At 41.9% G+C, this 288358-nt stretch overlaps 2 protein-coding genes across 8 annotated transcripts; both read right to left on the minus strand.

Moving 5' to 3' along the window:
- Positions 1-18592: 18592 nt before the first annotated feature.
- On the minus strand, positions 18593-171181 carry SRGAP1 (SLIT-ROBO Rho GTPase activating protein 1). Of its 4 annotated transcripts, none has more exons than XM_075080924.1 (22): positions 170480-171181; positions 92478-92673; positions 88969-89131; positions 80382-80444; positions 70149-70331; positions 69639-69767; positions 62168-62389; positions 61290-61391; positions 59400-59597; positions 59196-59280; positions 54843-54870; positions 51712-51745; positions 48757-48817; positions 48516-48593; positions 46845-46979; positions 36448-36553; positions 33139-33363; positions 32365-32444; positions 24668-24848; positions 23958-24092; positions 23486-23831; positions 18593-21699 (listed from the first exon to the last, which is right to left on the minus strand). In XM_075080924.1, exons 1-22 carry the CDS (start codon positions 170544-170546, stop codon positions 21322-21324), a joined length of 3195 nt encoding a protein of 1064 aa, XP_074937025.1. In that variant the 5' UTR covers positions 170547-171181; the 3' UTR covers positions 18593-21321. The 4 variants fall into 4 exon arrangements, with proteins under 4 accessions (XP_074937025.1, XP_074937023.1, XP_074937024.1 ...); XM_075080922.1 differs by lacking the exon at positions 51712-51745 and adding an exon at positions 52254-52356; XM_075080923.1 differs by lacking the exons at positions 51712-51745; positions 170480-171181 and adding exons at positions 52254-52356; positions 118843-118917.
- A 43531-nt stretch (positions 171182-214712) lies between these two features.
- On the minus strand, positions 214713-227252 carry RXYLT1 (ribitol xylosyltransferase 1). 4 transcript variants are annotated; one of them, XM_075080929.1, is made up of 6 exons: positions 227138-227252; positions 226117-226287; positions 225028-225130; positions 219090-219404; positions 216779-216949; positions 214713-215695 (listed from the first exon to the last, which is right to left on the minus strand). In XM_075080929.1, exons 1-6 carry the CDS (start codon positions 227148-227150, stop codon positions 215278-215280), a joined length of 1191 nt encoding a protein of 396 aa, XP_074937030.1. In that variant the 5' UTR covers positions 227151-227252; the 3' UTR covers positions 214713-215277. The 4 variants fall into 4 exon arrangements, with proteins under 4 accessions (XP_074937030.1, XP_074937031.1, XP_074937027.1 ...); XM_075080930.1 differs by having other exon boundaries at positions 227085-227215; XM_075080926.1 differs by lacking the exon at positions 227138-227252 and adding an exon at positions 226799-227060.
- Between the last annotated feature and the right edge of the window lie 61106 nt (positions 227253-288358).

Consider the following 288358-nt stretch of genomic DNA (forward strand, 5'->3'; position numbering starts at 1 on the left):
AAGAAGGCTGACAAAGGACAGCAATAGTGTAATGCTTTAAAGAGCAGGAAAGTCAAATGCAAGATGGAGCTGGACTTTGATTTCCTTTTCCTGCTAGTGAAGGACTGATTTAAAGATAAAGTCTCCTTTGGAGGATAAAGGTAACGGATTCTTCTGCCATGAAATTTTTGAAATACTCAATCATTTTCCTCCGGGAACTGCCTCTTTCCCTCTCTAGTGCATGCATGATTTCAACACATTGCCTGACTTATTTTTGTAATGCTGTGGAGCTTTTCTGGGAGAGTTTGCCTCTTTGAGATCAGTGCACCCCTAACTTTCAACCTGGCATTGCAGCTACCGGGTTTGTGGTAGAAGTTTAACAGAGCTCTCCACCTCGCAGCTGGGACCTGACCGTGCCCTAGCTGTACGTGGCAGTGGCAAGAATAGCAAAGTGCAGGAGAAGAGGAGGCAAGTCACTACAAGATGGGCTGGGGTGGATGACAGCTCTGGGTAAAACAGGCAGGGAGAAAACAGACGCAAAAGGACCGCAATGCAGGCGGACCGTGAGCAGAAGGTTTTTGTTGGCCCCTCTGCCTTGCTGGCCTAATTTCATAGCAATCTATATAAATTTTATATCCTGCAAAAGCTGCGCTAGACCCTGCCTGTAGTTGCAGCTGCTGGTTTTATGTGACTACTTTAAAATAACAGTATTTCCAGGATAGCGGTGTTCAATCTTTAGGTACCAACAATCTTGGCAAAGCAGCTGGTTTTGGGTAGGTGATTAAGACAGGCTTCACTGTGTCCCGTTATTAGGTGGAATATGCTGTTATGATGTTAGGAGTGAACACCTGGAGCTTCAGAGCAGTGCAATGTTGTGCTTTACTTGGGCAGCTCACTGCTGGTCAGATAAAATATTTAGTGGCACTAAATTTTTGGCTCTGTGGTGAATGCATCATTTGCTACAAAAGTACTGAGACGTTTTTTAGTGTGTGCAAATTGAATTCCTCAGGTTGGAGCCATAAAGAGCCAGCATCGCCATGATCCTGTACTGAACTTGAACCAAGACCTTTTAAGTTTCCTGTGGGGAGGATGTTGTGGTCCTCGTTCATAGTGGTCAGAGGGAAAATGAGGGCCAGTGAGAGATGCTGAGGGAGGCTGAGGGTGTCTGTGTTGAACTGAATTCCCAGCCTTTGATTTTGTCTTGGAGTTAGTCCTCCCTGGGAGCACAAGCAGAAGAAACATTTTCTCCCCCAGTACAGAATAGCCTGATGGACTCTTAAGCATTTACTTAGTAAACATCATATCCGGGTTCAACGTTGCCTTTGACCAGGGGAATCCAAGTCAACATCTCCCTCCTCTGCACGTTTACGCAGATGTTCAGCAGAACCTCCGGGTATTTCCCTGCTCTCTCGGGTGAGAAGCAAGCTTCCTCTCCCTGGCCCTCTTGGCAAATGGGGGATGAGAGATTAAACTGCCCGAAGAGGAGAAACCCACCTATTTTCTAGGTGGGTGCAGTCATCACCAGACTACCGTGTGAACAGGGGACAGTAGTGAAAGGACCACCCTGCTTTCAGCAGGATTGGGGTGGCTCTTGCAGCCTGGGTTTATGTGTCTTCCCAGTGCACTTCCTGGGTCTGGTTTTTCAGGGACTGGGAGTGATGCTTCTCCAAGTACTGCCTGGGACTACATGAGACTCCATATCACCTGGAGGTAAAACTCTAGGAACATACAAGACTTAAAGAGTGAAAACTTGGGTTATGAGACCATGCTTTTCACCTGAGGGCTCTACATTAGACTTGTAGTGAGAGAGCTGAGGCTGCTTTTGCCCCAGCAGTATGGCTGGCCCATGTCCCCACCCTCAGAGATGCCAGCACTCATCAGAAGGGTGGGGTGAGGTGTTGGGATCACTAACAGGTTTAGCCTTCTGGTTTTAATCTGATGCTGCAAATCTGTCTGAACTATTTACAAAAGTTGGCTGATTAAGTCCCATTCTAGGTGTGGAAGCCTTTTTGCAGAGCTCACCTCCGAGTAAAGTGCCTGGAGCTCTGCTGCAGGCAAGATGTGTAAGTTGAGTAAAAGTTACCTTCCCTTTCTCTTCATGCATCCCTGTCCAGAGAGAGCAAGAGCAAATTACATTCAACTGTCATTGGCTAATAGGTTTTTGGGAAAAGACTGTTATTCATTTATTGTTACAGAAGGGGGATTTAGTGCGATGAATCAAGTCCCCACCCAAATCTCGTAAGCAATTTATCTGCGCTGTTTTGCCTGCGAATTCAATACACTTAGAGGTAGTTGAATAGCCATTTCTGTGCTGAAGTTATACTCTTTGTACAGGATGGCTTTGCTTGGAGAGCTCCAAAATTTCATACACTGAGTTTTCCCAACCCAGCAGTTGCCTCAACCTGCTGACTGCACCACGCAGTGAGAAAAGCAGGAGGCAAATTTCTGAAGCTGTGTATTACTCACTCTCTATTAGGTATAAAAATAGATGGGCCTAAATCTTGGCCCAGCCTAGTGGGATTTGTGGCACTATTTCCTCTTTTTTGCTATCCCTGTAGACTGAAATCCTATAGAACAGAATCATTAAGGTTGAAAAAGACCTCTAAAATCATCAGGTCCAACCATCAGCCCAACACCACCATGCCTCCTAAGTGCCACATCTACACATTTTTTTGAACACCCCCAGGGATGGTGACTCCACCACCTCTCTGGGCAGCTTGTTCCAATGCCTGACCACCCTTTCAGTAAAGAAATTTTTCCCAATATCCAATCTAAACCTCCCCAGGTGCAACTTGAGGCCATTTCCTCTTGTCCTATCGCTAGTTACTTGGGAGAAGAGACACCAGATCCACTCATCCCTAACACATAAGCATTTCAATATCTAAATATGCCTTAGGTGCCTCAGGCCCATCTCCACTTAGGCATGATTTGTTAAAATGATGGCTGCTAGATTAGGAATGGTTCATTCTAGATGTTTCTGACTATAATAGTAGGAGAACAGTAAAAAAACCCCGAACCACCACCACCTTATTGATGAGTTTGTAGTATGTCCAAGAAGGAGGTGCAAGTCCAGAGACTAAACAGTCACAAGTTCTTGCCATATCTGTCTTTAAAGCTGTCAGCCAAAATATCTTCAGGGGGCTGGTAGTATAATAATGTGTTATAGAATCATAACGTCCTGAGTTGGAAGGGACCCACAAGGATCATTGGGTCCAACTCCTGTCCCTGCACAGGACAGCGCCAAATTCACACCATGTCTCTGAGGGCGTTGTCCAGGTGCTTCTTAAATATCGTTGGGCTTGGTGCTGTGACTGCCTCCCTGGGGAGCCTGTTCTAGTGCTCCACCACCCTCTGGGGGAAGAACCTTTTCCTAATACCCAACCTAAACCTCCCCTGCCCACCTCCACCCCCCCCCCAAAAAAAACCAACCCTGATTACGCTGGTGGGTGTAAAAGCATAAGACTCATGCTTCAGAGTGTAATTTGGTCACCAAGCACTGAGGAACTTATCATCCGGAATGTTATTGTGCAACTGTGCATTATAGGGACTTTATTATTTTATGCTTTTCATGGTAGCATTTTCTTAGGCACTTATTTTTATAAGTTATGCTTGAAACGAGCCAGATACAGCTTTTTCCAAAGCTGCAGAGACTCAGAGACTGCAGAGCGTGGGCCTTAAATTCAGCGCAGGTAAGCAAATTGCCGTTTGCAATTTTTGTACCATTTCTTAATGTAGAAGATCAGTATGCTAAACTACGTTTTTGCTTCAGTAAATCAGAAAAACTGCCACTAGAGGGTGGTGTTAATACAAAAAGAAAAAAAGTCGTTTTGGAATCCGTCTCTTTCCAGAATAAAAAAATTTATACTCTCCTACACATTTATAAACATGGGATAGATTTTACTGCTCTAGTCAGATTTGTTTGAGTCTTGTTGGCTTTTTTCCCTGTCAAGTGATTTATGTAGTTCTGTTTCAGCTATTAACAGCAATAACAGGTATCTAGTTTCATGCCCTAATGTATACATGAATACTGAAAAGATGTTTAATCTTTTTTGCGAGGGACTTTTTTATTGAATTGCAAAAAAAAAAAAAACCTGTAAAAAAGCTTTTATGATTTTTCTGTTGAAAAGTACCCATTCACTTAAAATCGCATTCCATTTTAGAAAAGATGGTGGGGTTTTGTTTTTTTTTCTTTCCTTCCTCCTTCCTCTTTTTTCATTCCTAAACAGTGGGAGAACTAAATTATTTTTTACCAAGGCAGTGCAGTGCAATCAAAGGACTGTTAAAGTCCATTTAGGGAGCGTCAGGTTTAAGCCTAAGGTGAAGTACGAGGGTTTTGATAGTCTAATGTGGGCAGGGCTACTGTGGTATATAACTTTCTATATATACGGTATAAACATATATATGGTATATGGCGTATGTATGTGGTATAACCATATATTATATGGATTTTTATATGTATATGTTATATATATATTATATATATAAAACCATACAAAAAATTATGTATCTATGGTATACATGTACACCATAGCAGCCAAAGTAAACCGTGCCAACCCTGAGCCGTGGAGGCCAAGGCGCAGGGACGGGGCGGTGCAGGGGTGGGTGGCCAGCCCCGGGCTGGGTGGCTGAGGCGCCAGGGCTGCTGCTGCTGTGCTGCTTCGGGCCATCTCAAGCCCCATGGGTCGCTGCTGGCCGTGCTGGGGTGTGAGGGCTGCGGGCAGGCGCCTGTGCAGCCCCACCACTGCCCTGCGGCGCCAAAATCGGGGAGCTGCGCTGATGCTGCAGCCTGCATCAACCCCAAGGAGAAGCTGCAGGAGGCAGAGGAGGGGTGCGAGGAATGGAGGGGAGGCGGAGGGCACACGAGGGCCAAGGCAGCAGCACAGACCTCGCCCCCTCCCACCTGTCCTCCAAGAGGAGAACAAGCTAATTTTGTGGCACTTTCAGCATGATTGGTACATGCAGGGTTGATCCACAGGGCTTGGCAGGGGTGTGGGCTTGCTGTGCCCAAGAGCCGGGTGGGGACGGTGCCCCGGGTTGTGGGAAGGGGACCCATGCCACAAACTACCCCAAATCTGCTATATTCTTCTGTGCTGACCGCCAAGCTCATGCATCACCCGTGCTTAACCCTCTGCTCCCAAGCTGGGTTGAAACCCGGTAATAACTGTATTTATTTTTCTTTCTTCCATGCTGGAAGATAGCTGGATGGAAGATATTATCTAGCTGTGAACTTCTGGGCTTTGATGTGATCTGAAAAACGTTACTGTGCGTTTCCCCTGCTGCTGCTTTACATTACCACACATGATGACCACTCTGCCAGGGAGGCAGCGGCCTGGCTTGAGCCAACAAATTAAAATGATGATCGCATGGGTTTTGGTGGTGTGCAGTAAACGCATTCTTTCGCCATGACGATGTTGAAATTGTGACTCTTCAGGGGACAGGACGGTGCCTTTGAACTGATACTGCGACTGTGCACCTGGGATGCAAATGCAGCATGTAAAGCCACCCCGTGGTGCACCGGTTTAATAGAACAGATTTTCCATGACTCAATGGGAAGATGAAAATTTTCTACTTGCATTTAATCTTAGCCTGATAAATCACTTGGGGGGGGAAAAGCCAACAGTAAAATGCATTAAGTTAGTTCTCTGGTGATGAGATGGACTTGGTTTTGAAGAGCCCGTGGTGGCGAGGAGCTTGGCCAGCAGCGTGGGGCTGGGAAACGTGGAAGGAGGTTGGATTAAACCGCAAAGATGGGTGGGGGTGGGACCAGCTGCGGGGCAGAGCTGAGCACCCAGCTGTGGTGGTGGCTCCTCCTTGTTGGCACTTTGGCCACCGTGCGTGTGGTTAAAATCTAACGATGTTCAGTCGGTTACTATGGCAATGATGTAGCACAAGTTGTCATAGCGATGGAGCAGAATTTTTCGTCAAGTTCCTGCCGGAGGGTGATGGATGCCATTTTGGGGTGCTCTGAGCTTGACTGTTCACCTCATATCGTTTTCCTTGGTAGAAATGCTCACACCCGCAGCAGCCGGTGAATGTACCTGTCCTTCCAGTACCGTTACCTAGTTTTCTGCGTCCCGATGTGAAATTTTTCTTTTACATTTAGAAAGTTAAGAATAGCTCTGGTAAGCCATAAGTTGCTAAGCCTAACCTAATTATGTGCACTATTATACAAGGTGTCTTTATGAAACATACTTCTGCTAGTGAGGCTGTTTCCAGACACTTCATCTATCTTGTGTGTGCTCTTCACCTCTGTATCTACTCACAGTAAAATTCAATAGGACGTTAGGTGCCCATTTGACAAAATAATTTTAGGCTGATCTGAAGTAAATTTGCTTCAAATACTCCCTTTTAGCACAGAATAATATATGTTCCGCCTTGAAAAATGTATCTAGAAAGAGGCAATCTTATTTAAATTACCTTTGCTTTCTCCTGCTTCTTGGGCTTTAAGAGCAATGCACAGTCTTTTTCCCTTACTCATGAGCTATGCATCAGTTCCTCCTTGTCAGGGTTTGTTTCATACAGGTCATCAACAGGACAAGTACATGGTATGTGAATTATGTTGCTTTCAGTGGTCCTGTCTTTAGCAGAGCTGGCATAGCTCCTATTTCACCCCTATAGAAACTGAGGCTGTACCTATCTGCTGTGTTTTTTCAGTTGTGCAAGAAAGAAAACTCCTAGAGTGCAGGGCGTATTCAGCCATTTGCTTTTGTAAGGATAAAAATCTCATATTCAGCTTGACTCAAGATGATGGCTGTTTTTAAAAAACAAAACATCCTGCTCATAATCTACTTTTAAAAATCTCTAAACCCTTCATTACACATAAGTTTCTGTGCTAAACCGTACACCTCTAAATGAAGCCTGAAAAATAGCATTTAGCAGTGTTTCACAACAAGGCGTACAAGTTGCTTTCAAAAACTGTCATTTGCAGGCACCAGGGAGTCTGGGAAACAGAAAGTCTGAGTTTGGGGGGGTAAAGCTTAATAGCACCAGTTTTTTGTAAGTGTTTTTAATATTTTATTTTGTCCCGTGCTTTTTAGCAGGTAAGCCTTGGGTGTGCCAGTGGAACAGTATTTATTGCCAGGGAGCACAGGAACAATACTGGCCCAAAAACATGTTGGGATTTGTACCTGTACAGTGCTGGGTTGGAATCTGGATTATGCCTGAGGCTGCGTAGCTTTGTATTTAGGAAAGTAACAGCAGTGATATGTTTTAAGCCCTTTTTGCTTTAAGAACCTCTAATTGCTGTGTGCTTCAGCATGTGACTAATGTGAGGAGCTCCCCGGCAGCTACATGCACTGGAGTGCTTGTTCTAGTTCCTCTAAACGAAGTCCAGCTTTTACAGCATCACTAAGACTTCTACAAAAGATAGTTTCTTTTATTTTTTTGCTTGTTCATAGTTTTGTAATTACTCCTATAAATGATGTTAAACTCATTGACCTAAGAAACTAAGTTTTCAGAAACTCACTGGGCTGTGTGCTACCCATGTATTAATTTAAGCACAAAAATGCAGCCTCTGGGTGAGGTAAATTCTCAGCTGCCTGTTGCTGGGAAGCAGCAAGGTACCACTGGGAAGCAGCGAGGTACCACCGTGTGCTGGTTCTCCTCTTCCAAACTTCCCTGGATATATCCAGGGGTTCCTGTTAGAGATGGGGTATGGAGCTACAAGGACCTATAGACAAACCTGGTGCAGCCTTTCTTGGTTGGCTTCTTAACACAGGTTTCTCAGCGCCATTAGTGTTACAGGACGCTGTGTAAAATATTAGGAAATGTTGCTCCATCTCATTAAAGGTCTTGTAGATGTGACACCTCTGCTGTATCATCTCATTTTCCTACCAGTTGTTGCTTTTTATACAAAAAATATTCTGTGCTTTTACTTGCTTGAATCTTTCAAGTGCTGGACTTAAAACTAGAGCCTGCTTGGGTTGTCCCATCAACACAAAAAAATAATCACAAGGTGGGAGGCCTGTGCAGTGCCCATCTTGTTCTTCAGGTTTTGCATCAGCCCTGGAAGCCATTAAAAACCTCCCCAGATGGTCCTTGTTCTCCACCAGGATCTGCTCAATCTACTTCTGTTTGGGTTAATGCAAATCTGCGGTCATGGGGCAATTACAAATAAATGAAGTATGAAAGGCTTTGTAGGATTTTTATTTGGATATTTATTCAGGCATAAACTGTGATGTGAATTCAGCTGCGCCCCAGATTGGGTGATGCCAGAGAATGAAGATTTGTAAACTGCATTATTGTTCTGCAGGTATATTATTGTGAGTGATTTTTGGCAAGTGATCTCAAGAAGTCTCATAGTACAGTGATATTTTTTCTACCTTTACAGTCTTTCTCATGATAAAAGAAAACTAGCTTTTGAAATCATGAATAACTCGGGTGTTACGGTGGTATGGATTAGAAGATTTATGCCCAGACTTGTTGAGTAGTCCCTTCCCTCTCCCTCCCAAATGAGAGAACACAATATCTGTCACTGTATCTTGAGAGAGGTGGATTTAACTGTGTTCAGCTGCTGAAAAACTTTAAAGCTCACCGAGATGAAGGATACTGTTTGAAGTCATGCTAGTAACTTGTTTAGAGGACGTGCAAGCCCACTGATGAGTAAATTTGTGGTTTATGAGCACTGAGAGAACTTTTCAATGGTGTCAAGCTAACTCTACTAGATACAGTCAAAGCCCTCGTCTTTTGGGAAAGTGTTTATTTGCAGGGACAGCATTGGTTCAGAAGCTTGTTCTCTTGCTAGGAGGGTTTATGGAATGGCTGCAAATACTTTAATAGGAAGCTCTGATAGGTGCGTGTTTGTCCTAGAGATTTTTCCTAATACGTTCAACAAACTATTAGTTAGTAGGTGAGTGGATGCAACTGTAAACAGCAGTAAAGCTCCTCTGATATACACATCACTGCTTCTTTACGTGGCAAGGAGCGTTAATGATGCAGCATGCTACAATTAACTACTGAAAGACACTGGTGTTGTGGCTCAAACTTTTTCCTTCTGTGAACAAAGTCAAGCAACAGACAGCGTGCTTTTGATGCTCTGCCATGTATGTACTGCAGAACACTTCTTGCTAAAATCCAAAGGAAGTCCAGGAGGGAGGAGAAGTCTGTCTGTGTGAAGGTAACCGGGTGGCTGGTGAGCTGGTTTTGATGCTGAGCTGGTTTGGATAGCGTGCTACATCAAAGAGGATTTCAGCTTGTGACATTGTCACCTTCAGCCTTACTAAATATGTAAATAAATGTATAAAACATGTATAATAAAGCATCTGGGGAGTGTTATCCCTACTTGATGGGTCTGGTGGCTCTGGAAAGATATTAGGGAACTTTCCCAAAGCCTTGGGAGTAGGAAACCTCCTGTCCTCCAGAGCTGGGGTAGGGGTATGAAACCAGTTCGTGTGTGCATTCGTGTGCACGTTGTAATGGAGACTTGAAAGAGAAACCAAGAGCTATTGATCCTATCCTTGCAGGGATCCAAAAGTAATTGGTTGCACAATAAATGGGAGAAGTGAAAATGATGTTGTAGTGTTTAATCAAGCGGCTGCTAAAAATATATATATATGGGTGTCATTTCCTTATAAAACACTCCAAAAGCTCACCAAGGTACACTTAATGTTAACAGATTCATTTAAAAGAAAGTAGTGTCAAAAAAAGTAATGTTTGTGAAAAGTTGGTGGCTGCAGGACATGTACAAACCATGAATGTTTAACAGCTGGAGTTTAAAAGACCACGAATTTCTGTTGCTTTCCGTGGTGTTTGTGACCGAAAAGAAATGGGTAGGAAGGAGCTTTAGGTGGGTCGGAGCTGAGACTCTTGTGTTTGGGTGAAGGCTTGCAGCTAATAAGACCGTTATGAAAACCTCAATTTACAGGACTTAAATTTCCCTGGGTGAACTTCTTCTCCTTGGGGTCCTGCTGAGCAGAGGGCGGCGTGCGCTGCCGGCGGGCGGGCGAGCAGTCGTGTTTCCGTGTCCTCAGGTTGCTGAGCTGAACTCCCTAAATAAAACATGTGGTAGCTAAATTTTTCACCTAACTCTCTCAAATAAATGTTCTTAGTCTGACAGCTTTTCCTTCATGCTCCTAAATATTACTATTTTAATAGCGATATTTGCCCACCTGCACCCTGGCTTCGGAATTTGGTGTTTGCCTGTGTGCCCCGGGGGGTTTCTGTGCACGAGGGAGCCGAGGCATCCCAAAGCTGTTTGCCAGAACTGACCAGTAATTTTCCTGTAAGTCGTCCCATCAGGAAATGCTGCTTTGTGAAACCCAAGATGTTTCCTAAAGACATACTTTGTAGCAATATTTAATTCCAGAAAGAGCAGAAAAAAAAGTATTTTGCTTATGTTAAAGCAGAATTGTTTTATATAAGATGTTACAATGAAATGCCTTTATACTGTAAGGATGAAAAAATTGCAGCAAAGCATTTAAATTAAAAAAAAAAATTTAGGGACAAGTTACAGAGATTCTTTTGTCCATTTTTATTATGGAAAATGTATTTAAGCTTGTAGAATTTTCTATGAAAAGGAAAAACCTGTTACAAGCCAGCTTTGTTTTCTCCCCCTGTTCTGCTTCATGTTTTGTTTTACGTCTTGTATTCACGAGGTGTTCGGCTGTGCAAGAAATAATGTTGACTCAGTTTGTGGTTGACCTTTTGATTGCTTAAACTTATTTGCTGTATGGTATCTTTACAGTCCAGCCTTCTGTAATTTACAAATTAGGTATACAATGCTTTCGTAAAGGTGCAAAGTAGTGTTAACGCCTAGTATATGGAATCAGAGATGCAGTTGTAAGTCTTGAGACTCCTAAAGGTCCATGGGACCCATTGGGTCTGGAAGAGAAGGTGTCACTTGTGAAATAATTAGTCAAATTTAAACAGAAGCCAGTCAGAGGATGTTGGACAGTTTCTTTTAGGCCTTTTGGAAGGTTTTTCCTTTATAAAAATCCAAGCGGTGTATTTTGGAGGACAAGCCAAGAGACTAAGCCCTATGTTTTCATATAGGTTAACTTGCTGGGGTGGGCTTTTTCTCGCGAGGCGTGCAACGTGGTACGGGCCGAACGCCAGCGCTCCCACTGTGAAGTAAGTACGTGTTCAGCTCTCCTTAAAAGGTAAGCCCTACAGAAAACCCACACAAATTGGGAGCAACTGTTATGAATTGAACCATGAATTTTTAATATTTAGATACCTTGAGGTACAAACTAGACCTTAAAATAAACTACTTAATATTTCATACTCCAGGTAGCGCATGTAATGATACATGAAGGGAACTGAAGTTTCCAGAGGACTCTGCTTTGGGTTAAACAGGGCAGTTTTACAAATAAACATCCCAGAGACTGGTTTGTACCAGATCTGTGCATGGGCAAAAAATCTGGCTGTGCCTTTCACTGCCTGCCCGTGCCCAGTGTCTCACCTTCTGCTTGGTCAAGACTTCCTGCATGGCCTTGGTGACCTGCTGCAGCATGAGCTGTCACTCGTGCCTTCAGCAAAGTAACAGACAAAAAAGCTTGCGGTGGATAGGAAGCTTGTTAGAGATTGAAACACCACTTTCCACCTGTACAGTGATTTTTTTTTCCCCTCCCTGATCTTTTAAGTGTTGAAATGTCAGAGGAAACAGGGCTTGAGGTATCCCACAGCTTCCCCCAGCCTGTGCTGCGTCCTTCCCCCCATCCTGGCAGGGAGGAGACCCTGCTGCACGTTGGGTGCACAGGGGTAACCTGGGCCCAGTTCATCACCTCTTTGTTGATCTTTTTTTTTTTTTTCCTAAATAAATGGAAAACTCCTTCTGAACGAGTGTATAGCCACCGAAAATCCTCACTGCTTTTATCAAAGGTTTTGTTTCACCTTTCATAGAGAATAGAATAACCTCCCTGTAAGGAATTGCTGAGTGATCAGCAGTAAAGCAGAAGTATAGTCAGGATTATTTATCTTGTTGGGGCTCCTGCGGCATCAGATGCCACAGCAGAAGCAGCGAGTGGGAGCCTGGGGCTTGCGCGAGAGTTGCCTTGTGGAAATGTTTGCTGCCGCAGAAAGCTGAATGGGGCATTGCCCGGTGCCGTGGTGCCTGGGCATTTTGCCTTTCATGTTACCTCTCCTGGTGATGGGCAGAGTGGGACACAGAGGAGGGTGAGGGTGAGGGCAGGGTGGGAGCGGGCAGGAGGGGGAGTAGGGATGGGCATCCAGCCGGGACCCTTCCCAGGCACCATTTGACATGCAATGGCTTTCCCATATTGATGTTCCAAACGCCTGTGTCTCATGGAAAGTGAACTATTTTGGCTGCAAGATTACCATTTTGGGCTATCATGCTAGAAAGCAGCTTCTCCCCCACCATCCCCAGCCCTCTGTCCTTCGTTTTTCCCTGAGATTAGAGGTAAAATCCTAAACCTTGGTGGCATAAACCAGTATATACAAAGGGATGGCTTTCACAGTCTTTGGCTTTACCAGCTTTACCAGCTGAAATAAATACATCTTGGTTTCAGTGCACCTTGCATGCAGATAAATTGTGGTTCTTTTTATTTTTGAATCGATGTTTGTACTCATCGAAGTGCTATATTTTTGTTTGTGTAGATATGTGGACGTTATCCTCTGAGATGCAGCTTATACTGATCTCTCTCTCTCTAACTTTTCGTCTGGGGAGAAGCAGAGGTGCTAAAAATAATAGTAGGGCAGGCAGCTGCAGACAGGTACCTGTTTTACTGAATGTTGTGGGAGCGACGGGGAGGAGAGTCCTGGCTGGCTAATGGATAACGTGTCAGCTTCCCTTCTCGACTGTCCCATATTTTTGCCACTCTAACGCAGAATCCTCTTCTGACCATTTGAAGAGCATCCTGTACTCAGGTCCTTACCCTGGCTAACCTCTGGCTCTGGCAGAGCGGATGCCCACCCCTGTGAATGCAGTGGCTGGGAAGGGGCATCTCCTTACCGGGGCTTGTGGCTGCACAGCCGGCAGACCTAATGAACAGCATTTCTGAGGGATCAGGACTGAGTTGCAAATGCCCAGGGAGAGAAGAGCACCGATCTCACTTCAGTGCTGTCTTGACAGAACTTATGAAGAAACCACAGTATCCCTGACCATTACTCAGGGTACTGCAACCAACACTGGAAAATATTCCTGCATGTAAGCATAACGGCAAAGTGATTTATATTTCTTTTCACAGAGTTGCAGCACCTCATTCTGGGAGGATTTCTGCCACATATAAATGTGTTTTTCCTGCCTGATGTGCTTTTATTTGATACTGGGATCCTTTCTTTAGTCAGCTGAGACACGACTGCTCCCTGTGCTTTGAAGCAGTGGGTGCCCTGGATGCAGGGGGCGGAAACCTGAGCCTGCAGGTGCTGGAGATGCTCGGGTTGGCTTTAGCAAAGAGGGCAAAGCACCTCAAAGATGATTTCTGACACTCAGTATCTTTGTAGGGATGGTACAGGTTGCACAGTTGCCTACAGTCCTCCTGCAAGTGAGCAAGGTGTGGATCAACTCCTACAGCATTTGAATGCTGCTTTACTTGGACCAGCCACATGGGATTCAGAGCATATTAAGGGAGATATATAGATCTGATTGGTTGCATGCATATTCTCATTCAGGTTAACAGAGGGGGAAGATGTCCTATGGAGGTTGCTATGACCAGAGCTGTTGGGGCGAGTGCTGGAGGCGCAGGGACTAGGGTAGTGCTGCCCTAAAACAGGGCTCCTTGCCTAGCTGACATCTGGGGCAGCCGGCAGCTGCTGGGAAATTTGTAAGGCCTGAGAGAGCACACTCTTATTTTTTTCACCAAAAAAAGGGAAATGGTGGGGAAAAAGTGAAATTATCTGTAGAAGCTGTCTTCTCATCAATTTTATTTAACTAAGAATGAAAACCACATTAAGCGTGACTGAATTATTCTATGACTAGAAAACGCTAACCTATGACTAGCATTGCTAATAGATATCTGGAAAAATTGAGTTTACTTTAGAGTAATAATAAAGGTACCTAATATTGGAGATGTAACTGCAGTGCACACAAAGATTACGTGTAAATACTTGAGCCTGTCAGTACACCTCTAAAATAGGAAAAACTAAAAACAGTGAAACAGCAAACACCAAAACCGATGACTTGTAAACAGAAAATGAAGTTATTCCTATAGAGGTCGAACCAGAGACACAATATTACAATGCAGGTACAGAGGAAACTTAAGTTTCCTTAGAAAAGCTTGTAAATCAGCTGCTGCCTCACTGAACGTATGCATTTTCACGTGCACACCTCATGGATGCACGCAGATACGAATGGCATTTAGGCCTACAGTACATAAGGAATGTCATTATTCCTAAACTTCTAGTATTTGACAAAGTAATTTCATTTTTAATACTGGGAGCATTTTGAAGGACCCGAGGTGTAATGGCAGCATCAAGGCAAACATTGCTCTGGGTCTGGCTGGAGGAAGCTGGGCAGGTCCCAGCGCTGCCAACCTGGGGGTGCAGGAGGGGGATGGTCCTGTGGGTGTGTGAAAATGGGGAGTCACTTGAAAATGGGGGTCCCTCCAACGGGGGCACGCCGTGACCCTCACGCTGCTGCCTGCCACCATGCTGCCCTCTCACCTGCTGCCGTCGGGGCTGTGTGGGGAGGGAGGGCTTACCCCCACAACAGACCACATTCCTGATTACTGTATTTCCTTAACCAAAAGAAAACATGCACAGTGTACCCAGCTCTATGCTTTTGAGAAATTATATGTGCTTTTTTTAAAAAAAAACAACTTGTAATTTTGGAAGGGGAATGGAGGAGAGTTCAGAATTAACTCTGTGATTTGGCAGCCTCAGATTAACCACATTTCAGTCACTGATCGTAACCTTGGCTGTGAACCGATTTTGTTCAGAATAACTTTGACTTAACCATAAAATAAGCCTTGTGATGTGTATGACAGATTAAAAAACGGTCTTGACACTAGGTCTGAAATTATGTTTTGGCATGATCTTGGGAGCAGCATTCAGGAAAAAAATTACTTGAGGAGTTGAGAAAACCGTCCAAGTGAAATTCAGCTTAAGCTTGTGAGTGTTGGTGGATAACCCTGTTGTATTCACCTTGGTGCTGGTTGCCAGGGGTGCTGGTGCACTACTGTAATGGCTATCTCTGAAACATTGTAGGCAATAAAAAACCCAATTAAAATACGTGTTGCACTGAGTCATTTTACAGTACTCAGCAGTTCTTGGTCAAAGCTGTGAAGGATTTTAAGTATTTCCACCTTTAGCACACCTCAATTCACTGTTCATGACTCAGGTAACAACCTCCACATTAACGCTATTTCATTGCGATCAAAAAGTCACTCCCCAAACCCCAGCCATTTCAATGACTGTCTTATTCCCCTCCAGAGCAGCAGTGGGCTCAGTGATTTGTCCCTCGCAGAGGGAAATTAATTCAAATAAATGTAGATCACTGTTTTATGTTGTTTGGTCGGTGTTTATAGACGTCAGTGTACACTACTGAAAATGCACATGGCAGATATTAAGGGAGGAATTGATGTGCTCCATGAAAATAAGAATAGGCAGGGTTAGGTTTTGGTTTATCCATGCTGCTGTACTGGGTGCAGCTGCTATTGATTTCAATCCCGCAAGTGTCTGACCTCCTTTGTACAGCACAACTTGTCCATCCTCATATTTTACAGCTGAATTTGTTTCGCCTTGTACTTTGCACTCTTATTCCATTACTACGCTACTTGAAAAAAAAAAATCAATGCAGTTTGTTAATTAAAAAAAGGAAAACCCACAACCTCCAACCCTGGACCAAAAAGCTGCTCTCGGGTGTCCGCGGTGACCGGCATGGCCTGACCCTGCTGGGAGATGGCAGCGGCACAACTGGGGATGCACCGTCCTTGCGCTGCCGTCGGGCACAGGCTCAGCTGACTGCAGCGTCAGGCATAAAAACTGTATTCCTGCGTTGTTTTATTTGCAGGTATGTATTGAGAAAGGTGGCAGAAAACTCACTGACTTGTCCAATTCAGCTGGATGCAGTTTGTTTTATTTGATACTATTTAATCCCTCAGTCAGCATCAAATTCTGTGTGTCACCTTCCAGCGTGTGGTTCTCCTGGTTTTGTCACATGAGTGACAGGGTAAGGAAATATATTGCTCTTTTCTCCCTTAAGTCTGGCTTAGCACTACTTCACAAGTTTTGTTCCCCGGTCTGGCTGGAATGTGCATCAGATGGCCTGGTCCGTGACCTGCCGCCTTCTTTTTCCCTCTCTCCAACAGTTTTGGCCTTGTTGATCAGTAGGACGGCTGGGTGAGAGCAACTGATATACTGTGTGAGGGTTACAGTCCTGCTGGGGCCGGGGGGGAGAGGGGTGGTGGGAGGGAGGCGGATATCCAGCGGGGCTGTGTGCGGGACGGCTGAGGCCGAGGCCGCTGCGGTCCCAGTGGGCTGCGGCGCTGCGGTGGAGAGAGTGAGAGACACCCCCAGGTCATAAGGATCCTGGTGTTGTGGTCTCCTCCCCGGCAGGAAAACTTGCTCACGCCAGCTCTGCTGGAGCTGTAGCGCTGGCAGAGACTGGTGCTGTCAGCTGCATGATCTGCAAACGCCCTTGCAGAAAACAGAGAGCAAGGGAGTAGCTGCAATTACAGCAGCATGTCTAAACTAGCAGTTGATTGTGGGGTTTTTCTTCTTGTTTGGTGTTTTTTTTTTTTTAACAGTAATTGAGCTGTGTTAGCTAATGGGATTTTTAAGGTGCTAAATTGTTGAGCTGTTTGGCCTTTCATTTGTTGTAGGGTTTGTGTGCCCTGCCCCCCCGCCCTTCACCAAGAGCCAAGTTAATGGAAAAAGCAATATTCCTACCTAGGAGAATGGTACTTTCATCCTGTACCATCATTAGCTAACTTAGGCTGGTTTCAGTTGTTCCCCCGGTATCAGTACCATCCAGGCTCATCCCACGTGGTAGCAGTGATTGACCAGAGCGACTGTGGCTCCTCCTGGGCAGGCTAAGTCTCTGTGAGTTGCAGAGTAAGTAACGAACCGTGCGTCTCTACTTAAAACCTGAGCCGAGCCTCCACGGTTTCCTTATGCTGGCTGAGGAGGTGTTTGTGCAGGCCAGGGCAGCGCCATGTCCTGGCACCGCATGTGGCTTGAAACAGCGATTTTCAGCGATGACCCAAGAGCTAAACATCCCACTGCCCCTGCTGCGCATTGTCCCCTCCGTTAATACACTTCTCTCAGCAAAACAACTCATCATCCCTTTCGCTTTTCTGAGTGCCAAGTCAGCAGTTCCCTACTCACCTGCCAAAACCTTTGGCTGAATCCCTGGGAGCCGGGCTTCTTTCCACTACAAAACCGGGAAGGAAGCTAAGAGGTCAGCGCAGCGCAGCACCGAAACTTCACGTTACACAACACACCAGGAGGAGACTGCTCTTTTTTGTGTTTTCTTAGTTTTTTTAAAATAGACTGAAAGCTGCCACAGAAGCCTCTCTCCCGACCAGCACGCAGGCTGCCTGTGGAAATCGGGTTACACATCCTCTGGGCTGTGCAGGACCTTGAATGAGGCCTGACCTTTGCTGTTCCCTCCTGAATTTCTTAGTTGGCTTTTGTGCATTAGGGGACGAGAAGAAATACCCAAAGTAGGTCACTGGACACTGATACAAAGGCTGCCACCACGGGCTGATCGATGAGCCCACTAACGAACAGATGCGTTACAGCAGCTTTCCCAGCATGAAGAATGAAAGCCCTGCTCCGAGCCGGGGTGGCCGGCCTGCCTGTCCCCCCCATACCGCCCCGTGCCTCCTGACATCCATTCCCTTCTCCTCCAGGCTGATGGTGGCCCTTGACCACACCGGAGCTGACTTTAAAACCAGCTCCTTCATCTGTGGCTCCTGCCCCTTATTATTTTTTAAGCAAGGATTGGAAATGTGTTTCCAAGTAGCTCTCCCCCCCAAACGTGTGTAAGTTGGGCAGCGCAGCAGGCCTGTTTGGGCAGATGCAGTCCGAGCCCAGGAATTCTCCTCAACAGCGCCTGATCTGTGGCTGAACGTCTCTCGTGCAGCCGTCAGCCAGGTGCTCACAGCCCCCCTGGTTCCTGGAGCCAGCTGCAGAGGCATGTATTGCCACCGCCGCTCGGCTGTAAGGTGACAGAAGAGAACCATTACCTGTGGCACATCCCTCCCTGCCCCGCCAGTGCGAAGGCATCCCTTTTTCTGCTGTAAGAAATGCTCCCAGCCAGACTTTTTTTCATTCTTTTCACTCTGGGACCGTGTTTTTAAAACGTGGAAGGTGGAGTGGTTTTTTCACCCCGTTTTTTCCTGCGAGGAGCCGGAGGGAGGTGGCTGGTGCTGGCCGAGTGGGTGGCAGGGGGCTCCTGCAGACAGCAGGAGTGGGGTTGGCTGCCTCGATGGTTGCTCAGGCAGAAGTGTGCAAGGCTGGTGGCTTTTCGTGGTGGTGGGTGGCTTCAGGTACAGAGGGACTTGGGTGAGCTTATGGGGATGGAGCTCTCTAAGTTAGGTTAGGAGCCTGCCTGGGAACAAGCACTTCCTCAGCCAAGACAGGATGGGCCCTGATGCAGGGTGGGGTGCGGGTGGCCAGAGGATGCTGATTCTTTTCCCTCTTTGTGTAAGGTAAAGGCAGACTGGCAAGCTACATTAGACGATACGGCGGTTTACCCAGCAAAACTACACGCACAGACAGAACTATCTTCTTTATTATAAAGATACACTATGAGGAACAAACCTGACTGTATACTGAAGCTTGTAATGGTACATGCCAAAAATGTACAGTACTATACATAAAAGTGCATTGTCACAACAGATTAACAGTACGATTCTCTCCCAGAACTGTGAAATTTCCATGTTTTTATTTGTTCCTTGAGAGTGGAAGGAATGCAATGGGAATGCAGCCATACACGAACAGGGAAGGAGGCAATGGAAATGCAACAGTACAAGAGCAAGGCTAAAGCTCCTCTAAAATTTAAAGGCACTTTCACATGTACATACTACAGATGTACATTGACACAATTAGGTAACAGTCAACAAGCAGGAAGCTACCAGTACTGCAATTCATCAAACTTGACAGTAAAGGACAATACTGATTGGATTAGGTGAGCAGGAGTTACCCTTTAGTACGTCTGTAGTTGTAGCAGTCTTTCCTGTTACATATCCACTTACTATACTTTTAAGTATCTATAATAACCATCAAACTACACATTTAACTGTGTGAATGCACTAAGTGGATGCATTCACTAAATGCACTGTTTCTAATATTTTCTTTTGCTAAACAATTTCTAGTATAAGCATTATGGAGTCCAGTACAGTTATTTAAACATACAAAATTCCCTATGCAATTTAAAGATACAGGTATCCATCTCAATTATGCCAGGTGGGTTAATTTAAAAATGCTAGACTAAAACTGCATGAAAATGAAAGCTGAAATTCCAGTTTGTTCCACTGATTCTAGTAAACTGGGGAACTACTCCAAAATGTCTCTGGTCCCGACTAAGCGACCAGACCCTATAGACCAGCGCTGGGCTGCAGCTGGGGCTGGCCTGGCTTAGGCTCTTGCCCTAGCATTAGGACTAGGCAGTCGAGACGGCCGGAGGTTCCCTGACCGACTCTGCACAGCCCACCATGGTGGATTAAGACTTGGCCTCGAACCTAGACACACACAAAGTCTGCGGCTGGACTGAGATGGGTTCGCAAATACCAGGAGCAGTTTGGCTCTCAGAGGCAGTTCATGGGGTACTTTTCAGCCCGGGACTTTGCATTATCCATCTACAGGGCGTAAACCAGAGCAGGAATAAGTTGCTCATAAATAATAACAGGAAATTACTCCTGTCACCTCACTAATTATGTCTATCAAATTTTTCACTGCTCTTCCCCTCCCAAAATCAGTTGTTTATGTAGCGAGTGGTACAACTCCAAGCTTTCCAACGTGAGATCTTAAATAATACATGGAAAGACCCTGCTTAAAGCCAGTTGTACTCCTCTGGGTGGACCGCAATGGATTTTTTGTTCCCCCATCATCTTCGCTGAAATTTATTTTATGCATTGGATGTTGGAAAACGTAGTCACAGAAATAATATTATGGCTTACTGTTGCAATGTGCAAAACAGCTGTACATTTAGTTCACGCCTAACAAAGTTTAACAACAGAGCGCTAAGCAAAGTTGACAGTCGTCACTCACACAGACATAAGAAAGGTACTGAATTCTGTCATTTAAAAGAAAAGGGGAAGGGGGAGAAAAGTGGTTATGGAAAACTTTAGTCAGCTTGAATCTAGGCAGTAGAAACTCAGCTGCCTGTCCTGCGACCGACCCCTGCATCGCTGGCAGGAGGCAGTCAGTCCCTCTTCAGAGTCCCTGTCCTGCCGCCGTCAGCACAACCGAGGACGTGCGCGGGGTGCCTGCGCCGGGCAAGGCAGCCAGCGGAGCGAGGCCAGCTCGGAACTCCCACTGTTACAACTCAAATCACGTCTTTAATTGGACACTGAGCAATAAAGTCAATGGGATACTTTGCCGAATTACTGTGTAGTTGATCCTTTTAATCGCCTATAAGCCTGCCTAATGGACCAACAGATTCACGTAGTCCCCAGAGCCTGGCTCGCTCAACCATGAACTTTAAATGAATTTAGCTTTTGTGAAAAATGTGGTATCAGGGAATGAAGGTTTAGCTTCACGGGAAAAGGTACACTATTACAGAGGACAGCAAAAGGAGTTTCTAGATACTATCCTGGAGATGTGCTTTAGCTGTGACCAGGAATGCTGCTTTGTATCGGTGAGAGCAATGTGATCTCCAGATCCATCCAGCGCTTGCCTCTTGTGAGGCTGCCAACAAGAAAGCTAGAACTCGGTGCCAATTGTGAGAGTTGTGAGGGATTGGTGGATTTTTTTGGTGTCTCTTAAGTAAGAAATGTGGCCTGAGATGACTTAGACATTCCACACGGACACTTAATCCTCACATGCTAGATTTCAGCTCTTACTAACCTGCTTAAGATTTGGTTTAGTGACCCAGAAATGAGAGGTCCCACCTCCCCTGACCCCCCCCACCCCTTAGTTTTGTGTAGGATCTGTTATTAGAGAGCTACGGTAAGACTGTGAAGTATGGTACAACGTGGCAAGCTGTTTGTGATCTGTGTTGTTTTTATTACAAATGGTGCAGCATCAAGTTTTCAAGTAAGTCTATGTTTGTTTTTTTAAAACGATGCACAATTGTCCAGTTTTTCTTTTAATTGAAACCATACAAAATACAAATGCCCATGTTAATGTAGCTAGTTTCAGACAATACATTCAAAAACACTGAAAACAAAGCCTCTCCAGTTACAAACATGAACAAATGATGTTATGGAGCCCTGACTTCTATCGTTAATCCATCTCTTTCCCTAGCATACCCCAGCCGGGCACTGTGGGTGGCTGAGCTGTCTACATTGTGCAAGACTTGTCAGCTGGACCCTGGGAAGGAGGGGAAGGCCCTATGCTAGGATTTGTTTTTGGAAGAACAATAGGTTTTGGCCTAAGAGCAGGAGGCTTCAGCTGCACTCCCATTCTAGGGGCTACCATGGGCTTGAAAGTACTCATGGTGTCACTGGAAGAACTAGTGCTGCGGCGGATCTGAGGCTCGGAGCTCCTTAAAACAACGCTGTGGAGAGGGCTGAGCGACTCCGTGGAGGTGGCAGGGGTGGGGGTGTTTTTCATTTGTTCCAGGGTGTCCAACACGACATCGGGGGCGTGCTTCGCTGAGCTCTGCCGCTCCAGCTCACGGAGCTCATTCAGCGCCGTGTTCATCGTCTCCTCGATGTCCTGGGTCAGAGCACAGAGAGAGCAGCATGTCACTCGAATTGCTACTGAACGTGAAGCACGGGAGGAGCAGGAGGAGGAGTGAAAAATGCATGAGCTAATTTGCCAACAATCCTCTCTTTGATGAGTATTATAGTGCTAAAGCCAATTTCCACCAGATTTATTTGAAAGACACTATGATTGACAAGATGGCAGCTGTGGCTGGATATTACAAATATTTAACCTGTTCACATAACAGTAAAAATTCACCTAAAATTTTTTTACAAAGTCAAACTATAACCTGCACGCCATTTTATTAAGACATTGTCAGGACAATGACATTTGCTGAGCAGCATTTTTAACTGTGAAGACTTCTGTCATCTCTTGGGTACTGAGAGCCGTAAAGATTTTAGTCCATTTGCCACCTCTTAGCTGATTACTCCTCTCATCTAGTGCCCCAAGTCTTCAGGGCCTGTATTCCCTCACGGGGATTATAAACCTGGTTTTGTAAGGAAATAAGGCTTGTTTCTCTGTCAGCTCTTCTCTCACCCTGTTTCCCTGAGTTAGATTTTAAGCAGAAAATACTGCAAGACATTGTTCAGTGAGCTTACCTAGGAAATTATTTTTTTCATCAGGATTTCTGGGACAAATGCTAAAAGAATGCATCAAGACATTAATTTACTATTCTTCAGTGGTATTGACATACAACTGAGGTTAAGTATCTGGTGTTCCCTGCTTGCTCACAGTAACTTTCATGCAGTTTAATCAAAGTTTGGATTCTCTCACTGCTGAATGATCACTAGTCTATGCATCAACAAAAATAGCTTAAACGAAACAGCAATGTGTGTGGTTCCAGGACAGTAAATAAATAACTTAGAGTACAATAAAGCAGTAACAACATTTACACTTTCTAACCCTCTAATGCACTGTTCGGTTTTTTGACCCAAGCACAATCCTTCGCTGGAAGCAGAGTTTGAAAGCAAGCATCACCAGTACATTAAATCTTAAAACATGAGTGCCAGCGTTACTGTAAAATACTTTTGCAATCATACTGTACCCTCAGGGTGCCCCTAGCGATCACGTTATACTACCTAGACAAAACGCGAGTTCTGAAGACAGCGGTATCTATTTGCTCAAGAGCTGTTGCTAGCTCTGTACAACAGACCAATTTGACGATCGGGTGCTCCCTATTCCATCCTTCCCACCTCTTCACTGCCAGGAATTAGACTAGTGAGTATTCACACAGGGATAAGGTGGCCCATGATTTACACAGGTGCAATGTCTTGCATATCATGTTCTTAGGCACAACCACAAGTATCAAATCAACATATGTATGAACTATATGGCAACTATGTAAAATGCACAAGACCCTGGAATGTACCTCTGTGCTTTGAATGGCAATGGTCGCTACTAGCCAGTCAGAGCACTTTTCTGCAGAGCATAGTACTGAGAAATAACTGAACACTAATTACATGCAAGTTAGAATTGGCCAGCCTTCATCAGAGCACACAGACTTACATAGCTGTTGTAATCATATACTATCCTGGCGTTCTGGGTGGCAGAGGCAATTTCATTATGGTGTTACAGGAAATAATTTCTTTTTATTGCTACTGCAATGTCTATTCCGCCTGCTTCTTCTACCCAGGATCCCTTAACGCACCTTCTTTCACACGCACTTTGTTTAGAAAGCTAGGCAGGACATTCTCCTGCACGCACACTCCTACCAGTGTATGTGCTCTGCGCTATGCTTTTCACTGAGACTTGCTCCTCAGAAAATCAGATTGTGACGTAAAATTTAAAGGACACAAACCTGAGCTATTGACTCTGGGTCCAGTGGTTTATGGTCATTGAAACCTGTGTACTGACCAGATGATGTAGATCTTCTAATTGGAGGGCTATCAATCTTCTTTAGAGAATCATGCCTACTGATGTTAGTGAGACTGCCATGTCCAGGCCTACGCCTCCTTTCAGGGCTGTCGGCATTGAGGTTGCGATTTTGAAGGAGGGCTCTGGGACTGCAGTGAGTTGCCAGGTTGGGGGAACCAAGCTCCACGGATGAGTTGGAGAGAGGGTGAGGTGGGTGTACTGGGCAGTGGCCGTCACTGCTCCTGCCGGGGCGCCTTAGAGGAGGTGGAGGTTCCGATCTCTTTCTTTGCCTGTGCCAACGAAGAAGTGGTTATAGGACAAGTTGTAGGGACCCACCATAAGCACGTGGAGAAGTCATTGCTGTGTTACCTGAGCTGTGGGCAGTACTACTGAAAACATGTTACATTCAAGCTTACCTTCCTAAATACACGTCAGAGTGACGGTCAGTGGGAGAGTTCATGTCCTTTGATGATGACTTGTCCTCTGTTATGGGTCCGCTGCTGGCCTCACTGTCTGCTTTTTGGCTCAGTGTATCTGAGAAAGTATCATCCCTGAACAGAACACACGTGGTGAGATGAGAAGTCAGTGAATTAGGTGTGACAGAAAGCATTTTGGCACTCCCAGATTTTAATCCCCTGAAGAAAAGCAGGCATGTTAAAATCCACTACAGCCCCCCCATGTCTCCAAAAATTGCTTATAATCCTTTTGTTTACTGAGCTGTTTACATTTCGACTGTAACCCTTTTGTAAACAAGAACTTTGTCTCCCTTGGCAAAGCACGTGCTTAATACTGTAAAAGAAGAGTTCAGGGCTGCATTTCTCTGGCCCTTGCTATCCTGAAGTTAAATGTGAGCAATTGCTACACAGAGATAAATTAAAATGGGTTGCAGGAGCATGTCTCTTAATGTACTGGGAACACACCCATAAACAAAGTCGCTTAGCCTAGTAGTAGCTTTTGATTAAGAGCTGTGAGTTCAGGGCAATGAAGACAGAGGCATCCTGCATGGAAGGCTAATGTTTAACCTATCTGAGCCTTCAAACCACTGTCCTGTTTGGAAATCACTGGTAACAGCTTCAGCATGTTTTTACACCCCACCAAGAACTTAGTCACACCAGACACTGCTTACATATCCTGCACCACTATGTACTGGTGAGGGACAAGGCCATCAATTCCGTTGTGCCTTCCTTCCCACCAGTCTTCAGATGCTCGGTGATAGAGCAGAAGGGAAGCTCCTTTCTTGAAAGAGAGTTCTCGTGCAGATCTTCCAACGTAGTCAAACTTGGCTATAGCTTCTATGGGCTCGCACTCTGTGTAGGGAGGGAAGGAGAATGGATATCAGATTCCATACCAGCTTATCTGCTCATTTTGGTTTCATAAAACCCATTTATTGCATTTTCTCAGTACTCATTCTCATTGAGCAGAGCTGACAGAAATCAGGTCAGCTAAGCCAGACTTCAAGCAGTAGTTATAATATGCCCCTTACAAAGAAACATCATCAGTCTGTGCCCCAAGTATGAAACATCTGGGTTGCTTCGCAAGCTGCAGAAAACATAACGGCATATTCAAACGTTACAATAGCTGCTGCTGGGAGAGAGGCCTCCGCCTCCTGCTGCACAGGCTCCTACATGGCTGGGGAGGGGGACGGGGGCCAGGCAATGAAGACCTCCGAAAACAAGATGAGCAAACCCAGACGAATAATCAGAGGTCTGAGGAAGCAGTGCGGTAAAGGAAAAGAAAACTGGAGTGCCTTCAACATCTGCAGCGGCAAAGGAAGGAAGCAGGATTTCCCTGTGCATGAGTAGGGGTGCTCTGCCTAACTGGGCTACGAGACTTCTGTCTTTTAGGTCATGAGTGTGCAGACCTAGTGAAAATGTAGTGTTTTATACAACATCAAAGCCTAGTGCTTTAAACTGTTTCCTCAACACCCTTTTTGAGTGATGCAGAGAGCTCCAGACCACCTAAGGACGACTCCTCCACAGGGGTGGTCCCTGTGTGGCCTGAAGTTGCCTAAGGCAGCTCTGCCTGCTTCAACATCCCAAATTCCTCTGGTTTCTGCAGGGGAGGCTCCTGGTTTCTGAAGCCAAACATTCGTTACAGCAGTCCTGGCTAATCTTCTGCCAGTATGCTGGTAAATTCAGCCTTACACTGGTAATAGACTCCATCCTGTAACCTACGCTTGGCTCGGCAACCTACTGATGTCAGCGAAGGGTCCCTGCTGAATGTCTGCCTGCTGGTATCTTCAGAGCTGTGCCCAGACATCAGCAAAACAGCTGTGATTTAACAACCTCTAGTTTCTTCTGCACAAAACCAGAAGCACCTGAGCTCACACAGATTAACATTTGTCACCACAGTCTCAAAACATAAAGTAAAACCTGCGAAATACAGGTTTAAAAATCTCACATTTTGTTGACTCCAGTAACTCAGAGTCCCCAAAATGACAAATTTCTTTACATAATTAGAGCAATATTTAGATGGAAATTAACATCTGGGCTAATGACTAGCATAGCAGCTTTCTGTCTGGTGCAAATTAAAATCGCTGAGGTTGTAATTCCCCAAAGAACCAGGCTGGTAATAAAAGCCACTGTCCCTTTATGACAACATTTTGCACAGGAATGTCTTTTTAAAATTAACTTCATCCTGCAGCACGAAAACATAATGATAGCACCTTTATTGAGGTTATAGTTTGCAGCTTTTTTTTTAAATAACTTGCCCAGCCTGCAGAAGGCTGGCTTGTGGTTTGCTGCTTCTGCAGCCACGCGAAGAGCTCCCATCAGCGACGAACTGCAGGGAGTTTAGGAGTTACAAACCCAAAAATTTTCCAGAGGTGGCATACAGTGGTATGGGGAATTCACTGTCACAAAGGCAAAAGTATTGTACGCTGGCAGAAATGACTTTGATTATATAAATGCAAATAAGAGTCTAGCAACAACAGCATTAATTCCTGAAAATGCATCGCCACTGGATGGCTCGCTGGCAGGCACTCTCTGGTGGGTGGGTAGGGGGTGACAGGTTTCTTGGTTTCGTGTTTTTAAGCAAAGAAAATGTAAAGATGACATAGAAACCTTCTGGAAAGCTGGGAAAACGTTAATGCTGTTGTATATATTAGTGATATATTCTAATATACAATCTTATTTTCATTTCTAGATACTCTATCTACAGTATATCTCTTACAGAAAGTACAGATGTGACAAAGCGACCACAGGCGTGGAAAGCCACTATTGCCAAATGAAAAGAAATAAAACCAAACGTGCCGGTTTGTCTTGCGTGGTGTTTAAGAAGACAATATTAAATCAAACGGCAACAATGTAACACTGAAAAGAACGCTGTTATCACATATCTCACGCGTGTTGCTTGTGGAATTCGTTATAAGAAGGTACTGCTGGGATCGGGTAGGATTGAAAAGGAGCAGATGTTTACATGAACACACTCAGATTGCAGGTAAGTTACGGGTTATGGAAGAGTGGGTCAAGAATTCTGAAGCAAAAGCTCCCAGGTTTCAGCGAGCCAGTCACTCACAGGTAATGCTTTAAAATGCAAGAAAAACCCCCAATCAAACAAAAACCCCTTTACAGTAAATAAAGAAAATCCCTAATTTCCTGTACATATTTTCCTCTGACATTCTTTGAAGTTAACTGATAGCAGTCATGGGTACAGGACTGATTGGTAAACCTCTACGCTGATGAGCTATAGGATTTTCCCATTCTCTGCTAATTTCAACAGACCATATAGCATCCTACATTTGCGTATACAGGTCTTTTTGTTTACAAATGAATGGACTAAACTAGAAATAGTTCTATCTCCCTCAGTGGAATTACACTAATCTAAGTGTGGTGCATGGTGGGAATCTATTTTTTTGTATCCTTCCACCGCCTGCAAGACTCACATACGTTCCCAGAGGTCTGAAGGAAGTTGCCCCGCTGGAACCAGCTGTACGAATCGGTACTGCACCCACAACGGATGTGGCTTTTGAGGCGTGTTTGTTAGATTGCCTGGGTAACAAATCCTACCTCCTCAGGGAGGAATGCCCAGTAGATCTCACACAGTTTTCTTAACAGAACCAAAAGTAATTTCAGACAGGTTTCACTACATTGAAAGGGGCATTTTCTTTGCTCGAATGTTGTTCTTACATGGAGAGAACTTTCCTAGAGCAAACAGTACTGAGACTATACTTAAATAGTAATTCACCTTGTTACAGGTCAAGCCTTAATAGTTAAAACCAAAGTACCATGACAGTTACTCCTAGAAATAAATGCATTTTGAAAAGCTAAGCCATTTAATATCAAGGTTACTGAATGACAGACAAGCATTTCCAGAAAAGCAAAGGTGATGAAAGCTAAATTTGGGATCTGTTACTCAAATTCTGTGTGGTACTGAATGTCTAACCGTAAAATTGACAGCTTGGGGGGGAATGTAATTGCACTGCTCTGTCCATACCTGGGGGCATTCGCCTGCAATAACAAGAAGTATTTGATGACATATAGGATCTCAGCAGCTATCATCTTTAGTGACTCAGGCAATGATACGGAAGTGAAAAATTAGGACAAACTGAAGAACTGTAGGAAAATCTTTAGGGATTCTGTTAATCATCCAGCTCTGTTCTCACTTTTTTTACTTATGACCCCCAAAGTTTGTTATGATTCCTACCACCATTTGATGACACTTCACGTTGCAGTGTGCTTAAAAATCAAGGTTTGATGCCAAGTAGAGCTGTCCAGATCCAGCAGCTTGGGAGAGCAGAAAGGGCAGAGGAAACATAAATGCTAATTTTAATTGTGGGACTGGAGTGCCAGATGTAGTACTAACCTCCCTACAGAGGTGATGGCACTGAAGAGGCTCTGCGCTGCCCTCTATGCCTCAGGGCCCAAGGAGCTAAGGAAAAGAGGGGAGACCATCCCCTGCACTTTGCAGGGGGGTTTGCTGTTGCTTTGCTCTGCTTTTCCTCAGTTCTCCCTGATGTACCCTGGCTGTCGGGAATACAGTATGTCCTTGAACCCCCTGGGAAGACCCTGTCTCCCGGTGTGGTTGTCCTCTTCTGTACCCTATCAGAGAACTGCGGCTTTGCAATTTCAAAGTCCTGTCCTCAGGACAGCGGTTCTCTGACTGGGGAACAGTAAACACAAATGTTGCAAGGTGTTGACTGAACAGAATTTGGCAAAATGTTGATCGCGGCATGTGCTACTGAAAAGCAGGAAAATTATTGTGTCCTGGGGATGCAACAATAACTTGCAGCCTTACGCGTCACTGTAACTTTTGCTTCCAGCAGAACCACCATCTCAGATTTTGCCCTATGTTTATGAGATATCTATGAACAGTATGACATTAATTGTATGTATGTTTTCCCAGGAGAAACCCATCTGTTTAACTTCCTCAGGAAATTCTCTCTTACTTCCTTTGAAAACAAACCTAGTCACCCTTTTCCATACGCCTCCAATAAAAATAAAAAATCTCCAGCAAACTGAAGGTAAAGGAAATATGCTAAAAACTGCTTCAGCAAAACATGAACAATATCCTTTGAATCTTTACTGCAGAGGCACTTTCAGGTAAAGATTTTTCTGCAGCAAGATTACAGATAGATTTTTTTTTTCTGGTGCTTAGCTTGAGTGCAGATGTTCTGAACTTCACAAATTAAATTTCATTTCCAGATTTAGGAGAAAGAGGAAACTTAAGTGTTTTCCTTAATAGGGATACTTTCTGCACATTTAAAAAAGATTGAAAACGCTACAGTAAAATGCACCTCCTCCCCTCTTCCCTTTAACCTTAGAAAAAAAGAGGAAATTTATATGCTTAAAATGAAGCAGTTATGAAGTATTTATATACTCAATTATAAGTTCCAGCCTTCTTTTCCCTAAGCTACCAGATTCCACCTCTGCACACATAATTTATTTTTTAATTTTTAAAAAGTTTTGGTTTTTTTCTAAATTGTAATTAAACGTTCTTAGTGCTACTGAGCCAGGTCCTCCAGATGGGTTTATTCTAGTAGGCACAGAGAGATTCAGTTAGAGTTTAACTTTATACAGCAAATAATTCTTACAACAGAAATAGCTAAAGTAGAAAAATAAATCCTTTTGCTTTTGATCATAGCCTCTGGATTATGTTTCAATAACCCTGTAATTCCTGCGGGGTTAGCTGCTTGGTCTTGTGGATGTACACAACATTTTAGCATAAAACTAATCAGATTCTCAACACTGGGAAAAAAATTACATTTATAGAATCTGCTTCTTCCACCTCCTAACAGAGGGAAATACGTACGTACCACGTGTCTCATCAATACAGCAGCAATGCTGCTCTTCCCTTTCTCTCTCTCCACATACAGCTGGCAGTGATGCATTCAGCTTAGAATCAATGAATCAACCACATTAAACACCCAAAAGACTCCAGGCTCTTTAGTGGAAACTTTTTGTTTGTCCACCACAGGTCAGTCAGTGACTCTCATGAAGTTCAATACACAAACTGAACAATCCTCACCTATTCTCATACTCAGTACCAAGAACATTTTATAAAAGGAATTGTCCAAAGGACAAACAAGGGAAGGTACGTGCAAAGAGATGGTGAATGTGTTTAATTTAAAGCCTGTAACCTACATTAGAAAAATGTGCTCTTGTAACAGAAAGCACATCCATGGAAAGAAAATGGGTTAGAGCTTGCATGCTGAGAACCAAAGGCCAACACTGTTTCGTATGCGATCCAGGCTTGCTAATCTTTATCTTTGCAGCAGTATTTTCTTAGATTACAAATACTTTTGTGCTAACAATTATTTTGCTGTAAATACAAATGTCTGCTTCCTTTTGGCACTGAATTAATTTGAAAGGCGCGCTGGCGCAACTAGAATTGAATCGCTGGCCAATCCGGTGAACAAAAAGCCATGTTTTGAGCAGTTAAATCTTTTAACAGAACTCTGTCCTGATGACAGCTATTCTCTTCAGGGTTTGTCTCCACCAATGACACAGTCATAACACAGGCAGCACCATGACAGGAATGTAAAACTATTATTATAACAACACAGTGATGGGGTAGAGCCCATGATTATTGAGGCACAGGTGATGTACTATGTGATACCATGGTCCTGCTCCTCTGGATCCTGCTGATATTTTAATCTTCCCTATGCATGGTTTTGAAGTAACCGCTTTTGATTGCTGCTGAAAAGCTGCACTTCTTTTCCATGACCCTTCAGGTCTTTATCTCTCAGTTTGGTCATGGGACCCCAAAGCTGGCCCCAATATCTTGAACTGGTGTGCTGCCGGCATTTCACTACTTCACTTGTGGTCTAAATGAGAGACAAACAGTCTTCTTTGGCTTCCACACTTGCTTCATACCGCCAATGGAAGAAGGACCTCTTATAAAGTATAACTATACTGTCTTGGAAAAATAAAGTGCAATTATGAGTTTGTTCACACCATTTAGCCGAGCGGTGTTATATAAAGACGGTGGGTTTAGCTCTACAGGCTAAACCTGTAAAACTGTCAGTATTCCCTTCCGTGGGTGCAGGCATGGGTATACACCCCAGGCAGAAGATTACCATTGACCTCTCTCCTATCCTCAGTTTTCCCCCCGCCTTCTGTAATCCTGCCCACCTGACTGCCCCTCCTCTCCAAACAGCTGCACTGATTAGTCTGCCTGCTCCTCCTCACTGCAGCAGAGGGGAAGAGACAGGCAATCTGTCACTGACAACTTGTCTACGTGACAAAGCAGACAGGTACAGCTCGAGTGGAACTATTGTTTACATTGTTGTGTGTGCAATAGGATCAGCATAGGCAAGTTTTCTATAGATACACCTTCCTGTTCCCCTTCCCTATGGCAATTGTCCCAGCTCCTAACCAGTGTCCCTTATGACATCCTTTTTTTTTTTAAAAAAGTTCATTCTCTGCTGTAGCTCTTTCCCTTCCCCCTCTCTGTCTCTTCCTCTTCCTCCTTCCACACATCCTCTGAGATGGACAAGGGGCAGCTTTTGTTTCTGCTGGTGCCAAGTGCACATGTGCTGGTTGCTCTGGCTGCGTTGCCTGCTGGCCAGATATGCAGTGAGCTCACACTGCAGCTCTTCTCTACAGGGACTGTTATGCCTAATCCTTCACCTCTAACTGGCTACTAATTGTCAGGAAAATGGTAGTTATTTAACAATTGTGACACCTCTTTCCATCTGTTACATTTGCTTGAAACTGGGCAGAAGTTACTGGGAGGGACACCTGAAGGATGGTCCAACTGAAATAAGTCACAGTCAAATACACCTTCAGTTTAATACACCTAGCTAAAAGGAATCGATATAATAGAGATGCATCAAATTTTTAATGGATATCTATTATACCCAGAACTGTCAGAGTATATGTGATTAATATTTATAGCAAATGACTATTGTGTGGAAGTTTCACTGCAGGGGGTACACACATGTTTATTAGTAGTTATAAATCCTTTAGATGGAACAGTTTTTAAAGTCATTTCACAATAGAGCCCACTGAATGGCAAATATCCCTTAGCTGAAATATTTAAAGACACACTTTTGATAAGTTTACCTTTTGCAGACAAAAGATAAAGAGTCACTAAAAATGTAACATTATATCAGAAAATAATATGTGCTGACTGAAATAGTTTCTCTCTTGCCCTTCCTGTGACTGGACAAATCAGGAGAGAACAAGGAAACAGCTGGTCAAACACAGATGAATCAGAGTGAAGAAGCACACAGAGATTAAAGAAGACGGCTTTGCTACAGACCACCAGGACTGAAATCCTCCTCTTTCAAATAAGACACAATTAGGAAAGGAAGGAGGTCTCCCGCATGAAACACCTGTAAAACTTATTCCTATCAAAGGCACAGTAACGTAACAGACGTACCGTCTTCACTGGTGTGGGGCTCTGTACTAGCATCCTGGTCCACTTCCTCTAATGTACCATGTTCGCTGTACGGGCTGTCACTGAAGGGAAATAAAAGGTTGAGCAGAGAGAGAAACCACAGTATGAAAAGGATGCTTCAGTGGGCATTAAACCCCAGTCCCTTTCTTCCCCAGTCCACTGGGGAAAGTCCATTGGGGGTAACTAATGTCTTCCACACATATCAAAAATATGCCACCCCCATGAGATTATTTGAAGTTATTCTTAAAATGGTATAAAGTTATGTGCAACATCATTCTCATGACATGCTATGGATACACAATTACTGAAGAAGTCTACACACCTCTTCTTCAAACATCTTCAGCTGCTAAGAAGGTCCCAGAACCTTTGAATGCTTTCATTTATGAAAAGGTGCACATGTTGCAAAGGGAGGAAAGGAGCAGGGGGAAGGCATTGTAAGCTGAAATTTGTTAAGATGGTTCACAGTCAGAAAGCCAGTTTCTGGCTGTGTGCTCTACGCAGCACACCTGGAATTCTAGCTGCGCCTGGCTGAACACAAGGGTAGCTTCCTCCACAAAATGTTGTAGGGAACCTCATTGTAATTGCCTTTGCTTCACGTTTTTTACGGTTAACACTTTCCTATGTGAACCTAAATGTTCTTATCGTTTATCTTCATACTTCTATTGTATGCAAAAGCCATTCTGTATCACAGAAGTTATCCAGACAAGCAGTCTGATGATTTTGTTAAGAAGATAGAGGGGTAATATTCTGACTTACCAGTAGTCATCTCCAGCCATGCATTTTTCATAGACTGGGCCATCAAGTTCTTTAGCATCTGGAAAAATAGCCTCATGATGGATGATGATAGTTTTGATTATCTCATTCACGTGTGCCTGACAAGACACCTGGTCTTGTATGTCTGGAACAGGCATCAGGGTTGGCCCAAAACAAATAGCCAGGTTGTACGGATCCATCATGTTTTCATCACTGTACTGTGAAAGGCTGTTATAATAGAAAAATGAAGAAAAATTGACTTTTCCACTGTTACTAACCTTATTCTGAAAACTGGAGAAGCTTTATTTTCCATCACAACTTAAGAGATTTTCTGTTCTCCTTGACGCTTAATCCCACATAATGCAACAAACAAAAAAAGGGGATTTCTTCAATAGGCTATGCATGTTGTAAATTGAGTTTATAGCACATATATGTATATAGATGTATGTTTTCCTACACTATTATGTTGAGTGTACACTGACTTAATGAGCTAATGTAAAATGCATCAACTGCTGCTGCTTCTATCTCATCAGTGTTTATCCTTGGAGGCCCAGGTGGACTGGATCCAAAGTGGATCATGCTTACCATTTTTCATCAGACCTTGATGCGTCTGTCCCATCAACTGGCTACATAAATTAGGCAGACTGAATTGTTTTCTGGAGGTAGCTAAGTTCCTGAATCTTGCAAAGGCTCTCGTGACTTTTGGTTTCTGTTTTTACCGTATAATTCAAAATCCCTGAGCACCTTGCCTTCTGCCCACAGACTCCCACAGGGGTTTTGTCTTGGAAGCAACCAAATGAAAGGCTTTGATTGTTCTTGTTAACCAACTTTTGCAAGGTCTCCTTTCCTCCAGAAAATTAAAAATTGCTAGTTCTAAATTTTGTTTTTCAAAGAAAAGCTGCTCTTTATTCCCCCTCTTAAAAGAATTGGCATTTCTAGTAGAAATGCTGGCTTTTGAGTGGTTTTGTGCAGGGATGGTCAAACAGAACCTGAAGCACTGGGACGCCCTTTACCTCAGTGTTGTTCTGCACTCTGAAGCAGCATAGGAATTAGAATGTCTGGTTGTGTTTAAATACAGCATCATAGTCCCTTTAGAAAGGGAATTTTATAGAGCGTACATGTACAAACAATCAAACTGAAGAGGCAAACCTTCTAAATGACCCCCTTTATAACTAGCCTGGTAAAATTAATCATGCTCTCCTCTTTCTTATGCCATGATTTGTTATCATATCCTGTGTATTAATTGGAGACATCTTGTTCTACTGATTTATAAGGTGGTTCAGCCTTTTTATGCGTGCAACAACGTGTAAAAAAGATTATAGTTGTGAAACACGTGAAGTTCTGCTGGTGACTGGTAACATATGGTGCTCCCCAGGGCTCAACACTGGGGCTGATACTGTTCAACATCTTCATGAACAGCCTAGACAATAGGATGGAGTGCATATTCAGCCAACTTAGGGATAATGCCACACTCTGGGGGACAGCAGGTATGCTAAAGGGCAGGGTTACCATGTAGAAGGACTTTGACAGGATGGAAGAATGGATGAACAGGAATTTCATCAATTTCAGCAAGGGTGAGTGCAAAGCCCTGACAGTGGGATGAAATAATCCCATTTATTATTACACTCTGGAGCTGACTGTTAGATATCAGCTCCCAAGGAAAAGCACTGGCAATAGCACTTCTTGTACAAGAGGTTGGATGTTATTCAGCAGTGTGTCTTCCAGCGATGAAGGCTAGTTACTTATGTGTCTGTATTAGGGAGAGTAAAGGCAGCAGGTCAAGTGAATGGAGTATTCCCCTTCCATTTGGTGCTCATGAAGTTGAGACAAAGCCTTGAGCAACTTGATCCAACTTTAGAAGCTTTGAGCAGGATGCTAGACCAGATGAGGACAAGCCATGAGGTCTGATGACTTCATGTGGCCAAGCAGGCCTAACTGCATATGCAAAAAGCAGAACTGGATTTGCAGAAAGTCAAACTATGGGAATGTCTTTCCTGTGGATGCACCAGGAGCAGTTTGGAGGCATATAAGATTTAGCCTGCTTTCTGAATTGCATTCCTGTGGAGACCACAGATACAGCTAACGTGATCATGGAACAAAAACAACCTCGTATAACTCTGGTCAATCTGTATATCTAAGTAGAGGAGAAGCTGCGATATAAACGTATGAGATATTTACACAGTGTCACTATGTAGGGATGAATTAATGTTTTCAATGAATGGTTATTTTCATAAAGCTTTAGATTTCTGCCCCTCTCTAAAATATTGCTGGAAAGTGGTTCAGAAATTACTAGAAGAAAGGAAATGTGAACAGCTGTGAATACAGGCACGCACACATAACCTGGCCGCAAAGATCCTGTTTCTATAGGAACAGACAGGATGGATGAAATGGGGAAGGTCACAAAGGCAGAATGAATCAGCAGAGGGCAAATTTAGAAAAAAAAGAGGAAAAAGGCAATATGAAAACAGATATAACAGGAAACAGACAATATGGCAGTGGAAAGAGAAAAGCTAGAATCAGGACAAAGTGCACAAGAAGCAAAATTTGCAGTGAAAATACTGTGGTCAGCAAAACCGGAGAGGGCTGTGAAGGACTGGAGGGAGAAACACAGTGCAATTGCCCAACCTGTCTTTTATTTTCTCTTTGAGAATGAAGAAGTTTTTCTGGGATGATGAAGACACGAACACCACTTTGCCTTTCTCACACAACCCTCCGTGCAGCAGCTGCCTGTGTTTTGCAATGTGAGAACCAAGCTACTTTATATCAAAGCACACACAGGGGATGTATGTTCTCTATACTGGTAGTCCTATTAAAAGCAAATAGAAGCAGCAACACAAAAACTCGCCCTGTCAATGCCTGGCATCAAATAGGTAGCTTGTAGTGCCTGCGCTGCTTGAATATACTGTTTATTTTTCCCATCAGGAGATTAAAATCAGCTTGAGATAAGGAAAAAAAATGCCACTTTTAAATTACATAAATTATTTTCAATGTAGTTACAGTTTGTGTTTGTTATTTTTCTTACAAGCTTATTCTGTTATCAGCTTTAATGCTGTAGCCTGCGCTCCCCATTTTGGACAACACTTTAATGCATCTTATTACAACCTTGCTCTGTTTTGGACAAACGGAATTTTAATTTGAATGAAAACTAGTGTTTTCCTTCTATTTTCACTGCCAATTAGAGGATCATCTTTTATGGTAAATGGAGCTTAGATGTAAATTCTATGTAGAGTATGAGTAAGCCCAAAGAACCTCAATACCAGCAGAGGAAGGCAGATAAAGGTATGCTACCTTGGGGAATGATAAAGCACTTACTGGTTGAGGAAGGCGAAGAGGTATCTCATCACTATAAGGACAGACCTGGGCAAAGTAAGGAGGAGTTTGCGGATGTGAAGAGCCCTCTCATAGAGATTGTCTATTCCTGCAAACAGAAGAAAGTATTTTAAGTTCCCTTTCATATGATGGTCTAAAAGAACATGCAGTCAGTTTACTCAATTTACTTTGACTCTTTACCATCACACGTTCCTACCCAATATCTTCTCATTTTGGCCTATTAGAAAAATAAGATCTAAAAGTCCTTCTCCCTCTCATTAAAACCACACAGCTTAAAAGTAACATCTTTAAATATAAGAAGTCATAAATCTGCCTAAGTCAAACCTTGTGCCACTTGCTGGGCTAGACAGCTCACAAAACCACAAGATCAGTACATAAATCCAAGGAACCAAGGAGAGACATTCACCATCAGTTTCAAATACAGATTCATTCTCTTTATTTGAATGTTCATATCAGATATAATAGTCCAATCACAAAGCTTCTCTAATGAGTTTTCTTAAAAAAATGTCCAGCTATAACTCTCTTAATGGCAATGTAGGAGAAAGGCTTTATGTTTTATAGTGTGTAAGCAACAAACACAAAGATCACATGTATTTTCCCAAATGATTTTATAGCAGTCAACCAAAATTCTTCTGAAGCAGGCAAAACAAGGTCAGCTTGATAAAAGCACCAGTTCCTAATATCTTATAACAAGGATGCATTATCTTCTATGTTGGTCAGAAAGATTATGTGGCTCTGAGTGGGGTAGTGATGGGATAAAAGGATAATTGTTTTTCAAAATAAATAATATCTCTATTTTTTACTCAATGTGTTTTCTGTGTAAATGACCCTTAGGAACAACCTAAAATTTCAGTAATGCTTTTATGTCAGCCAAGAAAGAATGCTGCAAGTAACAACGTCTTGGGGAAATCTTAACACACTACATGAGAAATAGTGTCCAGTGGCACTGAAATAGATAATAAACAATTTGGAAATGAGAAACAGGAGCTTATTCCAATAGCTGAAGCCATTTGTACCACAAAATGTGATATTTAACGGTACACATTTAAAGTAAGTAATTACATAAAAACATGCTAACTGTAAACAGAGCTCCTGGTGGTTATTTGTGCTCTTTGGCATAGCTATTTCTACCAATCAGCATTTATTTGTAGATGCAAAATATGCATTGACTTATGTTTCTTAGAAGAACAACTGGTGGCTAGTAATTAGTGTTTTGGTTCCAAGAACTAAGCGAAAGCAAAGCGTGTCAGCAGCAAGACTTCTGCTCACCATGCAGAAGTTCTGTACTTCATTCGGAAACGCCAGTGTAGTAAACCAAGGGGAAAAACCTGTTCCCACACCTGCATTTATGGGAGATCCCACTGGCTCAGCACCACTAGTGTGCTGGGGAACAGAAGATTTTGGGATGGGGTGAAGCTCGGCTCCTTGGAAGTTTCTGCAGAAGAATGGCCCTCCACTGCTTGCATGAAGGAAGCCCATTTGGACTGCGGTATTTCCTGTGGGAGCAGCAAAGTGAAACTCCTGTGGGAGGTAAAATCCTACTCCCTAGCAGAGCAGCTGAAGGCTGGAACAATGTCCCTGGTGAGATGCCACTAACTGCCGCAGACCTGGTGGGGAAAAGGACTGCTGACAAGTTGTATAATCTACAACCTAATGAGTCACACTGAACCCAAACCCTAGCTGAAAATCAGTTCAAGCCATTACACTTTCTCTAGTGGAGTATGTGACGTGAAATAAATTTTTATGTTTCTGTTAAAGCTGGACTGCATGAATCAAGAAGTATTCCTGGTTATTGGTTAAGAACCGGAGTCCGTGGCAGGGATGTGCTAAGCCTGGGAGCTGCTCGAGATCAACCCCAGTTCTCTCTTTCCAGCACATACCACGTCTTGGAGATGTCAATGCTACGTACCCTCAGTTCTGCACTGTACTGCCACACTGCTGTTCTGCACAGTCCACAGACATCAGTTTTAGCACAAGGCCTTTCTCCACCTGCCTAAGCTAAGCAACTCTCCAAAATCAAGTGGAAGGAGCCTGACCATGTCTTCAGTTCCCGATCTTCCAACAAAAGCAGCTGCTGTTACAGCTAGCGGCGCCTTGTGAGTCTCCAGCTCAGCTGCTGTTCCCCAACAAGCCTGTCTCTGGGTCTGTAGCTCTGGGTGGTTTTCAGCCTGCGTGCGTGTACACAGGTAGATTTTCTATGGAGTGGGGCTGAAGGAGGAAGGTCCAAAGGCACTTTGGTTACATCTTTCAACACTTCCACCCCAGCAGCACTGCTGTGCAGTGCTGTGGCACACCTCCTCTCCAGCCTTTCAGCCCCGTGTGCTGGATGTGGGAAGCTGGAAGAAAGTTATGATGCAGCACCAGGACCTGCCTTCTGCATTAAAGCCTTTCCTGGCTAATGCCTTTGTGCTGCAGACCTGCCTTTTCCAGCCAGTTCTGGAGACCAGTCCTGGACCAGGTTCAGTCATCGCTGAACTCAAATCAGACCCGAGAAATGCACTGGCCAGGCTCCCAGGTGGGTCGAGCGGCTCCTTCCAGAGGTGTGCTGCCTATCCAGAGGCAATAGCTCTGTCCAAACTAGCGAGCTAAACCAGGATGGGGCAGTCTTGAACACTGGCAGGTAGCTACCACACAGCAGTTATCACACTCTCCAATGCGCTTGTGGTCTGTGCCAACTATAACTCTTCAAAGCGTTTCCTGGACATGGTTCACAGGATGCATGAGGCAGGAACTGGTCCCAGTAGGCATCACGGACACAGCAGAGTAGGTACAGAGAATCTGGCTGTATGGCCATGTGTTGAGCTATCCCAGCTGCCCTACTAGCAGGTTACCTCTATAATGAAGGAGTTGCAACCTATACATGCTGGAATGAAGTGCATGTATTTCCAATACCTTCCTGGTAATCCACTCCCAGTTTCCATGAAAGCCCCTTTATTGAAAATCCAAACTACTGCCAAGCGGTAAATTCACGTGCTTTCCACGTTATTTCAGAAGGCTTGTTCTTCCTTCTCAGCTCTGATTTGGTTTAAAGGAGATAGGTAATAGTGTTATGTTTTTGCATGCTGCTTTTAAATGAGGAGCCAAATTTCATAGCTGGTTGTGTGCGTGCAGTGCATGAGTGCTTGGTTACGCAGGAAAGAAGGAATGAATATAGAGCAATCTTTCTGCATTCAGGCAGAAATAATTGGCAGCTCTTCCGCTTCCCATGCAGAAGGAAAAAGAAAGCATTGCTTTGCGTCCACCAGATTTGCTGAAGAGAGCCTCGGGGCAGAATGGCCATCCAGGCTACAAGCTGGTTGCTGCGAGAAACCACTGGCAATCCCAATGCTGCAGAAAGATGGTTGTCTCCTTTTTCACAGCACTTCTGTTGGAGGCCCTCTTTTCATTACTCTTATTTTCAAGAATTGTAATTATCCCTACCTCAGCGACCTGTGAGGTATTACCTATTTCTCAGCTACGAAAACCGAACTGCCGATATTACATGACTTGTGCTAATAATGCAATTAGCTGCCAAGCAGAAATAGAAATTAGGGGATTTGAAAACTGGTTCATTACTCTAATGATATGATGAGACTCACATTCCCAAACACAAGCAACAGGATGAGCCTCTGGCAAGGCCAAGCACACTGGGAACTAGCATATTTTTTCTGGCTGTGGAGTGAGGGAGGGAAGGCAGATCCGTGTGAAGGACACATGAATATCAACCACAAATCAAGACAACTGTCATGTAAATTTCACAAATAGAAATGGTTGTTATTTTCTAGTTACCAGATCGCAGAGCACAGCAAAACTTTTGGAGCTCTGGTCTGACACACCTGCCTTCCAGACCTGTCTCAGCCACGGGGGTCAAATCCATAAGCAGGGGAGTTCCCTGCCAGCCAGACGAGAAGGTGTTTGGTGTGGGAACACTGTTCTCCTGTCAAAGTGGAGCTACAGTGCAGTCTGGAGCGCCAGAGATATTTGTGGGGTGAAACAAGAGAAGGAGAAGAGGCCAGCTTCTGGGGCTTTGTGATTACAGCACTCTGTGGAAGAGCTGGGCACCTGTGCTCAGAACTATTAATGCATTTTTATCAGACAATAATGGAGCAAAGCACCTTAATAATATAAGGAACTTGGTTTTCTGTGTATCCATAAAATTATCTAGGCATCTAAGCGCCAGAGGTGTTTGGGATCTAAGGAGCCTCCACCCGCTACTACAAAAAATGAAAAACAGAATGCTTGGAGGACTCTTCAGAGACCATTTCAATCTACAGTCTCACCCTATGACTTCACCTTAGTCACCTCTGAGAGATGTCTGTCCAGCCTGTTCATAAAATCCTCCAAAGAGGCAGATCACAATCTCCACAAGAAAATCTGTTGAGGTGCAATCTTGCATTGCTCTTGGAAAAGACTTATTGATGGTCCCATGGACTTCCTCTGCAAATGCTCCCTGTCCTTGAACTGGATGAATGAATCCAGCTGAGACTAATGTCATTGCATAAATGAAAGAATTACTTATCAGCTAACTGCCTCTGTCAGCCACAGGCTAAGGACCAGTTCTCTAAATAGCATTAGATAGGCATAAATCCTGGCTACTCAAGCCTTAAAAGGTGTGATCTTCAGCCTCCAAGAACACTGGAACCTGTTCTGGAGAGGCGATGTCACCTTTGCTTACTGCAGAGACACACAGAATCAACGAACGTCCACTTTTCTCTTCCATGAGAAACAACACATTTTAACCACCTGATAACTCATGATGAGGTTTTTGCAAAGGCAGACTCTAAAGTGAAACAGATCAAAAGTGAACAATCTGCCTCAGGAGAGTACAGGAAACCTGAGAGGGGAGAAAACACAATTACTAACATAAGCCCCAAAATACAAATAAAACAAAACTGAATTATAAATTAAGACAGGGATACATTAATCCTAAATAACATTAAGAAAATGTAAATTGAAGTTTAATTAAGCAATAATCCTGATGTAGTGGTGCATGTAAAAGACAATAAATATTCAAATATATAAATGCAGTGCTTTGGTCATGGAGAACAAAAGATTTCTGCAAGACAGCAACTGCTGGTGGTTCTGAAATATTTTGGGCCAATTGGACAGCTATGTGCCTTTATCACTCTGGTTTAGTAAAAATGCTACAAAACCACTATAATTTTCCTGGTTGTGGTTCTACATGTGGCTTCTCCTGCCCTGGTGGTGAGACATGGTTATTCAACAAGGAAAAGATTCAGCCTGGGAGCAGTCAGAGCTCAGAAACCCAAGTTCTGGACTGTGTAAGTTCTAACACCCTCTGTTAACAGGCAGCCTCCATGGGTCAATCTGAGAAGTAACAAAAGAAATGCAAACATTTAGCAAAGGGGAGATATTATGGATCAGAACATGTGGAAGGAGAAACCTGGTGTCAGCAGTGAATGAATTGTGCTACGCTAACAGCCAGTGCTGTGCAAGCTAAGCATATTTCACAGGCAAAGGGTAGCACACGGGAGGAAGGCGAAAGCAAACAATGGTAATGTGAGCTCTCTCCTTTAGGATCACTGTTTTGAAGGATAAAATCCAATGTGGTATCTCTGTGTGGGGGTCACTTGCGACTTCCACTTGGAGTGGCGCCTACTAGTAACAGAGTGAATGCCTAATGCGTATTTTACACACCCACTGAACGTCAAATGGGATTGAGTTACACATGCAGATGTAATTTTTATGGTCAATTTGCAGCTGACAAGTAAATGACATGAATATGTATTAGTGCTGAAGTTAACAGTTTGTGCCTCCTTCCACTTTGGTAGATGGGTCCAATCCAACTCAAAGACATGTATATATTAACTCAGCAATGCCACTTACAGCTCTTTCAGATCTGTTTACGAACATGTTACTGGAGGACAAACACAACGGTCTCCACTGTCGCTTAGGGAGGGAAACAGTTGTTGCCATTTTGTTGAAACTTCTTCAGGAAGAGTTGGCAATTCAGAATATAGTTTTTAAATTTTTTTAGGTAATGGGCAATAGTCTGGAAAAGCAATAAAATAATTTCCTTCTGTAACGTTTATGCCTTTAGGTAAATGGACACTGCTGGCAGCAAGGGACTGAAATGATGAAAAATCAGAAGGAAAAAAGACATAAGTTTTCATCCATCATGGCATCTTAGTGTATCAAATTTAAGGCAAGGAGATGAAACCAAGAAAGAATGTAACGACCTGAGCAGAAGCTAAGCTGTCTGGGTAGCTGAGATGTGTCTGCTGCTGCATTGCACAGCTATGTATGTAAAAGTGGTTCACGTGTATAAGAACTCATACGAGGGGAGGAATTGCAGTTCTCCAGCAGCAAAGGTAAATTACAGCCAGCCCTCAGCCCATCTTCAGTACCCTCTGCCTCCAAGTAACTTCTGTTACAAATATTTCGCTCATGTTTGGCCCAGCCTGTTTCTACAAAGGGGCAGAAGTATAGTGTAACTCTCCTCCCTTCCCCCCAGCTTTTTTTACCCTCTGGATTGCTGAGGACTGCTGGGACCAATAGTAGCCGCTCCTTTTGCTGAGAATGCAGAATTATGGCCCATAATCAGATGGATTCTTTACGTTCTGACCTACCTTTCATGCGTGCTCTGGAGAAGTCGTAGTTTGGCCCAAATTTTATCTAAACCAGTTCACAAGCCCAAACAGAATAACATTGTTCTCATGAGTCTAATTAACACAAATTGCCCTAAAAGTCACAGTCATTTTGCACTGTTCCACTGTACTTGCAAAAGGGAAAGCATTAAATCACAATGCTCTATTTCATTTGGAAATATATGCATAAATGCAAAGGAATTCCTCAGTAGCTGTACTGAGGAAAGGTTCATTTTGCAGCTGTAGCCTCAATTATGCTTGACATCCATAACTAAGTACTTCAGTTTCAAGGGGTTTTTCACTGGCAACATTACATTTCCATATAAAATGTGTGACATTCTGCCCTTTTACAGTTTTATGTGAACATTAACTTTATGAATTTGCTTTCTCCCTCCCCCCTTTTATAACAATTTCTGCCAATGATTAAAAAAAAACACACTGGCATTTATCTTGAAAAAACTATTTGAAAACTACTTAATGTTTATTTCTGTTTATCAGATGGTGAATGCAATATGAATGAAGAGTATTCAAGCCCTCTTAATTAAAAATGTGAAAGCTTTCTGGACTTTAGGTATCAACTGTGATCTAAAGAAGTTACAGTAATGTGTGTTCTCACAGACGAAAGGGAGTCTGGCCCTGCTTCCATCAACATGAAGATCAACGTACTTAGTATGTGAGGCCAGATCAGCACAGAAAAAGAAATTACTGCAACTATGACAGGTTCAAAGCCTTAAGTGGGAGAAAAATCTTGCCTAGAGTGTCTTCCTTTTTGCAAGATATACAAAGCGTTAAGATTAATAGTTAGCAATGGGAAGGGTCTTTGAGACAGACAGTTTTTGATAGTATGTACAACATAGGTTCTATTTAAACTAAATGGTGACAGGTAGTATATTCTGAAATGCTTGTTTTTTTAAAAAAACAAACATCTTATTCCCTGGAAGAAGTGGGCCACTTAACAAAGTGCATAGTACACAGCTGTAAAAACACTCCACCTCAGGCGTCTCAGATAATCTGAAGATGCAGACACACTGTTCCCAGCGTGCGGTTCTGGAGCTGGCTGCGGGTGCAAGGCACAAGAAAGTTTCTTTCTCTGCTCACACCACATTTAAAACCCCCACCGCAACAACACAAACTAAACCCAACGCGCTCAAAGAGAAAACCCCTTTTGTCCTGCCATGTTCCAAACTTACCTCTTCTCCCTCTGCTGAAGGAAAACATTGACGTGCCATTTCAGAGTGCCCTGAAAGATAACCTTGTGGAAACCAAACCTAACAACAACAAAATCATCCTCCCCTGGCTTCCTCCAAAACCTTCCAGAAGCAGATCTGGGACTCTTACAACACGTTATCAGGAAGAAAATCCTCTGTTTTCTTCTGTAACAGCAATAGCAGAAGTCAACCCTAGCAGAACTATTCATTCATTACACCTCTTTTTGACAAGCTGTTGTAGGTATGATAATCCAAACTTACGACAGCCTCTGAGAACAGTAAGCCTAAACCAGGATCAGATGTCAACACCTCTTTCCCAATAACTAGCCCATTTAAAAATGTGGCTGGGACAAGGAGTTTGCTCCAGGCATTTGGTTGGTACTGATTTCAGCTCTGCTGGATGATACTATTATTTAAGAAAAAAAAGTTGTTGACACTTTTGCAAGAAAACAATCCACCGCCTGCTTTGAACGTGCAATAGTTGGACATCCTCTAAGGAAACAAAGGCCTAGTGCTAGAGATCTAGTATTCATTGCCATTTTCCTTAAAGTTCTTAATAACAAGAGACCATTTTGGGATAACTGAACTGGATCCCTCTCAGACAGCGATGCTCTGAGAGGTTGGTGAATCTCTCCCACCTGTGCAGGTGCCATGTACATATATTCAGACCATTGAACTTCCATCCCTCTTTCCAAATACCTTGTCCTGTCTTCAGAAGCTTCAATGGTGAACAGAAACTCTTTGAAACCATCCAGGTTCCTTGGAACACACTTAAAAGGTTGTTTTGGGCAAGTATTTTTGTATCTCCAAAGTGCTTACTTGTGTAATCTCTGTAAGCCGAATACTCACTCACTCACGTTAAACAATTCTGTTAAGAGGTCTTCAACACAGCGGAGTGCAATACCATCTCCACATATAAGAATGCCCATTTTTATTTTTCATAATGCTTAGTCAAAATAAAAAAGTCACAAAGAGATCCAATGGGCAGAATCTGACAGCAGAAATTTTGAAAAGGAAATCTGGTACAAATGTTTAATAATGAAAGAGATTAATAATTTGAACATCTTATCCAAGAATGTGGTAGGTTTTCTGTCGACTGAAGCCATTAAATCAATAAATTTTTCCAGCAGACATGCTTTAATTCATCCAGAAGTTACGGAAATCAGTGCAGAATTATTGGGTAAAGTTCCATCATCCCTGCCATGCAGAAAATCACTCAGTCAAAACGATCCCTTTTTAGATTTCAATTTCTATGACTCACAGACATTTTCTGGGCTGTGGCACCACAGTTAGCTAAAGCTGAACTCAGGCAGAACCAACAATACGCTTCCTAAAGAGACAATGTCCCCCTCAGCATCAAGGATCAGACAGTTAAACTGCACTTTTGAGGTCCTTCAGGACTCCTCAGTACCACCAAGTCTGTAAATAGAGACAGCTGCAGAAAATCCCGCAAAAACCGAAACACAAAATATTGCACATAGACCTGGTCACAGCAATCCATATATTTGTAAACTCCAGGCTGAATTACTGCAATCTTCCCTATGTGGTAAGGAAAACACACATGTTGGGTTCCCCCAGCAGGGAGCAGAAAAGCCCATCTGATGGTCAGCCCAGGACACTGCACACATCGATCTGTGGTCCTGCCTGCTGGGCTGAGACCCCTTTGCCAAAACAACACAGTTTGGAGAGAGTCTGCCCTAATTAATATCCCAAAGGACTGGCCCTCGCTATCTGTGAAACTGCCTCTCTCTCCATTCGGCTGAAGCAGGCAAGTTACAAAGGAAAGGTTGAAAGGAGGAAACTCTTCCACAAAGCTAGCACCTCTGACCACTTCTAATGGACCCACAGGGAACAGTAAGCCTACTGATGGTTGGCTTGGCCTCACCCCTCCTCAACATCTGCTAGGATCTGTGAACTGGAAGTGGTTTTGTGCATGCCAGAGCGATTCATCCACTGAGAGCTTCCTAAATTACTACAGCCTCTTTGTGTCTGGCTACGAACACCAGCACTGCACAGACCCACACAATGCTCCTCCAAGGCATCCATTACAACTTGTGTGTTGGAAGGCAGACCAGGCTCTTCCACAGACAACACTCAGCTGGTCCCCTCCACTCCTGCACTAGTTTTCCTGCAGGTTGGATTGGAGGTTTTAAGCTGAGCACAATAAAGGTCCAGAACTACACAATCAAGCAGTTAGTTATTTATTCACTAGTATGACTCCAAGCTGTGGGGCATGAAAACCTCTGTGGGAAGTAACATACTCTGTTTGCACAGTCATGACTTCATCTCCTTCTGTCTGCCCCAATGCATGAAGAAAAATAATAGTATGTTTAAATTTAACTATATCTTGTATACCAAAAGATATTCTTCCTGCCCTATTAAACAAAGAGTTGTACTGTACATAAATCCCACTGGAAAAAGGGAACAACCACAGCTGCGAGTATGACTAATAACTGACCCAGACTGTTACAGATGGCAAACAAATTGTCTCAGAAAAATCTGTGAGGTTAGCTCTTTTTTCAGGCTGCTACTGTATATATGAAAGTAAAATTCTACTGAGAAAGAAACAGAGATTTCTACTTACTGATACAAGAAATAAGATCATTAAATCTTTCCTTAGGAAAGACAGGATTTTCCAGCCCTCGGAAATAGAGCTTCAGTACTCCAGCAACTGAGTTAATGTCATGGTTACTTTGGTCATCTGCCAAAGGATTTTCACCTTAAAAAGTAAATAAAGTGAATGAAACACACATGCAGGAGCATTCTTACATGCAACATTTTTATAAGTGAGTGACATTTTGGGGGTTTTTTGTTTTTAGTGTGTGGGAGGTGGCAATGCAAGCATTCAAGTAAGATAATAAACACTGATTTAGAAATCCCAGTCTATGATTAAACCAAAACTGGCAGCCTAAATAAAGCTTCCTTTAAATTACATAACCTAGTGATCTCTTAGGTCCTGAACTTCCAACTACGTATTTATGGACATGTTGTGATTTGCCGTTAGTAAAATAAAGAAGCCAAATGTTCTTAATTGAATAGGGTTTTTCAGACTATTTTTTTGGGAGCTTACTTAAAGCAAATCGAGTTAGATAACTCTTTGAATTGGAAATCTGTCATCATTCTGAAAAATTAAAACATTCAGGAATATGTGCAACCATTTTGTCAAAACACTGTATAGGAACTGAAACCTCAGCCATGACTGAACTATGTGTAATTTTAAAGACTTAACCTTTATTTTTAAACATTTTAAACTTCAAAAATGTATGTATCTTCCAGAATAACACTACCTAGGAGAATCAGTTAACAACAAGGCAGACTTAAAAGCTGGAGAATAGGAGGATGTGGCTTCACTTAGCATGTAAAAACAGCTGCTTCACATATCTTGTCAAAGATGAGATCAGGTTTAATAAGATACATAACTAATCCTAGGGAGAAAAATACTCTGCATATCTTTTCATGCTTTTAGTCACAAGACTTATTGCTGCAAGGGTTTCCTCATTAGCAGATGATCTTGAAAAGGTTTTTCTGGAAATTAAAAAACCAGCTTCTAAGACCCAAGAAAAGAGAATGTAAGACTTAAAAAAAATTGTGACAAGCATTGTTTTAACACAACTGGGGGATTGCTGCATCCTGGCTCCCTAGCAGAGCAATCCTAGGCTGGGTGTTGCAAGCCACTCATGTTTAAAAAGCTGTTTTCACTTCCTGGTATCTTTCCCATAATTCCTCCTCTGGGACTGAAGTCTCCTTTGAGAAGGAAAACAGTGGCTGAAAATGGAACGACCCTTTCACAGGCCATATTCTCATTGATTGTGATGCCACTTTGGCAGAGGGACCAGAAAGTTGAGCACTCGTATTCCAGAAGATCAAGTAACAGGGTTGTTAAATTGCATTAAGTAGCCTCTCAAATCTAATTAAAAACCATAATCTTTCCTTTCTGAGAATCTTTAAAATAAAATACAGCCAAACTATTATTTGCAGTTTATCGTTAACAGAGACTAAAGTTTACAGTTGATCCAAGAGTCATATGCCTTGTCTAACAAAATGAAAACCAACCTCAAGCTCCTAGGACATAACAGGGGAGAACTATGTACATGTCATCATTATACTTCATCTTTAAGCATATGATGGTGCAAAGTTTTAGGTGCAGTACACAAAGTACAAAAAACCTGCTTAAACAGCCAAGAAAGTAATTAGAATTTAAAAGATTTTTAAATGTCAGATATTAAGGTGCTTGAATAAATGAAAATGCAATTACCTCTCTCAAATGAATTTTTAATATCGTTGACTTCCACCTGGGAACCAGATACTCTGAAAATTCCCTGATGCTGAAGACCTGCAGCAAAGATGGGAGACAGTGGTGAGAAATGAATCTAATTTTTAAAACACTTTTAACCTCTGTTTTAAAAAGAAAGCTGTGAAGGTAAATGCATTATGCAAACGATACACAAAAAAAGCCAGGGCAATAATGAAATGACACAGTATGTTTCAGAGCTTACCGTATAAATTGATAAATCTGATACAGCTTTCCACGATGAGAGGAATGACTTGTCCTGAATCCTGGAAAAACAAAAGCAGGAAGAGTGAACTGCAGACCAGAAAGACAAAAATTTCCTATTCTGGACTGAATGTGAAAGTGCATTTTCTTGGTCAATCCAGATGGACATACAGTGCTGGCAAAAAAGCACATAAGAAAACATATAATTTCTAACAGAGTTCTCTTCCCCATTAGAGAGGGAGGGAAAGGAACAGGTGAAGAGAGAAGATTATGGTTCTTCATTAAAATAATTGAATTGGGATATTCAGAGACTTCATTCTCTACCTCTGCCACTGTATCTGGCTAACACTGTATGTGACATCTAAGCTCATGCATGTGTTTTAGATTTTTGAAGCAAAATGAGTTAAAGCAGTGAATCTGCCTTTTTAAAAGTTTATTATTAAGAATATTAATTCATGATGAAGATGATCTCTCTGTATCCATTTAACTTACCTTTCTTTTCCTGGGGGCAAAAATCCTACATGGACGTAATTACACAGCACCTAATTCTTTTTTTGTTTTGTTTTGGTTTTTTTCCCCCCAAAATGTTGATCACAAACAGTTGACAAACCCTTTTCTGGACCTGCTGGACTATCAGAAAAGTTCCTGGAGAAGAGCCATCAAATGACATAAATGACATTGCATGGGGTACCAGGTGTCTCTCTCCTGATACAGCAGCATGTCTACAGCATATCTTCAGTGGAGGTGCTTTAATAAAGGAGCAAAAATGCTTTTTATGATAGGGGGAAAAGATGACTATACACTAAGTTTTAGTGAGTTGTCTTTTTCTTTTAAACTGCTGATTTTCCAAAAGCACTGTCATAGTCCTTTGTCTGTGTGTTTTGGTGCTTTAAAAAATAGATGTTTTACCCCAAGCACATTAATGACTACAAGTCACCGAATATCTATTAGAGACACAAATTATATGATTAAAAATTATTTAGAAAAGTTGGTGCTTACGGTAGAAATACTTGTTTCATAAATAATAGGTACCTTTGAAATTCTTGCCTTAGAAGCTATAATTTTTCTTTCCAAATGAATTTCAAATATGTAAGCGCTCAGAGAATTGGCTAATTCATTTCGAAGTTTAATATAAATATAAACCCAGTCTGTATTACGAAACCATGAATTCAAAAGCACCCTGTAACTCAGAATACACATTTCCTCTTACAAACTAGTCCTTCATTTTCATGCTAAATTACACTAATGGGAAGTTTATGAACTAAGCCCAAGTAGAAGAAAAGCCAGCTACTAAAAAAAGTACGAAAAATAACACACGGTTAAACAGTGAAACAATGGACTTCCTGAGATAACCTAACCCTTGATCTTCTGTGTACTCCATGTTGTTTCAGTGGGCCTTACAAAAGACTGCATTGATAATTATGCTATTTAAATTGTGACTTGTTTGTCTTTTAATTTAAAACCTAGCTAAGACTGACTAGCCAAGAACCAGTAATGTCTGGATCAGCATTTTCTGTTTGAGTTGTGTCGTGATTCAGTAACAGCTGAATAAAAAAAAAACAAACCATGGAACAGGTCAGTTGCTAAACCCAGGAATACTGCCATCTTCACCAACAGCGAGCAACCTGGCTCTCCAAAAGAGCAGAGTATTAGAAAACATGCACAACATGCACCCGTATCTCCCATTAGTATACTGGTTCATGCAAAGAATATAAAGCCTCAGAAAGATAGTGTTTGTAGTGTTTGCAGTAAGAAATTACAATAAAAAAATTACGTTCATACCTGGTTTTGGAGAATCTGTTCAGAACCACGCACAACTTCCTAGTTAACTAATTCCCTGAAATAATCTAAACTAACAGCTTTGGATTTTGGATCTAGTGACAGGAAAATAATTTGAAGGAACAATCTGTGTTGGTGAAATGTCAAGAACAGTGACCCTACCACTGCTGTGAATTTAATCTGATGCGTGCAGTCCGTGAATATATGTTTGGGACTAATTATAATTTCTTATGATGCAAAAATGTAACAAAAAGCAATCTGGTGCAATACTGTATTTCATTAGTTGTCATCCCTTTGTCAGGAATGACATGGTCTTTGGGCAGGGGTGCTTTCCTAGGTTGGCTCCCACACTGGCAAATCTGTCAAAAGGCTACCAGCTTTCTTTTCCTCTTCCCTTCTGAAAGACGAACTACGCAGTGCTCTCCACATGCAAGTAAGCCCTGTCACCCACACTGCCATGTAACACAGCCCTCTTGTCTGTGAGGGAAAATGATGGGTACCATTTCTCCTATTTGCTCTCTGCTTCTCTAATCCCGGGGCTTTTTGTTGTGGGAGTTTCTGCTTCTTTGCTTGTTTTCATCCTTGAGCAAGAAACTGTTCATGATATTCATCTCTTGCATCATGTGATGATTTCCTGAAAGTCTGCACCTCACAGCACTGTCTGCATAATAATAATAGTTTTCCCTATAGTTGTACTGAGGGTGGTTGAAAGCCTGATTCAAAGATAGCTGAACTGGTATGGTGCCACTGAGCACAGAATTTGTTCTGCAAAATATTTGCTGCTATCTATGTTGCACAGGAATAAAAAAAAATATCCTGTAACATTCAAACCCAGTCCACAGAACTTGTAGCCAGGAATTTAATTCACTACGTTTATGTACGTACTGTTACATATTTTTTTTAAATTTCTTTCCCTTAGCTCTGTCAGCTAATGTCCAGAGGTACTAACTGACTGTGATGAGCAGGTGCTTGTTAATGAATAAGGAAACATCCATCATTTAAGACTACGATCACTCTGGAGTTGTGCTCTGGTTCAGGTTTGCACTCGCTGTACTCGTACAATCATTTCTTAATGCAAACTTCTCCCTCCAGGTCTTTGAAAGAACTAATTTTGAGCCAGCTGTGAATGCAACCCGAGAGCGAGGCGGAGATGGTTCTCTTGCCACCAGAACTATACCTGATGTCTTGTGTGAGAGTTCCTTCGGCCTCGGCTAGAAGCATTATTAGAAATAAAAGTATGAGAAAGAAGAAGATAGTAAATACAGCAAAGATACAAGATCCAGAATAGTGGTGATCACAATTTCACACAATATAATAAATTCCTAAAGTCATAGGAAATCAAAAACTGGATATCAAACCCAGGGTAACACTGCTGCTCCACAGACACTGAATACTGAATGTAATGAAAATGGCAAGCAGGAAACTGCTAAGTCGTGGGATGCACCACTACATCCTATCTTCTAAATGATGCTAAGTTTCCTAATAAAACCAGGCTGCCAATACTATCCCTACTTGATTAACAAAATAGTACAGATGCTAATGTGATAAATGAATGCCCCTCTTTCCCTCTGACTTCAGGAAGTATTATATTGATCAACCGGGAAAGAAAAGAGCCCCAGGACAGACTTAAACATAATGATCTGCCCCAGCTCACATGAGGTGGTGACCATTATAGTAAGAAGTGTTGAGATCAGCCACTGGGGTGGCTGGTGCCAGTACCTTGATGAATGACTCCAAATCACCATTAAACAACTTAGCACTATACTGTGATCGGGGTCTGGGCTTCCTGTGTTTCTGGGGCTTAGGGGGAAGGTTTGGAGGCCTAAGGGAAGGGAATATGATTACTGAGCAAGGTAGAATTAAGTCACACAATAAAATGAAACGTCTGTAAGCTCATAGCAAAACAACAGAACATTGTAAAGGGAGAAATAAACACGGTACTTATCAAATACAGACTTTCCATCAAATTTAAGTGTAACAGTGATTAAAGAGTGGACAACTCCCCCATTAAAAATGCATTACTTATGGATAAATATTGACATTCTTTATGAATCCCTGCTTTGCAGTTTTACCACATACATTTATTCCAAACACTGCACAATTGGAATGGCCTTTTTTGTTGCGGTCATGCATGAAATGTGCTGCAACCACTGGAATTCATCCTGCCAGCCCTGGCAGAACACAGGCCACTCGAAGCACCTCTTATCAAGCAGAAAAGTTGCTTCATGCTGGAGAAGCTTCAAATGCAAATTAAAGCCGCTCAGCACACTCCTAAGATGCTTCAAAACCAAATCATCTGCATTTTCAACTAGAGCCAGGAAGGTTAAATAGCTTTAGCCTTCCACATCCAACCATTGACATCTTCACACAAGAAAATAAACACCTTGCAAATTAGCTAAAGGAATGAAAAGAATGTAATCAACTTGAAAGAAATAAACAAAAGCAGCATAATGCACAAAAAGGAAAGGAAGAACACACAAAACTTTGGTCTGCAAAACATTTACCTAGTGTGTTACACATGTGTGATGACTACAACTGAAAGAGATTACAGGAAATAAATATTGTTCTCTAGGTCACGATTTATTTTGTGAATGTCAGGGCACTCTGCATGCCAACAGCTTCCCTAGTTCCCCTGCACCAGCAGTCCAATGTTTCTATGTTTTTTTACAGGAATTAGTAAAAAATCAAGTGTTTTGGGTGAAACAGTGAGGAACAATAATGCATAGAACATTAAGTGGTGGGACTTTGGTCTGTTTGGGTACTACCTGCAAGTTTAAACTCATCTTTAAAGATATCCTCTTCTCTTCTACAATTTAACTTTGACCTTGAGGAACATTTCCATTTGCATGTCTTACAGTCTGTAAACTTAACTGAACCATGGGGCAATAGGCAGGTCCCAGCTGGAGCAGGGGAACTGGTGCTGAGGAACGGACGGGCAGGCCCTGTGCCCTCAGTGTTTCCCTCTCTAAGTGACCAGCTGTGAGAAGACAGGAGGTAAGATGGCTTCAAGCTGCTCCCCCACTTTGCTAAGGTACAATAATTGACTAAATCCATCATCTTCTTTCAGCTGCTTACAGAGCAGGGAATTTAGGATGATGTGAGCCTGATGAGTCACCTGCTTTGGAGTCAAGAAGAACGTTTTTTTCATTAGACATGAGCTTGCTGACTTCCATGCATTCCTGGTAGCATCTGGGGGCAGAGTTAAAGTTAAAGGCACAGGTCTCAGAATTAATGTCAGCAGTTGGGAAGAATGCTCTGATTTGTTACCACAAAAGGTAAGAAAAGAAGGTGAATAAGTCCAACTTTACAGAGCTAAAATGAACCATGGAGTGATTGGAGAAAGGCTGGTCTGAAGTCTGTAGAGACGTCCCCAGGAATACTGGGGCCAGGCAGAAGAATTAACACAAAACCAAGTGGGCCAGCGAAGGCAGAGCCAGAGCTGGATCCAAACTTCTTAGCTGGGAGGAAGCAAAACGGAGAAAGAGAAGGCACTGAGAAAGGATGTATTGCATGGAAAGGGAAGGGAAGAGTGAGACCAGGAAAGCTGGGCTGGATGTTCCTGCTGTCACCAGGATGAGAGGGGTGGTGCCCATAGCAGTGATACACACAAGTGGCAGCTGCAAATCCAAACACTTGCCTTTGCCCCCCGCAGTCTAATGCCCTGGGGGCTGTAGTGACCTTGTCTGTATTTATGTCTGGAGGCAGCATTGCAGGTGTGGCATTACACAACTGAAAAAGTATGTGCTGCACAAAGAAGCAAGATCTAACACTGTATCCCTTCTGTTCTGTGAATAAATAGACCCACTTAGGTATTGAATATATGGATGCTGGGGGAGGCAGATACTCCTATCCAGAGCCAGGTTATCAAAGACACAGCCTATCCCCTGAATTCATTTCTCTATCAGGTGCGTCTGAACTATGTATCCTGACCAAGTGAATTACAAACCATGGGAGGCAAGGTATCTCTAGCAACTGAAAAGGACTTTTCTTGAGCACCAAAAAGCCCCCTGCAACTTCCAAATTTGATGTGTGATTCACAAATATCTTCAAGGATCTCCCAAGATTGTCCCACCCTTGACACTGGCCTAAGCAACTCACAAGACTGAGGAAGATGAACAGTCTGGTCCTTTACCCATTAGCATGCAGAAACAGAAACGCTGAATGTTAAAACACACAGGGTCTCTACACAATTTATGTAACAGCAGCAGCAACAACGTTATATGGCCTTATGAACTTGTTCTAAAATTTGTAATTTCTAAGATTTTATTACATTTGTAAGTCTAATCACGTCAAATAAAAATATCTTACCTTGTTGTCATGTATTCAGCCCTGTGACCTAGAAAAGTTCAATAAACAGGAAACAATCATTTGCAGGTTTTAGGTAGATTTTTCTGTATCTAAATTATGCTCAGCAAATTACTTTCAACCCTAACTTTCATGTTACCAGCAGAAGATATACAATTATACAACAAACAGGACAGTGCAGTTATCTACCATCACCACAGCGACATTTAAAATACAAACACAACCATGTTATGGAACAACTTTTAAGAAGCCTGCCCCTAAAGAGTCACTTGATACTGTAAATAATTTGAAGTCCAAACAACATCTATTGTTTGTGCTCATGTGTTTTAGTAGCTAAATCAGTATGGAAATAGAGCTGCACTAAGATCAGATTACTTGTCCCCTTGTGCCTTGTGCTTAAACCTGTTCAGTGCTGAAAATAAAAAGCTCTAGACACCAACGGCTTGCTACTGAAAGACTGTTTCCTCTCTTTCATCTGTGTATTGCAGGAAAAAAATACAACGTTACCACTGGGAAACATGACAGAAAGCTGTGGAGAATTGTGAAGAAGGAAATACAGTATTCCAGAAAGGTTTCTGGGTAACCTTTGCAGAACAACAGACCAGTAAGTCAGGCATGTGCACCATGTCAACTCGCGATAATGAAAAGCAAAATAATGAAACAGTAGGAAGGTCATGGTATTGTAAGTTCCAATCAGTCCAGTTTTCCCAAAGGGAGATTGCGCCTTATTAATTTATGAGAATTCTTTGAATATGTCAGTAAAATACTGGATAAAGGAGAGCCAGTTGAATTAAATTACTTAGACTTTCAAAGACCCCTGATAAGTTCTTCACAAGAGGCAACTAAAGCAGCTAAACAGCCATGAACTGAGTGGCAAAATATTCTCACTGATCAAAAACTATGGAAGAAAAGGGAAACCAAGTAGAATTAAATGGCTTTTTTTTCATCATGACAGAAGTGTAACAGTCATTTACTCAAGCCTTCCCATTAGGACCATTTATGTAACATATAATACATTTATTAATGTCTTGGGGAGATCACAGCAGCTAAGGAAGCAGAATATTGTGCAGATGACTAAAATACTTTTGTATCAAGTCCTGACAAAACTGTGAAGCCCTTCAGGGGGGTTTAACCATGTTAAGGAACAAGACACACAATGGCAAATGAAATTCACTATTAAAAGGTTCAAGTAAGATATTAAGGAAGAAAGAATTAAACACCTATGCAGCTCACAGAACTACAGATAATTATATTGACTGAAAATCACTCTGAGCATCACTTGGGCTAGGTCTAAGTACACCGCTGAAATTCAAAAGTGACACTAAAAATGATCGTCAGACTGCAGAAAGAACGAAAAACAGTGATATGCAAAAGATAATACTATGTGGCAGTGTTCAGGTGCACCTGAAATGCTGCACAGTACTGAAAACCCTAATCTGAAAATATATGTTGCAGTACCAGAGAGTAAGGATCTACAGAAGGTGGCACAAAGAATAAACTCTGGGAAAAATATCTGGCATTAATAAGACATGCAAAGATTGTTGGCATTTATTTTAGAGAGGTGAAAAAGAGGGACGAAAGAAGAGTATGTAAAATAACCTATGACAGAAAAAGGGTAAGCCAGGGACTTCTCCCTACTCATGTAACCAGTTCACTGAGACTAAGAATTGCAGTAATAAATGCTAGTAAAACAAAAGATGTTACAAATCTCGAGTCTGGGGGATTTTAAACACATCTCTGACAATTAACAGATTAGGGCAAAAAACTATTTGGGACACAGAGGCAATTACTTTTACAACTGCTTATTCTCTTTCTTGCATTTTCCTTTGCTTTGTTCATTCAACAGAGGAGACTTGGGTCAGAATTAATACAAGTATCAGTGTGTTTCGTATGTTTAGTATCAATTTCATCTGAGTATTTCTCATTTACTTTTCCAAATTTGTAGGTGCAGACTCAGCAGAGAACTTCATCTATCTCCCTTGTGCAGATCATGAATATGTATCTGCCGCGTCCATAAACAGCAACAGACTGTAGTAGGCAGGTGATGAACTGGAACAGAAGCCAAATGTTGTCAACATTGTGGACACCAGACTGGAATCTAGATTTATTCGGCCTACATCCTTACTCTGTGCAGGTCTGAATAAAAGCAAGAGAGGGTGCCAAAGGAAAACCTGCAGTTCAGACAATCCTTTCCCGCTCCCTGCATTCCCCTCCACATTACTTAACACAGCACTCTGCGTTGTCTGCTGTCTTGCTGACACGAAAGTTTCCAGAAAAGGCAGTTTGCGTGGAGCAGGGGAGCAGTTCACTTCCTATGAATTCATTTCTGTACTAGCTACAGCAATAATGTTGATAATTCCACTGTAATTCTATCCTTTCAATCATCCCCATTCAAGGAATGTACAGAATCCAGGTCCTCCTTCCCAGGCATGTGCATTTTAATGCAGGAAGGGGGTACTCGAATTTTTTAACCTGTAACAATGATGGCTTTTGCTCCAAATATCAGCTTTGAATGTAAACGTGTACACTGGGGTACTATTTGTACTTGCAATCCTATGATGATGTGACAAGAGCTATGTGCAAAACACTCTGGGCAACACAGATTAACTACTTGGGGTTACAGCTGATGGGTCGACGATGGGAACTCCTCAAACAGAACAGTCCAAGCATGCCTAGGCATGGCAGAATGGCCCAGAGCCTGATGGCAATTTATCACTTAGGTCACCCTGCTGAGAAATTTCTCTTTGTATTTCCTTTCACACAGTTCTTTCCTTATTTCTTTCTAACATCCATTAGGCAACAGATTCTGTTGCCTTTTATCTTTCTCCCTTCAGTAGAGAATCATGCATTTTTCTGGCCTTCCAAATAACAAACATTCACTATATTTTTCCAGATACATTTTCTGTGAGCCTTAGGAGGAAAACTTTCCTCTTTTTTGACTAACATCAGCAGCACATTGTTTTGTGTGAATAAACTGCTCAACACACACATTAAAACAATCCTATTAAATGAAAACTTCCATGAGAAATAGCATAATGTATTTAGTTGTCTAAAACCAGCGACCATCTTCTACAGTCCAGCCTTGCAATAAAATGCTGTTTATTTCCTACCCCCAACCTCAGTCACTCCCTGGACAGGGGCTTTGTTTGGGTCACAGCCACTGAACTGTTAATAGCTCTTTAGGTACCTCCACAACAGGATTTGTGGGTCTGCGCTTTTGTACTAGAAGCAAAAAGAGATCTGATTAACAACAGATATTTGGCAGTAAAAAAAAAAAAAATAAATTGACACATCCTTTAGAGAACAAGTTTCCTTTTTTGAGTCTGAACTTTGAATCATAGTCTTTAACCTTCAGAAGAGGATTGTTACTCTTTGTGGTGTAATTCACTTCCTCTCAAGTCTGCAACACTCTGAGTGGCTAGTCCTCAAGGCTTGCAGTGTGATTCTCCTTTTCCCTTTGGTCCATGAGGAACTGCCTGTTGGGAGGGCTGGTAAGAGGAGGGCTGGAGCTGTGCAGAGTGCCTGATTCATTACTGCCCTAATTCAGCTTTACTTCATTTCATCACGGACATCTGCTTACTTGCTTTCTATTTTAAGATGTATTTTTTAAAATTGTGGAGAGTGTTCAGGACAATGCATAATCCTCTGCTATTGTAATTTGTAATGCAATCATTTTATATGCAATAATGATAATCAATAAGTATAGAGCTATTCATTAAGTTTTCATTCATTCCAGTTCAGAATATCCAAATACTTTGTAGAAACCCAGCATTAAATTAAAGCTGTAAGAATCTCTCTGCTGACACCAGTGAGGTCAGGATTTCACCTTTTACCTTCCACAAATGCTCCACTGAGTTGTTAGGCAGCAAGAAGGACATTCATGTCCACGTATCAGAAATGTTGCACTAGTGAGATCATTGTAAGAGATGCATCCTTGATAATTTTGTATGCTTAAAAAAAAAATCACTCTCCCCCAACTTTTAAAAAACCCCAAGTCAACAGAAATCATTAGGAAGTAGAAACAGTACATTTGTCACAGCTCTTAAATCACCCTGAACTGACTACGTCAGCTCTCCTTTTAGACACGCGGTTTTTCATTCAACAGTTCCATTTCCAAATATAGCCACTTGCCTAAATGTCTGTGCAGTGGAAATAAATACCTGTTGAAGAAATAAAATCAATTTGTAGTGTGTACTCTTACCACTGCACCAAAACTATGTCTGATAAAAATCAAACCTATGTTTACTGGACAATTAAGCTTTAAACTTTGTAACCTTTTTCCTGAACACCTTTGGCATTTCAGTGGGTTCATTGTATAGTCTGGAATCACTGTTCAGTTTATTGTGTGATATTTACCTTCTCCGAGTGTCCTCTGCAGCAAGTCATGTTTTGCTTGAAGTTTTGTGATGAGATTACTACCTTCCAGATATTCTCTGAATTTCTGTAGAGATGCAGATCAATCTATTATTATGTATGGCACATAAATTCCAGGAACTTCTGCATGATGTTTACTTCAGGTGTTTGGTCTGTATCACATGAATGAGGAAGCAACCAACATACCATGAAATAGAATTGCTCCGTTTCCTGCTGGTTAGCTCTTCTTTTCGCAATGCTAGGCTTACTCAGGTATGTCTCAGATACTGTTGACTTCACAGATTCTGTTGAGCGACTGTGCTGGAAACATTCTGACACATCATAGTCTTCAATGGTGACCATATCTTGTATTGTCTGCAGGGTAGCCTCTGTTGTTTTCTTAACCTGGTGTTAAAAAGCACAATTTACCAGATGGGAAGATAAATACATACCAGAACAGCTTAGAAGGGAAGCTCATTGCTCAAAATAATTCTCTGGCATGCTCCCCCAAACAAACTGGTGTGTGAACGTGAAAAATTAGATGTACTATAACAGATATCTACGTAACAGAAAAATTACATGATTAAGTTTCTTATCTAGTTCTCTGCTTTACCATGGTACAATCCACAAACATGGATGTACTCTTCTGTTGACTGTATAGCACTCTCAATCATTTGCTTCCTGAAATTAGAATTGAAATGTGACGTGACTTGATTACGGTCCCTAATTTGGGACAATAGGCAATAGAGATGGTCCACTGCTCTGAAGGGTCAACTCTCCCACGTGTGGACGATCTCTTACATTGAATGTGTACATCCAAAGATCTGGCTGCCAGAAAATCATGTTCTTCCAAGATAAAAATCTGTGACACCAGTCTGCAGAGTGCTAAGGTGCAGAGCACAGTGATGTTTCGACTGCAGAAGTGGAATACGCAGCTGGAGGAGGGGGTTGGAGAAAGAACAATTTATACCAGCCTCACACCACTTCCTATGAGCTATGGAGAGCACAGTCACTGATAGTGGAGACCAGGGCATGGAGGCCGTGGAACTGCGGATGCAGCGTTTCCGCAATGCAATAAAGTGACTGGCAGGATTCACAAGGATGTGATTTGCCTCCCAGTTCTGCTTATGAAAAGCCTCTAGTAGTCAACTTAACTAAATCATGCACACTTCTGCATACACCTCCAGTGTAGGCAAATACCCTTTTTGTGCCTGCCCTATGCCCTAGCACTTCACTTTACTGAAAGAAATAATTGTTGTCCTTCCTTTTGTCTTCTGTTACCTTGAGATATTTTCTGAAGTGGGATTTTTTTTAAAGACTACTGTACATGTCTCATGGACATTAATACTTTGTTCTAAGCACTGAGCACATAACATAGAATAAGAAAAACTGGAATCCTGAAAACATCAAAAAACTGCACCAAGAAATTAAATTATCCCTATGTTTTAATTTAGGAACAGATGCTAATTTAAAATAGGGGCCTTTAACACTGTCTTAAATTGGATAGAAGTGCAATTTATACCCACTGGGAGGCCCCTCTCTGTTGCCAGAGCAAGAGAAAGAGAACATCATAGCTTTACCGTATTTAAAAAAAAAAAAAAAGTATTTTATTTTACTAGGTGACTGATTCCCATCACATGCATTCAGTACTCTTGTTTATAAATAGCTGTAGCTGAGAGCACAAGAGATTTTGACTCAGCTAACACAAAAGACAGTATAAATTCCTTTGTACTTCAGAAATAGTAATTTTGGGACTGGACAGAGGGTGGTCACAGAAGACAATAACTGTGCTCCGTGGCTTTCTGCCACAAAACTTTAAAAATAAGTGCTCCAACAAGTTTTCAGTGAAGCATCTGCAAAACACACAACTCAGTGATGTGAATATATGGACAGGTAAAAGATGAAGTTTCCAAACCTCTACAAAGCAGACGAGGATCTACCTTAGCGTATTTGCCAGTGTTTGATTTTTAAAATTAAAACAGCTCACACGGATTAAAGCCATTTCAGGGTCATTTACATGCTTTTGATGGGATAGAAAACGCTGCACCTTCCTGAAAATGGTGTTCAATGCATAGCCCACGTAGATACAGATCTTACCTCCTCATTTTCAATTTTGAGCGTGGCCAATCGTGACTGTAGTTGCTGGTACCTAAGCATAAGCTCTGCTTGTACAGGTTGCTGGGCAGTGACCTGACAAACCTAACAAAGAATCAGAAAGAGCTGTAAGATGACAGGAAGGAAAAAACCAGTCAATAGTCTTTGGTTGCTCTCCTTAAAACTAACTGAATTCCTACCAAAGCCATTAAAACTTAGTAAAGCAGACAATGAAATGCATCCATCTAAAACGAAAGTATTTATGTGTTACAAGGTGTGGAACTACTTTCCACATCTTATAACAACAGAGCACAGCCTTGTTGTGTGGCTGCTTTGTGTTCCTTGTCTATCACACAAAATTGCAAACCCTGGAGTTGCCTTCAAATAAAGATGTACACAGGTGATTCTCCACTCTGCTTTGCTACTGGCCTTTGGCACAGCAGTACAGGGCACAGCCCAGTACGCTTCAAATCTGCAGATGATAAAATGGGGGAGGAAGAAGGTGAAAAGGCTGCATTTCACTGTGCATAATTTGGAGCAGCTCTGCAGCTGCTCTCAAATAGCACCCACAAGTTCTGTTATGGGTGAGGCTGGTAGTGAAGACATAAAGCCGCTACTTACACCGGTGCTGGGCTGAGCACAGGTTGGCCAGTAAATCTGCAGCAATGCCATTAAGAGTAATATAGAATACAATTACAACCCAACAGTTTTTACTTGAGAACCTCGAAGAAGCCAATTTTGCAAAATGTTATTGCTGATCCACTTGCTTTTGGGTAGCAATAACAGCTTTTACCAAACTCTTTGTAAAAAGGGATAAATTTTCTATCTTGGTTTTCAGAGACAGAAACAGCCACCGTGGGGATACTTGTCACTGCACAGACCTCATCACCCATATGAGACTGGAACTCAAATTTCATTGGCGGACAAAAAGCGGTGGGGTACATTTCCATGAATCTCTGCTTGTCACTTCGTGGCTCCAAGCTGTCAACTGCATTTTCAATGATGTCTAAGCCCTCATGCCTGGAAGTTTCAAGGTTATACTCTGCAGAAAGGTATGTTCTTAGGGCTCTGTTAAGACTAGCATGGTATCCAAGATCGCAACACTAAAAACACAATAAAGATAAAAGAAAATAAATTAAAAAGGAGGAACATCATTTCAATATCCCAAGCCACAAATTACCACTAAAATTTTCTGTCCTGAAATTCTTCTGTCTTCGAAGTATTTTACAAAATATCTTGTAAATTAAAATACAGTAAGTACAGACAGTAAGTATTTAGAATCCTCATTCTATTGCAAAGATTAAAGGACAGTTTTAGAAAAGACATCAAGTGTACAAGAATGGCAATATGTTTGCAATATATTTGCATTTGTTTATCAGATACAGATGTGCTATTACTGTATTTACAAAGAAAAGGTCTGGGACTCCACACACAAGTGGGCTTTCCCGTATTATTGTTATACATAAGCCTCAGATCATCTGTTTAAACCCGTCCTGTTATAACTCCACCATCTAAGTCAATGCTAGCACTGAACTGAAAAACAAGCAATTCCTGCTCACCACGTCTGTGCCCAAACAAAAAACCCCACAACTGCTTCTTGCATTAGTGACCCATCTAAGATGCTTTTGATGCAATAAGAATGGTTTAATAACCTTTTCCCTGATGGTGAAAACGTATTTACTGTAAACACCTTATTTCCCATGCTCAGACAGAGTCAGCAATGTACATCATGTTACTAAATGCAGAAAGTCATAATTTATGTCTTTTTTTCTAGGGGTGAGAATAACACTGGAATGTAATTGAAACCTAATTGGTAGAACATAAAGTTGTGTTTGTTCTTGAATTTTAAACATCCTCGGTTTGCATTATTCATGATTGGTTAATATTTTAGAGGAACAGCTGAATATATTTTTAAAATGTCACAGCAGTAGTGTATCAAGTGATTGTTTCCTTAATTTTTTCCCCACAGTATGCAGTAAACAATATCCTCAGCTTCTGCTCAGTGAGCTACCAGGCAATGGTAGAAGTATTGCAAACCTCTCTGTCACCCCAGTAGCGGCACATCAGTCTGCTAACAGTTGCATACAAAGCAATGCTCTTTATTCGAACAGGAGAGATTTGTCCCAGTCACATGCCAATGCCTGGCTAGGGCAGTCAGGGAGCTGCTTTAGGGCATCCCTCAGACCCCAGCCCTGGGTACCCACTCACAGTTTAAAATCATCCTTCCCTGCAGGACTCACACATTAAGCGATGCAGTTGGGTAGAAAAGCAATTTGAATTCAGTCCACTGCAGACCACATTTATATGCATACCTCACAGCTATTACAAACCCTTAGGACTCATGGGATCATGTTCCCCACCCTCTCCTCTTACTTTTTTGAAAAAGGAGAGAAAAAGAGAGAGGAGACAGACAAACAGATGCACACATTGCATGGGAAAGAGTTTTCAACCTATTTACCATAACTAAAGCTGTGTGTAGAAGAGAAAGAAACCCCTCACACCTTGCACTAATGACTAATGATCAAGCTGACAACAGAGGGCTGTTTTATTCACAACAAAACTTCCAGAAAGACTAAGCTTTCAGTCCTAGTGAGTACTCCAGGTAGTTACTGCAGATGGGACAGTGGCTCTCCAAAAACCGGTTGCTGAACCATTTAAAGAAAACAGTAAAAAGATGTCATGTTCAATCAAACACACACAGATTAACCTCTCTCTTTTGCATTTATAGAATGGAAATTTGTGTTACACTTACTAAAACAGCCATTCAACTTTTATACTACAACACATCCATATTTCAAAGATCTCCAGCCTAAAAAATACTGTTTCTAAAAGGAAAAGTCTCTTCGTGTTTTTCTCTTCTTCTGTGTCAAATCAGATCTTATATTTAATTCACCATCTTGGATGAAAAAGACGGACTAAAAGCGCTGATAAGAAAGTGGATCAGGACAGCTGTTTTATTTCATGTGCATTAGCTTCAGAAAGACCTCACGGAAGATTAAACTGAGAGGAAATGAGAAATAGAGGGCAATGCCAGGTTTAGCACAGCCAACTACCCATGTATTATAAAACTACAGGCATCTAGAGCCTGAGTTTTGGCTCCAGAGGATTAATTTGAGTATTAATAGAAAGCTTATTGATTTACAATTAGAGCTGTGTGGGTTTCTGATGCAGCTTTTTTGCAAGTTGGAATATAAGATTGTAGCCTTTATGCCGTGACAGTACCAAGAACTTCATTGTTTAACCCTTAACCTACTCAGTGACTATCACCACGGTCATCTTTTGCAGGTGATGACAGCTGAACAAGGTAACAAATATGGCCTCTCAGCCAAAAAGAAGGATTCTTCAAGTGAAGCAGAATATCCTGCCAAACTAAGGCATTTTCTTGCAATGCCGATGCCAGCAGAGCAAACAAGAACTAAATCCAGAACCTGAGCTAATGCCTTATCAACAGTGGCTCTTTGAATGGAATTTAAAATGCCTAAAATTTGGAATTTTGCTTCAACAATTTAAGTAAAATAGAATTTGTACAAGTGAAGTTATTTTATAAAAGCAAAAATAAACACTCAGACTTCACTCTTACTTCTGCCAGACCATAGTTCACTTTCTCCAAAATTTGGAGACAAAGATGATTTCAACCGGGGAATGGCTCTGTCACAATATCAACTCATGGCTACTCAGAAGAGTAATGTTTTAATCTGCTAGTACTAGTGATGGTTTAGAGAGAGAGTTGTCTATAATGGAGATGGCACTTTGGGTATTTGTTCATTACTAAGACTCAAAATTTAAGGCACTGCCACTAAACTGCGGCACCCACCACATCCTGTCTGACCACAATTGGAAAAAAGATCATCAGCTTTTGTGGTGTTGCGAAAAAGTACGTATGCATGCAGATATACACACACAGCACGGCACGTATACATGATTTTCAGGAAAAAATCTACAGATTTCTAGAAAGATTTGGGAAGTTCAAGAGAGCGACCACACTGTTAGCCAAAATAAATATGAATCTTTGAGGTTCACTAATCAGCACACCAAGGCTACAGCCTGGGTGGCTAATGAGATCTGCTATTAAGCTATGGGCTACAGAGATGAGATGTCGGTTGGTGCAGCAAGACATGAAGATGAGAAATGAGAGAATGAAGTCAGAGACTAGGAGTTTTATTGCATTTCTGGATTCATGAAGACTTCCGGTTGGGCAAAGTGGAGGGAGATGAGTGATGCCTTTGGGATATGTGTGAAAAATTAATTTCGTAATTTGCATTTTATTCTTATTTGGAATTAAATCTGACGCAGTCTCAAGAGCATTTACTGTCTTTATTGCTCCCCAGAGTATATTTAGGCTTGAACAAAACAAACTGCAGTGCTTAGCACAGAGCTTCAACCAAACAAGCAAGCTGCTCTTCATTTCATTTCTGGAATAGTAATAAAATCCTAATGCCAATGGAGAGAGAAATTCATAAAAAAACGCCTTAACCGCTGAATAAGTCACTTTCTAATCATCCTGTTACACAGCCATCAACATTCAAATCAAACAATCTGGCTGTACATATCATATTTATGAGAACTTATGTAATAAAGATTTTGAGCTGCAGAGACTCTAGCCTAGTTTTAAACTTGGTTCTATGAATGATTAACAAAGAACTTTTACAGAATAAATGATGTTCATAATAGCTAAATGTTCCCTACCTTCCTAACCATCCAAAGTATGCAGACTGCAATTAGAGATTCAGAAACTCCACTCTAAGACCAACACATGAATATTTTATTTATTCTAGCAGAAGAACTACAGTCAAATTGTTTTGATCACTATTTCCTAGCATTTACTTTCAGACCAGGAGTGCATGGTAAGTCTGAAAAAAGGTCCCTACTTTTCTCTTATACCCAGATAAATCTAATAAACTCAGTTACATGGAAATCTTTAAGTAAAGGAACAACAGTATGTGCCATATGGACTGATGTTGATACTAACAGTCAGAATAGTGGGGGTGTGTACTTTGTTGCTTCTCTGAAACCCACAATCTTAAAAAAAAATAATAATTCCTACGTACTAGATAAAGCTTATTTAATTCCGCTAAAAAGTAATCTTTGCTACTTTTTACATAACACAAATAAAGAAAAAAAATCAAATCCTCCATTTGAACTAGAACCTACTATATAGTCAGCAGAGAAGAAATATTCAACAGAAAATTCAAATTCATCTAGCACAATATGCAAAGGACAAAAATATACTGCGCATATCAAATCCTGTTTATTCCTCTCCTTCTTTGCAAATGCTGGTCCCAACTCTCAGCTCACTAAATGCATTAAAACATCCGGCTAAGACTCCAGCAATATTTTTATCATGCTTTTATCACAAGAGCTTAAGATGAACAACACATCATCATTTTAAGTCAGAAGCTCTGAGCTTTCTTAATGAAATGAAGGAGTTGAACAGTTCAGACCGAGTTCAACTGAGGAACTGCAATTTAGGATTTTCCATATGAGCCTCACAAATCAAGTTGCAGTAGAATCCAAGCAAAAAAAGCTATGATTTTTTTTTTCTGGGAAAAAAAATATCCCACAACCCTCCCCAATCTTGTTACAGAAACGTACTGAAGAGTTCACTGCATTCCTCTATATATTTATGCCATTTTTATAAGACATATTTTTCAGTAATGTAGGAAAATAGTTTCATTTATGGGCAACGCCAACAGCTCGGGTAGATCTAAATCCCTTCCATGTTAACTGGAATTCATACACAGAGGAGAAGTAATCCTCTTCCGTAGAGGCAAAGAGGGAGCTCAGGCAAGCACAGAAAGGCAGGCAGGCAGATGGGGACAAAGTACAGAGGGCAAAGAACAAAATCGCCACCACTGCTCTGAAAACTCCGAATCATACCATTACATTAATAGATTTACAGAATGAGATAGCCTGGACTGTTGCAACATATGGCCAGTGGGAAGCATGTCTCACATTCCAATGATATAACCCCAAAATCTTGCCAGGACTGTTGCATTTACAAAAAGCGTTTCCTTTGTCAAGTAGTAAACACTCTGTCCAGATACCAATGCTTTCACAGCATATTCTGATTAAATACAAATGTCTGAAAGACACTTCATTTAAACAAGCTCACAATCGGATTAAATTGGCTCTGAAGCAAATTCTGGTTGCACATGTTTACAGCCTGCTCTTACAAAACAGTGATGCAAAGGGCAGCTAGATTTTCCATTTAAATTCCTTAGGGAAGAGTAATTTCTAAAGCCATTTTGCCAAAAGAATGTTATTATCTACACTGGTCCAAGGCTTGGAAAAAGCTACCCAAAGTAGGTATCGTTTTCCTGCATTAGTAAATACTGTAGGATGTATAGTTCTATTAAAAACTAGCAGTTAGAAAGCTCTAGTCTTCATGGTTGTAATATCTTCTCAGACAGTAACTCCAGAGAGTACTGCCTTTATATACATATGCAGAGAGAGCTTCACTTTGCTTCTCCTTGCAATTCTTTGTGAAGCTCCATGCCTGTGGTTCCTCCCCTCGGCTTTCACTGCTGTGACAAACTCTGTGGATGTCGATGAAACACGTAAAAATCAGGTGCATTTTCTAACCTGAGAAAATTTTGACCAAATAGAAATACAGCCTGCAGACATTCACTGGGTAAAGTGAGCTCCGAAAGAGAAGGCAGGAGAGAAGACAAAATCAGCATCTTTCCAACCTCTGAAGGGGTGGGGGTGCTGGGAACAGAGGGAAAGGGACCTTTCCTTCCTTCCAGCAGCCAGGAACAACTCATAAAGTTCACATTTATCAGACATGCCCTAACTAGAAGCAAAAAATTCATCATCCTTTAGGCAGTATCAGGAAAGTCATGCATTAGGTAGGGACAACTTCTCACTTGGGTGGTACTGTAGCAGGTATGCTGCTTGTCCTCAGTTTTCTGCCCTGATCATCTATCTTTTGGGATCCTGATAAATGTTTTCATTGCCTGGGCAGGGCAGGTGGGTGGAGCAGGATGTGCAGGTGCATGGGTGTAGACAGGGACAGTATACAGCAGAAGAAATCAGAAGAGAGGAGACATGCAACAGTCAGTAGGAAAGAGGAAGAAAAGAGATGCTAAGATAGAGACAGCAACAAATACTGAAAACACCAAAAAAAATACACCACCATCTCTTATAAGAAAGAAGAAAGAAAAAAAAGAAGCAAAACCATTTGGAGAGAAAAAAGTTGAAAGGGAAAAGGAAAAAGTTATATCAAAATCAGGCAATATTTTAGAAATTACAGGAAAACAGAAATGTCAAAGAAAACTGATTCTCAGTATTTAGAAAACAAACAATAAACCACATATATGCAGCTATTTTAGTCCATTCATCTCAAGAAGGCATTTTTCCCCTTCTCCATCAAGCCTTGCTTCTCCATGCAGCTGAAATGAGAAACCTCTTGTCAAATGCTGCATTAATTTACACTATATTACAAATCAGAGCTTAGCTGGCTTATCTGTGTGATGAACATCCCACCAGAAATAACTGTGTATGAATGTTATCTACTATTGTAAATAACAAATGCTATTGTTGCAGTAGAAAGCATATTCAAATATCTAGCATTTCACATGGGCCACAGAGGTGTACTCACTGACTTATTTAACACTACATTGCCAGTGAATGAATACTCTTGAGCTTGTGTTTGCTGCCTCCAAATTTTCTTTATCAAATACGTGGTCAGCTTACAAAGAAAGTGGGACATGATAGAGTGCAGGATCCTCCCTCCATATAATCTAAAAATGTCAATAATATGGGTTCGGGAGACCAAATGCTAGTACATCAGTGTATAACCTCATTCTCCTAGGACGTTCTCACAGGAATAACTTAATGAAAATCAGTAACAATTCTGTTGACAGTACAGAGTACAGGATTGATTGTGTCTGGTCCACAAACTACATGAAATAAGAATAAAAAGCAGTATATATTTGATTCAGTGACTAAATGAATGAAATTCATTTTGAAGACACGGAGGAAATGCCTTCTTTTGAGTTAAAATACCATTATTAGATGCCCACTTAAGAAGCTTATCTTGTTATTGGTACCCCAGAAATCCTTTTATAGTACAGAATGGAAATGTCTATCTTTTTTGTGTTATTCCTGTCATATTTTCTCTTGCCATGTGGGGAGAAAACAATGTTCTAACTTTAAAGGAATGGGTTCAGCATTTTATTTCACGAAATATAAAGCTGAAGGAAAAATCTGCTGATTATACCACACAATATTATAAATGACAAGCATATTGTAGGCAACCCATATGACTAATGTATTCTCTTTGAAAATGAAAGAAAAAGAAGTTTTATTCCTGAACAGAATAAACATAAAAACAAATGTGTCAATACTTACGTCAATTAAATCCGAAAGGTCATGAATATAATACTTGAAAACAGAAGCATTGGTTGCTTCAAGGGTGAGCAGGTATTCATTACGGGCCTTAATAGATTTCAGCTTGTTTTCAGAATATTTTGCTTGACGCTAGGAAGAAGATTGTATATTAACGTATTTGAATTCATTTTTGGTATGTAGCAAAAATGGTAACAATTCAAGCACACATTCCTATTAACAAGAATAAATCTTAGTTGCCAGCCTGTTACGCATATAACAAATATAATAAAGTCATAACTTAGTATTTTGTTTCACATGTGACAAATCATATAGTATGCATTATACCAGCACTAAAGTATTCCCCTCTCCGAACTGCAATTAAGTCAAGTTATCTATAACTCACTGCTAGTTTATTATGTGTACCTTGTTTAATTTTATTTCCCACTGGGCTTTTCTGTCTAATATCGTGCTAAAGAATGTCAGAATGCACTGAATTTACTTCAAATGAAACTAAATCAAAGGACTATTTACTTTTTCCTTCATTTTTTCAATCTTTTTCACAGAGCTCCGTCTCTGGTGCCTTTCTTCTAGTCGAATATGAAAAACAGGGTCTCCTGACCTCCCAATCTGTTTTTCTTCTTGCTTCTCTGCCTCCTTCAGTTTGCTTTCTGCACTGATGCTCTCTGCATGATACATGTGGTATGTTTTCATGACCTGCAGAAGACAGAGTCAAAGGAGAGTTAGGACAAAATGAAAATACAAAGGTATCTACAGAAAACTCACAGGGTCTTTCAGTAAAACATTCTCTTATAAACACGGAGCTTGGATAAGTTTCTTTGCCAACAGAGATTGAGGATTTCTGGTTGCATTTTTATTTTATTTTTATATTTATTTAAAATTCTAAATGTTCAGAGTGCTTTCTGAACACTATGAATAAAAAGAACTAGTAGTAATGTAAGCTTGTTTCTGCTTGTAAGGGCCTTGCATCACTGAAACGTTTTGATAGGCAATCGGGCAGCAGGCTATCAAATATTCCAGTCAAAAGTTGTGCAGAAATTTTTTTGGGGATTTCTTTTTTCATTGCTCTGATAGGAAAAAGCAAAATGCTTCTTATCAAACTTTGGGATTTCTGTCTATGAATGAAAACATGAAATAATGAGCAATAAAACTAAATCTGTGTCAGTGCCATATCTATCTGACTTCTTCAGTGCTAAGTTAACGGTTTGGTTGTGGACATCGAACATTTGAAAGCAGAAGCAATGGGAAGCTTCTCTGGGAGCACATCCCCAACCAGCCGGATGGCTGTCCACAGCCTGGAAAGAAATGGCTCCCAACTGTGCTGCCAGCAGGTTGGGTGCAACCTAAAACCAGGTGAGAACTAGAGAAGGAGCTGCCTGATAAGTAAGTTGTGAAGATGCTTTCCCTATAGCTCCCCCAGTTAATACCTTTATCTTCCCCCTACACACATGCTGGCTCTGCAGCCAAGAGAGCTTGGGATGCCAGCCTGCAAATACTTGCTTACACAGACCACAAAGAGGGAGAAGGACTGGTTCAGCTCAGTCCTCCCTTTCTTCTTCAAGCAAGAAAAGCCTCAGCTTGAACGCTGCATAGTGGGTAGCAAGCAACCACAAACCACCCACCTCTGCTGGGGAGGGCTGTCTCTGCCCACCTCCAGCAAAGAAAGCCTGTTTCTATCTTCCCCAGCCTTTTTTGTTTGGTTGGTTGGTTTTTATTGTTGTTGTCTTAAGTTTCAAGCAAGGAACAAACCATGAAAGCATCCTCACACAGCCAGCGGCCTCCTCTCTTCTTCACAGAGTGCTCTCTCCAGCAGATGTTATCTTTGGGCTCAGGCCATGCAAGCCATTCAAATCTCCTCTGAAGGACACAGCCAGGGAGGAATCAAATGGGCTGTTCCTCCCTCAGCAGAGCTTCGTGTGACCCATGAAGGAGGCAAACTAGTTTGGGGAGCTGCCTTGAAATATTCCCTAGGGAGAGGAGTACTTTTTGTAACTGAGTAGTTAGGCCAGCCTAAGGAGCATCCGTAGAGTGGCAACAGTGGGGAAACTAAAGCTAGATAGCGCAAATTCACTGCAGCATGGCTTAGTATGGATCGACACACACAAAGTGCACCCCATGTCAGGTCATGGCTGAACAGATGCATACTTAAAGTCTTGTGCAACAGCAAGAAAGCAGCTTTTAGAGAGCTGCAATTTTGTATAACTTTGTATATTATGCATATGTTATACTCCATAATTGTGTATGCCGCTGTTTAATACTGATGTCATGCTGTTGATACAACTGAAATAGTACTGGTATTAAAAATGAAACAGGCAACTCTTCACTAACTTCCTGTAGTCAGAGATGCCCACCAAAAAAAGCGGCCTTGTTTTTATTTTTAAAAATATATGTCTACAGCTCTCTGCTGAAAAAAAAACCCAAACCACCCAGGGCAGGGCTTACTGTTGTTGCTGCTGCTGTTACTTCATAGCACAGTCACGCTCCAAGGCCCGGACAGAGTGCAGAGCTCCCTGCCCAAGCACTGCCTACACCTGCCAGGAGCAGCTGCTGCCCCAGCAGCTCACTGTCTGCATGGATGAGGCAAAAACCCGAAGACGAAACAAGCTAAGCTGGGAAGAGAAGGCAAGCCTACAGAGCTGAGATCTACACAGTTTCCAGCTTAACCAAACAGCACATTCAGCTCCCTCTATCCTGCACTGTTATCAAAGGCATTTCTAAAGCTGTCACTAATCTGTACCCGCAGAGTCTAACTAGTATAGCCACATGGAAAGAATTACTGAAATACTGAAAAAAGAAATGCACTTCTTAAAGAAATGATTTATAAAACAAACCTGAGGAGCACAGAAGGTGATATGGCTCTATTAAAAATTATGGGAAAAGGAAATTAAAAACAAGGTTGTGCCCTTCTCTTTTGGCCTTTTTACTCAATTTTTTTGAGAGCTTCTTTACAGAAGTCTACAGATGTTTGCTTTTATTATTTTTATTGTGTCAGCTCCAGGGACTTTTTAGTTGGTGGAACAAAGCTACCTCATGTGTCTTACCAGCTAGGGAAGTTTTTTCTTCTGCACTCTCTCAGCTTTTCTGCCTGCAAAGAAGGAATATCTCAGAGCTCTCTAACAGCACATCTCAAAGAATCTGACTTAAGTGGTGAAGAAAGGATTTGTTCTGTTTGACAAAAGCAGTAAGCACTGAAGTTTTTGAAGCATTTTTTCCTCAGTGCCCTGTAGCCCAGTGGACTAGGCATAAATGTCCTTCTGCAGCAGCTATGACATTTCAGCTTGAGTGAAGGAGTACAAGTGCATCACTACCAGCTCTCACCAACAGGATCAGATGCCTCCACATTGACTCCGTTAACCTCACATTACTGAAGAGTACTATTTCCTCTCACTGCCTGCTTTCAGCACATGCCACCAAATCCAGTGTCTCACTCTACACCAATTGAAAGCCAAGTTCTGTGTGAGAATGACGTGGAGCTCATAGTGTCTACGGGGAACCAAGATGTCTACTTGAAATCCATGTTCCCACAATAACCTTTGCACAAGTTTTTGGTACAAATGATTCCTAATATGACTAAAATTGAAAAAGAAGTCCTCCCTTTGGCAGTATACTCAGGGATGGACAAGAGTCAGGATCCATCCTACCCAAGCCACGCTGGCTTAGAAATCAATACAGACTATGTACAGAGCAGTAATCAGCTGATGCATTTGACTCCTGTCCAGTCTGTTGTGTTGATAGCACTGCCTATCTCATGCACTAGTGACATCATTATTTTGCAAGCCTCTGGGGAAAGCTGACAGCTCCAGCCTTTTTCATGATTTGTCAATGTTTTTTAAAAGCTGATATTGCAGCAGCTAAACTTAGCTTCAGAAAGTATTAGATAGACACATATGGAAAACAAATGGGAACAAGCTAGGGAGTTGGCTTCCAAGTATTTTGCTGCACGATTCCTCAACAATTTAGCTTAGAATTTGCACACTAAGTTACATATACAACTCTCTCCCTTACTATTATACTAACTTTTCTCCTTGGAGTTTTTAAAAGACTGTTATATACTGTAAAAGACAGTAACAGGCTTGCCTAATTCTTGTAAATAGACTTACTGTATGAAGAATTCTGAGATCCACAGATCTCTGATCTTTGAATATGTAACAGATCAATAGATCTGTTATTCAAACGACAAATAACCTGATGAAATAAGCAATACTGCTTCTCAAATATCCACCAAACTGTTGAATGATAGACTATCTTGTGAGAGTATCCATCACTGAACTGACTTTAATTAGTCCCCAAAGTGCTTATTGATCAGCCATCAAGTCTGCACTGAAAAGAGAGAGCAAGGTCGTAACTTTGCAGATGCTGAACTGTCATGGCATATGCTGCACTTCTCCGCTACAGCGAGTAAGCACTGTTAAATGCATGCTAGTCCCTTTCTAAAATTAAATGGTGAGTTTATCTCCTATTAATTTAGCAGGTTCATTCTGTAGATCCAGTGATGTAAAACAGATTTCTGTCAGATAACTAAGTCAGACTACATGCATATGAAAAAGATTATGCTACCCAAACTATGTACTCTCCTGCTTGTAGGTGACAGACTGTTCACTTAGTGATATAAACATCTCATTTTGTGTGCCAAATTTTCAGCATCGTTCATAAGAGCTCAGCAGGTATGCTTAGGGCAAGAGATAGCACTTATCACAGGGAAGAGCACATTAAGTAAACCCTTAGATAATTATTTTATTTAAACCCACAATTGTTTGGGTAAATCCATCAACAAGACAGTAATTAGCACTGTACTTCTGTGGGCTACGAGAGAGGAACGTTCCCATAGCACATAGCACATGTTCCCTTTTCTACACGCATACTTCTTTTCTAGAAAGGTTCTTAACCTTAAAAAAGGTTCTTCAGTCAGTACTAAGACTGAATGCTACAAAGTTAAAATATATTGGAATTATCATGTGCTTTATTTTTATAATAAAACTCCAAAATTAAGAGCTTTTTAATAATGTTTCTCAGGAAATAGGCATTTAACGGAACAGTAGTTCATCTGTGTTGCAATTACGATGTTTGAATTGCTTCAGAATTGTCTCTGCTAAGTCGTGAATTCTTATCAGAAGGTGAAGCTGCAAGGGATTCATTAAATCAGGTTAGCTAGTACTTTCCCTAAGAAATAAGTAAGATCTTATGCCAATTTTACTATATCAGTGGCCTCTAGCAGTTTTGCATGCTCAATATTAGCTGTTTTCAGCATACTGTTCAGTTCCAAACCAACCTCTGATGTGGTTCCAGGAATTGTCACTGATATATTACTACCAATACAGAATTACTGATTTCAGTTTCTCAGATGTCTGGTGTGCTACAGTAAATTGGACTTAACTTTTCTATAGAGAATCCAGATTCTGTGTTATTCCAGCAAAGAAAAAAGAAAATCTGGCAGCAACTACCTTGAGAAATTAAACAGCCAAGATTTTTAAAGAGAAAGATAAAGCAATGGAAAATGCAAGTAGCACAGCAGCCCTGTCTTATTTAATATTAAATTGTGTGCTTTGGACTGTCCCTCCTTTTTAGTTTTTTCTGAAAGCCTTACATCTGTATTGCTTGTGAAAGCCGTGATGCCAGTAGGAGTAATGTGGAATGCTAAGCAGGAGACAAATATTTATTTTTATGATGTGCACCACTTTTCTCCACCATTTGCCCTTGTCCCTATTACCAAACAGCTCTGTATCTTTAGCAAACTTGTCACCTCATTGATCCCACCCCGACTTCTTTAGGGGTCATTTATGAATATGCCCTCCCCCCTAAATAAATCCAGTGGAGACCACCCTCCACTGCAAGAAAAGACTCTGTCTACCTTCTATTTCCTACCATTCCCAATCACTCAAACGTTACTGTCATACTGCAGTATTTGATCTAATAATACAAGATATTTTAGCTTTCCAGAGAAATGAAAGAAGAGTTTGACTGGGGAGATCTCTCTGTTGCAAAGATGATCTATTGTAAAATCAATAATCTATCGCCTCTTTAAATCAACATGTAAGAAGGTTTCTAAATCTCTCAGTTCACAAAAAAACCAACCCAAATCTCCTGCAGTTTTCAGTTTGACCAACTTTTTTTCCTGTAATTGTCAGGAAGTAACCTCCACTCTGTGACCCCACACAACTAACTGGGTTCCTCTTTCCCTGTCACCACTCACTCAAAAGGTACGCCTTGCTCTAGTTTCAACAGCTTATATCCTTATGTAAAACATGGGACTAATTACTAGTCTACATTGGCTGAAAGCGTAATAGGGAGAGGAGTAAGAGAGGAACACAGCAGCTGGGATGCTGCAGACCTGAAAATACTGACTGGCTGGCAGAGCCAGGGAGAAAACATGCATAACTAAAAGTACTCGCCACTTGTAATTTACTGAACTTGCAAAGATACAGACTGAAGCTTAGCTATTCAATTGTTTTTAGCATGGTGTTTTGAGTCATAATTTAAGAACCAGTGCATAAAGTACCGAGAATTGAAAATACAGTGTCTTAAATGCATTTTCACTAGTCATGTAACATGTGGAAAACATATGCATATGTAACAACATGTAAAACCGTCTCTATGTAAAAAAGATAGACATGAAAAAGTAACGTTTCCCTTACAAAATTCTGATTATTCCAGCAAAATAAGCCTGCTTTGCTCACACGTTCTTAGAACATCTTCTGAAGCCTCAGTTCACCTGCTTCTTTCTTCAGCAATCCTATACATGATGTGTAGTTTTAATGAGGATTGTGCAAGCCAAAGTCAACACAAACTAAGCTACTTCCAGGGAATAAATGAAGACCTATGGTACAAACCTCCTATTTCCATGAAAATTCCTAGTAATGAAAATAGGAAAAGGAATTAATTACATAAAATGTAAACAAGGAGAAAGGTCTCTTATTAGCATGCATTTTTAAAGAAGAGTAGGTATTTAATACTCCAAAGTGTCTGGGCTTTTTTTGACATTTCATTGCAGTTCTGAGCTTTTCCACATTAAATAAGCAGCCAAAATGCTTTCTAGTCTCTCTCGCTCAAAAGGCAGAAGTTCAAACTTTCAAAAGTTAAAATATATCTTTGAGCAGAAAGTTTTTTTACTTGAAAATCTTAATACACTCCTAGTGGAAAGCGTTACGTCTCTTCAGTTCTTCAGTGAATTCTTATTGTCTTAGAACATTTTCTTTTTTGCAAAACCTATGGCACTGCTTATTGACTTGTTTGATCTAAAATATGTCAAAACCAATGGACACAACTTCTTAACCACAGCAGGTTTTAGATCTAGCCCTATGAACAGGTTAAAAAGGATTTTCTGAGGCAGAAGTGCAAGACTAGATTTTCCAAGATAGGTCCCAAAGTAACTTTTTTTCTTGGCACCTTCTATGACAAAGAAGACTAGGACACCTGATACAGTGTTGTCGCCTGAAGAAAAGTCAGTTGTTATTCTGATAGTTAGTAGGCTGTGTTAGAACTCACCCATTAAAAATATTTGGACCAAATCAGTAGCAATTCCTTTAAACATCCAATTTGTTCTGGATCATTCTAGATAAACTGGATTTGAGATACCTGGTGCTCAAGAAGTCTGAAAGCAGGTGTGATGAAGCCTCAGGTCTGGCTGGCATGCTAGAGATGGGTGGGTAGAGCCTATCATCATTTGGGTTTGAAACAAGCATTTAATCCGGCCCTTAGCCCACAGCATTAGGGAAATCCAGGCAAGTAATCTCTTAAACCTTGCCTGTAGAGTGAACATGTTTGCTTGAAGGGTTACTGTGGAGCTGCAGAACTACTGTGTGCGCCTAAATATGTCTGCCTAAGGAACCCACTCCTCATCTGAGAAGTTCAAGAATAAACAAATAAAACATGCAATTTCATTACATTGGCTATACACCTGTGCCTCAGCGCAAAGACTTCTTACTATTTTTGCTTTTAGTGATTTTAATTCTCTTTTCCCATTCTCTTCAACACACTCTTATGCACAACTGTTTGTTTTTAGTTTCTGGAGGGTGACATTAACTTAGAAACCTGTCTTGTAAGATAAGGCATGATAATATGAAGTACACAGATTATTAAACCTTCTTCATACACACCCTCAGCTCATTAAAAGCTCCAGTACTTTCCCCTCACTCAAAGGCTTTACAGGTATTTAAACTCCAATAAGGGTTCACATTTTAAGAGTTATTCTTCATGAACATACCATTCCTTTAAAAAACCCCAGAAGTGAGTAATAGGGAGGGACTTCAATATCAGTATATTATTCACTGACTTGAAATTAATTGGCTTTTTTTTTTTGGACACAAAGATCTATCTCACAATAGTAAGACTGATTTTTTTTTTTCTTTCCATGAATCAGAGGGCAAAGAGGAAGATGACTTTTCTTTAAGTGACTGAGAAACATACCTCCTGGATTTTAAAACTACAGATGTTTTGGTAAGGTCACTGTGATCTTATTCTGTAAACAGTAAACGTCACACACAATTTAAAACGTATGCATGTCGTTTCCATGTGTCTAGGTAACTTTCGCCCTTTACATACACTAGCACATATATTACACAGATATGGTGATCATTCCAAAGATGCAGTCAGTGGAACTAATGTTATTCTGCACCATACTGTCATTTTACTAAACATGGGTTGTATGTGGCTAAATACGGGCATCCACAACTGACCAATTCTTTTGCAGTCAATGAAAAGCTGGACAATGGAGTTAACGGTGTAGATCATTTCATCTGAAGCAGATGCTTGCATCTGATCAGACAAAGGGGTCTGATCTCCCCATATTAGATTTCCAGTGACTATAAGTGGAACCCATATGGCAAGCTAAGGTATTTGTGCCTACACTGCAGATGCTTGAAAATTACGTGAAGTAAATTCCACCCCAAGAAACCATCCTGCAGCAGTAACCTAATTCAAATTGTGCACATGCTCTGTGTTCTACTAACTTCAAGAAAAACTTTCCATTTTACAAAAATCTTAAATTCTGAGACAGGAAGCAGCATTCAGTGGAAGCCACAACATGGAAGGTTAGTATCTGAATAAATCCGTAGTCATCAGTGGGAAGAATAGCACTAGTGCAATGAAAAAGACTGAAAATACCAAAATCCAGTCCTGCAGATTTTCACTGGTGATTCAGCAAAGCATTGCAGCACATGCTTCACTGTTTTCCTACCCTGGGAGCATGGGCACTAATCCCGCGCCTCACCAGGCACTGGAGTTATGCAACTGTTTAATTGAAACAAGACTCTATCTTCAGGGCTTACTCACCACTGAAGCCCACTTGTGCAATGGCTCCTACAGTCGCTGATCCCCTGCAGCTGTGTGATTTGTCTGTGGCTATCACTACTTCGCAGAAGCTGATCCCAGCATACTTCACTGACTACAGGCCTGAGCAAACAAGATTTTGCAGTATCGCACCCTACAAAATCAGTGGTGATTTCAGAAAAAAAAAGAGCCCTGAAGAAAATTTAAAAAAAAAAAAGAAAAAAGAAAAAAAAGAAGGTGATTTAGGCAGGTTTTAGGAATCTGTGTCCATAACCACTGTCCAAAAGAACCCAGGGCAATGAGAGACGTCTAATTTTCTTTGGATCTCCTTTTTGCCACCTAAGTTGTTCTTGAATTCAAATGTTCTTCAACCTGTTGTACACTGATGGGTGCACAATTTTCCCTACGTCAAAAGAAAAACCAGCAAGATGCAGAAAACTAATGTTTGACCCATTGCTGCCTGAGGAGAGCTGCTGCTATCTTCCTAAATTTCCTTATAATCACAAATTGTTTCTTGACATAAATATAGTGGGTTTTTTTCTATGGTCCCCCAAACCTTGAGGATAGGGAAGGGAGAGGTCTAGAGATTCTTATGCAGGGTACTGGATCATGGATGTTTCAGTTCTTCCAGACAGAAAAGAGAATTTAGAGTTACAACTTCCTCAACCAGCAGGAATCAACAGACTTTTAGAAGAGGTGGATATCATCAGTTCCTTTTCATTGCATAGCTGTTTAAAAAAAAGTTATTGTTGCCTTCTTCTTTCTCAGAACATGTCCCCTCAAAAAAATATTTGGGAAAACAGTTATGAGGTAGACAAGACATCATTCAGTAGTAACAAGTTGTGTAGATGGGTTTCAAGGGAAAAATAAGGTCAGAGCTAACTTGTCTCAGATTTTCCAACGGGTCAGCAGCAGCTTGCCAGCATGCTCATAGTGTTTTTTTCTTGACCTCTCTAAATGATATGGAAAGCCTAATATGGAAAGCCTAAGCAACCCTCTGTTTTTCTTTTCATTATCCACTTATCCCAGTCAGGGAGAGGGGAGGGCACATAAGTAACATTTAGACAGCACAGCACTGGATCTGCAAGCACCTATGATTTTTACTGAGTGTAGTCCATGAGTCAAACCAAAGCAAGCAGATGGCAGCATGGACAAAAACAAGGCAGAAAAGGAAGAAGTTCTGCTCTGGTGAACTCTGAGTAGAAATGTTTCACTAACAATCAACAAAACTTATAATTACCTGGCTTTGCATAGCCTGGGGGGAAAAAGCATCGAAGGTAAAGAGTAATCCTGAAAGCATTAGCATACATATTCTAAACAAGTGAATAATCTTTCCAAAAGAGACAGTTTAGACTTGTGTAAAGAGACAAAAATAAGCATCTCCACTGGGGGGTAACTTACTAGATAAAAGGCCACTTAAAGCTTACAGAAGGAGTCTGATATGGAATTTGTATGGGATAAGCTAAGTAAGTAACTACTTACTGTGTAAAGCTCATTAAGTACTTTCATTAGGTCTTCATGAAGTTGAAATGCAATCTCTTTGCTCTGTAATTAAAAAGAAATCATTAGAAAAAGGCACGTAAAAAATGCAGCATACATTTGCTTCTTGATATTTGTAGTCATTGTTCATCCTAGATAGTGAATTCTTGCAAAGACACTGTTCTGACAGAAATACAGTGCACTAAAAATGATTCAGGGATGCAGAAGTAGGCAGATAACATCTGGAGAGAAGGCTTCTAAAAAGAAACCCAGAAGTAATTTGAGAGATTTTCCCATGAAGCATCAGGAAAATAGGTGCCAACAGAAAGGGTGAAGTTCAGGATTAATGTTATAAGCCTTTTTAATGGAATAAACTGTGTACTGTTTTATAGCTGCTATGATATACACAAAAACTAAACCACATGGAATGTGATATTCTAGAGGGACATCCCGCCCAATTTTACATCTAGAATAGTCTTTGTTTCTCAGCACATGCAACTATCTAAATATTTATGCAAGAAATAATTGTGGCTTCTCTTTGAAACAGATACCCAACTGCATAATATTCCGTAGAGTGGGCTGCTGAAACAGCTTTGTTTAGCTTTTCTGGACTGTGTCTTTACTTTCATTTTGACCCGGATAAAAAGAAATGCTTAGCAGTAGTTATTAACGAAAGCAAGTACGTCGAAATAAGAGTATTTAATTGGAGTCTCATTCAAATGTATTCCTTTGTTAGTTGTCCATAGCAGTTCAATCAGATGAAAATTGTGGCAACTGCGCAAGAGTTGAAGGCATTTGTACCATAGCCTTTGGAAAACAGCTACAGAATAGAGCTACAGGACTTGGCAAACAGCCTGGCTACATTTCTTCTGCGATGCTCAGCATTGTAAAATCCACGCTGAAAATGTCAGCTTTTTTTTTTTTAATGTGAAGAAATTGACAATTAGCCTGACTTCTAAAAACTCCAACTTCATGATCGATAACAGCCTTAGCTATGAGAAGTACTTTTTATTTGTATAGAAGCCAAAGGAAAATCCTCAGGGACAACTCATCTCCAAAGCCGCTAACACATACTTGGCCATCACTAAAACACCTGCAGGAATAATGGTTTCTGAATGAGAATTTCCAGTGCAATGCTCACGTACGAGGAGGAACCATGCCACACAACCCATCCGCTGTGTCTTCCAGGAGGATAAAACAGACACATACAGTAGCTGGAATAGAATATGTTGAGTTTTTTCTCCTATTCCTCCTGTTGTAGTCCTAAATCTGGGCAGTATTTTAAGGAACCTGCCATATAATTTATCAGTATTCACTCCAATCCTTATATGCAAAATGATTTTTAACTGACAAGAAGCTAGAAGTATAAATTAAAAAAGACTTCAGTGAAATTCTTGTATTACCAAGGGCATTAGCTGTAGTAGCTAAGGCACAGTGAGACACATGCTCTGAAGCCAAGTTACACAGAACTACTATGAAACTTTCCTTATTGCTTATACTTTTTGAAGTCTGGTATTTCTACTACTGAAGTAACTAGAACATAAGGCTTCCTACTTCCATTTCTTTGCAAATATCAGAGTATTTTCATCTAATATTATGGACAAAAATTCATATGCATAACAGCACACAGAACGCTTGTAAAGAATTGGAAAAGGATTGCAGATTTGCAAGCTGCTGTAGGGAAACACAGTAAAAGCTTTAGAAAAAATTCTGAATTACTTTTCATTGCTTTACATTGGCACCCTGCCTTTAAAAGTCAGCAGCACAGCTCTGACACAGCTTACACATCTCCTCAAAGCTCCAAGAAGTGGAGGCCACCTGTTTTCTCTTGGATAGCTGCCTCTATAGTGCTGAATATGAGCGGTCTGTTCTTCAAATTATTTTAGCCAGAAGAAGGACAAAACATACAAATAAGATGGTTGACATTAAGGCTGGAAGATGAAAGCATATACATGTGGGAAAAAAACTGTAGATGAACCCCAGCTTCAAGCAATTTATCCTTTCAACTGTTGGTCACTACCATCTCAAAGCTGATGGCAACTCAAGGCCTAAATATAGCAATGCCAATTCTAAGGCAGCATGCCTTAACCTGGCAGTGCAAAAGTTTGAGAAGGTGGGACAGAAAACCTCAAACCGATTTTCATTTTTCCCTTTCCAGATTTTTTTGCAAGCAAAGCACACAGCAGTTCACTGAAAGACGCATCCTCCTTTTCTGCTCTTCAGTTACACCTTAATGCAGACAGACACCAGATGAGTCGAGGCTATGGGGAATGATCACTATTTACTAGGACCCATTTCTTCTCTTTGCTCCTGTAGAGTTTTGTCTGGCACTGAAGCACAAGCGGTCCAGCCCTCAGGATTTACTGGGCGCCATGCACACATGATCTTTTCCAGGCAACACTTTGATCAATGGTAAATTTGAAAGAGAATGGAAGAGATCACAGTAGAGGAAAGAAGGAGATGTGGTTAGGTAAGGACAACAGGCTTTAAAATAGGAAGCAAAAAGAGAGGGAGGGAGGTGATCAGCAAAACGAGTAAAAATTAGGAAGAGACAGCCTTGCAATGCCACATGATCAGAGTTGAGTCATTCTTCCACCAGTTCATCTGGGGACTCCAACCTGCAGAGGGTGACCTGTAGTGATGGATAACCTGTCAGTTGCTGCCTCTTTTTGATGAAAGATTTTGTAGGAATTGTCCAATAAAAATCAGGAAATTTGGTTAACCTTAGAAGTATAAAAGGGATTTATTTTCAAGAACCAACAGTTTTTACATTAGCATTTAAGATCAAGAAATACCGACTCGAGTGGCAAGCGATATGGCTTTTAGTGTATAATATATAGTGTGTTAGAGCACCAGAGAAGTAGTGCATTTATTTTCAGTGGTTAATGGCTCTCCTATTTCTCTTTTATGCTACCTATTCCCCGCAGTAGTTCAGCATGTTTGAATGGTGTGCTCCTCCAGGAGCCTCTCCTCAGGGTAGCCAAACAACAGAATATAAGATGCAGCACACATTTTCCTGGAGCTGAGTTGATAGCTCTAATCGGGCCATTAAAACCTGACAAACAATCACTGAGGTGCTTCTTTATTCATTGTCCTAGAGAAATGTATTAGCATCTATTAACCAAAAGAACAAAGAACATAATAAAAATGCTAGAGCACATGTAAACTCCTTGCTAGAAATACTATATATGTTACTAATCTGGTTTAAAGCATTAAGAGGTAGTAGCGTATTTTTTTCGCCTGATAGTAGGATAGACCAAGCCCATGCAACAGACAAATACGTGTACCTAAACCAGCCTTTCAGCGTGTGCTCAACTTTCCACACATCAGTGGTCCTATTGATGTTATCAAGACTTATATTTATGGATTAATGTCCGAGAAACTTAATATTTAATTCCACATTAATACTCTTTCATTGAAGTCTGTAAGAATTTTTCTATCCTTTTCAGTCAGAGCATAATTGGGCACCCAAAATTTACTCGTTTGGATTTTTTTAACTGAAATTTAAGAGTCAGTTCAGTTGTCCCCGGAACGATTTAGTGTCTGTATTTAGCACACACAATGCTACTCTCGGTTCCATAATTTAGGGAAAATATTCTGTGACTATTGCTTTTAAATGAGTCTGCTGCTGGTCCCTGGGGTAAATGATGTGCAAACCCTTCTTTTAAGAAGCTTTCATGAGCTGCGGTGACACTGACATAACTAACACATAGTAAAATTTTGTCCCAGATTTGCCAGTCTGTAGCAACAAATAGCTTTGCTATCCTTTTAAACCTTTAAATGTTTAAGAAACGATGTAAAAAAATCTCTATATATGCCACAATCTTTATAACTTCAAATAGATTTGGCAGGTAGTCATAGTCCTCGTTAATAGCCAGATTATGGGACTAAAATATTTATTGTGCTTGGCTTCTCCAGCATCTTTTACTGTAAACACTGGAAGATACGTTCATCTTGGCTCATTATGGTTTCTGCCCAAAGAAAATACATGTTTATAAATTATAAATATACAAATCTGCTTAAAGATTTTCTGTGTATGTGTTTACACAGTTGATTATTAATGCTGGGGTAACCAGAATCACTGCATGAAATGTTCTGCATAATACTTTTCCCTTCTGCTTGACATTTTTCCTTATTACTTTATTCTCTAATTGTCCCCATGAGGCCATCTACCCCATCTGCCTGAAGAAACACGCAAGCATGGAAGGTTTGAACTCTGCTACTTTATGTTTGTGATTTTATGTGCAGTATGAAGGCCAGGCATGAAGAGCAATCTGTACTGCTTTTATATGCCAGCAATTAAAAAGAAGAGCTTAAGTGCCTATCTGGACGTATGAGGCCTGACATAGTATCATCAGATAAATGCCACAAAATCTCTGAACTAGATCCTATCTTTGTCCTGCATTTAGTACATTTAAACAGATGCTGGTTCCTGACTCCTGGAAAAAAGAATGACATAGAGCTCCCAGAAGAACAAAAATAATGAATATCCACATGTTAAGTGGGTCAACCTAGACAGGAAAGCCACATACAATCAGGTACCTGAATACAATAGATCCTGGCCCATCAGAACATGTAAGGTAAAACCAATAGGAACCATTTCACCAAAACAATCCAAATGCTGAGACAGATGTATAGATGCACACAAAAGGAAGAACCAGAATGAGGAGGAACAGTGAGTGAGACAAAGGCAAAGTACAAACACCAAGGGGGCACAGACATTCCTCATCACTACATTTCATATAGGCCAAGACTGGATACTGCACACCTTTTCACAGAAGGACTAGAGAAAGGGGTTGCTACAGACTCATGACTTTGTGCTATATCCCACATAGGAGACATTAGCAGGAGAGGGAACAAAACAATACTGGTAAGCATGGGCAGGAAATGAGGGAATTGTTTGATCTCTTCATTACTGCAGTTCAACATGGAGCCAATCTTAGGATAGCATACAAACAGTACCCCTTTAGAAAATGCTGGGTTCATTTAATGGAAAAGTTTCATTTGAGGACCTATGCGCCCACCAGCGAGGTAGAAGAAGCCAGTAAGGGCTACCACTGAGAAGCAGAATGAGCAGCCTTATCCTCTCAGGAGGAGAGAGGGGGAGATAAAAGAGGGAGCAGAAAGAGCCAAGAAGCTCAGAGTGACTCTTTTGTTGTTTCCTCATATCTTGCTTGTGAGCAATGGGCAATCCACTCTGAGGCACTTTCCCTTTCTGCGATAGGCAGCTTCAGGGTTTGGAGCAGAACGATGGAGATCTGCTCTGATCACGGACTTGGTGTAGTTACTCTCTGGATGTGGAAATGGAGCCAAAGCACCTCCAAAGATGCAGAAGCTGCTGCTGCAAGACCAAGGGAGAACTAAAACACAGTGATAACAGTGATGCGTAACACTATTAGGTTAATAAACTGGTAGATATATAATTAAATGATCTACTGAATATAGAGAAGCTTGATTAGCTGGTATTTGGAAATTACTTAGAAAGACATTAAGTACTCCTATGTGCAATGCTGTAAGAGCCAATGGAGTACAGATATGTTAGATGGGTGTATTTCCCGCTCTTGACCAGGGACTGCAGTAAGATATTAAGGATGCACTTACCAGTCTTTATGTTTTTAAATCTTCATATTATTACTGTTCTTATTATTTACATTTATTACTTATAAGAGAGAGAGTACATATTTCACAGAACAGTATGATCAGACTCCGGTGTGGAAGTACCTGCAGGATATGGTTTCTCTCTACTTTAATCTGAAATCTGTGAACAGTGAACAAACCCCATATGCTTTCATAGGGATGACACCCATTGAGATCAATTACACTTTTCCCTGACAGAACTTTATTCCAAATCCAGCCTTTTTCAAAAGTAACCTACAGAAAGTGACAGAAATTGGTTAAATATTCTATTTGATGTTCCAAAAAATTCCACACCATTTTCTTTAGGGGGAACAGAGTCTGATGGAGGAAAGTGTTGGATGCCACCTTTCTCATTCTAAGTGCACCTTCTCTTTGCTCCTGTGACCTCTGTCTGCAAGGGGGACTGTAGTACAGGACATGTGTTCTGCACCTAATTCCTTTCTGTTGCCTTGTGGACATCCATTAAGTATTTCTGAGACAGTCTGTGATGAACCTTAAGTTAGACTGCTCATTCACATCTGAAAAAAATTATCACAGAATCATAGAATAGTTTGGGTTGAAAGGGACCTTTAAAGACCATTACGGTTGAAGCTGCCCATTTGGACTAAACACAGATGTAGACAGCTTATGTTTTTCATCAATAAAGCAAGACAATTTGCTAACAGCTTCACCTCCTGCACAGGTCTTGGTTTTCTCTCTGTCCAGTGTTGTTCACCTCACTTTCTAACTCTCTTCCCTTTACACAGAAAAGAAACTGGAGCTTCACCATCATTCAAGGTATAACCAGTTCTGCAGCTGGGAACTAACAGCAAATAAATCACCAGTACTCTGGAGCAAGTACCACAGCAAGAACTGTGCACACTGGGACTCAGTGGAAATCCCAACCTTCTCCAATAAATATCAACTGCTGACAGACAGAAGTTCTGAAATTAAGTGCTAAAAATTAATACTGGTGAACAACCACCGCCACATTCAGGCCGTGTGCCCATGAAGCTCACTTACATCATACTGAGGTGCCGCTTGCCTTCCTGCCACCCTTCCCCTCATATTAGAGGGCCTGGCTCAGATCCCTTCATACTGCCTTTGGTGAGGTCACTCTGCCCATGTTCCACCTCAGTTAACAGCTGTTTGATGTGACACTACCACGCTCAGTTTCAGCTGGCAAACCCTGCTGAAAAGAAGGATAGGGCTGTTGAGGATCTGGGCTCCACTAATGTGAGCTCCGGGTTATGCACAGCAGGACTCCCTCAATTTCCTTTCTCTTCTTTCCCCTGTAGAAGATCCAAGTTAGGAATAAAAAAGCAAGAGCAGTTGAGTGCTCTACTTCAAGAAGCCATGCTAGAAAGAGAAAATGTGAAATGTTGCACGTTCTTACACACGATATGGAGGAAAGAGACGACTCTGTCAGGAAGATGTGACAACATGCCACTTGTTAATGCACTGAAAATGTCCACATATTTTCCTCCTTCTGAAAGGTAAGCTGCAGCAATCACTATTAATAAGTTATGAGTGAATAAAGAAGGAATTCTGTGTACTTCTCCACAGAAAACTTTATCTAGACATTTTGGTACAGTCCATCTGGAGACAAGGGAGGGAAAAGCAAGATTTCCAGTGCTAAAGAACTGAACAACACTGAAAGCAAACAGGACAGTTTGCTATCAATGCACACCTAGTGAAGAAGAGATTTCTGAGATATGACATAAACAACTGCAAAACTATTCCAGAGTCAATACTGAAGAATTTCTGCTGGTCCAAGCGAGCCTGAGATATCTCCACACAGGCAGTACTGCAGCACACTCAAATTGCTTTTCCTATTATCTTTTCAACTTCCGTAACAATATTCCATATTAGTAAGTTCAGTGGTTTGTGAACTAGTGTTACTCATCAGACGTATTACATGAACAGACCATTACTGACTGAGAAACTGTAAATTTCAACTCTATTACTGTTACAAGCTTTAATGCATGCCGATAAATTTGAGTAATATTTTTACTTTTTCTCCTCCAAGTACAACCTATGTGGTCCCTAAATGATTCTTCTCCCCAACCCTTTGCTACCTATCTAGGGCTGTGCTCAGGTATACGTGAAATCAGTTCCCTATTTAAACATTAATCTGGTGCTCTTGCCACCATTTAGTCACACGCTTTACATTCTTTAACCTTTATTCTTTTTGAACTCTTTTGTATGATGCTTACCTACCAGCATCCCCCTTTGACTGATGGATATCCATTCATAATCTATTTTTATTTCAGAACATTATAGCAACAATGACTGCAAACACATTATGTAGATCTCAAATTAAGGCTGCCTAGAGTGCTTGCTTAGCAGAATAGGGATTTACATGTGGTATGTGTTATGAAAATGTGTAACGTGCATGTACAAGGACAAACATGTACAGAGACAATACTTAAATGATAATGGAAGTTGTTATGTGATAAAAAAAGTATGTGCATATTTAATATTGGGAAGGAAACACTTTCAGAAAAATCGTAGCATATGCTACGATATGCTACCATCTTTATGCCAAGGCACTACATGGCACGCCCTTACTTTGCTTAAATCTATTTCTCTTGTGACAGAGTTACAATGAAATACTATTTTTACAAATAATTAATTAATATAGCATTACTATTTTGGGAGTCCTAAGCAAAAACTGTTTCCTTTCTGCATGGGTAAACAAGCATGCTTTTGAGAGGAGAACAGGCTTTTTTGCCTGCCTTTTGGATATTTGCGATTCAGCCTTTAAGGTCACCAGCATGTACAGCAGGTTCCCAGGCACTTTAGCACTAAGGATTTGCTCCGCGAGAACAGTCATGAAGAATTTATACATGTGCTAAAACAGATTTTATGCTGTGTGTGCTGCATCTTCTCCTCAAATGCTACCTATTAGGACACTTTTGCCTCCCTCATGCATCTTACAAGCCCAGCTGGAGGACTGCAGGAAAGGCATTACCTTCTTGAACATTCTGGTGGAGTCTTCACTTATCTGCATGAACCGCATGATCACGTTGTTCAGGTAGATATCGCTCAATGTTGCATGGTCTTTGCTTTCTCTTCTCACTTGGTTCAGGAGTAAGTACCAGCAATTCACTGGCGACAAGAGGTTCTGGTCTTTCCTAAAGAGGAGATATGCACATGTATTATGTATAGAAATGAAAAAGTAACATTATTATCACAAACATCTCCCTGACATTCAGTCATAACGTGTTATGTAAAAATGGCTGCTTCAGAGCAGTCCATCAATCTGTTCTTTGAATAACTTGGGTTAGGCAAACTTCAGATCACTCTTTTGAGACACATTCTACAAATCTAATGAGGCATGGATACTAAAAATATAGGAAAAAAGTAAGAATTCAGAACACTGCAAGGCATTTGAGACTATAAAAAAATCTTGCCACAAAGCTTGCCGTTGCTTACACATGGAGTACATGTAAATATTCAAAATCAATAAAGGTCACTGCTGAAAGAGTAATTAATTTTTGACATTAGAAATAAACAAGCACATCCCAAACCCTTCATGAGCAAAATTGCAGGGGTAGCTGTTTCACTGAAATGGATCTGTATAACTGCTATAAAAGTAGAAAGAAATGTCGCAAGCATACATATTCCGTGATCAGCGTTCATAAATTCACAGCAGTCATAAATACATTGCTACTGCCAGTCCCAGGTGGTTCAGTTACAAGACAAACAGCAAGACTGGACTCTTTCCTCAGCAGTCCAGTTCTGAATTTCCTTGGCAGACTTTTAGCACTGTAGGCCCACTCCAGGTTTTTAATTTTGCAAAAAGTGAAATCTTAGATGACTTCTCATTCCTTTTACACAAAGCAAAATAAAAATACATGTAGTTCAACAACTGCTTCACAGACAACAAAAACCTATGTATAAAATTTGCCTTATGAAATTTTGATTTCAAGTTTGCCTTGCAACTAAGCGCTCTAGAAACTTGCTGCTCTCTTTTTTTTTTCCCTTGTGCAAGGATTCTCCTATAGTCAAAGTATCAAGCACGTGAAGATAAAACAGCCAGAGGTGGTGATGAATTGAGAGAGAAACTCCTTCAACTCTTAGTAAATTGTTCTAATAATTAACTATTCTCACTGTCAGAAATATGCCCTTAAATTCCTCAGCTGTCTACCTTTAGCTTTTACTCCCAGAATCAAAGCAACAACTAATGGTTAACAGACAAAAGCCTTTTCTCAATCATCAGTTCTTTGCTTTGCTATGAATCAGAAGTGAGTTAAGGAAACTTCCCCATTTTGTTTGAGATGGACATCTTAACTGTGTTACTCAGCAAGGATCATCAGGGTTTTATCAGCCAGGTCAGCCAACATGAGCACCCCTCAAGGGCCGTGCTGATCTTTCTTTGTCCTCACTGCTTCTGCATGTCCCAAAGCCAATCCTACATACCTTCCTGCCTATTCTGGGGGCAATGGCGGGAACAGCATAGGGGACCACCAGCTAAAGTGACTTTTGCTGCAACCTCTTCCCAGAGCAGAGAAATGCAGAACAAAGCCGAAGGCAGGACTCCAGCCATGACCCCCGTGCACATCTGCCAGTATGGATTTAACACATGTTTAAGAGCGAGGAAAGATGTTTGTATGCACAAGGCAAAATGATTTTGCCACAAGCTGAACAGAAGCCAGGGCTCTCTTTGAAGTGGTGACATATGCACACATTGGTTATTTCAGGGAATCATTGAGTCACTTAACTGAATTTTAAGAAATATATGTTATTGCTTTTTGAACTGTGTAAGCTGTATTTGGATTAACCTTTCATTTGCCAGATGTGTTTGGAAAGACTTTTCTCCCAAAACAAAAGCTCTGTCTGTATCTGCAGCACATCACTGACTGGAGAGTGAAAAAAGGTACTTATTTTTAGGTTTTACAAACACAAATCACAGAATGATAAAATCATTTAGGTAGGAAAGGACCTTTAAGATCATTGAGTCCTACTGTTAACCTAACACTGCCAAGTCCATCACTAAACCATGTCCCTAAGCACCACATCTACATGTCTCTTAAATACCTCCAAGGTGGTGACTTCACTACTTCCCTGGGCAGACTGTTCCAATGCTTGACAACCCTTTCAGTGAAGACATTTTTCCTAATATCCAGTCTAAACCTCCCCTGGTGCAACTTGAGGCCGTCTCCTCTTGTCCTTTTGCTTGTTACTTGGGAAAAGAGACCAACATCCACCTCATTACAACCTCCTTTCAGGTAGCTGTAGAGAGTGATAAGGTCTCCCCTCAGCCTCCTCTTCTCCAGGCTAAACAACCCCAGCTCCCTCAACCACTCCTCATCAGACTCGCTCTCCAGACCATTTACCAGCTTCGTTGCCCTTCTCTGGACACGCTCCAGCACCACAATTTTCCTCTTGTACTGAGGGGCCCAAAACTGAATACAGTATTTGAGGTGCGGCCTCACCAGTGCCGAGTACAGGGGCACGATCACTTCCCTACTCCTGCTGGCCACACTACTCCTGATACAAGCCCAGATGCTGTTGGCCTTCTTGGCCACCTGGGCAGTCTGCTGGCTCATGCTCAGCCAGCTGTCAACCAGCACCCCCAGGTCCTTCTCTGCCAGGCAGCTCTCCAGCCACTCTTCCCCAAGCCTTTTGCGTTGCACGGGGTGGTTGTGACCCAAGTGCAGGACCCAGTACAAAATATTGGTTTCTACTTCTAAGCATAACAGGGCCAGGCAAATATATTCATTAATCAGCTCAAGTCAGGAAAATAACCAGATGAGACTACGCCAACAAGTAGTGCATTTGAAACACTTTAGGAAACATGCTATACATGTGTTTTACCAGATGCTACCTGACCACTTGACCGCTTTTGTTTTGCACACAAGTTACTATGTCACAGAAGAGATACATTAAATCATAAAGAAGGCATAACATTCACATCATTCACTTCATTTTCAGGAGTAAGAGGGGTCAAAAGGCAGCACAAGTTCACATGCAACAGCAAGTCAAAATAGTTTTCTTTTTTAATGCTTTTTTTTTTCTTCAAAATTCCTGTCTTTTTTTTTTTTTTTTTGTAATGGTGATTGATCTTTACCAAGACACTTTCAAATCCTATCAACTCCACTGCAATACATCAGCTTTCAAGCCCTTTTGGTGCTCTGCATCTCTTCTAGATACTGGCTGCATTTTGGGCATTTTAAATTCCGTATGGTAGGTTAGGGATAATATGTGTGCAGCCTACATTTTAAGAAACTGAAACCACTTGTCAGAAGCTTACATGAATAATTGCAGAGGGCCAAATCAACAAAATACTATTTAGGCACCCAGCTACCTTCAATCGCAGTGAAAACTGCTACACTGTTAAATAGGGGTGGCAATTTTAAATGCATCTTTTGAACCCAGGCTCAACCTGGCAGTACCCAAAACCAGCAGAAGCAAACAGCAGCACAGCACTCCAGCAAAGGCTAACATGTGCATGAGGGGGAAGGAAATCTTTCTTACTTGTACTGCTGATGGTCCTTTGTACTTCTTGTTTTTGCCATGAATCTCTCCGCCAATTTTTCCAAGTTTCTGGAATACTCCATCTCTATTTCCGACTTCTTGCGGAAGAAATCCTGCAGATCCTGAAGAAGCTGCACTCTCATTTCAGTCTGCTGCTCCAGGCATTTTTGCTGCTCGATGAGTTGAGCTCGGATCTCTAATGAAAGAATCACATACCCGCTCAGGTCAGTGAAAGCAAATAAGAATTGAGTGCTACCAACCAAAATTATAAACGCTCCAGCATACTTCAGCCTCTGCAGCTACACCAGCTGGATCTGGATTTCAGGTCCTGTGGTGGGACACAGCAGTGGCAGCTCTCACTTCTGCCACCCCTCGCTCATGCCCCAGGCCACGGCTTCCTCCCGCCCACTGGCTGTCTCACAAACAGCTATGGCAAGGGGTCAGGACTCTGCTGGGCTCACATCAGCAGAAGACCTGCCTCCCTCTTCCTCTCTCATCCTCTTCCTGGCATGAGCACAGCAGCTGGCTCTGAGTGATCTCCTTGCAGGAGGTGCTGTGCAACCATTTGATCTGCAGCTCCTTCTGCTGCCCTGAAAAATGGCAGGTTAAACAAGCACTCTCTGGGCCGGCATCAGCCTGCTGACTGCCAGGTAGACTATGCTGGCTGGTATCATCATGTACACCGTGGAAACAACCTTGTGATAAACTCTGGAGGCATCATAACTGTGCATAGGTTAGCTTCTGCACCTGCCCCATCTCTGCCAGAGAGGGAACTGGTGTAGTGTATGTGCATTCACAATATTTCACAGCAAGTATAGAGGAAAAACTGTACCTATATTTAGAGATACCTATCTGAAAATTTGCAAAAGATTCCAGAGACTGAGGTGTATTTATTCAAATAAAGCAAAATCTGTCAATTTGTAAGAGAATATATGGTCACAGTGATCATCTAAAGTAACAGACAAAAGCCTCCAGATTTCTTACCACTCTATCGTATGCTGTTTGCCATATGCATAATTGCTTCCTTTTAGTTTTTTTTTTTAGCACTTTTATTTCTTGAGTGCTAAGCAGTTAATCACATTCTCGGAACACTTAGTCTAAAAACATCCCTCTCTTTCTTTTGAGAGACTGGTTCATTAGCTGCCCAGGCAACATTGTAATCCAACATTGTGGAGTGAACACAGGAGTAAACATTTTGCAACCATAATATATGTATATATTTTTAAACAGTTTAATTGTGTAACAAGGACTTCTTGATAGCAAAATAATAGGCCAGAAGTGATGTCCATGTAAATGCAAAATTGTTGTCAACTTTTACTTGATTCCTAATGATGTAACCATGCTGTGGGTAAGATGATGTTGGAAATCTTAGATGCCTCACTGGTTCGAAATAGAGAAACATTCTAAAAGCCACGGCTTACACCACAGGGAACTGCAAACCAGTAAGTAGCAATAACATTACAAAAATTATCTGATCCATCTCGGAACTAATGCATCCTTACTGATCTTAAACCAGGTAGGAAGGCAGAGATCCTCTCTGCTGGGGTTTCAAATGTGTATACTGAAATAAGGCAGGATGAGCACAGAAAACTGTTAAGCCAGTATATTTACTGGAGGAGGGAGACATTGCAGTGTTTTCTTCCAGATCTCCTTTGAGCTACCAGCTGCTGTGTTAATCATTAATGAAACCATCCATTTTAATAGCCTGGGAGGTGAACCAAAAAATTCATGGTTTGGTTTCCATTTCATTTCAAATCAGTTTGTTGGAAAAGCACCATGCCTCCAGCAAGGATGAGCCACTGTAATACAACACTGTATCAATGACATTCATGTACATAGAGGAGAAAATCACACTGGAGCTGGAAGGTTATTAACAGAAACAAAAACCCAAGACTGCTTTTTTGGGTGTCCACTACTTTTGCTATTGTAATAATGGAAAATTCCTGGTATAGGAAACCAGTCATACAGATTCACTGATCAGAAGTGGCAATTTTGGCCATAGCTGGAGTTTTGACTAAATCCAAATCCATGTACATTGCTCCTGTACTTTGGCCATCTCCCTTTCCCACTACAGATTTTCTACCAGTTACTTTAAAAGCAGAGCTCTGTACAGTTCTGATTATTTTGTAGGTCAGTGGATCTCACTGCCATAATTCTTCATTTTTAGGCAGGCTTTTACCATAGCAACATGAAAGAGAAAGGTTTTAGAAACAGGAATATATGAATAGAGATACAGGAAACAATGAACAAGGGACGACAGATACAATATGAGAAATTGCATTAGCTTTCTGATGCTGCCTGGATTTCCAGTGGACAGTAGTAGTTTCCTTCAGATTTGTATATTAGGAAACAAAATCAGAGCATGATCTCTGAAGGCTGATGGTGCCCGGAGGTGTCCAAACTCTGAGAAAGCTGGCAAGTTAGGGTTAGAGGGGGACTGGAGCCTTATGAAGGAAGTTCCACAATTTCTGGCTGTTTGAGTCTTGGCAAGGAGAAAAAACATACTGGCTCCAAAAGGCTGAACCTCTGGCCTCCCACAGGAAGAGAAAAAGGGGAGATGCACATCCCACTCATGCCAGCTGACCAGAGTCTCTCCAGAAGCGACTTCAGCATAGCAGTTCTCCTTCCAGTCTTTCATGTTCTTCTGCTCCTGCATTTTTCAATTCTTCTTTTCCTAATAAGGTGTGTAACGCTACACTGGCAGGCTGAGGAGATGGCAACGAGTAAGAAATCAGATCAGCAAATGTTGTGATTTTCACTTTCTGATAAAAGAAAGCTGTGGATTAAAAAAAAAAACAAAACCAAGCAACAAAAACTCTCCAACAAACATTGGCATAACAGCCAGCCAGCCTGAGCAGCTGTGCATCACAAAATCACACCTGTCCAAGTACTATTAACTATCATAGACCACCCATTACCTACTGCTATGGAAAAATGCATGAAGGCAATGTTTTCTTCTTTAACCAATCCATGCGTGACTTCTTTAGGGCTACAAAGAGCAGCATGGAAAATTGCTGTACCGCATTCAAAGAAACAAATATCCAATATGCCAAGAAGGTGCCAAATTAAAAACTAGTACAGCCCAAACTCCATAGATACAGAGACAGGTGCAGCAGGCAACAGAAGGGTGCCTGTCTTTATTTTGCTGGCACATTTAAATTCAAAGTCGAACTGATACCAGCTGTAATGGGCAATGACATTGTCCTATTCTGCTCTGCAGGGTGGCTGATGTCAAAGGATTGCCATGCTATTTTCTGCCAAGAACAGGCATGTTTAAACCCTGGATGAATTAACACCTTCTCCTTCTCTGTAGAGCAGCTTTGAGTCATATTCACTGGTTTTCTGGCCACGGGCTGGTTCAAACGGAATACCATCCATTTACACTGCAGCTTGAAGAGACTGAATTCACATGAAGTGGAAAAGAAACCCCCACCTTTTGTCCAAGATTTGCACACACGACCAAAGCAAGGAAGCAGCTAATGTGACCGTAATTAAATCAATAACCTCTGGGTAAAGTTTTATCTCTAAAGATTTTCATGTTAAAAGTTATTTCAATTATGCCCTCATTGACACCACCCTCTAGAATTACTATATTAAGTATAACATTAGGTTTTGTTTGTGGCAGCCCTCAAGATATAACTCTAACCTTTCAACAAATCTTTATTTTCTCCTGACAAGAGGTTAAATCAGTGCACTACGAAAACCAAAAGGAGACAAGATTATAGCTGTTTTGAGAGTTAAGTATAGTGTGGACGAAGTTGAACTACTGACATCATCCAAATCACCATGAGAAATAAACTCGCCAAGGTTACCTCTTTGCACACTGTACAATATTACAACTAATGACTTATATAGCACTAAAGTAGTACACCAGATTACCCTGGAGAAGATACGTGTAACCAGTTACAGGCCATTGCCCCACCTGAAGGCTGTCATGGTGAGACATACTGCGATATGGCACACAACAATGACACTAGCCACACACCAGCAAGGAACAAAACTTGTCACCTTTGCTTCCACACACACCAAAGCACCAGGCTCCATCACACATCCCAGAAAGCCACAGGAAACCCCCTCCTGACCTCAGAAGCTGGACACCTCGTAAATATGCACTATTAACCAAATTAACCCGCTGCCAGACCAACACTTTGCACGCAGACTGCCAGCCCACCGCAGTACTCCCTACTGCAACATCTGCAGCCCTGCCCTGTGATGCTGCGGTGCTCCTGTTACGCCTCTCTAGGCTGTGCCTAGTCCTGTCAGCCCCCAGAGACTTCCCAGACCACTGTGAACCCTCATTACCAACTCTCAACCAAAGCAATTCTAATGCATGTTTTATGGTGCTGTTACATGTCTGCTGCGAGCTGCTTCCCACTTGAGCCTCCCCGAGAGCTGTTGCAGCCTGACACCCTTAACTCCTGTTTAAGTGGAATTAACTTTTCTGCTAGCAGAGCAGCCCTGGCATGGTTTTTGACATTTGCTGAAAGCTCTGGAAGGTGCCGCAGAGCCAGACACCTCTCCCTGGTCACCCCTAGGCTGCACTGCAAGCCTCCCACCTGCTGCCTCACCCTGCCCAGCACTGAGCTATATTTAATTCATGATTACAATATACAAACTACACAGACACATTAATCCAGTAGTATTACTTGATAATAATACAAACAGCCCCAGGGCCCCATCCTGTGAATGATTATAAAAGCAAGCAGCTCATCAGAATTATTTGAGAGTACAAACAGGCCCTCAGGAGGCACAGTTACATTTGCAGGTCTTTATCTGCTCGGTAACTTCAAACTCCCATTACCACCCACCTCTTTTTAAATACCTCCTTCACCCAAAAAACCCGAATTTCAGATTAGTTTTAAAACACTCAGAAATGTCTCATCAAAAGCACTGAGGACAACGTATAGTGTCTTACACTGTATTTCCAAACCATTACAACTTTGTCATTTTTTTCCCCACTGAGCTATCAACATGCACATCCCTCATTCTCACATTTAGGATATTCAGATCATATACCATATCAGAAGATTCAGACCTTAAATTCAGTCTAGATATCATCTGGTGACCGACATACACTTGTAATTAAGCAGATAATGGAGCATTAATCATCTTGTAGTTCCTCCTTGAAGACACTTGAGTCTGACATGACTCTCCCCGTGCCTTAGTTACTTAGAGTACGAATGGCTCATGTCCGAGACTGCTGCTAGAAGCCAGGCTGCTGCATTGGCGAACTGATCTTTCCAGTTTCATCCCAGCCTTCTGCCTTTGTAAGGATCTGCTTTTGGCTTCTCTGTCGAGATGGGCAGAGCTTCGGTCCAGCTGAATGCAGCTGGACAACATCTGCAGTTTAGGTTTTGTTTCAGGAAAGTGCTTAGCTCCAAGCCACCGAGGACACTGCCAGCAGAGAAACCGCAGCAGGAATCACTGAGGGGGGCCTGAAGGTGCCCCAGTGCACAGTTAGTACTCCTTAACGCCAGCACTCCCACACCTGCCAGGGATGTTAAACTGGCTCTCAGCAGACAAGAAGATAAAGATGATGAGAGGTATCAGCCCTATTGGTGGGTGCTGTGGCTCAGCGGCTGATACTCCTCTCCGAGATACACAGCCTAAAGGTACTTGTGCTGGACAAGCTTTTATTTCTCAGAGCCATGTCTAGAAAGCTATTTAAGTGTTTCTCCGACAAATGGTGAGAGAAGCTCTGTGGTTGGCAGGGAGTCTGGCTTACACTCTCTTCCAGGTCCTCGCTGCCATTTTCCTGGACCACAAGCACTTCAAAAGCCAGGAAATTCCACCAGCCTGACAGCTGATGAGAGATGCTGGGGTGAGGATCTCACAGGCTGCTGCAGAAATGCCTTTAAATAGCTCATGAGTCTGTCCCACAACATTAACTTTCTATGACAGACTAGTGGAAACCACTTCTCTGTGTTCAACATGCAAGTAAGAAGTGTGGCTGCATAGACAGTGATGCCCTTGAGCTTCTGAAGGCATGACTTTTGTGGACTTTCTTCTACCCCCCAAGTGATTTCACTTAGGATGTTGAGCATACAGCTTTATGCATGTTCCCACTTAAAGTGAAACCTCTGCAATGCACACCCCAGCTCTAAATTTACTGCTTGGCTTCATGCCATTTCCCAGAGAATTCATTTCAGACTTTTTGTTTGTTTGGGGGGTTTTGTGGATGTGGTTGAGGTTGCCTTCAAGAGAACACATCTCCAGGCTGTAGTAGCCTGTGGAAATGGCTGGGGAGTGAGAATTACGCCTGGTATCTGCAGGGCTGTACAAAGGGTGGGAATCTGAAGCCCCTGTTGACATATATCAACCCCTTTAAAAACTGTAAACCTCACTCATTCAAGCATTTTGGCATGCTTAAGGATAACAACAGTCCTTGTGCAGCTATTAGCAGGAAAGCTGGTGTAGAAGCCATTTGCAGGATGAATACAATAGTTTACAGGTTGCTTCAGTTGTGCTGAAACAAAGAGAGCAGAGAAAGAACGAATTCTCTCCTTGCAGCTGCAAACTTCATTCTACACATTCAAGCAAACACACTCATGCCTACTGCAGCCACAGACTGAGCAACAACATGCCCCCAACCAGAACCGTGTAACTGGGGGTTCCCAGTGGACGGGATCCAAACGGGGTTGCTTCATTAGGGCACCTTCCACCTTCCCTTGAAATGGGAAGACATGTCTGGAAGAGCCAAGAAAACCTCTATACATAGCTGAAGAAGCTTTTCTTCTTGTTGTTCTTGGACTAACGCCCTCCTGCTATTCACAGCCACAGCTGCTGGTCACTTGGCTGCCTACAGTCCAAGCCTGAATGGAGGGCAGCGCGCCAGCTCACGACTTGGCAGGACACTTCTTGCCACAGCGCTACTGCCAAGCGACCGTGGGTTTAAGCAGGCAGCCTGCCTGCACCACATTTTGAGTGCCACTGCTTCTGTGGCAGCTGCTCCTTTGCAACCATAACTAAGCGCTGGCACTACGTCCTACCAAAACTTGAGGATGGCACACTTTGTCCTTCTGATCACAGGAGCTGGGACTCTGAGGACAAAAGCTTCTACCCCTTAGAGGAGAGGGAACTTTGTTTTGTTCAACAGCAAAATTCGACCTCATCTCAAAAACACTGCCAACCCAGAAGAGAAGAGAGCAAAGCGCAAGACACCTCCTCTGCCTCAACGTCTGATGCAAGGTCTCTCACCAGCCTGACCCAGCCCTCACCTCCCGCTGTGGGAGCAGATGCTCTCCTGCAATCCAACTGCCCCACCTCCAGACAAACAAATCAGCTCTGCAAACCACCAGCACACAAAAGAAAAGCTAAGAACCCACATCAAACAAGCCCCCAAACACATTTAAGAAGAACAAAACAATGCAGAAACTACCCCAACTGTGGCATTCATGGCAAAAGTCTGTAGTCTTAGAGAGGGGAAAAAAAAAAAAAGGCAAAAGAGAGATAAGGAGTCTGTGGGCATCTTTGTCTGCCAAGCAGACAGGCCATCATGCAGTAGGTGTCTAAAAACTCATTTAGGCCATGTAAACTGTCAAGATCTATGTGACAACTTATTCTGAAGCTTCCAAAGGATTTAGACCATCGGGTTCTTTTACGCTTGTTAAAGATACCATGTGGCTTTCCTTGCAGACTTAAATTTTGGCCACATGAGAAAATTAAAAGGAAACTCAGTCTGCCCAAATCTTTCTCCTCTTCTTACCAATGAGGTACCTGCCAGGAGAACAGAAAAATTACTCATGGCTCTCCTCTGACTAATCCTTTGCAGCAATGTCTGGAATGCTGGATTGACAAGAGCGCTCCAGAAGAAAAAAAAAAACCTTCCTGGCCACAGGTTTCTATAAGTCTATTACTTAATTTGTTTATTACAGACTGCTGTGATTGCTCTAATCGGTAGACGAAATGTATCCTTCCTTCTGGTTATTTTCTCTGTATAGAAAATTCTTTCCAGAACACAGATTGCCTCTTAACTATTAAACAGAATTCACCCAGTACATGCTTTATGCTATATCCTTGTTACACACTTGCTCTTCTGTGTTTAGATTGTAAATTCTACATTTTAACGAGCACCTAGGGAAATGTTTTTTCAGCTACACCACTTCATAAAGTGGAACAAAAGAACTCCTTCATTTCCAGAGCGCTAAAAGCAGCTTTAGCATCAACTGATGGTCAAGCTCATGTCTCCCAGGAAATTCATGTCAGCAAAAGATCAAGGCTTGTAAGCTAAATTTTGACCTCCCTGAAATCAATAGAGATTTGTCACTGACTTTACTCATGCTGGGATTACTGTCTTTACTTAAACTTACAAGAAGCTTATGCTCATCCAACGGACATACTGCTATCAAAGCAAGCAGTCTTTTTCCCCCTTATATCCACGCTACACAACCCTCCCAGGTCACCACGTATCAGTACCAGAACTTTTGCAGACAGCCAGAAGGACTAACCCATAGAGTGAAAAGAAGCGGTTCCTGCTGGTTATGCTCCACAGGTATTGTCAGAGCAGGGAAGGTGCAGTCTGATGTCAGTGCCATTACAGGTCAATCTCGACCTCTTTTGAAACCTTCCCAAAAGTTCGTAGCTATAACAAAGGTCATTTCCCAGCAGCAGCTTACGCTGGTGAGTGAAATACTATGTTCTCACCAGGCTTGGCAGGAGCATGCACGAACTCTTGGGAGCGGCTGCCCGTTTTGCACTGACGGCAGCGTGCAGGCGGGCAGGGTGGATGCGGCCAGGCTGGGGAGCGGCGGAGCCTGGCACACAGACACCAGTACCACAAGACTGGGACTGCGGGAGAAACAGCCTTACGAAAGGATGATCTTCAGGGATCAGCAGAGAAGCTGCTCTGAAATGAACATACCGCTGCTGTACAGGTGGGGTGGTTTTACTGCTCCTGAAATGCCGTATCTGGTTTACAAATCCTATCAAACTACAAGGTATAATTTTTCTGGGTGACAATTGATTCTCTTGCTCTTTATAGACAAACTGCTGGCAGGTTTTATATTTCCATATGTATATCACATATCTGTATGCTTTCATGTCAGGCCACTTGGAACTTCAGAAAAATATCTTGTTATTTTTGTGGAAATTCTCTACCTGTGAATTCACTATTTAAATGAAGAACTTATAATACTTGCTTTTTAAAAATTAGTGTAGTAATTTCTCCTTGGTTTGTGTTTTTTTTTATTTTCTTTTAAAGCCAGAACAGGCTTGAGGACATAGTTACAAAGTTTCCCATTGCTCAGGGCACTGTTTATAGAGCTAATTACCTGCACAATGAAACCAACAATATAAGGTGAACCATTACCAAGCTTCTGCCAGTGTCAAATGACCACGGGAGTGCAAAGAAGTCAATAAATGTATTTTAATAAGCATTCCCTAAACCAGTCTGATTTCAATTATTGTAATGTATTTTAATAAGCATTCCCTAAACCAGCCTGATTTCAATTAAGTTTCCAGGCCCAGTGCCCCACCTCCGCAGGTATTTCTGGGCCCAGAGCCCCAAGCTCCTCAGCTATTAGATGTGGGGGCTAACTGGCCACAGAGTCTCCTTACACGGTAGCACAGACTGCTGCCCTCTGAAGGGCTCCTCTGAGATGAGTGGTGCACCCATCAGACAACAGCGGCAAATGGCAAGAAATGGAGAAGAAAAGGAGCAGCAGATGGTAGTCTTAAAGTTGATGGTAAAATGTAAAAGCAATGCTGCATGTACACAGGTTTACAGAGCCTGGGATCACCACTGTCAATTTTGCATTAAAATGCAAACAAGCTTGTTAAACAAACCCATTCTTGCCATGGAGGACTTCTGGATAATCTTTCGTTTCCCGCATGCAACCGTATTTGGTCACTGCTGTATTGGTTTTAGTGATTTCTCCTGTAAGCAGCAGCAAAAAGGAGGAAATTGTAAGGCAGACAGAAGACACAGTAGTCCTTTCCTTTCCCATTTTAATTTGCTCTTTGGAGATCACGTTCTGAACGTGCAGGAGCTGCTGAAGCACTGGGGAACCTTGAGTCCAGCCTGACACTGCTTAATTATCCCAATGTGGCAGATTTAGGTCTTTAGCACTTAGAAATTATTCTAGTGTTTTTATTAACTAATTCCTCCTCTAATTAAATTTAGATGGCACAAATATCTAAAACAGATTTCAGACTTTCATAACTGCTATGACTTTACAGAATAATATGCAAGTAGCGGTGAGAAAATAAAATCTGTAGTGAAAGCAAGTTCTCCGTTACCTTGGAAATAATTCAAGGCAACTCCACTCCTTCAGTACCCTCATTTTAAATGCCCTTTCTGCTCCTTGTTTCCCCAAACTCTGAGAGTTTATTGTCTTGAAAGAAATAACATGACAATTCAAAGAACATTTTACATCTTTCTGCCCTAGCCAAGATCAAGCAGAAACAAGCAGTCAGCTACTAGGTGCTGCACCAGTACTTCAACAAGCGGGATATATATATCCTCACTGTAGAGTCTGTGCACTAAGCACAAAATATTTGGTAGCTGCAGCATCTGCTTTCAAAAGGTTCTTCTAAAGTTTCTTGAAAGTGCAGAACACAATATAAAGTCAAGTAGGCAGCAGAAAAAAGAAATCAGTTTGTCACTATCAGGACAGTAACAAAAACCTAATGATCTTAATCAGCTTCCTTACTTGCAAGCTGGGTGAAGCCAGGTTAAGTTCCTGGCCCGGCTGCCGCAAGGCTGATGATGGAGCTGAATCTGGGCAGCACAGCAGTGTCTGCTCTGCGACAGACACTGCATCACCCATCCGCCGACACCTCTCTAGAACAACCCCAGGCTTGGTACTGGCACATATCCTGTACCTCCAGAGAAGCAGAAACCTCCCTATCATGCAGATATGAGCATCATTTCATTTTGTTAAGCTCTGCCACAATGAAACCCTTCCTTCTTAATATCTCAGGTGGACAGCTGACAAGTCAAAATGTCTGAAGGCTTTTTCTATAAATTAAATGCTGAGAGATGTGTCTTTTCTTGACAAAAATAAATTATTCTGAGCCTCTGGCAGAAGACATAGCTGTTAAGATGAGAGTTATGCTGGTAGCAGTGCAGGGCAGGAACTCCTAAGCAGCAAGACGAGCAGGAAAGCTATGAAATCTGTGCATCAAGCAGATATGGCCTCTTCTGTACATTGATGACTATCACTGCGATAAGGCTCAGGAATTAATAACTAGAGAAAATGCCCTCCCTACATCCTGTGAAAATGATTCTCCATGCATGGCACATCTTTTAAGAGGTCAGTAAAACATTTTTAGTACAACACACACCCCACTGCATGCCATAAATAAGAGCACGCGTTTGACCCAGCCATGACTTTCAGTGACAGCTTTTTAAGTTCCCAGTCCAGTTAAGAACAAAAAGGAAACCGCAATTTGTGCCCTGTGTGCGAGGATTTTACCCACATCCTTTTTCAGCCCAACCTGCCTAACATGCTGCAAAATACTTTCACTGTTGCTCATTTATCTTTTACACATTTAACTCCTAAAAACTGCAAATTTAACATACTGAGCACTTTGTGGTTTCCTTCTAAAACAGCTTTGTATTTTCTTGCTGCAACAGATTCATGACGCTCCTCTTCTTCACTGAGACAAACAGCTATGCCACTGTGACGCCTTCAACACCAGTTTTAAAACTTTAGGTCCACAAGCCATGCTAATTACTCACCTGAGTACATCCCTGTAGTTGTATAAGGTCCTGTCTACTGTAGTCGACTAAGTGGGGCAAAGACACTGTCTTGGGCAACATGCTAGAACTGCACAGTGTAGTTTAGTTGTTGGCACGCTTCTGGGCACAGTGTTGGCCCATGAGCACCCTCCTCACCTGCACCAGCTATGCAGAGCTCAGAGGACAGCATGGACTGGGGACCCTCCCCATCACCCTGCATCGGTGAGGTATCGCCGTGGCAGTTGGAAACTGGAGCTCCTCCCTCACCCACTCAGTGCTGAGAGAAGGATGGTGTCTACTGCCCAATAAATCTTTGAACTAGATCATATCACCACGCTTCATGCTCCTCGTACAGATTTATCTATACAAATGCAAGCCTTGCTGGGAAATATGTCTGTCAGACCAGACAGACCTCGATCTGCATCATTTTTTAGTAGGGATGTGGCCTGAGTCTGCAAAAGGAAAGTCCCAGTGTGTGACTACTGATCCTCTGAGCACGACTATGATATTATCCAAAAGTATATTTCTGTGTCTTGTCTCAATTTCATATAGCAAATTATACTGAATTTGACTCAATAGATGATTTAACAAACATGACAACATTGCATTCTGGGAATGAAAAAAGAAGTTTTTGTATGCCAAACTTTGAGTAGAAAACATTAGTATTTTTGCTCATTAAACAAAACAATGACCCTACCATAATGGAAGAACTTCTGTCTGTGGGAATGTAAAATAATAATCACCATGTTGGTTGATTTAACAGTGATATATATTACTGAATTAATAAGATTATATAAATTCTGCCGAGCTTCAAATACATTTGTCTATGTACTGCTCTGATTTGGTAAAAGATGTAATTTCTAAGTCAGAAAATAAAATGTACCTCCAAGGAAGGTTTTCTGACAAGTTTGAACCCAACTACTCAGAGCCCCAAATTCCACTAACAGCTGCTGGGAAAAAAACAAATCCTTCAGTGTCACAGAGCAGATTCTTTGTTCTATCTTCCTGCTATGGGGAAGTATAAATTGAATTGTGGACCACATTTAATTAAATTTAGCTTCAGTTGTTACAGCAGGGGGAGAAGAATGCCCCCCCGAGGTTCCTGCTAATGGGAATAGAAAAAAAATATCCACTGTGAGACTGTTTGTAGGTAACCATTACTTGCTCGCTCACTCAACAGTAAGATGAAGAATAGTACCTGCTAGTAAGTGAACTTTGGGGTGAAATAATTTGCATATTTCCAGCTCCCCTGGAAACAACCTTCAATCTGTTAGAAGTTTTTTAAAAAAAGGACAGAAAAAACCACTTTTTTTAATGAGTTGAAATATCAGAACTAGGAAAATTTGAAGTTGATGATTTGTAGAACACACTATCTGCATCGTCTTCCTGCATTAATTCCCTGCTTTGTCTATTCTGCAAATGTCTCTCTCTAAGAGACATATGGGTGGTTAGGGTTTCCAGCAGGGCTCTGATGACTGCTCTATGGAAGCAAAGACATCAAGAACAGCTGTAGGAAGCAGATGTGCCGCTTTGGGCACTTTCAGTGAAAGGCCAAGGGATGAATCCTTCATGTGCTACTTAGTTCAGGATCTCTTTATAACAAAAAGGCCCATAAAAAAAAACAGCCTATGTTTTTAGCCTAGCTCCACTTGGAAGTGGGCATTCTGGTAGTAAAAGCCCTGCTAGAGTGAGTAAAGGAGAAGGGTTGCAATGGGCAGGGCAGGAGCAGTAACTCCTAGGCCCTTTCCGTGGGTAAACTAAAATGGAACCTGAGCCACTTAATTTTCATATAGATGAAGTGACAGCTCTGAGAAGCACATCAGCAGCCATAGCAGATGGACGGCAAAGTGGTAACCTGTAGAAAGTGTTATTCATTATTTTGGGGAAAAACTGTAGTTTGGTAATTCACAGAAATCCTCAGTTAAGGATGACAGGAACACTCTAAATACTCATGATATTGGTTTTACAACAGCGCTAAACTTCCAAACGTTTACTTTAGGCCTGCTCTTTTTTTTGGAAACAAAGGTGAGCTAGAGTCAGTCAGGAGTACTGGGAAAAGAAATGAAAGGCTAAACTAAGGAGCAAAAAGTCATGAGGTGTGGACAGTACATACCCACACAGCCTGGATGAACCCTGGGGTGCAGTGGCCAAGCTTCTGACAAAATGTGTCCCCCCTCCCTGAAAGTGGCTGCTGTGACCAAAGGGCTGGAAAGCATCTCCTGGAAAGGGGCAGGGGGAGCAGAGAGAGATGCCAGGGTGTTCTAGGCTAGCAAATCACTACTTCTTCATCAAATAAGTTACTGAAGCTCTCATCAGAAGTATTTGTAAAACAAAAGTAGATAAGAGATAAGGAGAAACCAGGGCAGTCCCTGGAAAAGAAAACTGTACGGTGGCAAGGTATTAGGGTTACTCAAGCTTATCAACAGACAGTGGATAACTGAAACCCATCTGACCTTCAGTGTCAAGTTACTTGCAGTCCTTAGCCTCAAATTATTATATTCCAGTTCTATTTAAAATCTATCAACAAACCTTAAAGGGCACAAAAAATATAGATAACCTGGTTAAAAAGCATTTAACCTTTCCAGTTTCCGCAAAACCTACATTTTGGCTGCAGCTTCCTTTCTGCTCCTAACCTGTCAAAGTACAGAGGGAGTGTTTACTGAAGGATCAGTCCTGTCCTCTCCACCTGGATGTACATTTTCACCTCAGTGTCATCTACTGCTTAACCAATTTCATAGTAATCTGTCATAGTCCAGCCATGTAAAAATCATGAAGGGAATTAAGACTATATTTGAATGAAGTTCTAGTCATCCTAGCTGACTCCATACATGCATCACAGACATTTGACAAGCTAAAACAATAGTCATGCCTGAATTGGGGATATCTGAAAGAACTCCTCTGCAGCTTCTCTACCCAACAACCACCATTTCACTACTAGCTGCACCCTTCTGAGGACAACCATCTATAACTCAGCTTCTACTTGTATGCTCATGCAGTGCTGAGCGAAGTGCCAAGCCCAGATGTGACTGTAGGCAGTAACACAACACACATCAAACAGTAATGGTGAAGCCACGGCGGTCTTTAGTTGACTCACCATGATACAGGTGGCATGACCTGTTTGTTAGCATGTGCACAAATACTGCTCAGAAAGGTACAGGACTATTACTGCAGATTTTGTTCCACCTTTGCACAGGGCTGGAACCTATGATTCTGGTGCTCCATACTGCATTTCTAAACACTACTGTACTACAAATAGAAAGGTCCAAATGTCTGACGGCCAAAGGCAAGCTACAAATTCAAAACCAAGTAGGTTTCATCAAGAAATCTAGAGATATATTTTTACTTGTTTACACATACTTTCAGGTTATGAGGAACAAAAGTAAGATATCCAGGAGATACTGAAAAAAGTTTTGAATAGAATTTGCTTTTATCTACTTTGAAGGAACAGACTGCTGAACTTTTTATCTAGAACAGAAAGCAAAGCCAGTAAGTGCTCAGATAGTTATTATTTAAGTGTCCTGCAAGTTAAGTCTTTCTGACACGCTGGTTCAGGTAACAGTTCTTTCCTTGTCTGTAAAACCCAGTTTCATCCCAAATTAGCACTGGTTTTGACCCATGAGAAAACAAATGAACTTCATGCATGAAGAAAGACTGGTCAGAAAACTCAATAGAACTGTAAGACCCAGATCCTGCAGCAGATGAACCCAGCTAATCTCACCAGGAACACCTACTCCCTACCTCCAAACAAGAGTAAACTTGCTTGGAGAACAAACAACCCTGTCCAAAACTGTTTCAATCACCCTGAAACTGTTTGCAAATCTACTGTGAAGTTACAACTGGACTTTTTTTTACCCTAAAGCCAGATTTACAAAATTGCCTGAGAGACAGGAGCTGGAAAAAGCCTCCCTTGGCCTGGGAGATCACTGCACATGGCACCCAGCCAGGCTGCTGAGCTCAGCCTGCACCACTGAGCCAAGTGAGCTTTTCCCACTTTTCACAGAGTCCTCTAACCACACAGGTATACGGCACTCTTGAAAGAGAGATTCAGATCAGAAAAGCCAGTAGCTCAAATAGAAAAAGCTGGTTGTAAGCCAACCTGCTAGGAAAAAGTTTTCCAGCAGACCTACAAGCAGTTCACACTTGAGCCAAACAAGCTGCTCAAGCTCCACAGAGTGGGTGGAAAAGCCACCCAGAATTAGGATAGTCTCCGACTGAAGCAGTGTGAGGAGATGACAACTGGAGACCTATCTTATGTCCTTCAAGTGGGAAGCACATCTGCAACAGTTTAACTTTTCTAAATTTGTTTCCCAAGTCATCATTAAGGCTATATGTAAAAACTGCATTTTGACAGAAATGTACCAGATTTCAATTTCAGGGTAGGATATTTACAACTTCAAAAAAGGATCCTTCTTCTCAAAAAAACCCCTCATTGCCATTCTACCAAGGGTGCCGCTCACGCTGACCTACCTCCATTCCTAAGGTGCCTTGCTGGAAACACAGAGCTGGACAGCCTGCCTCCTCCCGGGCGCTGCCTGTGCTGGGCTCACTCCTGCCAACAGTACCATTGCCAGCGCTGCAGATCCACCAGGTTTGTGGAAGAAAAGGAAAGACGCTTTCAAAGCATATCTCAACCCATGAGGCTGCATGGACAGTGTAGGCAGGGGTGAATAAAAAAAAAGATCTAAACAAATCAGGAAAGCCCTTCAACAAAGGAGAACAAACATATTCCAGTTCTAAAGCACCTAATGATTTTAATTAAAACTTCCCTCCTCTGCAAAGTTTCAGTCTTTTGATTTATTAAAAAGCTTGTAATCAAGATGTAAACAAAAATTCAAAACATTCCCATTTCTTGCAAGAGGGAAATTCTGATTTTTTTTTTTTCATGTCATTAGTCAGTATGATTTAGACAGAATTTTAATCATTAAAATCTCCACGTAAAAAGAACTAAACAACTGCTGCCAAAGGAAATTTAAGGGAAGAAATAAAAGCTTTCAGTGACACAGCAACAGTGGATCCAGGAGAAGCAGCAACCTTGCAGAGGCTGCATCTGGCAGGGGAATACCTGACAAACCTATCAACATTCTCACAGGTCCCAGACTTTTCCAATTTACACCTTCAGATCTATGCATTTGTTCACCAAAATATAATAAGAAGTGCTGTCCTTGTGCCTTGTGCTGTCACTCAGCACACACTCCGTTAGCTCAGTGCTGTGGCATGTCGCAGACACTTGGTCTTATTAGAAACCTGCACTCGTTCGCATCTTAACTATGCAAGAGAACACACTGGCTGGCTGCTGCTCGTATAATGTCAAATGTACCTGCCTCTGCTGTGAGCTGGATTCATCGCCACCTACATCCTTCCTCTGAACTCCTCTGTGCATTGGTGACTTCAGTACAGTGCTCCTAAGAAAGTAAACCCAAAACTACCTCGGTAACAGCTTTGGGTTTCCTTTAGAAAAAGGTTTTTTGGATCCCTTACCTGTTATTCCCCCTGCCCTAGACAGATGTCTCAACACTTTCTTCCATTGCTCTAGAGCCTCTATTGATGCTCTCTGAATGTGGTGAAAGAGACATCGCAAGAACCTTAAGTGCTTGGGGGCAAAAGGAAATCCTTTCATTATTGTTCTACAGAGGCACTAGACAGACATGTAAAACACACTGATTTTCAGGATGCTCCTCTCTATTTACCAGGATGTTTTACTTAGCAGGCATATGCTCCCTCTGTATTCCCCATATGTTTTGGGGATTTTTAAAAATAAATTTGGATAAGTGGAATCATTTGCTCCATTGCAGGCAACTTATATGAGAAACATTTGGAAGAGCAGAAGAGGATAGAAAAATCTACTTGATGAATTCATGACATGATTTTTAATCTTTCAGTTCAAAAACTCTTCTTCAAAAATACAGAACAAGGTTTTGCAACGTTAAGTTCATTCCTTATTAAAGCCTGTAGACATAAACATCTGAATATGAGTGTGCTACTTAAGAAAAAATGTAATTAAGTTCAGGAAATACAGCTCAGAAAGCTGTACCTTCCCTGCACAAAACCACAGAACATTGCACCCTCGTCAATACGACACATCTTTTGTTGAGATCTGGTCAAGGAAACCATTTACAGCTCACAACAGCAGCTGTATTGATCAAATGAACGGATGCGCAGTTGTGCTTTTCTTGTGCGTCACATAATAGTGACCTTTCTATCAACCATGTCCATCTAAATTTCACAAACCACTGTTCGACAAATGCTGCACATACAGGAACAATGTGTTTTTCATGCGGCATTAAGTATCCCATGCCAGAACCCATGCAGGCAAGACAGGAGCTGCCTGGTGGAGGTGAAGACGGTACAAACACAACACCTGGGAAATGGGGATTTTATTCCCAACTTTCACTAAATTCTTCTGTAAATAAGGAGGTGTTTCACCTTCTTCTGTGAATGAATTCGCAATGGCCCTGCAACTTTTCAGCCTTTTCAAGAATTTTTTGTACCCCCAATTTTTAAAGTTCTTAAAAAAAAAAAGAAAGTGGGTTGTTTGGTGTTTTTTAATAAGGGGAAGGGCATTTCAGTACAAAGTTAGATTGTTACGAAGAACCTAAAGCAGGCAACCACCTACTTTCATGCTTTTTTCTCTCTTTTTTTTAAAAAAGCACTTTTAAATGAAGGACCATTATCTCAAGATGAAGCTGTCTAGGAGTGGTTACTATGAATAAAAGCTAAAACCTTCAGTTTGACAGGACTGTATTTGGCCATGCATTCTCTACCATGGGCACTTACCACTGCCTAAAATCCAGCTGACCTCAGACAACAGCAGGGAAGCAAACCCAAGTTCTGACATTCAGACAAAGTAATGGAGGGGGAGGATAAGTCCACCTTTGTGTTCTGAAAACAAGACCGAAGCGATTCTTTGAGGAAAAAGGAAATCCAGCAGAACAAAAACCCAGCAACTATGCTATCTACCACAGGTACTATCAAAAGCAGAATTGTTAGGAATATTATATAAAATTCGGTGTTATGAGATAGGGGAAACCTTATTGCCTATCTTTGCGCCTGCTGTTAAATGACAGTCTCCATCTGACGCTGCACACTGCGGAGCTGCAACTTAAGCTGACCTTAGCTGGATCTAGAGCAGCACACATCTGTGCTAACATGTGTTATACCTGCTCAGGGTGTCGATCTCGCTAAAAATTAACAAGGTAAAAAGATTATCCTTCACATCAGCTCTCACTGCAACCACACTGCTGCCAGTGTGACAGGAAGAAGGCGGCAAGAACATATGAAGGGGGATAAGAAGGCTACTGCAAACCAGACTGGTCATGAACTGGTGCAGACGGACTGCAGCTTCAGCTGATCTCTGTTAGCTGATTAGTTGCAGGCTGCTGAGGAAAGATATGGTCTCACCTTCCCTCCTCTCCCTGGTGGCTCACTGCCCCCTTTCCTTCTAGTCCCTCCAGAGATGACAACGCATGTGGCTGCATGATCTCTCAGACCAAGGCCTGAATCTAACCACAAAAAGAAAAGTGTGTGATGGAATTGAATCCACACCAGTTCCCTTCTAATAGGGCTGCGTTATCACTCTGGCCTAGGAAAGCTCATCTTCCACCCTGCTTCTCTCATTCAGACACTGATTCAGAGCAGGAGCCAAGCGCCATGTGCTCTGGTCTCTCCCTGGAGAGCTGCTCCTCTGTTGCTGACAGAGGGAACCCAGAGAAACTGGCCCCTTTCCAAAAAGATTTGATGACTATAAACCACTAGTCTACATATAATCCATTTTTCCACTGGCGAACAGATGTGCAGTGCCTGAAATGGCAAGCAGCAGCTCCCCATGCCAGTGAGTCAGGGAGGGGCAGAAAGAACAACTGCACATGGGTACAGCAGCACATGGACAAAAATTCACTTAAATTATTCAGATGCGCAGTCACATGTGTCAGAAAAAAAAAAGCGTTGAGAAAAACCCTCTATGCCCTGCATTATAGCCTGTTTCCCGTGCTCTACCGTTTCCTGCAACACCTGGCACAGGCACTGTCTTATCTGTCAGCTGTGCATTAGGCACCCCAGTAAAGTACTTGCAAGGATACATTTCCCTAAAAATGACGCTCCGGTGCCTTGGCAAGAGTAACGGCAAGCGCTCACTGTCTTCCAGTCCAAATCCTACAGCACGGGGGCAATTTTCATTACTGTCAGCCATAAAGTACAATGGACACTGTCAAGCACTTGAGCAAAAATGCATGTGTAAAGCATTAACAAGAAGGATGATACAGCTTCCTCCTTGATAAATTACTCTCTTGCCTAAAGCCTGCAGCAGACACAACCACATATTTCACCTCATTTCCTTTGGAAGAATTTCCTTTTGGTTTTGCGGATCAGACCATCATTTAACATGTCCACCTCGCTACTGGGTTTGCAGTGGCACAGAGCAGCCATCACAAGATGCTGTGCCTCAGGAGGGCAAGCACCCGTGGTAGATATCTAAGATAGATATAGGGGTACCTGTGTTCAGGAACCTAATTATTCTTCATTTAGCCAGCTACAAAAGGAGTCTTCCTGCAGGGAATTCAGAGCAGGTATGACGCCCAGAGTGAATATCTCCTCCATCACCTTTGTGCAGGTTGCCGGTCCCGAGGGTCCTGGACACCTGTGACAGAGGCAGGTCAACCAGTGCAGAGAGGACATGGGAATGTGAAGCAATTGAATCATGGAGGAAGCTGGGGAGGAAACGGTCTGTCGTATAATTGCTTCTTCATGTGTGCATTAAGCCTGAGGCATGGAGGTGTCAGGATGTTATTCACTTGTGAGGAAAAGGAAATACCTTATCCTGTAGGTCTGGTAACTTTTATTGGGGAGGAAGAAAAGAATCCCATGACAGGAGCTGGCTCCATGAAACAGCCCGTCACAGAGAAGTAGGACATCAGTCTGCGGTATTGCTCAGGGCTTCTCCCTTTTGTGAAGGGGTGGATACAACATTAGCCTGAGCATCAATGCCTGAAAGGGACAGATTTGCCAAGCAGGAGCTTGGCCAGGTCACCAGCTGGCTAATACACATATGCTAGACAGGGACACATACTGCTCTTTTCTGAAGGAGCAGAAACATGCCTCCTTGCTGTGTGGCACAGCAGACTGATTTGAGTCAACCTCTCCTGCACCAGTGGGATGCCTTTTGTAACTAGAGCAACATTTCCCTTATTGCTACTGATCTTTCCAACTAATTTTTTTCCATTAGGAAGATAGGATGCAATATATTTGATGTCCCAAAGCAACTGCTGACGTGAGAGCTCTATGGAAGACAATATCAGCAGATGCTATGCACCAGAGGCACCCAGTAAGGCCCTCTAAATCCAGGTGATGGAAAGCTAACACAAAAGAAGTTACGAACACCTACAAACATACTAGTCAGGGAAGAGTGTAGTTACGGCAATTAAATAGGGAACAAACCCAAGAATCTCTTTGTTCAAAGGGACTTTAAAAATATAAAGCAAATATATCAGAAAGGAAATGCTATGGCAAAAAACCATTCACAAGAACAAAACAAATATTTGTCTCAGGAGGAAGGAATTGTAATGATTATAAGTGTCACATCAAATGCAACAGATAACTTCCACAAATGTATCTGAGGGAATTCTACAAGGAACTGAATCCTGTGTTAATGCTTTCCAGGTGTAAGATGACAGCTAGAAAACCACAGTAATGACAAGCCCATAACTATGGCAGAATGAGAAGCTCTAATGGAGCGATAATCTTCCCAGAATTGCCTCTCTGAAGAGCTCAGCTGGCCCAGCTTGATTTGCCTTATCATTTCCAATCTTAAAGGCATACCACCAAATTCAACTCAGCCAATCTCCAAGCCATCAGAAGGAGTCACCCAGGATAAGATCTGTGACTTTAACGTTATGGTTTTTTGGGTTTTTTTTCTGACATGTTAAAAACATCATCCCCAACAAAAAAGGAGAAAGTTGCTGGGGAATCAATGTCATAGGAGAACAAAGAAAAACTAACTAGGTGCGAAATGCACAGGGATCAAAAGCCAAGAGAATGAAAAGCATTTCCCCCTCTAACCTTTTGAGCTAAGTATTCCCCTCAAGGATTCACTGTTGCTGTTCCCAGGAGGCTGCCATGACCTTGCACCAGCTGCTGGTCCTCAAAGCAGAGCAGTGTAACACGCCCTGGCGCTTGGCTGTGTGGAATAGGATGGCTCATTTTCAGTCCCTTATGGCTCCTTCCCCCTCACTTTTTCCTACTCAGCTTTCTTGGACTACTGGGGATGGAGAGAGTAGGGGAGAAGGCTTATACATCTCATCTCTTCCTGCCTGCCTGCTGCCAAGGAGTAAAAAAGAGATGATAGGGGCTTTCTCGTCTTGCTGCCATCATACACTGAGGAGGCAAGAGTGTTTTTGCCACTCCATACACACTGCAGTAGGGGAAGAAAGGTACTGAGATGATCAGAGTATCTTCTTTCCTTCTCCTGACCTTAATGAAGTCAGGCACAAGGGACCTAAGAGCTACAGAGATTATTGTACATCTCATTGCCAGAGTTCGCAATCAATTCTCCTTCCTCAGCTGCTCTCCCCCATCATGACTCTATTCTAGTCTCCTGCAGTTAATACGAGCCTCCAAGCTACAGGTGCTCATCTGCCATGACTCACAGAGGCAGCCCTTATTAAAACAGCATACAGTTAATATTGCAGTGAACCTCTACACTGTCTTTATCAAAACACTGTATAAAAGTGAGGCAGCTATTGGTACGCCACGGCGGTGGCTGGGGAGCCAAGACAGGCATGGGCAGGAGGACTTGTCTGAGGTCCCACCAGGGGAAACAAGGGCACAACACTGAGGACAAAGCTGAGGAGCAGGACAAGAAGCTGTGAGTGAGAGCAGATTTCTGACACCAAAATCACCTCCTCCAGCCGAAAATAGGCTTGACCACACGGCACACTGACAGATACAATGCCTGGCATTGATATTAAAGGAAATCCAGGAGGAGTGAACAATTCGGGTATAGAGAGAATACAAGACACATTTATGCACATACTAGTACTTTTGAAATAGCTCGTTTGAAGGCTCTGCTGCAGGCTTGCATACTAATAACTTCCTCTGGCTTCCTAAGGAAAACATTTTGTTCTAGGTGTCAAGAAGCCCATTTCTACAATTCAAATACACAGACATCTGTAGGATGAAGAGAGGAAATTGTGCGCAACACTGCCTTCAGTGTGCAAAACAAACATCTGTGTAGTCACAAGCAGTTTATTGTCCAAGCTCAAAAGCAGGAGAGCCCTACAGCTGTCTACATCTACTTCCAGCAGCTGGGGCTACGAGAGGAAATAAGTGCTACCATTGAGGAGAGTGCAAGAGGTTCCATTACAGAAGGCAAAATGCCTAAAACCAAGAAAAAGAGAGAGGAAAAAAAAAGGAATGACACAACTAGACCATAGTCACATTAAAATATTTGAAGTATGAAAATCTGTGGTAAATTGTCTGGAAACATTTTGGCTAATCTACATTTACAGTATGATTTGCTCATAATTTGTAACTCTACTCATCTTCGAAGGCTCCAAAATGAAGTTGTAGCTATTCTGTATTTCCTTGGCTGCAAGACTAAACTTCTAACTCTAGCAATTTAAATGGTGCTTTTGAATAGTAAGAGGTATTTTCTGCTTCCTGTCTGAAAATGCTATCTGATCTAGAAGTAGCTGATGCATACATTAGGGAGATGAAAAGCAGCAGTTAAAGCCAATTCTGGTTTACAAATAAAATTTATTATTAAACTGCCCTCCTGAAACTTTTCAACTTGTTTGAAGAAACTCATCACAATGACTGCATTTTACAGAGTGGTGGAAGTATTGTGGAAAATCCCTAAGTTAAAGTTCAAAACCTCAGACTCAAAGAAAACAAGCCTTTCATGACTCCCCATTAAAAAGTGCCTCTAAAATGTAGTGACACTCTCATTGCCTCCCAAAAAGGAAAAACATATTTGCTTCAAAAGTAAAAGGACATTTTTCTGATTACAAGCCTGCCCAGTCCCTCGCGCTGTAGCAGGGAGCAGAGCTGCAGGGTTAGCTCCTAGGTCTCTTAATAACAGTGCCATGGGACAAATAAGTTTCCTGTTCACTTGCTTTCAAGTCCATCACATCTTTACATCCTAAAACTCATCTGTATTTTTATAACAATCAAGGTATCTAATAAGAGGTATTACCATATAAACACAACCCAATTTTAGAAACTGGTTTTTTTTTCTGCAGATCCACAACTTAAGCTGGTCAAAGCTCAGCAGGAGTGTCAGAGCTACAAACAAAAGCAAAGGTGGTTGAAAAGACATTGGAATACATTTTCTCTTAGAAAATTTTGACCTCACTAAATATAACACGGAAAAAGGATGATTCAGTCAGAGCTTTTTAAAAGACATTATCAAAATATTCTGTTCTGATTTTAAATCTTTAAAATTTTATGCTGAATTTTGACCAACTGTACAAGGGTCTCGTTCAATACACTACAAGGCAGAATTGCCTCATCTTCCTGCAGTGTCAACTTCTACTGATGCTGATATGATGAACAAGAAAGATAAAACATTCAGGATTCTTGATTCCTTTGTAGTAAAACTAGGATCAAGCCTTGATCTCAATTTTTAGAGGCATCAAGCTGAATAAATTCAATGTCTTTTAAGAGTTACATCATCTAGATGCATATGTGACATCCAAATCTAACAGTCTTGCACAACATTATGGGCACGCTTGCCTTACCCTGTACCTATGCAGAACAAGGCAGCACTGCTCTAAATCTTGATAATTTCAAAAGGAGAAGAGTCATGTTCACTCCAACTTCTCCAAAGGAAGCTGCCCTGGATTTCCAGAAAGAGAATCAATTAGATAAATACCTTTCACCATATAGCCTAGACACAAGGACATGAAGATTTGCCTATAAATCTCCCCTTCCACAACTAATAATGTTCATTGTTCAACTAAGACACTTCCTGCCCTTTCCCCTTCTCCCTCCACAGAAAAGGTAAAAGCTTTTCCATAAATTTTTTGCGTGTAAATATTGTAAAGCATCTGTGATTTCTCTGTGGTGAAAGCTATTATATAGTGCTCTGACAGATGTCTTCATGAAAAGTAAAGCCAGAAAACATTATCAACAATTCAAAAGCATAGTAGTTTTATGGATTTACAGTGTGTACAAACTAAATGCTTTAATATCTTTAGCCAACATACTTTCACATACCTAATATAGAGGGTGCTGAAAGCGACAGTGGCAGAAGTAAGACTGTTAACATGGAGAAAGGATTCTGATTTAGCTCATTATCAGCACATAGCAGTTCCTAGGAGGCTGGCTGGGAAAAAGCGTGAGGGGAAACATATCTAATTAAGAGGCTGAAGAACACCTATTTAACTATCAGTCAGCTGGGAAGAATTAAAAGGCTAACCCTATCAGAAAAGAGGAGATAATGGACAGTACAAATGCTTTTCAGATAGGCTTTAGAGCAGTGGTCTGGTGCTTAAGCTTCTGTCAGGTTCCCAGTGTAAGGCAGGTCTGACTGGAAACCCTAAGGTACAAAAAAAGCTCGTTCTTTTTTATGGCTTCTGTTTCTTTGGTTTTGCCATACTCAAATAACGCAGATGAAGTTCCAGAAGCTTTTCACTTTTGCAACGTACCTTGGAATACTCTAAACTTAAAATGTCATCTCCAGATTTCTTTTTTAACTGTAGCAGAGATTTTGGGAGCAGCAAGGCCACCCAACACTGACTGCTACAGCTGGCCCAAATGTCCTGGGCACCCAGTTGCCCATGGGCACTTGTACGCTTTCAGGGAAGTGCTGTGGGCTTGGCTGCAGTGGAACAAGCCAGTTTTAGGACTTTTTCCAGGAAGTAAATGCTATGGAAGACATCTGACTACCCTCAGAAGCAGGGCCAGAATTTTAATTAAAAACTTTTGGGCCTTTCACCCCAGAAGAGTACAAACTCTGCATTATCAGCATTTTACTAATAGCATTTCCGCTGGAGGATGAGCAAATCCTATTGGTGGAACAATGCAATTAACCTGAGTGTAAAAACATAGAATCCACTTTTCAGATAAAGAAAAGCAGGAATCTGTAAACGCAAACTTGCTGAGAGCTGCCCATCTGGAGTGTGATATTTGCTGGTGTGTAACTTATGCTTTACAATAGTACACTTACAAAAATTGAGATCTATTTTTATGCTGCTGCTCTTGCAACAAGACTGTAACAGCTACATCAGAAACACAGGGTTCAGCATGGAAGAGAACCAGCTTTTCAATGAACTGATGTTGTAGCCAAAACTAACCCACCACATTTCCTAGCAACTATTAAATATTCATATGCATTGTTAATATATTGCACCTGGAAGCAACAATCTCAGCCCCAATCTAGAGTAAAATTGCATTTTTTCCAGTCAAGTGAAAATAATGTACAGTCACTGCTATGATAACAGGTCTAATCATTTCCTTAGGCTGTCTCCATTCTCCGTATGTCGGCTGTGCATAATTCATAGGTTGTACCATATGCTGTCTGAAGCAAGTGTCCCTATAAGTGTTTGTGGCTCTACTCAAAGGCATATCTTCATAAATTACATTGTGATATATTTGACATTTTAAAAAACAAACAAGGAAAACAATTCAGTGAAAGCTAATCTGCTTAAAGTTTATCACTTAGCCATTTGTTGAACTTTCAAGTGATTAACTCACCGAAGTACATCGTTTTTTCAGTGCGTGCAGACTGCTTCTGCTGGCACCGATTTCAAAGTCAAGACAGAATTTAGCTGGCTCTCAAAATAAGGACTTGGTCCAGCAACTCCTTACACACAGATAGCCTCTGCTTACTTCCCAGAGCCTGAGCACACACAAACTAGGATTAGTCATCTGAGCAAAGGATGGCAGGATTAGACTTTCTGCTGGTCACAGACTTGCAGGAGAGAACCCCACCCCCATACAACTCGGGTTTCCTGTTTCCTGACAGACCTTGCAGCTCCAATGGCTTTTCTGACTCCCAGCTGGCCTCCCTGCAGCATCTCCAATAATTATTAGGCAAGCAAAGTTCAAAAGCTAAGCAGCTGTGGAGCAAAGACAAGAATATTGGTCAAAATAACAGGATAACAAAGAACAGGATCTCCCAAGAGAGTGGCATTGTTCGGAGAGGGGAAGCAAATGGCCAAAAGTGTAAGCAAGGGCAGAGGAAGGGAAAAAATATAAGCGGAAGTGATGAAATCTGTTTGCTTCTGTCTCCTGATAGTTAATGAAAGATGAGCTAATTAGCACATCCCTCAACTGGAATGGGAAGAAACCCTCCCTGCAACAGACAGCTATACATACTGTAAAAGCTTGCAGGAGCATCCTGTCTTTCAGACTGCCGACCCTCTGACTCATGGGGCTGAGATCTGCCCACCAGTTCAAAAGGAGCTGGAGAGAGGAGGGCAGGCAGCTGGACACAGCAGGATCTTGAAGTACATGTTTCCTTGGGAAAACAGGTTAAAAATCTGAAGGACAAAGGAATACAAACAAGCACGTTCTTATACTGAGAGAAAGCAAATTATCTTATGAGGCTTTTAAGAGGGAAATGGGAACTGGCTGGAAAAGAGAGGCCAAGCTGGAAAGCTGATAGGTAGCTTTGTGTATTTAAGAACTCAACATTTTAAGACAGCTTCCCAAAATGTCATCATAACTATGTTAGTAAAATCCCAATATCTTGAAGAAGTCAGAAAAGCAAGCATGAACTTAAACTCTGAAGTGATGCACATTTTCTAAAATGTAATTTATTTCTGATGCTCATAGGAGTAGTGTCAACAAACCCCTCTGCCGTTACCACAACAAAAAGTTTCATGCATAATATAAACATTTCTTACACAGCCATGACTCTGTGAAGAGTCATACATTTGCAGCATGAATAACCCAAGCAGTCATATCGGCACCAGCAGGACTACAGGCACTTACAGTGAAACATTAGCTCACTCTTCAGATAGTCAATGACTAAGAAAAGTCTGACCCCCACAAAAATGAGAAGACCATGTCCCCCAAGCCTAGTGCAAGGTGGGGCTGCTCTGGACTGCAAGCAGGAATATTTGGGGTTTAACAGAGCCACGTGTCGATATGATGCTATAAGAGCAAAAAAGGGCCAGGTGTTTAAGTGCCCCAGGCAGCACTATATTTATATTTTTATATAAAGAGTCAAGTAAATAAAACCAGAATCATTAAAATAGTAGTGGTTTCTTTCCCTGAAAGTTTACCTTTAGGAAGAGAAACTTTTCCATACATTGAGATTTAATTTCAGACAGTCTCTGTTTCATGCAAAAACACTTGTAAGATCGAAGACAAGCAAATCAGAGACATAAGTCTTGCAAAAGGCACCACTGACAGGTCGGTACAAATCCAGTGCACAATTTCTTCAATATTTCAAACTGCTCATTTCAAGGATGGCTACAGTTCTCACTGTTTTGATGCCCCCCCCCCTTTTTTTTTTTAAACAGAGCTATGAATTTTTAGATATTAGATTAAAATTTTTAAAGTTCAGAAAGCAATAAAAACTAAAGCCAAGACAAGCATATAAGAATGCAGAGACCACTGACGACTGTTCGCTTAAGATCCAGTTTTGCATAAATGAAACCACAGCAAGATCTACTGCTGACTCTGCTGAAGGAGGCATCAGCTCCTCACTTGTTGTTCTTCACCTTCAACCCTTCCAGAGACCCAAGCTTAACTTCGTAAGGTCTAGTAACATGCAGAAGTAGCTCTTGCCTCTGGCCATCAACATTGCAATTGTCATTACTTTTCTTTTTCCTAGACAAAAGGTAACAAGAAAGGAGAATCAGGATCATAGATGTGAATCAACAGTTATTATCAACCAACAGTATGCTCTTCGAAACTTGCTGAAAGACAGAATCTGCTTACACTTGAATATTTGCCTTTTAATAAACTCAAGTTGAAGTGTTAAAATTTCTCATCTGTCCTCAGCAACTGGAAAAAAAGTAATATAAACAACAGCCCTATTCCTGTGGGTATCATCTCAGGTATGAGGAAGCAGCATAGCCACAGCCACTTTAGGGACAACTGTTGAATACAACCAGAGATATTAAAATTGGAAAAGGAAACAGACTCAAATAGCTTCTGGACGTCACTATGATTTTTGCCAGGTAGGGGCTGATACTGCACAGGAAATGCCGAACATATTTCAAAGGGTTCAGCTATAACTGGAGAATCATCTGAAGCTTTATTACAGTACAGTGTTAGGTAACAGCATAGTAGTTCCCCATCCTCCCGTTGTGGTGGGCCACACTGCCTTTAGCAGGGGAAAAGGGTGAAACGTGGTGGCCTCCACCTTACGGCAAGCTCAGTCATTCATGTGTCTGCAGAACATGTCACCTTCATTGGTGCTGCAGGTTGTTCCCTGCGAGCACTGGAGTTAAACGGCACATGTAACTCTGCGTACAAGTACATCCTTTAGCCATCAAATCTGTACCTCCTCCCTGCTCAGGGCTGGAGAGCTCCAGGAGGGAGCCTGGGCATGAACAGCCTGTTGCCATCAGAGTAATTTGGGTTCTTCCTGAGTGTCCTGCAGTTACAGGCAGTTTTAATGCGAATATGTTCATCACCTTCTTCCCTGAGGCACCTATGGTTCCTTTCTCTTCTGTATGACCAGGACATCAGGGGAAGTTCAGGCTGGATATTAGGAATAAGTTCTTCACTGAGAGGGTCATCAAGCACTGGAACAAGTTCTCCAAGAAAGTGGTCATGGCCTCAAGCCTGTCGGAGGTCAAGAAGTGTTTGGACAATGCACTTAGATCTATGGTTTAACTTTTAGGTTGCCCTGTGTGGAGTCAGGAATTAGACTCAGTGAACCTTGTGGGTTCCTTCCAACTCTGGATATTCTGTGATTCTATAAATGGCAGTCATGCATAAGGGCTGTCTTCATTTCTGTTACATGAGGGAGACAGAGCTGATTGTTTTCATCACAGCAGCTAATCCAACCTGCACTATGCTCCCGGCTTGACTCTGAGAAAGTGGGTAGAAAAGAATATACCACAGTGACCTCATGAAGAAGATACGGGATTCTGTTGTACTGTACAACACACCAGCTTGAGAATTATTAAATTACATGACAGGAAGACAGAGGCAAAGACAAGAAGAACTGGGATTTCTTGATGCAAATAGCAAGAGGCTTTTCTAGAGGATGCCAGTACTTACATGAGAAGCTTGATTTCACTGGAGTCCCCTGGAAGATTTCTACTGCACTTTGTAATTAGACAGAATTTTTTGCCTAGTTATGTCAATTGGAAAAACTGATAGCTCGCATGAATTGTCAGTGCCCCCTGCAAAGAAGGTCTTTGATGGGAGCACTGGGGGAGTGCACTGATACTGACAGTATCTTGACTTCATTTTTTTAAGGAGATCTGTGAATATAATTTAATAGCCTAACTTTCCACATTAGAGGGCTAAACCCACTTTTTTCTTTCAAAGCAGGTTTTGAGTGTAAAAGATTTGGCGGGCTATTTCTGTTCAAGGTTAACCTTCTTCAGTATCAAGTTCATATTTAAATGAGTAAGAAAGCTAAGTGTATTAAGTTTATTTCCATGGCACAAAAAAAAAAAAGTTAGCTGTCATCTTCCATTTTTTTCAAGATGTGCACTGTTTAATAATTGAAGGGGATAAAATTATTTTATTCCTTAAGCATAAAAGCTCCCAGAAACTGCAGCTGAGAAGGGACACCACTGTGCTAAATGATGTGCAAATATAGAATAACACACACACACTGTCCCAAAGTTTACCATCAGCAGGATGACAAAGAAAGTACCATCCCTGCTTTAGATTGTGAAGAAAAGAAAGAGTCTTGTTCAAGCCATGCAGGAAGCTGAGAAAGAATTCAGATCTATAGAGAGCCAATACAACCGACTTAACCACAATATGATGTCTGCCTCCAGCCACAGTCTGGATCAAACTGAGGTATTCCCTCAGTTAACTGTCACGAGGTATGATTTCCTCCACCCCTTTTCCATTTGTATTGCCAGCCCACTTTTTTTTCTTTAATTGTAGCCCACTCATTATTTGTCATTTTGAAGTCACCAGTAGTTCAACTCAAAGTGGCCATGACGTTTTTCCCTACTTACCATTAACAAGTCATATATTTCACTGGGATTTTGTCACGTTCTGTTCTAGCTGCGTCTATGCTTTTGTTCTGAGTGGCTTATTTTAATGGTTACTAATGTCCAGTTTATTGGAGATGATGGAAGCAGTTTACCCTTAGAGATATGTCTTAAACAAAACAATCCAGTAGATACACAGAGATAACTGTGCTTTTTTGAAGACAGCAATATGACATATTTTGCAAAGTAGCTACAAAGAAAAACACATTGTGTTGTCTGAGTGCTCAGCACACTTATTAGAAATGCCATGATAGGACCTTATTCTGCCCCTGGAGTAACAAACATATCAGTATACCAGCCATGATTTGAAAGATGGATGGTATAAGATGTGAAACAGATGTGATACACAATAAAGCTATGAATACTAAGCATCCTGGTTTTGGCTGGGATAAGAGTTCATTTTCTTCCTAGCAGCTGATGTAGTGCTGTGTTTTGGATTTAGGATGAGAATAATGTCGGTAACAACACTGATGTTTCAGTGGTTGCTGAGCAGTGCTTACATTAAGTCAAGGACTTTTCAGCTTCTCACCCTGCCCTGTCAGCAAGGGGGCTGGAGGTGCACAAGAAGCTGAGGAGAGACACAGCCAGGACAGCTGACCCAAACTGGCCAAAGGCATATTCCATACCATATGATGTCATGCTGAACAAAAAACTGGGGAGGTTGGCCGGACTGGGGAGGTACGGCTGCTACTCAGGAACTGGCTAGGCATGGGTTAGCAGGTGGTGAGCAACTGCATTGTGCATCATTTGTTTTGTATATTCTTTTACCATCATTATTATTTTCCCTTCCTTTTCTGTCCTATTAAATTGTCTTTATCTCAACCCACAAGTTTTGCGTTTTTCCTGATTCTCTCCCCCATCCCACTTCAGGGGGGAGTGAGTGAACAGCTGTGTGGTGTTTAGCTGCCTGCCAGGTTAAACCATGACACTAAGAAAGCTGCTATGCAAAAAAATAGTTAAGGCAATGCAGCATAAGCCAGTTGTTGAGACTCCATAACTCAGCATTGTCTAATAGAGCAGTTATTGTATGTCTTAATGCTGAAATTCAATAGGGCTGTGGGAAGAGCAAACATGGAAGCAACACAATGGGTTTCCAGATAAGAACATTTAAGCCTACTCCAGAAATTCAATGGGCCAAGCTGTTAGCTTCAAGGGATTGATTTCCTCTGTTTCCAGTTAGGCGCAAATCTTGCTTTGAAGAGCTGGCACACCAGACCAAAGACTTACCAGACAGGATAAACAGCACCTTTGCTGCAAAAGCTGGATGAGTTGCCAGGGGTTCCCCAAAGAGCCTGTCCTCCCAAAAAAACGTAGCAAAGAGGGAAGCTCCAAAGAAGGATCTGAGCTCATCCAGTGTTGGCTAAACATTCAGTAAACATGCACTGCATTTAAACCATTTTACTGTTTTCAAAGCTGAAGCTTATTTTGTACAGGTTTTGTTCTAAATCCAGCATGTCCTTGCTCCAAAAAGAACAAAATTACACAGTCTAGGAAATAAATTAGGCTTGGTGAGGAAACCACAGCCTATAACTGGAGGACTGAAACTCAGGGTACCGCCTAAGAGTGGGAGAGTTGCAGGCTTCCTCCCCAGGATGGGAGGGTTCAAGGTCTCCTGCTCAGACAGGGCATAACTGGAGATGCCAGGAAGGCACAGATGGACTGCTGCCCACCCAGCAATCAAGTCACTGGCTACAGCAAAGTTTTTCAGGAGATGCATGCTATGGCAGTCACTGCACTGTACAATGTCAACTGAGACACGCAAAATGAGCATACAACCTGAATGAAGTCTGTTATAAATACATGTCGTGGTAAACTGACTAGCAAGGTCTCAGTGTAAGCCCACGTGAAGAAAAGTGCTTGAGATACAGCTTGTATGTCCCAGCAAAAGCAATCTTACAAAGTCCAAACATCCCTGCTGTCATCAGAATTGGGAACATATAAATCATCCATGTAATTAATTCAGTTAAGTAATTAATAATATTTATAAGTGATTCAATAAGGTGACACTGCCAGTCCAGTCCTTTTTAAATGCAGAATTTAAAATGTTCTCCCCATTAAGAATCAAGTCAGTAAAGAATCAAATACTTAAAAGGCAAAGTTAATGAACCAAGCCAATTCTTTCCATCTTGAGATTCCCTGAATCTTACAACCGTGGCAAACAAACTGACGGTTTATGAGCAAATTAGTGAAATGAAAGATTTATTTTCCTATGTTCTATGAGAAGACTGTCATCTCGCAGAACATACTTCCACCACCACCATCAGTAAAAATAAAAAATGTCTCTTAACTCACAAGCATTTCCTCCTATTATTAAGAGCAAACAGCATGTTCTTATGCAAGTCTCCATTCTTTTCATGGGCATGTTGTTATGAGGCTAAAATATGAAATGGTACAGAATGTATTTCTCAGCATATGCCATGATATTCATTTGCTCAGCCTGGGCAAGGATACCATTTATTAAAGGTGTATTATAGTCATTTAGAGAAGACTCAAAAAGATATTTCCTACACTCCTGTGTTTTGCAATTCTACTATGAATACCCAAGCAGAATCAGATGAGCAATCCCCCTCATTCAAATCACAAAGCTCTGCAAATCACATAAAAGATATTGAAAATTCAGATTTTTTTCTGTTTTACATAAATTAAAATTTAAGGTCAATTCTTTCATAAAGTATTAAAGTTCAGTATTTAAAACGTTTTCATTTCCAGACCAAAATAAATTCCTTCCCTGAAAATTTCCAATCCTTTATTAAGCTTGAATTAAGGTGGTGCATATGTAAGAGCATAATTAACTTCAGTGAGAAGTTTCAGCCTTGTTCTAAGCTGAAAATAAGATCAGCACAAAGGCAGCTAGGGATATCATGTAACCCAACTAGGATGGTGCCAGTAGCATCTGAAAGCCACTGAACTGTGAGCTTTAAGTCAAAATTTAAAACTTTAGGGACAGTTTGCAAATTCCAGACTAAGACATCCCTTGTAAACAACAACAGCTCTGAACTATACTTATTTTTTTCTATACCAAAGATGAATGCTTTAGGTGTATAAGCATGAAATCCAATAAAAAATGCCATAAATCCTTTGGCATTTTCCTTGCAACTCTAGGCATTGCCAGGCATAGTTCTTAAAACAGGTACTTCTTTCTCTCTAGTGTTACACCTCATCCCGACACTGAGCAAGTGATATAACACTAAGAGATTTTATCTTGTCCCTTCTACAAGAAAGCTTTCTGTTCTCCTTTGTTGTTTTCTTCTTCTTACAACTGCCACTCCAAGGAGAGTAGATCCATTCCAGCCCTCCAGGAACACAGCATAGGCAGTTACCTCTTCCTACACAGACCTTCATCCCCTCTGCCATCCTCTTTGCAACCTCACCACTGTTCCTGCACGGGCTGGCCTCACCTGGACAGGCCACCCCTGCGCAAAGCACCACGTCCCCACTGGAGCCGTGCTCTCCCTGTGACTGCTGTGGGTTCAGCTGGGCTGCAGCCAGCAGAGCTGCTCAGCAACTGCTCCCCAGGAACTGCAAAAGCCTGGTCAATTCGTTGGGGCGTATATGGGGGAAACAGGAAGGCAGCAGCAGAAGTGCATCCGCATTCAAACAGTGTGGTCTGCAGTCCCACACCCTGTTTGCTAACAGCATCATAGGTCACCTTGAAGACCCTCTTAGTAAAAGCTTAAATATAGCAGTCACTACAGTCAGATCTGATATATTCCAGAATCTAAAGGCTGCCCCCACCCCAGAACAAACCCCAATGACTTTTCTACCCATTTGTTTTACGCAGAGCTCATCAGCCCACAGACCTGTGAAGCCAGTTACAACACTAACAGCTGCCGTGTCTTTCCACTATCGCTAAGTTTCATCAATACAAGCCAGACCAACTGATCCAGCCAAAGAGGCTCATTTGGAAGTGTTACGTAAGAAATGAGCTGCTGGCCTGGCTGCTTCGTTTTTGTTTGTCCTCACAAATTAAAAAGTGTGGTCATGCATAAGTTAATCAATAGCAGAAAACAGCTATCCGCGTTTCTTATGCTGGACGGCCTATTTATTGCTCTCCATTTAAAAAGCAGCAATGAAGAGGCCACAAAACAGAAGATGTGTCAGATGAGTGGAGGACGGCGACTGGCTGGAGGGCGAGCCGGAGCGTGACGCCTAACGGAGCGCATTTCCCAGAACCCAAGTACAAAATTGGCAAAAGTTACAGATAAACCTCAAGCCAGCAGCGTGCATTAAGTCTTACTGTAAAGCAAAGTAGTGAAGCCCTGGACACAGCAAAATAAACTTGAAAAAAAGGAGGCAACTAAGAGGTATGAAGAAGCAGATGCAAAAGTACTCTTTCAAGAAAGCACTGTAAGAAAATAAAGACAAATGGCAAATCTCTAACTGTGCCATCAAGGATGTCACTAATTAAGTGCTTCTAGAGAAACAGGGCATTTGGATCCAGTAGTCACCCTTTCAGAAATCATGGAAATACTGTCCCAGGATTTGCCAATTACACATTTTACATTTCCAATATCCTTTTTTACTTAATATTTGTAAGAGTATTGTGAAATATTTCCTCCCAAATTACAAGCTAAGAATAAAACAAACACAAACAACACATCCTTCGGCATATCTCCAAGCTTTGCATTTAACAACTCCGTGTCATGGTACCCAAACCAGAAATTTGTCGATGTTACCTAAAATTTTCCATTAAGGTAAAAAAAAAAAAAAAAAAAGGCAGTGCCTGCAGGAGGTAGCCATTTATACATGTAAAAAGTAAAGAAGCTGCAAGCTGTTAGACTGTGGAGTCATGCCTAATATGCAGTAACTGTGTCCATCACAACTACTTTTTACAGCCATTTGGCATCATGACAGCTTACTCTGAGGCTTGAGATCATTACGATGGCAGCCCCATCCCATCCTTATATAATACTGTCTGTGCCTGTATAACTTTTTTCAGTAATGAAGAATTACTTTATTCAAAAGCACGGTGTTCTTCAGCCATTTAAAAAATGTTGAAATGGGGGGGAAGGATTGCTTGGTCCAAAGCCCAGTTAATCGAGATGGAATGTCTCCTGGTGCTCACATATGACCTTAAGATTTTTCAGGATTTCACTGGTCTCCCTGGTGATAGTTGCTACGAGCACTTTCAGTATGTGTCATGAGAAATACTTGAAAAGAAATTTTCAGTGCTTTCACACAGTCTTTCTAACCTTAGCTGTATTAACTTTTATCAATGTTGTTACCCCTAAAAAATAAGTTGTAAAATTCTTCTCATTTTTCTTTTAATTCCCTTGGGAATCTAAGCCCAAGCACTGGATGGAGTTTGCCTCTGCCTGCCACAATGAGCCATTTTATAACTTTCCAAGAATAAAAGACTTTTTCAAAACTTGCCCTCCAAGGAATGAGCTTGAGAAGGTGAAGGTGTCTTGCCCTTTTAAAAGGCTCAAACCAGGTCAAACACATCGAGGTGTGACACAAACTAAATTAAAGTCACAGGGCTATGTTCATCAGCTTCAAACACTGGGCCCTAAGAATCTCATTGCATTTTTGTGCCTGAACAAGGTGAGTTACACTGTTTGAGAGGCCACAATAAATCTTATTTGATTCTCTTTTGGTTTTACTGATTTTAAGATACCAGCACTTCATATGTTTTAAATCATATAAGCCTCCAACCAGCAAAATGCTTCTTTATAAACCTTAGAAGATAAAATTGTCTCATTTAATGTTCATTCCATAATACCACGGCAGTAAGGTCCTGTTGTCAAAGTACTGCAGTGTGCCTGCTTATGCATGGTAAGTTTTGAGCAGTTAAACCTGTTTGAAGCGATCTGTCAGAACCAAACTCCACAGTTTAATACAGCAACTCCTCCTGCTTTTTTGTTTTGTTTTGCTTTCTGGAAGTTCAAATTTAATATTTGAAAAGCACATAAAACCTACACTCATTTTACGTTCCTTGGTATAGTACTAAAGAAAAATTAGTTGGGTATTAAAAAGAGTCAACAATTCCAACCAAATAAAAATCATCAGAACATCAGAAACTGCCACAACTTAGAATACACCAAAGATGAATTTTCAGAGGGCTTGGAAACAGGATTAAGGCCATAATTTTCAGAAAACATTAGGGTACAATTCCTCTGGCAGCAACAGAAATGCATCCAGATGTATTAGATGTATTAAACATCTGCTTAAAAGCTTTCTGGCAAAATTAAGTCAAAGTCAAAACCAAATTTAATATTGAATGGCAAAGCTCAAGTTTTTCCTGTAAAAGACTGCTTTACACACACAAGATTTTGATATTTTGTTGGGAGAGAGCCTGAAAGAACAAAACACTTCAAGCTAAAATATCTGGATTCAAAATGGAATTGTAATTGTCAGAGAGATGTAATTCAAGTGCTTTCTACTTTCCACTACCACCTAATGGACAACTTCAACTGGACTACATTCCCTTAAAAGGGGAGGGAAAAAATTCTTTTAATTAGAAAATTCAGCTGGCGAGGACTTTTGAGGCAAAAGACTTCTATATTATAATTCCCACAGGAAAACAAAATGGCAGCTTGAATGTTCTTCCACTTTTAACAATTGACTAAAATACAAGAGAAGATACTAGCGCTGCCCTCAACTACATAATGAAAAGGCATACAGAAGACAGACCACACTATTCTCAGAGGTGTACAGTGATGGCAGAGAGCCAGTAGATACAAACTGCATGACAGGAAATTCTGATTAGCTGTAAAGAAAAACTTTCCTCCACGATGGCCATCAAACAAGTGAACAGGTTGCCTAGCCAGGTAGTGAAATCTCCGTCCTTGGACACAGGCAAAGCTCAAGCGGAAACGGCCCTGGGCAACCTCATCTAAGGGGCTGCTTGGAGCAGGCTGGACTAGATGGCCCACAGGCATGCCTCCCAACCGAAATTATATCACCATTCTATACAGGCACTGTAAAGACAATCTTCATGTTCACCAGCAAAGTGAATGTACATATTCTTCTTCATGTACACCTACTTCTCAATAAATAATTTTGCTACACAATTACGGTTAAAGAAAACTTAACTGGACTGAACTCTTCCTTGCACTGTAGACAGTTCCCTACACAAGTAGAATTTTTGTTCAAATGAACAAAATCATATGCTAAACTCATCTGGAAACAAGAAAAATAATTCTCAAAATAGAAATACTCTGTATTGATGTGCACAAAATATGCCTGGATCAGGAAGACATCTAGACCTCCCTAAGAGAATACAAAAAGTTCTGTAAAGGCAGTGACCATTAACTATGCTTATTTGACATGCACCGGGGTAGATAAAAAGCTCTTTCAAACATTTTTAATATGACAAGGTCAACAGCCACTGACTCATGCTGCTATGTCCATTATCTTTGGAAGAAGTGTCATCCAAAAATGTAAGCATCATCACATCACCCTAACAAAACTCGGGAAAAATCTTTGCCTTTCTTCATATAACTTGACATCTGTGCAGGAATGTAGGACAGTTTCAGGGTATAAGAAGAAAATTCTTCAGGAATATATGGATTTATGTTTAAGTGACATGTATTCTAAGTTTTAGTATTTCAGTATGTAATCAACATACTGGAAATATCAGCAACATTACTTAATGAAGGCTAATTTAAAAAAAAAAAAGTTAAAAAGAAAGCCCAACCGCTCCCTGAAGATGTGTCCTAAGAGGTTCAGAATAGTTCCTTCACATTTCTATTAAAAAGCAATATTTTCAGACAATTTTGTGAAATGCTAAAAACTATCACAGAAAAGTCATTCTAAGCAACATGTCAAGCAAATGACTTTCCCAAAGTAAAGAAAGACTGAGAAAACCTGCTCTCTTGGAAAAAGAAGAGTTAGTGACATTTTTCATAATACCAGGCTTCCCAGTATCCCAAATACTTGTTTTCATCTTTAAATGCAACAAGACAGAACTATCTCCTGTTCATAGGGCACAAAGGCATTTTTTTCAATTGTGAGTCAGAAGATATTCCCACCTACTTAACACCAAATTAAGAGCTTCTTGAGAAAGAATTTTCTATCAGCCAGTCATTTTTACCTGTGAATTGCAATCCTTCATGTCCACAGGCTGCAGGAACTAAGGTTGTCCGTATGAAACTCAACATTATAAACACTACATAAGAGTAGAACAGCCATAACAACTCAGTCCAAAAGGCTGTGCAGCCCTGTACATTATGTCTAACAAAAGCCAGGGTAAGCAAAGACACAGCAAATGCAGACTGGCTCCTCCTATATGTGATTCTGATCTCTGACCACTGGTGGCTGAAGAACTTGCAAGTTGGCAGTTGCTTCCCAGGTTAGAGATCACCACCTTTCACACTGGACATTTCTAACGAGGGCTAATAATTGCCTAATTCCTTCCCAATTCTATCCCTGCTCTGTACTTACAGTCTCCAGGAAGAAGGCGTTCCAGAATGTCACCACTTCCGTCATTCCTAGTCATCTTCTCCATGACCTTTGTTACTTTGCTGACTTCAGTTACACACAACCTCCCCATTCCCTCCCCAGCCATTTCTTCCCAGGCTATCTGGAATCACTTTCACACCAAAGTGGTTACACACTTCTGATTGTCTTCTGTACATTTTTAGTTACGCTACCTTCTTTCTGAGATAGAGTGACCACAGTCATATACAGTGTTCAAGAAGTTCCACACCATGAATTTATACAGCAGACTCTTCCTGATATGTAGCATACTATTAACTTGGAACATTTAATGACAACACATTAAACCATAGCCATGGTTTAATAGCTTAATCCATGGTTTAATCCATAGTCTATTATGTATTTTACCCTTTCAGCTGCTCCTTTTAATATGCCTTTGATTGTTTCCTCATTTTTATCTACTTCCTTTCTGAAACATTATAGTGGGAAGTAGGTTTTTTTTTTTTGGAGGCCTTTTAATTTTTAATGAGAAAACTGAATTAAAATAGATTACATTGTCTATTATAACTCTTCAGCATATAAATTGTGAATGAAGCCCCAGGACACAATCAGACTTTTTCTTGTGTGTTCTCCAAGAAAGTCATTTATACTTGACCATTATTTCCACATCATACCTTTTGTGACTTCTCCCTTGTGTATGTAGAAGTAACTCAAGCCTCTGGTCATTATTGTTTTCTAACATCACAGCAATCCTCATCTTCCTCTGTATTCTGCATCATTAACACCACTCTGTGTTACAACTACAAGTATATTTCCAGGATCATTTCTATATATGCTTCTGTGACCTTGCAGAATTTACTGGGGCACCCAATGGTAAAACTAGAAATTGGTATAAGGAGGTGATCCTGGTCTACTTAAACAAACCAAGACTAGTGACTCACTAGGCAGATTAGCAATTGTTTTCATTGACAGTAGCAATAAAGACTCAGTAGAACTGCAAAGAAAATACAAAGCATTAACCCAAACAAGTCCTGAAATCCTTATTAGGTGCTTCCACATCAAAGATTTCCTGTTCAGTAGTACAACTTTTGCTATTCCGCATGTGCATAATACACACATTATGCTGGATACACAGAAAGATTCCTCTTTCCTCACTTCATCTATTATTCTACGAAATATTCTCCGGTTTTAATTCTGGCAATATGCCCTTGCTAATCCCTATATGCCAGTTCAGGGATATTTTCTGTCTTCCATTTATCATATGTAAGTACCTGCCCAAAACACAAATGCAGTTGCTAATAGACTGACATGTTTATCGATGAATCTGTTTACAGGAAACATAAACCAATCATTGCCACTACAAAGCAGAAGCAATGATTTTATATTTTCAAACTTACAAGGGTTAAAGCGAAATTTAAAAGAGTTACTGCCTATTTTAGTGATTAGTGTTTCTTTCCTCTGCAGATAACCATGCTAGTGTACCTTTCCCGGATAGGCATGAGTGATAAACTGTTTAACAGGCAAGCAGACAAGTCAACTGTCAGACTGGCTTCTTGGGCTTCCACCAAAATGTCTTTTGCCTTCAAACAAGTGAGGGAAGAAATACGAAGAAAGGTGAGCTAGAATTATCTTCGTTATCTGCCCTTCAGCATCTTCACAGCAAGCATTAAACACTATCGTGCAGTAACAGCCTGTCTGATACCCGGAAAGGTCAGCACATGTCCCACCTTCCCCTTCACAGCCTTTGGGCCTGCAGCCTTCAGCAGGTGCCCACACAAACAGCGTCAGGAAAGTGCTGATACTGCGAGTTTACAGCATGATTCTCAAGTACACTAGATTATATTTTTTTAACTGGTTTTCTGGGTTACCACAAACATAGTAAAAGAAGACCGTATGTTTAAAATGGCATGATCATACTGTGTATGTCATATATATACACATACTAACACACACACACAAGTATGTATTTAAATTAGGTATCAAGAGGAATTGTGGTTAGTGTCTCCGAGCAACCAAAATGCCACACAGGAAGGCCATCACATTAATGTGCAATCCAATGTTGCATTCACAACCTGCAGAGGCAAAGCCCTTCTTTGCAACTCATTCATTAAGCAGCTTTGAAAGACAGGCCAATGACCAGAGTAACGAGCACTGATGTCTTACTTATATAAATTCAGCGCATGTGGTAAGCAATATATCTGACAGAATTTCCCTCTAAGCCAGTAGGACACACACAAACTTGTACACTCCATGTAGTTTCAGATATCTCCGTTTTGGTTTTATCAACTCTGGGACCTTATCTTATTGTTGCTAATGGCAAACTGTCAATTTAAAACTACTTTTACTTCCTTAAAGGCAGGTACAGAGCATAATTATCACACTATCTTAGTACATAGCTGCGAAACTTTACAGTAAAGTCAAAATGTAATTCTGATAAGAGTATGCCAAGCTGTGCCTGCCATTGCTTGCAGAATTTCAAAAGAATTGTCAGGCAGAAGCCCAGGAGCCATAAATTGAAATGCAGGCTGCTTGCGTCCTCTTAGCACAGCTAAGTTTTAGATAAACGGAAAGGTTCAGAAAATACAGCATAAATGCACTAGGTGGTTTCCTACAGACCAGGTAAAACCTGTTACTGGAATGTAGCTGCACTATTATAGGTAACTGACAAGTGAAAGAAATTGTAGGCTGAGAAAAACAGTGCATAGCATGACCCATGTATACTGGATTTTAGTTTTGGTCGTGCTGCACAAAACCATAAATATTGTTCAGAAGAGAAAACTCATCTGATGAATAGAATTCTGGTTCCCTTGGGCACCAAAGAAACAGGAAGCATGGAGTGGCGTCAAAACTAGTAAGACCCTTGAAAGACTTGAGAAAACCTTATTCCTCCCAGTGAAGTACTTCTAGGACTTACCCTGAGTTGCCAAACTATTCCTGCTGGGCCAGCACGCCTACGGTCTTGGTAAGACCGAACAGCACATGCTACTATCCTCACCCAGAGCACAACATGCAGTACAATATGAAAACCAAAGGTGAACAATACTTCCTTTTGTGTAGAAAGATAAAAGACATTATTACTTGAATTTTCAAATGCGCTGCAAGATGTACAGTATTGTTGTCACTTTAAAAACCTGCGATATCTGGCATTCCAAGTAAAATATATTTTTAAAAGCTATGTTGCTTTTTCTCTATGCATCTCAAAATGTTTTACAGTGAGTTCAAAATAAAAAAGATCAAATCCCCTCTTTAACTACCCAATTCCAGTAATAAGTAGAATGCTTGATCAAACAGTTATCCAGGGAGGAGTTGGGGGTTGTGGGGGGAGAGAGGAAGAACCCCACTGTATTTTGTTTAGAAGTATCTTTAAATTCTGCCTTATTTAACAGATCATCCAATTGAGTGGAAATGTTCTAATCTACAAGTTCTATTTGCTTCTGCAAACTGTTTACATACCCATCTGTCTGTAGTGGCTCCAGGGTACTATTCTATTCTTTCAAGATAAATACACAACCAAAATATATGTAAAGTGGCACAGAAGGAAGTCCTCATGTAAAACATACACAAAAATTCCTTAATAATTTGCCTCTTATGATTTTGCCCTGAGATTAAAATATTTAATCAATTAAGTGAGACATACAAGATCCAAGTAGTCCCTCAGTAACATACAAATGGAAATCCTGACTAATTTAAGTAAAAACTGAACTGCAGAGACATCTTCTAGAAAGAGCTGGTGTGCTAGCTTGGTATGCATAACGTGAAAATGTGCCAAGTGGGGCTGTGCTAAAAAAGCAGGTCGAGTCCATCCATATAGGCCTTTTGCATATACCATTTGTTGGCTCTCATGACACTGAGGGACTGCAGGACCAGACTATGAATACTTTGGAAGAAAATGAAGAAGTACAGAGACTCTACTAAGCAGAAGCACTGTAAGTGTGCCATGAAATTACTTCTTCCCCTTTGAAAAAAAATAACTCTTTAAGATAGATGTCTCAGAATTGGTAGAGAGAAGCAGAACCATTCCAGGTGTAAGAAAACTTTTACTTCTTAAACAAAAAAATTTGCTTGGGCTCATGCCCAAGCAAATCCAGATGACATTGAAGTATTACAAATCATATCACTTGAGTAAAAGTGAAAACTATAGAAAAATTAATCACTCTCCACTGTGAATGCTGTAGCTGGGGAGAAGACTTGCACAGAGTACACACAAGCAAGCTGAGTCAGTAAACACACTATTACCTGTATTCCAGGATGACACCAGACCACAATTTGGACTAAGGAAGAATAAAAATATGTTAGTGATTTAAAGGCACTGAACCCAAGTCAAGAAGTACCAAAAAGGCTCTGGGTTCACCATCAAGACAACATAGTCAGAAGGCTGGTTGGTCAGCTTGGCTCTGGACGAAAGTGAGCGTGCATGGCCCCACTACAGTGTCAACATGTCCAGATGGCTTGCCATGAAGCACAGGCAGGACGTGATGAAAAGGCACAGGCTGTTAGCTCACTCTATGAAGATCTACTGCAACAGGGTGATTATTTTTTAAACATGATTAAAAATATATGCACTCTATTCTATCAAAATCAGTTGCGTAACTACAAACTTTACCGTGGTTATGGCAGGAAGCTCCGATTTTACTAGTCAAACCCAGTGAAACACTACCAGGAAGATAATGTTGCAAATCAGCAGCAAACAGAAAAAATACTGGGAATTTTATTTAACTAAAGTATTATAAAATGAAGTTTAATTTAAGGAAAAATAAATATTTTTAACCCTCTTCAGCTTCAGCAATGTTTTTAGAGGCAAAATCCAAGTGTTGTTCTGTGTCTTTCACAAGGTCATCAATAGATTAATTCATTCTGATTAGAGAAAAAAGCATACTACCACAAGACACTGAAGTCTCATGCAACATGTGTATTACTTTTCTCACCCTCAGTGAGGTGGAATTTTTAATTGCACAACTCTTCTGTTATGAGAGTTTTAAAGTGTAATCAGGGACACGTGTAGGCTTTATTGTGTTAAAGGGAAACAATTTTGCCCGGCAATCCTCCTGGCATCACAATGTATCCAATTAGCAATTGCTGATTTTAGCTTTTAACAGTGACTACAGCCGTATCAATTCATGATGCTGACCTCTATTTTTCTGAATGAATTAAAAGGAAGAGAAAAACGTGGCTTCTACTAAGCTTCCATTCCAGCACAGGAAATCCTGTGTGGTTAGATACAGTATGCGTCGTGCTCAGAGATCTCATTCTATTCCCCTTTAAAAGCCAACACGAGCAGCATGTCACAGGAAATTCTTCCTTATTTTCAGTAGTTCATAGGACAAGGCTTCTTTGGAAACAAGGTCAGCATGAATAGAGCATTGCTTCCTTATCGCTGCTAAGCAGCTGTGTTGAGGATGCAAGACAACACTGCACCCTGTCCCTGAATACCTCTTTTCATAAACTTTAAGCATATGCAGCTTATGCAGTTAGAAGTTCCTTTGTGCTTTTTTGAGATTTTTACTCCACACACTTTCCAAAAATATTTATTTAAAAACATACCAACTAGCTTTAAGGTTAAACTCCACCTAAAAAAAAAAATTTTAAAAACTTCTGCTACTTTCAAACAGACAGCACCACACAGCAAGGTGGTGAAAGAAAATAGTTCTTTCTTGAGTCAAGGTGATGCAAGTCGAACTTAAAGCACAGAGGTTTGGCCACCTCTTTGGGAATTATGGGGCCCAGTTCCAGCCCCTGTTGCAATGTACCGCTTTCGAAGTATTACTGGAAGTCTCTTACTCTCTGCCACTTCTCAGTTTTTTGTAAAGCTCCATCTGTAATTAGTCTTTAACTTAATAAGCGACTTACGAAAGAATTATATGCTTAAAGAGTGAAAGCAAATTCCGGTTCTTCCTGATATAAACCACTCTTAAATCATGCAAACAGTTTTCCCCATGCTTTGTACTGGAACACAAAGTAACCAAACAACACCAACCCAAACCAGAGAGACTACTGTTAAGTACACTGATGAATAAGGCGTTGCTAACTTCCCTCAGGAGACTGCCTTGAAAGGTTTGCATTGATAATAACAGCAGTACCTGAAGTATCTGCATTTATTTTTTATATATTTTTGAAAGGAAGTCAAGGGATGGAGGGAAAGGAGCTTTAAAAGTAGCAGCAGTTTTTCATGCAGAACTATCTAACTGGTAACCAATATCAAACACCCCAAAACCACAGGTAGACCTTTAAAACTAAGATGCTTAACCCCCACATGGCCAGACAGACACAGAGCAGGCAAGGTCCAGCCACGACAGAAAGACATCAGTTCAGTGCTCTTGGCAGGTGAGGCGCAGAGGCAGCACTTTTGCTTTCATGGTGCAGACTGTTTGTTAAAGAATTTAGGTGGAAGAGCTTAGAGGTGAGACTCTGCCAGCCAGCATTGCTCAGGCAAAAGGGTAGCAACAGCCACCTTTGAGAACGGGATGCAAAAGGGGTGAACACAAAAGAAAGGAAGCATCACAGAACAGTGAAAAATGGTCCTAGCAGTTAAAATAAATTGTAGGCTGAGTCATACAGCAATATGTGGCACCCTGGCTGCACTGCATTTCAATCCCATTTGAGTTGAGCACCTCCACAAGTATTTTCCAGAAGAGGTATACACACAGCAAACAAGCCTATTATCAACAGGTTCATCTTCCTAGTTTTCTGCCTGCAGACCCCTTAGAAGTAGTTCACAAACTCCCAAGTGTCCTCACACTGAAAGCTCTCACGTAGTGACAGCCCCAAGCTGATGAATTCTAGGATCTTGTACCCGCCCGCCAGGCTGGAATGCTAAAACATCCCTCAGGCTCCTAGACAGTATGAAAATGGTCTGGGTGAATGCAATTACCTGCAGTAGAATCTCTCCTTCTTCTGAAGGAAAGCCATAATGCAGGATAGGTCATTGGAAATAGATGTCTTGAAGGAAATGACGATGACAACAATCAGCATATAGAACACTTGCCAGACGTTTTAATTCTGTCATAGAACATTATACCTCTCTAAAGGTGATGGAGATGCTTTCAGTTATATCATCAGGTATCCTACATTGTTCTGGGTTTTGTGAACATCCAGAAGCCATTTTACAATCTACAAAAAAGTTACAATGGTCTGCTGTGTGTGGAATCACAAATTTGATTTTACAAGCGTCTTCTAAAAGAAGTGGCATAGGATAAGAAAGTAACTTTTAAAAACACTAAAATAGTAAGGAATTGCATACAGAATCACTTTGGGCACTTAAGTAGGTAATCAGCAGAATATTCCAATGTAAATGCGGTTAATTTCGCAGTGTGAACCACAACACGTTGTCTTTGCCCTAAAGAGCATAGCAATAACTCCTCACAAAGAAGGAAGGTTTCTCTTCAGGCATCCAAAGCTTAAGCCTGCCCATATTTTTCAGGATGTTGCTGTTACCTTGAACCTCAAAACTCAACATTATTTATGCAGCCAGCACATTTTATTTAGTACCTTAACTCCTGTGAGATAGGTAGTAGTATAGATTTTCCTTTAATTGTAATGTAAGACTAAAAAGAAAAAGAGAAAACACCACCACAAAAACACACCTGACCCCTTAGGTCTTTTAACAGTGTTTTGGATTTGCTGTTCCATCCAACTTACAACCATATCTGAAAACACACAAAGAAGGTATACCCAGTCTAAATGTACCAGGTACTACTCCCTCAGCCAAGCATACTGTACTCCAAAGTTTTTCCTTTAGATTTATTTCTCCTTAGAAATTTGATGCTGTGTGCAAAGCCAGAAAATCTCATTTAAAATGAAGCTCAGCAAGTACTTGTGTCGGTACAACTCATGGACATGTCAATAACATCCTCTGTTTCACTCTAATGCATTTGGCAGGGCAAGACCTTGATTTCTTTCTGGACATGAAGTTATACTGAAGCTGAAAAGGGGGGCCAAAACGGTATTTCTGTTCTGACAGCGACTATGGAAAATCTGAAGCAGTTCTTTTTCAGTGTTACTCAAACTAGCAATTAAACCTGACCAGTGCCTGACCAGTTCACCGACAGGTTGCTTATCTGTAGGTGGTAGGGTCCTAGAACACAGAACCGACGGAGTCAGAAGAGCTCATCCACACATCAGGAAGGTGCAGGAGGTGCTGCGACTGCCTGGCACAGGGGCTGCTGAAGCAGTGATGGCTGCTCCCAGCGCTTGCTCAAGCTGGTTCCACCCCACAGTGGAGGGACCAGGCTCTGGCTCACATCACCCAAGCGTCACCCCCAGCACTCCCCACTCCCAGACCTTGGAGCTCTGCAGTCCATCAAACATCCTGTCTGTACTGCTTGGCTCAAGTACCTTTATTGCTTAGTCTACCAGCACCTGTTATATCAGAAACAATAGAGGAAAGCTTCTGCCTGAATCATATACAGCCTAAGCTACACTGACTTCATGATAAACGCAGGCTAGCTATAGGAAATTAAACTGCCAGCATAGAAACCACCGCCCCAAACAGGACACAGCTTCCAGGAAGTCGCTGTTGACAAATTCTAACAATTTACATTATGTTTGTTTAGGGATTATTTGCATGTAGTATACTGTAGGACAGAAAGGGGAAAAATAATAATAAAGCTGAAGCCAAGCCTGGCAGCAGAAAGCATGATCATAAAAGCAAGGGGCCATTAACTGAAGTCATTAAGAAGGACTGGTTGCTCAAGCGACCCGGCTTTAGGTCAGTGTCAAATTCCTTTCAGAATCATGAAAATCATCAATATTCATCTCTTTCCTGGCAAGAAGTCTCATTCTTTAGATTCCACTGTTAACAGAATAATCCAGGCAGCAGAAAGTTTGAAGCTTCTTTCTGGAACAGTCAGACCCATCCTCCTGCAAATGATTTTCATCTTATGGGAAAAATATTCCTCTTTTTCAGTTCCATCTTTGGCACAGAAGTATTTAATTCCAGTGACTGCAAGCCTACCAGGTTCATCACCTCTCACATGTAGAAATATACTATCCTGTAACTTATACCTGTCTGGCTAAGACATTTCATGTAGTAACAGACTCCCAGCCCGGAGGAAGGAACAAAACAAACGAACAAACAAACATTCATGTACTCGGAGAGCTATGAAATTCCTGGGCCAACAGGCCACTCATAAATTATGGAGGGCCTTGGCAGGGCTGAAAAATTCCACTATAGCACAGGAGGCTAACCTGTGCTTCAGTGGATAAGAGTGGAGAAAAAAAAAAAACAAACCCACCAACAACCCCCCCCCGCCAAACTACTACATCCTAATTATTCAGATACGAATTCTAAATGTTATGGGGTGAATCATTCAACTGGTCTCCATAAAGCCTTGATAGATATTTCCCGTCCAGGAACAAGCATCCATTTCATCACTGTGGTCACTTGAATTTTAAGGATTCCTTTGCCAGTGGTAAACTGATCTGTCAGAGGCCACAAAGGATCCCATACAACAGGAATCAGCTTTATTGCTTTTTATTGTCCTTGCAGGCAAGAACTATTTTAATCTCACCAGAATCTTCGCCAGGCTGCTAACAAACAGGCAGGTCATTTATGTGGAGGCATTCACCCCACCATACCAGAAAAGGAGGAAAATGGTAGTTAATACTGGAAGAGGCAGTTCTGTTTAAAGACAAAACAAAGCAAAAAGCACATTCACATCTTCAGTAAGGAGCCTTTGGAAGATTTATTTACTAGCTCTAAAACCCTACATTTTTATGGCATGAAGAGCAAGATATTTGGTACTTGGTTAACCAAGTTACATAACTTGGTGAGACAACTGACCGAGCTCCTTCGGTGTATGTAAGGACACTTTAACATTTGAGGATTAAACATAGAAATGCAGCAATTAATGCCCCCGATGTTTTTAACAGTGTACGGCCAAAGAGATTTTCCCCTAATGGAATTACGAAACAGAAGCATGCCTTGTTTAGCACATTAACAAGCTTGCATTTACTGCTGTCAGCATTAGACCTCCCAGTACACCCGTCATCCACATAATCAATGAAAATAGTTTGTAAAATGCCACTCTGATATTAGTCAGACAATGTTATTCACCCAAGGAAAGATCTCTAAGTTTAGGAATAAGAGTAGCATTTTTCGGCATGGAAACTGGTTTGTCAACAGCCATTCTTCTCCTGCACAAAACCTCCAACAATGCCAGCTCAGAGCAACAGTAGCTTCATTTATTAGTGGGGGAAAAAGGCGTCCCTTTGTACCATCAGTTTTGTGCCCTTTCAATAGCAGCTCCGGTGGTAGACTGGTGTGGACAATCGCAGTGACCATCTGTGACTACAAGACAGTTAGATAGCTGCAAGACTAACTTAGGTTCAACATCGCCACATCTTGCCCTGCTGAGTCTTTCATAGAGCTTTGAAAAACTTCATGAAAATGGATACATTCAAAGCTGAATAAAAAGAGGTCTCAACAGGCTTGACCCGAAACCCGAACAATGGAACTGTAATGCCGGCACCATTGTAACAACACGACAGATGTAGGTCGTGCTAGCTTTCATCTGGAGCTGTGACTGATAGCTTGCAATTTGCTGACAAGACGTATAAAGTTTCCATTTCCATTTGGTTTGTAGGGATGAATTTCGAGGGTTCAATTAAGATGGAAGATACACTGTTTTTTGTTGTTGTTCACAGAGAAAATTCTTGCTAAGACTATAGTCAGCGTGTGTCACTGACCTAGGGACATTCTTGTCCTAAATCCACCCAGAAGAATTTATTCTAGAATTACTCAAGTACAAGATTGGTTTAAAAAGTTTACATAAGTATATTACTTCTTAAACAAAACAGTTAATTCACAAAATCTTTAGTATCAGTCCAGACTTTAATAGCTAGGTATTAGTATATTCCTGATTGCTTTAATTATGTAATCTAAGCTGTATTAATTTTAGTTAATTAGCTCCATAAATCCATCCATCATAAGCAGACGTTTGCTGCTGGCACATTTTCACTACATGTGCCATCTTATTTCGATCAAGGTGAGGAACTGATTTTAAATTGGAGCTAGGGAAAAACAAACAAATAAACAAAATCTCCTAATCACAGAATGGTAGGGGTTGGAAGGGACCTCTGGAGATCACCTTGTCCAACCCCCCTGCTTGAGCAGGGACACCCAAAGCAGGGGGCACAGGAACGCATCCAGGCGGGTTTTGTATGTCTCCAGGGAAAGAGACTCCACAACCTCCCTGGGCAGCCTGTGCCACTGCTCTGGCACCCCCACAGGAAGGAAGTTTTTTCTCATATTCAGGTGGAACTTCCTGTGTTCCAACTTGTGCCCGTTGCCCCTTGTCCTGTCATTGGGCACTATTGAAAAGAGCCTAGTCCCATCATCCTGACACCTACCCTTTAGATGTTTATAGGTATTGATGAAATCCCCCCTCAGTCTTCTCTTCTCCAGGCTGAATAAACCCAGGTGTCTCAGCCTTTTCTCATATGGGAGATGCTCCAGTCCCCTGATCATCTTGGTAGCTCTCCCCTGGACTTGCTGAAGCAGTTCCATGTCCTTCTTAAACTGGGAGGCCCAAAACTGGACACAGTACTCCAAATGTGGTCTCACTAGGGCAGAGCAGAGTGGGAGGATAACCTCTCTTGATCTGCTGGCCACACTCCTTTTAATGCACCCCAGGATACCGTTGGCTTTCTTGGCCACAAGGGCACATTGCTGGCTCATGGTCACCTTGCTGTCCACCAGCGCTCCCAGGTCCTTCTCAACAGAGCCACTTTCCAGTAGTTCAGCGCCCAGCCTGTACTGGTGCATGGGGTTGTTCCTCCCCAGGTGCAGGACCTTGCACTTGCTCGTGTTGAATTTCATCAGGTTCCCCTGGGCCCAGCTCTCCAGCCTGTCCAGGTCTTGCTGGATGGCAGCACAGCCGTCTGGTGTATCAGCCACTCCTCCCAGCTTGGTATCATCAGCCAACTTGCTGAGGTTACACTCTATCCCATCATCCAGGTCATTGATGAGTATGTTGAACAGGACTGGACCCAGCACAGACCCCTGGGGAACACCACTAGTGACAGGCCTCCATCCAGACTCTGCCCCATTGATCACGACCCTCTGAGTTCTGTTGTTGAGCCACCTTACTGTCCACTCATCCAACCCACACTTCCTTAGGTTGCCTATGAGGATGCTATGGGAGACAGTGTCAAATGCCTTACTGAGGTCAAGATAGACAACATCCACTGTTCTCCCTTCATCGACCCAGCCAGTCACACCATCCTAGAAGGCTGTCAGGTTGGTCAAGCATGATCTTCCCCTGGTGAATCCATGTTGACTGTTTCTGATAACCTTCTTGTCCTCTGCATGCCTGGAGATGACTTCCAGGATGAACTGCTCCATCACCATTCCAGGAACAGAGGTGAGACTGGCTGACCTGTAGTTTCCTGTGTCCTCCTTCTTGCCCTGTTTGAAGATGGGAGTGACATTTGCTGTCCTCCAGTCCTTGGGCACCTCTCCTGTCCTCCACAACCTTTCAAAGAGGATGGAGAGTGGCTCAGCAAGAACATCTGCCAGCTCCCTCAGCACTCGTGGCTGCATCCCATCAGGGCCCCATGGATTTCCAAGGATCCAGTTTGCATAGGTGATCTCTGACCCAGTCTTTCTCAACTGATGGAAAGTCTTCCTTTCTCCTCGTTTGTCCTCTCTTCTCTGGGGGCTGAGTTGCCCAAGGGCCAGCCTTAGCAGTAAAGACCGAGGCAAAGAAGGCATTCAGTAACTCTGCCTACTCCTCATCCTGCATTACCAGGGTCCCTTCCTTGTTCAGCAGTGGGCCGGCTGTATCCCCAGTCTTCCTTTTACTGCTGATGTATTTAAAGACTACCTTCTTGTTATCTTTGACATGCCTTGCCAGATTTAATTCCAAGTGGGCCTTGGCCTTCCTCGTTGCATCACTGCATACCCTGACAACATTCCTATATTCCTCCCAAGTGGCCAGTCCCTTTTTCCACATACTGTGAACATCCCTCTTCCATTTGAGTTTCTCTAGAACCTCTTTGGTCATCCATGCAGGTCTCCTGGCTCCTTTGCTTGACTTCTTCCTCCTGGGGATGCACCGATCTTGAGCTCGGAGGAAGTGGTCCTTGAATACTGTCCAGCTCTCTTGGACCCCTCTGCCTTCCAGAGCCCTAGCCCATGGGATTCTTCCAACCAGGTCTTTGAAGAGGCCAAAGTTGGCCCTCTTGAAGTCCAAGGTTGTAACCCGACTCATAGCCCTACTTCTACCTCACAGTACCCTAAACTCGACCATCTCATGGTCACTGCAGCCAAGGCTACACCCAACTCTCACATCCTCAACCAGCCCTTCCGTGTTTGTTAGGATAAGGTCCAGCAGCACATCTCGCCTTGTTGGCTCCTCCACCACTTGCATCAAAAACTTATCCTCGATGCTCTGCAGGAACCTCCTGGATCATGCATGCCTTGCTGCGTTGATTTTCCAGCAAATATCAGGGTGGTTGAAGTCCCCCATGAGGACCAGGGCCTGTGATTGCGAGGCTACTTCGAGCTGTCTGTAGAAGGCCTCGTTGACTTCCGCTTCTTGATCAGGTGGCCTGTAGCAAACACCCACAACAGTGTCACCCATATTTGGCTGTCCCTTAATTTTTACCCACAAGCTCTCAACCTGTTCTCCTTCCACTCCAAGGCAGAGCTTGATGCATTCCAGTTGCTCCCTCACATAAAGAGCAACTCCCCCACCTCGCCTTGCTGGTCTGTCTTTCCTGAAAAGCCTGTAGCCATCCATTACCACACTCCAGTCATGTGAGCTATCCCACCTTGTCTCTGTGACTGCAATGAGATCATGGCCCTGCACACAGATCTAGTTCCTCCTGTTTATTCCCCATGCTGCATGCATTGGTGTACAGGCATTTCAGAAAGGTGCCTGAGCATACAGGTTTCCCCGGAGGGTTGTACGAGGACCCACTACAGCCAAGCAAACCCTTGCGGTGGTTGGTCTGCTGGTTGCCATTGCATGAGGCCACCATGGCACCTTTATCACTGCTCAGGTTGTTCTGTCTTATTCCCCCATTGTGTGTGATGGCATTAGCATTGCCAGCTCATCCCACTCCGTCTAAGCTCCTTAGTTTAAAGCCCTCCTCACCAAGTTTGTCAGCCTTCTGCCAAAGACTCCCTTGCCCCTTCCAGACAGGTGGAGTCCATGCCTCCCTAGCAGCCTACGGTTGTTGAAGAACATCCTGTTGTCATAAAAGCCAAAACCCTCACGTTGACACCAGCCACGTAACCAGGAGTTGATTTGTGTTATTTGCCTATTTCTAGTCACCCATTTTTCTCCAACAGGTAGGAGGAGGAGAAGGTAACTTGGGCACCAATATTTTTTACTTGCTTTCCCAGAGCTTTATAGTCTTGCTTAGTTCTGCCCAGACTCTGGCTTGCAGCATCATTTGTGCCCATATGGAAGAGTAGCAGAGGACAGTAATCAGTGCTTTTGACAACTTGTGGCACCCTCTCAGTGATGTCTTGGATCTTAGCTCCTGGGAGACAGCAAACCTCTCGTGACCCTCTGTCAGGTTGGCAGATGGTTTCCTCAGTGCCTTTTAACAGAGTCACCCACTACGAGCACTCGCCTCTTCTTTTTGTAGTATCTACTCTGTGCTGCTGGTACAGCTGCACCTAGTAGACCTTGCTCGTGGGTGTCTGCAGTTGCTAAAGCTACAAATCTGTTGGTGGTGGTGATACTGGGAGGTGGGGGCTGAGGCAGAGCCCTGCTTTTGCAGGTCACCAGGGTCCAAGGTGCCTCCTCCTTCTCAGTGGTGTCTGCTACAGGAGCATGGTTCTAAGACTGCATATATATCTCTGCCTCAGTTCTACTAATATTACTCAGCCTTCTAGCTGTCTCCTGCAACTCAGCCACCTGGCACAGCAGATCATCAACCTGTGCACACCTTGTGCAGGTACTTACCTTCTCACCAGGCAAGGGGCTGGGGCACACGTTGCAACCTGCTGTCTGTCCTGAAGCCTCCAGCTCTAATCTACACAGATGACCTGAAGAGCAGTCACAGGGAGTTTTAGAAGGAACACATTCAGCTCCATTCCTCCTGGACAGAGCAGTTTCAGGAATTACCCAATGGCAGCAGAACAGCTCATGTTAGAGACACCCTGGTATAACAAAGTGTCTCCAGAAGAGCAATGCAGAAAGCCGCCAAGACATGACAGCAATCAGTTCCTAAGTTTCCCTGAATTTGTAGGCTACCTGCTTTCTCTGTACCCCTTTGTGTGTCTGGGTGGGCTAGCAGGTAAACAGTTGGCAGACCTTACATCAGTAGATACAGAAGGACATCAGGAAAGCTTCCTGGGCCTTCCTCTTTCTCCTGTAGGTAGAGTAAGCGGTGCCATTTTGCACAGAAACCTCTTCCAGGCTGAAGGCAAGCTTCAAGACAGCTGTTAGGCAATCTTTAACTGGTTGGGGTCATGGAGACATATTTGCATTTCATTTCCAAAGAAAATGCTTCTTAAAAACAAAAACACACATTCAAGCAAAAACTACGGCCAACTTTTTCCCCCACTGCTTCCAGAATCATAGAACAGAATCATAGAATCATTAAGGTTGGAAAAGACCTCTAGGATCATCAAGTCTAACTGTCAGCCCAACACTACCATGTCTCCTAAACCATGCCCTGAAGTGCCACATCTACACATCTTTTAAATACCTCCAGGAATGGTGACTCCACCACCTCTGTGGGCAGCCTGTTCGAATGCCTGACCAGAAGGCAGGGGCATGGAGGAAGTAGAAATCTGCATAAGATGGCTAGGAAAGTTTTAGTAATTAAGATAAAACAATATACCAAGTCATTTTACAGTAGAGTCCTTCAATGTGCTCATGCAATGTATTTTCACTTCATTAAGTACACATTGCCACTACCATATAATAAGAATCCCTGTATCTCAATCCTACAAAAGCTGGTGGCAAAAGGATCTCTGGCCATCCTGGTGAGGAGAGCTTTCTAACTGGAATGACAGGGAAGGCAGAAGACAACTACAATCCATTGAGGAAGCAGCAGACCAGTATGACAAGTAAAGCGGCCATAGTAATGTGGAGAAGAGAGATCTTGCAATCAACAAAACAGGGTTGAAGGGAGACCACCTCAAGTGTATGCACAGAAATAATAAAGTACCCACAGGAATGGTATCACAGGGGAAGCTCACACCTATTCTGTGAGCTCAGCATGACTGGGATAACTCTCTGACATGCCTGTACACTAACATTTACAGCGTGGAGAACAAACAGGACGAATTAGAGGTTTGATTGCAGTTGCAGGGCTACAATCTCATCAGGCTCATAGAGATGCAGCATGATGGCTCACACAACTGCAGTACTACAACAGTCAGATACAGGTTCTTTGGAGAAGGACAGGCCAGGACAGGAAGGAGAGGGAGTTACCTTTTATGTGAGAAAGTGGTGGGAAAGCATGGAGCTCTGCCTTGGGATGGACAATGACCCAGCTGGGACCTTATGAGTCACTATGAATGTGTGGGCCAACATGGGCAGCACCGTGGTGAGTGTCCACTACAGACCGCCCAATCAGGAGGAAGCAGAATATGAAGCTTTCTTCAAGCATCTGGAAGAAGCCTCATATTTGCAGACTGTAGTCTTCATGGAGACACTAATCATTCTGGTAACTGATGGAAGGGTAGCACAGCACAGCACGAGCAATCCAGGTCTCTGGAACACACTGAGAGTAACTTCCTGACATGGGTGATCAAGGAGCCAGTGAGGGGAGATGTTCTGTTGGACCTCATACTTACAAATAAGGAATAACTGGCCAGGAATACGAAGGCTGGAGCAGTCATGGCTGCAACGACCATGAGATGGTCGAGTTCAGGATCCTATAATGAGGTAATGAGACAAACAGCAGGGTCACAGCCCCGGACCTCAGGAGAGCAGACTTTGGTCTGTTCAGGGACCTGCTGGCAGCCCATGGGATACTGTGCTGGAGAAAAGAAGATCTAGGACATCTGGTTTATTTTCAAGGATCACCTCGTCCAAGCTCAAGAATGGTCTGCCCTGATGAGCAGAAAGTCAGGCAAGAGTGGCAGGAGGCCTATATAGATGAACAAGGAACTCTTGACAAAACTCAAACATAAGAAGGAGGCATATGAGAGGTGGCAACAGGGACAGGCAACCCAGAAAGAATACAGAGACATTATCCAAGTATGCAGGAATGAAGTTATGAAAGCCAAAGCCTGGCTGGTGTTGCAACTGACTAGGAACATGAAGGGCAATAAGAAGGGCTTCTGCAAGCGTGTCACCAACAGAAGGAAGACTATGGAGGGATGTGAGGCCACTGTTGGATGGAGCAGAGAACATGGTGAGAAAGGATAGAGAAAATGCAGAGGTACTCAATGCTATCTTCATATTGGACTTTAGTGGCAAGGCTTGCTTTTGGCAATCTCAGGTTCCTGAGACCAGCGGGAAAGTCAGAGAGCAAGCAAGACTTACCCTTGGTACAAAAGGATTAATCTAGGGAACATTTATACAAACTAGACACATGTATGTCCACTAGACCTGATGTGATGCACCCATGAATGCTGAGAAAGCTGGTTAATGCCATTACAAGGCCACTCTTGATTATCTTCAAAAGGTCATAGTTATTGGGAGAGATTCCTGAGGACGAGTGATGTCCCTTGGGGGTCTGTACTGGGACCAGTACTGTTTAATATCTTCACCAATGCCATAGACAGTGGGATCAAGTGCACCCTCAGCAAGTTTGCAGATGACACCAAGCTGAGCAGTGCAGTTCACATGCCTGAGGGATGGGATGCCATCCAGAGAGACCTCAACAAGCTCAAGAGGTGGGCCCATAGGAACCTCATGAGTTTCAACAAGGCCAAGCACAAGGTCCTGCGCAGTGGCTGGGGCAATCCCTGGTATCAATACAGGCTGGGAGATGAAGAGATTGAGAGCAGCCCTATGGAGAAGGACTTAGGGGTACTAGTGGATGAAAAGCTGGACATGAACAGACAATATGCACTCACAGCCCAGAAAGGCAACCATATCCCGGGCTGCATCAAAAGCAGCATGGCCAGCAGATCAAGGGAGGTGATTCTACTCTGCTCTTGTGAGATCGCACCTGGAGTACTGTGTCCAGCTCTGGGGTCCTCAGTACAGGAAAGACATGAACCTGTTGGAGCAAGTCCAAAGGAGGGCCACAAAAATAATCAGAGGGCTGGAACACTTCTCTTGTGAGGAAAGGCTGAGAGACTTGGGGTTGTTCAGGCTGGAGAAGAGAATGCTGGAGGAAGACCTTATTGCAGCCTTTCAGTGCTTAAAGGGGGCTTATAAGAAAGATGGGGACAGACATTTTAGTAGGGCCTCTTGCAATAGGACAAGGGGTAATGGTTTTAAACCAAAAGAGAGTAGATTTAGGCTAGATATAAGGAAGAAATTTCTTACAATGAGGGTGGTGAAACACTGGAACAGGTTGCCCAGAGAGGTGGTAGGTGCCCCATCCCTGGAAACATTCAAAGTGAGATTGGACAAGGCTCTGAGCAACCTGATCTAGTTGAAGATGTCCCTGCTCACTGCAGGGGGGGTGGACTAGATGACATCTGAAGGTCCCTTCCAACCCAAACTATTATATGATTCTATGACTAGAAAAAAAACGAACGCAACTCCTGCCCTCAAGAAGGAAAAGGAGGAAGATCCAGCAACTACAGCTCAGCCAATTTCACCTTGATCCCAGGGAAGGCGAAGGAGCAAGTAACTACGGAAATAACTTCCAACCACATTAAGGACAAGAAGGTGATTTCAAGTAGTCAGTATGTATTTATCAAAGAAAAAAATTCAGGTTTGATCAACTTGATAGCCTGCTACAATGAGATGATTCGCTTGGTAGATGAGGGAAGAACAGTGGATGCTGTCTATCTTGACTTTATTAAGGCTTTCAGCGCTGCCCCCTACAATATCCTCACGGAAAAACTGACAGAAGTCTGGGCTAGATGAATGGAAACTTAAGTGGACCAAAAACTGGTTGAAATGTCAATCTCAAAGGCTTGTGATCAGTAGTATTAAGTCCAGCTGGAGGCCAATCATTAGTGGTGTGCCCCAGGGGCTGATACTGGGGCCAGTACTGCTTAACATCTTCATTAATGACCTGGATGATTGGTCAGAGTGCATCCTCATCAGGTCTACAGATGATACAAAACTGGGAAGAGCAGCTGATACACCATCTGGATGTGCTGCCTTTCAAAGGGACCTCAACAGGCTGGAGAAATGGACAGACAGGAACCTCACAGATTTTATCAAAGGGAAATGCAAAGACCCACACCTCCAAAGGAATAACCTCAGGTGCTGGTACACAGTACTGACTGGGAAGCAGCTTGGCAAAAAAATGTCTTGAGGGACACCAAGTTGAACATGAGTCCGCAATGTGCCCTTGTGGCAAAAAAGGCCAAGAGCCTCCTGGGAAGGCATTGCCAGCAGGTTAAGGGAGGTGATTTTTTGGTCTCTACTCAGCACTGGTGAGATCTCACCTGCAGTGCTGTGTCCAGTTCTGGGGTCCCCAGTACAATCCTGGAGCAAGTCCAGCAAAAGGCCACAACGATGATTAAAGCACTGGAGCATCTGACATACAGGGAGAAGCTGAGAGCGCTGGGCTTGTTCATCCTGGAGAAGAGAAGGCTCAAGGAGGATCTTAATGTGTAAAAATACACATTATTTTAAATAAAATTAGGGGACGGGAGAGGAAGAAAGAAGATGGAGCCTTACTCTTCCCAGTGATGCCCAGGGAAAGGACAGGAGGCAATGGGAACTAATTGATATTCAGGGGAAAAAAACACCAAACCTTTTTCAATTTCCACTCTCAAGTTACTAGTATCTCCCTTATGTGAGGTTACTGTACGGAACCTTGTGACAAACAAGAACCAGTCATCATCGAGTCAGGCAACAGGAAGAGCTATTTAGTAGCACACTCTATAAATGCAAACACAATGTCCCTGCCTCTCCTTCTTGGTAAAGGATCCCACATGCCAGTTGAGGTTGTTCCAAAGGGAGGGAGGACAATAGCCTCATTCTGCAAATTAATTACTTGTACGGGATGCAGCAAAGGGGATGCAAGATGTGTGTCAGGCAGGAGATTTAAACACATCTCAAGTATATTGTTACTGTGGAGTATCCTTTGCACCTCCACAAGTAAGATGAACCGTGTTCTGCTCTTAAAATGGAGCTTACTGTTCAACCAGAAAAACTTGAATGCTATATTTCTAGAACAGGCCAAAAAAAAAAAATTTTTGACCAATGAAGATCACATCAGTTATTTAACGCAAAGGCCTACGCCTTTCCTCTCCAAGAGCCTGACCAAAAGTCCACTGAAGTCAATAGTAGCTTTCTTCTAAATTTAGCGAGTTTTGATTAGGTCCTTTAAAGAGACATTATGGATGTTGCTCTGGAAAGCACCCTCTTGATATGAAAGAGCAGGAGGCTGTAAAATACCCAGAGAGATAGGTAATTAGGGAAATGGACTATCTTGAGCCATGTCTGAGAGCTCTTCTACCCAAACAAGGAGTAGAATCAATTGTTTCCCAGACAACAGCAGTCTTTTGTCAGTGTTGGATTTGGCATTTAAAGTGCAGAAGACAGGCATAGGACAGATGGCCAAAGCTTCACGACAACCATCTTTTTAAGATGTTCCTTTAAAAAACTCATTTAAGACATGAGATTAGTCTATTTGCTCATCACATATGAGAAGCCAGTAAACATTAGATAAGTGAGTGCAAGAGAACACCAGCTTCGAATTTGCTAGGTTTCCTCTTACCAGCGTCTGTTGGGAAGAGGAGACTATAGTTTGTATTTTTGCCAAAGGTCATTTCAGCGATGAATTAGGAAACCCTTGAAGCTACTACATATTATTCCCTAAAGGTCCCAGTTTTATAATTTATTGCACACTGGCAATTTGCTGAGGCTGCCAGAAAGTTATTGACTTCAAGACCTCAGCAACACAGAGCAATGCACACCCCAGAACAGGCCAGAAAAGATTTATTGTCATTCTTCATGTTTAAAGGAAATACTGCATTGTATTTAGATCATACAAACTAAATATAAAGACAAGTAAGGGAACAATACAATTACAATGCATGTACAGACCTAAAACCAAATTATGATAACAGTATAAACATTGCTATTAATTTTACATTCCAATAAAGATTCTTCCTGTATGAAAAATTAAAGTGAGCAAGAAACCCCCAAACCACAACACTGAATAAGTTGAAGAATATTTCCTTAAAACATCTTGACTCAGGTGCTCAGGGATGTGGAGAAGGGGAATCTTATTTTAAGAGCTTCCCAAGCAAAAATTATTAGGTTTTTTTTGTAAACTCACCACTTAACTTTGTAAACAGATGTGCCTCTTCCAAACTTCCTCCACCCCATCCATTGTTTTATTTAGGCATTCGATTTAATGCAAGTTTCTTCTACACAAAGCAAAAAAGAATGCAATTGGAACTCCTGTCCTAATTAAAGGTTTCTTTGTTCTATTATGAACCTTACTTGACTGCTCAATACTATTGCCCAGAAGAACAATACATATTTAAATCTCTAATCCCCACAAGGGAACAGAGACCATTTGGAGCTCTGCAGTAACTATAACAAACTGGCTTGGGGACAAAATACCATTAAAAAATATGTATTAATCTAAACTTTCTTCCTGGCTCTAACATCCCACACCCTGTACCCACTTATCTTTACATTTCTAACGTTTTGTACACTTACAGTCATGTGCCGCTGCCTCCTGTACCAGCTCATGAAGTCTGAACTGTGGAGAGGCAGTACAGACCATTAAGAGACAAACAGAATTACTCAGAATTAGGTATAACATCAGAACACACCACAGGATTTGCACTACCCATGAGACTTTTGCAAACAAGTGAGACCTCCACAAACAGCTGAATTTCTAAGAAATTCTAGCTCTGACAATCAGTGACAAGACACGTAGCCTTCTGAAGCAAGACACAGCCTTCTGAAAGGCTATAGATTTTGAACTTAAAGATAAAAGTGACCAATAACCTCGTCCCACTCAAAGGCAAAACTCAAATTTTCCTGCTCATATTTCGTAGGCAACCTGCAGACATAAGACTATAGCTAATTGAGCTATTTATCCCACAGAATGGTAAAGAAGCACAATACCAGCATCACCTGTAAATTCCATAGGTGGGAGCCACTAAACACAACAGTGTCAAGCCTCTGAACATCATCTTGTTGGTAATTTGCAGACGTCTGTTGAAACAGTGGTGTTCAGATCTGTTTGGGAGCATAATATAAACTAAGAGGCTCCCAAGGGAAATACCTTACCGCTCCTCGTTCATCTCTTGACCAAGCATATTACCTCCCAACACATTCCAAGTACAATCACGATACAGGCAAGTATGTGTTCAGTAACGGGACTGCGTCTGCAACCAGTCCCCAACCACATAATGTGGTACACACGTACCCCAATTATGTGACATGCATTTCAGGTCACAAGACAACAGTATATCTAGTCACAACAGAAGGAGGGGGTATAGGGTCATGAGGAAATAGGGCAGAAAGCAAGATCTTGGTGTGTGTCATCTGTCCCATCTCCTGTCATCGCCCCCCCTCAAAAAAAATAAATGATTGTAATAATAACTTGGCCCACAGGTTGTCCCAAAATCCAACCTGGAGCAGCTCTCTAGATGGAGGTGATTCTGATAAACTGAGTCTGATCTATGGTCCACAGTTGGCTCTGTTCAAGGCTATGTAGTATCATCATTATGGATTCAGGCACTTGCATTGAAAGTAGAAAAAAAATCACCACTTCTGGTTAGTGCTCTGTGTTCTAGACACACACTATGTTCAGCAACTCTATCCTGTCACCAAAGCACTTTTTCTATGATAATTTTTAGGGAAATAGCATGCCACATCTGTAAAACACTTCAGCAAACTTCTTTGAAATATGAACTCAAAGCTTTTTAATATTAACACAACTTTTGTTCATGAGGCAAAAAAATCATCCTTTTCGTTCAATCTTCTGTGGAACCTTCATTCCATCAATATTGCAATTTCACAGCTAAACATATTAATGGGGTCATAAATATTCAGGTTATGTAATAAAGACAGTGACAGCAGCTGATAAAATGCTGTTAACATTCATTTACAGCAGCTGGGACGGCCCTGCCAAATGTTGCTTTACATAACAGGTCGTGACGCTCTGACTGCATTAAGCTTTCTGATCACTTTTCCTTTATCTGCTATGATTTTGAACACAATACGAGACAGTGCAGAAAAATCAATGGATTTAGAAGCCCTTTCAAGCACACCAACATTTCAAAGGTTTAAAAGATTAAAATATCAAAGACAGTCTTGTGGTTAGTATGTTTGCGCTTTTGCATTTTATAGTGCAGACATGAAAGTAGCATTCACATAGTTTATCTGCATTATCTCCACAATTCAGTGCCTCCAATAAATTTTAAAAGTGAGTTTATTTTATTGTACCATACTTTAGTTAAGCTATATGCAAAAAAGGAAAACAACATTCAGTACATTGAAAACATCTCCACTACAGTTTTCACAAGGCATCTTGAGTACTACTGAAACGTTCTGTAATGTGTGCACAATCCTGTCCTCAACCTTACATTAATTTTATCTTGCGAGTTGCATCTGAATCAGATGACAGTTCTTGCTTTGCTTCAGTATATTCTGCATTACATTTCTTTTATTTCAGTACAGTCTCTACTACACTGAAGAAGTCGGGATTCCCAAAGCATGGATGAGATCCTACAAGCTCTCAGGCAAGCATGAGCCAGGCACGTGGACTGCAGGACTAGGTCAGAATGTTTTACTGTAAAAAACGATGACTCACAGTTTGATTCATTCATTTTGCATATTTCCATGCCAAAATTAAGACCAATCCTGCAGACATTTATGGAGATTAGTAGCCTTAGGAAGGTTAAGAGCTATGGTGAGATCAACAAATTGATGTGTGTGAAGTAAACAGGGCTGTGCGTAACGGGACACACAGAGCAGCTAATAAACTGCTTGTAAAAGCAATACCACTTCATTCATCCCTCCAGCCCTGCGTTTGTTAGCAACTATTCAGAGTGCTGAATACATTACAAAGCCTAATGCTTTAACAGACTGAAATTTTACAGCAGTGGGTCTCAAGCTTTTCCTGTAGCCAAGGCTCATTAGAGAGAATTGAGATGTCTATACACAACGGAGGAGTTTCAGCAGCACTTACCAGCTCAGTCTCCACCCCATCCATGTGGGGCACTGCTGCAGCAAGGCCCACCTCTGGACTTGGGAAACTGCAAGCTAAAGTAAAGGAGACCTGACTAATAACCAGATGTTGGTAAAAATCTAGGCCATTACAGGAAAAAGAAAATCCAAAAAGGGAAACTCCAGTTTCATCAATACTCATTCAGTGTTGTGAAGTCTGCATCAAATTACAAGGAGCTTGGTACTTGGTTTTTGATTTGAGTAAGGCTACCTTCAGTCACTTCTGGAGACTCTTGTCAGTGCATTCAGTCACCTGAAATTAAGATCTCCCACTTTAAATGCAGTGCTCCTGCCAGGTTAGTGCAGAGTCTTGTTCCAGACCTGGAAGAGAGACTATGAGTGTTTTTTTTCCACTAAGTCAGGTGTATTTGCACAAGAAGTACAGAGAGAGTTATGTCTTCCCAAAATCACAGACTCTCAAGATGAGATTGAAAGGGGTAAATACAAGGTTATAAACACACTGTAATAGGAATAGTGACCCATATGATCCTAATAACAGATCTGAATCCCCATTGCACTATCCAATGTGCAAGCTGTAACTTAGAAATCTCTCTTTCAGAGCATCTTGCAAATAGACCTACAAGCAAAGCGGAGGTTCCTTGACTAGAGGCAGTTATCACAGCTAATCACATGATCTCAAATACCACTGATATCTTATAAACTCAGGAAAAAGGAATCACAGAGATGTTATTAAAAAAAAGGTGTTTGGAATTAAATTTACTTTAAAATATCCTAACACAAGCAATACTGCAGAAGAAAAAAGCCACATAATATAAACAGCATGTGCTCTTCAAGTCAGATGTCACAACTCAGAAAACAATAGATTACATATAAATACTTAAAGTTAGGGAACTGAAGTTTCTATTAAGTCTTCACATATATTCCAACTCCTTATTTACAGTATCTTTAATAAGCTTATAAGCATCCTCTTACCCAGTAGGAACTGCTACAGATTCAGGATGCATTAGCTGTTAATTTAATACACCATTCAATTACAATTTAAAAAAAAAACAATCATATTAATAGCTAGATAAATTAATGGGTAACTGAGTGGAGTGCAGGACCGAAATAAGAACAAATTGTTCTTTCCAACACAAAATATGCCAGTGCACAAATTCAGAAACATACCTGAAGCGTCTTCTTAAATCCCTTTTTTAAATTAAGTTGAAAAGAATTTGGACATTTACATGATTTCCATCCTCTTGCCTGATTCTGTGCTACGGTACTTTGCATACAGCTGTTCAAACAACCTGACTTCACCACATGCAGCTGAAGTAATACAAGTAAAGAAGAGGCATGTTAATACACCCAAGTAAAGACTAATATATATGAGTATCTTGGCTGTTTGAGGTACTGTCTGCTGCTCTCCAGAAGAGTTATGCAAAGGAAATCACCTGGTCAACTGCCATGACTGATAGAGTTCTTCAGGTTTCCTCCTACTTTCAGCTCTATTAATGCACTGTAATCATTCACCTCTATTCACTAAACCCCAAAACACTCACTGTTACTTGACTAACAACTGCTGCCTTGCCTCAGTAATACTGGCAGACCCACTCCCCTTCTTTCATCCTTTCATCAGTTGAGATAATTTCCCCCCCTCAAAAAACAAAAACACCAAACAACAAAAAAACAAACCAACACACAAAACACAAAACACTGCTCTTCACAGATACGAAGTAAGTCAGGAATATTTGCTGAGTAAGTTCCTGGTGGTTGTAATGAAAGCTGTTTGTGAATTTGCAACTCAGGCAACTGGGGAGCAGAATTGCCATGGGACAGAGGACTGAATACGCTGTGTGAATGGAGTGCTGCGGGAAGCCTCATCAGAGCAAAGGTTCAGGCAAACAAACACTTATTCGTGAACTTTTCAAATAACTCTGAACAAACATTTTTTCATAGATTTTCTGCAAAACTACAGGCAACCTGCCAAAACCCGCCTTAAACGCTGGCAGGATGTTAAAATTAAAAATCAATACAAAGGAAAAGGTTGGGGTTTTTCTATATACAGTTATGACCACATGCAATGAATACATAAGGTATCCTCTGAATACTTCCCCCTCCAGATTAGTAAAGTAAGTATTCTTAATTTAGAATGGTCACACAAAGGTGTCAATCCTACAGTCCTCCCCCTTTTCTACTTCTTTAAAAAAAGAAGTAAAGCAGGAACACACACTTGCTAGAATACATAGTGAGATCCGTATCTCTCAGGTGACTGCTCTAACTACCAGGAAATGGATTAATAATGAATATTTAATTATTTACAGAGTGATTGAGTCTGGGGAAAAAGCAGAAGAGCTTCAACAAACAAGAAAACAGGGAGGTTTGTCCCAGAATACTGTGCTCCCTAGTTCTCAGATAAATCATCTGTAAGGTGAAAGAGCTGGATTCAAGACTCAGTTTTGAATAATATAAAGATAGCAAGGTGTGAAACCAGACTCCCCATGCAAACACTCTGATCACTAGGAAGGATGCACTGATCAGATTCCTAACACTGCAATACGACGTGGCTCAGCAAAAGAAACTAACATTTTTAGGTCTTCTCTGGTGGCAGCTCAGATGACATCAGCATGGATGGAGCCAGCACTTATCTCCTGCCTCTGCCAGCTGGAGGCAAGGCAGTTTCTGGTCTAGAAATAAGGGAACTAAGTTAGTGAGATGCTAACTCCTGCAAACAGTCTGAAGAATAAACATGTAGGCCAGCATATGCAGTCACATAAACATACCCACAGACACCTTTGAAGTGAGACAGCAGCCAAAGGGGAACTAAACATGACATCTGAAAGGCAAACACAGGAGTTAGAGTTCTATTATGGATTTAATCCCACGGGATATTTTTCACCATAAGCCTCTTTGCGTCCATATGGAAGTGTGTGAAAACTGCTGTTGTTGCCTGAAAGTCTGCTCTCTCAGGCCTGAGCAGAGACCTCCCTCGTTATGCAGAGGCCATCCTGTAACCACCACGGAATGACACAGAGCTATACTGAACTGGCTGGCAGGCCACCAGCAAGGCATGCACTTGGCATCTCCTTGAATAGTCCCCTCTGCCAACCCATCCCCTCTCACCAGTAAGCCACTACTTTGCTAGTCAGGGTGGTGCATATTGGAGAAACTACACTTTGGCTCGTATTTTCACTGATTTTGTCCTTTTGATATGAAAAGGAGGGTTTTCTTGCTCAGCATTACCCAACCAGTCATCAGGGAGTGTCCAGAAAGGTTTCCCAGAGATGTTCTGAAAGGCAAGCAAAATCTGCCAGGCAAATTTTATGCACATTCACTACTTGGTCTTTGGTGGTCAGTTGTCTTTTTCACCAGCCTTTCAGTACTGCATGCCTCATTGAAGCCTAGTGTAACATACATATACTTCACCAGATTTTTTTTTTAGACATAAAAGCAGTCTCATAAGGAAAAGGTCCTCCAGTTTTCTGTATGTAGGTACAGTCAGCCTGGAGAAGAAAAGACTGAGGGGGGATCTCATCAATACTTCTAAATATCTGAAGGGTGGGAGTCAAGAGGATGGGACTGGACTCTTTTCAGTGGTGCCCAATGACAGGACAAGGGGCAACGGGCACAAGTTGGAACACAGGAAGTTCCACCTAAGCATGAGAAAAAATGTCTTTCCTGTGAGGGTGACAGAGCAGTGGCACAGGCTGCCCAGGGAGGTTGCGGAGTCTCCTTCCCTGGAGACATTCAAAACCCGCCTGGACGTGTTCCTGTGCCCCCTGCTCAGTGAAAGCTACTCATAATTCAGTATTCACTTCCCCTTGTTCTGCTGTGTTAGCAGATAGAAGCAGTGCTGGAACCCTGCTTAAACACAGACTATTTTTCTTGTCCACAGTTTTGCCATTAACATTTCTATTTACTTAAAGTACCAGAGACATCTCCATGAGATGAGATATTGTGCCTCCCTAAGGTGTCTTTATTTAGAATGGTTATCACGATAATGCATTAAAACTTTGGCAGAAACCACCTGAAGCAGGAAGAAGTCTCAAAGGAAGGTTGGAGGAAAAACAATAAAACCCCCAATTCTCACACCCCATAACCTCTCAGGCCCAACAGAAACCTGAGAAAGTAACATTTTATTCCATATTCCCAATTTATGGGTCCTGGCTTAAACAAGTTTGTTGATAGAGAGCTGTCTGTCTAGACTCCAGTGAAGGTCAATAGCTTCAGTCAGCTACAAGAAAAAGGATGGTTCGAGATACTCCTGGCTTCTGATTCTCAATAAGGCCATACAATCAAGTTTGTGAGGGATAGCGTATTCCACTACCCCACAGGAAAAGTTAAAGACAGCAGTGGGAGCACTGCTTAAGCAGCACAGGATTTGGCCCGCAGCTACAACATCATGGCATCAGAAGTGGCTGCCAATTAAAAGATTACCATACAGTTGAGGATAATCCGATGAGCTCAGCTGCAGATGCACACAGACTGCGCGTAGCAGGCTTCCGGGGAAGAAGCAATGGCGGGCGCGCACGACAGCACTCACTGCCACAGGGCTCCTCTGCAGCACCCCAGGAGGAGAGGCACCACTTTTAAGTGGGGACCTGCTATCTGCACTGGGCTCCCTCATCTCTTCTGCACAGGGGACCTTCTCCCACTCTGCACTTGATTGTGACTACAATGCAAGGGTGAGGAGATTAACACTTTTGTTCTATTTTCTGCCATGACATTAAGAATCTCACTAATTTTATGCACTGTCACTTGGAAATTAGGAAGGCACAGATACATGAAGGCAGCCTCAAAAAAGGGACATAGTGCACACAACCCTATTACATTGGGTCTTAATCTCAAGTAGTCTGTTGGGCAGCAAAGACAGCATAGTCTTAAACCTAAATCAAGTTCTTAATTTAAATCAAGGTCTTAAACATACTCGTTATCCATTTGCAAGACAAAACAAACAAGCTAGCTTTCTATTACACACCTGGTTCTTTATGGAGCTGACATTATTTGTGCCAAGAATGCAGAGACACCAATCTGCCACATGCACAAGGCACCTATAACAAGAGTTTATATACTTTCATTTCTACTAATCATCAAATTAGTGTTTTGCAAGAGGAAGAGCATGCTGTGCTGTCTAAACACTTACAACAACCTTGGTGTGTTAAGTATCCTATAATAAGGGTGAGAACTTTTTTCTTTTTAGCCTACCTTGTGAATGTCTGCATAAATACTGTCAAAGGAATAAGAGTAACTTTATGCCTTTCATCTTAGTTGCAGCGTGTTTTGGTACAGAGCCTTGTATTGCACTGTACCTAGCAAGCAAGGAGAGCAATGACTAGAGGCACTAGACAGCTGTCTGACACAGTGCTCTGAACTACCAGCAATATAAAACTTTAAGGAAAGGGACTGTGTGGATCATCAAGTCCAGCCTGCTGTTATCACATGAAATCCTTTCTTATAATCTTCCCTAAAAGATTATTTACTGGACAGTTGGCATCTTCAAAAAAACAAAGTTAATGACAAAAGGCTGAAGTTGGGGATTTTTTAAGCAGAAAAGGCAAAATAATAGATCTTCTTGTCCTGTAATATTAAAAAAAAAAAGTGGCTTGTAATCCTTTCAATTTCTCTATTACTTTCTAAAACAGTAACTTCATTGTTGAGTTAGAAAGTTTGGGTTCAGATGCCTGCTCATCTTGGTACTGAATGAACACTTATTTTATCTTGCCTCTGACCTAATGCTTAGATTGTTTATCCTCTCTTATCTTAAAAAAAGAGTCAGAGAGAAAAAGCTGAGAACACCAAGGCTTGAAAGAAGACAGGCTGTTGATCCTTTCTTCTCTTAAAAAAGAGTCAGAGGGGAAAAGCAGAGACCAGCAGGGCTTGAAAGACGACAGGTTGTTGAAAGAACAGAGCCATGCAAGAACTATCACTGAATCTTATTAGACTTCTGCTGTACTGTGTAAACATGAACAGATTCCTCTGATTTTCAGGAAGCAGATACTCTGGAACTGGCTAGAACAATAGAGACTGTTTTCTTTTACCATATGAAATAACGTACACTGGAAAGTGAAAGGGGATCAGCACATCTCCTTATTTAGTTTAACACACAGACAGAGCAAAGCCAAAAAAGCCTGCATCACTCCACTTCTGGCACCTTGGAAGAAACAAGTCAAAGCAGCATCTTGAAGACTCCTGACACAAGACAGCACCAACAAACTGCTAGCAGATCCTACACTGGGAGTAATTCAGATGAGTAAGCACTGAGTCAGTTAAGGAGTCTGGACAGTCCATTTACATGAATCTGCATTAGTCAGTTACGTTTCCCACACAGCTAATTATGTAAAGGGTTACAATCATTACTTCCTGGAAGTCACCATCCGGTAAGCCAGCTGCATTTGCTTTTTATTCCCAATATAGTTAAAAAGAAATACTAGATGTGTTCTAATTATATTTTTGTACCCCCTATTTCACAATAAAAACACAATTTTATGTCTAGTGTATTTTGAGAATGTTTTGGTTAATATGCTAATATAGCTTTCTTGCCTGCTTGTCAGCACTTCTACATCTCTAATGGGAAGTCTCAGGGGGTTGCAACTGAAACTCAAACAGGTTTTATCAGTCAATAATAGATAACATAACAAAGTTAACAGGGATATTCTAACTGATTAATTCATGATCACACTTCTAAGCAAGTTCTACTGAAACTTTTTCTAGAAAAATGATAGACAAATAAAAGCTTTTTTCCCTTCTCACCAATACGTAATTAAAAGCAACCCCCCAGATGCTACAATGAAGGTAAATGCAGCTCAAGTACCCACACACCTTCAGAGAGGCTTCATTAAAACCAGATCAACTGCACTGGACAGAGTTTTAAGTTAATGACACAGGTCATACTTAACTCATTTCACAGATATTATTATTATTACAGAGTCAAATCATAAAGAATACATTTTCTCCACAGCATTTTCTGAGAGCATTTAGTGGTTTTGCTGGTGTTTGTTTCCTAAAGACCTTGATGACATAGGAGGCTGGGCCTTTTCCTTGCCCAAACATTTCAAGTGAAGGACTATGAAGAGCACCTTCTCTTCCTACCTGTAACACCTACCTCATTAGCACGCACCTAGAGCTGGGATGATTTTATTGTGCCAACCATGAACTAAACCAAGCATTTTCTCCTTCTGGAGAAGACAAACTGTTCATATAATGTTTGTACTCACTGACTAGCAGAGAGCAATAAGAAGTCATGGCTATACCCATATATGAGCCAGTTCTTGGAACGAGAACATTAGATTTGCTTGGAGCTATTTCCAAAACATTCTTCATTTTCCATAGAGATTGCATCTCAATCTCAGGATTTATCGAACAGTCACCTCCAGGTAAAATCCAGGTTTCCAGTGGGTTGTATGATGCAAGATTGAATACTGCATCTTGAAATTCATACAGGTATATGCCTGAGAAATAGTGACATGAACAGAGGAAAGGGAAGGGGCTATTGAAGAGATTTTCCTTGTTCAGTTACTAAGCTGTAGCTAACAGAAAATGGCTTGAGAACACCAGTGTTTTGCCTGCACAAGATAGATTAGTGGGCAGAGCATAGGTAAAATGTAACATCATCTTTAGCCTACCAGGTGGCAATAAACAACTTGTGACACACTTCTGTCTACCAGAAGATAACTTCCACAAGCTGCAGAAAACAGTAGATTCCTGAAGAAGTGGTGCCTCAGGATTACCGCTCCCATTACAACAGATCAAAGTGAATTGTTTGTCTTGGAGCACTCCCACAGGACCTAGCCACCACACAAACTGCCAGAACAGCCTGCAGTTGTTTAAGTCTTGGAAACAAAGGAAAACGAACAGTGATAACCAACTCCTTTGGTTTTGCTGCCAGATATAGCCTTGGTAATGTAAAACATATGCAGCAAGCGGTCTTCCTGTGCAGACAGCTCTGCCTCTTACCCAGGAGATGGTCCACTGCTCTCAGCAATGGCCGTCTCTGCTTCATCCCAAGTATCTGCTACTGCACAGCCCACCAGCCTTATCCCTCTTAGTGGTACACAAGCAGCAATGCCAGCCATTGCACCTTCAACCACTGCCTCCAGTTTTCAGCCACTGCTCTTACTCAGCATGCATGCATACATACACACACACCCCCAAAATCTCTTGAACCTCAGGGTATTTGGCACGGTGCCTGAGACACAAGAAGCGGGGAAGGAAAAGACATGAAGTTACTTCAGGCAGAAAAGGCTATTCGTGACTTGCAGCTCCCAGACTGACCAGCGCAGAGCAAGGTCAGCCAGCCTTGCCTTGGAGGTGGCCAGCGCTTTATCGGATCAGCCGAGATAGCTCAGAGCAGAGAGCACCACGGGGGTCCCTGGAAGGTCGGGTCGGTAGCTGGGCAAGGTGGGAGAAGCCAGTCACAGAGGAAACACTGCCATGAGACTAACACCGACAGGAAGCAGAGGAAGCAGCATGCAGGGTGCAAGGAGTCCTGGTACACATTTAGACTAATCACTCACACACAAAAACAAACCCCCCACACTCCAAAGCCTATTTTGCTCTGTGAAAGCTGAGCAGTAAGAGTAGATTAGACTCTAATAGGGATTAATACAAGTTAAGGTAGCACTAATTTCCACTAGGGAGACCAGAAAGGTTAGACGTGAGATAGTGTGACAGCTAGATATAGCAAGGGCTTGGAAAAAAAAGTAAAGAGGAGAACAAGCACTACCAGAGCTTCCATTGACACCTACCTGGCTCCATTTGTGCTCTCCCCATGTCCAGCCCTGTCCAAAACAGAGATTAGACATGCTGCACTGTCAAGTCATGGTCAGTGATTTCTAATAGGCTGTGTAATGGTCAGCAGGGAATTTCTTACCCAGTCTCAACAGCACTGACCCACTTTTTTCCAGTGCTACCACCCATCACCTGTGACTGACAAGGAGACCAGTCTTCACAAAAAGCAAAACCTAACCCAAACAAAGTTTGAGGCAGAAGATAAGATGAAATTCGGATCCCATTCTGTCTTACCGCAGCTATTTCAAAGCTATAAGTTTAATTTTATTAGCAGCTAGGACTTCAGTTCGTAAAAAAGTGACCAATAAAAGATAATGGCAGGAAATTAAATGAACCTTAGCATGATTTAGAGCATTGCTCTGCAACAGCGAAACTGCATAGAAAGTATGCTTGGAAAGGAAAAAAAGCCCCAAAGAAGTGACCATTAAAGGATCTAAGTGCTTCAGAGCCAGAGGAGAGTTAAAGCTTTCTTAGAGACCAACAAAAAACCACAGGTATATACAAAACGTACACATTAAGTATGCATTATGATTGCCATATTGCCAGAAAGAAACACTGGTCAGACAATCCATTCATTGCTCGCCCCTTCAGGTGTGCTACAGCAATTAGGACTTTATTCACCCTTAAATCCAAGTAAAATAACATAGTTTCACTGCAGTGCTGGGAGACACCAGCTGCAGTGTGTGGTCAAACCAGGAAAAAAGTCTACTTTTTTTACTGTTGGCCATATTTTCAAAAAGGTACCAAGAAAAGGCATTTTTTTTTTCTTTAATTATACAGAAAGACTAAGAGGCCAAAATCTCTTAAGTTCTCAATCACAACCTTTAGGAAAGAGGCTTTTTGTAGGGCTCCCCCGCCCATCCCCCAAATAATTTGGTGCACAGTACTGAACTAAAACAAGTTCCTTAGTTTTCATTCCAAGCAAGCTGTGAGAAGAGTAAGAATACTAAATACATGGGTAAAAAAAAAAAAAAAAGAGAAGAAAAAGATTGTTCAGTTTATGACTGAAATGTCTAAATCTGCAGGTACCCCTTCCAGCTACATATCCAACTACAAACTCATTAACATTTACCTGGACGGTTGACGTTTCTACTCTGAAGGGAATGATCAGAGAGCAGGAAGAAAGCAGTGGGGGAAAACAGTAAGGAACTATCCTTCATTAGCCTGTCTCTCAAACAACATGTACATCCAATTGAAAAGCAGCACAGAGAACAATATCCTTTCTGTACAAGACAAACTCATTGTGGTCAAGTTCTTTGATCAAAAAAATTTCTACTGAACCACACTTGATAAACTTGAACTTCGGAAACTGGCATCTACTCACTGAATTTTTCCAAGTAGAACCTAAGAATTCTGGTATCATCCAAGGCACCAGATTTTTCACTAGGAAGACTTTTTTCAAAAGAGTTATAAGTTTACTAAAATATCCACTCAATTTTTATTTCAGAACTCAGCCTCTCCTCAGAGCGGCTTCTGTTGCTGCTGTTTTAATTTTAGATTGTTTTAATCTGAAGTAAATTGAAATTCAGTTTCACAAATTAGAATTTTTATTGTCCATAAAAATTAATCAGGCAATGTAATACAGAGTGCTAACAATCCATTTCTGGTGGAAAATAGGAGTATTTTGTTCTGAAGAAGACCATGCAAATATTGATCTTAGGGAAGTGTCTCCCTTCACAGAGCTGCTTTTGGGCTTATATTTCCACTCAAGTCACTTCCAACTGGAAAATGAAGGTGGAAAAAGGAAGCATCTAAGTAGTTCTTCCCTCAGCCCTTTTCAGCTGGAGATGCAGTTGCGTAGGAAGGTCAAGAGACTCTTAAACTCCAAAGATCTTCAACAGTTCACACCATACAGAGGATCTCACTGAACAGACGTGCCCGGATAAACAATGAGCACAATGCTTACCTATTCAAAGCATATTTCTCCTGTGCAAGGAAGGCCAGTTACAAGTCTTAAGAAGGTAAACATGCCAGTTTAACACCTGAATGACCTGAAAGCTACTGAGCACCATCCCCAAAGCTCTGCTACTACTACATATATCTTCTCCAGAGGGATGAATTTCTGAAGTGAGCCAGGTATTCAAGATCTTACTAGCTCACCTTTCACCATACCTGAGATACCACACAGACATCAGAGGATGCACTAATATTTCTTTGCTGCTGTGGATTGCTCAGTAGCTTTATCAACAGAAACTACTTTCCATTATCAGCAGCACCAAGGAGCAGACAGTCATCCAAATACAAAAGGCAGAATAATAATAGGCTACTATAGTCAAGTGAGCTTTGAGCTAAGGAATGCTGCTTATAAATCTAAGTAGAGTCGTGTATCAAAAAGTTAATCCTCAACTCCTAACCATAACACCAGTCTGTTGCTCATTTAAACAGGATTCCCTCCACTTTCCAGTTTTAGTCATATCCCCCACCCCAGTTGCAACGTTGGTAGGAAACCTTCTTCTAACAACTTCAAAGGGCATGTAAAATCACACGTTCTTCAGAAAAAAAACACGTACAATTGATAGTCTGGATGATCAGGGATATTTTAAGAACCAATTTTACTCAGTAATCCAATACAGCCTACAGAAAGTCTACAAGGCACATTGCTCAAGCCATTTTAACAATAATGTAAATTGTTCCTCGGAACTGTCAAAATGTTCTTGAATAAACAAGCTCTTGATGCCTTTCCTAAAGCTTTTGAGTTAGAAAGAGAAACACTGCTGAGAAGTAGGTGCTTCAGCAAAATTATCAAGTAACAAGGTCATACTGGAACTGAAGTGTATCAAAATAGCTCACTTCCAATGACTAAGAAATACAGAACAAAGTAATACTTCTGACACGCCTTATGTCTACAAATTAAGGTACCTGTGTCATCATAGTATCCTTACATCCCCCAAACCAATGGGTATAGGTATTCTTCTAGACAGATCTAACTTTGGTATTACGGCTTCATTAAGAAATATCCTTCTGCCTTCTATATGATGTGCAGGGAAGTGAACACAATTCCCTTACTGCTACAATTGCGATAGTTCTTGACAGAAGTTAGCCTGAAGAACAGGGATGTTGCCAAAAAAACCCGAAAAAGTGCAACAACATGTTCTGCCCAACAAATAGAAGTACCTTGTCCACTTCAGCTTGACAAACAGGTAACATTTGCAGGCTTTCTACTGTTCCTGTATGACTTCCACAGCCAACCTACTGATACTGCTAAAAGTCCAAGGAGAAGATGTCAGTTTACACCACCCAGGAACCAGGCAGAACAATTAACATCTGTTGCTGCTTCCTATTTGAGGAGTTAAGAGCAGAAAAGCTATGTGAAGAATGGCACTGTTAAATCCTCATTTCCAAATATGGCACCATATACATACCCTACAGGCCATGTACATTAGAGGCCCCCCTTTCTTCAATATCAATATTCAGACATCTTTTGACAGGATTTACAAATGCAGACATCGGTGGTATGGTTTCTGAATTGCTAACACTGGTGTTCAGCACGTTGGGCTCAATGCAGCCTCATAACAAGGTAAGGGATATATGTGGTCTTACATTCCTTTGCAAGCGCCTATCCAGAGGACCTTGAACAGCTGGTTTGCTGCCAAATTGTCCACATCCTTCAGGCAACTAAACATGTCAGCAGTGAGAAATCAGCTAGCCATTGCAAACAACAGAAATCATAAGCAGCAAAAGCGTTTTGGCCACACCCTTTCTCCTACCCTAATGCATGAAATTCCAGGTAGTATATATAGAGCCTGCATTTCCAGCAGTTATATTCACTTAAAGTTACCTTGCTGGCTAATTAGGACTGATTCCTTAGCCCTTGACCCCCCCAATATCAAATAGATCACACAATGGTACTATTACTTTGTTATAGTATCACTGAGCTAGCATCAGGCACAATTATTCTTAGTACAGCCAGTTTTGCCACCTGAAATACAGTTGTAGTGAAGCTGGTTGAAGAAAAAGAAGCTCTGGCTACTATTTCTAGCCTAGTATACTTCTTCAAACAGCTGCTAATCAACAATTCAAGCGAGGCAGCCGGGACCAGACACACCACAGACGACCACAAGGAGCAAAAGCAAGTAAAAATTCCTACTAAGCTATGTTTACAAATGCTACCTCCCTCTGCAATTATGATGGGGGACCATGACACCAAGGAGCCAGGTTATCAGAGATGCTCACTACCTTAATCTTTATTGTTTATGAAATGATCCGACATATGTTGCTGAAGGGCACAGTATTTTTTCTTCATTATTCAAAAGAAAAGAACAGCTTATATAGCAACTGGCTGTAGTTAATAAAGGCTGAGCCCGTAACAATCGTGTTAAGAGGAGGCAAAGAACAGCCTGCACACTCTGCAAAGATCTTGAACATTTTTTCTGCTCAGTGATCAAGACAAATCACCATCTTCACAGAGAGGCAGAAGCACAGATCCCCCAAAGGCTCAATGGCAGTGAATCCACCAGCTACGCGAGAGCTGTCTCAGCCCTGCCCATGTCAAACAGACACTTGAAGCATGGCCTATCTGCCAGCTCAGAGAAGACCCCTCACTGCCCCTCGACGTGGCAGTTCTGTTATTTTAAGCCTAAATCCCTTCCTGGACCCAAAAAAGACTTTTACTGCTGAGAGGTATTTTTCACAAAAAGTTAAGCTTAGGAATCAAAAAACTCAACAACTACCTCTTTTCCTTTTAAGAGGAAAAAGGACCACAAAACCTCAAGAATTGTCCTGAAAAATTGATCTTGCAGGATCAAGTAAGAGGAAAAAATACCGTGCAATTACAGAAAGTCAACAAATCTTTGAACAGCCATGCAGTGGTTCCTCCCACCCCATTTCCGACACCTCAGTTTGAACGTCCCCAACCCTTGTCCGTGTGGGGCAGGGGGAGTCCCAAAAGCCCACGGACCGGCGTGGAGCCACACTCCGTCTCCGCACAGAGACCGGAGGCAGCATCAGGGAGGGTCCACCCCAGGTACATAAGGAGCACGCCCAAATCATTTTAATAAACACAATTCAGGTGTTACATAGCTTTTTTAAGGTTGCGTTTCAGGTTCACATCCACCCTTGAAGCATGGATTTATTCCAGTTTGTGTATTATGCAATATATTCCCCAACAGCACCCAGAAGAAAAGGATGGGCACCAAGAGACCCACACCCCACTGCTCACGCCGCTACTTTCCCATCCCCTGTTCCACCCAACACACTGGCTGAGGGGAAAACGCTACGCGAGGAAACTCGAGGGTGGCTCAAGCCAGGGTCTGCCGGCGCTGTCCTTGGCACAATAGTTGGATGCGATACAGCCGGGCGATGCGAGGCCGAAATACTTCCTGGGATGGCTGAAAGGGCTCATTCAATAGTCAGGAATAATTCTTTATTAGCCGTCTTCCCCAGCCCGACACAGAAACTACAGCCCTGAGGGGAGGGTGGGGGACACCAGCCATGTGCCATAAGAAAGGGGCATGGCTTACTATTGTCTCTCGCTTCAGTTTAACTACCAAGCCTTTTTTTTGTTGGTTGGGGTTTTGGGGGGGGTTTATTCCCCCCCCCCCCAGCGTTACCGAGATCGGCGGAGGAGAGGAAGGTGCTCGGTCGGGCAGCGGCAACCGCCGCAGCTGCCGCCCGGCCGCCGCCCCCTCACACAAACCGGCGCCGCTCGGGGGAGCCGCGCCCGCCGCCCCGCTCCCCTCCGCCGCCGCCCCGAAGTTCAGGCAACACGGACCGACCGCCCGGACAACGGCGGCGGGGCTGGCCTCGGCCCGCAGTCCCCGGGGAAGGGTCCCGGAGGGCGGCCGGCCCGCCGCAGGGGCTCCCGCCGCCGCCACCCCCGGGTCCGGGGAGGCGCCCCCCGCTTACCTTTCACTTGACTTTCATACTCCGCTATAATCTCTTTGTCCTTTTTGAATCTGCTCGGCGTTGACATTATCCACTTGCTTCTTCCGCTTCTCCCCCCTTCTTCTCCTTCTTTTAAATTATTATTATCGATTAGTATTATTTTTGGGGGGGGGCTCCCAAGTTGTATCAGATGGCCGCAAGCCGGAGCGAGCACGGCGGCGGGCGGCTGGCCCCGCGGGAGCGCCGCCGGCACCGGAGGCGGCGAGGCGGGGAGGCGGCGATCAGACTAACCCCGGCGCGGGCACCATCGCCTCCAGGCACCGCCGCCGACAGCAACGCGGTCGGCGGCCCGGGGCCGCCGCAGGGCAGGGCGGGGCGGGGCGGGGCGGCGGAGGAGCTGCTGCTGGCCGCGGGGCACCCGCTTCCACTAGGCGAGGGCGGGGGCCCGGCGGCTGCGCCCCACCATTGTTATCTCTCCTCACGCACCCGGGAGAGGGGAAGGCAAGGAAGGGAAGGAGGGAGAGGGCGTGGGCGGGAGGCAGCGGGCGGGCGGGCGGGCGACCGCGCTCGGTCCGTACGCCAGAAGCACTGGTTACTCCTGTCGCCTGGGTGGGGACTCGGGGCCGGCACCCCGCCGTCACTAACCCCGGGCGGGCGGCAGCGCGGAGGCGCACGTCCCAGCCCCGAGCAGCGGCCGGCGCGGGGCGGCACCCCCGCCGCGCCCTGGAGAGGTGTCTCCGGGAATAAACTTCTCCCCGCCCTCCCGCCGTTCTCTCCTCCCTTCCTGCCTCTCCGCCCGCCTCCGCTCCTCGCTCGCCTCCTCCCCGGTGCTGCCCGCTCCGCCTCTCCCGCTGCCGGCGGCCGGGGTGGGACTGCGGCCGCCGCCCACCACCGCCGGGCCGGGCCCGCAGGCCCTGCCGCCCGGCTGCCCCGCGGCGGGAGGCCTAGCAGGCCTGGCGGGCCCGGGCGGGAGCGGGAGGGAAGGGAGGGGGCCGCCGCCCCCGCCCCGCAGCGAGCGTATGGTGGCCGGGTGCCCTCAGGGGACGAAGCGGTGAGGCGGCGGTGTGGTGACAGAAAGCCCTTGATCCGGCGGGGAAAGTTAAAGCCCTGTATTGCCTCCTCTGGGAGAGGCCGGAGGGGAGATTCGTCCTTTGGGGACCCCGTTTTCCTCCCGCGTTTCTGTGGAGTCAGGGCGCAGCTGCGGGGAGCGGGGCTGTGGCTGCGGTGGCGTGCCCGGGGACCAGTCCCCAGGGGGGCGAGGGGCACGGTGGCACTGAGGGGAGAGCCATGTCCCTCAGCACAGCAGGGTCTCGTTTCCTCCATCCTCACCCGCATGGTGCTCCCCTTTGAATGCAGCTTGTTCTCCAGGGCAGGACTGGCAACACTCCTGTGTGGGGCATTGCTGCAGCTCGTAGTGGTATCCCGCAGGGGGAAAGAAGGAAAACAAGGCGGGAGGCTGTCCGAAATGCTGCTCCCCTGAGTGCTACATGTGGGGGGCTGCCCGTGTCAGAGGGTCGTGTTCAATATTGGTGTCACAAGGATGGACTCCAGCCCAGTGAGCAATAGTGCACAGTTCCCCCACGAAGCCAGAGCTGTCAGAAGCAGAAGGCGGCAGTCCAGAAGGGCAGGAAGAGCTGGAGTTGGGAGCATGGGGCAAGTCACCAAGGGGGAGAGCTGGCTCAGGCGTGCCCTTGCTCCTGTGTGCCTCTAGCAGTGATGGGGACAGCCTCTGCCTGCAGAGCTGGCACCTGGCTCAGCCCTTTGGGGCTGCAGAGGATGAGCTGGCTGCCAGCTCTGCAGGCGGAGATGAGGCCATGTGTGCCAGGAGCCGAGCACAGTGGTTCACAGACCTAGTAGGCATACTTCTACCAGGTCCTGGGCTCTAAGCTTGAGAGTCACCTGCAGAAGGAGTCAGGTGTGACTCAGGTTGCACAGCCCCTTTCCCTTTCCCCTGGCTGCCCTGAAACAGCCTTTGCCCAAGAAGAGCTTGCTAAAAAAAAAATGGAAAAAGCAAAGAGTGATGGACACTCTGCCTTGTGATGGGCAAAGAATGTGCTGTCATTCATGGGTCAAAATGAAAATCCAAACCCAAGGCCACAGCTGCAGACTTGGGGCTGCAGGGAGGTCAGCTCTGAGGAGGTTAAAGGCAGGCAGGGGACTTTCTGGAGGCACCAAGGGCTCTGCTGGCATCACGTATGTCTGGGAGTGATTAGGCAAAGTTGCAAACTATTCACAAGGAATTTCCAAAGGTGGCTGCTGTACAATTACTGCGGTGAAAGTGCCCAGAGATCCTGTCCTGGACAGCTGGTCCTGACACCGCCAGGACCTGACGTTTCAGGACATACAGGATTGAACAGGGGGATCATCTGCTGCTGGGAAAGTTCAATCCAGCTACCCACTGATTTGGCTATATTTGAGCTTTAGTGCTATGGGGACCTGGCCCTCGGAGGGAAATGGCACAATTGCTGTGCTTGTGCTTACATTCTTGCTTGTGTTTATATTTAATTCTTATAAGTGCAATGTCTTTGCATTGCAGACACTCACTTCCACACCTCTGCATTTCAGCAGTAAGAGTGCATCTGTCCTTGCAGTTTGTCTTTCAGTTCATTAGGTACCATGTTCTCCCCTGCTACAGGATTGGAGTAACAGCACTCCTATTCTCTTTTCCCTCTTCATGTGTTGATCTCTATAATATTATTATGTCTCTTCCTCTTGCCCTCCCAGCACAATCTCTTTCCAGTTCTGATCCTGATTCAGATCACCTAAAGCAATCTTAGTACCAGAGGTTATTGTCTGAAGCCAATTTAACCCCAAGCTGGATGGTCAAATTACATCCCTTGAATAAGAAGCCCTGCCTCAGAAGAGCAGTCATCTTGGTAATCTCGCCCAACTCTGATTTTCATCTCAGCCTTTGATGCTCATGTCTTGCCTCCTGGCTGTTCCAGTCCTTCTGTTAAGCTGGGGACAGGCTGATTTGCAAGGCAATGGGCCATGTTCCTAGGGGACACAGGGTACTAGGTGGAGATTATCTGTGGGTCTTGCCTGGTCCTGCAGAGCACAGTGTTTTCACAGCTGGTGAGGACAGAGAATGGTGGTCAAGTCCCCTCACGCCCTGAGTGAGGCTATGCAGACTGGCACCTCCGGCCCAGCCAATTCCCATCTCCCTTGCCCAGGAGCTGGGCACGCGAACCATGACTGAGGTGTCGTTGGAGGTGTAGACATGAAGTAATCTGCCTCCTCCTCTCCTGGGGCTGAAGGACACAGCCCCCTCTTGCCACGGAGCCTATGCTGGGAAATACTGCCCAGGTCTTTCTCTCCAGGACAAGGGTGCAGAGGGGGGCTGAACACCCATGCCTACACCACCCCTTTTCCCTGTGCTAGGTGCTGCAGCCAGAGGATGGACCTGGCTCCACAGACCCAAACTGGAGGCTGCAGGGGGAAAATTTGTGTCCTCTGCAAAGGCAATTGCCTGTGAAGATGCAGAAACCATCTTCTGGCTCCAGAGATTGATCTCCTGCATTTGGCCACTCGGCTCAGGGATGTGTGTCCGTGGCAGGGCGAATGACCAAGCATGGACCTGAGTCCCAGCAGCTTGAATGTGCCAGGCTCAGAGCTGCACAGATTCTGGATCCCTGAGTTAGGGTTGGCCTGCAGGACAACCAGGATTGAGTTGGCTGCGAAATCTGATTTCCTCTTCCCCCACCCCCCCCACCCCCCGTCTTTAGGGATTGGCAAAGGATTGTGCATTATTACATGGGTGTAATCTTCTTTTAAGATGTTCGTGGCAGCTCAAGTCTCCGGACTCAATTCCACACTGATTTACACAGCCTGCAATCCCATTGCGACAATGGCGGTTGCACAGGAACAGACTCTGCCTGGGCTCTGCAATGCCAGGTTTGAGGTGACTTACAGGACACAGAAGATTAGTACTGAAATCCCTGTCTTTCAAGACCTGTTCCCAAAGAGGTCCCCACAGACTTCCCATCAATTTCAAGGCCAGCAAGTGCTAGAGCTGTGGAACAGTCTTATTATATGAACCCCTGTGCACCCGTGGATGGTGCTTGAAAACGCATGTTTATCCACAGTGTTTTTCTGTGAACTCTAAATTATTGCATTTAGAGCATATCCAGGTCTTGGCAGGGAGGCCACTGCAGACATTTAAAAAGTATTAGGATAAAGCTGATTGAGAGCGCATATGTTGTTGCAAGAGGCAGAGTTGTATCAATAATGCAGTGTGGTAGGGTACTGCAGCGGTACAATACTGGTGCGGGGTTTGTGGACCGCACGTCAGTGTATGGAGTTAGATAATCTGCTCCATCAGGGAACTGGAAATCCTGAATTATGTATGATAAACCAGAGATGTGTTTATACAGAGAGCAGTTCCTGCAATACTTCATGCACTCCGTGCAAAAAGGGAATAACATGGGCATGCTGGATTCCGCTTGCCTGAGAACTTCATTATTGCATTTCATTTACACAGCCTGATGATCTGTGCAGTATTTGCTTTCTTGTGCTGCTAATAAAAATAGGCCATATAACTGATTGCTGGAGTATCACTGAGCTGTTCTCTGTGACCACATAATGAAATGCATCGACCCCCTTAAACAACAAAACCCTACACTAATTTTCTTTAGGCTGAAAAGAAGACATATAATTCATCGTGCTTTATAATTACAGTCAATCAGTCATTTTACAGTTGGGCAGTAAGTCTCTAAATGAAAGACCATGCTTTAATTGAAACAATGAAACATTTGATTGTTATTGAAAAATCAGTAAGAGGCACCATTCAAAGAGCTTGTTCAAATGTTTGTCACTGATAAGATGCACATTTCTATAGAATCGAATCTATTTGCTTGGGAATGAGATTATTTTCATAAATACGGTTGCTTATCTGAGATATAAAACTAGCAAGGCTTTTTTTCTCTCCCGTGCCCCCAGCCAGTGCAGCACTTAATGCTGCTCCGTGCTTATAAACTCCCGAGACACGGAGATGAAATCTGGGCGTACGGCGTTTGTCACGGGCTGCAGAAGAGCCGGGACTTCACCCTGGCTGACCTGAAAGTGAGTGGCTCTAAAGCATTCAGCTGGACCTTCACAGCAATGAAATGAGGACTGCAAGCTGCCGTACTTCAGTAGTTCAGGAAAGATGTTTCCTTCACCCAAGTTTCTCTGTGAGCCTTAGCTGTCACTAACCTCTCATTTCCAGGAACAGTACTCTAACCACTGGCACGGGTGTACTGATTGTAAGGGCCTGTGGACACAGTCTCCTCCAGATGCAGAGTACAGGAAGAAAAGGCATTCTTATTTCACAACAGGAGTGTCTCCAGGTGAAATATGTAGAGTTGGTAATGTGCTTTAAATTCATGCTATACCTGGGTCTGTAACAATTTTCAAGCCCTAGCTGTTTGCTATGTACCTCTTTGGATTACCATTTTTGTCTGTTGAGGAATTGCTGGATTTCTTTTGGGTGTAATATCTGAGTGTCCATTCTGTGAGCTTCACACACCTAAATTTAGGCAACTAAAGTCATATGCCTAATCTAAACGAGTTATTTAACCAAGTCATTTAACCTTCAAAAGTCAATCAAGAGAGATGGGCATGTCCTTGGTGGTGATCGCTACAGTTCACTTAATTTAGACACTTCATTTAGGATGGATTTTGCTCCAGTTTTCCTTATTATCATACCCAGGGGTCATATAAGACAGGAATGACATCCTCTTCGTAAAACCTGAATGTAATATGCTGAATGCTAACAACAGTGTATTAGAAATATGGTGATTATATATATAGTAGCTTGTTCCTGAATAAAATGCATAGCTAGGAGTATGCAGACTGTGTTTGTTCATTTACTGTTTGCGGTCATGTTGGAAAGTAATCCTATTGGCCTGTTGTCTGAAGGAGGATTCAGGAAAAATACCATTAGGTAACCTTCTATATATACGTGTGTGTATGTGTGTATACAGCCAATTTGCCATGTTCAAATGCATGTGATAGTGCTCTCAGCATGAAACACATCTGAATCCAGTGGAGAATTGTTCGCATCACAGAAAAATAAGTCTTCCAGATGAAACCACTGACTTCAAATGAAAGAGATCCTTCTGTCTCAATAAGGTAAGGTTTCAGCGCTGCAGAACTGATACAGTCTGGGACATGAACAAGCACTGTATTTCTTCTGAAGCAAAAAGAAAAGCACCAAACCTCCCCACATTAGTTTTGTTGCTATTTTGTTTGAAGAAATTAGTAAGACTTAAAGCAGTAATTGGTATGTCAATATTTAGTCCTTTCGCTTTACAGTCATGAAGTGCAGTTTCATGTTTCCTTGTTAACGTGTTCATTTTGAGCAGTGCTAATAGGACTAATGACATAACTAATATATAGAAAGCGATGAGGCTACTTTATGCCTTTTGCTGTTGTTAAGAATATTATCCTTTTTTATATGGTATTGCTATTGACTTCCCAATTAGTAATTACAAGGGGAATGAATTCCGAGTAATAACTTTCTCGCTTAATGAGAAGAGGCTGAGGCAGCCTTGCCATTTTGAAGGAGACGAAATATAGAAGTAATCACATTCTCTCTGGAGGGCTACTTTTGTTCTGTTGGTAGCCTTTGAGATTCTGGTGTTCCACTTCTCAACATGATGAGCTGAATATCCAATTTGTAAGCTTCACACACCTAAATTTAGGCAACTGCATGCACCTGCCAGCTTACGTGTGCTAGCATTGTTCTGGATCTTTATCTTACTTCTTAAATATAACAGCTATATTGTCCAGAGAAGCACTAGGATGGTTTTTGGTTTAGCTTTTCTTTCCAAGCCTGGTGGGTGAACACTAGTGCGTTTGAGAGAACAGTTCCAAGTGAGCCTGAGGGGCCATGTTTGTGGTAATTCAAGTCTTTGATGAGTAGATAATTGCAACTCTGATAATTAGCTTTTGGTTTTAAATTTTTCATTTGCATTGTTTGTATTTGTTCCATCAGCTCTCAGCTAAAAGTGAGATGCTTCTGGTACTTCATTAATCCTGACCTTCTCACGCTAATGGTTTTGAGTGGAGAACTTGAGAAGTTGGGTTAAGTTTAAAAGGAGAAGAAAGTGCTTGAAGCAGCATCAGAGAATTAAGAACCCTGTATTTTTAAAAATCAGTCCTATGTAATTCATCCTGCTGCTGCTATCTGACTTTAACTAGAATGCTTATATGAATAAGGCTGCTGGATTGTACCCTCAGAACTTAGATAGGGGAACGCAACTCCAGGTCTTGCTATCCTTATATGGCCTTCACGGGCCATCCAGATTTTGCACGATCTCAGCCTTCTGGGCTGCTTCAGACCATGCCAGTAGTTGAAAGGTTGCAAACCACCCTCATTTATCTCAAAAGGGCATTAATTTGGAGGCCCAGCAATGACACTTCAAATGTCAGCCTTGTTCATTTTTGCAGAAACATCTAACTAGTCTGCTTATTCATTAGTGTGGGCTGGGGGGTTGGGAACAGCTGCAGCCTATCAGGCTAAAAAAGTGCCTTGCTGTTAATGGTCTACGCAGCATGTTGCCATTTCTCTGATTCAGCCCCTTGGTCCCCCCCTCAGGCTGAGCCCTTTCCCAAGAGCAAGGCATATGCAGAGAGAAGAGTGGAAAAAGAAAGGCTATTTCTCTTTTCGTTATCGATAGCAGCAACGTGCTGCTTTCCTCAGTTCTTTTTCCCCTCAGCTGCTTTTGCCTTCGCTGTTGCAAAAAGACAAACCAGAATCATGCGGGAGGGGTGTCAGATGGCTAAAGGTGGTGATACCTTGGCAAATGGGGGTAGTGGGGGATACAGGCACCCAGCTGGGCCTGGGGAGACCCACTCTTTCTACATTTTGCTTAATACCAGTTTAACATCACTGAAAATCCCAGCTGCTAGCATGGCCCAAGAGCGCTCCAGGGTGAGCTTGGGTGGTGGCAGCTGGAACAGTTTCAGGCTGCAGAAGGAACTGAATCCAGACCTCCCGCTTCTCAGGCTGCTGCTCAGCTGTATTAGAAGACATCACAACGTCCTTCTCCTGCTGTCAGGTTTTGAAAGACGAAGGTTAACCCAAATGCTGTTCTTTTCAAGACTTGATACTTTTGTGACTCTCTAAAGGGAAGGTGGTCCTTGCTGCAGTCTCCCTCTCAAAACTCTGTGCTAAACACCTACCTACCCCTGGGCAGGAGGGAGACCTCAGATATTTCTCTGTCCTTGGCTTTTCTTATCACCTGGCTGTGAGAGTCTCTTCGTGTACCATGCAGGGTATTCAGTGGATTTTGAGATGCCTATGATTCCTCAGGCAAAGCCCAAGTGCCCGCTGCAGAGGCATGGACTTGCTGGGGGTCAGGAGGTGGGAGATGCTGTGGGTACCCACATCCTTTATTGGACCTGGCTTTCTGTCATATCCTCAGGTTGCAGCTGACCCTCTCTGCACACTTGGGCTGCTGGCTCTCATCAGCAGGAGACACACAGTAGTTCAAAGGTAAAATATAATGATCTTACCCTCATAACTGTGGCTTCAAAGTAAAGCTGTTAAGCTTTTTATTCCAGTGTCCACAAAGACCTGTCCCATATAGAAGAAAATCAGTAGGGAGTTCAAAAGCAATTTTTCCTTTAATTTTTGGCATTTGTTTGCACTTTTCTTAGACTTAGCTTCCTTTTGTTATTTTTGTTCAGCAGCCCAATGTCACAATAACCGGGTGTGCAAATATTGCAAACCACACAAATACTTGTCTCCAAGTGAATAATGTTTTTTATAGAGTCATCTCTCTGTTTCTCATGTGTACACATATAACTGAAAGCTTTCTGTTAATATCAACTGCTTCAAAATTTCATTTTGACCAAAGACTTAATGTAACTGACAATATCTGTTTAAGATGATTCATAGTTTTCAAAAATGCAGAAGGCAAAGATGTGCAGAAAATCCTTCCTGGGGGCCTCCAGGGCAGTTTCCAGCCGGGATTCCTGAGGTATTTCAGATGTCACAGCTCCCTCCAGTGGGAAGATGGGGGCAGCAGACTACTGCCCGGAGGTTTCTGCAGACACCAACCCAAAGCTTCCAGACATCAAAAAGAAAATATTCAAACCACCTATTTTTTTTTTTCTGAATACAGTAGCTGATTCTCCCTTCTCCCCTCACAATATAATAATATTTGAACCAAAGATTTGTATAAAATCTGAGAAAATTAACCTACATGGACCAGATTTTCATATAGACTCAACCCAGTTAGTTCATGTTGACTACCATATAAATACATTTGTTCGTGTTGAGTAGGGTGGCATGGCTTATGAAACCACAATGTCTGAGATGTACTTAGGATAAGGAAAGTTTCCTATATTAACACCCTGCAAGTATCATTCTCCAACATCCAATAACTGCAACAAATACAACACAAAATACATGCAATTCATTTGAACATATGTGAGTTGGTGTAGGTTTGCTTTCATAACACAGATTACTGGTATTTTTATCGTAGAATAGAATCATAGAATCGTTTATGTTGGAAAAGACCTTTAAGAACATTGAGTCCAACCATTCGAACCTCTACAGGAGCTGACTAATGCGACTCATGGCTTCGACAGGTGTATTCTTCCCTGGGTGAAACACTGTCTGGACGGCCGAGCCCAGAGAGCAGTGGTGAATGGAGTCAAATCCAGTTGGCGGCCAGTCACAAGTGGTGTTCCCCAGGGCTCAGTGTTGGGGCCAGTCCTGTTCAATATCTTCACTGATGACCTGGATGAGGGGATCGAGTGCACCCTCAGTAAGTTTGCAGATAACACCAAGCTGGGTGGGAGTGTTGACCTGCTGGAGGGCAGGAAGGCCCTACAGAGGGACCTGGACAGGCTGGATCACTGGGACGAGGACAACTGTATGAGATTCAATAAGGCCAAGGGCCGGGTCCTGCACTTTGGTCACAACAACCCCATGCAATGCTACAGGCTTGGGGAGGAGTGGCTGGAGAGCTGCCTGGAGGGGAAGGACCAGGGGGTGCTGGTTGACAGCCAGCTGAACATGAGCCATCAGCATGCCCAGGTGGTCAAGAAGACCAATGGCATCCTGGCTTGTATCAGGAATAGTGTGGCCAGCAAGAGCAGGGAAGTGATCATGCCCCTGTACTCGGCACTGGTGAGGCCACACCTCGAGTACTGTGTTCAGTTTTGGGCCACTCACTACCAGAAGGACATCGAGGTGCTGGAGCGTGTCCAGAGAAGGGCAACAAAGTTGGTGAAGGGTCTAGAGAACAAGTCTTATGAGGAGCAGCTGAGGGAGCTGGGGTTGTTTAGCCTGGAGAAGAGGAGGCTGAGGGGAGACCTTATTGCTTTCTACAGGTACCTGAAAGGAGGTTGTAGTGAGGTGGGGGTCAGACTCTTCTCCCTAGTAACAAGCAATAGGATGAGAGGAAATTGCCTCAAGCTGCACCAGGGGAAGTTTAGGTTGGACATTAGAAAAAACTTCTTCACCGAAAGGGTTGTCAAGCATTGGAACAGGCTGCCCAGGTAAGTGGTTGAGTCTCCATCCCTGGAGGTATTCAAAAAAACATGTAGACATGGCGCTTTGGGACATGGTTTAGGAGGCACGGTGGTGTTCGGCTGACAGTTGAACTTGATGATCTTAGAGGTCTTTTCCAACCTTAATGATTCTATGATTCTATGTCTCCTTTTATGGGTTTTCAAGTGTGTCAGTGGATTAAGCCACATCCATGTGGATGAGAAAATCTAGCCCAGGATAAGTAACAGATCCAGAATGGAATGGGTACTTTCTTTCCAAGAACCTGAAAACACAGAACAATTATTTTGGGAGATCTCCAATATTTCTAATTTTGGATGTAATTTTTTGTGTGACTTTCAGATCTCAGGAAATTTTGTGGCTTCTGGGGACATGATGCCTTGTGACAAATGCATTTTAAAAATATCTTAATTTTCCCAAATACAGTAAAAACTACCACCAAATTAATAATTTTTAGATTTATAATTTAATATTATTAGACTGATAATTTGATATGAGAAGAAAAGTAATTAATGGAGTTTAATGAAATTTATTACTGCTCCTTTCCAGCCAACTTCTGCTTACGTTACTATATTAAGTAGTGATCCAAGCTGTAGATTTAAAAATGGGCTTGCGGCTGATGGATCGTGCTGGCAAACCAGGGAATAGACTCAGCATGGTGGTCATAGATAGGTGGTGGCTCAGCCTGTGAGAATCTGCATTAGATACAGTGGTATCAGCATCTGGAGACACAATAGCAACACTACATAAATCATGTGCATTGTTATATGTTCTCAAGGTACGTAAGATGTTGCCTGGCAACTGCATGTCTCCCAGCTCGGCAAAGTAAGTGTCTTTAATTATGTCCCTGTGATACTGCATGACCACAGAATTACGAACACTGACTCTGCCTGATCGCTTTAAAAATGGCATTTATCAAAAACAAATAAAGCTCCTTTTCCCAATCATCAATATGCCTTGTCTTAATCAAGTATTCTGCACTTCTGGTGTTATTCCTAAGCACACATTACAGTATTGCAGTTCAAGGATAATTATGCAGAAGTTGTTTTCTTTTCCTTGAATATTGCAGGATTTATAGGATTTATAAAGCATCCGTCACAGTGTCAGGGGAGGCTGCTCCTTTTTTCTCTGTCTGTTTGTGCTTACATCTCTCTACCCACAGAGAGTAGAAATTGGGCCTATTTTTCTCTCCTATGGCTTGGACCTCTACCCTGTTTAATGAAAGCAACTAATATGCAGACTGCCTCAGCACATATCAGTAGTTTACAACATCCTTCATCTAGATTTAGGTAAGCTAAGTACACCTGAACAATTAGATCCAATATATGCTATATTCCCATGTTTCCGTAAACTGTAACTACTGCACTGTACCTTAAAAAGACTGAGAGTAGGACACATTAGCAAAACACTTAACCACACCTCTGATGCACATGCTAATCCATAGACTTCAGTGCACTAACCTCTGTGAAGAACATGCATAAAGAAGAAATTGTAGATCTCATGAATCTTTGCAGGCCCAGCTTCAGCAGGAAAGGTGTTAACAATTCCCTGACGCACACTCTCTGGGACACCCTGCAGTGTGGGAGTCACTCCTCTATTCAAGCACACTTTGATGGAGTGAATTAGGACCAGCTGTCCTATTTTAGGAGTGAATACTCTAACAAGGAGGTGGGTGGTAGAAAGGGTGTCACAATTTCACATCTCTGTTTTGTGGACTCCTGCCTACTTGAGGGTCTTAAATAAATTCTGAGACAGCCTTTTGGACTGGACCTCTAAAGAGACTTAAGGAGATAGTTGCTCATAGGTAAGAAATCCCAGATACATGTGGAAAAATTCAGTTACACCAAACAATAATTTTTCAAGTAGCATGTGCAAGTTTCTAGTAAGGTAAGGTGTCTCCAGCATTACTAACTAGCTGCTGCAGAGTTCTTTGTATTTAATTCTTGGATATAGGTATTCAGTTCTGCCTTATTTCTATATTTTATCAAAACCTTATTATTTTTATTTTATTTTATTTATGTGCCCAGGTCCCTACTGAGGTTGTGCTGTTTTGGTGTTTTTACACTTAATTGCCTATTAAAGAACCTTCAAGAAATAACTGAGTGCTAGATCACTCCTTCTAAGAAAATAGCCCTGGGAGATCATCTAAGAGAGAATGGCATTAATATCACTCCCTTATATCATGCTCAGCTCTGCACAGCTTTTTCACTCTATGGTTACATGAGAGCATGGCCAGGTTTTCTCAGGCACTATTGTTTCATAGTCAAAATTTTGAACACTAATTTCATAATACACTTTCTTTTCTGCTGTGTATGGAGTCCTCACTTAATTTTCTAAAATGTAAGAAATGTGCTAAACTTACTATGAATATGAACAAATACATTATTAAACTCAGCACTGGCACAGGTTGCCCAGGGAGGTTGTGGAGTCTCCATCCTTGAAGATATCCAAAAGCCATCTGGACACAGTCATGGGAAACCAGCTGTAGTTGGCCCTACTTGAGCAGGGTGGTTGGACAAGATGACTTCCAGAAGTGCCTTTCAACATCAACTGTTCAGTGATTCTGTGAAATTCAGTGATGAGCAAAAGGAATCTAATCAGAAAACCCAATTACTATCTGTCCCTCCCACCTCCCTTCCCCCAAACCTTCTCAGCTAACTTTAAAATACCTACAGAGGAAAAAAAAATCCATCTCGAAACTCAAAACCCTGGCAATAAGACATGACTCAGAAGTTGGCAAGTTCAGCCTGAGGAGCGGAGCAAAGAGCCAGTTCTTAAATCTAGAGCCTCATGGGTGGCTCCCAAGCAGCCACAGTTTGCTGGGGGACCAGCAGCTGATGCATCCCACCTGAGCAGTCAGGACAGAGCAGGACAGAACCAGTGAGCACAAGGTATTTTTTGTTGGAGTCTTTCTTGCCTTGGTTTGCAATTGTGTTATATTGGGAGGATTTTATATCTTTTTCATAAAGAGAACTGGGAAGGATCCTTACCTGATTATCAGCGCACTTCAGAGGTTGTCTTTTAGATACATCAAATCTGCCCAGTGTAAGATTTTAGTCCTTACAACTCAAGCACTGCAGCGCCTAATGGCAGGTGCAGTCTTAGCTGTTCAATTCCCTTTTACAGTGTGTGGGGTGAAGCAACTGCCCAGAAAATCCTGCGTGGTGTGTGGGAGCTGCCTTGTGTGGGCCAGGAGACACAGGCATGGGAGTAAGCCTGGAATCCCTCCTCAGCTCTCCAACGTGGGAGCCAGTGTCTTGGCCATACAGGGCAGATAGCATCTGATACCTACAGTTATTCTTTTAAAGACTGGGGCATAGTCCAGTCTTTTCCACTGTGTAGTTGCCTACAGGTTAGAGTACTCCCTCAGAAATCATACCTGCCATAGCCAGGGGGATTCACAGCTGCATCTCTTACTGTTCCAGAAAGTGTCCTGCCCGCTAGACCATAGGCAATGATGTCCAGGGAAATAGTTTAAGCTCCACCTGTTAAACTGTGTGGCTGTTCAGGTAGGATAAAAAGACTCACTGAAGAACAAACAGGAAGGACCACAAGAGAAAGAAAATGAGAGCAAGTGTTACTCTACGGTCTGGTGAGGAATTGAGGTAGGGGAGTCACATCTGCGCTGTATAGGTATAATGTGGAGATGAAGTAGAGAAGAGATTCTTTTAAACGTCTGCAGTGCTGAGGACTTGAAGGACCTGAAGGACTTTCAAGATCTAACCTTGAAAATAACTGGCCTGTTTTGTACCTACGACCTTTTTGCAGCAGCTAAACAGAAATTTGTAGTTACAGATGAGCTTTTCCTTATTTCATAGAAGCAAAAATGCAGGCTGTTATCAGCCAGGCCTGACTGAATGGCTCAGTCCCTGAAAATAGGTCATGGAGAGAATCTGCACTAATTAGGAAAAGTTGGCAAAGACAATTATTGCAAGTTAAAAATGAGTGCCAGATCCATTTTACTTGCATAGTTGATCTGGAGGTGATGTAATGAACAGGTTTTGTACCAAAGCTGGACATACTGCACAGTATGACTCAGTTCTGGGAGCTGCAGGGAACAAGTCAAATCAGGTTCACTTTGCAGAGCTGCAGCTTTTGTCGACTCCTCAAGAACACCAGCAACTGCAGCTGCACCTTCTCAAAATGCCCCACAGCATATTGACATTTATCCATGCAGTTAAAATTTTCCTTTTCTTCTTAGGTCCAATTTTCTGTTTGATGGATTTAAACTGCTACATCCTTTGGCTGAATTCAACAGAGGACTTCAGTGCTCTTGAGTCAGATGATGTACTGGCCTTTAGGTAGTTGGCATGCAAAACAGAGTCACAAGACTTGTGTCAGCCATCTCCCAAGTTTGTACAAAGTCAGGTATGAATTTATGCAGTGCATGGGGAGAAAGAATTATATCAGGATGGACAGCTATAAAACCAGTGTGTAAGCTGGCCAACATAATAGTAACCAGTAGATAAATGGGATGCCAGACTACTTCTGTGCATTCAACGTGAAGCTGTAGCACAGGCTGTTGGACTCCATTTTAGGGCCCAAACATCCAACACTAAGCCCTGTAGTGCTTAAGTTTGAGCTCATTTTATAAACTGTAGACATTAAACCTTTTGTTTCCTTTTCTTTGGCTAAGCAGCCTCTGTTTTCTGGATCTGTTTAATTACAGGTCCAGAACAGTCATTTTGCTGCTCAGATGAGTCTGATCCTCTGTGTGCCCAAAAGCAGGAATGGAAGGTACGGTTAGGTCAAGCAGACAAGTGTGTACACAGCAAGGTTAGGTGTCTGGCCAACTGTTTAGTTGTCTTCTAGGGCTGTGCCCAGATTGGTATTTAGAGCTAGACCATCTCTTTTCCCAGTTTACCATTATTTTGCTAATGAAACACAGGAGTGATTCTTCTATCTTTAGTGTTGCAAGTATTTTACTTGCCTTCTGCTAGAAAAATGTCCTGGGTAAGCACCACGCAAAGCAGGTACCAATGTGGAAGGAAAATTTGAATTGGTCTTTATGTGTATGTTCCAAAGCTGCTGAAATAATTTGGCATCATTTTACTGATGTCAAGAAGCTGTAGGATTCTGTATCTTGGGGAGTATCTCAATGATGGGAGAAGCTGTGTTTCTTTTATTAAATTCCAGCATTATTTCATTACATGAATCATTCTAGTATGCAAAGCTGTCATGAAAATTTACAAGCCTAGGCACACAGTTCTACTGGTCCTGTGTTTACTATGATGAAAAAACCTAATAATACCTTACTCACACATCAAAAAACCTGTTTGCCTGAGGCAAACGGAATTTCAACCAGCTTCTCTTCCATTAGCTCTTCAAAAATCCAGAGACAGTGAAAAAACCCTCTGTCACTTTTCTTTTAGCAGTTCATATGTTAACTTAAGTCAACCCAGAAACTCTCTGAAAAAGTGACTACAGCTTACCTTGAACTGGGAAGAAAGGGCAGGTACTCTGACTTGATATTCCTTTTGAATAAAATAAGTCTGTATCTCATGTTTAGAAAGCAATTTATCTGAGATGGTTCTCCTACTGCCAGAAATCTCGTTAACCTCTTTTTAGCATGGCAACTGAAATTTTAATATGAATGTGGAATAACTATTCCAAAAATGAACATTTTAAAGTTCCTGTATTGCACAGCTCAAACTGTGGGTATTTGTTGCGGTTGACTTTGCCAAGGGAGTAAGAAGCTAATGCCTTTTACAGAAAGCAGGCTCAAAGGTGAAGAGAAAATTACGTTCTCTTGAGAACAGTTCTCTACTTGTCAATATTCTGTATTCTCTTTACTGGGAAAAACATCTTCCCCCTTCAGCTATGCTGACAGTAGCTTAATTCTAAGATATTAAACCAGACATCAAATGGTAATCACAACGTCCCAGCCAAACCTCATTGTCAGAATAGAACATGGGGGCTGCAGTACCCATGTGAGGTTGCTTTGCTGGATCAGGGCCCTTATTCCATTTAGCTTCAATTTAGCTTCAATTTAGTTACCTGAGACCTCATCTCATTCCCAGTTGCTGTGTCCTGCCACAACACTACAATTTTCATGTTGCTCTTCAGAATTGTTCCAATGTTTTAAATGCCCAACTATTACATGCCAGCCAAAAAGTATCTTTTCTTTCATCTTCTATCAGACTGAGTAGTAAGCATTTTTAATTCTTGTTTTTCAAGATGGACTCCTGGTGGGTGAGATGAGACCAAATGAGAAGTGGGACAGGGGCTTCTGTATTCCCAGCACCGCACTTCCTCACTGTTGTATGGAGGTAAAGCTGTGTAGGTCCAGGGGTCACCAGGAGGAGAAAGCAGGAGGTAGCTCTCGTAGCTCTGATCTATCTCCCTTCTTTCCCCCTGACACCACCCTGTTGAAGAGCAGAGCCCATGAGTGGGATTTCCACCGCTCTTGGCACTGGCACTGTGCCCCATAGACAGAGAGAGTTCAGTCCTCACTTTGCTGCACGTCTAGGGCTTTTGCAACTGCCCTGTTCCCCATAAACCTTCCTGTCACACTGTGCCCACAACAGATTACCTTGTCACCGAGCCAGAGTCAGTCTCTCTATCCCTGTGCATTCCTGCCTGTAGCCTGACCTATCACTCAGACACGCTGTAACCACAGAACCCTGCTCCCCCAAATGCTGGGAGCCTGGGGGCAGCGGTGGTGGTGGCCCTGTGACCATCAGCCAGGTACGGGGCTCCTGCACATTTGGGAGCTGGAAGAGTGAAGGGCTGGGTGCCAAATGGGTGGATTTCAGCTGGGGACGTCAGGAGGCTCCATTGCCTGCGCAGCCACCTCATGGGTAAGGATGGGGGTGACGGTGGTGGGAGTAGGCATGTCATGGGGGCCCAGGTCAAAATACTGCTCTGTCCGCAATTTTGCAGTGCCATGAGAAGTGACTTAGGTGATGAAAGGTGGAAGTCCTTTATTACTGAAAGTAGTAAGAAAAAGTTAAAAATACCAGAGTCTATAATTTTGTTCCATTTTTTAGTCCTCAAAAGGAGGAACTTTGAACCTCAAAAAGAGGTGACTTTGGGAATAAAGCAAAGAATAAGTAGATGGTTGTACTGCACAGGCACTCAGACTGAACCCAGGCAGGTAAGGCATCAAATGGGAGGTAAAGTCACATTTTAAAAAAATCTATTTTGCATAACATATGACTAGAAAAAGAAATGTGATTCAGCATGGTTACTAACTTTAATGAAGAAGACAACACATATGCTTTAAAGAAGGAATTTCTCAAGGTATAAAAATAATTAAAAAGAGGCAGCTTTACCCAAAGTCCTATGACAAAGTTGTTAAGGATTATTGCATGTCATATTTAGTCCACTGTACCCTGTAATTTTCTCAAGATGAAGGGTTATTTAAAGATGTCTGATGATAAAAAGATGAAATAGAGGAGGAATAAAGTGTTGCAGTAAAATTTAGAGAAAGAGACAGCCGTGGCTGTTTCTGAGTGGGTGATATTCTGTGGTTTAGGTACAGAAACACAGCAAAGTCTCCAATGCGCTTTTGCCTAAACCCACTGAAAGTCTTCATGCACAAGTGTTAACTAAACTTTTTGAAATTAATATTTATTATTTTCCTTGCTTCTCTATGAACCTTGGAGAACTTATAATGAAGCAGCATGTAGGAGAGAAAGGTAAATTCATTCTCTGCTACTGCAAGACCCTCATAAACAGCTTCAAAGCAAGATGAAAATGCTTTGTGCTCAGCCACTGATAAGTTTAGTGCCAGTGTGTTCAAAAGGATGCTTCTGCAACTTAAGCTTTAGCTCACAGAGGGGGCAGAAGTCTCATTTTATGTGAGTGTCATTAATTATGGCAAACACACACAAGGTCCTTTGTTATAGATGACTCATACTGTGAGGACAAATAAGATAATTTTCCTCACAGTACCAGGTAAGAAGAAGAAGAGATTGCTGTGCCTTAGCAAAAAGTTCATTAGGATATTTTTTAACTGAGCACACAGTGATTTATGTGCTTTATCCCAGCATCTTTTAATATTTTAATGATTTCCCTCTGTAGTGGGAGGAATTAAAGAAAAAACCCTTTGAGGAGAGGATCTGGAGTTAGATGAAGAACAGTTCCTCTTTGTTCTAAGAGCAGGCTTCACTTTTCCCCCGTGCTGTCCTCCCCACTGTGTATTTTCCCTTTTGATGGGTATTTGCACCTCCACAAGCACGCAGCTGCCATTCGTGCTCTCCCGGTATGTGATAAACCCAAGCCACCAGGTCTGGAAAGTAATTTCAATCCCTCTTCTGACCCTTTCTAGTCCATTTCTGTCCCACCACACACCTACCCTGTCCTCTTCACTCACTGGGTGTTACAAAGGACTGTCCTCCCCTGGGAGGGGAGGAAGTGTGTTCCACTTTCTAGGGGCAAATGAAGTCTCCTGCTACTTGCACTAAGTTGCATCCAGCACTGCAGCAGCCACCATCCCTGCTTCAGAGGTGCAGGAACGGTGAGTAGGGCAGCATGTCTGTGTTGCTTTACCGGCCTGGCTGGCGTGGCCGGCGGAGCCTAAGCTGGCTCCAACAGGTACAAACCTGCAGAACCAGGTGTATCCATCCTGCCAGGGGATTGAATACACCTGTGGGCCAGTGCCACTCTCTGCTGGGCAACCTGAGTTGTGCAGAGGATAGCAGCAGTTGGCTCTCTGGGGACTAGGGCACAGAGTGAGGCAAAGCATGGTAGGGAGCAGGGAGGTTTGGCTGACTGCAAGCTGATGCTCTGAGCTAAAATGAAAAATGCAGATGTACCCAAAGCATCCTCCAAGTGTCTGGCTACAGATTACAAGCCTTGGGGCACAGCAGCACAAGATTTGCTCAACAGAGGGCAGGGCAGGGAGCACACGGCCAGCTGTATTTACTGAGAAATGATGGCACTAACGAGGTGACCAAAGCAAAATCCACATTTGAGGAACAGTTCAGAGGAAGCAACAAACCTTTGAACATAAAGAGCAATGGAGGTACTTTGTATCTATGGTACTTACAAGGCCCTTACATGGCACCTCCTGAGCATCTGAAGCTCTCTCTGTGTGGCGGTCCTTGCTGAGGCCTGGTGATGAGAGACAAGTTCTGCAATGCCCCATTCAGGAACAGCAATCAGAGACACAGAAGTCACATCTTCAGTTTTAATTAGTGCTTCGGCCTCAGGAGGATGCCAGGCCATCGCTGTGTGCTTTCTGTCTGGACCAAGGACCTGTCAGCCTGCTTGTAAGGTCTTTGCTGTACTTAAAGCTGAGTGTGGGTCAGATGAGTTACTGGCTCGTACTGTACCTGGCACAGATGGGGCTGGCGGCATTCACACTGGATGAGGATACCTTGGGCCTGTGCTAGCGGTTGGTTTTCCCTTCATGAAGAGCTTGGAGACAGGCTGTATCAGAGTCATGTTGCACACTCGCATGTGAATAATTGCTTTGCCTCCACACATGCAGACTAACCCGCAATTCAGTTTCAAAATATGCCGTAACATGTCTTGTGTCTGCATGTACCCATTTCTAGCTTGCTTCCAGGCAAGAAAATTAAGTTATTGCTCATGATGATCAGCCTGCACTGGGCTGTACGGATGTGAATGCAAGTGCTGAGTGGGAGCATCTCCTACCCATGCAGTGGTCATCTAAAAGTCAGGGTTGGAAACCAGGATTTGGTAAACAAACTATTCTACCTGTTCTCCTTTCCCAGCTCTAAATGATGCAGACTCCCAAGCTTGTTTCCAGTGGTTTTCCAAAGCTTCACTGATTCAGCTGACATCTGTTGCCACCTACTGCCTTCTGGTTTCCATTATCCAAAAGGAATCATGAACTTGCAAAGGTTATGCTTTCAAGATCTTCTTTCCACGGATGGACTTGTAAATTCTCTGATGATACAGGACAGCTCAGCATTCATTTTCATTATACAAGAATGAAAATTCATTGAGGAAGAAAAGGAAGAATGGAAAGGCTTCTTTCCCATTTAGATCACCCAGAGCAGCTTGCTCTCCAATGGTCTCATCTTGTCCGTGATCTTGCAGAAGGCAATATAATCATAATCTAATAGATGTAAGAAGAACAGGAAGGAAGGATACATTTGACGTTGGCTTCACAACTAATTGTCTGAAACAGTTAGGAAAGCTGGCCCAGTGTTCAAGCTGTGGGTGCTTTTTTCCTTTCTTCTTGGCAGGGCTCGTTTTGATCACCTAGCCTGAGCAAAGAACTGCATACGTTAATTAGGAACAAAATGTCATTTCACTAGAACAAAATGTCATCTCACTAGAAAACCACCTGCCATGTAGAAAGTTGTGCTGTGAAACAACATCTATAGTGTGAATGCAAATTTAGCTGTCTTGAAAATAGAAGCCAAGAGAGAGCTGGCACAGCTGAACAGCTACAGCAAGCCAGCCCAGGCTTGGATTAGCAGTGTAGCCATACTCAGCTAGTCTAACTTATGGAAAGCCTGTGGCAGAACCACAGACTGTTGTCAGATCTCCCAGTTTTTAGGCTGGGGCTCTCTCCACCATCCCATTCTTCCTCACATTGACCAACAGCTACTGGACTCTTCCCTGTGTTTAATTTGACCCTGTGCTTGTGAAATGGAAATGTCTCCATAGGCTTAAGCTTCCTCTGCAAATACCAGTTAAGGTTGGAGCGTTGCCGTCCACTTCAGCAGGGGCATGTTTGGGCCCTTGAGCACTGAGCTTTGAGGGAGTGAACAGGATGATCTAAGAGCAGCGTGCTTGGTCTTTGATATGCCCAAGGCTGGAGGCTAAAGGTTTTTAAGCACTGAGGTGTGTCACTGTTAGATTACACATATCCTGTCATAATTTACCGTGGTCTTAGAGCATTAATCTCTAAAGAATATGCAATATGAGGAATATTTCTAAGATGAGGAAATCTACTGGATTTCTCAGTTTAAATCATAAATATAATATTTTAAAAACAGCCCCATAGAGCTGAAGAATCGTAATGATAAACTGACTGACTTTTTAGCCAGCCTTTTTCTCTATAGAGATACAACAGCAAAATACTACAGTGGCCAAAAACAACATGCTCTCTCTGCTGTAAGCACCGCTGCTGGGCCAGAGATGCTAAGGGAAGTGTCCCTTTCCTCCAGCTGCCTATGCACAGTCTGCTGTCATCTATTAAGTCCACCCTCAGGAGGTCTTGCTTTTCATCTCCACAACTGAAATAACAAGTCTTTCTTGAGAGAATAAGGTAAATTTTGCTGGTGGAAAGAATATGTTTAATTTGAACAGTAGGCAGCAGTTTCAGTGCATGCAGGTAGGACTAGGCTTATTAGCTGAACAAGAACAGAAACTGCAAATAGCACAAAGGCCTACAGTAACCACTCAGAAAACAAGATTAAAAAAAAAAATCAGTGCATTGTTAAATATACTAAGATACGAGAAAAGCTTCTGAACAGTTTTTCTACCAGGAAGGACATAATCCTTTGTCTTCCACTTCAGGGTGACTTGACTTTTCCTGCCACAAGTATCATTTAAGAGACCCTGCTGAGTCTGAATGCACTTCAGTGCTAGCTTAAAGCTCACTTTCTTTCTACTATTATAAACAGACTCCTTGTTATTTCAAACTGGCTCAACCTGGGTGTTTTATAGAAAACTTTGCTTTATTTTTTCCTGTGACTGGATTAAAATAAAAACACCTTAGGAAGTACAGCTGATGAGAAGTATAGAATATGGTGTTTTACAAGAGTCAAGGCAGTATTTCTTATGACACTAGGCTGACTAGCATAATAGTGTCTTCTCAAAGAATTGTTCAAAAGTTACAGACAAATAAAAGACCATTGTAGTTTTGACTAGCTGATCTGGTTGATTGACAGGCACAGGATCCTGTTTTGCCAGAAGAATAAAAACACCAGCTTTACTAACCTTTCAAGCTCCTTTTGATATTTAATGTGTAACAGTAAAGTTCACATACTGTTAATTTAATGAAATTCTATAAAATCTAGGAGTCTCAGTGCCAAACCAAAACGATAACTGGTTCATCCTCACAACGCTGAACCTACAATGTCACACTATAGTAATTTTTTTTCTAGGAAAAAGAAAAACCCTTAATTTCCAATATCTTTTTTTTAGCGCAATTAATGTTATTATTGTTGTTAGAATCATCGCTATTATTAACTACATATTATTATTCAGCTATGTTAACAGAGTGCATAGTTTCTAAATATTTGGTTACATGTCTAGGGACCTGACATTCTGTGTTGAGCAAGAATAAAAAGAATAAAGCTGTCAAAATAAGACGATCAAAAGGAAGCGACAGTCAGGGGTAGGTTCTAGAGCGGCTTGACATGGTGCCAGTTCCTCCTTTATTTTTTTAAACACACTGGCTCCTGGTCCCTGGGCAATAATTGTTGATAGGATATTGACTCTGGATGATAAATCCCTTCTTCAGTTTTACATGTAAACAATTCTCATTATATTTGCCATGGTATTCCACATCATCTAGACTAGTTAGAGAAGACTGCTGATCTCTAACTAATACACAGCATACAGCAAAATGTAAACTGAGTGCCTCCTACTAAAGGCAAAAGTGTATAAACAAACTCCAACATTACAATTCATTCATTTCTAAAGTTTAGCTTATAGTGTTTACACTGAGAATACCAAGTTTTTGGGCACATTGCATCACCAGTAAATTATGACACTAGCCCACATTAATGCTTACAGTTATTAAGGCTGAGTTATTAAGAAAAAGCCACTATGATCTCCTAGGCTGATCTGCTGCATTATACAGAGCATGAGATTTCAGGAATTAATGGCTGCTTCAGGTCCAATAGTTCAGACTAAAATGGAATATGTTTTTCAGAAAAAGGGCTTGGTTCAAATACTTCCAGTGCTGGAACCCCCCAAACCCAGACAGAGTTGTTTCTGGGGCAATCACCAAAGCCTGCAGTGCTGGCTGAGATTCTGCTCCACAGCAAACAGGCTGTTTATGGTCAAAACACTGTCAGAGTAACCTAAACAACTACTGCTTTTTTGTTGTACAGTCCTTTCTCCTCTCCTTTGCAAGACAAACTGTTTGCAAGGCTAGAATCCCCTGATATTGGATGCAGTATTTTGCTAGTTAGCAAATCATCATTTATAGTACTGAAGAATTTCAAGTATATTTCATTCTGGCTTTATGAGTCATTGTTTAAATCCGTCACACTGAAATCCCTCACAGTAATGCTGGTTTTCCTCCCTGCACGTTACAGACAGCTGTTTATGTGCTGGTAGTTGTGTTTACCAAAGTGATAGGATGGTTTGTGGCAAATACCAACTTATGAGGCTCTTTCTGCCTTCACAGAGAACCAACCCAGGTGTAACCATGGCAATTTATATTCAAGCTGTTAGTGACTCAGAGAGAAATGGTGACACGTTTGACACAGAGACATACTCCATTTTCCTTTTTGCTCTCTTTGTATTTCTTCAGCAGGCTGTAAGCCATCATTTCAATATTCTAATCATCTGAATCATCCTACAGATTTGAAAAATACCAAGTAGGCAGAATTTATGTTCTTAAAGGAACAGCTTTAATACTTGTTGCAATTAATTTCTTTCTTTCCATTATATTCCTTGGCATCTAGATCAGTTCTTGTTCTTGACATCCTGAATTCAGGTGGAATCAGTGCTCATTTTTCCCTTCTTTTTGCCAGGGTGAAATGGAGACCTGGTCAGGGAAGCCAGGAGCCAGGAGTGATCCCAGCACTGGCTATGCCTGCACCAACGATTTCCATCACATGGGGACTGTCTATGGAAGAATTTAATCTTCCTCTGATTACAGAGGCCCAGAGGAAGCTTCAGAGTGGTCTTAATATTCCTCTGCTTTCCATGCTCCTCTGAGGGTGCGGGCTTTGCAGAGCAGCCATGGCACACGGCCACCAGCGCAGCCTTGTTAACTCAGCTCAAAATGCATTCGGCCCTGCCTCATCTAGTCCTGGGAACCCCTCAGCACCCTCCTGCTACCTGCTCATCCCATACAGGATTATTTTATTTACTCTTCCTAGCAGAACACACCCCAGGAGGGCCCTCAGTCATACTCTGTGTAGGGTGTCCAGCTCCAAAGTTGCTACCTGCAGTTTCTGTGCCGGCCATCCTGTGTGCATCTGGCAACATGGATCCTCTGCTGTCCTCTCACCATGGCTGGTTGTGTCCCATCGCATGAGCTCTTCTGGTGAACACTACAGCCAGCATTCAGCCTCGCTGTTGCTTGGTTTAATCTAACTGCTTAGTTTTCAGATTGTGAAGGTTAATCTCAGGCCTTACTGGGACACCCATCAGATCTGGTTCATTTGGTCTGCTCAAGTCTTTTATTCCACTGTATGGGCAAGTCACTATCTGTGAGAGCTTTCAGAAATAAACAGTTTGAATTTATTATGTGAATATGTATTAGATAAATGAGGTTTACACTAAAATATGCATCGAAAGAGGATTTCCAGAGAAAGACGCATAAATTTTCCTTTGAAAAGCACCATATCATAAAGCACTATTTTCCTCTGGTGAAAAGGTGTCATATGAAAACTGGCCTGGCTACGCACCATTTTTCTGAATAGTCATCATGGAAATGTTCTATTTGCAAATTTGGGGATAAAAAGAAACCCAAAGCAACTGCAGTTCAATATTCCTAATTGATACCAGCCTGTAACCGCTGAAAAAATATCTTTTTTCTACTCATACCGCCTGGAAAAACCTGTAGTCCAATATCTTAGCAGTTAAGGGGATGCCCAGAAAGAAAAGGATAGTACAAAAAAATCCTCTCCTGCTATATATTTCATGATCTTATAAATCGTCTTCATAAAACAGATCTGAAAACACTCTTCATGTGCTTGAGTCGTTCCAGCAGCAACCCCCTTATCTAAGCTGAGCACTGGCAGGGTCGGCTTCTATTTCTGCTCCTTAGAAACATGAAGGCAGAGAACATCTCTCCCAGTGTTTTGCAGAGTGCTCTTGATACCATGGACATGTGTCTCATTAGCTTCCCAGGAGTTAAAACACTAGTAAATGCGATCATCAGAAGAAAATTACTGAAACAAACATGACTAAATGGTTCCAGCCACCTGCTGCTTTGAGGAAGGATCATGCTAATCAAAAAGTAAGATGCAGATTCAATCCTTTTTTAGGACAAAACCACCTTTAAGAACACAAGGTGTTGCTGCAGTTGTCATGTGTCTGTGTATGATCTTAATGGAGAATAATACTGCTCTGGCTAGTCATAGCTGCTCAGGACATCGTAGGGGAAAACCTCCAGCCAAAGCAGGACAGGAGTGCTTTTCTGCATGTCCCTTCCCACTCCCCTTCATAGGCAAGTTGCTGTTGATGAAAGATTATGGATCTGAGGTAGAGAATATGTTACCAGTGTGGAGACAGAGGACACCTTTCTGTGTAGAAGCAGCTCATACATCAATAACCTGTGGGATTAGGAGCTGAAGAGAACTGAGCAAAGGAGGGTTTGAGAAATAATTCTGTAGCTACACAGATTAGCAGTCCAGAATTGCCAAGTGCTGTTTGCAATGCTCTTCTACAGTGCTGCCATTTATTATCTGGCATGGCTAAAATACTGGGATGAGGTGAAGAATGAGAATTGATGCTACCAAACAGGCGATGCCAGCTCCATGTCTTCTGAGGGTACTCCTGTATAAATAACCCTATGAACATTTACTCAGGGCACAAAGAGGGGACTGGGAACCTCACTCCAAATGCACTTCTTAAAATGTAGAACTCTTCGCTATTTTCAGGAGATGATACTGGTTCTGTTGTGAGATAAACTAGATATATTGCCCTGATTGTTCCTTTCTTGACAAATGTAGCTCTTCTTGGAAGAAAAAAAGGTTCTGCCAGATTATTAAACCACATAACTGCCTTAAACTTGCTCTAATTAAGGATTGCAGTATTGTGTTTTTATTGCTTAAATAAAAACCAGCTACAGCTCTGCTCTCTGCAGTTAGTGTTTATTCAGTTTCTCCAGCAAACCAGACCTTTCTGTGAAAAGTTGGGGGGGAAGTGGTGGTGGTGGTAGGGAAGCAAAAGCTCATCTACTTCCAGTGAAGGGAATTAAATGTGACTTTAAAAAAGCAACCTCTGAGGACTTTTTTCCTCATTCCTGATTCAGTTTTCAGCAGGAGAAGCAGGAACCAGAATTACCAGGCAGAAGTACAACAGGAATGACAAGCTTGGATGATAAACCAGGAATGGATGCAGGAGCACAGCTGGCATCTTCTTTGAGACCATATTGCTCCCTCAGATACTTGCAGTGAAGGACATACAAGCATGTGGTGTCTACAGTGCTGTCCATGTGACAAACTGTCCATCTGTTCAGTGTGCCTAGTGATAATCTGGACTGATTAGTCTAAACCAGAGTCCACAAAGATCTCATGCTGTGTAACGTCTGTTATAACTTTTCCGTTGTTGTTCCAAGTGTTGTTTGTCCTTCCTGTGGCTGCCAGGGATGTTTAAACTGTAACAGACTTTAACACTGGCCTTGTAGTGCAGAAGCACTTGTTATGAATTGGGCCAAAAGCACTTGCACATGGGGTATTATGATAAGTCAGTAATGCCTTGTCTGGATCACTGGCCTTCTCTAAATGCCATTATGTTCACTGCAGCATCAGTGGACTCAGTTCCTAGTGAACAGCAAGGGAGGACTTGGTAAGACTAGTCTTTTGCTATTGTGATGAAGAGAGACACTTCTGGAATGATTCCAGTATGGCTTCTCACCAGAGTCTCTTGGAAATCATGTCTGACAGAGGTGAAATTCACATGCTAGCTGCATTGAAGCAAAAGCTCTTTGACTTTCTCTACGTGAAATATCATGAATAGCAGTCAGCCATGAAAAGCTACCACAGACTGTTTGAGGGAAGGAGATGCTCAAGGAGGGTAGACAGCAAAAACTGTTGTACTGGCTCTGGCTGGTATAGAGTTAACTTTCTGCATAGCAGCACCCCCTGTGATGCTGTGCTTTGGATGTATGACTTAAACAGTGTTCATACCACCAACATTTTGGCTATCACTGAGCAGTGCTTGCACAGTGTTGATGCTTTCTCTTTTTCTCACTCTGCCCCCTCCCCTGCAGCGAGCAGACTGGGGGTGGGTAAGAAATTGGGAGGGGACACAATGGGGACACCTGACCCAAACTGGCCATAGGGATATTCCCTGTGACATGATCATAGAATCATAGAATTATAGAATCATTAAGGTTGGACAAGACCCTTAAGATCATCGAGTCCAACTGCTAACCTATCACTGCCAAGTCCACCACTAAACCATATCCTCAAGCACCACATCTACCCTTCTTCAAATACCTCCAGGGATGGAGACTCCACCACCTCCCTGGGCAGCCTGTTCCAATGCTTGACAACCCTTTCGGTGAAGAACTTTTTCCTAATATCCAAGCTAAACCTCCCCTGGTGCAACTTGAGCCCATTTCCTCCTGTTCAATTGCTTGTTACTTGGGAGAAGAGTCCAATCCCCACCTCACTACAACCTCCTTTCAGGTACCTGTAGAAAGCAATAAGGTCTCCCCTCAGCCTCCTCTTCTCCAGGCTAAACAACCCCAGCTCCCTCAGCTGCTCCTCATAAGACTTGTTCTCTAGACCCTTCACCAACTTTGTTGCCCTTCTCTGGACACGCTCCAGCACCTCGATGTCCTTCTGGTAGTGAGCGGCCCAAAATTGAACACAGTACTCGAGGTGTGGCCTCACCAGTGCCGAGTACGGGGCCAGGATCACTTCCCTATTCCTGCTGGCCACACTATTCCTGATACAAGCCAGGATGCTGTTGGTCTTCTTGGCCACCTGGGCACGCTGATGGCTCATGTTCGGCCAGCTGCCAACCAACACCCCCTGGTCCTTCCCCTCCAGGCAGCTCTCCAGCCACTCCTCCCCAAGCCTGTAGCGTTGCATGGGGTTGTTGTGACCAAAGTGCAGGACCCGGCCCTTGGCCTTATTGAATCTCATACAGTTGTCCTCGTCCCAGTGATCCAGCCTGTCCAGGTCCCTCTGTAGGGCCTTCCTGCCCTCCAGCAGATCAACACTTCCACCCAGCTTGGTGTCATCTGCAATCTTACTGAGGGTGCACTCAATCCCCTCATGCAGATCATCAGTGAAGATATTAAACAAGACTGGCCCCAACACTGAGCCCTGGGGAACACCACTTGTGACTGGCCGCCAACTGGATTTGACTCCATTCACCACCACTCTCTGGCTTTGGCTTTCCAGCCAGTTTTTAACCCAGCGCAGAGTGCACTTGTCCAAGCCGTGAGCAGCCAGCTTCTCCAGGAGAATGCTGTTGGAGACAGTGTCAAAGGCTTTTCTAAAGTCCAAGTAGACAACGTCCACAACCTTCCCCTCATCCACTAAGCGGGTCACCTTATCATAGAAGGAGGCCAGGTTAGTGAGGCAGGACCTCCCTTTCATAAACCCATGCTGGCTGAGCCCGATCCCCTGGTTGTCCCACACGTGCTGCGTAATGGCATTCAAGATGATCTGCTCCATGACCTTCCCCGGCACTGAGGTCAGGCTGACAGGCCTGTAGTGCCCCGGATCCTCCTTCCGACCCTTCTTGTAGAGGGGTGTCACATTTGCTAGTTTCCAGTCATCTGGGACCTCCCCAGTTGACCAGGACTGCTGATAAATGATGGACAGCAGCTTGGTGAGCTCCTCTGCCAGCTCCCTCAGTATCCTCGGGTGGATCCCATCTGGCCCCATGGACTTGTGAACATCGAGGTGAAGGAGCAGGTCGGTGACTGCCACCTCTTCAACAACTGGGACTTCATTCTGCATCCTGTCTCCATCTCCCAGCACAGAGGCCTGACAACCCTGAGGATGACCAGTCTGACTGTTAAAGACTGAGGCAAAGAAAGCATTAAGTACCTCAGCCTTCTCCTCATCTTTCCTGGCAAAGTTACCCTCTGCATCCAACAAAGGAGGACGATTCTCCCTGGCCCTCCTTTTGTCACTGATGTATTTATAAAACCATTTTTTGTTATCTTTAATGGCAGCGGTCAGTTTAAGTGCCAGCTGGGCCTTCGCCTTCCTAATCTTTTCCCTGCATAACCTCACAACATCCTTGTAGTCCTCCTGAGTCACCTGCCCCTTCTTCCAAAGGTGGTAAGCTCTCCTTTTTTTTCTTGAGTTCCAGCCAAAGCTCCCTATTCAGCCAAGCCGGTCTTCTACCCCGCCTGCTCAACTTACGGCCCATGGCGACACCCTGCTCCTGTGCCTTTGAGACTTCCTTCTTTAATAACATCCAGCCTTCCTGGACTCCTTTGACCTTCAGGCTGTCTCCCAAGGGACCCTGTTAACCAGACTCCTTAACAATCCAAAGCCTGCCCTTCTGAAGTCCAGGGTAGTGGCTTTGCTGAATCTCTTCCTTACTTCTCCAAGAATTGAAAACTCTATCATGTCATGGTCGCTGAGCCCAAGACAGCCTCCGACCACCACATCACCCACCAGGCCTTCTCTGTTCGTAAACAGCAGGTCCAGTGGGGCACCTCCCCTGGTTGGCTCGCTTACCAGCTGCGTCAGGAAGTTATCTCCCACACACTCCAGGAACCTCCAAGACTGCTTTCTGTCTGCTGTGTTGTATTTCCAGCAGATATCTGGTAAGTTGAAGTTTCCCACGAGAACAAGGGCTAGAGACGGTGAGACTTCAGCCAACCGCTTGTAGAGTACTTCATCTGTCTCCTCATCCTGTTTGGGTGGTCTATAACAGACTCCCACCAGGATATCTGCCTTATTAGCCTTCCCCCTGATCCTTACCCATAAGCACTCAACCTTATCATTACTGTCGTTGAGTTCTAGACAGTCAAAACACTCTCTAACATAGAAGGCTACCCCTCCACCTCTCCTTCCTTGCCTGTCCCTTCTAAAGAGCTTGTAGCCACCCATTGCAGCCCTCCAGTTGTGTGAGTCATCCCACCATGTTTCCATGATGGCAACCACATCACAGTCGACCACGATGTCATGCTCAGCACTAAAAAATGGGGATTTTGTCTTCCAAGGCAGCCATTGATCGGGGGCTGACTGGGCATTGGCCTGCTTGTAGGAGGTGGTAAATGACTGATGTTGCATCACTTGATTTTCCTCTTTCCTTCACATATTAAACTGTTCTTATCTTGACCTATAAGTGTTCTCGCTTTTACTCCTCCAGTTCTTTCCCCTGTCCTGCTGAGAGGCTGTGTGGGTGCTTAGCTGCTGGCCAGGGTCAACTCACAACAACTGCCCATGTCTGTGGTTCTCTTTATGCAGACATATCAGGCAGTGCTGATGAGTAATTACCTGAGATATGGTTTGGTCTTTAGATGGTTTGCAGAGCCCAGCATTTTGTGGTTTCTTGATGCTGTGCATCATGTAGCCTCTGGAGAATAATAGTGAGCAGGATGGCAGGGATGATCAAAAGTATCCTGTTCATCAGTGGTCCATCTTGTACCATAGTCTACTGTCCACACTCCCATTACCATCTGTAATCAGGAATCATTTTATATTTGATAGGCCAAACCACTTGCCACCTGGCCAGTTAATGATATGTTTTATTGATTTGCTGAGCTGATTAGATTTCAACTGTGGTTCACACCCAGATGGATCTTAGATAACTTCTGATCTGTGGCTGGTAAAGCAGTAAGGATTAACTGCCACGATTTCTTCAGTCTCCTCTTGGTTGCCACTCTCAAGAGTTCTCCACAGTGCATTTGCTGCAAATATGTATAGAAGATTATAAATGAGTAGAGAGTAATTTATGAGGGTAGATCACAAAATCAATAATCAGTCATAAACCACTGATGAACTATTATTTATTGTGATCCAAGGCGTTTCCAAAAGAGGGTGGTTTGGTGTTATTTTTGCTGGTTACACCAAAGTCTACAACAGAGTGGCAAAAGGATCCACATGCTGAGGCAGTTGCCAGATCTTTTCTTTTTCCCTTATCTAGGAATTTATTTTCTCTATATTTCTCCACATATGGTAGAGAGCTTACCTTATCATTTTGCTATATATGATGTTGGACAACTCATCAGTCAAAGGGATGAGTGCTTTGCACAGATTGAAATGACCAAACTCAGAATGGATATAAAAATCTCACTGATCTAATAAAATGTCTTCACCTAAATCAGCGTCAATAACCACTGTTGCACCTTAAAGCCTATGCTTTAAGTTGTAGTTTAAGTTTAAGTTGTAGACATCAGAAGTTCCAGGTACTGCTCTGCCTTAAAAATTATTATAAACAGGCAGCATTTCATGTCACTGACTTGAGTTGATTCAGGTTACATTTTGAAAATGGCTTCATTCTTATCCTTTAATAATCACCATCACCAGTGGTTATCAGGCCCAGAAAGCAAAATGTTGTCTCATTGAAGCTCACATTTGCTGTGTGTCAGATGATATATAGTTTCCTGAGGTATTTGCAATATTTTGAGTAGGTAATTATTATTAGTCTTGACCACAGAATTATGAACCAGAATATTGTACAAATGACAGACCATCCCTTCCAGGCTTTCCAACAATTGTCTTCTTCCTCTGAAACATCTCAGATGATGAGGAAAATCCAAACTGCAGGCAACTGAATCTCTCAGACAGAATGATTCTCAACAAAAACATCTGCCAAAACCTGAAGTTTGGCATAGAGCTTGCTGGGAATTTTGTCATTTTCCAGTCACTCCAGTTGGATCTTATTTGGGATAACACATATACTTCATACTTCTCTTGAGCCCCAAGTCATCAGTGCAGATGGCATATGCCATTCAGAAGGATCACTGTTTGAATCAATAACTCCCTTGTGGACCATGACTTGGAGTTGTTTGTGGAGAGCCTTCCCCGCGGGAAATGAAATCACAGTGTTGTGAATATGAAAGGCAGCCCAGAATTTCAATGTGTGACCAGGTCTCTTCCTTCACTTCCACTGCAGCTCATCAGGGATGACATGTTTGCACACATAGCATCTCTTATTACAGCTGCTTCTTCTACATCTTGATGATCTGCAGAAGGATCTTCCCATGCACAGAAAGTTTCTTGTCAGTAGGACAAAGCTTAAATTGAAAACCAAAATAGATTTATGCAACTTCTTGGTCATGACTTCTGTTACTCTGTCAATCTTGAAGGAGACTGAAGTGTCTCAGTGTCCAAGGACCAATGACTCAGCTCAGATCTATTTGCCAGGTCTAATTATAGGAAGGTGTTGGCAGAAGTTAGCTCTGGACTGTGAAATTGGCTTTTGTTATGGACACTGGCTCACTTTTGTGACTTCTGCTCCATGGGACATTCTTAGAAGGCATTCATTATTGGCATGTCTGACATATCAACACCAGGTGCATGCAGTGATTTGGGATATTTTTTGCCTACCTGTACCTGTCTGGTTCTTTTCAAGATGACTGAATTATTATCAGAGTGATGTTTGGTGTTTCCTTAATGACCAGCACTGGGCAGCAATTTAAATATAGTCTATGGGATTACAGCATCATCTCTTGTTACATCCTCACATTCTTGACTTGCATAGACATTGCAATTACTGTGTTAAATCAGTAGCAAAGTGTAGCTTTTTGAATTTGCATAATTTCAGTATGCCGGTAAATTTACAATATTGTGTTAAAGAGACGTGCTGAAACTTTGCACAGAATCCTCCTCTAATCCTTCTGAAGTTGAGGTAGAACATACTTCAGGAGGAGATAAAATATTTATTCAAACTTGTTAATTAAAATATTATAAAAATTTACTTCTTTAACCACCAAAATCAAAGACAGCATTACAATTTAGCCTGCAATCTTGTCATACACATTGCTCTTCTTCTGTTTTACTCTTTAGGGGCTGGTCCTCATCTAAAATGCTCAAATTTTGTTTTCCAGATCATCTGGTCATCAACAGCCTTGAAAACGGGTGATCCCAGACCTTGCTTCTGCAAAACTGGAGTGGCAGGACTTGTTATCACTGCCAGAACCACTATGTCTCTGTCGTTGTCTTCAGTGCTTCTGATTTCACTCCACTTCTGCCATGATGCCTTGCATTTATTGTTTAAATAAACCCCATCTGCTCAGAGATCTCAGGTCCTTTTAGACCCTATGTATCTAGCTTTCAGCAAGCCCAGCACAGGAGGTCAAGCATGTCTGGGATAAACCCAGGGAAAATCTACCCAAATCTTCAGTGTCTCAGTCACTGGCAGTCTTTTGTCTCTGACAAGAGTGCATTTAGAGTCACTTCACTGGAGATTATTGAAACAGTGGCCTCCAGGATATACACTTAATGTGGGTAGTAAAAGTATCACGCTGCCAAGTTTCCTAGAGTGGGAGGTGAAGCTACTGTCTTGGGCAGTGCTTGAAGATATTCGAAGCAGAGCTTGCTACTGCTGTCCCCCATCCTCATTTCTCCCATGCTGTTGGAGCCTTAGGTTTCTGCCCTTCTGCCGCTCCTTCAGTCTCATCCCCTAGTCCCATCCACGTGAAATACAAGCTACAAAATGCTACCAATAAGGTCGCCAAAACTCAGACTGCTATTTGATTGTAGGTGATAAATGAGAAAACACGAAGGTGAAAAAATTCATATTTATTTTGGTACAGTTGTATTTGTTCCTTAGCAATTTGAATATTTCTTTGTCAAGTGTTGCTGCAAGTTCATAGAAAATACAGTTGGTGCATTTGTCTCTCTTTTCTGCCTACTGAACTGTTGCAAGTCAGCCATTTGCATTTTGCCGCCTGACACACCCTTCACATGGAATATTGCGTTATGCTTGCTACATTAAGCAGCTGAGAAATCGTTAACAAAGTTTTTGAAAGACTTATACTTGTCATACAGAGATTAGGTATATCGAAATGATGTATGGTCATTCCAAGACTCTGGTTCATTACAGAATAACGGCTCCCTTCGGTATCATCTGTTACCTCTATTTGTAGCAGAAGGTAGCAGAAGGATAGCCATGATCATGAGTAGTCTTTGCCGGAGGGGTGACTACACAATATGACTTTGCAGTCTGAGGAACCAAAATTAGCCAAAGCCCTGAAGGAGAAGAGCCGTCTCTAACAAAAGATCAGAGCAATCAAGACACAGGAGAATAGGGTGTTACTGGTAGGCTGTGAATTCAACAGCGAAAAGCTATGATCCTTTGATAAAATTATTTAATGTTGCGTGAAGGAGGTTCAATCAGTAACCAAAACACTCTAATTAAAGTCAACAGAGAGAAAACGGAGAGATTGGTGGTTGCTGTATGCAGCAGAAATGTCTTGTTGATTATAGGCCCAGGAGCAGGGTAAGTGCTTGATTTAAGTATTAGGCAGAAACGCACTATGTCCAGTTGTCAGCTCTGTTAAGAAAAATTATTTTTAATGCATTTGTAAACCATATATAAATCACAAATAACAAACCAAGCGAGAAGTTGCGTTGCTCTGTTTCTTTCTGAAATATTTATAAGCTCATTTTTATTAACATTATTTAAGTTGATTCCACATTTACATTGCCATTGCGGGCTTGCAGCGAGAACAGGAGCCAGTGGCAACCTTGCTAGCCAGGGGACTGCTGTGCACATTGTGCTGCTGCTGCTTGTGAGCCCCTCTGAGGCTTGTGGACAGACATACCACCACAACGGGATGCACAAGGGATGTGGCATTACAGCTTTCAGATCTAAGCTTATACCCCTGCAATGGTTTATGCTATATAGGTGCAGCGTCTCTCATTCATACCGGACCAGAGGCACAAAGGTGTGCTGGCTTGGGTGTGGCTGGAGCACTGGAGCGGCGTTATGCTCAGTGCTGCTGTGTTCAACTTTGGTGTGTGATCTCTGCAAGCGGGGTCCCTTGTGCTGAGTTATGCATCTAAGTCCCTACAAAAGCGAGTTGCCTTATGGGGAAGGGGGTTTGCAACAAGTGATGGGAAACTGGTGTTTATCTATGTGGAATACATGATCATACAGAAAAGAGACAGGAGCTCAGGATGCCTGTCCTCTCAGTGGATGCCATAACCAGTACATGCATTTTCGCTATCCCAGTGAATACTGGAAGGCTTTGTGAAAAGAGGGATGACTTTAAATGGAGAAAGGCCAGTTCCAGTCTATGCTGACACTTAGTGCATGTGGGTTCAATTTTCACAGGTAGAGAAGGGAAATGAGCCCAGTTCTCAAGGTCTTGGGGAAGTGCTCTCACCCCCAGAAAGTGACATGACAGAACAGACATAATACCCTCCTTTCAGAGGTGCTGCTTTCTGAACAAAACTGGTTGCCTTTTCTTTTTGAAGAATCCAACCTAAGAGGTGTGCATTAGGTGTGCTGCGGGCATGTGTAACGGGCCCTAAATGAACATGAGAATACAGAGGCTGAGGAGCCACATTTGGCTGGAGATAAGCGTGGAGTTGTTTAGCCCTGACCAGACTGGGGAACTCTGGGGAATGTGGAGGTGCAGAAGCAGAGGGGTTTCCACTGATGAGAGTGTGGGAGCTCTGGAGTAACTGGTAGGTTTTAAACCAAGGGAGCACACAACAGCCAGGCGGCAGGGGGACAGCCTAGTCTCCACCTTACACCATACTGATCTTTGATGACAGAGGAAATAATAGTAGAAAACTTATTTAACAAAGTTGTATTTCATGTTTGTAAATACTTTATTGAAAATCAGTAGCAAAGTGATCATGTTTCACCACAACCACTGGCAGCAGGGGGAACTTCTTTATTTATCTGCATGTGGGGAACGTGCATTTGCAATTGGGAAACAAAAAAAAGCAACTGTGGTGTTTCGCAGCTCACCAGCCAGCCATGCACCACAGGCTGTCTAGCAGCAGTTCAAAGGATTGTTCTCTTGGAGAGTTAATCTGAGCAGAACAGGACCTGAGGAAATGGCACAAAGATGTGCCAGGGGAGGTTTAGGTTGGATATTAGGGAAAGGTTCTTCCCCAGAGGGTGGTGGAGCACTGGAACAGGCTCCCCAGGGAGGCAGTCACGGTGCCAAACCTGACAATATTCAAGAAGCACCTGGACAACACCCTCAGAGACATGGTGTGAATTTGGGGCTGTCCCATGCAGGGACAGGAGTTGATGATCCTTGTGGGTCCCTTCCAACTCAGGACATTCTGTGATTCTATGATTTTATGACCTGCCCTCGGTTGTGAATATCCTCTAGTAGATTTGGCCCTCAGTAACTTATGTTGTGGGGAGCTGAATTCAGATCACAAAGGTCATGAGCCAATGTCTAAGACTTTGGTGTCAAACACCGTAAGCTGTGTTCAGGTATCTATAGTTGCAGGTGAAGTTTCATTCAGGGAATGAAGGAAATTCCTTCCTGTAAAATGGAAAGAAAAGAGATGTTTGAAGCCAGTCCTCTTTTCTGTGCCTACAAACATAATCCTTTTCACTGAACTTTTAATACAGACAAAAACCTTAAATAACAAAATATAAATGTTTAAGAAACAAGCACTCAGATGACGTAATATCCCACAGAGAGGTATTTTGGCAGCATACTGTGGAACAGCAACAACTTTGCTAAGGCAGAAATTCAGCAAAAGCCTAACCGCATCTACACTGAGATTGGCTACCTGGTAGAAATTCTCCACAGGGACAAGGAAATGATAACCCTACCAGATAGAAAGCAATTTGCTATAATCTGAAAATAGCAATGTGAAAAGAAGGTCAGCTGGGTAAGATAAGTTCACAGGGAGGAAAAAAAAAAGGCAAACAAAAGAGACATACAAGAAGAAACAATTAGAGTCTGATTAGACAGGGGAAGGAAGGAAAATTGGTACAACATGGCGTAACTTGCAGATTCCTGCTTGTGTCCTCATCAAATGGTATATTGTCTTTGGTTTTAGCATTAGTAAGACTACTTAATTTTCACTGTGAAACAATTATGATACTCTACAATCAGCAGCAAAGTGTTGCATTGACAGAGATTGATAAATCACTATTAAATGAATAAACTGAACCCTCCAGCAATAAGGAATATGCAATTAAAGACTGCATACCAGAGAGCACGTGTCACTGGCTGTCTTAAATCTGTGCTACCATTTGAGGGAGTGTGAAGCACCATTTAAATTCCGACAGCAATTAATCAGTACATTCCTTTTCCCCTTAGGGGAACAGAGCGGTCCTTAATTCTCCATTTCCATTCGGAGTGAATGAATTTGGAGATCCATATTCAAAAAGAGAATCCATGAGCTGAAGTCTGCTGGGCTGTGTTTGTGGAAATTAAGAGTAACTCTCTTGAAATCAAACTAATTTCCACATAGCCAGTGGTAGCAGACAACAGAATATTGTTAAAAAAATTATACCGCTTCTGACAGAATTCTTTTTGTCTAAGGATTTAAAGACATCTTTGTGCTACACCTGAAGTAGTGATCGTCTAATTTATGTTACGAGCAAACAAAGTAACAAAGGTTATCAAAATCTACTAAGTTTTTTATCTTGAAGTTTAGTTCAGTTATTAAATTTGCTCAGGACTATTATAATAGTGTAAATTTCAGTGAAACGGCACCTTTCCTAAGATAAGCATGGTTTTGCACACTTTGATGAATAAAAGGCTTTTAAATGGCTATACAATGCTGGTCTGATTATGGGACATCTTCAGGTTCATCTTGGAACATCACTTCTCCTGTAAAACTCCTTAATATCAAGCAAGGCCCAAACGTTGCTGCTATGTTCCACCATTACACAGTAGATCTTACTCTTCAGAGAGTTTAACTGATTGTAGTGTAGTGTTATCCTGAAAAGCAGGTTCATTTGCCTGGTGTGCAAAATGCCAAACTACGCACAGAGTGGAAGTATTTTATTCAAGTTATTTTTATGCAAAGATGGGTGCTGGGTGGTAACCCACAAAGCTAGCACACCGCAACAAGAAACTACAAGGCATTTATACAGCTAAATGTGTCGATCATAGCTAATATTCACACGCCTCATTTAGTAATTAATTTCTTTCTCACTTCAACATGGAGGTACAGCTCACTCTTAATTTACCACGCATGCTCATGGATTAAGGGATTTACTAGAGGGGGGGAGGTTCCTGGCCTATGGGCCTGATTTTTAGTATAACAAGGATAGTTCCCCTATTGGGCATTTTGTTTTAGTTCTGTCTACATCCCAATTGGCTGTTCTCCTTGACTATACACTTTATCACTCCGTTCTTAGCATCTTCTAAGGTGAGATGTTGCTTTGATCAGTCTCTCGGCTCTTCTCAAGGATATTGTCATAAAACAAGTGTTTATCTCTCAGTTTCCATCTTTGGCCCTCAACTTCTGTTTTGCCAGGCTCGCTTAGTTCATTGTTATGTCTTTAGTGGGCAGTTCCAAAAATTCCATTTTCTTAGGGATACCAGTGTGATTTTGATGAAATGCCATTCCACAGAAAACATCATTAGTATGGAGAAAACAGAAGTGAAAGGGAAGAGAAAAAGAATGTTTTGTGCTAAAGCCTGTCAGAAGTTATTTCTTTGGGTCTTTCAAGTTTCTTCAGACAGAGGTTGTTTACTCTTGTCTTCTACAGGCTAGGACTGTTTTCACGTCTCACACAAAATTTCAGGTATTGTTTATTATTCCCAGCTTTCCACCATGACAAAAGAAACCTTTTTTCTTTTCCCCCTAGTCAAAAGTAGGAGCAGAGACATTCAACACAGACCTTCCCTGTGGTCCTGTTTCTGAAACGGCAGCTGGGCGGCAGCGGTGGCAGCATCCCTGCTCTGCCCAAGCTGGACCAAAGGCTTGAACCCCGGTATCCCATGCCCCAGAGTATTTTGTACGTTAGCATCTAGCACCGTGGTAGCCTCACTGCTCACACGGGTCGTCGCAAATACTAAAAAGTAGTAAATTAAGCAGTCACAGAGGAAGATGTTTCAGTATCTCCTGTTTAAACATTACCTAAGGGGGCTCTCTGCTCATGGCCAGGGACTACCCTTATTCTTCAGAAAAGAAGTCCATTGCAGAGGGAAAAATATAACAAGAAAATCACTCATGTAGAAACCTTGCATCTTGGGCCCTGAACAAAACTCCTTTGATACAGCAAACTTCAAGAGATGACATTTAACAGATTTATGTTGTTTGAATAACTTCATCTGTAAGAATCAGGCTAATCTGAGTCATTCAGAGATTTTTTTTTTTTTATTTGTGGCCACCTGCACAGACTTGCTGTCTTTCGATGGGCTGTGTCTTCATCTGGATCTTAGTGAATGACTCATTTCTGTTTGATGCATTTATTTTGCATCCTGTACCTTCTGAAAACATGCATTTAATTGAAATGGTGTAATACCTCAGTTCTGTTCTGTTTGTTTTAAAAATGCAGACTGAGCTACAAATGATATATTCCTGAAGATGAAAAACAATGAAGGCCATGGGAATGGGGAACACTGTCGCCAGAAAACCAGAAATCTTGCATTGTCAGACCCGACTGTGCAGAACATCAAGTAGGAAGCAATTTGAGGATACTTACCTAAAACCACCCTTCTATGATTAAGCTGGTACAAGACTGGCTGAGAGAATGAGTCATGTCATTTCACACCATGCTTGACAAAACACATCTGTGCTGTGGGACTATGGATCAGAAACATCCTGTGTTCTACTGTAGCAGTGTTCCCCGAGTTGCACTCGGGTTCCAAGGGTGTTCAGAGAAGCAAATATGAATAGCAAACCATGTGCTGCCAGGGCACTCAACGCAATTAGGAGGTAAGAGATGTTACCAAGCAAATACCTGGCTGTGTGGCCAGCCTCTCAAAACTGGACAGTGGCTTTGGATACTGACCTAGAGAAATCTTAAAAGGTTCTTTGATTTTCAAAACGTGTAGCCGTTGCCTCTGAAGATTGAAGCCTCTTTATGGGATCTTGAACCACACTTAAAATACTAGTCACACTGAAACACCGGGCACTAGGGGACTAACATTACATGGCCTGTTTTGAAACTCTTCGCCTCACCATTTTACTGCCATATAATGCTAGTTCTCAGATGCATTTTCTCTTAAACACTTTGAATTGAAACACATCAGAAATGTACATAGGTATTAATCTCTTTCTGATTAACATTCCTCCTGGCCCTTGGATTTCACCTATAGAGCTTTTTCAGCTTTTATGTTCCTTAAAACTAGAGTCATGTGGAAAGATTTTAACACCCCATGCTCAGATTAGTAGTAAAGATGTGAAAAGTATTTATATTGACAAGATAAAAATACATACCCATTTACTGTTTATTGCTCAGGAGACACTGAAGAAATCCTGAAATCTGACCCACCCAGAGAGTTTAAGTATCAGCTGGTAACATCACCTTTTGCAAGCTGTTTCCCTACCAAAAGGATTATCAGTCATGATTTGTGGTTTGTCATGATTGGTCATGATTGGTGATTAGTAAGAAATCTATGCAATTCTTTGTAACTGCATGAGCTGCTATGATGAGAAGAGTTTAGAACCACTGTCACTTTTGCTGCAGAACATGATTTTTATAGAATCACACTGAAGTGATCCCAGAAGGGCTTATTGTACAAACTATTTAACTTACCTTTGTGGACTCAGAAAGCCAAAAAACCCCACCAAACCCAACCAAAAACCAACACAGAGTCCTGCGATCCAATGTAAACTGTATGTCATCCTTTCAGGCACATTTTCAGCAGTTCAGCTTTTTTTTTTTTTTCCTGGCTGATTCCCTTTGTGTAGGAATCACAGCACTACTTAAACTCCTTCTTAGCTACTGGAAAATGGCAGTCCCAACACGCCCTATGGTAGCAATTTTCTTGGAAGCAACGGTTTCTTAGGGCACAGCTGGAATTGCATTTGGAACACAATTATCTCTCCCAACATCAGTCTTTATAAACACACCAAAATAAGCATAATCTTGTTCAACCCATTTCTCCCATTCCAGTAGGAAGAATTCCTGGAAATGTTTTAGGACTCTACAGCATGCAAGTTGCTTCTGAGTTTGCCCAGCTCTTGGAGGTTATTGCTAACATGCAGGGTTTGCCAAGAGGTAACAAGATTTTATTTCTGTGGTTTTGCAAGTGTTTTGGTGATGGCAATAAGCCAAGAGAGAAACTAGTGATTCCAACACATAGCGATCCTAATTCATACTTAATAATTGCTATGAGAAGGGCTTCTACAAAACTCTCAGTTGTATCACTCCTTGTATAAGTTTCAGTCATTGAAAGACAGTTATCTAAAAATACCAGCAATCCTAACTATTTAAATACATTGTCACAACTAGAAGTCCAAGAATGGTAAGCAATTGGCAGTCGGATCCTTTGCAAGCCACTTCCTTATCTACTGGATTACCAACAGTTATAAAGACTGGTTATGTTACTTTGGAAACATATTGCTCTTTAGAAGCCAATCTTTTAAACAGTTTACACCATGTGTTCACAGCCACTCCTAATGGGTTGAGAATTATGTAGGAGACAGAGTTACACTAAGAGAAGCTAGATCTGTTTCTTCTTACAGCAAGGCAATCCAGTTTAATTTGTGAAGTCTTCATCAGCAGGAAATACCTCTGATAATGAAACCGGTAGATTTATATATTCTGCATACAAATCTGCAAAAAAGTATGATGCAAAATACTGTGTAATTAGCAATCTGTATAGCATTTGATGATAACAATTGGCATTCTTGACTCAAGACAGGATCGGCTGTGCAGAATTCCAGCTCCAACAGAGATAGTGTGTGCAGGTATAAGAGGCCTCAAGTCCCTGTTTCATGCTCTGGAAAGCCAAAGTTCACCACCGCCGTCTCAAACCAGAGGGCTAACTGCAAAAACAGAGCACCCATTTTCCTCTCAGTATTAAACAGCTGAATTGATTCTTTATCTTCTCACTGACAGTAGATACTGTCTCCTCCTGCCTGGACATGGCATGCAGGGGATAAACTATTTTTCTTTTTTTTTTTTGCCATTCTCTTAACTGCTTCCCTTCTTTTAAAACAGTTTCCTCTACCGCTGATAAGGCCTCCTCTCTGATTTCTTGCACCCCTCACTGTCTTTCTTCCCTCAGTCTCATCCTTTTTTTGCCAAGCTCCCTTTTGTTGTCTTGGTCATCTCTGGAGAGATTCCAAATAGGGCATGGAATTGACAATTTTTCTAAATGAGAAAAGATTAGTTGGGCAGTGGAATAAAGAAATAATTAAAATAGCAGCAATCTGCCTAATGTGTTAGGAACCATCCCTTGGCTTCAAGATGTTTTGCTTGCTTTGCTCCACTAGCACTGGAAATAAAACACAACAAGAAACTTCCTAGTGCTAATTCCTGCTGGACTAAAGCAGGTGAATTTGAAGCGTCAAGAATTGGTTAAATATAGGTAAAATGCAAATTACTTCCCTTTGAACTCCAAAAGCAGGCAAGCAGCTGCAACATGAAATTCTGATAAAACTTTGGTGCATGCCTTGGGCTCCCTTAGGGTATAATGCCACGAGTTTGGAAAGAAACTCACACGTTTACAGCACGTTTCTTCTACTTGATGACCAAGTAACACACTGAACTGTTTCTCAGGCTTCAACTTGCACACCATTACATTTTTTAGGAGCTGCAGTCTCTTTTATAAGAATCTAGGCTGACTGGTAAAGACTTCTCTCTCTGAACTGTTTTTTGCAGTTCCTTGAAATTCTGCAGGAGTGCTGATGGATCTGGTGACTGACTACCAGTTGAAAAATGCTGCTCTAGACCATTGCTTCGCAGTTTTGTAGCTTGTGTAGAAAGGATTCTACTAGATGGAAACTACAGCAATGCCACTACACCACTGCAGATACTCAAGCTTCCTCTAACCCTCTAAGTTCCATGTACTACTGGGCAGATGCCTACCTCAGATCCTCAGTATGGAAATTTATGGTAAATTTGGTCTAACAAGGTCTACCTCTAAGCAGGGCTCATCAGCTCCGTGCTGAATTGTGATAGTTGCACCTCCAGACTCAGCTGAATGGGGTAGCTCGCATTGTATTGCGACAGCACGATGCTTCAGATAAAATGGGTGGATGGTCACAGAAAATTCATGTTAGACATACAATTAATATGATTTGGATTTAGATTATTTCTCTTCTGAGAGCACCTGCTAAGCATATGAAATGCAAGCTCCTAAAAATCCAGGTGTTTTGAAACACACCTTATTCCAGATCTAGAGCAGCCACCATGGACATCATCTACCATCAGCAAACTAAAACCCAGTGTTTTGGGTTTGTTTGGTTTTTTGGGGGTGATGCTTGGATGGGGTTTGGTTTTTTGTTTTTTGTTGTTGGTTTTTTTTACATAGCAGGGATGCAAGAAAACTGAAAAAAAAACCCCAAACCACAGAAGTGCTCTTGTATGATGCATATTCCAGAACTAAATAGTATCATTACACAAATGAGTATTACTGAGCAGTACAGTTGCACTGGCTTTTGAATTCCTGCATGAAAGTGAACCCATATGGCACACTGATATTTAAAGACAGAATGCTGCTATTACACCACCTTCAGCATGCCAGTGTTGTGCATGCAGTAACACTGCTCAGCCAACACACTGAAGATAAGAGCGCACACTCACTTCTGACGTACAAGAATGGTAACAGATTGCTTTGGCTACGTTTAACAAAATCCCTTGAAACTGTTTGTTGTACATGTAGTACCATAAACATGCAATATTATACTTCTGCCATGTTTTGGAGTTGACAAGTTTCAGCAGATTTTGAAAAATCAGATAAGCTACAAGCAAATTCATGTTTAAGGCCTGGTGTTCAGAATGTGCAGCTGTAACTGCAGGTAAGGAATGCTCCCACAGGAGACCTTCAGAAAGATATGTCCCAACACTAAATGGAAATGACAGAAAGCAATTTTGATATCTGAAATTAAAGGAGAAATATATGGCTATGAAATACTTCTAAGAAAGAGTTCTCTATTTTTACCTTGAAAAATACATTTTTATTCCACAGTACTTTATAGCCACTTTCTTTGAAGTGAAATGTCAATCAAGTAAACAGTTCACATTTTCAAAACAAGCACTTACCAGGGTATATCTTAATGATTGTGCTAAACCTGGCAATTTTGCTATTATCATATTTTCTTCTTTAGTCTACATAATAAATTACTCTGTACCATATGGTTTTCATTCTTCTCTTTTCTTCAAACACAACTGTGTACTCATGTTGGATTTTAACAAGTCCACATGCTCAAAGATATCGTCCTAAGAAAAAATTTAACAGGTCACACACCAACTGGAAATTGTAAAAATAGTAATAAAATTGTTGTCATCCTTACAGACTACCGTCCTGCTAAGTCAACAACCTCTCTGAAAATTGTTAAGGATGGAAGGCCAAATTGTAGCTCTTGGCCAAGCTAGTGCAATTCTACTGACTTCAAAAGGAATGCATCTGCCCTGTGAGACTTCTTTTGTATAAAAGCTTCCTCGGAAGGTTAACGGAAATTAAGCTTTCAATCTAGTCTAGATTTTCCAAAGGGACAATTCATCCTTTATCACTGGGCAAAAACGAATGTTCCAAAGTATTAATGAATTTCTGTCTCATCCATGCTTTGAAGTTTCGATACCATTCTAAAAGCTTTTTTCTCCTTTGAATCTTTTCTTGTAAGCTCATTTTTTTTTCTTTGTCTAGAACAGCAGGAAGCTCTTTCCAGTTTTTAATAAAGATAAATGGAGCCCCCATGGTTTTTAATAATTGTAATGGAGCACTGTGGTACATTGATGAATTTCCGCAATCACCTGGTGTCATCACATCTTCTATAACAGGCAGAGATCCATATGAACAAGCTTCATAAATTCTGTAGCATTCTGTATTTATTCCCACTGGGCACAATGTCAAATCACTCTGCAGCAAGGCATCTTGATAGTTTTTGAAACTTTCATTTGTCTCTTGAGGCTGCCACCTAGAAAAGTAAAGGGGTTGAAAATTAACATCTTTCCCACAGGCACTGCAACGAAAAATAGATATGCTTTAATTTCAATTATTTATAAAACTGAAAATGCTATCAATGTAAAAATTTTATATTACACACACAATCAATAGGCTTTTGCTTTTAGCCTTAACTATTCCTTAGAGTCTTCCAAAATTTATTGAAAATATCACTGTTAAAAATAGATTGTAACACTTTTTACATATGGTCCTTTTAGGAAATTATTAATGCTTTGGAGTCTAAGAGGCGAATTGATACGCTATTTTAAATCTTCTGCATGACTTGTATGACGCATATGTCAATTTACTTCACAGCAGAGTTCAGAAATAGACATACACAGAGACACTCAGTGGACTTTTAAATGATTTTTTTTTTTGGTCTCAAATACTTTAGATCAGTAGAGGTTTGCTCTTCTGAAGTTAGGATGTAAAGCAATCCATTAACCTGAATCCATCTGCCTGAAGTGCCTCAGAATGTCTGTGAGATAAGAGTTTATGACTCAGATACAATCCACCTCCTGAGATTCTTCATCAGGGTAGCTGAGGTCCTCCTAACCACTGCTGTGCCTGCTATCAAACATTTTACAAGTGTTGCTTGACAAAGTTAAGAAATACAATCAGAATCCTATTCCCGTTAGTCAAAAGATCTGTTCTACCTACTTGAAATAGAAAAGAGGCATGTTATACAGATTAAAGCCACTCTCTTATATGGAACACAACAAAATACAGCTGTCTTTTTCTCCTAGTAAGACATTAATACATACAAGGTGCAAGACAAACACCACTTCTCCCATCATAATCAGATGTATACAAGAAAAAAAAAGATGGTCTTTATATGTAGTATACATAGGAGATTTTTCTATGTATTTAAAAACATACTTTGTGTAAAATATAGCAAGGCCATTACATTATGAAGACCTATGTAATGAGTCTCAGCAATGTCCTCTCTTTTAATGATGATTGGTTACTTTTATTTGTACTATTTTTTAACAGGATTGGAAATAACGAACTAGGCAAAAAAGTCTGAACATTTTCACAAAGTAAATCAAAGTCTTACTGGTCTCTGGCTGCAATCCAGCAAAGTTTATCTAGCCCATCCTGCTTCAGAATCTCCATTAGTGTTTCCCTAGAAGAGTTCTTATAAACTGTTCCTAAGAAATTACATAGATAAGATCTTGGATCATGTAGCATTGACCAGCTGGGTTCTACAACCGGAAAATTTCTGTAGCTGTAAAAACAATATATACATTAGATAACAATATGTTCTATGTCAAAGAAAAAACATTTTGCACCATTTAATCTTTACTGCAGCAGATTCTAAGACTAAAACCAGCTATTTGTTGCCAATCCACATCTACAACCACAGACAGACCACAGACAAGCAAACCAGTGCAAGTCCTGTCCTAAATGTTGGTCTTTATTCCCTTTGTCCCCACCACACTCTTCAGAGACATTCCAGAATACTCATGTTTTCTTTTGACATCAAAGATATTATGTGTGCATGCTACAAAATGTCCTTGAGAAACATGCTTTTTCAAAAGCAGTTGTTCTTGACGCAACCACTAGTTTTGACTGAAATGGACACGTTAATGATAACTACGGAGTTTAAGCCTCAGCTAAACTCTGGGCATGCTTATCAACTGCAAATACCACTGGTAACCTCTCAAAGGAAAATGTCACTTTGGTCTGGGTGGACTTCATTAATCTAACCTTTTGGCTACGAAATAGCTTGTCGTCAAGCTATTTAACTTGTCTTTTTGGACTTAACAAAACCAATGCAAAGTCCTGGGATCCAATGTAAGCCGAATGCCGTCCTTTTAGACATGTTTTCACCACATCAGGCATTTTCTTTTTTTTTTGACTGATTCCTCAAATCTTACATCACTTATGTCAGCATGACAGCTAGTGAAACACTGCTTCAGCTGAAGGGCTGGCACTAACTTTTCTCATTGTATAAAGTTAATATTTTTTCTGGAACAGATGAATGTTAAAAAAGTTTCTGCTTCTTTGCATTCTCAAATTAAGACAGATATTCCTTCTAATGTTATTATTTTTGATGGATCACTGTTCTACTTCCCTGTTTCTTTTTTTTTTTGTAAGAAAAACTATACCCAATTTTTTACTGGTTCCAAAGGTAGCCTCTACTTTATTTCACGATTTCTTCATTGCTACTAATGGTCCTCTGAAGACATATTCACTTTCTTCACCTTCCCAAATTTTGATGGAACAGGCCTTTCCTAGTTCTACGTGATTAATATTAATTTACTTTCAGAAAACCATTTTTTCTTCATGACAAATATCTTTGCAGGATTCTATGTCTTTACTTTCCCTCTTCACTGGGGAAATGTGGCACACTTGCATACCTTTAACCACAATTTTTACAGATGTTGGTGTGCAAGGGCTGCAAAACACTACTCTGGTACCTGACTTATCTTTTTCCACCCAGTTTTGCACCCTGGTTTACTGTTGTAACTGTTGTTGCTTTCTGTTATCTGTCACCTTAACCTTGGCATCTCAAAACTCAACTTCTTTTTGATTAGGAAGTTCTAATGCCATCAATTCTCTGACACCATCAAGAATCCAAATGTAGTGTATTTCAATGATACTGTGAGCAAGTTCAAGCTATGGATAAAACCTCCATACAGTTTGCCAACTGGCTCAATACAGGATATTGAATTCAAATTCAACACAAGATATGAAAATAGTTCTGTATTCTTTTCATTTTATACTACCATGATAAGTAGTTAAAAGACTATTAACTCTGTTAATAAGGGGTAAGCTGGCAAAAATTACATCTAACAACCAAACCTTTATCTACCCCACATAAAAAGTTGGAGCAGTAAGTACAACAAAAATGCTTTTGTGAGCAAGGAGTTAAGCCAGACTACATTACTGTGTTACTATAGTATACTAATTCCAAATGTGAAGCATACAATTTCCTTTTGAAAACCACAACAGGGGTTAAAAAAGTACCACCAGTACCATCCCCCTTTCCTTTCCTAAACAAGCAGTAGTTGGAACCTAATTACATAAATGTTTGAAAATCCTGTGTCACTGTGTACATGAGCAGTTATGCTAAATCTCAAGAGCAAATCTACTGAAGAAAAAATAAACAAACAGAAAACCCCACCAGACACAGGTTTATTTTTTTGTAAAGCTCCCTAAACCCTAGCATTCTTTTCCTCTAATTTTTATTCCTAAATGCAATTTCCAAAGATTCCAATGCTTGATTTAGAAAATCATTAATAGGATCATGTTCTACAGTTTACTTACTCTAATTGTTTTGGGTATCAGCAGTAACATTCAGACATCCATACCTCATGCGTAACAATTAAGTTTCAATTGTAATTTTTGTCTATAGCACTTACGTAGCGACTCCTAAAGGCCACTGGAAAATGTCTTCTTCGTTTACCAACGCATAGTCATATGTAACAAAGAGTAGATTTACAAATCCTCCATGTCTTTTCAGGTATGGTTGAATCCATTCGTTGTTGCACTGCTCACTTCCAAGCAGCACAACCGCTACACGCTGTATTTTGTGAGTCTGAACTAACGTTTGTGCGTAATGCAGCCACTGAGTGGCGTAAGTGATCTTTGCCTTTTCTCTTCCATTCAGAACTAGCACGACGTTTTCAGCTTCGACTGAGAAGTAGCCAGGAACTACAGATGGACCAGTGATGAAGCTGTGAAAACCAAAATACAAACAGTAAACACCCTTAAAACAAATTATTGACCTTCATCTTCTAAACATCCTTACTACACAGACTGTACTCCAGAGATATTTTTTTTCTGCAATAAAGCAAATGCAATATACTGCAAAGTAACCATGCAACTGTAACCATTTGTGTTGTTAGTATCTACAGTGACACAGGAATAAAGCTGCCTTCATCTTCATTCAGGAAAAAGAAGGCAATTTAGACTTAAATTAAAATAAGGTATTTTGTCAATAAATCAGAACTACTACCATATTAAAACATCAAAACGTGGGTAAATCAATCAACTTTAAAAGAAGAACAAGCTTTGATGTTCACTGAAGGTGAAACTTTTTATTAATTCCAGTAATAACCAATGAATACAGTATTAGAACAAGAGAGAAGCCCTCCCAAAAATCTGTAAGAGTATATACCAAACCAGGTATCATTACAAGGGACAATTGGTTGCTCTGGCTTACTACTATTCTCTGTAATTTAAAGTTAAGGTTAGATGAAAAAAACACTGCATCATCTGAAACTGAGTAGAATCCATAACACAAGAGGTATATATCTAAACGTAAGCTTAAATTGCTTGTGTGACCCAGGTCAAACTTGAGGCTTTGATATGAGCGGGTTAGCAGAAACGATTTAGGTAGAAAATTGCATTTCTAGATCTTGCAGAATGTATTTATGTAACAGGAATTTCAATCACGTACCAAAATCATTACATCACTGATCATTTACAAGTATCTGACAACAGCCATCTATGAACTGCAGTGAAGCAAACCAGTGTTTGCCAGCTCTTGCTCTTCAGTTAACTGCTGTGTTAACTGTGTTCAGACTATTGACTGAACTCAAAGGATTAGTGATTACAGAGCTTGGGAAAACACCGAGGTCAAAAAACCTAGCAATTCTTTTTTTCAGAAGTCAGTGAAACGCTAGTTTTCTAGGTCTTCTGCATTACTGCAATTTTTCAGCTACCAGCTAAATTTCATTTAGAATGAGCATGAGTTTTAACTCATGAAGTGCTGAGATTGACAGCTAGTTTCAGTTCAAGCATGCCTCATAAGGAAAAGAAAATTCACAGCAAAAGCTGTAAAAACTACTGAAGATATCTGAAGCAGACTGACCTTAGGCAAGCAAGTTCTGAGTTAAGCTGACATGCTGCTAGCTCAGTGGGAGTGGCATATTTTGGAGCCAAGATTCATGAGACTTGGAATCAAGACATTTATTAGATCGAACATAAGTCAGGTCAAGACTTAAATCCAAAGTTTAAGAGAAAATGAGAAAAGATCACTGCCGTTCAAAAGAGAGAACACCTTGAGCATCAGAATGCCTAAAATAGTGAACGGGATATGTAGCTGATCCAATCATCACCTTGTAAAAGAGACCTGGGGAAAAGGGTTGTCTCTATGGACACAGTGCTTTGAGGTTATCAACCATAAAGGAATAACAGGATGTACAGGTGGGAAAGCAGTGACCTGTGTCTAGGAAAATATGAAGTTTAACAGCATGAAATTACAGTGGGGAAAAAAAGAAACACAATGGAAATCCCACACTTGAATAACAGAAACACAGTGTTAAGGTTGTACATCAGTACTAAGAGATTTTCACTGCTCACATGTAGGCTAGATCAATGCCTCATCAGGATGGTATGTGGAGATTACATTTGTGGACTCAAGAAATGACTTGGTTTTTTCCTTATTAGTCTTAGAACCCATTCAAAAGGATGCTATTCCAGACTGGGTCTTGCAGACCGAATTCCAAGGTGTTAGTCAGACAGCTACTACTCTGTAATAGCAATACGATTAAGTTTAATACTGCAGCAGGAGAGAACATACCAAATATATCCAGCATAAAGATACTCGATATGCTATAAAGGAATTACTTAAAAATGAGACAATAAAGAAAAGAACTTGTTATTTGGGCTACTCCTTTCAGAGAATCTTGCAAGCAGCTTCTAGGCTGTTCAAAAACACTGTATAAGAAGCCCAGGCATGCTGTGTGCCTCAATCCAAAAAGGAAACAACAATACATGCCCCCCACACTGACAAAATGCAAACAGAGTATTAAGGCTAAAAAGTAATTTGAAAAGCACCTTGTAAAAGGATGTTCTGGCTGATAGGTAAAGGTTCTTTAAATATATGAAAACCAAAATAAAACCAGTATAATGCCAATATAAAAAGCATACCAAAAAGACAAGTACAGAACTGGAGAGACTACAGATGACAACAGTTTAAAAAGGGTTTTAAAAGGGGTGGCAAAGCCATAGCAAAGAAGATTCCCACACCTAACTCTCTCTTCAGCAAGAAATACAAGGTAAAACACCACAAGTGTTATATCAAATGGAGAATTTGGGCCTGGATGGCGTTCACTTGAGAGTTCTCAAGGAATGCAAATATGAAAACCGCAGAACTGCTGGCAAAGGTATGCAGCTGTCATTTGTGAAGTGACACTGTGCCTGATGAGAAGGGGTCTGCCAGCGTCACTCCCATCCTCAAGAACACCTTGAGAGGACTCTGGAGCAGAGAAGCAGGACTTCCCTCTCTGCAAGAGTCTGTAATAAATACTAGCACTGCATCTTATCAAAAGATATGATCACTGATTACATATGTGGCTAGACACTTCTGGGAATGAGTAATCCTGTCTCACTAATCCGATGGAGATCTATGAGTGTGTCAGTAAGCATACAGATAAAGGGGATCCAGTAGACACTGTGTTTGGATTTTCAGAAAGCACTTCACCAAAGGCCTATTAAGACATAAATTGCCACATGCTACCCTTGGCGGAATCCTTTGGCAGGTAAAGGAATCTTTGCTTGTTAACTTTGTTGACCAATATGCTTTCATTCTGCCATGAATCAAGATGGTTGCAATTTGCATAAGGAGGATGGGAGAATGGGACTGAAGAACTTCTGAACTGGAGGAAGGCAGGGGGAATGTTAAAACAGAGACTCCAGTGGAACAGAAATTTAGGAATACTCCTACTTAATGGTGAGAGGTAAGAAGTTTGGTACTCCCCTGCTCTACAACATCCTCCTAGATGATAGGAGAGAAGGATGTGAATTGCTTCAGGCCAAGGAAAGTCTCTGTTCTCCTGCTTCTTGTGTGAATGCAACCGACGTATCACTAAAATCCACAGCTGTGGAGTTCCTTCTTCACCCATATCTTTAAATAAATGTCTCTACATTTCATGCAGAAGTTGATGCTTTCAGTATTCTTTAGGCAACTTCTTTAGTAAAAACCTGAAGCCATCAAAACCTATATCAAATATGTGTATTCTCCATCATAAATATACAAAATGGGCTTATTCGTGCAACTGTGTTCAAGTGATATTTTGGCATTTTTGTATCTTTAGATTTTATATTCTTTAAAAACATTAATGAGAGCTCTATGTTTTAACAATCATTAGACTTACCACAAAAAACTGCACAGCAGCACGTATTCTCCAAATATGTCACCTCAGCTAGTTCCCTCTAGCCTCATCTAGTAATCAAATGGAGATAATTTACCTCAGCCAGGCAAAAAAGGCAACAATTCTAGAAAATCTTATAACCAGTGAACAGCCAAAATGATGGACTAATTATTCCTCACAAAAAAACCCAAAATAACATTTGTACTACCAAAAAGAACTTCAGCTATTTCATTTCAGAATCCTAATCATTAAAATAACAGTTATATTTCCATATTTTCTATACTTTGCACAATTTCCTACTAGCCTGCCAAATTTTAACCTATTATGTTGGCACCAAACGTAAACTTTATATTTTTATAGAATCTAGCATCCAAGTTGGTTAAAATAAAGACTCTAGTATCCCTGGTTCCTCTAAACATAATAAGAAGATATTTAAAGAAAGACTTCTATATTAGCATTTGAGAGATGCATACCCTAAGGAACCATGTGAGGTTATTGCTCATCCGAAAGAGGCACACCAGAGAGAAAAATAACCATAATCAGGCAAGTGACAGGCTCATTAAGTGCAGCAAATTTTCACACTATAAACGTGAAAAGCAAGGGCTTGAAAAAAAATCCTCACATCCATACCAAGAAGACAATCTATCCGGTAGAGTGTCATTGATTTCTATAGCTTCTGAGATTTTAATTCCAGAAACAAAAAAGCCTCCTCCCTCTGAGGTAACACTTCAGGTACTGCTCCACATTCAAAGAAAGCATTGTATCCTTTCTCCAAATCCATGAATGGAAAAGCTCTGTTGCTCTGTCAAGGAAACTACCAAGATGCAGTAGCTTCATTCATAGTTGATTCCCTTATCTTGTAGGATCAAGTTATGTTTGCAGACAAGGAATACAACTATATTTTTTTTAAAGAGCATGTCATTTTGCCCATTTCCTTAGATGTCAAACAGACTCTTTAATAATTGCTATGTTTAAATCAAGCCTACGTGTCTTTCCAGAACACATTTTTTAATCACTTGTGAATGTGATGTAGGCATTACTGAAAAGATTCTATGGCCTGTACCATGTACAGTCAGGTATACTGATAAACAATTCAAAATGATAAAACTTTTGTGATCACTTAAAAAAACCCTTTCAATTCACAATCACATATTTCCTTCAAACGTTACCTGCAAATTTCAACTAGAACTCCCTGTCTTATTGTGCCAGGAGAAAACACCTTTCTAAAGCAGCAGATTTTTCAGAAGTTAAATTCACTTGTGTCATTTATGCTTTTAAAGAAAATTTTTTTAACAGGTGGGTCCTGCTGCAAGTGACTAAACAATGTAGGAGAGCTACTACTGCAGACTGGCAAACTGGCTAAACATTAAAAATCCTTCAGCTTTCACTGTATCTTCACAGAAAGCCTTAAAAATGGTATTAAATAGGACCTTTGAGAAAAGTTCTGTATCATTTGCTAAATAATCTAAAACGTTTGACAACAGTTTTAAAACATGCATCATCACAAATCAAAATCCATTTTTAAAGCAAACAATGCTTCAAGTGTCATCTTCATTTACATACAAAGTTTTGCTTTGCAAATCAAGTAGTTAACTAGATGCTAGGTCTCACGGATTGTTTTTGTCATAAATAGAAACAAATTATGATTTTGATAGAATCCTATTTATGAATGAACAAGTGAAGTCCCTTTTCCCTGAATACAACAGAAACCAAACAGCAGGGGACACCTTCCTGCCTCACAACCCCAAACTGCTTTCAGTCAACTGTCAGCCCCTAACACCAGTTCTTAAACTTTTCTCAGGGTTCTATTTCCCCCCGTCCTGAAGCCTCTTGGCTGTCTTCCCTCTCAGCATTTGTAAGTCTTTCCACAGTTTTTTCATAAAACAACAGATGAAACTGCTCCCTAGTTTCCTATTTTTTAATAGCAATGCATTTGGGCTAGAATTTGCTAGTTTTATCAAGTATGTGTTTCCATGAATAAATGTAACCGTTCCTTGGGATAATTTTGAATGAGAAGTTGTGTGCATATTCAAAACATAACAAAAAAAAAGTTATCAAAACATAACAAAATTATAGTATTTGCAACTGGTATTAAAATAACTGCAACTCTTCGATTGAAAAAATAATGCACCTGTGCATCTTATCACGTCATCATTTGTTAATGTTAACGCAACTGAAGTCAACATCATGCAGCTACTACCTGAAATATGTTTTCCCTGCTTTTTGGCTTCCTTCTCTCCACTGTGCAGTCACATCAGCTGGCTGAAGGTACGCTCCAAAAATATGTTGCCAAAGGTAAAGACCTACATAAATGAAGATATGATGGAGAATTTGAATGCATGGATCTTGCCTACTCTCTACACTCCCAGCAAATGAAGTAAAAGCATTTCTGGGAAATGAAAAAGCATAACATAACAACCTGGGGAAAAAAAATGTCACTGATTCCTGTACCATATGGACATTGTTTCCCAAATTCCGTATGACTTGGAATTAGTTAAGATGAATTTTTCACATATTGGGGCATTTAAAAAGATTCTTCTTCAAAATATCAGTAACTGAAGATACACCACACTATTATGTATGTTAAGCATCTCTTTCCAGTACACCTACCACAAAAATGAGCAAATATTAATCAGTATTTTTACAACAGGCATTGTTCTCTTAAGCTTTTGTGAAACACATCAAATTTTTGTGATAGAATGCACCACCATGTAATATACCAATGGATTCTACAATGCTACATGAAACCTCAACTGAAGCTAGAAAGCTTACATTTGCAAAAAAGCTGAAAGAACAGTGATGTCTTCAGCAGTAGTTAAAGGGCTTGAGAGGACCTTGGTCCCCAGTTTATGTAGAGACTTGGTGTCTTCTACAACAGAAGGATTTCCAAGCTCATCAGTAGCAGTAGTACTGCAGTACAGAATATGCCTTATTTCTCACTGTGCGCTGCTTTATTTCACAAAGTGCAAATGTGACAAAAATAAATATTCTGTTATAGCCAAGTAGGAGGCCTGTCCTTGTGCTGTAATGTAAGCTAGACTGGATTCAAAAAGTAACTGTGTTTCTCTGCCATTTGAACTGATACAAAGAAACTGGAGTCTAACTGCTCTTACACTGGTATTAACTTAATTTTGAGTAACAACTACCACTTCCTTAATGCTCTTCGCGTACAGATATTGGTATTATTTAAACATACGCATAAATTTCAGTCATTAAAAGAAAAAAAGCAGAGAAAAGCACCGTATCAGAAAGATTAAGTGATTAACAGATATTGATTACATCTGCTTACCAATTGCTGCTTTGCCCCAAATCTGTACTCTAAGACTGGTTTGTTCTAGGTGAGATCTTGCATTTTTTATCGCCTTAAGATTAGCTTCGTATCTCTGCTGAGAAGCAACCAGCTCATTTCTCTCGTCCCCTTCCCACGGATTCCACTCTTCATTTCCCAAGGCGACACGATCTAAGAAACACGAAAGCATACTTTACACAAAACCAACAGATTTATACGTTTAGAAAACCGAGGAATTTTCCTGAATTCAAAATCCCAAGCAGTACCCACCGCCCCGGGTCGGGCACAACGCCTCCCCCGCCGCCCGGCCCGCCGCCCGATGCCTCACAACCCACCGAGCAAATGGCCGGCGGCGGCGGGGCTGGGGGGAGCCTCGGCCCTGGCCCCGCTCCCTGACGGGCTTCCTCCGGGTCCTGCCCGCTACGGCGGCGCTCCCGAGCAGAGGCGCTGGGAGGCGGAGCGCTGCCCGCGGCCGGGCCCGGGCCTTCCAGGCCGGGGACAACGACGCGGGGAGGCGCCGCCGCTCCCCCACGCCCGGGGCGCCGAGGCCTCTCCGGCGCAGGCAAGCGCGGACAAACGGCGCCGGTCCGCCCCGAACCCGCCGCGCCCCGTCCCCGCGGGCTGGGCCGCCGGTCGCCGCCGGGCCGGCCGGCCCGCCCTGCAGCCCCGCCGCCGCTCTCACCTCGCAGGGGGCGGCGGTCCCGGTGAGGCGGGCGGGGGGCGGCCGGGCGGCGGGGCCGCAGGAAGACGGTGTAGGCCGCGTAGAGAGAGAAGAGGCCGTAAGCGACGACCAAGGCGGAGCAGAGCCGCTTGCGAGCGGCCCGCATCCCGCCCGGCGCGGGCGGAGGCCCCGGCGGGGGGCGCCGTGAGGCGGAGGCGCCCTGAGCCGCGCCCGCTAGGGCGGGAGGGGCCCCCGCCCGCCGCCCTGGGCTCCGTCCCCCAGTGAAAGGGCCCAGAGCCTCCCGTACCATGTCTTGCCCCGACAGTCCGCCCCGAGCATGGCCGTTACAGCCTCAGGTACCCGGTGGATGCATGAAGACGCCGGTCCGGTGGCGGCTCGGCGCCTGTAGGCGGGAGCTGAGCGCTCCCGGCCTCCTCCTCCTCCCACGGTCGCCCGGCTTGATCTGCTCATCCTCCTGCTCCACCTCCCGAGGCTTCCAAAGCCTTTCGAAAACACAGAATCAATACGCACTCAAGATTGGTTCAGCCAAAAAATTTCCATCAGTGGAACATTCATAAATACATGTCACCTTTAGCATTCGATATATGCAGTCCCAGTTTGGGCTGAAGCTCCCATCATCGGTGCCCGGGGGCTCTGTGCCTCAGGGCACGTGAGAGCAGTGGTCCAGACCAGCAGCGGCCTTCTGCGGGGAGCTGTGCAGCCATGTCGTGTGACTGGGTGGTAGGTGGGTGGGTGAACCATGCTGTCAAGTCACGGGAGTTTTATAGAACGAGAAAACCTGTGGACTGACCAAACTGAGTCATAGCAAGACAAAGTTGAAGCTCTTTTTAGGCTATCCACGAGTCCTTTTTAAGGCTAGATGTTACAAGCTCTGTAAATCCTCTACCAGCCTGTTTTCAATCACCCTGATCCTAATGGTAGCCAAAGCACAGTGACCTTTACCTACCCAAAGCTGAGAGAGTCTAGAACAGTATCGATTATAACACAAGGCACAACACTGTAGCCTACCCTGGATCTGAGTGTTTTTTTCCTTGATCAACGAACACTGAGATTTGCTCTAACCCTAACCTAAAATTCAGCGGACCTCTGCTTGCTCCAAACCAAAAAGCCTTAGCAAGCCTTCTGAAATAGGCTTACAGTCAGCCCACTGCCAAACCCTAAAGCTAATTGAATGACTTACACGCTCACTGAACTGGAAATCTAGCCTGATGACCCACAGTGGCAGCAACAACTCCTTCATCCAGATATCCCTTTCTGATTGTCTGCATTAGCCTGACTCATCACTTTCTTCCAGCCCAGCTCTTAATCCTGAATGTAACCCCGATTTCATAAAACCATAGAACTATAGAATGGTTTGGATTGGAAGAGTTGGAAGGGACCTTTAAAGATCATCTAGTCCAGCCCCCCATGCAACGAGCAGGGGCATCTTTCACTAAATCAGGTTGCTGAAAACCCCATCCAACCTGCCCCAGGGATGGGACATCCACAGCTTCTCTGCGCAACACGGTCCACTGTCTCGTCACCATCATCGTAAAAGATTTCTTCTTCACATCCAATCTGTTTCAGTTTAAAACCATTGCCCCTTGTCCTGTCACTACAGGACCTGGTAAAAGCTTTTTTCTGTCTTTCTTATAAACCCCTTTTATATATTGAAATCCCACCCATTTAAAACCTGCATATAGTGCAGATGACTCTTGTCAGTACTAGCAGGAATCTGTTGCAGAATTGCAGGTCTGTACACTTATTCCTGTTAGGCGTCATTGCCACCTTCCTTTGGTTATAGTGATATAATTTTATGGGAAAAGTGCACAAGATAAATGCTTTAAAAATGAAGACTGAGATTCTCTCTTGCCTTTCTAGCTTAGGGCAACTGCGTGGATGCACAGTGAAGTGGTACAGTCACCAACTTTGGGCAGATCATGATGTCTATAGTGGTGGATATTAAACTATTTTCAGCCTTAACTGCCATCTGTTTTCTAGACTGTATCAGTAGTGGATCCGTGTGCTGAGTTCCAAAAATTCATAGAAAACTTTGTACAAAGATTTTAATTTAAAATAGGATATGATGATGAAGTATGATAAACACAGAGCAAAAAGGAAAGAAGAGGGTAAGATAAATGAATTAAGGGCAAAGAAGAAAGTAAAATGTTAAATCATTTGGGAACATCGGTTTCCTACTGCACAGCTTCACTGCTTTGAATGATGATTAGAAAGTTCTCTCTTTTCCCCACACAGATGCAGTTAATGTCTTATGGCAGAAGAGGCTTGGAAGGAAAAAGTCAAGAAGGATTAACCTAAGAAGAGTTTGGATTATAGACCATTTCATAAATAGAGGGTCTTGAAAGCCTGCATTTGAATGTGTGCATTTCCATAAAAAATGCAGAAAGCAAATGTGATTTGGAACAGTGACGATCGTTGCTCAGTGGGTCTTTCACAATAGTGATGATACAGTTATCTTATTTACAGCAGAGGAGAAAGGCATACCAACTAAAGTGAGGTAAAGAGGCAATATCAATCGAAGTCTTAGACCAACTGTAGTAGATGGCAATGTTTGATCATTTGGAAAGAAATTCAAATGCAGAAGTGAAAACATGTGAGGAGGAGGAGCATAGTCTTCCTGAGTATAACATCTTAATCGTACATTTCCTACCCATATTAATTTGTTGTGCACTTTACAAGTTGCAGTGGCTCATTACATGGACAAATCAGGATGGAAAAAGCTACACATAATGGAAGAAATGTGTTCATTTTATATAAAAAAGCTTTGACTCCTGTTCAAAATATCCAGCCAGTTCAATCACTTAGAAACTAGTGGGACTTAAGAATATATTTAATGTTAAGAATGTACTAAGCAGGGGGTGAGGGGATGGACCTAGCAGAATGTCTATATGAATTAAGATCTTGGAGTAGGAGCTTTTTCTAGCAAATATAGAGGTAAAACTTACAGGAACATAAAACTGGAAGGAACCACCTTAACCATGAGTTCCCCGAAATCATGGGAAACCATTCAGCAGACCCTAAATTTAGGAAATGCCTGTAGTTCATACACAGTGTCTGTGGGAGCCTACAAAGCCCTAGCAAGTACTACTACTTCCTAGCACTCTCTAACAAACTTTTGATATGTTGTAGAAGACTAAAAGCCAAATGGTAAGTCACAAGAAAGGAGGAGAGATCATCAGTGATATCTTAGACTTCTGTGCAAACAAGATAATTGTATCTCCTAGATGATATTAAGAAGCAAATGTGCCCTACAGTGTAGAAAAGGGTGAAAATCCCCACAGCAGCAGCTAATGAGACTTGGAAAAATCCTGAACCCAGGTCTGGTAAATCAGGAGGCTTAGATCCTTTCTTAGCTCTGAGACAGCTTGCTGTATGATCCTGTGGCAAATTATCTTGTTTCATGGTGCTCCAACTGACTCCTTGTAAAATGTTCATAACTGAACTTCTGGGAGTGTTATGAATCCTAGTTGATACAAGATGAAGTTTTCTTTGAATGATGGGTACTCAATAAAGACAGAAAGAGTTGTAACAAAAAAGGGGAATCTATTTAATAACAAGGATTTTGAGCAGTAAACAATTAAACAGTACAAGTTCTTTACATTATAAGGCATCATAAATTGGGAGATACAGAGGAAAGATGTATCATCAGGTACAATAACTGTGTTTAGAGGTAGGAAAAAGACCAAAAAAGAGCACAGAAGTGTCAAGTATGTTCAACAAATGTTTATTCTGTTCAAGAGTTCACGACAACAGGTGAAAATTAACCTGGAGTTTCAAAATTAAGATTATGAGTGTGGCTGGAAGCCTAAGTCAAAACACATTCTGCTTTACATCAGGTAATTTGAGTAAGCAGCTGTAAAACTATTCTTTTTTCTCTGTGAAAAGTAATTTTTTCTGTACATATTATAATAAAAATAACACTTTCTGATACTTGTTTTTACTACTCATGACTATCTATGATAAATTATTCTTTGGTCTTATTCTTTGGGAAGTTCTAAAAAACTGTCTTGACTACCACGTAACATATGCAGACCTGAGCAGGGTTTTAGAACACAGCTAGGAATGAAAGAAAGCATCAGTTAGACATCTAATCAGGACATGGAATGAAGACAGTTGTTGCCAGAATCCCTGCAGAAAGGTTTTGAGGTACAATTACTGCTCTATTAGTCCTGTTTTCATTAATTAAGAAGTTTGCAGGGTTTTCTACTGCCACCTGCAGAACGTAGTAGGCAACTGCTGTTACAGTTTTCTACAAAAGCCTGAGTCTCTTCGGCTGTGCCGTGCGTGGCTGAACGAAAGGGAGAAAGCTGCAGGAGGCAATTAAAGATATGAAGCCAGAGAGATGCCACTCTGCTGGCCGCAGATCACAGTGCCCGTTCCTGAGTTTTGGCAGAGGTTCTCCTCTGGATAGGACTCTTTGACAAGAGAGGTAATGGCCCCTGGTGCTCCTTAGTGCTCAATTAATAGAAATACTTCTTCGTTCTGCTGGCTCTGGTTCATTCGAGTACACCCTGACATCATCCTTCAGGCAGAATTAGGCTCAAGTTACCTTCACTTTTACCCGAAACTAATTACAGTGACTGAACTGTCACCTCAATGGGGTGACTGCCTGAGGCAGAGAGTTGATGGTAAGGAACCGCTGACAGTGGTGAAAAATTAAGGACAATGACCTCTTTTTTTTTGGTACAGCTGGATCAATAAGACGGTGTCCACCTGTGGCCTTGTAGCTTCTTAGTTTCAATGAAAACAACCTCTTTCTGAGAAACTAAACTACTGCAGGAGCATCCGAATAAAGTGGTTTTTTCAGCCTAATGAAATGACAAAACCAACCTCTGTATTTAGTTCTATGTTCCTCTCAGATACAAGACATCTCTAGCTGGAGATATTTTTAGATATTTAAGGGTTCTCCTCCCATGTGGCGTGTGTTACATTTAAGGTATCTCCAGGCTGTTGTCTGTATAGACAACTATTCTATTCTATTCTATTCTATTCTATTCTATTCTATTCTATTCTATTCTATTCTATTCTATTCTATTCTATTCTATTCTATTCTATCCTATTCTATTCTATTCTGTAAAACCATAAAGCCTTTCAAAACACTGTGGCTCCTCTTGTAACACAAAGAAAGGAGTCATCGCTGCTGTTTCCAAGACTGTTTCTTGTCTTACACATTTTTAATATCTGTGTTGGGACTAGGTTAGACCTTTCCAACAACCCAAATGGGTTTTATGTTAGCGATCTCCCCAGGGAAGTGGTTGACTTGGCCATGACACCTTTAAGAGTCGTCTGGACAGCGTGCTGGGCCATCTTGTCTAGAGTGTGCTCTTCCTAGAAAGGTTGGACTAGATGATCCCTGAGGTCCCTTCCAACCCAGGATTCTGTGATGCCTACCTTCAGCCATGCTCCCCCTTGTTCCCATAACTGTCGCATCTCCAGTATTTTGTTAAGTTGGTATATAATGAAGGAAGGCAGTAAAGTCAGTTCCCTAAGATTTCCTTGGATGTTCCCACCCAGCTTTATGAGCTTTATGGCTCATTTGCTATTGCAACAGGCTAAATACATCCTCTTAAAAAACATTGTTTGCACAATCTTTTCAATCTTAAGTACAAATCGAAGACAGATAAATGTGTTAAATATATTTCTAAAACTAACACCATTACATTGGCCTTTTGCATAAATCTTCAAGGTTTTTCAATAGTATAAATGATTGCTTTGTGGATAGATGGAATTCTAATCTCTCCTCCCCCCCTTCTTACTTTGAGTAGCATAAAGACACATATCTGTAGGTGGCATTCATCTAACAGATTCCGAGGGAAAGAATTTATTCTTATAGGAAGAACTGTAGTAGGTTTTATACGAGCAGGAATTTTGGCTGTATTTTAAAATGAAACTGTATTAGCATATCACACTGTGATATGAGTCACGTTGAGTTTCTGTACCACGTGGTTTACGTGGGGAAGAAGGGATCATTTAAAGTCTACAGTGTTAACTGAGGTGGTTGCAGTGCCATTTGAAAACCACTTGAAACTGCAATTTCTTTAAAAATTGATTTCAGGAAGGCAAGCAATGTAATCTCTTGTGGAGGAATTCTAGAGCTGTAGTTTGTCATTCCCTCTGGCACATGAAGAGTTGTGGTTGTGTTTCTGGCACTTGACCAGACTATCTCCTGTGATATTCATATATGGGCCTTATTTACATGGCACTTACACAGATGATAAGAGAAGGAACACAGAGCACTTGGCAAAGAGCGGCAGCATGTGACCTGTCTGAACAATTCAGATGAGCTGCAGTTTATTCACTGCCTGTATCTGGGGGCTTACCAGGAGAGAGGACAGGTCTGTGTGAAAGTTGTTCCGGCTCAAAGGCGTAGAGGCAGGGTATCACGGGTTTGCAGTAGGTTTCATTCAGTGTAGGTCTGGAAATTTCTGTTAGCTGTAAGTGGAGAAATATTTCATGAAAGAGATGAGTTTGTGAAATTGCATCTATATCTGGCTTGGAACTCTGTCAAAGTTTCTGGATTTTGGGACCCAATACTTCTTCGGCTGGTGGCTTCAATACTGAAGAATTTAGCCTATTCTTAAGCTCAAGTTCTTTTAAAAAAATAGCCTTTTAAAATTTAGAGCAATTAATTGCTTAAAAGCTGGAGGAAGGCTAGAATGGTGAGCAGTGGAGTTTGGACTCTGATCTTCAGGAGAGCAGACTTCTGTTTGTGTAGGGTATTTCTATAGAGAATCACCTGGGAGGCTGCCATAATGTGCAAAGGTGCCTCAGTATGGCAGGCTAATTTTTAAGGAAAACGTACTAAGCAGTCAGAAACAAGCTATCGTCTTGTGCAGGAAGACTGTAAAACTCAGCAGAGGGCCTTCTTGCCTAAAAAGTAAATCCTTAATGAACTAAAAATCAAAGAAGGAACATTCAAGAATTGTTAATCAGTGATTCTGTGCCCAGTTAGTGTTTGGTAATGAGCAAAATACCAAGGACTATACTGTTCAATTTTTTGATCAATGACTTGAAAGATGAGATAGCAAATTTGCAGATCCTACTAATCTGGGCAGGAGGGTGGGTGGCTTGCTGAACTTTCAGTATGGAGAGGTCCTGAGAAAACTGAGAATTGGGCCAACAGAAATCTTGTCAAGTTTAAAAAAGAGAAGCTCAAAGTTTCACACCTGTGATTGAGTAGCTCCATGTGTCAGTACAGGGTGGGGGCAGCCACCCTTCCAGAAGAACCTGGGTGTTACAGTAGATGCCAAACTGAATATCACTCAGCCGAATGTTTTCCTTATAGATAAGGTGAACTGCATACTGGGCAGCACTAGAGGGAGTGTGATCAGCAGGCCTAGGGGAGTCATACATTTTCTTGACCCTGATGAAGCCACACCTGTACCTGAGCTTGGCAAAGATGTTGAGAAACTGGAGGGTCCGATGGAGAGCTACTGAGAGGTCAGCACATGAGCCCACAAAAAGTGAGGAGTAGTTAGGGAGCTGAAATTGTTTACTTTGGCAAAAAGGAGGGTAAAGAGAGATTTAATAGCAGCCTACAACTACTTGAAGGGCAATTACAAAGACAGTGGAGCCAGAATGTTCTTGGTACTGGCAGATTACTCAGAGGAGGTGAGAGTGCTACAGACTGCAGCATACGAGGTCCAAACTGGACATTAAGATAAACCATTTAATTAGAAGGGTAGTGCATCACTGGAACAGGTTACCCAGAGAAGCTGTGAATCTTCATCCTTGGAAATTTTCAAGATTCAACTGGGCAAAGCCCTGACTGATCTTACATTGGTGATAGTCCTGCTGTAAGCTGGAGATAGGACTAGAGAACTCCACAGGTACTTTCCTACCAACTTTTCTATGATTCTTCCCATGAGTGTTGCTAATTATTTTCCGGTGAAGCATGTAGGGAATACCCCAGATTCAGTTTTCATTATCTTAAAATACAGACCTCTTAAAGATACATTAGATAGAGGATGCAGATGTTTAGAGGAGGGCTCTGAGGTAGTGAGTCAACCTCAACTCTTATTAAAGTATTAAATACAGTTTAAATTTTAGATAGCACCCCATAGGCCCTGTAGTAGCTGGTCATTCTTACGTGGTGACTTCTGATTTAACATTTCTTTAATGGCATCAATAATGACAGTTTTGCATTTTGGGGGAAGGGGGAGAATTAGCTGTTGCTAACTGGTCAGTCTGTTGTTGCTGGAATCTGATTTCACCCCCATGAAAACAGACATAGAAGTTGCATATATGGCACTGTGTCTTACCCAAAACTTCATTGCCAAAAGTTGAATGAATTAAAGTCTATTGGGACCCAAAGACAGGTTAATAGGAGTTGTGTTTTTGCTAGTCTCAAGCCTAAGCACAGGACTATGTTGTTGAGATTTCATTTCAATCACCCTAATTTCAGTTTACCTGGTTTCTGACTGGAAAAAAATACAATGGAAGAAGTTAGGTGTTCAAGGGCTCCCTGCCTCCTTATTCTAAACATTCTTTTAAAGTTGCTGTCTTTACATTGAAATCAAAATCACTTGAACTACATCTGGTCTGAACTATACCTTCCTTAGGCTTCTTCCAAATCTTGCTTACTGGTCTAGGAACACAGATTACTGTTTGACTCATCTGGGTTTTCTCCAAAAGACACCAGTAGCAGAGGCTGGAGACCTTTCCGAGGGTGTGAACAGTCCCATGAATGCCAATCCATTTTGCTACTTCTGCTCCATCTCTCCTCATGTGTGTTTAAAGATCAGAGCTATTATTTTGGGTTCTTCATCCTGGACAGTTTATGAGTAATGTTTTATGTGGTTGCACATAAATCCAAACCCACTATGTATAATCTTTCTTTATCAGCAGATGTGGCAGCACTCAGACAACCATCACACCTCTAAAACATGACAAACAACACAACGTAGAGGAGTGCTATCAAGCTGCTATGGTTTGAGGGATGATGTGCTTTAACAAATGCGTGTTTTTCCTGATTGATATGGAAGATATAAAAGAAATCTGCTTTTAAAGATTATGTTGGTGAATTAATCTCAGGAAGAAATATTATCCTTGAAATGGCCTTTCCTATGTCTGAAAGAATATAGTTTCAGATGTAACTATAGATGTGTTTGAATGCAACCATGTTCTCAGAATAAAGTGTGATTATTCCTGAACACTGATGTTCTCGCCAGTGTCTGTTCACTGTGCATGAACTTTTCAACAGACGTAATTAGGATAAAGCCTTTTGGGAGTACTGAGCATTTAGAGACCTTGGGCTGGATCTGCAGCAGAGGTCAAGCCTCACTTCCTTCATTAGGAAGGTGGGAAAGTGGTGATTTGGTTAATGTTTGAGCAAGGAACAAAAAAGATATCCAGGCATCATCTTGTCCTCATGTGATCTACAGTAACTTTAAGTTAAGGCAATCATCTTAGAGCTTAAGGGAAAACCTGGTACCCATTACTGGTACAGCAGTTCTGCCACTCCTAACCAGTAATTCTTTACAGAGCCAGCTCTGGGTGTAGGCAGAACTGAGATTTGCAGATCTCAGGAAGAGGACAAATTAACAAAACAGTTCAACTTTGCATTGGTAGCAGAATGACTCCTATACCAGTCTCCCAGAACAGACCCAGGTACCAACTCAGATGCGCTCTTTGGCACCCAGTAATGGTTCTGCTTTTTGTGTGCTTTGCCGTTGCTAATACTGAGTATTTTGCAAAAGGGTGGCACCCCGCCAGCTGGTGGGAGAGGAAATGAATAGAAGAATGATCAGACATCTTATTCCTTCTCCAGCTCTGGAGCAGGTTACCCTCTGCAGAGCCTCTGCCTGGGCTGGATCGCAGCCTGATGCAGATAGCTGTCCATGCCTCATCAGCTGGTTAGAAATGATGGTATCAGAAGAAGCTGCTCCTTTCCTAAGTTAATGTTAGGCAGGCACATAACTATTGCATTACCTTACATGTCAGTGTTGCTGACATGCTGAGACATGGTTGCTGGTGTGAGACTTGGTAGTACACTCAAGAACGTGGCGTCACCACCTGGCTGTTGGCTTTGGCTGTGCCTGACGCCTAGCATGGGTATGTAACATGCTGCTGTAATGTCATCAGTATTCTAGCTGAAGCGCAGAAGTTCTCATGGACAAGGTGTATCACATATTCAGCCTAATTACACTACTGTGGTATCTTAAAGTACATGGAAACCATTTTATGCTGGCTTTCTTAGGAGGTTAGAAAAAGCCTGTTGTAATGCCCATATACAGTTACCGATATAAGGAACTTCTCCTTTTTGGGTGAAAGTAGTCATAATCTTATTATTTTAAAAATATGATACTAAATCATGATACAGTTGATAGATAAGTAACTTCCATGACAAGCAGAAAGGAATCTTTACACAGAGGACTGTCCCATTATACATCATATAGTTAGAAACAGAATGGAAGAAGACCAAACAGTAAGATCAGAACAGAGGTAATAACTTACAACCTGTAGATCAATGAAGAAGGACGTTAGTATGCTGAATAATGAGCAGACACCCATGAAAGGATTGTAAAGGATAGATCTAGATATTATGATTCAACAGGATGAAACTTCACCTATTACAATCTGTCAAAGGGTCAGGAAGTGTGGTGCCTCCATGACTGCCTGTGATCATAACACTCCTGCTGTTCCCTTTGGCCCTTTCTTCCAGCATAGTTCACCGTCTCTCTCTTCTCAGTGTACAAAGGCTCATGTTCCTCTTTAAAGCCTAAGGAGGCTGTGCTCACCTGTGACTGCCTCTTTAATTCCTGACCTCTTTCTCAGAATGATTTCCCCTCCAAGAAGGAGACAGGAACTGCATTGTTTTCCAGCTCATAGACTTTTGCACTGAACAGGAAGAACTGGACTTTCCTATCATTTATGACTTCCCTGAGTGCTTCCATACAATGCCTGTTTGTCAAGTTTCATCCCCTCTTTCCTCTTCTGCTGCCTACCATAGCATGAATTATTGTTGTGCAATAATGTTCTTTCATGTTGTTTGAACAATCAAGAAGATATTGTACATGGATGATCTTTCACTCAAATATTTTATTGTCTGAGAACAGCACATGTCACTTAACTAAACCTGTTTGTGAATCTGAGACTATGAGTACTTTAACAACTTTTAAAAAGGTGTGAACATTTTGACCTGTTTTAAATGAACAGTTTGGTTCATAATTTCAAAATAAGAGTGCAAAAGAAATAAAATAAATTACCTTCTGCAATGAGATTGCTTCCTTCTGGGCTCAATAAAAATACACTTTGAAGAGAAGATTTTTTTTTTTTTTTTACAACTGTAGTGATAAAACAGAAGAAAATGCTCTGAGGTGAACCAAAAAAACCTCTTCTTACTTAAGCATGGTAGCTTCCCTCCTCCATGTGCTAGTTGGGCTAGCTACCGAGAAGAGTTACTGCTGCAGCTCTGGGTTTCATGATATTGGTCAGCCTGAAGGTGATTTAAGTGAATCTTGTTTTTTTCCCACTGTATAAGTCTTAAGAAGACACACAAAATCAGTTAGTTACTGCTTCTTAGCTGAGAAGCAGCAACTTTCAGTGGAAGAAAGCATTTTTTGAAACACTAACTCATCTTTTTTGTGATTGTGAGAATTGCTTTCAGTTATTTATATCAGAATTACCTAAGGAAATGCAGCTGTGCCCTTCTTCTTATTCATGCAGTCTAAATCAAATCCTTTGTGTCTATTTTATCTTCCTAATTTTTATATTTTTTTCCTACTAGACATGGAAATAATGGAAGCCCTAGGCTTTCTGAATATATCCCAGTAGGAAGTGAGTTAAAAGAACTAACAAAGAAGCTAATTATGAAAGCTGTAACAAGAAGTATGATTTTATATTTAGAAGCCACCTTTTTATTTTTGAGCATCTGATTTTTCCTGTTGGGCTTTTTCACCCCACTGAAAGGTTTTAATTATATGGCCAATTCTTTTAGAGTCCTCGGATAGATAGTAAACAGAAGACTATTAGAACTGCTCTTTATCTTCAGAACTCCTAGTCTTCTGCAACTTTGAATATAAAACTGTAATGAAATTAATTTGCTTCTATTTTTAGAGATTTGTGTGATTCTCTTATTATTGGCCCTTTACATGACCTGCCATCTACCGTTGCTTCTAAAGTAGCTTGCTTGGCCTCAAGGCATCTGGCTGCGTGCTGGGCTGAGAAATTGTATGAATTGTACGTTGAAAGCCTGCTTTCAGCAGGGTAATTTATTGTTTGTTAGGATGGAATTTCAAGATACGTTATCTTTGCTTATCATCCTTTCAGATGTACTCTGCCACAAGGGAACAAACCAAAGTGATTCCAGTGTTTAGATTCTGAATGGCATCTATTTATGTAATCTCACAGTTCCCTAATGATTAAATAAGTTATGGGGGCAGTGAAATTTAAATCGGAACAGAATGTTTCTCTTTTAATATGGGGCCTCTGCCTGTCTTCTCTGACTATCAGGTGGAGCACGCTCTAACAGTAGGCCAAATCTGGTCTCCTGTTGAAGGTGCTTAGGTGTCCTGGCATGATGAAGGTACCGATTTTTTAACACTGCGTCTTTTGTACTGGCCAGAGGTAACAGGATCTCCTCTCTGCAAGGACCTCATAGGCGCTGCTGTAAGAACTGTCACTCAGGCTTCATTGACAATAAGATCTGATTGAATGAAGTAATCTAATCTACTAAATTTCTAGTAGTTTGAGGAGAAGGTTTTGCTGCATCCCTGTGACAGCCTCCTTACAGATTTCAGGAAGTGATTAAATTGCATGTGTCCACACAACCACATTTTTAGTTTTCCTAAATCTGAAGCCCTGTTCTGGTCCTCTGTGACTATTATGTGTCTGCTCCAGAGTGGGATCCTAACCCACCACCTGCTGTCATGAGAAGGTAAAATCCAGCCCAGCACATTGGACCAGAGGAAGGGCAGTCTCTCTCTGATCATACCATCCTTAGGTGAGGGCAGCTCAGACAGGTCAATAGTGCCACTCCACTTTTCACAGGCGGTGAGTTACACAGCCAGCGCCCTCCAAAACAGGAATAGGATGAGAGTGAAAGTGTTTGTGCACTGGTTTCTAATCCATTGAAATGAGCTTATGCATCAATGTTGCAGACTTAGCGTATGTTTGATCTACTCATTTTGTATTTTTCATTGTACATATTTGACCCAGCTGTATATATTTGCTCCACTTTAAAAAGCCTGCATATGGATGTGTCCACAGCTCACTGTGCAGGAAAATAGATTGTTAACACAAGGCTATTATGTGTTGACTTAATGGACCTAATACATATTGAAATACCCACATTTGAATACAGATTTATAATTATTGGTTACAGAGTTTGATTTCAATTGCGTATGGAGGTGCCATGTCAATATGGCTGACATTGGGTGTGCTTGCACTAACTCAGAAAGGACATTTGCCATTTTCTGAGAAATTAATTCAGCCAGAGACTGTGTCACTCTTGGTGGGAATATCCATAACCTCTGCTGGCTTGAGCAAATATTTAAGGAGAATTAGATTACATGCTGTCAGGTTCCTGATGTCAGTGCCTCTACTCTGGGGCCTCTACAGGATAGTGGTCCAGAGAGGAGACACAGGTCCAGCACTGCTGTTGAGGGAGAAGCAGATGAATCTGATGCAATTTTTAGGGAAATTTTCCAGTGCTTCCTGATTTGGAATTCCTTGGGACTTCTGAGAACAGCATTGTTGCAAATTTGGTAAAAGAGCTGCTCAGTGGTTGTCATAAGAAATTAAATGATCAAAAATCAAGAAAATTGAATAGCAAATTCACAAGCCAGGCAGCCAAGATAGGCAGCAGAGAGAAAGAGATTGTGAGTCTTCTAACACATCATGTTGAGCGTGATCAGGGATTTATTCTAACCTATTTAACACCTTGTTTTTCTCTATATTTAAACATTGTACAACAAAAGAAGAGGGGAAAACGCATATCCTAATCTCTGTCTTGATCTCCATGACTGCATATCTGGTCTGTGTGCCTGGGCACCATGGCCTGCATAAGAGAAATCAGCAGTGTTAAGTATTGCTGCAACAGGAATAGCAGTTGACTTTTTCTCAGGACATCCTAGAAGGTAATACCAGACATTTTTTTCTCTTTTTATTTTGCATGGTAGCAGGAAGTCATAAGGTACGTGCTTATTTACTACTAGGACTGAAAACAGTGTGCCCACATAAACATGAAAAATTTCAGCTTGAAGCTGACAGAGGAGTGACAGTCTGAGGTCCTTCAGTTATTGCTGGGACTGATTGTTTTAAATGCTTTAAATTTTTAATTTTAAATTTTTTTTAATTTTAAGCTTTAAGTTTTTAATGCTTTAAATTTTAGGACAACTACTGCTTTCAAGATAGCAGTTTCCTCACACAATTTGTGCAACCAATAAAACAATATTTTGAACATTTCCATTATGATTAACACTATTTTTATCAGTATTCAGTAAGATACAGTTTTCTGAGAACTTTATAGAGTTGTTAATTAACAAATACAGTATAGCATGAACACCATTTATATATTCTAACAGTAAAAATAATAGAGAGGGGTTTATTTCTAATTTTTGTTCATATGAAGTAACTGAAGGAATACAGCTCATTAAATTTGAGATGTTTGATGGTACTGAGTACAACTCGATGATGTTTTTGAATATGAGATCCTCTTCTGGAATATTCTGTGAAAGAAAGAAATCCATCAGGTAATAAAAGAGAAAGAGAGAAGAAGAGAGAGAAAGATATCTTTTTCTTTGGTTACATAACATTCAGTCATTTGAATGACTATAATGTTTGTTGGGACTGCAAATTCCTACCTTTGGTTCTGCTGTGTTTTACATGGTGTCTGTACCATTGTACACACTACATAGTATTGGCTTGTTTGCTGTATGTGTTACAATGTGTTTCATTTAAGGTAGAGAAAACCTCATCTGAATAACTAACTGCACAGCAATATGACAGATGAATTTCGGTGCCAATAAGGGCACTTAATGCTTTTGGTTTGAAAAAAAGAGTGTCTTTACTAGTGATGCATAGTGATTGTCTCTGAATATGTTGTTATGATTCATGGAGAAAAGATCTAGAGTTATCACAGCTAGTGTTTGAAAAACATCAATGTAATGCTCAGAGAATGTCAAAAAGGCCTCACATTAGAGATCATTAGGGAAGAAGTAGAAGACAAAACACTACTATCATAATGCCACTGAATAAATAAATGGTACATTCACGTGGGACTAGGAACCTACCGCAATTCCTCTCTGGGCATCCACTAGCCTTTTTATCAACATCATTTTCAGACTCTAGTGGCACTCCCTGCTGTGACAGTAGGGCTCATAATATGACAGGGATAATGTGCATGCATTTGGACTGCTTCATGAAGCTCCACAGTTTCACAAGAGAGAAACTGTTCTGTAGAGACACAGAAGCCAAATAGATATTGGCAACCTCTGACTGCTACAGGAACGTAGCAAGTTGTCTGGTTTGGCTATTGGTGGCTGTCTGCAGTGTAACTTTTGAAGCAGATCATTAACTTCTAAAATACATTGATTTTTGTCTTGCAGTGCTCATAATTAGTCAAACTAGGGTGTTTGCAGAAAACTTTAGCAGAAAATTTTTCTGTGGTTAATGCTGAGACCACTTGCACAGACCAGTGTGATTGTAGGTAAAGATTTGCTTGTTGATGCTTCTGCTAAAGGAAATTTCTGTTTGCTATAAAGCATTTGCAAATACTGCCTTTGACAAAAGTAGCTTTGAGACTGGAACCTGCCTAATTTTGTTATTTAAAAACAAAATGGGGAAACTGACTTGAGGTAGTCTGTTTTGTAAGAGACCCCAGAATCAGACCAAAGCATTGGGGTTTCCCTCAGATACTCCTATCTAGGGGCTGACCTGTTTCTTCAGACTGCTTGCAAGAAGGGCTGAGGACAGAATTCACAGCAGCAGGAGCTGCTAGTCTTGGGAGGAAGGACAGAGACTTAATGACTGTTGATAGGATTCTTAATCAGATACTGAAGCCTCACCACAGGCATTCACTTCCCTTTTATAACAGTTCTACAGCAAACTCCCCAAAATAGTTATCTGACTGCTAGTTTATTTAATCTACTTAAAATTAGCCTTTATTGTGTCTTGATGTTATTCTAAGAAGATTGCAAAAGTAATTTTAATGTAGTGAACAGGATTTCAAACTTCCCTACATCTCTCTTATACCACATGCCCTGCCCTTACACTGATGGCATCTACATTAATATATGACCTCTACTTCCAAGTTTAGTTCACAGATTCCTCCATTCCTTTATAAAATTTTGGCAAGGCCTCTTTTGTAGTACATTTTAAAGGTCATTATGTCCAAAAGCAAGATTGCCTACATATGGATCAGATGAAAGATTCACCTTGTCAAGTACCCTGCCAGTGACGAAGGTCACCAGCTGAGACATCGCTACACCCCGCAGTGGATAAGACCCTATCAAGTTGTCTGCAGTACTCAACAGACCACCCTGAAGAGCAGCATGCAGCTTAGCTTCTTCTTGAGCACAAAACCACACAAGTTCTTCCTGAATTCAGCCTCAGCCCAGACTACCTGTAAATTATAGCCCTTCCAGCAGGAGTAACCAGAGACTTCCATGGAAGGACGCTGTGTCACTGGACTATCTGATATTGTCACCTCCAGGACAGGTAGCCACTGCATCGAACATCAGACACATATGGGACAAGTAAGGAAACCTTAGAAGTGCTGTAGAGAATGTTCTCAAATCTCCTCTCCATTGTTGCCATGTCACGATGTGCTCTGCAAGAGGCAACAGACAGCAGCAGCTAATTTGGTTCTGAGGCCGTGTGTGGGGCTGGCTGTTCTGCGCAAGAGGGTGGTCGTAGCCACATGATCCACGGTGGCAAAACCCATTAACCTTTCAGCATAAAATGTACACATGCCACCTTCTTTGTTGCTGTACCAGAGGCAGGTGGCTTCAGCAGCCGTGATGGCCACACCTGCCAGCACATCCTGCAAGGAGGCAGGCAGATGTTCACAGCCAGCATGTCATCAAAGATAAATGCAGGTAAGTGGACTTTATCTGTGTCTAACTTAGCAATGTAGAGTTTACAGCTTTTCCTGTACATCAGGCATGCAAGCTTGTCTCCTTTGTGTACTACCAAGCTGTGGAAGTTGTGGGCTTGTTTAAATGTTAAAACCACCATCTTTCATTATATTCAGAATACGATGAATTACGTGCATGTATTTATTCATACTGATATAAATCATTGCCAGCTGACAGGGCACAGGGACGAAGCACTTGCAGTGGGAAGCATCTGTTAATATATAAGACAGGACAGACAAAGTATTTGCTGATGAAAGCTATGTACAAATTTCAAATCATTATGCTAACCGTGAGGACACTTGCTGTGGAGATATTCCAGCAGCAGGAAAATAAAAGCTTCTAAATTGCTTCTTATTTTTCTCATGTTGTTAATAAACTGTAGGAGCACTGCTATAGGTTACTGAGTGGGAAACAGGCAACATTAGTATTTTTAAATAGATTTTCACTATTGAATACTTTAAGGTATAATTATGGAGGGCTTGTTTTATTTACAGGTATCAACATCTGTTTTCCTGTTTAGCCTGCCAGCTGTGGTCTATGCTTTTTGGTTTTCCAAACAGATATTGAATACATAAAGAATACCAGCAGGATCCTCTGCAATACCATTTTGACCTTTCCACAAATCAGATGAAGAAACATTATCTTTTTAGGAACCTCTATGTAGAGAATAGAAAGCTTTTGATAGCAAATCGTGAGACCGATATTCATGCAGTCATTAAGTGTTGATTGAAATACAAGTTTCTAGAAATACTGAACATGTAAGGACCCAAATGGCATATTAATTAGATGACAAATGTCATGGGAATATTTCTGGGGTGGACCACCTACCCTCATGACACACACTGCTTCTCTACTGCAAACAGCGCAGACCCAAGCCATCCCCACAACTCTCTGGTCAATATTGTCCTCTTGAAAGGTCCTTGAAGATCACCAAGCTGGCTGCAGAGGCAGCTCCTCTGCATGTGAGTTGATGATGAAGGATGAGGCAGTTGTAGCAAATCCAGCCCCATGGTCTGTGAGGCCAGATGTTGATGGAGCAGAAGCATTACCTCTGGCTGCTCCGGTGAAGCCAGGGATGCAGCTACCAAGGGGCATGTCATGGTTTTAGCTGGAACAGAGTTAATTTTTCTTCACTGTAGCTGGTACGGTGCTGTGTTTTGGACTTAGTATGAAAATAATGTTGGTAACATACTGGTGTTTTAGTTCTTGCTAGGTAGTGCTTGTACTAGTCAAGGAGTTTTCCAGCCTCCCATGCTCTGCCGGATGTACAAGAAGCTGGGAGGGGAGGGGGCACAGCCAAGACGGCTGATCCAAACTGACCAAAGGGATATTCCATATCATATGATGTCATGCCCAGTATATTAACTGAGGGGAGTTGGCCAGGGGAAGCGGCGATTGCAGCTCAGGGACCGGCAGCATCGGTGGTGAGCGGTTGCATCACTTGGTTTTTTTTTCTTCCGGGCTTCATTTCTCTCTCTCATTATGTTTCTTTACTATTATTATTATTACTATTACTATTACCATTTTATTTTAATTATTAAACTGTTCTTATCTCAACTAATGAGTTTTCTTGCTTTTGCTCTTCTGATACTCTCCCCCATCCCACTGGGGTGGGGGGAGTGGGCGAGCGGCTGCATGGTGCTTGGTTCCTGACTGGGGCTAAACCACAACAGGGTGAACCATGGCCAGTGCTTCAGCCTCAGAAGTGTTGCCTGCCATTTCCATTACCACCCTCTGAGAAACCACACTGTCAAAGGGGTAGATTTCCCTTGCTTTTGTCAAGGCTGATATGGAGGATTTGTACCAAATTTCTATTCTCTGTTTTCTGTCTCCACACCGTCTGTAAATCCTGTCTCCTCCAACCTGCCACGTGTATTTAGCAACATCAAAAAGGGAAATGGCAAATACTTACATGCACCAGACCATCGCAAGATGTCTTGCAGGAGCAGGTTTGCAATGCTATTGGCAATTTCAGGGGCACACTTCTTGTAGAAAGACTTACAAAAGACCCCCTTGCAGGCAGGCATTTGCTAATATATTACTGTGGTGCAGACACTCTTAACTAATCTTGGCTGTGAAGGAATTGACCACTGATGACAGTTCCTTGCTGAAAATGGACTTGCCAGGACAGCCTGCCAACTCCAGATCCCTCACAGTTTGCAGTAGGCTTACTGCTGTAGTTGCAAATCATCGGCATTCCTCTCAAGCCTCTGCCTTTTCTGGTGGGAAATGTCCTGGGATAGATGATGGAGAGATTCTGATTTTAAAACAACAACAAAAAAAGGTTTTTTTTCGTTTTTAAATACCTTAAATGCTCATAAACGGATATCTACTGATAATGTTTCTGTTATTCAGCTTCACCTTGGAAGTTAAAGTTCTTTGGGAGGCTTGTGGCCTCAGTATTCAGAAGATGTAAAAGGATTATTATATGATGGAAAGATCAAGTTACTGTGGTTGGGAAAAGTGAAGTGTGTGCATACAGTGTGTGGCACCACAGTGTGTCACAAGGCATCGAAGGAGGGAAAGGTGTCTCAGAATACCAGAGACAGGAGGTATTTGGGACTGAGACTGCTTGGAAATGTGTTCACGTTTTGGTTTTACACCTTGCATTGGATTTTATACTGTTACAAAGGCACTTTCTGATTCTTACTGGCAGCTTGTGTAGGCTTTGGCTCACCTTGATATTTGATTCAACAATCTGTTAATTCTGTACTGTGTTGTCTGTCACCCATTAATTATGAGGAAATGAATTACTACACCTTACCAAAAGATTTCATTGCACTATCATAAAACACAGAATCATTCATCAAACTAAATTATATGGGTCCCCATGAGTCAAGACTCACAGAGATTTATAGTTAAATGGATAGAAAGCACAGATAAAGCCTTTTGTCAATAGGGACCCATAAAATTAGTCAGGCAAAATATAATTCCTGCATATTAGAGAAAATCTCTCCCCCACAAGCATCTCTACACTATTAAAAAAATTATTCACTATGCAAAGCAGTTAAGTTAAAGCATATCTGGAGAGTCAGGCCAGGATGGCAGAGCAGCCTGGTGTCCCCAGCCTTGTTGTAGTGCTGCTGATGCACAGTTTGACCATGCACACTGATACAACAGTCATGTCCCCAGCCCGCTTTGGGAAGCGTTTACTGCTTGACTCACAGACACTGTGCAGAGCCTGGCTTGCCGCAGCCTCGTGGGGGTGGCTGCCAGCTGGTGGCCCCCTGCCAGCTCAGCCTGGCCTTCAGCCTGCTCTGTGCTCCTGGTGCATCCCTAAGTGCTTAGCAGCCAAGGGAATTTTTTGGGATACAAAGCTCTGGGGGCTGGTCCCTAGTTTGCTTCCCAGGCCTGCCTTTACAGCAGGTGTGGTGTCCAGAGAAGCTGCTTCTCCAGATTCCTCTCTTTCCTCAGCTCCTCCAGGTTTCTGTGGACTCCCCCTTGGTTTCCTACCTTTCTTGCACACAGACTCATGCCAAGAAGATCCATCCCTTAGTTTCTGCACCTGCAAGAGTTCACAGTTTTATCTTTACCTAGGTGCACACGCAGGGATAGATAGGCAGCTGTGGGTGAAACCAGCAATGGTCTAGGCCAGCAATATGTTGGGAGGGACTGGGCCATACTGAGGTATGAGAGAGAGTGTTCTGTGGTAGCAGAGCGCTCTTTCTCCACTCCAACTATCCTGTAGGAAACTCAGTGAGAAAGTGTGTGAGGATAGAGAAGGATGGCAGCTGCCTAGTGTGAGCTCATTCCTGCTCTAGCTCGTACAGCGCAATTCTGCATGTGTTTGCAGCCCAGTGTGACTAGCAGGTTGAGGGAGGTGATTCTCCTCCTCTACTCCAGTTTTGTGAGACTCCACCTGGAGTACTGTGTTCAGATCTGGGGTGCTCTACATAAGAAGGACATGAACCTGTTGGAACAATTCCAAAGGTGGGCTATGAAGATGATCAGAGGGCTGGAGCTCCTTTTCCATGAAGACAGGCTGAGGGAGTTGGGGTTGTTCAGCCCGGAGAAGAGAAGGGTCTGAGGAGACCTTATAGCAGCCTTCCAGTACCTGAGGAGGGCCTACAAGAAAGCTGGAGGGTGACTTTTTACAAGGGTGTGTAGTGATAGGACAAGGGGTAATGGCTTTAAACTGAAAAAGGGTAAATTTATATTAGATACAAGGAAGAAATTCTTCACTATGAGGGTGGTGAGGCACTGGGACAGGTTGCCCAGAGAAGTTACGGACACCCCATCCCCGGAAATGTTCAAGGCCAGGTTGGATGGGGCTTTGAGCAACCTGGTCTAGTGGAAGGTGTCCCTGAACATGGCAGGGGGGGTTGGAATGAATTAATCTTTAAGGTCCCTTCCAACCCAAACCATTCTGTGATTCTACGATTCCATGATTTATTTCCTCATTGTGCATTGTTTTCTCATAGGACCTTTACAAGACTGGCTATGGTGGCAGGATATATTCTAAAGGATGAACTGGGGTTGTGCAGTGAAGGGGACTGTTATTTATTATCACCGCCTCCTACACTACAGAAGCAAAAAGGTCTCTACTAGTTGAAGGAGGGGATTTCAGAATAGGAAAGATTGATCTCACAATTAAATGTTTGAATGTTGCCCTGTAGAACTGGGTTTGGACACAGAGTTCCTGCAGTTCTCTACTGCAGGAATAATTTGAAATAATTTTTCATCCAGAAGTGGTCATTAACTGTGTGATCTTCATTTTTGAGTTTCCATGTGAACTGCTAGGGTTTGATTTGTGGAATTACTGAGCATTCAGGCCATGACTGATGCCAGTAGGAGCTTTGCTTTAAATATGTGAAGTGCTCAGAAGTGCAACTTTTTGAAGGATCAGGTACAAGCTTTTCAAACTGTGCATCCACAATTAACGGGCGCTTTCAAACATAATCTCGCTTTCATACTCTTTCCCTAAAATACCAGTAATTCCACTCCTCCATCTCAAACTGGCCTGTTGTACAGATTAATGTTGGTGCAGCACCCTAACAATACAGTAAAAGAAATTCCATGAAGAAGGAATATTTCATAATCATATGAGGTTTTGAATAATCTACTGTAAATAAGACATGTCCCCTCCGCCAGCAATGAAATGAAGCAACATAATTCTAGATCCTAAGTTCAGAGACGATTAGTTTACTCTGACCTCCAGTGAGCACAGGTCAGTTCTTCCCTGAATTAGTTTTTGTTTAACTAGGCCACCTCTTTTTAAAGACAGAAAATCTCAATTTAAATACTTGCAATATGGACAATCTATCATTATTTTTGTTAAATTATTGAAGAAAATAATTTTCATAATACTAATGCATGTAATTTCTGAATGTCTCTACTTTCAACTTCCAGACACTCGATCTTGTTATGTTTGTGCTTTTGAGACTGAAGAGCCCTCAATTATTGATTTTCTATTCCCCCTAGAGATAATTAGAAACTGTGATCAAGGCACACTTTAGCCTTTTTGTTAAGGTAAACAGACTGAATTTCAGTTTTCCACTAAGGCAGGTTTTCTAAATCCTTTAATCTTTCTCCTGGTTCATCTCTGAATCAGAGAGATCCAATTTATTTCTTCTTGAGCTGTGTGCGCTAGGACTGTGCACAGCATCTCAGAAGAAGACTCGCTAGTGCCAGGTTGCTTAACCTTTCTAAGCCTTTTGGTATTATTTTGCTCATTTATCCCAGGACTGGCTTTTTGTTTTACTGTTATTCCCTTTGCATACTATACAAGGAGCTCATCTCCAGCTGACTGACATGATGCCCCAATCATTTAAGTTACCATTCCCAAGATAGTGTCTCATTATGTGTATAATTCCTGAATATTGTTGAATTATAATTATCTGTGTTGATTCACATGTCATCTGCTTGCAGCAGCTTATCAGCTCATTTGTTTCAGTGTACCCTTTTATGTGTCACATGTACAGTTTAATCAGTAAGGATTCTCTGATTTCTTCCACATCATTAATAGAAATGTAAAGGCCAAGAACTGACCTCAGCTTGTCCTTAAGAATGCATGCCCTTAATGAGGCTTCACTGTTTACAAATGCATTTTGAGACCTGTCAACAGCTTTTTAAAATTCATTTTCTATGTACCACATTGCTTTTGTTTTAATTATCAAAATGTTGTATGGTGCCAAGTTTCAAGGAGTCTGACTATCCCACATAACCTCTCTTCCCTTTCTCAGTCCCTGAATGAGAGCTCGTTAATTGTGCACAGTGAAGGAGGCATCTGATGGGAACAGAGACTGTGATCATGTAATTAAAGACTGTATCGCAATGCATTTTTTGAAAGACAGGGAAATTAAAAATGCTCAAGCCATCATAATCCCCACATTTTTGGATTTGGATTTTAGGATTTTAGGATTTTATGTTCCAATTTTTCTAATACAAAGGGCTGCTTTGTGTGTGTGTATGTGTGTGCGCAGGTGTGTGCCTGTGTGCATGAGAGTGTTTTGATATGCACAAAAAAAGGGGAAGGTGCATGTCACCAGCATTAAATATTTATAGATGAACTAGTTATGCAGTCTCCTGCTTTACCTAATTGAGGGAAATAGGCATTTCCAGAATATCGCTCTCTCATTAAAATGTAAATGTACAAAATAGATTGCATGAACTGCGTTCCCTAAATGCATATTTCTTGCTGCTTACTAGAGAGAGGCTCAACCAACTCAGATGTAAATGCTGATGTGAGGTAGCCAAGGTTAGATGTTATGAATCCTAAACAAAGTACATGGATTTCCATCATGATTCTTAGTTTTCCATTTTGATAATGAAGCCTATAAACAAATCCAATTTCATGGAAACTAGAAAAGAATTGTGAATGTTTTGCTTTACTAAACAGCATTTTATTTGTTAATCCAGCAGCTATTAACTTTAACAACTGGATTAGCTAATTAATCACCATTCATTTTAACTACAGAGTCAGGACGTTTCTGATAACCTCCCTTGCCCACTGTACGGCCCCAGGGCCCAGAGCAAACTGACATGTGCCTGTCGAACTCCAGCTCCCTTTGATCATTTGGGAACTTGGGCCAAAGAAAAGAATGACCAGGTTAAAAGAAAGTTTAGGAAAAAAATCTGAAGGCCATAGGATATGTGCTTGCCTAACTTTTCTAAAATAACTCATAAGAATTCTTGAGTGAAAGGTAAAAAAAAAAAAAAAAAGGAAATTTGAAATTGAAAATATCTCTCTTTGTCTTACCTGTGGGGATAATTTCCTTTCTCTAGCAGGGTTTCTGTTTTCAGTTTCTAGATTAAGGAACAATAGCTCATGTGACAAAATGATCTGGGTACATTTGCATATGAATGCTAGATGATATGGCTTAGAAACTGATTAGGCCTCTTCTGTCTCACATGTTTGGAGATTAATGCTAATAGAGCTCAATACGTTAAGATTTGGATTAAACTTGATCAGAGAAATTGAAGTGAAAAAGAACTTGCTAAACTTTTTGGAACTTCATGGATTTTTTTCTTTCACTTTGCATATGGAAGTTTCTTCATCTCAGCTATTGCTTGTTTACACATTCTTAGAAATATCATATAATATAAAAATACAATAATAATAAATATAATCTTCTAATCACATACACAGCCTAGAAATGACATGAGGAAGATAACAGTGTTTATGATGGGAAGGTCTGTGAACATATCTCTGACTTTTCCATTCTTTTGTTTAGATAAGTCAGGCAGTAGGAGTGAGGGTACTTGCTTTCAACAAACTTTTTGTTTTCATAAACACAGGAGAAAGAAAGCTATAATTTTCAAGCCTTGACAAGGAATGTTGAGGAGTTACATTAAATCTTTGATATTGTGATCATTTGTTTCTGATTTAAACTCTCAATATTTTGCTTATACTAGAACAATCCTAGCAGCTGATCCTGAGATGCTTACAGTGGTATGCACTACCACTCAGGATGCCCTGAGAGTTTGCTATTTGAAAAGTCACTGGACAGGCTTCAGAAAAGCTCAAATAATGAATAAGGTCAAAATAGAAACAGGTTTAGATTAAAATTAATCAAATAAATTGAATTGCACATCACTCTCACCAGTGACCAAATTCTACCTCTGCAGAGTGCCTCGTGGTAAGGACAACCTGTCTTCACTCACATGAGTAGCTCCTCTGTGACCTCTGAGGCTCACCTTCTAAAGTCTGATCTTGTATAAAAGACCTGGCAGCCACTCATGAATTAAACTTGGCTTGCGGTCAAAACAGCAGATCTCATCACTCCTCAGTTCTCAAGCCGTTGAGGTGCATGCCTGCCATTCATCCCTCTCTCTGGAGGAGCTGAAATCCTGCATCTTACATGTGAACAGTTCAGATACAGACAAAACTTAGCTGCTCATTGATCCTGAGATTTTCTCATATTTTAGCAGAGATTATTTTTGCATTGCAGCATATGTGTACCGTGTGTAAAGCTCCAGTGCAGAAATGCAGCGGTCTCTTCAGGGTTCTCCCACAGAAGTTAACACAGCCTCTGGGGAAAGGTTATTTACATTTTAACTAATACATGCCTAGCCACTGCTGACACAGTGAAGAAGAAAATGCCTGAAATATCTTTAAGCAAAACATTGGTTGTTTTGTGAAACAGAAATCACTAACAATAGCAGCAACTGGGTTATTTTGAGCACAGAAGTGTACGTTATTTATTTATTTTATTTATTTATTTTATTCAGCTTCTGCAAGTCATGACAGCTATAATGGTGTTTTCAGTTCCACGAGACCATGCTCACACTTGGACCACCACTGTGGTGTAGCTGTGTTAGCAGATTACGCAATCAAAGGCTCTGAGCACATGTCCTCTTGCTTGCTCACTTGTGAAGAGGACGGTGGGGGAATGGAAAAAGCTATTACTGTATAGGTTTGTGATTGGGGTTTTGGATGTGCAGCTGCCATGTAACCTGGATGTTACCTGCCATGTAACAGAACACACTCTGCACCTGGATTTTCCTGTTGTCAGCTTAGTTCTGACAACACTGTCTCCCTTGTGGGCCTAACCCAATATATTTTTATTCCATTTTGTAATTTGAATTTGGTGCTGGATTAAAAAGTAAGAATTCAGTGTGTGATAGCTGTTATGATAGGAATATTTTCCATCATAAAAAGATGTAGGTAACAGTGATGCCTGATTTACCTCAGAAATGCTTACAAACTCAGATAAAACTAAAAGGAATTAACAAAATAACCAAACCTCAAAATCCCCCTTCAAAGGAAGTTGCAATCATGCAAAGGCACATGTGGTAAACACTCCGTTAAAAACTGCCAAAGCAGGGTTTGTTTTGAGACACACGCACCTAAACATAGGAGATGGTATGTGGGTATCAGCTCCCAGAAGAGTCCATGGGATCCAGCCAACAGAGTCAACAGAGCCACTGGGTTAAGCAGCCACCAGTGTCTTCTCATGGGCATCTACTGCCCCTGAGAGGGTGTGAGGGCACCTGGCTGACCACCGGCAGACACTGCACAGCAGCATAGCTCTTGTGTAGGTTGTGCCTTAGATTTGCTAGGCCTTGGCACTTGTCTCAGAAACCTCTGGGCATCCTGAACAGTAGGAGTTGGCTCTGCTTGGGCAGCAGAGTCAAGGCCCAGGCAGGGCTGAATCAACCTCTGGCCTCCACAGACCAGATCCTCGTGGAGTACATTGGACATTTTAAGACCCATAAAATAACATTTACAGTTGTATGGCATAACTGGAGGCAAATCCCACCTCTGAGTTCTCATAATGCGAGGGACATAAATAAGAGACCTCACTGAAGTAAGCTTCATAATAATATAGCTTCCCTACTTAAATACACCCAGAGTTGAGGGCTCTGCCCATCAGTGTCAAATTGCTATTCATAGTCCTAATGATATTGCTGGGATATACACACAAGAGCTATGATGCTGTGCTGCCTCTGCCCCAGATTCTACCTTCTAGGATGGCTACAAATAGAGAACCACATACAGCTCACAGCTGGGACCAGTGAGTACATGTGTATTGAATTGACTAGATCTTGCTCCTGTTGAACAGGAATTCATCTAGGGATTTAAATGCAAACAAGAATAAGCTCTGTCCTGTGAGATGACTTTCACAAAGTCAGGCTTGGAAAATAACAGCAACCTGTGTGAAGCTGTTCTCTGTGACAGGGATTGTCTTCTGCACATTGGCTCTTCGGTTTCTTCTGTTGCACATTGAAGCCCCACCTGGGAATCTGAGTTCATGTAGTAGCTGTGAGAGTGATGGAGCCAGGTGAGATCTGGTGTCGTGTTCAGCCTGGCCAGTGGTTCATTTCCCTTAGCAAAGAGGCACTCAGTCCCTGAGGAATTTCATATGGCTGCCCAAAGAAAAGACAGCTTACATTTGGGGACAAAGCTGTGCTTGTTCCAGTCACTGAATTCAAGCAAATGCCAATCACAGTATGTCATGTATGGAGGCAAAATGACTTCAGATAGAGTAGTTGCCTTAAAATGGACTGAATTTAAAAATAGCCTTTTCTCTTTGTTCTGCAAATTCTCCGTTGCACTCAGGATGCAAACCTTTCATATTTATTTGGGTGAAGTACAGGATGTTAACATTTGGAAATACTCTGGGTGAGTATCTGTGCAGCCCTGACCCACAGCCCTGAAGATTAGGGGCCCATTAGCCTCTCTGCTGTCAGCTGCAGCTGGACACAGTCCAGGTGTGACCTATGCCGCTCCTGTTGTCTCCTTGGCTTGCGGCAGTACTCAACATTCTGCGGTGCCTCATGCCATGGCACCGCCACAGTTCCTGAGGGCTCCTTTACGATCTCCACCCTTCTTTTGTACCATGAAGGGCTGGAGAAGAAGTAGAGATCTTAGAGTGAGACTATGAAGTTCAAATTTTTTCTTTGTGATTCAACTAAAATTGTCACATAACCAGAACACTGCAGACTGATGGCAGAGTAACAAAGCTGAAGCAATCATTCTCAAAGCTCAATGGCAGGGCATGAAACCTGTAGTCCTCAAATGGCTATCAGCAACAGTGCGGGCTCACAGAGTCAGTATATTTCTCTGAAGTCTGAGAAGGGTTGAGCATCCAGAAATGCATCGTGCTTAACACATTTTCTAAATTTTCCTGAAAACTTGAGGTTTGGGGTGATCTAGTAGTGACTGACAGGAGATCATATACATTCTGTTTATACTTTTATAAACTGCTTTTGTACACTTTATAACTCCTCTAACTGCAGCTCTAAGCAGATGAGAATACTCCATTGAAGCTTCTGAAATAAACATATATATACATATGTATAAATTGGAAAAGACAGTTCCTGGTAGATAGATAATAAGGAAATGAGGTTTCACGATGGAAATGCAGACAGTGTGTTTCTGTGTGCCGCCTTTCTATGACCTTTCTTTCTCCTTCCCCGCTTTCTTTTCTCCTCCCCATAACTGTCAAGGAAAGTACTTTGAACAAGCAATACCAGGGACTTGCAACTCTTCCAGGCTAATGAAGAAACTCTGAACAAGAAAACTTGCCCACATTTTCTAACTCTATCAACTGGTTTAAAAAACATAATATGTCTCCCTGCAACACCTGCTTAAATGGCAAAAAGCAATTTAAAAAAAACACGTAGTATACCCTATGAATAAAACATGTCATGTGGTAAAACTGTAACTCAGTTATGTTTGTGTATGCTAGTTCTGTCTCTCATCATAGCTACTGTGGCATTTAGGGGATGCTACCCCACCTTGTAAAAGTCCTTCTGATGTCTCCAGTGTCTACTGCCTACCTCTGTTGTTTCTGGCATTTGAATTGTCATTCAAATGAGAGGGAGGACTAGAATAAAGCTCTTTGCAGGAGGCTGGAAATATGTAGGCAAGAGAGATTTCCATCTGTCTTGCACTAGCAACTCCCAACGGTCTCATCCTTTTCTCCCAGAGGCAAAATTATCTGAGCAAAACAATGGAAGCTCTTGGAAGCTTCAAGAGTCATGCAGAATCAGGAAAAAAAAGCCCAAACCAAGTGTTGTTGATTTTCATATTTGCATCTTTATGCTTGAGCAAGTCTGGTAGTGAACTGCGCGAAATTACCCTTCTATACACTCCAGGGTCATAATTTTTTTCTTTGCTGGAAGGGATATGAGAACTTACCTGCAAATCTAAGATCGCTGTGTGAATCAATTTCAAAAGCAATTATGTAAATCTTGGTGGTATAATGAAATATCCCCAATGATCTCTATTTAAAGCAGTAAGTTTGGGGGCTCATAAAAGCAAAATAGAAATTTCTGGCTTGTTTTAACTCTGCATTATGCCAGAAGTAAGCTATGAACTAAATGTTTACTCACCACCATTGAACTTAGCCCTCAAGGGGGTGATGTTAAAAAGATCTGGCTTCAGGCCGTGAGTTACATGACCTTTCCATAAGCCCTATGATTGGCTGAGGGGATAGACATCAGAGCCAGAGCCCTGATTACACTAAAAGCACTTTACATGGATCTAGCCACAGAAAGTGACCTCAGAATATTCATCCTTATTGATTGAACATATTGTATTCACTAGGAAGCAAGGCAAATTAATTACAAAGAGGTCCATCAGGCAAAAATGAGTGTCCAATGAGGAGCAGCAAAAATCCCTCTAAAATAATTCCTGTATCAAAGGTATGAGTCCAAAACAGGTTCAACATTTTTTATCAATGCAGACAAGAGCAGATAAGAGCCACACACTTCCTCAGCCTGACTTTTTCTCCCCAGTCCTGTCCAGCTGGTCCTCCCCAGTCCCCTCTGAGGTGCTTCTGCAGCGCTGGCAAGTGCTTTTGAAAGGGCATCAGGATTCACAGCAAGACCTGCTCCAGAAACCTGCCACATTGCCCTGTGCCAGCCACTTGTCTTATCCCCTCTGAGACAACCCTTTCCTTCTACCTGTGCTGTGAAAAGGTGGGGACTATCCATAGCTGCATGATAATGATTATGAAGCAAAACTCTCTTGTGGGAAACTCAACTGGTCTCTGCAAATCTCTGTATTAGATGTGGAATTAGCTGCTTGTAGGCAACGGAGCTGCTACTTTTAGCAAGCACCAAATACAAACAGGATGTAATTTGCACAAATGTCCCCACTCCTCCTCAGAGTAACACAGCTGTTGGGAATGGGGAACAAAAAATAAAGAGCTTGCTCCATACCTTTATATTTAAGAAAGCTACAGCTGACGCACAGGGGATTATGCCATAGCAGGCTGGTGTCTGCCTCGAAATCTTCAGTGACCTACTCAAAAGCTTCAACTACCATGAGTTGCTATCTGCACTCAAGACTGACACGCATCCTTATCAGCTCTGGTCCTTTGCTTGAGAAACACTGTTTTAGATAACGCAGGAATGAATGATACACCATCCCTTTTAACTGGAGGATAAAAAAATTCTTGCCCACCTTCAGGAAACAAATACCGATCCTTACTGTACACCCAAGAAGTCAGAGAATAATAGGCTGTAGAGAGAAAAGGCAAGTAACGATAGTACAGGGACAAAATGGAAATGTAGTAATTCACAGGTGCAACTTTCCTTAGAACAAACCAGAACATTGTATAGATATTTTCATCTATTCTAAATAGTTCTGTTGAATTTCATTATTCCCAGGGCAGTAGAAAATGTGCCTTCTGAAATTCAATAGCAAATAAAATCAGGAAAATTGAGGTTATAATTCTGTGACCTCATTGCACTTTGACATCTCATTATGCATTTCAAAACTGTGTACAGAAAAAGAATGCATACAAAAATGTGTACAAAAAAAAGAAAAGAAAAAGTAAACAAAGAAACAAATATCACAAAAGCAGCAGTGTAGCAGTTTATGTAAGCTACATAAAGCATTACACATCATACACTGATGCAATAATTTTCAGAAATCAGCTTTAAATGAGTCAGGAATATAATTAGGGAATGAAGTGGGAGAATTCTTGTCACTTAACACGTTTGATTTCTACTGGCTTGAAGCGTGGACTACCTGCTCTCCTAAAATTCAGAATTTAGTCTCCAGTTGCCTGCTCACCTGAGTCCCATTTTGCTCACCGTATCTAATGATGTGCTTTTCATCAGCTGTACGTTGATACATCATCAGCTCCATTTCATTAGGAACATTGACAAAAAGCTGATACTAACTCTCATAAGCAGATTTAAAATATGATAGATCTGGGCTTGGCTGACATTCATCGAGCGGGTGGACTACTGAAAGGGTTGCCCCTGCTGTATTCAGTTTGCGTGGCAAGGTTTTTGTAGCAGCAGAGCTGCAGGGGTAGCTTCTGTGACAAGACACCAGGAGCTGACCCCATGTTGGAGAGCTGGCTCTGTGACAGACCCACCACTGGCCAAAGCTGAGCCCATCAGCAATGTTGGAATCACCTACGTGATAACATATTTAAGAAGGGGTAAAAAATGTTGAGCAGCAGCTGTGAGGGAGAGGTGTGAGAAAAATATGAGAGGAACAACCCTGCAGACACCAAGGTTAGCGAAGAAGGAGGGAGAGGAGGTGCTCCAGGTGCCAGAGCAGAGGTTCCCCTGCAGCCCGTGGTGAAGACCATGGTGGAGTAGATATCCACCTGCAGTCTGTGGAGGACCCCACACCAGAGCAGGTGGATACGCCCTGGAGGAAGCTGCAGCCCAGGGAGACCCCATGCCAGAGAAGGCTCCTGGCAGGAACTATTGCCCCCGGAGAGAAGCCCACTCTGAAGCAGGCTTTCTGGCAGTACCTGTGGCCCCATGGGGGACCCACGCTGGAGCAGTCTGTTCCTGAAGGACTGCACCCTGTAGAAAAGGCTCATGCTGGAGTTCTTGAAGAGCTGCAGCCTGCAGGAAGGACTCATGCTGGAGTTGCTCATGAAGGACTGTATCCTGTGGGAGGGATCCCATGCTGAGGCTGGGAAGAGTGTGAGGAGAAAGGAGCAGCAGAAACAAAGTGACCTCAACCCCCATTCCCTCTCCCCCTGCACTGTTCAACAGAGAGGTAGAGAAATCAGGAGTGAAATTGAACCCAGGAAGAAGGAAGGGGTGGGGGGAACGTGTTTCTAGATTTAATCTTACTTCTCACTATCCTACTCTGTCATTAATTGGCAATAAATTAAATTAATCTTCCCCAAGTTGAGTCTGTTTTGTCCATGATGGTAACTGGCAAGCGATCTCCCTATCCTTATCTCAACCCACGAGCTTTTTGTTATATTTTCTCCCCATGTCCTGCTGAGGAGGGGGAGTGATCAAGCAGCTTGGTGGGCACCTGGTGGCCAGCCAGGATCAACCCAGCACATCTATAGAGGCTTTCTCCCCTCACTTTACAGTTGCCATCGCCCATGCAGGGCACAGCCTGAATGGTGCACAAGTGAGCCCAGTGGCCTACGCCATGCTCTCAGCCATAGCCTTGCAGACGCTAGCCCTGCCACAGTTTCCAGGGAGTCATGAAAGGATAGAGCCACTAGCCACTACCCTAGGCAACACTTAAAGGTGTAAGTTAGAGGAGCATGGTAGTTGTGTACAATACCCTCATGGGTAACATCTGGAAGCTGTGTAGGGGGTGAAGTTAATGAAAATGTTACCTTTGTAAGGTTGGGAGGATTTGGTTCCCAGTGGCTCCTTTGTCACTTTAAACGCAGGCAAATCTAAGACTGGTCTGATTTCAAGCTATTATCAAGCTCTTGGCTCCATTTGGTCTTATGCCTAAGTTATTTTAACAAACTAATGGTTTTGGCCAAATTATTTTTTTCAAATATTGGTGTTATGAAATAGTATTTTGTAACCTGGTTGTGCATAAATACTATCCTGGGAAAGAAAAAAAAAGATAAAAAGTACAGTATGGTGACTCATTCCCATACTTCTTTCATGTTTCAATGGGAATGATGCAGCAGAAAATGCTGCATGGCCTGATCAAAGGTACCAGAGCCTGATCAAAAGGGTTGGTTGAAGTATTTGTTAATGGTCACTTTCCTGCATTGCAAAATACCTGAAATCTGGATGTACTTAACTGCCACAATACTTCTTAACATATACCGAGATCGCTGGGCAGAGTAACCTGTAATTTATTACAGATTCAGGAAAGATATTACATTTGAAATCTTCGTGTTCTCATATAGCTCATTTACACTGAAATTGCCTTCCAACATCACACCATCAGTTATATTTATGTCATCCATTGGCAGGCGAAATAGTCTTTGGGGAAAATAGATGCCTGGCAACATAGTTGAAACAACACCTCATGACAGAAAATTAAAAATTTTTGTATCCATGGTTGTATGAAAAAATGTGTGATGTTCAAGGACACCTTGAACCATGAACACCATGAAAAGGACAGGGCAAAATGAAACTTGCAGCAAATGTCTTTTAGTCCTTCGTGTCTACCTCCCCAGCCTTCGAAAATGTCAGATCCATGTGGAGTGTTATCTATTGTGAAGAGGAATCATTATACCTGCTGATAGTGGGATTTTTAAAGAGATGGGAGTAGATGCATCACCATTGCAGAGCAGGAAATTTCCATTGACTTCAGAGAGAGTGGGAAGATAAGGAGAGGCCCCTTAGAAAATTGTACTGGAAGAACTGAAAGGATTTTTCTGGCTGTATGAACGACAGATAAGAAGAGAGAAACTCACACCACAAGGTTTGTGATGTAGGGATCTGGTATATCCTTGACATGCTTTGCCTTTTAGACTGATGATCAAATATTAACTGTAAATAATGACTGCGATGAATGCTGACATTTCTCAATACCTCCTCTGATACTGCACTGAATGCATAATGAATCATATATAGCTTGAAATAAAAAAACATTCTCTTAAATAGTTAAAAATAATAGGCCTTTTGGATTGATGATCAAATATTAACTGTAAATAATGTCTGTGATGAATGCTGACATTTCTCAATACCTCTTCTGATACTGCACTGAATGCATCATGAGTAATATATAACCTGAAATAAAAAACCTTTCTCTTAAATAGTTAATAATAGTAGGCAGGAGTTTTACATTGGGTGATCTCCACTAAACTCTACCTTTTTCTTATATACAAGGTTGTCTTACTGATTTTACGGCAAAGGCTGCATTCTTCCACTGACATTGTCTTTGCAGATGACCTCAAGATCTGACCTTCAGCCTACCTTTCAGGTATGTGTAAAACTGCTTTTCAACTATGGTATTTGGTAGTGAAGCTGGTTCTCACCTCTTGTACAAGGATTGCTATTAGAGCGTTTGGCTGAAATGCTACGCTCTGCTGTGATTATCTTTTTGGAGTTTCTCAGCCTTCACATGGAGGCAGAGCAGGGAAATGCAGCAATCCCTGAGCTGGTAGCCAGCTTCGGGTCTGTGACCTTAATGTGTTGCTGTTTAAGTGTCTCTGAGTGGCAGGCGGATGATAAATACATGAAAGGATTCTCCCATTCTTTTCATTCGATTGAGATAAAACCCCAAAGAGAATGCATTTAAAAATAATGTGGTGCTAATGAGGACATTTCCCATATTAACAGTATTTCCAGCATATCTGGGCAGAGATGGGGATGCTGGTGAGATGAAGCCTGTAGGGGGATCTGCAAAGTTGTGTGTCCTGGAGATGCTGTTCTACCACCCACATCTAAGGTGATGTCCCCAGTGACCTGGTCCTAGAAAAAGCAAAACAGCAAAATGCCTCTTTGCAATGTTTTGACATCTGCGTTTTGGTCTGTACTTTCTTTGAGGATGACAGGGCTGGGAAAAACAACTAGGTATATTTTATTCAATGCAGAGAGTGTCAGGGAGCTACAGCAACAAGTCAAAGGCTAAGGCAGAAGAGCAGTCCCTTCCAGCCTAGCCACACTGCTTCAATGACAGTGGGAATATCCTATGTGGTCAAAGGATTTTCATTTCATCACAAGGAAGCAAGGTTGAAGCTACACAGAAGCAGCATATATTATAATAAAATTTTGGTAATGCTTGCACTACTTCAGTAATAAAGAATAACATAGGTTTTTATACCAATGAATTGGTACGTCTCCAGTGTATCAATAATGTCCTCATTTCCTAGGTATTTTGAAAATGAGCTGTTTCCTTACGCCATACAATATCTGCCTAAAACCAGGAGATGGAGCCCTGCAGCCAAAGGTTACCGTCAGTTGCCTTTTCTACACCCAGAAGAAATAATACTTCACTGTAATTTTGTTTGAGAAGAATGTATATCGGTTCTGCTTCCCCATGATAAGATTTGATGAGTGCCGTCGCTCAGCAGGTTTGTGACTACTGGGTAAGGAAATGGGCTGATGGGCTTCTGTTTTCAGAAGAGGGGCATCAACTGGAGGAGTGAAGGTAGCAAACAGTCTCTTCAGTTTTATACAGGTGGCTTCCAATGGTGCTAATAAATGCTCTGGGTAACGTTAATGGGGCTGAGATGAAGCTATCTGCTGGGTGAGAGAGGGGAGTAGAGCAACCCCACAACACCAGGGCAGCTGGGAGCCCTGTGGGGGCTCTGGCATGGGACGCCTGACGGTGCATCACCCAGCACTGAGGTGGTGGCAGAGCTGGGCTCAGAGTGGCTTCCTTGTCCCCCTCTCCTGAGGCTTCAGGGTCTCTGAACCCCAGCTGTTTAAGGCTCTGCCGTTTGAATGGTGTTTATATTCAGCCACACCATGACAGTTTAATCCATTAGCAGGATAAGCAGACTGGGGGGAACTGGCTGCGAGCATCTGGTGTGGCCTAAAAGCCCTGTGTGTACTCAGTGCTTGATTTACCCAGCTTGTCAGTGTCTGCCAAAACTTGCTGCTTCCCTTTTCGCGTTACTAGTCAGTTATTAACGAGGACAGTGCTTAGCAACTTAATTCAGCAGCTTTAGCCGAGATCTTCCTGGAATACAGGTGTCTAAGTCCCACTCATTACCTACGCTCCTTGATTTCAGCACAGGTGATGCACCTCAGTAGGAGTTTGCTGACCAAACAGTGGGATGAGCAGGGACTTTTCATGGCATATGTATACATACACACACACACATTGTTTGAAGGAAAACTATTCACTTAATTGAATATATACATGCAAAAGAATACAAATCTTGCAAAACCGTTTGCTCCGTGGACTACATATATATACAGAAAAATACAAAGCAAGGAAAACCGTTCACTGCAGTTATTTTTGCTTTGTTTTGGCAACACAAAAAGCCAGATGCTAGCTGGTTCTCTTGCTAGTTCAGACAAGCACAGGGCTGCTGTAGCAGTGCAGAGCAGCATTTACTGTGCCAGTGACCCTCAGCTAGTTCTGTGGGAGTGATTTGGGGGCAAAGGAGGCAAAGGACAGTCCCAGTGTCAGACTCCAAACCAACTGAGAAGATTTCAGCTAGTGTTCTTCTTTCTGAGTAAGGTCTTCAGATTCATAGCAGTTTAGAAGTACACTTTTAAGATTACTCTGCTACTGATGCTCAATTAATTGATTCCCCAGTCATATTAATACACTGTACGGCAGCTTCCATTGTGGTATGAATAGAAAACAGTGAAAAGTAAATTAAAAAATGGATGTATGAACTGCAATGCTTGCAAGACCCACAACTGGGGCCTTCTGAGCCTGATGGCAATGAGCACATTTGGAAGCTTTTCTAACACAGTAAGAAGTGCTCACCACTGTCCTAACTGCACTAGAGTTTCCAGCCCCTGCAACGATCATCAGCACAGCACAGAACTTGGATGTGTGATGCAGAGACTCTTCCTGAAAACGCTCTTTTAAAATACAATAAAATGTTACATTCTGGCTGCCAGTGCCCACGCTGGGTATGGAAAGCGTCAGACAGCACTGAGCGGCTGCACTTCTCTGCCTTCTGCGCACGCTGCTTCCCCCTTCTTGCCACTATCTCAGTGAAAAATGGTTTAGCAATAATTTCTTGCCAGTTGCGCACAGGAACAGACTTGATTTAATTGTTTGGGTTTGATGATTTTACTTAACTTTACAGCCTGTAAAGGGCACTTCCCCTGCAGACTCGCTGTCAAAAACACTCTAAGTATTTGAAATGATACTTCAAATGAATTTGGGAGTGGGGAATTGTCTCAGAAAATAATGCTTAAAAGCAATCAGCACAACAGCCTTCACACACCAACCTGTACCTTCTGGCTGAAGAATAATTAACTCAATAATCAGCTCATGGCTGCATATGCCAGACCGGCATTCAGAAATGACTAGGTGTTTGCAGTGCTCCCTAGATGGCTGTTAGGAACTAGGAGTTTTTCCTCCTCTTCTCTCTTTGTTGTGGCCATTACAGAGACCAGTCAGAAGGATGAAAGTACAAATAGCCCTAACATATGCTGCTATACATAAACTGTAAGGATTTATTGCAGATAAATTTTGGAAGGGTCTTTCAAAAAGTGTGTTTATCATATGTTTAGTGGAGTTTGGGTTGTGAGCAGAAGAGCTATCTTTTATTAAGTCGTCGTATGCAGCTGGATAAAAAAGATGAACTTCTGGCATAGAAGCCCCCTTTCGTTTGGGTCTTCCTAAGTTTTGATGTGGCCTGAAGGAAACAACAACAACAACAACAAATCTTTAAAAAATAATTATATAATGCATTAAATGTGTACTCTAACATATTTAAAGAACATAGCCTCATGCTCCAGTGCTGGACCTATTTCATGGGAGTGTTAAAAGTGAGGGGATGCTTTCTCCATTGGTTTGCTGGATTTGTGTCAGATGATTTAAAGCAACCTTTGCCAGCTGTGGGGTGTTTCTATTAGAAATAATTGGTCCATAAATGCAGCTTCACAGCATATGGATTTCTTTGGAGAGTGTCAGGAGAAATTCACTAAAATTGACAGTTTTGCAACTGAATAATTAAAACTTATGCTTTGAAAAGGATGATCTTGTCATCAGCCAAGACAAATAAACTGGCATTTTAGCTAGTTGGTACCATGATCAAATGCTTTTCTGTTGCTATTTATAAAGTGCCGCTAACCCTCATTTGATTGTTGTCTGGGAAGAAAGAAAGAAAGACTTGCCAACCCCCTTGCAATCCCCACAACTTCCAAACAAACAAAATTTTCCCTTTGCCTGCCTTTCTGTATTTTTGGTAAGAACACAATAAATTTAAGTGGATGAATTTGGGCTGAAAGTTGTGGATTTAATATATTTATTTGCAATGAACTCTGTTCAAAAAAATATATGCAGTGAATAATGTCGTGCTGTAAGGTGTTCTGGATTATCCTGGATTTACTGAGAGCAAACCTCTCCTTCTTTTGCTAGGTGGTCCCTGGACATCAATTAACAGCTGTTTTGCTTCATCTTCAGAATGAACTGAGTGGAGCTCTCCCCCACCTCTTTTTGAGGAGTCTCATAAAATACCAGTCCCTGAAATGATTTTCTCTTCATGCTCATATTTAAAATGGATAAAACTTTTCCTTTATTATTCTATTTGCAGCAAAGGTCAGTCTAAAGTTTCCTCTGACACAAATTTGGGCAGAAGACATTTACAGAAAAAAGATTTGTTAAATTTTCTTCAGCTTCTTTGTTCCTAAGAACCTCTCTCCCACACCTCACCTCATTTCTGGGTGCCACTGTAGCTACCTGGGCAGGCAGCTGCTGGTCCCAAGGGCCTTATCCTGTTGGATCATTGTCTTGGCTGAGTGAAGTTGCAGCTGAGACCTGGGTTAAAGAAGTTGCCTGGGTAGCTCTGAGAAAAGTAATCAGTACAGAAATCCTCCTTGTGAGGCTGAATGCCCAGCATCTGAGAAGGAGCTGCTGTGCTGCTTCACTGACTTCTCCTGCTGACATGTCTGTGCCTGTGCATATTTGCGATAAAACTCTGATAGCAGGTCTTCCAGGCGTGGTGTTCCTTCACCATTTAGGCTAATGACACAGTGCTCTTCCTTCCTTTTTCTGGCTCTAACTTCTAGGAAACTATTTTTTATTCTGTGGGGTCGTAGGGACTGTGGGAGATCATGCAAGATGAAGGTTGGTCCCTCCATACGGCAGATGTTTCAGACTGTTTCGTCTACGTGCAGACTTAAAAGCCCAAGAGCATGTGTATCTGGTGCCCTGATACTGTACAGGGGATGGGATATTTAGCAACTCTTGCTAAAGATTTCTCATGTCCATCGAGGAATAATGTGTTCTGTTTGGGAGAACTTCTGATGGTGGAAATGTTATTTTCTCTTTTTTTTCCCCCTAATTATAAGAATAAAAGAACAATTTATCTACTGTGCTCTAGATGACATGGTTCAGAACAGTGTTTTTTGGTGATAACCAATATGATATACATGGTGTTATTGTTATCAGTAATTATGTTGATATATTGGCTCTACTTATGTTGATTTCCTTCTTACTTTCATTTGATTTCTTATCATTGCTCAGGCACTGACTGCAGCATGGAGAAAAATGTGCAAAGCAGTGATGTGTACCTAGGATTGAAATTTGGCAGTTTTCTCTAAAAATGAAGGAAAGAAATCTCTCTACTTCCTTTGCTTGTCACACCCCACAATGCTAACCCTGAGTTTGGGACAACACATAAATAATAAACTCTGCCAGTCATACTTTCACAAATCTACTGGCAAATTATAAAAACACAATATTTCATGTAGAGACCAGGGTTGTTTAGTTAATTGCCTTTTATATACATTTTATTTTCCCTACTTTTTACTGAGTTCAATAGGCGTTAGATCAGAGATTTCATATTTAGAGTTATTTCCTCCAGCCCATCTTGGGTATTTCTTTGAGATCTTCTTTCTTATAGTGATATTTTTCTGTGTATATTCTGTAATTATTTTTGTTATATTAAGGTAAGACCTAAAGGTCTCAGTGATGATTAGGATGTCACTGAAGAGTTTACATGCATTGATTTCAAAGCCCCAGAAGATCTCTTTCTCATTCAGCAAGTGTAGGTGTCAAGGGATAACAAAATTTCCAACAGGAGGACGTGCAACAGTTGGAATCATTCTGCTGTGCTCTCAAAGTAAATGACATGAGTCTAATACCTTGAGGTTGAAACAAATTAAACATGCTATTGCCTGATAAAATATGCTAATGGTGTCCTTCTCAAATTATCATTATGTTTCCTATTTCCATGTGAATGTCTTATTTCATCTTCCTGTGGTTGGATTCTTCTTTGTATCATATTATGATCAATAAGGCTACACAAAAAAGAAGTATCCCTGTGGATAAATAAAATAAAATTTAAAAATACAGTTTTTGTTGGTTCCCACTGTGCTTCTCATCTTGTGTCATAGGTTAGTGATAGGCTAGACAGCGTGTAGACTAGTGATTATATGAATGCTTTTTATAGAGAAGAGATTGCATATACATATTTCAACATTAGCCCACAAAACACTATGCAGAAAAAAAGAGAATACATTCCATATCTTTTACCTTCTAAAAATGGGCCTGAATAATGAAACATGAAGTGATTTTCTTCAGTTTTGTACATTTTCCTGTAACTTCTATAGAAAGTTAGTATGAAACATTTTGCAAGGACAAAGTGTGAAAACCAAGCATATATTAATATTTTGGGGTTTTTATATATGTAAGATAGCACAGAAATCTTTTGAAGGCATAAAAATATTTACTTTAACAGTAAAGCTCTGTTCAGTCTTACAGTTCATTTTGGAAACGAGCTCTCCCCAAAAGAACATACAGCATATGTGTATTTGCCCTGGAGTTACAATCTGACTTTCTCAAATATAACGTTGGCAAAAGGTTGATAAGGAAACACACTAGCTTCGAGGAACCACTGGTTAGAATTTATTCTGGAGTCAATGATAAAAATAATTAGATTTCAAAATACTGAAAGTCTCATGCTAAGAAGAGAACAGAGAAAAAAGGTCTTGCACATATGAATTAGGATGTTGTAAATTTTACGCACCCCATGATTAAATGCACTAAAATATCATGTAAATACAGAGCTGATGTTGGACTGCCGGTTTTATGTGACCTTTCCTGAAACACTCAAAGTGACATTTAAGGTGCAGATGGTATAAATAATCCCGTCTGTTTACTAAACTTGCTTAGTTTTTTATTGTAAACCTGGAGTTCATGTCCAGCCTGCAGCTGAAGCCCAGAGAAGCTCCCTGGTAGCTGAATAACTGTACTGAGAAGGGAAAGGAGAGGAGAGGTGAAACTCAGCGTTTCGGGCTCCCTGCTGGGGATGTAGTCTGCAAGGGAAGGAGCTGATAGAAAAGGGGGGAAAACATCTGTGGTCAGAGGGCTTTGTAAGGGCTGGGCAACACTGGAAATTTCCCCGTCATTGGCACTCTCCTCACAGGCTAGGAAGGTGGAAGGGCTTTGCAGGTCACCAGGGCAGACACCCAGGGTTTTCATCAGTTACAAACCACATATTTTTCCGACTTTGACTGTTTTGACCAATTCCCTCTAACTACCCCTGAGTTTGGCTGATTAATCTCAGAGATGTTTTTCAGTTACAGGTTCTGTTTCCAGCAACAAAATTATGTTCCCCATTTGCCCAACCTCAACTCCAAGTAGCCACTTCTACTTCTGAAGCGAAGTAGTCACTTCTGAAGTGAAGTAGTCACTTCACTTCTAGTCACTTCACTTCTAGTGAAGAAGCTCAGAAAATGCACCACACATCTTTTAAAGACTATCTATATAAAACCCGAACAACCACCAAACACACAACCGTACACAGCTGTCACGTTTTGCTATCCTGTTTGTAAGAAATATCAAATATTTGCATGCTTGAAGACACAGTCCTATTTTTGGTGTTGTCATTAACATTGTCACAGCTCCCTGACACTGAAAAACACTGGCAAGTTGTCCTGGAGGGGGTTAGGTGTATAAGGTAGATACAGGTTCACATAATCCGTGAGAGGACTTATTTCCAGATGTTTTCGGCTGGGAAGAGCTGAGCAAAGGTCAAACAGGCAGGAGCTGTCACGGGTGGCTGCCAAGGAGCTGGACTGGCGGTGGTTGCCATCTTCTTTTGGAGTATGAGTTGTGGCCAGTTTGTGGTCAAGCGTAGGAAATGAACCTTGGGACATTTTAATTAACACTTTCCTTGCTTCAGAGAGTCTTAGTTAGGGAAGGGACGTGACTTTCCCTTCATGCTATAGCTGTTAACATTTAATTATCCATTCTGAATGATGAGGACTTCAGTTGAATTGTCTTCTCAATGAAACAAGTGAAATAAATGGATACACCAGAGGAGGTGCCAAGCTAACCAAATTAAGCCTGATGACTTACATCCTTTATAAAAAGCTGTACCCGTTGCTTGCACACACACAAAAAACCCACAAAACCTTCCTCCAATTAGCAACAGTATCATTGAAGTGAAGCGGTGCTTCTAATTAGAAGAAAGCAAATCACTTTCTTAGAATATAATTTTTATTTTCTTATGGAGCAACTGCAGTCACATGCATAAAGATACTAAAAAGAGAAGAATCAAACATTATAATGTGTTGTAAAAACAGTCTTGCACTTGTGAATTTTAATGAAGTTTAGCTACAGATTTAAATGGAGCATGAATTAGGTCTTATGTACCCTACGGAGGAGATGTGGATAATTTCTAATGTAATGGTTATGTTCAAATATATCTAAATTTCTTCACAAAGGAAAACAGATTGATTTAATTAGGATCTTTGAGAATCAACTGACTTCAAACAGTGATTTATTGTTTAATCATTATTACTCAGAAACACATTTCAGAGCCAATGAGACATTTTCATGTTCAAAGAAATGTAAAAAAATATTTTTCAAGCATAGCCAGCCTGCTATTTTTTTTTCTTAAAGGCATACTGCAATCAAATTAAGAAGCTGAAAGAAATGTACACAATTTGTTTAATGCAAAATTAAATAAACATGGTATATTACTAAGCTCAAAAGACTGATACAGATCCATGTTCTGGTGCAAGTGTCATCCATCTTCTCAATAACAGAAGGGAACTTTAAAACTGGACCGAACTGTGAGGTGTAGAGACATGTTTTATAGGGTTTTTTTGTCCATAGAAGTTGAAAAATCATAAATAAAGCCCGTAAATCAATATTTATACATAAAAAATAAGAGCCTGAAACAGCAAAAAACTGATGGGTTCATTTTGTTTGCTTGTGTTTCTGAGACAATAGGGTACAATATGGTAATACTTGCAAATTATCCCATTCAAATACTATGATCTTCACAAAATAAATCTGGTAATCTTTTCTGGGTACTCTGAAAGCTGAGATCCTCAGGCAGTCTCTATCCAACAGCTGAGGGTTTGCAAAGACTATGTTGCTGAATGAGTAAAGATGCTACCTCCAGCAATAAGTCCTTCAAAATAATAATTTAAAAAACCATGATAGTCATTGGGTGTGATCTGTTTTTGCCTAAGTTCTACATTTGTACTTTTTTGTACTAGGAATAAAATCCTGTAACACTCCATTGCAGTTTTTATTCTCACTTAATCTAATGGTGATGAGAAGTCCTATGCACCACAAAACTGTATTTGCTCTTTTGCCACAAAAATCCAATAATCAGTGTTTGGTCTGCTGTAACACTTAGGTTAGGTTTGTCAATAGTCCTTAAAGACTTTCATCGGGACTCACACATCTATCAGTCCAAGTTTACTTCAAAAATCCTGGCTATAAAAATTATATTCTCTTCAAAATATGGATGGACAAACCAGGAAATAAGTAAACTAGAAATATATGTACTTCTTTTGAAATTTAAAGAAAAAATACATTTTTGCCACATGAAAAGATTAGAGCTGCTAGAAAAAATAGAATAATTTTAAGTTTTAGAAGAGAAATTTAGAAGAATTGAGATGGGACAAAAAATAAAAACCAGTATTTAGCAACACAGATTTGCAAGAATGTTTCCTGATAGCCTGTATTCTTGTTTTTGCTAGTGAAAGTAGAATTCCACATAAACAGTTAAACAATTGTGACTTTTAGTTACTGGCGTGAACTAGTGCTATTTAGTACTACTTCAAAGGCATTGAACTTCAAAGTTATAGATCCTTCAGCCCCCATTCTGGCATCCTTCTTCTGCACCATCTCCTTCTCTTCGCTCGTTCTGTTTTTGAAATGAAAAACAATCTAGAAGTAAAAGAAAGGTGGAAAAAAAAGTCTTCAGAATGTTGCTGTTCAGATTAATTTGCAGTTCTCTTGACAGCCCAAACACAGTGTCTACAGAGAGTACTTTGCAGATTTAAGGCAGTATTTTGTAGCTCTTTGAAGTCACTCAGTCCATTCTGATTAGTAGGGTTACGATAAAAACACAGCATGCATGAGTATTCAAAGACCCTTATTTTTCTTGATGAGCAGGTAAACTGCTCTTGCTGTATGCTGGAAACTCTTCCATAACTTTTCCTTTGCAGATTGCCATCCTTATACAGCAGAGGGAATGGCATACAGATGCAAAGATATTATCAGATGCAAACACATGAAAAGAGGATAAAATAGGAACATGAAAACAGAAGGGACCATAAAACTGAGATTTCTGTGACTAAAGTTGAGTGTCTTCTGGTAGTCAGTACAGATGTGAAATCCAGGACTTCTGCCCTGGCCTCACCTCAAGGGAGAACTACAGACTACTGTCCCCTTACTTCCCTTGTATCTTATAAGGTACTTCTGTGTACGTATACATTTATACTTTAGTACCAAAGACTGAGGGAAACTCAGAATACTGTGGCATAGGAAAAATGCAGGACCTAGATGTTTCCTATGCCTTAAATCCTCCTGCCCCTACTGAGGTTGATCATTGGAGTGTACGCTACGTTGACATTGCATCATACTAATACAATGTAAAGGGTGTTGCAGCAAGGGAACTATTTGAGTGCGCTAGGAGTTATCTGAGCACCAGGTTGCCTGTCAGTTTCTAAGTAAATGTTCAGGTTTTGGCCTTAAAATCACATAGGAATAATAATCCTGCCAATTTGAATGGGATTTTGAAAAAAATCAACATAAATAGGATAGAAAGAAAATTAATGTTTGAGGCATTTTTGAGCTTAGATGATTATAATGAAGAGGAATACTTTAGTGACTGAGAAAGATTACCATTGTGCATTGTGCTAGGGTCCACAAGGCCATTATTTGGGATATTTCAGTCTATTTGCAGCTTGGGATGAAAATCAAACCTGCCAGTCATTGTAACTGAGCTGTTGCCTCCTGCCTCCACTGTGGCTCCAGCTACACCAACTTCCGCTGCTACAAAGGCTTTCTGAGGAACATGCCAAATATTTTTAGTAATATTTAGAATAATATTGAGTTCAAGATTTTGTGTAATACTAAAGCAAATCTTGAAACTGCAGAACATTTTTTAAAAAGTTGTCCCCACAGATTTCTCTTTTCTGTGAGGGGCTATTGTTGCCAAAGGCCATAAAAGCTCTGGGGAGAGAGCCAGGCTGATGACAGCTTAAGGCAAAAGAGGAAAGGCTTTGCAACTCCATCCCAAGTGGTAGGAGGTTCAGGTGCTGTAGGTGCTCCACAGCCTGTCTACACAGATTTCAATTCTCCAGCAAACCTGGCAGAGACCAGTTTTGGTAAGGAAGGATGGACCCATCTGGGTTGGTGGGTCTGCTTGAGGCCAAGTGCTGTGGCCACATCTTACTGGACAGACACTCAACATCAGGGAGTCAGCTGAAGGAGAGCATGAGGCCCTGGAAGGTCCTGCCAGTGGCAAGGAATACAACAAAGGTGTGGGGTTGAGCTCCATCCTCCTACTGCCAACTGCACCATCGACCTTGCTGTCTCTGGGGCTTCCCTGATTTTATATTGTGATGGCACCTCTGGGAAAGGTCAGTCTATCCTTCTCCTCGTGAGAAAAGGCTCAGCAACTCAGAATTGGAGACACAAACCATTAGATGTACAAGATAAATAAAACAAGAACAGCAGGACAAAACCAAAGACAGAATATACTTTTTCAAACCACACTGGTGGTTGAGAAGCTCTGCTTAGAAAATCTGCGGAGGCTGTAATCAAGCTGTGGCTGTATATTCCTCCATGTTGAGAAATTGCTTTAGAGGAATGGGGTTTTCTGTCCTTAATTTTCTCAAGATATTAAGAAAGTTCTGTGCAACAGATTGCTATATACTTAATGCTCCCAGCATTGGAAATTGTCCAGGCATAAGTAAAGTAACAGTCAGTAAGGGATATTGTAGAACATTTCTCTTTTTCTGACCCTCTCTAAGCCCTCATTTTGTGAGACCAGAAGGTTTGTCAGTATGCATTAGCTGAAACATATCTTGAAATCATAAAGTACCCATCTTCCTTGCGCTTCTGGCTCACTATTTCTAAGGGAATAACTTGTCTCCTAACTGTACAGACTCTTCATAGGTATCGAGCCATAATCTCCCTCCTTAAAAAGGGAAAACAAAATAAGAAAATGGAAGCTTTTTATTTTTAAGCTGAATGTTCTTGCATGCTTTCACAAGTGAAATAAATTTGAGTAGATGGTACTGCAAGTTTGATCCCTCCCATCCAAAATAAATTCATGACCTGAGGGCTTTCTCGAGAGGAAAAAAAACAAAGGATCATTTTTATTTTGGGTGCAGTTATGAGGAGAGAAGCTGGCTTTAAGCAGCTTTAGTGGAGTAGAGGAGACAGTGGAAAGTTCAGACGATTTGTCAGCAATCCTTCCTGGCTCCTGCCAGGTACCACTGGACGTAACATAGGTCAGATGGCAATTTAGAGAAATCCATGAGATGAAATGTACAAAATGCCTCCAGCAGCACCATTAATATTTGTTCTCCATTGCCTCTGATATAACAGCAAATCTTCCAGCTGCCCCTGGCTGCATCATGCCAGGCACTGCCAAAGAAGACTCAGAAAAGCCAACTCTACTTTTGAACAAAGAGCTTGCTGATCATTTCTGAGCTTGTCAAATGATACCTTTAGGCAAGAATTCTGGAAATTTAAGGAAAGACCATGATATGTGCAAAATCATCTACAGTTCATTTGCTCTTGGGACTTTACAGCCTGCTCCATATCCTTTCTTCCGCTATGTAAAATTGAGGACAAAGGGAGTAAATTGTATCTGAACATTCAAGAGGAGGCTTGCTAATTCATACCTCAAATAATTTAAATACCACCTTAAAGCCCTTTAGCTGGGCTGTACTGTGGGTTTAGAGCAGCTTCCAATTAGCAACATGATGTGAACACAGACAGCCTGTTCCCTGCAGCAAGCATGGTCCTATACATGGTTAGTTCTGGAGGGAAGCACGAGGTGGGGGCTGGCAGCTGAAGGTTCAGGAGAATTGTTGATACACAGAATTTGTCAAAAAATTCCCCATGAGAATGAGCACCTTTCCACTAAATATTTTGACTGTTGCCTCTAGGCAGGGTGCAGCTCTGGACATCCCTGCCTGCGGGCATCGTCTCTGCTGGAAGGAACTTTCCTGGGGCAAGCACTCCTGGGCTGCCTGACTGATTTAGCTCAGTCTCCCCACTTGCAAGAAAGTGTGATTGTAATTAACCTCGGACTCTAATTACTCAAGGAAAAAAAAATAGTTTATTTTATACATTCACAAAAGCCTTCTGTAATGATTTGTTTCTGCCATGATATTTTAAATCAGTTGCTAAGGCAGAAACAGTCTTAGGTTTATGTGGACTGCCATGAATGCCCGACAGTCTAGTGGAGCTCCTGGCCGTATTTACCTTTGGGAGATATGTTTCACTTTGACATTCACAGAAAGGTCAAGTGGCTGCCCTGCAAGCACAGTCCCACTGGATACAAAATTTAGAATACAAATTCCAGTTTGATTTGATCGGAGCATGGAAGCAAGTGAGTCAGAGCATTGATGGGGAGAGACAGTATCTCATTTGGCTATTTGCTACATTTATATCTGACATTCAAAGGGTGATAGCTTATCTTCCCACAAGGACCTACTAATATGTTAAATCAATAAAAAAAGGGAAAGGTGGCAACCTCATTATTTATGTTTACTATAAATAGTTCGGCGCAGACTAACAAACCAGTCAGCTGGATATACAGTATCAATTTCTCAAATATTAATATTTACTCACAATGATAGAGTTTCTCTCTATAATTAAGGAAAAACCCCACCATATTGCTGACATATCAAAATAGGTAGCAGTCATTAGGAAATACTGTCCTTTTTAATTTTTATACAGCTCAGTAATTAAATTGAATGGGGTTAATGGGCTATTGATTATGAAAATCATTGAGGCTTAAATTTTGAGTTATTTCACAGAATAACCGTGTGCAGTCAGTATTTGGTAACTTGTATAGTCACTGAAAACCTAAACTTCTACAGCTACAGCTACAAGAGAAATAAAGGCAGTTTCTGAAGAATTCAACAAGTTGCACACAATATCAAAGGTTTGGGAAAAGAACCTCAGGGTCTACAAGATAAATTGGTTACCTTGTGGCCACAGAAGGAAAAGGATTCTGAATATGACTGTCAGCACCTGTCTTTATCACCACGACCAAGAAAAAGAAGGGCAATGCTCATAATTGAAACTCAGCTGACTCACAACCAAGGGCGCAGCAAAGACCATCCGTCCCAGCACTGCTGTGGTACCCTGAAAATATGTAAGTTACAGTCTCTAGCAAGCAACGTTATCTAGGTCCCATTAATTTCAGATGGACAACTAGGCAGAATATAGGCTGTGTAATTAAGGGGGCAGAAGAATATACACTTTTAAATGCCTTCTGTTGCCGTTTTAGTACTTTACTGCCTTTATGAAAATAAAAGATGATACATTAACAAACTACCTGTGTGTTGATTTTTTTGTACAACACAGCGTTTTTTTGATCAATGGCACAGGGAATAGGTACTTTGGGCCTGTCACTGTGGGGTGAACTTAGGAAAATTTCTGTGTATTAAGTATCAGCAGGAATTTATAGTGGATCAGTTAAACTGCACTATGCTCTGAATGCCATACAGAAATGAAATGGCTATATTATATTTCCAAAGCAAAAGACAAATTAATTCAATTCACCCTAATTCCCATTAAAAACACAGTCTCCCAAGAGGATTTCGTTCAGTTTAATCAGTCCATTCTAAAAAATAATTCTGATAAACTTTATTGCATGTCTTCATGTGAAGAAACCCTTTCTTCTTAATAAGTAGCTATAAAAATATATATAAATATATAAAATAAATTTAAATCGGTAATTAAATCTACCTAAGTAATTAAAAGCAAAAGGTGTTTATCTCAAAATTATATCGGATGTAGGAATATATAGGTAATAAATTGTAACAGTTTAGTGATTAACTTCCATAGAGTTTAAGCCATTACTGTCTCAATGACTGAATGCCGAAGAACCTTGATTTACCAACAAAATCTATAGCGTGACTGTGCCACTGAGAGCCTTGATGTGCTCGTCTGGACTCTGTGGAATGAAACTGATTTTCCATTTGCTCCCTGAAGGTGATATCTGGAGAGATCACGCTCTTTGGGCCATGGTGGGAACATCTGATCTCTGCCCATAGTCTGGAAAGGAGCAGACACAGTGACCTGTCAGACAGCGAAAAAGAACGAGAAGCTCAGGTGAGAAAATGGACCCCGAAGTACTTCCCAACCAGTTCATTTGCAGTTGATCTGATCTGCAGTTGAAGTTCTCTTCCTAGAAGTAAGAATGATTAATTTTGCCTTTTCCTCTGAGGTTTCCTTAGAGGCTTGCTAATGTTGCTTCGTACGTCACTGTGTCTGCGCCAGCAAACACCTTGCCAGCTTGACGTGCCCTTTGCTTGCACGGCCTGACGGGGGGTAATGCAGTTGGCCGTGGGGGCTGCCGCTCTGTGGGCCGGTGAGCCAAACAAGCTCTGCCACTGAACTGTACCTTATTGATCAAAGTATTTGCTTTGGCCCTCTGCGCGTGATCTGGGATCCACAAGAGAAAACAGTTACTTAATATCACTTTTACTGCTGTTTTCTTGAGGGTAACTTAACTAAAGTTTCCTAAGAAGTACTTTATCCAAGTTAATTCAGACAAAGTCCCTGTGGTCATTTTGCTCGGTGTTCACTTCATGACTCACAGTCTGATTGATGTTTTAGCACCATAAACTTACTCCTAAAGACAAATGACTATTGCATAACATTTTGCTCACAGTAAAATAATATATCACCTGCTTTTAAGAATAACTTTGTTTAGTTTGCACCCTGGTGGTTTTCTTCTTGCTGCTTAAACCTCTCCTTTGGGTGTAATATTTCCAAGCTAAACAGAGTAACCTTTTGTCAGTTTTAATAGAATTTGAAAATAAAGAGAAATGTCTAACAGCTAGGAGTTCACAAGTGTTTCTCCACTAATGCCAGGGCTGAGGCCATTCTAGCTATCAACCTGTGAGATTAACAGCATCATAATGACGTTATTAGTTTCCTACAAGATCTATTTATAAAACAAATTATTTGAAGAAAAGGTAACTTATCTGTTATGGATACCAATGCAAAACCCTCTAATCAAAAATAACAATTTCAACTTCAGACTTAAAAATTATTTTCATCTTTTGATAATGAAAGAGTTGTGTTGGGAAGAGCACTGGCATACTTGTCTTTTAACTGATTCTTGGATTCTAAAAATTTATGACCAAACTGCAGAGTACTGCACCACTTTCTGCTAAGGTATGGAAACCTTCCAGAGACATATGCTCCAGTTTTCAATTCTCCAAGACAAACACATTCTGACATGGTCTTTAGAGGTATGACCACATCAACCAGTTTGTCTTGCATTCAGTAAATGAGATGACATTTATGCCAACAAAGGAAAAGTTCAATGGTTTTTATTAAAGCAAAAGATTGAGCAAGACAATAACAAAATTGAAGGAGTTTGTGTCATCAGGGTTTTCTGAAGTCAACTTGTTTTGGACTTTTGGGGGAGCTGCAGCCCATGGTGGTAGTCCTCACCTGTGTGGCTTGGGAACATGCTTCAAACGCCTTGTACCAGCTCAGCAAGTGCTCTTTGGTTTAGCAGTGCATGATGTCTGCTCTTTACTTGTGTTGCTGAGCTATAAGATGTAGCTCTGCAATAGAGAAGCCTGCAAATGCTGGGAAAATAATTGGATTTTAATTTTTCTTAATGTTTTCCCAATTATTTTTACTTCTGTTGGGACCCACACATTGCCACTATGTAGCCTTGTGTTGCGGCCCTGTATGAAGAGGGCCAGAAACTCATAGGTAATTACTCTTACCATGGTGGAAATCTTGAGCCTTAACTGGGCAGTGCACCACCCAGCTCTGCCAGAGATGGCAGAGAGATTAAAGCAAACCAAGTGAGTAAAGAGGCAAATGAAGTTCTCCCTCATGCTGATTAGGGAATCACTCTGTCACTGCTGCAATGCCGTTTGGTGTTTACCCTCTTCCTGGAGCAGCATGGCTTCTCCACTGACTTTGTCTGCAAGAGCTTTCACTGTAACTGCTCCTTACTTTTGTCAGAGGACAGTAAGCTTGCTCCGGAAAGCCCTGCATTATTGCCGTCAGTGCACACCCTGGGGTGCATCTTTGCTGGGCAGTGGGCTCTGCTCCCTGTGCCGCAGAGGCTGGGGGACCGTGGGGGTGTCCAGCTGCCGAATGCAGCAACCCGCGTACAGCACTGACGCTGTGGAGTTGTTCATTTGCAGTCTCAGATGTGGAGCTGTTATGCTGGCAATGACCCCAGGCAGATTCTTTTTCAGCAAAATTACACCCAGTATGATATATATTTTTGCTTGCTGCTACTGAAGTCTCCAAGTTTTTCTTTATTTGTTATTTTCCCCTCCTCAGAAGAATACTTCAGAGCATCACAGGCAGTAGGTTAGAAGCTATTTCTCATTGTTTCTGCCTGCCATGGTTTAACCCCAGCTGGCAACTAAGAAGCAATCAGAATGTAGTAATCAAATTTATTGACCACCACACAACATACAATTCAGCAGTCCAAAAAAGGTTATGACAGACCCTACATACAGCAAGTACTCTAATACTATTATTTCTTTTATAACTTCTGGATGAACTGAGCTTCAAGAACTTGTTTAAAAGTAATGAATGTTTGATTCCTTTGGGTATCACACTGTGGCACAACTGGTCCAAATGATGGTTCCAGAAAGTTTTGTTATTTTTCTTTCTAGTGTATTTTAATGCAAATAGTTGTTGCAGAAAGCCTCAAAAGGTTTATTTGTGCATGTCTGAACCAAAAGAATAACACTGCGTGATGTTTTGTAAGAGACTGAACCAGAGGTTAAAGTTAGTTATAAGGAGATTAAATTGGTGGCTGGATTGAAGGTACTCTGGCAGAAATCATGTTGTGAAAACTGGGCAGGTGATACAGAAATGAAGGAGAGGACATGGAAGGTTTTATGACTTTACTATTACTTTCAGGAACCGCTCAGCACACAAGGCATATACACCGCTGCTGCAAAACAAACCAGGGTTATTTGAATTTGAAGATAATGTCTATTACAAACAGAACTGACATAGGATTTTATGAGAGGAGTTCATGTTGAGCATTGGAAGTCTTTCCTACCATTATTTCTAAGAAAGTATAGAGCAGTATAAGAAATATTTATAGCCAGATGTAGCAAGTCTTCTGAACGCTGTGCTTCAGGGCTGACTGGAAGAGAACTGAGTAACATTACCAATGTCTGTTTCTAAAAACAGTCATTGATCTTAGTCATATCTCTTGCAAACTACTTTCACCCTTCCTTACAAGCTCTTCAAACATGTTAACTGGTAAATGATATTATTTGTTACTCTTTTGTTGCAAGGGTGGTTCAATAAAACAACCTGTGGAATCTCACAGAGCTGGTCATCCACAGTAACTTTTATAATGGAAAGATTTCTCATTTGTCTAAATAATCATTCCTTTCTGTTTCTTATGTTTTACCTCCCCCCAGAATAGGTGATATACTAGAGTTGTGGCATTGTAGCAATGCCGTATAATCGGTAACAGCTTGTACACATATTGTCTTTGCAAATATTATTTAAAAGACATCCTGGCACCAGCACAAATAGGGTGATGATGATGGCCAAATCTACCAAGTTCTAGGGAGGGCTTCACTTTTTTTTTCTCTTGGGCATTACAGCCTAAGCAGATTCTTCCTCTTTGGCTGCATGAATTTGGAGGTAGGATCATGGGATATTAAGGTTATAAATTGTTTATGAAGAGATAAGCAATGATTTATAACTGTTAATGGCAAGCTGTGAATTTCAGCAGCAGATTTTGCATGCATCAGTGGAAAATGCTCAAGGTCTGTGGTGGCCAGATTTCTGGCCAGGAAAGTATCAACATTTTTGAGTGGCAGAAGAGAGCCACATGCCTCTCTGCGGTCCCTGCTATGGCAGGAGCAGGGCCCCCACCCAGGGGGGCTCACTGGCTCCAGCGGGGCCAGGCTGCCACCCTTACCTGGGGCTCTGGGCTGCTGCACAGTCTGGCCTGGGAGCCCTGTGCTGGTGCAGCAGGACAGAGGCTACCTGGGAGAGCTGGTTTTGCAGTATGGCTTTCTTCTCTGCTGGCTGCACTGGGAAGGTGGCTGGGGAGAGGCAGCTGTTACCCAGCAAAGCGGGCATTTTGCTCCTGGTCCCTGTCCATCCTGGGGGATCTTCAGCCGTGAGCAGGATGGATGCCAGACCCCCAGTATTGCCTGTCAACAGCAGCCCAGGCTGAGACACCATCTTTTCATGGATCCTTTGGGATTTCTGGTGGAAGCTACTGCTGATGGTTATCCCCTAAGCAAAACATATTAATTGGTTATTACTCTTTAGACTTAATTTTAAATACACATTAAAATAGAAACTTAAATATGACCCTTTGCTGCTATAGCATTGTCTTCATACTTCCACAATACATAGTACATTAATCAGATCAGTCTGCTATATTATTATTAATAAAATCAGCTGTAAAAATGAATGAAGAGAACACACTTTTTTGCACATTATGCTTGGTTTTTAAATTATCTTTTCTTTATTGATTGCATGGCTCAGTTAATTATAGTGTGCCTTCTAGTCCTTACTTTTAACTACACTAAGATCCTACTGTTCCTTTCCATAAAGAGGCTTCTTCGAGTGGGTAGTCAAAATACTCTTAAGTGATATTTTCATATATAAGTAGGAGCAGCAATAAAAAGCTTTTCAGAGTAGCCCCTGAAACAGTGCCATGAATAATCCAATGAAAACTGTAGCATAAAACAAAGTGGTATCTGTACTACCTTGTGAATTATTGATTTGATTGTAAAAGGAACTACTTTGCTATAAATCAGAATGAAAATGTCAGTGCTGCAAAATTTAATCTTGAAATAAACATCTGTTTTTTAGCTGTGCCTTTGCACAGAGACTCCATCTAGCAGAGTTCCCTTTTGCAGCAGCATTGAGCTCGATCCTGGGAATGTGAATTACAGCACAGGATCCTTATCAAAGAGGTGGATTCTGCACAGTGTCTAGACGTGAGACCCATTAGCTGTATTTCAAAGAAAGATAAAACATTAAGTCGCAATATCTAGCAGCTTATGGGTAATAATATTTTTATATTGCACCTGAAATTTAACTTTCATATAGAAGTCCCCATTCTGATACATCCAAAAGTATATTGAGAATATGCCTAAATTTAAGTACTTGCATAGCCTCACTTAATCACATACTACTAAGCACTTATTTACATTCTCTTCTGAACTAGTACCTCCATTACTGTTCTATCTCACTATTTTTCTGCCCTTTTTTATGCCATCTATGATTTCTCAAAATCTTTACCTATTTTTTGCCTCTTGATGGTATTTATATCCAAACACGGAGCTGGCTACAAAACGACCTATGTGGTTATTACACATATAAACAAAACTGGTTATTTCAGATTTAACTCCAGGTTAGTTTGGAACAACTGTGGCATAGGTGTCAGCATGCAGATGGATTGCATGCTTAAATTTGCAACACTAGACGCTGCAAGACAAAATATGAATCTAAATAGCCACAACACAGCAAAGTATTAAAGCATGTGTTTAAATATTAGAATGAAATTGATGCTTTGCTGAACTGAAATAAAAAAAGAGCTGTACCAGATACTTGCTAGATCAATTCCTTTTACAGTGACTGTCTGGCTAAGTGACATAAAGACAGTCTGATCCTTATATTATCTTCTTGCTGACCTAGTGGTGCCACCTTCTTTCTCACATTAAGTAAGCTCCTCCTACTTAATGTTTGTTCACTGTGTTTGGCTGAACAGCCCTCTCTTCTCCATTCCCTATTGAAAGAGCTGGGGATTCCTTTCCCAAGAAAAACTTCCAGTGCCAGTCAGAAACAAGGTACAATCACTGTATCACTGCAATTTACAGGATGCTTTACTGCTGAATTTTTTTTTTGTGCTTTAATCATTTTAAATAAACTTGATTTCTAATGAATGACAACATAAACCTCAAGGAATTATTTTCCTTAATTAACTGCATCTGTTTCCTATATCGTGATCATTACTAGCTCTTGCACAGCTTTTCAGCTGGATGACTCCATAAACTTTTTCATGTTGAATCTTAAGTGTTTTTTTAATCCTTAGTGTAACATTAGCCCAGTAAAAACATTACACAAAACACTCTAGAAATATTTGTTCTGCAGCCCCACAACTTAATATTTTATTATATGTGCTGTAGTTTTTGCTTTAGTTTTATCATGTGCTCCTTTTCTGTTTCAAAGCTGTTTGTTAATTGTAACTGGAACAGTTTGTTCACAGCTCAAGACCACTTTTGAAACCAAATCCTACACTCCATATGCAAATAGTCCCATTCATTGCATGGATAGATCATATTTTCAGCCAAAATACCAGCTTAAAGCAATTACACTGTTGAAATTACTGCAGTTGCTCTTGAGAAACAGGTCCTAAATTATTTTTGGCACTTTAGAACATTCTACACAAAACTGCGTACTGAGCCCATGGAATTTTTTTAATATCTGAACAGGTCACTATGCGATATCAAGGACAAATGTGCAAGATGGTAAAGAGGTCTTCTATTAGCATATTCTTAGAGATGGCAGTACCTTGAAATGTAATGATTGCTTCATTTCCTTCCCAGTGGATTAATTTAATCTTAGTCTTGATTATTATGGATATTAAACCTGATATAAACAGCAGAGAATTCCAGTATGCCCACAGTCAGAAAGACCAACACTGCAAATCCTGGATTGGTCTAGTTCTTGAACATAACATTTTTATGAGTGATGAGTATCTAATTCCCTTGGGGAAAAACTGAGTCCTTTTGATGCTGCGTGAACTAATTCTGTTGTTCTACCTGCCTACAAACCTAGATGGATGATGAAATTAATGAAATGCAGAGCATCTTTCTTCTAAGTCTCAATGATAATTGGTCCAATTATTTTGCTTTGAGCTGTGATGGAGAGGTGATGTCAATATCTGTTGATCCTGTTGTGCACAGGTAATGAAAGTCTTCACCCAGACTTCACACTTAATTAGCATGATCATCTGTTGGAGTCCTTTCAGATTCAGTGGCTTTCATTCCATGGGGTGGTCTCCTCAGTAGACAGCAGGGATGTTTTTAGGGTGGTGCCTGAACAGTGCCGGTCATCCCATCTGTACACAGTACTGAGGGAAAGCACAGTGGTCCTGCAGGCTGATGAAAAAGCCACCATTAGAAAAATGGGTGAGGTCTTCCCTCTCCTTGTTGACCCACTCTGAGCAGTGGGAGCCGCAGGGGCACAGATGCATCCCTATCTGGAGGAGGAAGCTGGACCAGCAGGTCTTGGTGACTCCCGGACCCAGCTGCGCACCCCCTCCCACAATGTGTACCAGAGATGGGACTCCTGCTCTGACCCTGCACAGATTTATTGCTGCCTGACACCCCTCCCAGGGTAGCACTGAAGAAAAGAGATTCCTCTGCTCACATGCCGCGCATACCACACCAAACCCAGAGAAAGGAAGTTGGTAGAGTAGGTAGGATGTCATCCCAAAAAGGTTTTATTCCCTGCAATGTTCCTTTCTGATAGTCATTTTTATGTGTTGCTTTATAATATTGGAATTATGTGAGCTCATGATGGAAAAGAGCAGTGTTTGTACATCATGTTAATAAAAAAGTTCTGAGACAGAGCATCTCTGGCTTGTTTCTGGTGTTTTTCATTTATCTTATGTATATTATTTATTTGTATATAGCCTAGGCTGGGGAATTTTCTAGGTTTCTTTCTTGGAATGTGAAGCAAGAATAATAAGATAATGAAAGTGCCATTTATTTTTTTCTTACCTCCTCTTAACATAACTGGGAAGAATAGTAAAAACAATGCTTCACACCTTCTACCCTGTTGTACAGGGGAGGGAAGCAGGGGGATCTGCCGCTCTGCATTAATGTTGTAGGAATAATGATTTTACAAGCAATGCCAATTTATAAAAAACTTTCCTTAATTTCATTATTGCCATTGGTCATGATCAAAGCAAACGCTTCAGATGAGCACAACTATGAGCTGAAGCTTTCAGGCTGTATTTATGCAGTCTGAATATAATTTAAAATGAAGTAAATGGAACATTTCAAAAATGAGAGATAGAACAAAGCTTCACTGTAAAGCAAAGCATCACACACATTTACTCACGGGGAAAAAAGACAAAATTACAGAAACTTCTATCTCCTATTCTACTGCTAAAGATGATAATACCTTCGTTAGCCCCATCTTCCCAGGCATTTGTAATTCCTCAGAGTAGGGCAGTAAAAAGGGTAGATGGAGCTGGATAAACTAAATGGAAGACCAGAAGCTCATAAAAGAACTAAATGTTCTCCAGACACAGTGGTGAAATTCTCTGCTTATGCCTGTAACAGAAAGCAGTGTCCAGACTTTTTAAAAATACCTGGGAGAAACCTTATCTGGCTTCACTTAGTACAGTGACCTAATCAGTTGTTTGTCAAATCTGTTTTTTCATTTCAGGATAATATTAAACTTTAACTTGAAAGTATGGTTGAAGCATATAGAAACTGTCAGTGAAACAGCACAGCTGCCAGACCATCTTTGTGCAACTGGGAGCAAAGCCTCAGTCCAGGAGCCTTCAGTCAGTCTGCAATAGCTTCAGAAAAGGCCTCACCATGCAAAGACTGTTATTTTTCTAAACACTCTTGATTGTGAATGAACAGATATTTACAAATCATTGCTTTGAAAATCTCAGTGAAATTTCTGTAAATGCTCAGTATTGGCCCAATCTTATTCCTGCAGTTGCCGAGTTCTCCCACTGAATGAAAGCCCTACCAAGCAGCTTTGGACAGTCCAGCCCCAGAAGGAAAATACTGCCTTCTTTCTAAGTTCCTACACTGTCTACCAACTTTCACAGAATCACAGAAACACAGAGTGTCAGGGGTTGGAAGGGACCTCTGGAGATCATCTTGTCCAACCCCCTTGCTTGTGCAAGTACATCTAAAGCAGGGTGCACAGGACCGCATCCAGGTGGGTTTTGAATGTCTCCAGGGAAGGAGACTCCACAACCTCCCTGGGCAGCCCGTTCCACTGCTCTGTCACCCTCACAGGAAAGAAGTTTTTTCTCATATTGAGGTGGAACTTCCTGTGTTCCAACTTGTGCCCATTGCCCCTTGTCCTGTCATTGGGCACCACTGAAAAGAGTCCAGTCCCATCCTCTTGACTCCTACCCTTCAGATATTTATAAGCATTCATAGGATCCCCCCTCAATCTTCTCCAGGCTGAACAAACCCAGGTGTCTCAGCCATTCCTCATAAGAGAAATGATCATGTCCCCTGATCATCTTGGTAGCTCTCTGCTGGACTTGCTGAAGCAGTTCCCTCTCCTTCTTGAGCTGGGGAGCCCAGAACTGCATGGAGTACTCCAGATGTGGTCTCACTAGAGCAGAGTAGAGGGGGAGGATATCTTCTCTCGATCTGCTGGCCACACTCCTTTTAAAGCAGCCCAGGACACCATTGGCCCTCTTGGCCACAAGACACATTGCTGGCTCAGGGTCAACTTGTTGTCCACCTGCACTCCAAGGTCCTTCTCAATAGAGCTACTTTCCAGCAGGTCAGCCCCCAACCTGTACCGGTGCATGGGGTTGTTCCTCCCCAGATGCAGGACCTTGCACTTCCTTTTGTTGAGATTCCCCTGGGCCCAGGTCTCCAGACTATCCAGGCCTCGTTGAATGACAGCACAGCCTTCTGGTTTATCAGCCACTCCACCCAGTTTTGTATCACCATCAGCAAACTTGCTGAGGGTACACTCTGTCCCATCATCCAGGTCATTGATGAATATGTTGAACATGACCGGACCCAGCAAAGATATTGGGGAACACCGCTAGTTGCAGGCCTCCAACCAAACTCTGCACTGTTGATCACGATCCTCTGAGCTCTGCTGTTCAGCCAGTCCACCTCATTGTCCTCTCATCTAACCCACACTTCCTAAGCTTACCTATGAGGGTGTTATGTGAGACAGTGTTGAATGCCTTACTGAAGTTGAGATAAACAACATATGCTTTTCCTTCATCTACGCAGCCAGTCATGCCATCATAGAAGGCTATCAAGTTGGTCAAGCATGACCTCCCCTTGGTGATTACATTTGACTACTTCTGATAACCTTCTTTTCCTCTACATGCCTGGAGATGACTTCCAGGATGAACTGCTCCATCACCTTTCCAGGGATGGGGGTGAGGCTGACTGGCCTATAGTTCCCCAGGTCCTCCTTCTTGCCCTTTTTCAAGATTGGAGTGGCATTGGCTACCCTCCAGTCCTTGGGCACCTCTCCTGTCCTGCATGACCTTTCAAAGAGGATGGAGAGTGGCTTAGCAACAGTATCCGCCATGTCCCTCAGTGCACATGGGTGCATCCCATTGGGGCCCATGGATTTGCAATGATCCAGTATGCCTAGGTGATCTCTAACCGAGTCATCCTCAACCAAGGGGAATTCTTCCTTTCTCCAGATTTCCTCTCTCTCCTCTGGGGGCTGAGATGCCTGAGGGCCAGCCTTAGCAGTAAAGACTGAAGCAAAGAAGGTATTCAGTAACTCTGCCTTCTCTGCATCCTGCATCACCAGGACACCCACCTCGTTTGGCAGTGGGCCCACAATTTCCCCAGTCTTTCTTTTACTGCTGATGTATTTGAAGAAGCCTTTCTTGTCATTCTTGGCATCCCAAATTTAGTTCCAAGTAGGCCTCGGCCTTCCTCGTTACATGTCTGCATACCCTGACAACATTCCTATGTTCCTCCTAAGTGGCCAGTCCCTTTTCCCACATACTGTAAACCTCCTTCTTCCATTTGAGTTTTCTAGAACATCTTTGGTCATCCATGCAGGTCTTCTGGCTCCTTTGCTTGACTTCTTCCTCCTGAGGATGCACCGATCTTGAGCTTGGAGGAAGTGGTACTTGAATACTGACCAGCTGTCTTGGAACACCCTACCTTCTAGAGCCTTAAGTCATGGGATTCCTCCAAGCAGGTCTTTGAAGAGGCTAGGTTAGCTGTCCTGAAGTCCAGGGTTGTAATCCTACTTGTTGCCCTGTTTCTGCCATGCAGGATTCTGAACTCCACCATCTCATGGTCACTGCAGCCAAGGCTACCCCCAACTTTCACAACCTCAATCAAACCTTCTTTGTTTGTTAGTATAGGGTCCAGCAGCACATCTCGCCTTGTTGGCTCCTCCACCAATTGCATCAAAAAGTTATCCTCGATGCTCTGCAGGAACCTCCTGGATCATGCATGCCTTGCTGCGTTGATTTTCCAGCAAATATCAGGGTGGTTGAGGTCCCCCATGAGAACCAGGGCCTGCAATTGTGAGGCTACTTTGAGCTGTCTGTAGAAGGCCTCATTGACTTCCTCTTCCTGATCAAGTGGCCTTTAACAAACGCCCACAACAATGTCACTCATATTTGCCAGACCCTTAATTCTTACCCATAAGGTCTCGACTTGTTCTTCCTCCACCCCTAGGCAGAGCTCAGTACATTCCACTTGCTCCCTCGTATAAAGAGCAACTCCCCCACATTGGCTCATTGGCCTGTTTTTTCTGAAGAGTATGTAGTCATCCATGACAGCATTCCAGTCATGTGAGATATCCCACCACATCTCTGTAATTGCAATGAGATCATGGCCCTTCAACCACACACAGATCTCTAGTTCCTCCTGTTTATGCCCCGTGCTGTGTGCGTTAGTGTACAGGAATTTCAGAGAGGTAATTGAGGTTTCCCTGGAGGGGTGCAGAAGGACCCACTATAGCCATGCACACCCTTGAGGTGGTTGGTCTTGTGATTGTCATCTCGTGAGGCAGGTAAGGCACCTTTGTCGCTGCTCTGGTTAGCCTGGTTTATTCCCCCGTTGGATGCGATGGCATTAGCATTGCCACTTTGGACCCCACCCACTGAGTCCTTCAGTTTAAAGCCCACCTCAGCAAGTTGGCCAGCCAGCTGCCAGGGATTCCTTTGCCCCTTCTAGACAGGTGGATTCCAATCCTCCCTGACAGGCTACGGCTCCTGGGGAAAGTCCCTTTGTCATAAAAGTCAGAACCCTTGTGACGGCACCAGTCACATAGCCAAGAGCTGATTTGCATTATTCATCTGTTATTGACTTCCCATTTTTCCCCAGCTGGAAAATAGAGGAGAATATGACTTGGGCACCAGTATTTTTCACTTGCTCCCCCAGGGCTTTATAGTCTTCCTTGGTTCTGCCCAGGCTCTGGCTTATAGCATTATTTGTGCCCACACGGAAGAGTACAGCAGATAGTAATCTGTGCTCTTGACAAGTTGTGGCACCCTCTCAGTGATATCTTGGATCTTAGCTCCCA

Source organism: Phalacrocorax aristotelis, chromosome 1 (assembly GCF_949628215.1).
Source record: "Phalacrocorax aristotelis chromosome 1, bGulAri2.1, whole genome shotgun sequence".
Classification (NCBI taxonomy): domain Eukaryota; kingdom Metazoa; phylum Chordata; class Aves; order Suliformes; family Phalacrocoracidae; genus Phalacrocorax; species Phalacrocorax aristotelis.

What these genes read in the sequence shown, in the direction of transcription:
- SRGAP1 (XM_075080922.1), bottom strand. Translation starts at nt 170,546, where the DNA reads ATGTCAACGCCGAGCAGATTCAAAAAGGACAAAGAGATTATAGCGGAG. An exon ending in ACCTTTCGGATTTAATTGAC is followed by an intron (nt 62,390 to 69,638) that starts GTAAGTATTGAC and finishes TTGTGTTTTTAG; the next exon opens with TGTTGCGATCTTGGATACCA. An exon ending in CGGAGCAATTCTATTTCATG is followed by an intron (nt 59,281 to 59,399) that starts GTATGTTGGTTG and finishes GCATCTCTACAG; the next exon opens with AAATTCAGAGAATATCTGGA.
- RXYLT1 (XM_075080926.1), bottom strand. Translation starts at nt 226,943, where the DNA reads ATGCGGGCCGCTCGCAAGCGGCTCTGCTCCGCCTTGGTCGTCGCTTAC. An exon ending in GGACCGCCGCCCCCTGCGAG is followed by an intron (nt 226,288 to 226,798) that starts GTGAGAGCGGCG and finishes CGTGTTTCTTAG; the next exon opens with ATCGTGTCGCCTTGGGAAAT. An exon ending in TGGATTGCAGCCAGAGACCA is followed by an intron (nt 215,696 to 216,778) that starts GTAAGACTTTGA and finishes TTACTTTTCTAG; the next exon opens with GTGGCAGCCTCAAGAGACAA.